This window comes from Desmodus rotundus, chromosome 9 (assembly GCF_022682495.2).
Source record: "Desmodus rotundus isolate HL8 chromosome 9, HLdesRot8A.1, whole genome shotgun sequence".
NCBI classification, from domain to species: domain Eukaryota; kingdom Metazoa; phylum Chordata; class Mammalia; order Chiroptera; family Phyllostomidae; genus Desmodus; species Desmodus rotundus.
Window position 1 is genome coordinate 33,199,874 of NC_071395.1, and position 287,014 is coordinate 33,486,887.

General features: G+C 46.7%; 7 protein-coding genes and 2 pseudogenes across 10 annotated transcripts; 3 read left to right on the plus strand and 6 right to left on the minus strand.

The window, feature by feature from the left end:
- The first annotated feature begins 7,587 nt into the window (after positions 1–7,587).
- LOC112312323 (beta-defensin 43-like) lies at positions 7,588–11,924 on the plus strand. Its single transcript, XM_024568724.1, has 2 exons — positions 7,588–7,645; positions 11,770–11,924. Exons 1-2 carry the CDS (start codon positions 7,588–7,590, stop codon positions 11,922–11,924), a joined length of 213 nt encoding a protein of 70 aa, XP_024424492.1.
- A 3,242-nt stretch (positions 11,925–15,166) lies between these two features.
- Positions 15,167–17,365, plus strand: DEFB134 (defensin beta 134). The gene is made up of 2 exons (XM_024568936.1): positions 15,167–15,221; positions 17,223–17,365. Exons 1-2 carry the CDS (start codon positions 15,167–15,169, stop codon positions 17,363–17,365), a joined length of 198 nt encoding a protein of 65 aa, XP_024424704.1.
- A 3,465-nt stretch (positions 17,366–20,830) lies between these two features.
- Positions 20,831–33,492, minus strand: DEFB135 (defensin beta 135). Its single transcript, XM_024568714.1, has 3 exons — positions 33,354–33,492; positions 22,647–22,730; positions 20,831–20,994 (listed from the first exon to the last, which is right to left on the minus strand). The coding sequence occupies exons 1-3, from the start codon at positions 33,490–33,492 to the stop codon at positions 20,831–20,833; spliced, it is 387 nt and encodes a 128-aa protein (XP_024424482.1).
- A 47,433-nt stretch (positions 33,493–80,925) lies between these two features.
- Positions 80,926–100,374, plus strand: CTSB (cathepsin B). The gene is made up of 10 exons (XM_053910337.1): positions 80,926–81,080; positions 91,902–92,052; positions 93,029–93,114; positions 94,358–94,472; positions 95,256–95,374; positions 96,166–96,251; positions 96,570–96,716; positions 97,224–97,340; positions 98,625–98,753; positions 99,219–100,374. The coding sequence occupies exons 2-10, from the start codon at positions 91,927–91,929 to the stop codon at positions 99,314–99,316; spliced, it is 1,023 nt and encodes a 340-aa protein (XP_053766312.1). The 5' UTR covers positions 80,926–81,080; positions 91,902–91,926; the 3' UTR covers positions 99,317–100,374.
- Positions 100,375–100,977: 603 nt separating this feature from the next.
- FDFT1 (farnesyl-diphosphate farnesyltransferase 1) lies at positions 100,978–128,568 on the minus strand. 2 transcript variants are annotated; one of them, XM_024568647.3, is made up of 8 exons: positions 128,373–128,568; positions 119,546–119,643; positions 118,574–118,757; positions 115,519–115,647; positions 112,628–112,819; positions 108,333–108,509; positions 107,213–107,365; positions 100,978–103,427 (listed from the first exon to the last, which is right to left on the minus strand). In XM_024568647.3, the coding sequence occupies exons 1-8, from the start codon at positions 128,469–128,471 to the stop codon at positions 103,206–103,208; spliced, it is 1,254 nt and encodes a 417-aa protein (XP_024424415.2). In that variant the 5' UTR covers positions 128,472–128,568; the 3' UTR covers positions 100,978–103,205. The 2 variants fall into 2 exon arrangements, with proteins under 2 accessions (XP_024424415.2, XP_024424417.2); XM_024568649.4 differs by lacking the exon at positions 128,373–128,568 and having other exon boundaries at positions 119,546–119,946.
- Positions 128,569–130,799: 2,231 nt separating this feature from the next.
- Positions 130,800–133,414, minus strand: LOC112312308 (eukaryotic translation initiation factor 4E pseudogene; annotated as a pseudogene).
- Positions 133,415–135,607: 2,193 nt separating this feature from the next.
- On the minus strand, positions 135,608–150,453 carry NEIL2 (nei like DNA glycosylase 2). The gene is made up of 5 exons (XM_024569120.3): positions 150,270–150,453; positions 148,447–148,586; positions 144,998–145,350; positions 137,998–138,194; positions 135,608–136,009 (listed from the first exon to the last, which is right to left on the minus strand). Exons 2-5 carry the CDS (start codon positions 148,582–148,584, stop codon positions 135,696–135,698), a joined length of 1,002 nt encoding a protein of 333 aa, XP_024424888.2. The 5' UTR covers positions 148,585–148,586; positions 150,270–150,453; the 3' UTR covers positions 135,608–135,695.
- LOC128779175 (citrate synthase, mitochondrial-like) lies at positions 140,568–141,940 on the minus strand (annotated as a pseudogene).
- A 6,745-nt stretch (positions 150,454–157,198) lies between the features above and the next one.
- GATA4 (GATA binding protein 4) lies at positions 157,199–235,075 on the minus strand. 3 transcript variants are annotated; one of them, XM_053911976.1, is made up of 7 exons: positions 234,951–235,075; positions 204,630–205,733; positions 168,316–168,485; positions 166,679–166,804; positions 161,646–161,733; positions 160,061–160,209; positions 157,199–159,022 (listed from the first exon to the last, which is right to left on the minus strand). In XM_053911976.1, the coding sequence occupies exons 2-7, from the start codon at positions 205,243–205,245 to the stop codon at positions 158,840–158,842; spliced, it is 1,332 nt and encodes a 443-aa protein (XP_053767951.1). In that variant the 5' UTR covers positions 205,246–205,733; positions 234,951–235,075; the 3' UTR covers positions 157,199–158,839. The 3 variants fall into 3 exon arrangements, with proteins under 3 accessions (XP_053767951.1, XP_045058733.2, XP_024424481.3); XM_045202798.2 differs by lacking the exon at positions 234,951–235,075 and adding an exon at positions 209,301–209,429 and having other exon boundaries at positions 168,316–168,482; XM_024568713.3 differs by lacking the exon at positions 234,951–235,075 and adding an exon at positions 209,301–209,429.
- Positions 235,076–287,014: the final 51,939 nt, after the last annotated feature.

Consider the following 287,014-nt stretch of genomic DNA (forward strand, 5'->3'; position numbering starts at 1 on the left):
ACAGATCAAAGATCCAGAAAAAAAATACAACTAAGCAACAAAGAGATAGCCAACCTATCAGATGCACAGTTTAAAACATTGGTAATCAGGATGCTCACAGAATTGGCTGAGTATGGACATAAAATACAGGAAAAAATGAAGGTCATAAAAAGTGAAATAAAGGAAAATGTACAGGGAACCAACAGTAACAGGAAGGAAACCAGGACTCAAATCAACAGTTTGGACCAGAAGGAAGAAATAAACAATCAACCAGAACAAAATGAAGAAACAAGAATTCAAAAAAATGAGGAGAGGCTGAGGAACCTCCAGGACATCTTTAAACACTCCAACATCTGGATTATAGGGATACCAGAAGGAGAAGAGGAAGAGCAAAAAACTGAAAACTTATTTGAACAAATAATGAAGGAGAACTTCCCCAATCTGGCAAAGGAAATAGACTTCCAGGAAGTTCAGGAAACTCAGAGAGTCCCAAAGAAGCTGGACCCAAGGAAGCACACACCAAGGCACATCATAATTACATTCCCCAAGATTAAAGATATGGACAGAATCTTAAAAGCAGCAAGAGAAAAGGAGACAGTTACCTACAAAGGAGTTCCCATAAGATTGTCAGCTGATATCCCAAAAGAAACTTTGCAAGCAAGAAGGGGCTGGCAAGAAGTATTCCAAGTCATGAAAGGCAAGGACCTGCATCCAAGATTACTCTATCCAGCAAAGCTATCATTGGGAATGGAAGAGCAGATAAAGTGCTTCCCAGATAAGGTCAAGTTAAAGGAGTTTATCACCACCAAGCCCTTATTATATGAAATGTTAAAGGGACTTCTCTAAGATAGAAAATCAAAAATATGAACAGTAAAATGACAACAAACTCACAATTATCAACAACCAAACCTAAAAAAAACAAAAACAAACTAAGCAAACAACTAGAACAGGAACAGAATCACAGAAATGGAGATCATGTGGAGGGTTATCAGCAGGAGATGGGGAGGGGGAGAAATGGGGAAAGGTACTGGGAATAAGAAGCATAAATGGTAGGTAGAAAATAGACAGGGGGAGGGTAAGGATAGTACAGGAAATGTAGAAGCCAAAGAACGCATATGTACAACCCATGGACATGAACTAAAGGGGGCAGGCAGAAGGGAGATGTAGGGCAGAGGGGAATGAAGAGAGGAAAATGACACAACTGTAATGGCCTAATCAATAAAATATATTTCAAAAAAATAAAAAGAAAACTATATGCCATGCTGGCTGGTATGGCTCAGTAGACTGAGTGCCTGCCTGCCAACCAAAAGGTTGTTGGTTCCATTCCCAGGCTAGAGCAGGTGCCAGGGTTGCAGGCTGGGTTCCCAGATGGGAGCATGTGGCAGGAAACCACACATCAATATTTCTCTCCCACTCCTTTTCCCTCACTTACTCTCTCTCTAAAAAATAAATACATACATGTTTTTTAATTTTAATAACTATATGCCAATTTTTTAAAAAACAACTGTGTTTCTACTACCATCCTTGAATACTATATTCTACAAATTTGTTATGTGCTATAAAGTACTACATGCTCAGATTTTTAAAGAGTGTGCCCTTGGCCCAGATTTTGCTTCAGTCGTGGCTTTCATAATTTTGCTATTCTGCTATATTCCTTCTTGACCTTGACCTTTTTGGAGAGAGTCCCCATCAATGGGATCTCTCTGTGACAGCCCCCTAAACAAACCCCAACTCAGTGGACAACATAATTACTCTTAACTGTTCTAATTTCATCATAAGTCCCTTGCATATCAATAGTTTAAATGAATGTTGTTCTTTCATTAACTAGACAGCAGTGTCATGGAAAGTGTTACCACTAGGACTAAGACCGCCTTTTCACTCAGCCACTTAACCCTTTGTGTCCCTTTCATCTATAAAACAGAAGTCCTTGACATCGTCCCTACTTAGACCATTTTAAGAAATAAAAAAAAAAAAATTTATAAAAACTGTTTTTAAAAGATTTTTTTCTTATCTTTTTTAAGTTTTTGATAGAGGGGAAGGGACACCCTCCACAGGGGACCTGGCCAGCAACCCAGGTATGAGCCCTGACTGGGAATTGAACCAGTGACACTTTGGCTCACAGACACACACTTAATCTATTGAGCTACAGCAGCCAGGGCTAAAAGATTGTTTTTAATGATGCTCTGTAAGTACAAATATTTAGCAAATGGTGGCCTTGAAGTTAACACATAATTTGTCCCCTACTAAACTGCTAAGCGATGCCTGTGGACATGTCCATGGAAAATGCACGGAAAAGTGGTTCAATTCCAGCCCCATTACTCATTAAGTGGCCAACTCACTTCATTTCAATTGCAGCTTCATTGGCAAAAGGAGGAATTACAATGCTCAGTACATAAAGGTAACAGTTTTGTGAGACTCTAAAGCTATTTTCAGAGATTGAAGTTATGACAAATTCAAAAATAGTAGATGAAATCAGGAAGGACCAGTGCTCCCTGCTGGTGAGGCTCAGTTCCTGGGGCTTGGTCCTGCAACCTGAAAGGTCGCCAGTTCAGCTCCTGCTCAGGACACATGCCCGGGATGTACATTCTGTCCCCAGTCAGGGCACACATAGAAGGCAGCCAACTGATGTTTCTCTCTCACATCAAAGTTTCTCTCCCTCTCTTCCCCATTCTCTCTACAACAATTTTTTTAATTCAAATTAAAAGAAGAATGATCAGTCGTCAGGAAGAATAAAATATCATATAAGGTCCTTAAAGATGAAGAAACTGTCCTGCCGGTGTCATAGCCGTGTTGTGGCACTGTCTTTAGAGATGTAATACATGTTTTACACCAATGGGCAGTTCATGATTCTGTATCCCCAATAGCTAGGATACAAGGCTCAGGAAAACACGGTATGGATATGGGATTACCCCTCTCCTAGGACCCACTTAGGGCACGTGTGCTTCCTATCCCCACATGTTTACATTCCACTACAGCAAAGTTTTAGGTTTTTCCTGTGGAGTTGCTTCTACCAGGGGACACAGGAAGGGTTCTGCCAAACTTAATACTGTGAGTGCCATCCAGTTGTTTAAACTCCTGATACCAGACACTGAGCAACAATGACAAAAAAATTACTGCATCGGTAGGGTTAATTGGTCCTAATTATCATGGGAAGGTAGAGTTGCTACTATATAAGGAGGGAAAATGAAACCTTAGGGATTTCAATGGAGTGCCTTCTTGTTACTTCATCACGCCCAGTGCTGACCACGAAATAACAGTCTCAGCAATCACAGTCTGACTAAGACACAGTACCCAGGGCCTCAGACATCAGAGGAACTGAGGTCTGGTTTACACCGCCGGGCAAGCACGGATCAATGGAAGTGCTGCCCTGGGGTCAGAGACATCCACAATAATGAAGAAGAAAAACGATGCATATCTGTCATGACCCCAAGATCAAAGGCGAGTAGCAAGGCCTGTAAAAACTCCTAACCTTAGTGTCTTAACTATTTTTTGAATCATAACTAGCCACAATCTTACACTATCAGGGACAAGATGACCTAAGTTGAACGTGGGCCACGAGAGAACCTGCCTAGTGCAAAGGATGGTCGTTGCACACACGCTGCTGCCCAGCTCTTCTCTCTGGGCTCTTCCCCAGGTGAAGAGGGATGCTTCACCCGAAGACCTGGGGCCCTTCCTCGGGGCTTTGGGGGACTACAGCATGCCGGGCCTAGTGCAGTCAGTGCCTCTGGAAGCAGCACTCAAGTGGTGACGTATAAGGAGTTCTGTGGATAAACATTCCAGCCTCCTCACCCTTCAACAGGCACCACTCACAGGGGTCTTCTACACTCCATCTTAGAGTCCCCACCCTTCTGGAGTCCATTAGGGTCACCTCCCTAAAAACCAACTGCCGCAAAAACCCTCATCAAAGATATGTTGCATCAAAGGTAAAACTAAGACAATGCCAGCAACCACTTTTTCATCCCTAATTTGTGAAAACGACCCTATTTTACTGCTATCGCACAGGTATCCTTTCCAAAATTATTGGGACATATTCCCCATCATTACAATATGTAATCCACAGAGACAGGAATTTTGTTCGCTACTGTATTTTCTGCACTTACATCAGTACCAAGCACATTAAGCACTCAAGAGAATGAAAGGTATGACATAGTGCATGATATGATGGCCCAACTTTTCATTCCCAGATGAAGAAAGACTGTTTGCTCACTGTGTACTCATCTTTTACCTTCAAATTACATTCAGTTTGATAATAGTCTAGGTAGCACGCACATCTGCATTCATGAGTTAGATGGGCTCTTTTCATTTTGTCTGTCTGTGGTAAGCAGCTTCTAAGGTAATCCTCAATTATCCCTGCCCCTAGGTTCACATTTAGGTGCCAATCTGTCCCCCTGAGTTGGGCTGGACTTACTGACTGAGATACAGTGAACCAATAGTGTATCCTGTGGGAGAAGAAGCCAGGTTACAAAATCAGATTATAAAAAGGCAATGGCTTTTGTTTGGGGTGCGTTCCCTCATTCTCTCTCAGATCACTTGCTCTTGGGCAAGCCAACAGCCATGTGGTCATGTAGTTCCAGAGACAGGCCCACGTGGCAAGGGACTGAAGCCTGCCGACAAGCCTGTGAATGAGTTTGGCAGACCTGCCCGAGCTGAGAGCTTTGTCTGCAATCTCATGGGCTACCTGCAGCCAAAGTACCCCGTTAAGCCACACTCAGATTCCTCAGCCACAAGAACTGTGAGTTAATAAGTGTTTGTTGGGTTAAGCCACTACATTCTGGGGGGTTGTTACACTATAATATGCAGCTGATCTATTGCCCTTCTGACATTTCTATATTGTACTTATTCGATTTCATAAAATGTGTTGAGTAGCGATCCAGTTTATTCCATCCACTGAATTATCCTCATACAATAGAAATTATTTCTTGAAGCTTGTGCCTAAAATCCAGCTCACTCTAGCACCTTTCAAATGTGAAAGGACAGAACTCTGACTACTTAAATATGTGTTATATTGGCCAACTTTACTGACTTGTGTTTCCCTAAAAGTGACCGTTTTATTCAAATATTCAGCCTTAGGAAGTTTAAAATAAATTTTTAACTCTCCTCTGGTTGTTATTTCAATGGGAAAGAAATAAACCCAAATAGTAATAATCTTTTAGGTAACAGAATAATGCATCACATTTACTATTATATTAATTTTATGAGTTTTCCCATTTGAAAATAAAAATATATTATTTAGGAATAGGAATAAAAGAAAATATACAGATAGAGGATGAGAATCTATGTGCATACATGTGTATATACATATATATATATATATGTATATATATATATATTTGTTTGTTTTTACACAGAAAAAGAGTTACCAGTGAGTTAGCAAAAGTATATTCAGTAGAAAGATGAGGGAAGATGTCAGAAACCTGTGAGGTAAGAAGTAAATGAAAAGACCTAGAAACAGAATATATACTGTTATATTTCTGAGAAGAAAGGGAAAGGGAAAAGGGAAGCCTATGTAAAATAAACTCAGGACAAGCAGTTAATTTTATGTTTTCTTGTTCAAGTGCAGGAACTGGCAGATGTTTACATACTACAGGTAAAGAAACCATACATTTGGAAAGACTAAAGCAATAAAAAGGGAAAATAATAATAACTGAAGCTGCAAGGACACCAACGCTGTCAGCACCGCTCATCACAGGGGAGGAAAGTAGGTAATGGCACTTGATGATCAATTAGTTTCTGAGTGTCTAGCCCCTTTTTGGAGAGCTGCGTTCAATAAAACCCAATAATTTCTAGGTCGAATTTACTAGCTCACTGTGAATGAATGCCTGTTTGCATTTTGATAACTTGTTAACTATCTGATTTCTTCTCTGTGTTCTTTTTAAGAAAAGGCATGTTTCAAAGTGCCGTATCTTTCTTACCTGAGGCCCTAAGTTCTCTGGAGAGGAGCTACCTTTCAAGACACACCTGGTGCCCACCAACCCATGCCCAGGATGCACTGAACCTTCTGCTGACCCTTCCCTTCATGTCCCGGATGGCTGGCCCATGGGTTACACCATGTTCTCAGGCTTTGCTGGCAAGCTTCTGAGCTCCCCTCCTGGCTCCAGATAATGTCTGCATGGAAAACAAATGTTCATAGAAAATGTCAAAGCATCACTAAACATCTGCCCTTAGGGTCCCCTAAGGGGTTTGTGATCATAAATTTGATTGCTTTGCAATGTCAACTGTACTTCCAAAGCTGTTCCTCATGATCAAGAAGGTAAGAACTCCAAGACACATGAGAAAAGCCAGTGAATTTTGGATTCATCATCAGAGATGCTAAAGATTCCAAACGAGCCACGTTTAAGTAAATGGAGTAGTCATCAACAACCAGCTCACGCCCCAGTGACCCTGTGATTCCCCCGTGAGTTTTTATGGTTCTGGGAGAGTCTTGTTCCCAGGTACTACTTGTCCCACCAACTTCAGAGGAGCAAAAGCCTGAACACAGGCTTAAGGAAAGTCGTCCTCTCAGCTCTCAGGCCCCTCACCGGCCCTCCCTAGGGCCAATGTGAGGTTTGGGAGGTTTGCCCCTTCCAGGACTTCTGATAATGATACTGAGCCTCCACCACTCCCCCATCCCTGATTCCGCTCAAGGTATTCTTTTCAAAGACTCCGCCAGGGAAGAGCTGCATGTTCCACTCCCTCCAATGCTGAGGTAGAAAAACCACCTCTCAGAGGAAGCCATGGCAGAAGGAAGCCTCCTTCATGATACTGAGACAGTCACTTAGCCTGGAATGAGACCATTGAAGAGGGTATGAAAATCAAGACCATGAATGGCAATGCACTTGGCAGCTTCAAAAATTGGTATTCTTACTCCTTTCTTCTTTAGGCATTCCCTAGGCTACATGTTCTCTCATGCTCCTTTCCTCAGTGTCTATGAGCTAACTCATTGCCTTGTGTCTTCCATATTATTTGGTTTCTGAAATTCATCTAAAGCCTATGCTTCCCTTTCCCCCTTTTGTCGTCCTGCCGTTACATGTAGCTGTGATGTGTAAGCAATTCATGTCACCCAAACTTTAGATATAAAAATTAATTGATTTTGTTCAGTTGGCTGTACAGAGGGAGAATCAAAGAAAAGCTTTTCTATGTCTCCGTAACCTGTGTGTGATTCTCAATAAAATTTCATTGCTCAAGTCTGCTAATGTACATTCCCCGAAATACTAATATATTCAAGATGCTCATATCCAGTGCTTGTCTTCCTATTATTGGGGAAATAAAGTGAATTCTTTTACTCTATAAATGTCACATTGCCCTTTGCAGGTCCTCCAAAGACCACAAAACAGTGACTTTTCACCAAAATACCCCTTCTGCCTTCACCATGGCCACCCCTTCTCTGTAAGTGCCGTGCACCCCACCGTCATTGCTCACACCTTGTCAATATTTAACGAATGTGCTCACTTTGAATACCTGGTAGTCATGTTCGTTGCATGGTGTCTCCTGATACGAAGGCTCCCTGGAACAGAGATGTTCTTGCTACTGAAAGGTTCAATAATCAGACAGCAACTTATCTCCTGAGCACCAAATATATGAAGAAGTTCTCTTCATCCCAGCTACTGATTCTAAGTCACTTATTCAACCATGAGGGTCTTGCTTTGCATCCTTGGAGTCCTTGCCTTGTTTTCCACAGTTCCTCCAGGTAAGACGGAACCCTTTCTTGCCAGAGTTATGAAAATATAATGAAAGAGAATGCAAGGTCTTCCAAGTGCTCGATAATAAATTAGGCGAGAGAAGATGGTGTCCTACAAGGACAAGTGTGAGGGGAGGGCATTGCTGCTCACAGGAAGGGGAAGCTGATGCTGCCACATCTGTGAGGTGGGGCCCGTCAGTGATTTAGCCTATTGTGAAATCTAACTTGAGATGGTGCTTGCTGCAAAGGTGGTGGAATATTGTTCACAGAACATACACACACCAAAAGAGCAGAGCAATCGAAAACATGGAAAGAGAGTGGTGATGACAACAAGGGCCAGGAGTAAAGAGGAGGTCACTCCAGCATAATCTGTGGCTCACAGAACACTCAGATCCCTTCTCTAGGTAAGTGGTAAAGACCTAAATGGAAATGACTTTGTGCTTGGGGGGAGCCAAGATTCCACCTGCACACTTACCCAAATAACCAAGTGCGCAGGCATAGTTATTGAATAATCAATCCAACTTTCTCAGATTAGTTTTAAAATCCACCAATACTGTAAAATAAACACATACTATTCTTTGGACTTACAACAGGGATTTACGTTATTGTCTATTGACTTATTTATCTTTTCTGATGCACATACCACATTAGAGCACATTTTAATACCTGGAAATGCACAATGTTCTTCATTATTCCTGGTTTCTTAATATTTTTATTGAGATAAAATGCACCATAAAATTCACTCCTCTAAAGGGTACCATTTCAGTGGCTTTCTGTATGTTCATAAAGTTGTGCAACCGTCACCACTATCGAGTTCCAGAATACTTCATTACTCCAGACAGAAACTCCGTGTTCATTAGCAGTCATTCCCCAGCCTGCCCTCCCCTCCCCTCACACCCTGGCCACCACTGATCTGCTGCTTTCCGTCTCTATCAATGTGTCTTTTCTGCAAATTTAATATAATCATAAAATAGGTGACTCCTTATGTCTGTTTTCTTTCACTTAGCATGTTTTTCAAAGTACACCCATGTTGTTGCAATGGATGAACAACATTCAGTAAACAAATACATGACCTTTTATTTATCCATTGATCATTGATGGACATTTGGACTGTCTCTACTCTGGGACTATTATGAACGATGCTGTGTGAACATTTATGTCCAAGTTTTGGTGTGGACCTATTTCCGGTCCTCTTGGGAATACACCTGGCCACAGAACTGCTGTGTTACCCAGGTCACCCTATGGTGGCCTTCTGAGGCATTGCCAAGGACGCTCCCCAGCTGCACGCTTCCTTTTACAGCCCCACGGGCAGTGCGTGGGGTCCCAATTTCTCCATACTCACCAACACCTGCAATTATCTGTCTGCTGTATTATAAGTCACCCCAGTTGGTGGAAAGAAATACCTCACATGGTTTTAATTTGCATTTTACTTTGCCGTTAATTTACAACATTCATGATGCTGTTGAGCACCTTTTCACGTGTTTATTGGCATTTTTATACCTTCTTTGTAGAAATATCTATTCATTTTTAATTAGGTTGTCTTTTATTATTGAGTTGTCAGGTTTTTACATATTCTGGACACTAAAGCTTCATCAATTACAAGTTTGCAAAGAATCTCTCCCATTCTGTGGGTTGTTTCTTTTTTAAAAAAATAATAATAACATTTTACTGGACGTGCTTGCTGTAGCAATGAGTATGATTTCAGTTTCCAGTTACAAACAACTCAGACTCAACTGACTTAAAAAATAAGGAAAATACATTATTCCACATACAAGAAGCCCAAAGGTTAAACAATTCTGAAATCGGTTAATGTATCACATCGTCCATCCCATCAGTGTCAGAAAAGTGCCAGACTTGTCCTTAACCAGCTCCTCTCAGGGTCTGAAGAAGCTGCCATTGCTCTAGACATCATATCCAGACTCCCCGGGTTAAACCAGAGTAAAAGGAGGGCATTTCTTCTTGTTTCAGCAAGGAGTACTTTCCCAGAAGTTCCCCCCAAATGGGTTACAGATGCATCCCAAAGTAATCACTGGAAAAGAAATGGAGAACAATGCTAATGGCTTTGACTAATACAGATTTTTTATGCCTAGGATATCTAGAAGAGTGGTAGACAACCAAACAGCCTTAAGACTCTGGCACTTAAACACATGGTGTATCTATACGCTACTGTTAGTTTTGTCACATTGCTTTAAAGTTTATGCAAGTGAAACTATGTAGTAATACTTTTGTGTCTAGCTTACTTCACTCCGTGTTATTATAATTATGAAATTAAACTATGTTGCTATGTGCAACTATAGTTCTTAGTTTTTATTTCTATATAATATTCCATCAGAGAAATGTGCCAGAAATAGGAATGTATTTATTCATTTTACCATTGATGAGCCTTTAGGCTCTTTCCAGGTTTGGGCTGCTATGAAGACTGTTACTGCTAAAAATTTCATTAAATGATTCTTGTTGCATATGTGAATACATCCTTGTTGTGTCTATATTGGAATGAAAGTGTTTGTCATAGGGCATGTGAAATAATGCCAGTTTCCCAAATAATTGAGCAAATTTACACTCTCTTCAACAGTATAGAACTACTCTCAGAGGTCCACATCCCTACCAACAGTTTATATGACCAGGCTGTTAAATTATAGCCATTCAAACATTTGTATGGTAGTAATTGCATGTACTTTACATTTAAATGTATAGATTGCTGACAAGATTGAGGATATTTGCATTTGTTACATGACCATTTTAATATCAATCTACAAGAACCTTTCAAGGATTGTGCCCATTATCTCATTGGTATTTTGTTATTTTCTTAGTGATCAGTCGGGTTTCATTACAAATTCTGGATGCAAGTGTTTTATTGTGTCACAAATATTTTCTGTTTATGGTTTGCCTTCTTAACCTCTTTACCATGACATTTTATAAACACACACTTGATTATAAATTATTTTCTGAGTACCACTCCCTTTCTGAATAGCTATATTCAATATTCCCAATAATTTCTAGGTCCAGTTTACTATTTCATTTTTCATTAATGCCTTGCTCCTTCTGCTGTGACAATTTGTACTTCAATAGCTCGATAAACATCTGATTTTTCTCACTGTGTTCTTTTAAGGAAAGGCATTTGTCAAAGTGCCATATCTGAGCTTAGGTCCTCACTGAGGCCCTAAGCTCTCTGGAGATAAGCTTACTTCAACATTTACCTGGAGCCCACCAACCCCTGCCCAGAGGGCAATGAACCTTCTTCTGACCCTTCCTCTGATGAGAGACAAAGACACCTCTGGGAACCAAAGTCAGAAGTTATGGCTTATGAGACCTCATGCAGATCTGAGAAACATCCTCAGTGAAGGACACAGGAAAATTGAAACCAAGGCTGAGCTCCCTCTGTCCCCTTCTCCTTCTCAATTGGTGATTTTGCTTAATAAACCAAGAAAGTAAAGGGAAGAAGAGATAATTTTCCTATGTTTCCAATGACTGTAAAGCTTCTGCTTTCAGCTTGCTCTGCCTCCTCTTAATTCTCTGCTTTAAGGTAACCCTTTTTCTTATACACTGAATATTATCCCCACTCACTTTTTAAGAACTTCACTCTTGGCCCCAGCTGGTATGGCTCCGTGGATTCATTGCCGGCCTGCGAACCAATGGGTCTCCAGTTTAATTCCCAATCAGGGCACATGCCAGGATTGCAAGCCAGGTCCAAACAGGAGGGTGCGTGAGAGGCAACCACACATTGATGTTTCTCTCCCTGTCTTCCTCCCTCCCTTCTCCTCTCTAAAAATAAATAAATAAAATATTTTTTAAAAAACTTCCTTTAAAAAAAAACTTCACTCTTGAAATTAAACATTCTTTCTCGTATCATGAATGCTCGCCCCTAAATGGACATTCCATTTGAGACAGAGATGTGCTGCAATCGTTCTCGTCAACCCTTCCCCTCTTCAACTCCTGCCTCATCGATCTACTCTCTTACGGAAGGAATAGTCGTTTATCTTTATTCAACATCTCCACTTTGCTCTACTACGGTGCTCTTTGTTATTTTTATTGAGCAAGTCCTTTATCGTGGCTGTTTTCATTTATTATGAAACCCTTGCAGCATTAAAATATGCACGTAAGTAACAATACAATACAACGTTTTCTTTTCAAAGCCAGAAGCACGTTTTTTGAGGACCGATGTGCTTCAGTACACCACAGCTGCAGAATGAGGTGCAACCCCGAGGAATACGCAGTTAGGTACTGCGCTGACTGGAGCATCTGCTGCAGGCAAAAGCAAGTTGAGGTTAAGAAAAGGAGGAAGTGGTGAAAAACCAACTCCATCTTCTTCAGACTCCAAGAAAAGCAACTACAAATGAATGAGATCGCCTTGTCTAATAAAAATAATGTCTGTGATGGGTAATGGAAATTTATGATAATTATGTGGAGATGGTCAGGTTAAAGTAAATATAAATTTTATGAAAGCTTAGTCTCTATTTTCATCTGTGCACTGGTTCACTAATTTCCTCCGTCGACACCCACAACTGCATTATTGTTCCATCAATAGTACTATCTACATCCCAGCCCCACCACTTACTAACTTTATAACCCTGGGCAAATTCTTCAGTCTTTCTCTACCTCAGTTTCCTTATTCATGAAGTGGGATAATATCATGGTGTTATTAGAATTGTATGCATTGATATATATAAATTCTTTTTTAAAGATTTTGTGTATTTACTTTTAGAGAGAGGGCAAGGGAGAAGGAAAGAGAGAGAGAGAGAAATGTCAATATGAGAGAGAAACATCAATCAGTTGCTTCCCATACACCCCCAATGGAGGACCTGCCCACAGTCCCCCAGCAGGGGACTGGCCACAACTGAGACATGTGCCCTGACCGGGAATAGAACTGGTGACCTTTTGGTGTGTGGGACAATGCCTAACCCGCTGAGCCACACTAATCAGGGCTATACATAAATTTCTGATCAGTACTTGACCCCAATATAAGCTCTATATATGTTAGTCATAATTTCATGGACCAGAGAATGTGATCTGTCTTACAGCATTTTGGAATTTATTAAATCATTCTTTGTGATCTAAGATAAAATTGTTATTTGTTCAAATTTCCTGTGATTTTGAAAATAAGGTATATTTTCTGTTTCTGAGATAATGTAATCTTATATAAACACAACATATTTATGCAACATTACCATATTTTGGTAATCTAGGACTGGAGCCCTGGTAGCAAGGAGTAAGAGGAAAGAATAGAGTCAGATGGATTCCGACGGAGAACTGACAGAATTTAATGGCCACATAATATAATGAGAGAAGGTATAAAAGGCAATCCTGAGATTTCAAAGCTGGCAAAGAGATGGTTAACAGTGTAACTCACTAAACTGGAGTCCAGAGAGAAAGTAGGTTGGAAGTGTAGGGAAAGTCAATAATGAGGTATTTGGGCATAAAGGGATATGAATATCAAGCCAGTAGGAACATTTGCAAAAAGTATAACTTTATTTCTTTAATAAGTGAACTTCCTGTTCACTTAATTCCTGTTCACATAAATTCCTGTTATGACCCTCCTTCTGCCCGGTCACAGAAACTGAAACATTTTGTCACCCAGTCAAGTTACAACTGCAGAGTTGCCTCTTATTCTTAATAAAAATTCTTTAAACTGTTCGGGTGAGGCTCATTCCTTCATGCATAAGATAATTCTGCTACTCAAGCATCATTCCAGAAGTTCAGATGAGACTATGACTTTCCCACGTCCATGTTGATCTCAGTCACTCAGGGATTATACTACTGCTCGCTTCTCATGGGGGAGCCTTGTGAGGGGCAGGGAGCCAACGCTGTGAGGCTGCTGGAGGGAACCATGCAATCGGTGCTAAGCTATGCTCTTGCCACCTCGCCCAGCTGCACTTACATAAGGAAACACTAGCGCGTCGTGCCCCCAGACTTGACCTGGTGTTTCTGTCCTCCATTACCCCATTTCCCTCCTCTCCCGTTGTATAAATCCCAGCACTAGAGATAGAAACAGTAACCCATCACAACTTAAGCTGTTCTTCTTTTTTCACTCCTATACTCTCCTGCCTCTGCCTTATTCAAGACTTGGTTTAGGAAAGAAACCATGCCCTTCATTCATCTCCATTCTCCAAAATCTATCATAAAATCTGAATCCAAGAGTTCCTGCCAGTGCCTAAGAGAACATAGTCTTGAGATGCAGAAGCCTGCTCTTGGTTTCCCTTTTTTTGAGGAGAAAGGTACACCACAAACCACCAGAAGCTGGAAGGAAAGCATGGAATAGACCATTCTTCACAACTTTCAGAAGGAAGCACTGCTGGCAGACCGTGGTCTCAGACTTCCAGCCTTCAGAACTCTGCAACAATACATTTTTTTTGTTTAAGCCACCCGGTTTGTGGTAATTTATTATGGCAGCTCCAGGAAATTAATACACCATACTTCTTTTTTATCTTCTTTACTTTTATTTAGCTTTTAATTAAATGTATTGGGGTAGCATTGGTAAGTAAGATTATATAGGTTTCAAGTATACAGTTCTATCATACATGATCTGTGTATTGCATTGTCAGCTAATTGACGCCTCAAATATTATTATTTGACTCTGGGTGTGTGTACCACCCAGAGTCAAATAATAATATTTGAGGTGGCACTTAGCTTGGTTGTGATAATCATTTCCCAATGCATACGGACTTGAGATCATCACATTTTATTCCTTACACACATACAGTTTTTATTTTTTAGTTACACCTGAGTAAAGCTGGGGAGGAGAAAGTCAGGAAGAATGTTTGGGGGGGTGATACACTATTTTCATTATCTTGAATGTGACGATGGTTTCAAAAAAGCGGGTATGTGTCAAAACTTACCAACTTGTACACTTTGATATATGCAGTGGATGTGTCATTTATATCTAGTAAAGATGGTTTTAAGCAGTGACAGTTATAAAACAAAATGTCCTTGAGAGAATATCATGCAGCTTTAAAAACCACTACTTACAGAGTTCATAATGACACAGAAAATGTTTGGCATATAGCATTTTACGAAAGTAGGGTACCTAATTACAAGTATATTAAGTGGTTATAACTATGCAAAAAATTACTAAACAATAAGTGAGGCATAATCAAACTTTCTTAAGAAACACACATGTTGTCTCTGGGAGGTAGGGCTCAAGTGTAACTTTTCTTCCCCCGTTATTTCTAAGATTGTCTAAATTATCTAAAATTAGCATTTAATTTTTGTTCTAACATAAAAAACTAGCAAACAAATTTCATTTATTAAAAAAAATAAAATGTCTACAGTTTTCAGGCCTCTGTTGGTGCTTTCGGAAAACCCACAGGTTGGGGACCGGTGCCCTTGTCCGAAGGAAAAGCTGTCAAACAAGAATGGCTGTCAGTTTTCCCTTCTGCAAGCATTGCCAGCTCAGCTGCCTCAGATCAGTGTAGCATATCTACCTGGAGCAGGACACACCCCACACCTGAGCACTTTGTATGGGAGGGTGTGTCCCACCTTTCCACTGGCAGCCAAGATCAGAACCTGCCACCAGCCTCAACAGAAGATTTAGCCATGAAGCCTCTCATCGTATTTGTCTTTCTCATCTCTTGGAACCCAGTGCTGGCAGGTAAGATGCAAATCTTCCTGGGGTGGGGGGGGTGGGGGAGGGTCCTTTGTCTAGAAGAGCAATTCCCCTAAGCAAACCTGTGAATGTCCTCCCACCATGGACCCTTTAATTTTCAAAGTGGGAAAAGCATCAGGCTGCTTTGATGTCCGCAAGGTCGGAGCCTGAGCCTTGGCTCTCCAACTGCTGAGCTGTACTGCTGTAGGCAGAAGTCTGAGCTGCTCTGAATCTTAGTCTCTGCACTTACAGAAATAATACTGCTGACCTCCGAGTCTTGCAAGAATTAAATGGGATAATGTATAGACTATGTCTCTACATAATATCTACAGCACCTGACTTATGAGAAGCATCATTATATTTTTCATCAGCAATACCCCGTTCTGTTTTGCCACTGTCTTGTGTCTAATTCAGAAACATATCTAGTCATAATAGCCAAAATGTGCAAACAGTGTTATTATTTGTAGATTCCTTAGGTACATGGTGGAACAGATTTGGAACTGCCTGTGTTAAGAGGGTGAATGAGTTCCATGTGGCACAAGAAATGTCTGATCAGATGAGGTAACTGCTAGAGAGACAGGAGGGAGAACACGGACTGACCTCCTGTTCTGACTTTGCAGTCTCATCTTGAATACTCTTTTCACTCAGTGTTATTGAATCAATTCAAATCCATACGCTATAGGGTCCCATTTAATTTCTCTCCCTCCCTGAAATATTCTCTAGGCAAATGAACCACATTTTCAGATCATGTGACTCAACAGGCTAGATTTAAGAATCCATAGGATCCAGGCCTCCGAAAGGTGTTGAGACCAATTCCACTGTGGTTGATGGCAATGGATTATGTCTCTAAACAGTCTGCAATTGCATACAGTCTACAATATTCTGTTTAGGGTCTTACACATCCCCATAGTTAGTCTTGTCTCACATGTAGACCATTACACTTCCTCTTCTTGGGCTTCACATCTTGCCAGCTAAGTGACCCTGATCCCTTCTTTTTTCCTGTAGGACAATTATCCTCCAGGGCATGATGACTTAGATAGGGTATGTGTTGGCTCAAAATATCTACAGATGGCCAACATTGCACTCTGGCCCTTTTAACACCCTCTTACCTATGAACGTAAAGAAACAGTCCTACCTTGATGATTCTGTGGAGTAGCATGTCTACAAGACTGTAAGCTCAGCTCAAATGCCTTGGGCTCTAGTAAGAAACCCCAAATCTTCAAACCTGATTTCTTCCATCTCTGAACTCACAACACTATTCCACGTTGCAAATGTTTCACTGGACTTGACATGTTTTCTCCTCTCGCACAGGTATTTTGTGTTTCTTCTCTTTTTGCCTAGACTAAAAATTCTTTGAGACTGAGCTCCATATCACACCCAAATCTGCAGCCCAACAGTACCTGGATTTATAAAAACTTAATTTTGTTGAGTATATTAACTGACTAATTTGGGCAAGCTTCCAAGTCACCAGTTGTGTTAGTCAGCTCAGACTGCCCTAACAAAATACCACACGTCGCATGGCTTAAATAACGTTTCTTTTCTCATAGTTCTAGAGGCCAGGAAGTCCAGGATCAAATGCAGGTTGATTCAGCTTCTGATGAGAGTGTTATCTCTGGCTTACAGACAGTCATCTTCTTTCTGTGTCTTCCACCAATAAGCCCACCAATCCTAATGCCTTAGGGCCTCACTCTTATGACCCCATTTAACTTTAAGTATCTCCTAAAGTCCCTATCCCCAAATATAGTCACACTAAAGATCAAGGTTTCACATATGAATTGGCAGAGTCGGAGGGGAGGCCGGGGGCGGGGGGGGGGGGGGGGGGGGCGGGTGCTGCAATGCAATCCATAGCACAAGTTAATTTTTTTTCAATCAGAATCAATTAGAAGCAATCATTTTTACCTAGTCTCCTTGGAATCCAGTGTGATATTTTAAAAAATGGAAGGATTCATCATTTTATAGTCCAAAAACGCCCATGTTGAATTATCTTTCCATTCATTTTCTTTCCAGGCTTGAATCCATTATCATCAGAAATGTACAAGAAATGCTATGGAAATGGCACCTGCAGACTTGAGTGCTATGGAAGTGAAATGTTAGTTGCCTACTGTATGTTTCAGCTGGAGTGCTGTGTCAAAGGAAACCCTGAGCCCTGACATGAGAAGCCAGGGAATGCCAGTGAACTTGGAAGTCCTTGACCAGCCCCCATCATCTTTCACACAGCCAAGGAATTTAGATTAAACTCTGACACTATGATGTACCTACAACTGCTGGGGTTTAGCATTTTTATAAGCCTTCAGAGTCTTCTGATTTTGGATTTTAAAGTCTGGGCTGCAGCTTTCTTAAAAACAGCTAAGCTGCTTCTCCTGAAAACAACTTAGAATACATTTTCTCACTTCAAAGTGATATCTGTGCTCTCCTCCGTGCTTATTTACCTCTTTACTCATAGAAAAGATGTCTATAATTATTCACAGAGGCTTCAAATTATAAAGCCATTTTTTATACCTAGGCTTTACCATCCCTTCAGCGTCCCACCTTTCCTTTGATCCTCCCATATGCAGAGGAACAGATCTGCCCTGGCCCTCTGATGACCTGGTGTATCTCTCACATTAATACAAAGGCAAGGCTTAATGGCAGGCTGGCTTGAGTCTTTTTTTAATATTTTATTTCTTTTATTTTTAGAGAGAGGGGAAGGGAGGGGAGAGCAACATCGATGTGAGAGAGAAACATTAATTGATTGCCTCTCGTACATACCCCCTACCAGGGACAGAACCCACAATGCAGGCGTGTGCCCTGACCAGGAAGTGAACCAGTGACCTTCCACTCTGTGGGACGATGCTCCAACTAACAGAGCCACACTGGTCAGGGCCAGGCTGGAGTCTTGACTGAGTCCAACCCTGCCATTCTCGTTGAGATGGGCTGCCATGAGGCAGGTGCTCATTCACCTCCCATGACTACTTTCCTCCTTTTCACTTCCCTCTTTGTCTATCCCTTACCTGTACACCATTATAGGGGACCATTCTGCATGGCATGGCAAATGTAGCCCAGCTCCCACTTGGAAAGGGCAGTAGGGAGCGAGATACGGCACACAGGACCCACGCCCACAGATAGGTTCTCCCGTGGGGAATCAGGCCTGCATTGTACCTAGGCTGCTTTGAGGCTTGCTTTTGCTAAAACCCCCTCACCCTGAACTGAGTCAGCAAATGTTTACTGCATATCTTTAAAGTAACTTCCTGAAATCTGTGCTAAACCTCCCAAGTATGGAGTGTAGCCAGTTCAACAACTTTTCCCCTTGATCTGTAACATCCTTCTCTTTGAAGTAATTAGCAACATTCTTTCCTTTGTTTTCTGTAAAAGGTGACCACCTAAAGCGAACCTGTGCATAGTAAATGAAGACCATCCTCGATGTAATGTACCCAGAAAAACAACAAAAGCCTGTCCAGGCAGGGGTCAGGGCCCTCTCTCACTCAGAGAGTGGCCATGCCATCCCTTTTCTCCACAGGACTTCTGTAGTCCATGTGAATTTATTCATTGCAGCCACAACACACGGACCCCGCAGGCCAGGGTCCGCATCACACCATTGTATTTTGGAAGCAGATAACTTGTTATCTAGCTTCAGTTTCACAGCTGGAGAAAAATTTTGCCTCAGGAGAAACCATACTGCAAGTCTCACCTATCCTCCCTGCAGGTGGTATTTAGATGAGATTTTGGACTTAAAAGTTAATGCTGAAATGAATAATGGCTTTGGGTTATATTGGGAGGAGATGAATATACTTTACATGTGAGAACAATTGAATTTTGGAGGACTATACGGCAGACTGTTGTGGACTGATCTGTGTGTTCCCACAAAACATATGTCGACGTTTTAACCCCAGTTTCTCAGAATGCGAGCTTACTTAAAAATAGGGTTGTTGCAGATGTTAAGATGAGGTCATTAAGATGGTCGGTCCCTAATCCAATATGACTGATGTTCTTATACAAAGGGAAAATCTGGACACAGACACATGCAAACTAGGAGAACACCTTGTGAAAGTAATGATCGAGATTGGGGTGTTGTTCCCATAAGCTGAGGAAGGCCAGAAAACCACCAGAAGCTGGGTGAGATGCATGAAACACATTCTCCCTCACAGCCTTCAGAAAGAGCCAACTCTGCTGACATCTTGCTCTTGCACTTTATAGCCCTCAGAACAACAGTACAATAGATTCCATTGTCTAAGCCCCCTGGTGTGTGCTACTATGTTATGGCAGCCCTAGCACAGTCATACAGGGAGTAACTGCGAGGGTTTCTTTGGGGAGTGATAAAAAAATATTCTAAAGTCGATTGTAGTAATATTTGCACAATTCTGTGAATCTACTAAAAACCACTGAATTAGACACTTTAAAGGGATGGACTTTATGGCATTATAGAATGTGAATTATAGGTCAGTAAAGTTGTTTAAAAAGAAGACTAACATACAACCAACCTATGTCTGAGAAATTCCACTCATAGGTATTGACCCAAGAGAAATAAAAGCTTATTTTCACAAAATCATTTATATAAGAATGTTCACTGCAGCTTTATTGCAATAGCCAAAAGTGTGGAAACATCTCATATGTGCCTGAAGGGGAGAATAACAAACTGCAGTAAAATCATGGAATAAAAGGGGATGGACTCGAGGTATAAGCAACATCATGGAAAACATTAAAATATTATCCAAGTGAAGGTAAAATCCTTACACAAGAGAGTATGCACCTTAGTGACATCATACACATAAAGTTCTAGAATAGGCAAACTTAACCATGGTTCATATAAAACATAACAGCAGTTGCTGCTCAGAAAATACAAAGTTGGTGGTAGGTATGAAGTAGGAAGGGGAATTACAGAACTTTCGGGAGTGATATAAACGTTTGAAATCTTGGTAAGATTTAAACTGCATAGGTGTACGCATTTGCCAAAGCTCTTAGAATAGGCCACCCAAGATCTTTGCATTTCATTGTATGTAAATGTTATTTCAAAAGAATTATTAAAAGAAACTGTTAAACCCCAAGTAACATCAATAATATCATTTTGAAGTTTTTAGGAACAAGTATATTGATGTTTGTATCTCACTTTGAAATGCATCCAAACAGGCAGATGGAGTGTGGCGTACATATTTTTTACATCCACAGAACTGAGTTCTTTGTGTGGAGTTGCAGATCTGATATCGGTCTTCATCTATTGGCATAAGTTCAACTGTATGTGGAGAAGGGGATGGACTTAAGGAGGACAATTTTTGCAAAAATTCCTGGAAGGAGAGAAGAATATGGAATCCACCAAATGGTATCTCTTCTCCTTCAGACCATGGAAGCATCTGCCTGGGTTCTGTGCATACAAAGGTGGCAGGAGGTAGCAGTAAATGCTGCTCTTACGACAGACTCCGTGAGATGTGAGACCATGTGCAGCATTGACTGCATGCCTACATGATGAAAAAAAAATACAACAGACAGGGACTTTAACTAAGAGATCATTTGCATCAGAGACACAATGGATGCCCTTAAAGAGAAACGCAGCAGACGCAGAAACAGAGAAGCTAAAGCCGCTGTTTTAATGGGATGGTGCCTCTGAGAAGGATCTGGTCCCCAGAGGGAATCCTCAGATACGACTATTGCATTTCAGGTAAATACTTCTTCTTTACGCAGCATAGATTTACATTGTCACACAAAATATAAAATACTTCTTTTTTTAAACAAGATCTCCTGCAAACACCTTTCATTCGCCAGCATGTAGAAAAGAATCCCCTTACGAAGGCATTCGGTCCACTTCTAACTGCCAACAGAAAGAAACGTAAATGCACAGTGTCCTCTAGGGTCACGGTATCATGGGGAAATTAGATTGTAAAATAAAAGTTACCCTTTAGAACTTTTTAATGGTAAATTGCACAGGATTAAATCATCCCAGTGATGTTATGGCTGGATTCTGTTCTTTCAATTACTTCTAAGTTATTTTCCAGAGACCCTATTATAAATCTTTTGTTCTCATGACCTTCACCTACATGTGCAGCTCACAGCACCCAGCAGATTCAGCTTGTGACAGTTTTCAGTGGAAAGATCATTTAGACCTGAGAGTTCGCCCAGGAGTCTTCAGAGGCCCCAGTCCAGGAGACATGCAGGGCCTGGGACAGTCCAGGCCGTATGAGATGGTCACAGTGTTTGCTTGAAGAAGGCACGATCACTGACCCAGGGTTACAAGTCGGTGGTTCTGGCCCTGCATTCCCAATAACACTCTTTGTGACTTTTTGCCAAGTGCCTTACTACCTGCCCCGGCTTAATCACGGGGTACCAGTGAACATGTCCCCAGGGATCGTGAATGTGAAGTGGTTTGAATAGCTAAAGCACGGATCTAAATCTATTGCTGGTATTTTTCCTAACCTTCAGACGTGGGTGCCTCTGGAAGCTGAGGGGTAGGGAAGGAAGGCGAGGAAGATCGTTTAAGAAGGTCCGGAGGGCTCCGAGTCATCCTACTGAATTTTCCATTCTGTGTGCTAAGGCTTATCAGTCTCTCCACCCAGCTAGTCCAGGGGACCATCTGTTGGGTGTGAGGATAATCAGTGTGGTATGACCAAAAGCTATGTCAAGTAAATTTGCCACAAGCCTTAGGACACCACTCTGGGGACAAAGGAGACCAGTGGAGGCACAACGCAAAGTGTCCAGAGGTCCTGCCATGCAGGACAGCAACCGCAATCTCAATGCCATCCTCATCTGTGCCTGTCTTTGGAATACATCACACTTGGCCCTTAAGTGTCACCTTTTGACTATAGAGGTTAAGGACCGAGGGTAAAAGCTTTCTGCAGACCCCTGCAAACCAGAAGCAAAGCAGCTTTGAGGCCTTCCACTTCAGTGACTTAAGTAGATTATCAAGTCACTGGTTTCCTGTGCAGACAATGAAAATTCTGAGCCCTCAAACTGATGTTCCATAGGATACCAGGATACTGTGAGTGAGTGTGTTTGAACAACCAGCTCTGCATGCTGCTTCTGCTCGGCATATTTGTCTTCTTTCTAAATCTGTGAGAAATCATACAGGTAACTCATATGGGAGCGCAAGCTCTGCGAGTCCTAAAGGAACAGCTTCCTTCCCCCTGCCCCAGTCAATCCTACCTGTGCTCTAAAGGTCTCATGCTTTTGCTCTGCTCCACTTCTGCCAAGACCATCAGTCCAACTTCCCCCTCAAACTTTACAAAGTCCTCAGACCAAATCCAGAATCCAGAGGTGTTTCTCCTCTGAAGAGAACCACCTCCTAGTATGTGTCCTTATCACCTTCTCTTCCTTCCTCAGAACAGCCTAGAGCGTCCATCTCTGCGCACATCTCTCACTGTTCCTGCTTTTCTCATCCAAGTCCTGCTTTCTTCTCATTCTTCTAGAACCTCACATCCTCTTTCCCTTCACTCTTTAGAATCCCGCAGGGAGGGGATTGCATTTTACCTGGTGGAACATAGGAGAGCAAGACAAGGACCGCAAGGACCAAGAATAAGCTCCTCATGGTTAAGCCAATCATCAAAGAGACAGCTGAAAGACAAGGAAGTGTCACCCTATATGTAGCTCCAAGAGATGGCGGTTGGGTGGGGGACCTGCCTGGTTAGTGAACCCTTCAAGAACAAGAACATCTGCTTGCTCCACTGAGCAGTTCAATAAAGTAAAGGTCCGACTTTGAACATGACATCTTTCCACTAAAACACACTTCCTGAGTGCCACTTATATGCTGGCAACTGAAATCCCACTGTGTCAACAGCCCTATTCTAAGCCCTAATAGGATACTGTCTTTGGTGTAGCTGTCTTTGTATCTTCATTGTACATCCATTTAACAAATGCATATAGTGTGCAAGGAACCGTAAGGCTACCTTATAGAGTTGACAAAGTGTTTTCAATAGTTGTTTTCAATCTCACGCAGAAATGCTTTCTTAAAAAGCGTGGGCAGATATTATTCTCCCATTTGAAGAGCAAAGAACATGAAGCGCAGGTGAAAGAAATGACTTTCCCAAGTTGCCATGAATTGTAAATGGCAGCAGCATGCTTTACACACACGTTTGCCGAACTCCTGAATACAGAGGTCAAGGGCAGCCCAGCTCCGTTCCAGTGTAGCTACAATCTGTCCAGGGAAATAAGAGCTTCCCAAGGAGTATGGGATAAACCCTGTAACACCACCGACATAAGCCTGGTACAGGTCCCCATGGAACACATGCTGCTTGCTAGGTAATGTGGGAGGTACCAGGAATTGATGGCAGACCTCTTGCTTTGAGGAACCATAGATCAACAGTTGGACACTTTACAAACTGTTTTAAGCTTTACAAAAGCTCTGTCTGATATCATATGAAGAATATATCAGCAGAACCCAGAATCAGACAATCTGACTTCTGATCGGGGCTCAGCTTGATGGGCTTTCTGTGAAGCACTTAGTTCACTTCTCCAAATATCAGCTTTCTCTCCTGTAAAATTGGTTGTGTATCTTCAGTGCTACCTATAACCAAGGCTTGTTGTGAGGCCAAATAAAGCAATTCTTGCAGCCAGTCCTTTAAAAAAGTACAGTTAAGCAGCCATCAGACCCATAGAACAGATGGCATTTAAAACTAGAGATGGCACAGACAGTGCTCCAGGTAGAGAGTGGAAGGGCTAGGACAGTAACCAACTCTTCCATCACTCTGTCCCGTGTGTTTTTCAGCACATTGACTACATAGATATTCATATATGTACTTAGATATAATTCAATCACCTTGGTGGAAACTCGTTTTCTAACTTCAGGAAATCTGTGATGTGATTGAGATTACAAATGTAGAAAGACTCATAAGAGAAGCTCAGAGAAAAAAAAAAAAAGTCCCTAAATAAAAAAAGAATGGAAGACAGGAGTTTGGAAGACCCAGAAGGGAAATGGTCAGGTGAGTACAAATGTACCAAGTGGCCCTGAGGGGACCCCTTTCTAAGCTGGAGCGTTAAGTACAGCCAGATCTGCATTCTCTCACCTGCTCTGGCTTGGGCTCCTCTTCTCCCACCAACCTCCTTGGCCTCCACATCTGCTCGTTCCACTGAGCCTTCAGAACCCCAATTCCTTGTACTTCATATCTTCCCCCAAACAAACTTTTCTACCTCCGTGTCCCAGTGAAATGCCGAGTTCTCCTCTGAGGACACTGCTTCCAAAAACCATGGGACAGGCAAGCAGCATTTCCCAGTCTCCATGCTGTTTCCAGAACACCAGACATGAGCCCGACACCTCCTTTCTCTCACCCCGCCCACACCGAATTGACCATTAAATCTTACCAGTTCTGCCTGCTACATACAGCTCATGCCCATCCATGTCTCTTCTCCACTGTCACCATGCAATGCAAGGCATCACCATCTGTCATTAATTAAATGACCTTCTAACTGGTCTCCCACAACATTTTTACATATTTACCATTCATCCTTCATGCAGTACATGCAATGACCTTTATAAAATAAACTGGGGCCCTGGCTGGTGTGGCTCAGTGGATTGAGTGCCGGCCTGTGAACTGAAAGGTCACTGGTTCGATTCCCAATCAGGGCACATGCCTGGATTGCAGGCCAGATCCCCAGTTGGGGGCATGCAAGAGGCAACGAATTGATGTATCTCTTGCACATCAATGTTTCTCTCCCTCTCTTTCCCCTCCCCTTCTCCTTTCTCTAAAAATAAATAAATAATAAAATATTTTAAAAATTATTTTATTGTTGTTCAATTACAGTTGTCTGCATTTTCTCCCCACCCCTCCCCTGCTAAATAAATAAAATCTTTAAAAATAAATCAGTAAACTTGGGTCATGCATTTGTCCTTCGTAAAACCTTTCACTGGACTAACATTAAGAACCGCTTATTTGGGTGACAAGGCCCAGCCTCATGAGGCACCTGGTTGCCTCTCCCAGCCCAACTCTTCTCATCTACCCACTCCCTCTCGGGGTTTCACCTGCTTGACTTGACTTCTTTCCTCAAACACGCCCACCCCAGAGCTTTTACACAGGGGATTCACACATCCTGAGAACCCGCATCACCCTCCACCCGCCTTCACTTAGCACTGACTCAGTCGAAGAGATGGTCTCCGCCTCTTCCACAGCATGAATTTTATTGAACACTTCCCACTTAAACTATATTCCCCCTTGTTAATTTCTCTTATAGCACCCTTTTTTCATTATTAGCATATATTAGAACTCTATGTTCCTGTGTTTGTTTTTCTTGATTTAATATTTGCTCCCTTCACTTGACTCATGTAAATTATGTATTAATCAAGTCAAATTTTTTTCTTGGACACTGTATTAGTTCCCTAAGGCTGCCATAATAAAATACTAAAAACTGGGCAGCTTAAAAAAAACAGAAATGTATTGTCTCACAGTTCTGGAGGCTAGGTATCTGAAAAGTTGGTTCTTTCTGAAGGCTGTGAGGGAAGGATTTGTTCTGTCTCCTGGCTTCTGGTGGCCTTGGGAACTCCGTGACTTGTCGATGCTGTTCTCCCTGCGTCTTCACCTCATCTTCCCTCTGTATGTATCTGGGTTTGTGGCTAAGTTTGCCCTTCTTATAAGGCACATTGCTTTGTCAGTAATCTCTTTAAAATATATATATGTATAAAGTTTGCCCTGTCTGGTGTGGCTCAGTGGATTGAGCACAGGCCTGTGAATCAAAAGGTTGCTGGTTCGATTCCCAGTCAGGGCAAATGCCTGGGTTGCGGACCAGGTTCCCAGTCAGGAGGCATGAGAGAAGCAAGTGATTGATGTGTCTCTCACGCATTAGTGTTTCTCTCCCTCTTTCGCCCTCCCTTCCCTCTCTCTAGAAATAACTCAATAAAATTAAAATATATATATATATGTATATATATAAAACTTTATGGTAAACTATATACCACAGAATAGTCACAGAGATGTAAACTGCAGCGTAGGGAATACGGTCAACAATATTGTAATAACTATGTATGGGGTCAGGTGGGTACTTAAGCCTGAGAGGGCCACTCTGTAAAGTACATGATTGTCTAACCACTAGGCTGTGCATCTGAAACTAATACAGAAAAATATTGAATGTAAACTATAATTAAAAATAGAAATAAATGAAAATGGGGACATTTGGAAAAATTCTGAAAGAACATTCAAAAATAAAATGACACTCTTTGAAACAAATAAGGTGTATGTGTGTGACCTTAAAAAATAAATAAAATAAAATATATAACACATATACAAAAAACCCACAGAACAAATGTGGAGTTGCACACATTACTATAAGGTTAACCCCACAGTAAATACCACCAAGGTCATGAAATCGAACTCTGCAGCCACCCTCCATGCACCTGCACCCCAGTCATTAGCCCTCCAAGTTACCCCCACCCTGACTTTTATTGTAATCATGTCCTTAAATCTCTCTACCCTTTTATCACCCATTCTGCATCCTCATAAACTGAAGTTTCATCCTGGCCATTTTTATTTGATATACCCTTTTGGTCTCTTTTTCTCTATCTGTTCTCCCTCGTGCTCTCTTACAATTTATCTGTTGAAGAACTGAAGACACTGTACCTGCAGAAGCACCCTCAACCCGGGGTTTCCTGATTGTGCACCCACTCATGGTGCACTTTGACCTGTAGCTCTCTCCTCATATTTTCTGAAAATTGGCAGCTGGATTCAGAGGCTTGATCGGACTCAGGTTCAACCCCTTTAGCAGGACCACAGGCTTTCCTGTGTCTTTTCATCAGGAGGCTCATACTAACCAGTTGTCTCTCTTTTTTGTGCTTTTGGTAACTGTTGATACTCAATGCCTAGATACATTAATTCATCAAGGGTTGCAAAAGGGTAATATTCTAATTGCCAATGGCAATTAAAAAAAAACAGAAAAAAACAATTTTAAAATTTGTATGGAACTACAAAAGACCCCGAACAACCAAAGTAATGCTGAGAAAGGAAAATGCTGGAGGCCTCGCACTTCCTGTCTTTAAACTATATTTCAAACTATAGTAATCAAAACAGTATGGTATTGGCATAAAAACAGGCACTGAAACCAATGGAACAGATCAAGAACCCAGAAATAAGTCCATGCATGTGCTGTCAACTAATATTTTACATGGAAAAAAGACAGTCTCTTCAATACGTGGTAAAAAAAAATTAAGCTACATCACTCAAAAAATTAACTTGAAATCAATGATTCAAATGTAAAACCTGAAACCACAGACTTCCTAGAAAAAAAATGTGGGGGAAAAGCATCTTCACATATGTCTTGGCAATGATTTCATGGAAAGACACCTAATACACAAGCAACAAAATAACAAATAAACAGGTGGGACTCCATCAAACTAAACAGCTTCTTCACAGCAAAGGTAATGACCAAAAAATTAAAGACAACCTACAGAATGGAAGAAAATAGTTTCAAATCACACCTCTGATAAGGGGTTAATATCCAAAATATATAAGGAACTCATACAGCTCAATAGCAAATATAAAAAAATCAAATAATCCAGTTAAAAGATGAGCAAAGTACATGAATCGACACTTTTCCAAAGCATGTGTCCGAATGGCCAACAGATACACAAAATGTGCTCAGCATCACCAACCGCTAGAGAAATGAACATCAAAACCATGATGAGGTGTCCCGTCACACCTGGGAGTATGACCCTCCGCTAAAAGACGAGACCTCACAGACGACGGTGAGGACGTGGAGAAAAGGGAGCCCTTGTGCACCACTGATACTGTAAATTGGTACAGCCCTGTGGAAAAGAGTATGGAGGCTCCTCAAAAAATTAAAAATAGAACTACCATATTATCCAGCAATTCCATCTCTGGATATTTACCCAAGGGAAATGAAATCTCTCTCCTGGAGAGAGAGATATCCACTCTCATGATCGTTGCAGCATTATGCAAGAGAACACAAACAGACACAAATTCTTAGATTCAAATCCTGAGAAAGAAAAATTTTTCAAAAATCTACATCTGGACACACGGATGTTCTCAAATTGAATTTTTTAACCTCGCAATAACCTATTTACAATACAGACACCAAAATCTAAAGACAAAGAAAGGTGGGGTTCAACAGTTGGAAAAACTGTGTCAGCTCTAGCAGAGACCGCTGACTGTGTACCCCGTTATAATTTCTCCTACGCTAGTAATCAGCCAGCCTTTAGGGCCACCCGGCACTTTCATTCCTTCGATGCAGCTCAGCAGTCTCTTCACTAATGAGTTTCATAACTTCATATCCCCTAACAGCTGTAAACACTGAAGCCCACAAACGAGATCGGCATTGCCGGGCGGAAACACCGAAGACCCTCCTGGCTTTCAGAGGAAGTGCTCTTGTGTGCTTGGCTGTGGCCTTTAGCTTTGTGTTTGGATACCATAAAAATGAGTACCTAGACTAAGTTTAGAATTGTTATATCTCCCTGTTTCTTGTCATTATGTAGCAAGCCTCTTTGCCTCTTTGACCACATGGTTATTTCTCTTGTCTCAAATGCTCCTTTTGCTAATGTTCGTGTAGCTTCACCAGCTATTGAATACAATTCGTGGTAATAATTAGGATGTGCTATGATATAAATAATGAGTAACCCCTACATAAGAGTGAATTAAGATAAAGTTTTATGTCTCTCTTGTAGAAAGGAGACCTAGAAGGAAGTTGAAATGGCTACCATACCGAGTGGCTGAAAAACACTAGGTAAACAAACCTTGTATCTGTGACACCATCAACATCATGCTTAGCTCAGCCTGGGAGGAGACCAGCCGCACCCACAGCACCTTACACTCCACGAGCTGTTGCGCACAGTGAGGAGCTATCGTGTCCTTAAGCAGGATAACATATCAGATACAGAAACGTCTTCCATCCACCGGATAAGTCTCAACATTAATATTATTTTAATTTGGGGGAAGCATGTATTAGGATACAAACCAAGGAAAATCGGGATTGTAAGATATGTGGACTTTGAACTCATGTCAATAAAGACCATTCTTCTCTGGGCAAACCCTCATCCAGGTAACGGCGAGCGTAAACTACTCCCTGTGTCTGTCCTCCAGCAAGGCATGAGGGCTCGGGCCAAGTGCCCTTCCTCTGACCCAGCCGACTTACAAGTATTCCAACCCCATGGTGACTGATCCACATCATAAGTTAATAAATTGTGATGATTGTTTTATGGATCAATCTTATGAGCCTGGTTCCGGTGACCCTGGGAGATGGATATGCTTTCAGGGAGTGGAAAACCAAGAAGTAAACCCTGGGTTATGGTAAATGCACAAATGCAGTGAGCACCCCGGAATAGAAGCATTCTCCTTCAGATATTGACATCACCTCTCCCCTCGACCTCTGCATAGACTTTGCTTGTGCAATATCACACTCTTATTAATATTGTTATAGTGGACACTGTCCATTGGAGCAATGACCCGTAATAAAGGGCAAGCTAGCAGAGGTGTTGCTTAAAGAGCCGACTGAACTGTTGAAAAGCCTCCTATCTTCCTGAACTCTAATCTTGACCCCTAAATCTATCCTGCACCGAACTGTTCAATGAATCTACCCGAAAGACAAACCAAACCTTATCTCTTCCTTGCACTCTAGTTGGCGGTTCAGTCTACATTTGTGAAACTTTCACTCCTGGCTTTTTGTGACTTGACCTTGCCTCCCTCTCCAGCCTCATCTGTAACCCCACATTCTAGTGATGCGTAAACATGTGTTCCTACCCCCACATACCATACTCTTCTGCTTTTCTGTGCCCAAATCCTGTGGATCTACTGAGTTTCCCTGAAGCCCTCTTTTCTGTTCTTCCTGGCTAACTCCTACTCACCTTAAGATTCCGCTCAAGACTCCTCTCCTCCAGGAACCCTTCCTTGCCTCCCCCAAAGCTCAGTTCGGTGCCCCAAGTTTCCATAATAGTACATACATAAAACTATGATGGCTCTTTCCTCATTGTATGAAAAGTATAACCATACGAAAGACATGACTGTGAGGGCAAGAATCTTCTCTATTGTCTGTCCCTGGAACCCAGCACTAAGCCCAGCATAGAGTGCCGCAAATGTTGGCCACAGTGAACTGAATTGAATCCCCCCCACGCTGGTTTCCCCTCCCCAGCCACAGTGATCCTGGCCCTTGCATGCGTTCCCACATTGGGTCTGTGCCTCACTTCTCACAGACCTGAGTCTGAGGAGGAGGGTGGGCTCGTGACCTGCCCACAGTTGTAAGTAAGGGTGAATGTTTTTCGCATGCCAAGCTCATGGCCAGTGTTGCAAGAACCTCCTTTCTCTACAGAAATTCGTGGAGACAATGACAGCTGAGTTCGCTACAATTGTGCTCAGAAATTCAAGGAGGGGAAAGAGACTTAAAAGCCCAAGGGAAAACATCGTGTTCTGTAGACAATCTGGCAGAAGCTAAGAAAGAACGTAAACTACACCTGGGGACTTCTGGGCAGTAGGCCCAATGGTATGAGGACCTCCGATCTTAAAAGCAAGCACTGAGGCCTTTCTTCCCGGTGGTTAGCCAGCGCCTAGCTCCGAGCCAGTATCTCCTCACAGAATGTCCTAAGGCCCCACACATAATCAACTCTTGCTCAGTGAAATAAATTGATTCACCTGATTACACAGTTCCTTCCAGGCAGATGTATCTATCTCTTGATCACTTGGCACAGCCAGACCTCACTGTCCTCTCTGAACTTCTTCAGGTACAGAGTGATTTATTATCCTCGTGTTGAAGTACGTGTTATGTATAGCCAGCCGGATTCTTCCTGCTAGGGTTTGGACTTGGGTTTGGGTCTGAAGTCATCTCACAAAGCTTGCAGGGTCTCAGAGAGACCGAAACTGTAACTTTACCATCATCACTCTAGGCCCTGCCCCGATATGCAGTTAGAGAAACCTGATGAAGGGGTGGAGGGTTCTGGACCATACCCCAGGAAAGCCAGGATTTAAATCAGCATTTGCCAGTAATCAGAGAAGTAGTCGTGCTCAGGCCCTTCATTCCTCTGGTGTGAAGTCCCCCAGTTGCTAAGGAGCAGGCAGCAATATACTCTCACCCTCTAACTTCCATGGGTTCTCCCATCGGCTCTACAGGGTAGACTGGGGCCGTACTGCAGCCCCACCACCCACCCCAGCTTGAAGAAGGGGTCTCCACATCTCCTATGGGAATCAAGGCTCTGGGATTCCTTCATCGAACAGGAGTGGCAATCTCATTGTATTGACTCTGAACTTCCTTTTGGCATGTGCACTTCCAGCTAAGGGGATGGAAATTCAGCTGAGCCCTGGGAGTGTGTTCCAGGACTTTCCCAGTTGACTTCTCCAAGGATTCTTTAGAAATGGGCTGGATATGAGGACAAAGATCCTACAGGAGGAGGCTGGTCTAGGCAAAGGCATGAGGCCTCTTTACACCGTGCAACTCTGCGCTCTGTTGCGAAACTCTGGGCTCTGGATCAGAGCCTCTGGACTCTCCACTCCCTGGGTCCCTAAGCTTCAGAGACTAACCAGAGAAGTGAAGGGGTGGGAGCCCTGTGTGCCTGCTGGTATCTTCTGGGATTAGTGAGATGGAGCACAGGCCCCAGGCTTTTTCACGGTACTCCAGGAAGCAGAATCTCTTCCAGGTTTATTTTGAATATAACATGAATAAGCTGAGCCTTTAGCTCAAAACAACCTGCCTGCTACAGAGGCACATCTTGGTGTGACTGGGTCTGAACCTCCACAGTTCACATGATGAAGGGCCAAGAATTCCAAGGAACAAAGATAAAGGAAGAAAGCACCAACAGAGAACCACTAAAGGGAAGAGGATGAAGCCATCTGTGCTTCTCTGGCAGTTTTGGCCAACAAGACCTCAGGCAAGAACACTCAGGGAACACTCAGCTCAACTGGAGAAGCTCCTGCCCAAAGGTTGAAATGGTGGTGGAATCGGGACGTGCATGGGTGGAAAGGGAAGGGTCCATCCTGAACACACACTGATCTCCAAATGCAATTTTGATTCTGCTTTTTGAATTATGTGCAGGAAGGGCTCAGAAGTATTTAGAAAATGTTGGGTTCATACCTCCCAGATTCCCTAATGCACGACTGAACAATTTAAAGCATATGGAGAAGAATAGAGTTCTGGACCAAGAACAAAAAGAACTGAATATTTGATAGGAACATAGTCCATTTTTTTTCTCTGTGCAGCCCATTCACCAGGCTTAGCCTTGTTTTCTCCATCTCTGAAAGAATGAGGTGGTACCACTGAGTCTGAGCTATGGCTATGGTAGCAAATGGTCAGGATATGGCCTGCGCTCTATAAGCTGGAATTGCATGCCCAGTGCAGGGTCTGCTGGAAGCCTTCCGTGGGGTCATGAAAGGAACCCTCAGCCCTGACCTAGCACTAACATGCCAACTTCTCTTCTCCTAGCCCACCATCTCTCCCCCACTCCCATTCCCACCCATAGCAGTGCTCTCAGCTGAATATGTATCGTTGCAACCAGAATAAAACTCTCCCAGTGATGTTCAACATGCCCTAAGAAGTCTCTTGGAGAAGTTCTGTACAAGAGAAAACAAAACAGCTGTGTAACAATAATAATGAGGGAGGAGGAGGGCTAATCTATGCCAGGATGAGTGCCATGCATTTTGTAAGCTTTATCTCATTTCATCCTCGAAAACCTCTTGCAGTGCACATTTTGAGAAGAGGAAGCCGAAAAAGCTCAGAGATGCTAAATAATTCATCCAAGGGCATGTGGCTGCAAAACAGAGCATAACTAATAAAACCATGCTCTGCTGCCGCTGTACAGACACGGAATGCTATGGCCATGAGCCAGCTGGGTACAAGCCTGCCTCCAGGCACAAGAACAAAACCAGTGTTAGTGTCCTCTCAACCCTCAGTCCCCCACCACCTCCACTTCAGCAGGGACAGACCTAATGACCCTTCCTAAGAGCTGCATCATCTGTAGAGCTCCAGGACAGCACTGTCTTGCCCCACTCCTGACACAGGGCATCTAACCTGGAACACGGCATTGAACTGGTTCATCCCATGAAGCAAAAGAGAATTCCAGTCGACTACAAAAAAAAAAGCAACTTTTCCCAGAACACGCAAAGTTTCCAGATGCTAGCCATCATTTCATACGAGCCGTTTGGAAAACCCAGCCCCTTGGTGAACTTTTCTGGGCAAAGAGTTGCTGCAGCACACGCCTCCAGCTAGGTGACTCACTCTGCCACCCAAAGACAAGGCTATTCTTCCTCGGCTTTGTCTGCGCACCTCCCTCACTCTTGGTCAGGCCAGCAGTTGACACCTGGAGCCCCTTTGTTTCTTGCAACACAGCAACTTCTCGCTCACAGCCTTTCTGGCCGTCCATGAAGCCCATGTTTTGCAACACCCCTCCTCTGGGCTCCCGCATTCTCGGTGGGACTCAGAAGGAAAAGAGAAGCAAAGGTGACGCTTTCCCTGCCGTTTTTCTATCAAGATGCATTGGAAGTTAGGGGGAAAGTGTTCGAGCCTGGACATGGACAGAACCAGGTCTCTGCTCCTGCTCTGTCTTGACCGAGTCCCTTGTCCACGATTTGGAGAAGAGAAAGTAGCATGGAATGGCCCAGGGACTCTTTCCTCTAACCCTGAGTGAGCCTCTCTCCCCTGGGCACCCTTGCAGGCAGAGTGAAGCCAGCTCCACCCAGGCTCGCCCAGCTCTATAAAGGAGCCTCCCCAGCAGCCGCCTTCAGGAAGTTCCAGCCCTGCCCTCCTGTGCCATGAGGCTCTGTCTGTCCGGGGTGCTCTTCCTCCTGCTGATCTCATTGCCTCCAGGTAAGATGGGAGGTACAGGTCTGATGATGGAAGTGGGGTTCTTCTGGGGACTATGATACTTAAAGTCCCTGTGGATATAAGCCCAGCAAGGGGACCCCAATATGAGATGGACTCTCAGGCTGGGAATGGAATTGGGTTAGTGGTCTTCAACCTCTGCCCTTTTCCTCTGTTGCTCCATCCTGAAGGTCTGCCAGAGCTTGAGAGGGGGAGCCGGTTCCACAGCAGGCAGGCTGCTGTTCAGCTACCCAAACTCCTCCGTCCCCCCACCCTCCTCTGCTGGGCCTCAGACTCGGCGGCCCTTTCTGGAGTGTAGTAGGACATGAGAGAACAGAGTCCAGAGAGTAAATCACAAAAATACTAAAACATCTGCCAGGGAGAGAAGGCAGGCCTAGGGTTTCTCCCAGCCTCTGGAAGACTGATTTTTCTTTTCTATGTTTTTCTTTTAAACCTTCAGGGAACAGTATGTTTGGAAATGATGGAGTGGACATTCCATTTTGCGCTGAGCTTGGTGGCAGATGTTTTCTTGGCTGTAGAGTTGGATGGAAGTGGGTTTCCTTCTGTTACAGCTTACTTTCTTGTTGCAGAGAATTGAGGAAAAACAAACCGCCCCAGGTCAAAGAGTACTGACTTTCACTTCCTGGGTCCAATTAAAAGATATGTGAATGGCTCAAATGACAAAATCTTCCATCTTTGTATAAGCATCATTAATGAACCATGGTGGCAAATGGGGGACAGACCCTGAGAGGTTTACTGGCAAAATGTCAGAAGTGTTTTGTAAAGGGGTAGTGCGGTGAAAGGTATCTTCTGTTTTGCTTTGTTTTTTTGCCTCCCCTCTCCATCACTAATTCCTATTTCAAGTTCAAATTCAATTGATTAATACATGACTACTGGTCCAAGGATATAATATTAGCTGAGCCTAATAGCAATGGCTTACCATGTGGCAGTCACAATTTTAAGTGGCTTAAATATATTAAATCACTTCATTTGCATGACAAAATCTATTATTTCTTCCATTCTGCAGTTAAAGAAACTTTCCACAGTCACACAAGTAGCAAGAGTTACTTAGCACTGGGTTTGAATCCAGATAGTTTTTTTTCTAATATTTTCTATTTATTTTTAGAGAGAGGGGAAGGGGGAGAGAAGAGAGGGAGAGAGACATCAATGTGTGGTTGCCTCTTGCACGCTGCCCACTGGGGACCTGGCCTGCAACCCAGGTATGTGCCCTGACTGGGAGTTGAACTGGTGACTTTTTGGTTAACAGGCCGGCACTCAGTCCACTGAGCCACACCAGCCAGGGCTGAACCCACACGGCCTTGATCCACTGTCTTCACTGTTGAGCGAGACCACCTCTCAGTTGCTAAGTACAGGAATCGAGCTGTAAGTATAGGTTGTGGTGTGTAGTGACTGTGGAGTGCTGTCCAATGAGGAGTCAGGAATCCAACAGATCCATGAAAAACCAAGCCCCTGGAAACTCTTCCTATGACTTACAGCTATAACGCTCCTGGTGGCTACTCAGGGGCTCTGATGACCCAAGCCCAGTGCTACCTGGAGAGTCCACACACCAAACAGCTCCTGTCACCACTGCAGAGTCACGCTGGACCACACGGACCCTCCCTCTTCCTGCAGCCAGCGGCACTGCTCCAACAGCACTTCTGCACCCCTGCCCCAGGGTCCCCGCCCAAGGCAGAGGTCGAGGGTCTTCATCGAGACCCCTGTCATCATCTTCTCAGAAACAAAAGACCAGCAGCTGAGTGGGGGGTGGCGGGTTCCCTTCTCCAAGGATGTGCCCGAAGGAAACCCGTCTGAAGGACAGGTGCTGGGACGCTAAGCGGGCTCTGTTCTCACAGAAGGCCTCCTGCTCAGGCCCCTCCATAGCTGTCGTCCTCCAGAAGAAATCCAGGAATGTTCACGAGGCCACAGGGCCAGCGTCCTAAGGCATCAATTTGGGATTATGTCGAGAAGTTCTGTGAGGTTAGGTACCTGTATCTGATCATTTAAATCGACCCCCTAACCTAAAGAAAAAGAGAAGGGATACAAAAGCTCACAAAAGTAATATCAATACAATGAAATTAAATAAAAACAGAAAATAAGCAGAGAAAACTAGGAGAAGGGAAAGCACAAATATTCTTTCACCAGACAGAGAGGAGGAAAGTGGGGACCACTCTCGAATGAAGCAGTGCCCCGTGTGTGTCCTCCTCAGCTCCAGTTCACGTTCTCTCTCTGGCCACCAGCCTGGGAGCGATAGTCTGGGGCCTGAGACGCGTGATCGGGTCACGGATGCAGAACTCTGCACAAGAGAACCAGGTCCTATCATCTCTCCTGCAGTGGTTATCATGTCACCATAGCAGGGACAGTGCCAGACCCTAAGAAAGAGCATTCTATTGACAAGACTAGCTACTCCCTCCTCGTGGGCGCTCAGGGTTCCAGCACAACAGAAGAGGCCGCTCACATCTCCCCAGGCCAGCCTTTGGCAGGGATCATGTGTCCCCACCCTCCATGACGAGGACCCATGGTGCTGGGCACATACCCAGACATCATGGCAGACAGGACTGAGCACTGTGTGGGTGGGGGACCCCAGGCAGACACCAGGGCTCAGGCCTGGCCTGTTGAAAGGCACAGTCCTCTGCAGCAATTCAGAGGCTGGGTGCCCTGCATTTTCCCCCTCCCAGGTGACTACAGAGAGGCAGCAAGGCCCACCCGTCAGACCCAGATTTGGTACGCTACCCACAACAGCCTCTGCCGCTCAGGTCTCCCCCAGAAGCCCAGCAGAGAGGGTCTAACTCCATAAGACATGAAAGACTTTTGAATCAACCTGTTGATTCACAGCGATGCCTTCTACATATGCTGGTGGTTTGATTTGGGGATATAGGCAGTTTTGTTTTCGTTTCTTTTTTTCTCAAATTACACACTATGTCAGCTCACCTTACAATCTTCTGAAGACAAGAGCAACCACACCATGATGGAACTGGTGGGAGTAGAAGTTCCTTGAGCTCCCCCTGAAAAAACACTCATATGCTACATATTTACAGCATATTTCAGCGGGGCCAGCCCTAGAGTGTGGGGCTGCAACAGGTAATGCCGATGGCCACACACCAAAGTACAATGACTTAACTATTTGAGACCTCAGGTTGCCTCTGGGTTGTGGCTTCTTAACTCAGTCTGGACTCAGTACCAATGGGAAACACAGGAAGGTGTGATCATGAGCTCTGGATACTCACCCAAGTCCCTCGCCCTGATTTCTAAGGTTGTAGGTGAAGAAGTCTTAGGGCTTTGTTCTCTAGAATTGGAGCAGATGACTCCACAAATAGCCAGTCCATCAAGTGAGCTGATGGGCTAAAATCTTTCACAGCCTGAAGTGCAGGTGGAGAGACCAACATGTAGAGCAAAGCTGGAGCTCCTCACGGATATCACCAGCCCCTGTCCGTGTCCTGAGCCAGGAAAGGAGGCCCCTGGGCCCTCTGAGAACTCTGCCAGCACCAAAAGGGAGCCCTAGTTCCCAGAGGTGGTTCGAAAAGGTTAGAACAGCATCAGAACTTCGGGAGAAACCACCCCCTTGAATAGGACCATAAGACAGGGATGCTTAGGTTCGTACACTGAAACTTTGAAAGGGCTTTATGATTTGAACCTTTTCTAAGAAATTCCTTTCCTCCCTGTTTTCTTCTGCCAGGGCTGCACAAAGTATCTCTTCCACAGTAACACTCTTTCCAGCCACCAGGTGGCAGACTCCATCCATTTTGCTCCGGCTCCAACGCTTATTACTACTGTGAGCACAGCTGTGAGCACCAGCTGAGGGCACGCCCCCAGTGTCTTCTCTAAAGTCCTGCTTGACAATCAGTTACTTCATTTCCTTTGAGGTCTCACGGCCAGCACCACACTGCACTCAGAGTCAGCATTCAATACAAAAAAAAAGTACATTGATAAAGGCAGGGCTCCCTGTGTGCTGTGATTTCTCCACAATAATGTCCACTCTCCAGAGTGCCCTGTAACCTTTGTCTCCAGGACAGGATGGTTCCAGAAATAAAGACACAGAGAGGTGAAAGCTGTGGTCCTAGCCACCCAGCAAGTGGGAGTCAGAGCCCACACAAAAATTCAAGCCAAGGATGAGAGCAACGAGTGTCCTAACCATGGATTGGCGGAGTGGTCACAGGCTGGGTGAGGGGGTACCAAGGGGGCAGACACTCCTGTGCTGCTGGGTCTGACCAAGTGAGGCACTGGCTCTTGCGGCAGCAGCCAGGAGGACGTGCAGCCCAAGGCAGCTCCCTCGTCCACACACACACACACACACACCAATGCCTGTATCCAGAAAGGTCCTTAGCAATCACCTCTACAGATTGGAAAATGGAGGCCAGGTGTGGGAGAGGGTGGAGGGGAGGGGATGGACTTGCCTAAGATCACCACACTAGTGAGGCCTGGAACTAGCAGAGACGCAGGGTCTTCTGAGAGGCAGCCTGGAGTTCCAGGCTCCACACCAGCCGTATGGAGGGAAGAGAGCCGGCCAAAATGATTGGCCACAATTAAAATTCTTTTCATCTTTTTACAACCTTGCCTACTTTGGAAAATGGATCCATGCCAACTGTGTAGGGCGAGAGAGAAATTGGACCAAAATTAAATGTAATCCGATGACGATACAAAAGGGACTTAAGTCATGGAAAAGTTTCTGAGCCTTTGGAAGCTCTTTGGTCTGGCGCTTTGAACCGGCCAGCAGCGAATAAAAAGGCCTGCAGGTGAGAATGACACGGCAGGAAGAAAGGCCATGTCTACCACTAGGGGGCGCGGTCTGCCTGTTTTTCCAGCTTGGGAAGGATGCGAAAATGGTCCACTATTCTCCCATTCCGTGGGTCCTTCCAGGGTCAAAAAGACCACTCACGCCACTTTCCCACTTATAGCAGGCGACTTTAACAACTTTTGAAAGAGTGGGACAGAAAACTGGAAAAGTGTGAACATGGATATGAACCTCACATCACACAGTAGGAACCGGAGATGAAACTACATTGTTGGTTGCGGGGTCAGGGGGAGGGCAGCACCGTGGAGGCGTTTGCAGGACGAGGAGAGCATATTTTATCCCAGTCTTGTAAAGGAAATCTGTTTCTGACTGTTTAAGATGTGGAAATCATTAGCAAAAATAAGTTGATGACATGTATCGATTGGAGGTGGGGGGGTTCCATAAAAATTTAGAAAACAAGGGACGGAAGAACAACCACAGGAGTCGGTAAAGAGATGAAGTTCTCAGGAATGGCACTAGTGCGCTTACAGAGTCGTGAGAGAGCTTGGTTACCCTCTCTGCTCTCTGCCTCGTGAAGACTCAAGGAGAAGACAGACATCTACAAACCAGGAAGTGGTCCTCACCGAACACCAGATCTGCCAGTACCTTGACCTTGGACTTTCCAGTCTCTGGAGCTGTGGGAAATAAATGTCTGCTGTTTAAGCCACCCAGTCTATGGTGTTTTGTTATAGCAGCCCAAACTAAGGCATCATTTTAAAAATAGTAAACGGACTACACAAACCAGTAATCTCTGCATGTAAAAGTCAAATATTCAATAATTAAGTATAAACATGGAACATAATTAGGAAACATAAAAACTATTAAATTTTTAGAAGCTGGGATAAAACTTGCAATTAAATCCTTTCAAAATTTTAATAAGAACCTTGAAATTATTTCTCTGAATAAATATTTTTCATATCTACTTTCATACTTGAACAGTTACAGACAATTCCCTACCAACTTTTAACGATGAGTTCCTCACATTTTTAACAGTCACCGTCTATGAGAAATCTTGTGCACACGGTAAGTGATAAAAATCAACTAAAACCATTTTTAGTCACTCAAAAATTTGCAACAATGAAAATTATGCATGAAAAATTAAACAGCTCTTCCTTTTCTTTCATTGACAAATATAATATTGAACTGGTTTATAACCTGACAATGGCTTTTGAATCCAGGTGAAATATACAAAAACAATGACGCTGACTTGTTGAAGATGTATTTGAAAATAATGATGAAGCTCCAATTTGAAAGTAGTCACTACCAGCTGGCTGGGCTGCCACTTAAAAACCGTCTCAGCTGCAACAGGACAAAAGCAGATAGAAAACATAAAGACAGCTCCAGAGACACCACCCTGCCAGCAGCCCTCACCTGAAGTCTTACCCTCCCACCCCTTACCAACTACACCAGGGCAGGGGACCTGGCACTTGGGCTCCAGGAGCACCATCTCCTCCAGAAGCCCCTGGTCTGTCATAGACAGGCCGGGCTCCGCAGTGGCCTCGGGTGAGTATCCAGAATGGAGCCCCTCTCTTGTTGCCAGCGTTGAATCTGGGACATCCACAGAGGGCACAGAATCTGTCCCTTGGGGCCCCACCCCATCCTTGTGCCCTAAGGAGGCTGCTAGCCCAGGCCCTGCCCAGGGCTGAGGGGACTAACATGTCTTAGCACCTCTGCTGGCAGATGTCTTGGTCCATTCAGGCCGTTCTGGCAAAATACCACAGACTGGATGGCTCAGAAACGGCAGAAGTGTATTCCTCCCAGTTCTGGAGGCTGGGGAGTCCAAGATCAAGGTGCTGACAGATTGGGTGTCTGTCACTGCGCCTTCACATGATGGAAAGGACAAGGGGGCTCTCTGGGGTTTCTTTATGAGGGCACTGATCCCATTCATGAGGCCCCCATCTTCCCGACTAAGCACCTTCCAAGGGTCCTGCCTTCTAACATCATCATCTTTGGGGGTTAGGATGTCAATGTGTGAATTTGGGGAGACACACAAACATTCACCATAGCAAAAGGGGCGAGGTTCTTGCCTTAGCTGCTCTGGGCTCTGGGCCTGGTTTTTTTGTGACTTTCAGCTTCTGTCTATTTCTGACTCCTTTGCTTTGTACATTCATATATCGTATCTCACTCCTAAGGAAGAAAAAGAGGTTTTTCTCTCTGGCCAAGGATCCCAAGGTGGGCGTTCAGTGCAGTCCAAGAGATTTAACCACTGCTGGACTCAGTTTCCCTCATGTTCCACTAATCACAGGCTCCAATTAATCAGTGATTCTTCCTCTGTTGCTCTTTACTCACACTTTCCAAGACTCTGCCCACTCTAATCCACCTCCCATCAAGAGCTTGTCTACAGTCCTGGCTGGTGTGGCTCAGTGGACTGAGTGCTGGCCTGTAAACTGAAGGGTCACCAGTTCAATTCCCAGTCAGGGCACATACCTGGGTGGTGGGCCAGGTCCCCAGTTGGGGGCGTGTGAGAGGCAACCGATTGATCTCTCAGACATCCAGGACTCTCTCCCTCTCTTTCTCCCTCTCTCTAAAATTAAATAAATAAAATCTTTAAAAAAAAAAAAAAAGACTTTGTCCCCAGCCTTTCTGTTCCCTAACAGACCCATCCTTAACCATGCAGCACAGCCAGGGCCCTGGGCTTCACCTCCCTGCTTCCTGATCAGTTTGGTTTTACGCCCATGGGTGCCGTTACTCTGAATGGGCTCATACTTCCACCACCCTTGGGTTTTAAAAAGTTAAAGACCTTAAAGAGAATGTGGACAGCAGTGAGAATCCACCCAGCTCCCGATGCCAGCTGCCAGCTCCACTAGCCTTCCAGGCGTAAACCCGCCCCATCACTTCAGGGAAGGGCTTCGCCATTTATGTCTAAGACCTCCCCTGTGTCTAACCTTGGGCACTGTTTTTTTACTCAAAGGCATTAAACTGCCTTTAAGTTAAAATGCAGACATATTTTAAGAATGCCTTTCCCCTACCTCCCCTCCAAAATTCCCTTTCTTTCTGCTTCTCCCCCATCCACCTGCTGGTGGATCTGAGCCGGATGAGTAAGACGCCTGCAATTCAGAGTCTATCTGTTCACCTCTTTAAGTAACTAAACTTCCAGGTGAAAAAAAAAACACACACCACTTTCACAACTATATCTATTATAATAAATGCTTTCGTAAAGTCTGATATCCAAGAAAAAATGAATCAATGCCTAGATTTAAAAAGTGACGCTGGGAAATGAGGTTAGGCAGCCAAGGCACACATGAAAAGATGCTCGGTTTCATCTGTTGTCAACATGAAAATACAAAATACAACTGCAGTGAGGTACCACTGCCACATCGCGAAGAAACTGGTGCCCACGTCCCCCAGAACGTGCCTGGGAATGCTCACAGCAGCTCCATGCATAAAGGCCAGGACCTGGGGGTGCCCGAAAGCAACTGAATAGATAAGTGACTGCGAAATACTGGAATGCTTTTACGACACTGGAAAGAATGGACTGGAGGCAGAACCAGAGGGTTTTCAGGGCAGTGAAAATACTTTGTATCAGCACCAGTACTGTGGTTACCAGAGGGAAGGGGGTGGGGGTGGTAAAGAATAAAGCAGGCCGAACACACGGTGACGAAAGATGATGTGACTTTGGGTGGTGGGCACACAGTGCAAAAGGCAGGTGAGGTATCATAGAAACGTACACTAGAAACCTGTATAATCTTATTAACCGATGTTGCCCCAACAAATCCAATAAAACATAAACACAGAAAAGAACATGCCCTGTATGCTACTATAATGATGGCTGCAGGTTATTACACATTCGTCTGAGTCAATCGACTGTTCACCCCGAGGGAGCCCTAACAGACACTGTGGGCTTTGGGTGATGCCCACATGTCAATGTGGGCTCACCCAGTGCACCAAATGCAGCGTTCTGGCGGGGGGTGTTGATAGGCGGGGGCAGGTGGTGACTCTGTGGGGGTGGGGTGCGTTTGGGAAATCTCTGTACCTTCTGCTCAACTTTGCTGTGAACCCAAAACTGCTCTGAAAAATAAAGTCTATTAAAAAAAGGAAACGAGAAAAAGAGTGGACTGCTGCTGCTCACGACAATGCAAGTGCAGGGTGAGGCTTTCAGACGTTACAACAGGAGGCGCCCCAGACGGGAGAGAGCAGGGCTGCGGGGTCCCACTTACACCGGTTTCGAGAACACACACAGCTGTGAGGGTAGTCGTCGTTGCAATCGGGTGGGCAGCAACCGGGAAGGAGCACAGAGAGACGCGTCTACGCGGCGTTTACACAGGCAGATCCACTTGTAAAAGTGCATCCATCTGCCCACATAACGCTTGTGTAACTTCTACACGAAGGGTTGAAGTTACACTGGGAAGCACACTCCCATCTCTCCTCATAAAGATGAACCTGACACCCAAGCTTTGCTGAGGTCCAGAGAGGAGACGTGTAAATTTCCTGGGGCTTCCTCGATGACAGTGACAAATGACAGAAGGCATGAAGAGCAAGGCAACGGGTTTACAGTTTGGAACGTGAGAAGAAGGGCAATGGTCCAGAGGAGCGCTCAGGTTGGATCACAGACTGAACCATTTGCGGGATCATCCAGACAGCACTGGCGAGAGACCTCCAACCCCCCCCACCCCTGATATTTCAACCCAACTCTCACTTTCCCTCCCCCATTTGCTGACAATGCAGACGCTCCTCTCCCGTCCCCTGCCCTCCTAGAGCCCCCAGCCCCGGCTCCCCGCAATGGGCACTCCCCAGATAAGACTCAGGCTTTCCAACCTGTGGCGCCAGCCTGGGAAAAGCAGACGGAGCACGGGACCCATGGCCACTCCGCCGGCTCCCCCCAGCCCTTCCCTTCCCTGGCACCAAAACAGATGACTTCATCTGTGGGACCCAGCTCCTATCAGCTGCCGGGCCTCCCTGGGACCGGAGTGGGGAAGGAGCCTGGAGGCAGAGGCTGGCCTGCGCTCTGGTTACTTTGGCACAGGCTGGGGCTCTGTGGAGTGTCAGCCGCAGCCTTCAAATCGCAGTAGGCTTGTTCTGAGGGTTCCTGCTGCCTACACATGGCCACCACCTCTCCCAACTTGGCCTCCATGCTCCTCTGAGTTGAACTTGGGTGCAAGGCAGCTGCAACTGGCAGCCACCACTTAGCCAGGTGCAGAAGGACAGAGGAGGCTCCCACTGTCCCTTGACATAAAAGCCCCATTCCTGGTCCCAAGTGCAACCCCACGATGGCAGACCTTTTACGTGTGCCCATGTCGATCGTCTCAGGCCCACCTGGTGCAGCATTACTCCAACTCAGGGACTGAAGTCTCCGTCACGCCCCACCTGCAGGGTCCGCTCTCCTGCCCCTCCACCTCCTCCTTTACAGTGTCTAGTGTGACTGCGGAGGGACATGCAGGGGGGCTGGGGAAGCCCTGCTCTTTCAGCAGAGGCCTGGGGCGGGGTCTGGGGGGTGGGGGCTGGGGGATGGGGGTGGGGGCAGATGGCTGTGTCAGCAGGTCGTGTCACTCACTGCTCTGGTGGCTTTGCTGCTGGTGCCACTTTCCAGTCTGGTCCAACCCTTCAGGGGTGCTGGTCCCTGCCCTGGCCAAGGCAAGGCTCAGGTTGTCGCCACAGAGGACGGGCTCTGGAGCTGGGCTACTGGCTCCCCCAGCCATGGGATCCTAAGCACAGTAAGTTACCTAACCTCTCTGGACTCCAACTGCCTCACTGTAAATCCGGGATATAATTGTTACTCTCTCAGACCACTGTTGTAGGGATCAAATAAATTGATAAGGTAATACTTCATTTGCAGCAGTAATAAACACTCAACACAGTTTTTGTTACCTGGGTCTGTCTGGTGTCAGGGGTCTCTCTAATACAGTGGTCCTGGTGAGGAGGTCAGCTGCCACCGGTCTCCCTCAGTCCACAGACCTTGGGTGTACAAATGGGGGCTCTATGCCCCACCCCAGGAACCCCTAGGCTTTCTCGTGTTGGGTCCCAGGACCCTTGGGTCCCCCTGGCCTCCATCCTCTCCTTCTGGGTCAGCTCACATGGCGATTCCTGAGTCCCAGACCCCTGAACTACCTCCTGACTCCAGAAATCACCACTCAGAGAAGCAGACTTTGTCAAGCGGACATTCAGCAAACATCAGGGGAGAACTGCGTTGTGCCTCTTCCCCACCACAGAGAGGGGGGTGCCAGTGGGTGGGGAAGGTGTCCGCTTAGCAGCTCCCCAAATCACTGCTCTCCCCAGGCCTTATCTCTCACTTTCTGCTCACTCCCTGTGCCTTTGTGGAAAGCACCAGGCCAGCTTACTCCCTCAAACATTTATGCAGACTCGGCCTGAAGTCATGTCCCAGGTAGACGCTGCACCTCCCACTTAGAGGTTGAATGTGAGACAGGTGGCCTGGGAGCAGGAGGGGCCTTGGACGGCATCGTCCCCTGTGCTCCTAGACTTCACGTGCTTACCCATCTCCCTCTAAACAGCTCTAAAAGCTCCCTGCATCTTTATGAGGCTTTATCCTCTCATCTCCTGACTTCAACATGCCTATCTCCCCGACAAGAGCTCCATATGTTGGAAGGGCACTGTTATGTCTCCATGAAAACTGAACAAGAAGAGAGCCAATGACTGGACCAAGGTCACACAGCTTGTTCAAGGCCAGGATCTGGACCTTCTGCTTCTGGTTCTGGAGAGCAGGCCCTGGGCATGTCCAGCTGCTGCTGCAGGGACAGCTGGGCAAGGGCATGCAAGCCTGGCCTCCAGATTATCGAGGCACAAGGCCTGACAGCCCGGCAGAGGGTCAGGCGATAACCCTGGAGAGCTCCCCGCTGATGCCTGTGGGGCAGGCCAGCAAAGCACTGGGCACAGGGCTGCTGGAATCGCCCAGGCTCTCATGTTCCCTTGAGGACCCTCAGGACCACAGTCTTCATCAGACACCATTATAATGCTTAATTATAACCACTAGTATCAGTGAGAGTGCTGGTCCACAGGAACTATCGCGCTTTTCCGAGAGTACTAGGAACTGAAGCCACCATCCCGGAGAGCAGCTGGACTCCATGGTTCAAAAGACTTTAAAACCATGACCTCAAAATATTCCAGCTCTTCATTCCAAACCTTTCATCTGGCTCCAACTTCTTCTTGACCCAACTTCCAATCCCCGGCTCTGCACTTGAGCTTTATACTCCTGCTTCGGGCCCCATTGCTTGCCTTTAACTTCCCCTACAGTTGATATTTAACCCTAAATTCCTGGAAAGTATTCTGCCCTGAACCCCCCCTCTGACTCGTCTCTATCAGGCTCTGGAAGGTCACCTCCCAGGCATGGCCCTCACGTCTGAGCACAGTGCTTCAGCCCTGTGGGTGCTGCCGTGGCTGAGATGCCCACCTTCAGTGAATAAGAAAGTGAAAAAGTCCGAGGGCTTGGGGTCTCCGTCTGCCTGAAGAGCAAAGGCTCAGGCCGTTTCTAAGGGAAAACTTCATCAGCGAGTGCTGGAAATCTTAGGCTGAGAGGTGTGAGGAAACGGGGAGACACTGGCGTGAGAGGGAGGCTGGTTATCAGGACCGCCCCACCCAGAGTGCCTTGGGAACGGCAGAAAGACAGGAAGGAGGTTTGCAAACTTGTGGCACCCCTGCCTCACGCTGAGCCACTTGGCCAACAGTGATCCCTTTCAGGCCACAGTGATAACTTGGGGCCCCTGTGGTGGCTCTATTGCTCTGATTGGCCTTCACCTACCCAGGCGACTCCCCAACAATGCCCCAGTCCTGGGTTTAGCCCTCCCCTGAGTCATCACGACTGTCTACCCCACACCCTGCCCAGGGCCCAATCCAGGCACAGCCACAACGGCCGAGAGGGCGGGCGGGCTGCGGCCGCAGAGAAGCTGTCGGGCTGTGGTGTTATTGTCCAGATGTGGGAGCCCCCTTATCTGGACGCCCACATGGGGAAATGAGATAGGGCGGCAGCACTTTTCCCACCAATACCTTTATCTCGACTGGAAAGAAGATGGTGTTTGTGTGTGAAGACGTGTGTGACCTTACACACTCCTCTGGGCGTCTACTCGAGTGTTTTCCACTCCATGGCTTCTGACCGGACGGACACTGCTTGTGTGATTTTATGACTCGACTGTGAGTCTATGGAGTGTGCTCGAACCGCACACATTGGAAGAAAAATAGATGGCGAAGAGGGAGCCGGGAGATGGGAGATACGAAAGGAGAAAAAGAGCATCGGGGAAACATTTTTAAAAAATTGAAAACAACCAGTTTTGGGGAAAGGATGAAGAAATGGATATTTTGATACATTGATTAGGAAAGTTTGTAATGTTGAAAAGCTAAAAGTATCTTCGCCAGTAAGTCTACTTTCCGTATCTACCCAAGAGATGACACACGCGTGACCAAAGAGATGTACAAAAATTCATTACGGAATTATTGCAGCAGCAAAAATGACAAATAACCTACGTGTCGATTGACAGGGGAGTGGTGAAATATATTATAGGATAGTATACTAAGTACCATCACAAAGAACAAAAAACATCTTTATATCAAATTGGAAAGAGTCCCCCAAATATGTAAGTTTAGAAAATACCATATCACAGAATTTGTATGGAGAATACTATATAAGGAACAAAAATGAAATACATTTCTATAGGGATATAGATACCTATATATATGTATATGTATATGTATATATACCTACCTGTACATATACCTACCTGTATATGTATATGTATATGTATATCTATAACTATATCTATATATCCATATCTATATCCATATCTATATCCATATCTATATCTATATCTATACCTATAACTATATATCTATACCTATACCTATAACAATATATCTACATCCATATCTATAACTATATCTATATCTATATCTTAAACTATATCTATAACTATTAACTATATCTATACCTATACCTATATCTATATCTATATATCCATATCCATATCTATATCTATAACTATATATCTATAACTATATATCTATACCTACAACTATATCTATATCTGTACCTATACTACAACTATATCTATATATCTATGTCTATATGGGGAGAGAGAGGGGGCCTAGTTGGCATGCGCACAAAAATCACAGCAGTGGTTGCCTCTTAAGGGGAGAGCTGGGATTAAAGGTGCATTTTCTAAACAGTCTTACCATAGATGTAAGTTTCTGTATGACTTGTTTAATTATAAACACTTCTCAACTTTGTAAAGAAATCAGAAACACTAGAATCCACTCGCCATAGACCCTGGGATCTAAACACAAAATTTGGAAAGAAAATCAATATCTCGTTTTCCGTGGCAAGCCTGAGACTCAGCCTGGTTCCCCAGGTGGAGAAGGGAGCAGGGGCAGGAGTGAGCTGGAAGAAAGGCACCTGGGTCTCCACCACACCCTGCCCTACCAAGTGCACCTGGGGGAGGAATAGGGTTATTTTCACCTGTGTTGTTCTGGAAAGTAGCTATAAATGCAGAGAACCCATGCAGGGTGGCTGAAAGTTTTTCCCATAGAATTAGATCCAGAAAAAGGTTCAATTTAGGCCAATTTTTTCCCTTATTTTACCAACTGGGGAACTGAGGCCACGAAGAACTAGAGCAGAGTAAAAATTAATTCTTGCAACTCTACAGTTAATTTTCCCCCTCTGTCTAGGTGGTGGGGGAGAGGAGAGAAATTCAATCATAAGCAGCAATGAAGATGTTCACTCCCCCACCCAGGAGAAATTCTGGCAAAGTCCTTAACCTGAGCAGGCCCATAGATACTGCCAGAATAATCCCAAATCTCACTACCTAGGGGATGGGAGCCAGGGATCCTAGGGTCAGAAGCTGAAGACTAAAGCTCTCAGGCTCTACAGACCTTTTCCCCAAATCTCTTTGCCCCAGATGGAACCTCTGCTCACAAGGCAGGTGTGAAGGCCAAGCAAAACTAGTAAAGAAGAAACCGTCTCCAAGCCCTCCACCCCGGTCCACAGCAGGTCTCTTGAACCATAGTTTAGCGGGGTATAAAATTCTAGGTTACCCGTCATTTTCCTTTAGTTTTCCTTCAGACCTTATTTCATTGCCTCCTGGCTGCTGTGGCTGTTGAAAAGTCTGTTCTCAGTCTACTTGCCATGCCGTGGTATACTAATGCATCTTTTCTCTCTGGTTGCTTTGGAAGTTTCTCTCCTTATCTTTGATGCTTTACAATGTGTCTGGGAATAGATTCTTTTTAATCCTGTTTAGGACTGTGTTTATTAAATCTAAGTATACCAGTCTTTCATTAATTCTGGAAAATTCTCAGATATTATTTCTTCAAATATTGCCTCTTAAAACAATGTGTTCTTTGTATTGCCTCATTCTAGCCTTAGTTTGAATTCCCTGAAAGCAGAGCCTGAAAGGAGGGTTTAAGTGCAACTTTATTTAGGAAATGATCCCAGTGGTCAGAAGTAGTGAGGAAGGGAGAGCGAAACAGAAATTTCCATAAAGTTTGCATTATTAAACTGGTTATCACTGTGGCTAACTGGGGTTCAGTCCAGCAGAGGACTCTTTGGAGAACTTTACGGCTGTGCCTTGGGTTGTTTCAATGAAGGACAATTGAACCGAGACATTTATTTACTCACTCCCATCCTCCAGCGGGTGAGGGCTGCTCATATAAGTGGAATCATACGGTACTTGTCTTTTTGTGACTGGTTTATTTTACTTAGCATAACCAAGGTTTGTTCATTTGTAGCAGGTGTCAGAATCTCATTCCTTGTGTACCTAAAACTCATGGAACCTTATGTGACAATTATATTTCAATTTTAAAAATAAATAAGTAGAATTGCATTCCTTTTTAAGGCTGAATAATATTCCACACACACACACACATTTTGTTTATCCACTCATCCATGGATGGAAAGTTGAGACTGATTTTTAAGTGAGCTTCTCAGCTGGAGTTTTGGGTTATTCTGAGAGACGTTTTACCCACCAGGAGTCACAGGCAAACAAAGTCTCCCTCACCAATGGGTAGGGGTTTTCTAGTTCCCCTTTCACTGAGCATCAGCTCTTTGAAGGCCCTGATTTGTGCAGGAGTCTCAGGCCCAACTTCCTTTTCTTACAGTCGTGGGGCCTCAACACCTGCCCCCGTGGGAAAGTTAAAAGCCGAGCCTCTAGCCAATGGGACCCATTTCCTGGTCAGATGCCGCCGCTCCCCAACTCCACTGCCCACGCCATCAGTTCTCACACTGACTGCTCTGGCTTTCAATTCCTTCTTCAACCTTAGAACCTTGGGATTTCCCCTTCCTGCTGTAAAGAAGTGGTTTTCAACCTTGGCTGATATCAGAGTCAACTGGGAACATTTTTAAAATCCCAGGACACAACCAGGACCGATCACATTTAAAACTCTGGTCATCAAAAGTGAGGTTATTTAAATAAAAGTGTATTCTGTAATAATCATTCAAGAGGTACTTGGGTGTGCAAAAAAATTACGAAGGTGGGCCCAAAGTGTCAAACCATAGGGAGCCCCGCCCTCACCCTGTGGCCTTTGTGAGGCCGTAGTCCCAAAGAGGGGGATGGTGCCCGTGATCACTTTGGGGCTGCAAACTTAATCTGAAAATAATACTGATTGTCAGCTGTAACTACCTCCTTCGGCCTCCTACATGAGATCGTCCTTGCAAAGCCCAGACTAGGTGCCATTAGCATTCTGGTGTCCTGCACAACATCTTCCTGTGGGGAATGAACCGATTCTCAGCAAGAGCAAAGCAGCAAGTCTGTCCAGGGCTAACCTAGCAAATGCATGTCTCATCTTCACCTTTTCCCTCTGTTGAACGAAGTGACCTCTTTGGCCCGTACATGAGTCTGTGGTTGCTGTTCGTACACTTGCGTCAATGCCAGCAAGCGTATTAATGATAATAATAATGGTAGCCAGCAAATATTACCAACTTTTGCTGTTTAAACTGCCCTATTGCTATCAGGTGCAAGAACCTGGGCCCCAAATTTTACATCTTACTTTCTACTGTTCTTACATAAATATAATTATATAATATAAAATGACATGTATATATTATACTATATAATAAATGTTATACCCTAGCTGGCGTGGCTCAGTGGATTGAGCGCCGGCCTGCAAAGCAAAGGGTCGCTGGTTCGATTCCCAGTCAGGGCACATGCCTAGGTTGCGGGGCCAGGTCCCCAGTAGGGGGTATGTGACAGGCAACCACACATTGATGTTTCTCTCCCTCTTTTTCTCCTTCCCTTCCCCTCTGTCTAAATATAAATAAATAAATAATATATATATATATTTAAAATAAATAATTGTTATAACTATATACTATACAGTAGATATAACAATTATAGCCATTATTATAAACACTTTAAACAAAGAGTTAAGTGCAGAAAAACAGACCCCAATATTACTACCTCCAAAATTTAATAGATATTGATACTTTGTCATATTGGCCTCAGATGCCTTTAAAGGAAAAAAAAATAGAGTGAAAACCCTTACCACGCTCTCCATCCCTACTCTGCTCAGAGGTAACTATCTTGAAGCTGTGTTTATCATTTGCAAGAATATTTTATACTTTTTCTACATATAGAATTGTATGCGTTTGAAATTTCGACCTAAATTGAATGACATTGGAGTGAAGGGAATGACTAATTACGCCACATATGTGCAGGACCTGAACAATCCAGTAGGTGTCACTAGCGTTCCAGTCTTGAAGGGATATAGTGGGTGTGTGTGTGTGTGTGTGTGTGTGTTGTGTGTGTGTTTCCTGTTCTCAGGGATAGGTTTGGTGTTTCCTTCTGTGAGTTTTAACTCATTTGCATTTTGAGACTGTCTACACACAGATATTGGAGCTTTATTTTTCAAAACTTAAAAGCAGTACTGTATGCAATGAAACCTAAGATTTTTTTAAAATTCTTCCCCTAGAGGGAAGCCCCATAAGAGGCAGAGAAAGACTCTGAGCAGAAAGGTGGGAGACCCCCTTAGGATGTTTGGCAGAATCTGCGTTCCAGTCCCTGTGCCTCAACTAACCAGCTTCATCAATTTCCGCAGGCAGGTTCCCTCCCTGGGCTTCAGTGCACCGCCCCACCCATCTCCCCACCACGGAGTAGGGAAGTTGGACACATTCAAAGTTGAGCATATCCTTGCATCTCCCACACGGACTCTGGCCCTTTAAGCGTGGCTCCCTGGGGGCTGCTCTGGGCAGAGAAAGGAAAGATTCAACAGAGGGCCATGGCAGCGAGCGAGCATGCCCGGTTTGGCTATCCCCGGAGAAGACTAGCTCTTGAATTCCCTTCCAAGTCTAAATCCAACCGCCCACCCACCATCTGTCAGTGTCCCTACCCCCACCCCCGCCCCCGACTGTGTAGCAGCCACCAGAGATTCCTAGGAAGGCTCAGTGAGATGGTCACTGCAGGGCCAGAGAGCACAGAAGTTGAGAATCCAGTGGGACTGTGATCAGGCCTTGGTCTTTCCTGAAACCACTGGGCAGATTAACCCTGCCCCAGTCCACCCCCACCTCCCCATCCGCAGCAGAACCCTGAATGCACACATCTCCTACATGCCTACTCACTAGAAGGTGTCAACAGAGACAGCACATCTGATTAAACAACAAAAAGTCCAAAGAAGGAAGTGCTGCCGGTTTGGTATTTTTCTAGGAGTTCATGATGGCAGGTGGCTTCCCATTGTCCTAAGAACTGTTTGGCTTAGAGGTGGGGGCACAGACCAGAGGTATGGGCGGGAGCCTCAGGAGATCTGGGTCCCCCTGGGGTATTTTCCAGAGGGTTTTGAGCAGGCTCCTGGGCCACACTCCTCCCCCTGGCCCCTCCCTGACCTGCCCTCCCTCTGGCCTCGGGGCCCTGGGGGAGGCCTGAAGAGGCCATGGGAGTTTGGCTACCATTATCCGGCCCTTATCTGAGCCCACTTAGTTCAATGACTAGGAGCCGACCTGAGGGTCACGCCTGTCTCCAGAGAGCCGGTGCTATCTCGGTGACCCGCAGAAACCTTGGCATGAGCTCATGTTTTCTGACGACAGAGAGGACCCCTGCCATATCGCTGCCCCGCACCCCCACCCCCGGCGTCTGGCAAGAGCTGGGTGAAGGCTCCACCATTACTCACTGAAATAGCAACACTGATAAGTGCAGCAGACAGAAATACATTGATGAATTTCCATTCAGAAAACCGCCTCCTCCCACCCTCCCCTCTGTCTTCATGGGTCCTGCTCCGATGGACACGCAGGCACACAGGCAGGGCCTTTCTCAGACACAGCCTGGAAACCATCACTACCAACTCCGGGGGTTCAGAACGAGCCACCCCAAGATGTGCCTCAGCAGCGGTATGCAGATTTTTTGAGCTAAAGGCAACTTTAGCTGCAGGCTCAAGAGAAAATTCCACCCCTCCCTTTAACTACCTATAAGAATTTGAATTAGAGGCCTTGCCCATAAGAGATTATCAGAGATAACTTCTTCTGACCTACCTATAGGGCAGGGCAAACTTCTATTTACTGTCCTTCTGCTCTTCTTATCACCCTGAGATTACCCTTTGAAGCCCCCAAGGCGCATTCCCTCACCCCTAGCTCAGGATGTCTTCTGTACCTCAATCCCCATGTCTGTTTCTCAACCTCTCAAGCAAGGGGGGCCTCTCTGGCTCTCTGTGTATGCAGGGTTTTCATTAAAGGTATGATTACATTTGGTTTTCTCTTGCTATCTGTCTCACGCCTATTTGATTCTCAAACCAGCCAGAAAACCCCAAGGGTAGAAGAGTATGTCCCTTCCTCACACACACCCCCACCACCACCACGAGGACATGATGCAGCCTTAAACCCCTGAAAAGTATAATATGAGAATTCATGCTGAAACCTACTTTCTCCTCATTTAGGAAAAAAACGTAAGGACAGACGCCCTGTTTTACTGATCTCTGTGTTCCAAAGCCTGACACCACCTGGCACCCAGCAAGCTTCTCAGTGCGAAAGGACTGGGTGGCACCGCCCTGGGTGGCACCGCCCTGGGTGGGACTGACAGACCACAGGACTAGGAAGCAGGCCCCTGGTTGCTGACCCTACCTTGACTTCCTGGGGGACCTTGGGCAGGTTAGTTCCTTCTCTCTGGTCCCCGGAGGTTACTTCACACACCTGTCAGGAGCATGCAGGGCATTTACATCTAATGTGATCACCGACGTGTTTGAGTTTAAATTCACCACATCTTGCACTACTTTCCATTTGTCCCGGCGGCTCTGTGCTTGCTTTTCCCCCTCTTCCTGCCATTCCTTGACTTGATCCTGAGTTGGTCAATTTCATCAATCAGCGTTTTCCCCCATTACCTTGGAAGTTAGAAGCCCTCTATTTATCATGATTAGCCTAGAAATTACAACTTGCAGAGCTAATTTCTTACCAAAGCCTAAAGTTGAACAATATGTTTAACCCACTCCAGACAATATAAGAAGAACCTTATAACACTCCAATTCCACTTACCCTCCAGCTTATATGCTATTGCCATATATTTCAATCTCCCAATTCTTTCCAATCTCTAAAGTCAATTCTATTACTGTTTTATGCAGTTTTTTCATTTAAATTTAGCCATACATTTGCCCACCCTTTTTTATCTCTGTTGATTCTTGCCTCTCAGTCTTTACATCTTGGTCTGTTTTGCTTTCTGCCTGAAATACAGCTCATAGAATTCCCTTACATGAGCTTAATATTAGAAAATTCCTTCTGGTTTTATTTATCTGAAAATGTGTTTATTTTGCTCTTATTCCTAAAAAAACTTTTACTGTATAGAATTATAAGTTTGACAGTTATTTTTCTGTTAGATATTTCTTTTAAATATTTCCAAAATATTTTATTACCTTCTAGATTTCATTGTTACTGATGTGGTAACCTATGCCCCTCACCCCCTATACCACTGGTTGGTTTTAAGATTTTTTTTTCTTTGTCTTTGGTATCTGAGGTGTTACAAAGATGTGGCTAATGTAGATGCATGTGTTATTTACTCACAGAGGGACTTTTATTCTATTAGATTTTAACCTTTAGATTGACAGCCTGGGTGACTTCTTTTGGCTAATTTCTTATTCACTAATTCTCTCCTTAGTTGTGTCTAATCTGTTATACTCCCCATTGAACTTTTACACTTTTGTTATTGTATGTGTCATTTGTTCAAGTTCTATTTTGTTCCTTTTAAGATCTGTTAATGGCACTTTGGAAAGTTTCCTGCAGCTATTTTCAAAGTTCTATTTCTTTTCACATACTAAGTATGTCTTTTCTGGAGTATACTTAGAATAATCAGGCAGAAAGGGGACCTCCGCATCATTATTCAGCAGGCACAGTGTGGTAGGTCTGTTTCCATTGCCCATTCTTCCCGCTGGGTCTTCTCATGGTACGTTGTTTGCTTTTGGTGCCAGATTATCTTTTGCTGTGAGATGCTCACAATACTTGAAACAAGTATTTATAGCAGTAATTTCAGATCCAGGATGAAACCACCTTTCTCCAAAAAGGCATTTGCCTACTTCTGTCAGGTTCCTAGGGGCTAGGCACCTCCGGAGCTACCCTCAACCAAGTTCAAAGCTAAAGTCCCTTGCCCACCCAAGCAATGAGGGCCCCAGCTGCTACCCCGACAAGGACTGCCATGCATCTCCTTCACAATCACCCTTTGTGATGCCAGCATACAGTGGGAATTTCCTATTCTATTCCCCAGCACACATGAGCTTGCACTTTTACTTCTGTCCCTCATCATCCAGTCCAAGAGGCTGTCAAAGGAAAGTCCAGATTTGTCAGGTGGATGTCCTCAAGGCAAAAGTGGTTTCCAGATTCTGCTTACATCTCTAAGTGCCTGTTTGAAGTTCAATTTTGACGTGATAATTTGGTGCTATTATGTTCATACTTAAATATGTTTAGAGTCCTTTTTTTTTTTAAATTCCAAAGTAAATTGTTTTCAGCACAGGGTAGTTTTTCCAGATAACCCAAACCGCCATGTGCTGTGGCCAGATTGCTTGAGCTCATTTAACACTTATTTACCTAAAGGTTTGGTAGCTTTTCCCAACCAAAGACCATGCTGTCTCAGAGGAAAACTTAAATACAGAAAATTGCAGTTTTGAAAGGACAGGTTTTGTAACTCCTACCAGGATGTTTAAAACTAAAAGGATTGTGTGGTAATCTTTAACTTATCTGGATAATATGATTCCCACAGTGTTTCATGTTATTTGAGGTACACCTGTATTTGCTACCTATTGCCACATCATAATTATCACAAAATTAGGGATTTACAATCAAACAACACATACCTATTATCTCACAGTTTTTCACGTTGGAATCCAGGAATGGCTTATCTGAGTCACCTGCTTTGGGTTCTCTCCAAAGGCTGAGGTTCTCTCAGTCAGGGCCTAAGGCTCAGGGGCGGATCTGCTTCCAAGCTCACTGGTGTGGTTACCGGCAGGATTCCGCTCCTTATGGGGTGATGGACTGAAAGCGCAGTTCCCAGCTGACAGCTGGCTAAAGGCTGCCTTCATTTCCTTGCCATGTGGGTCTCCCAAACTTGTTTCATCATGGCCAGCCAGGGAGAGGAGAGCCTACTAGCAAGACAGAAGTCCAAATCTTTAGCAGTCTAATCATGGAAGTGTCATCTCCCCATGTTGGGACATTCAGTTAGTGAAAGCAAGGTACTCAAAGGGAGAAGATTAGACAGGTGTGAGTACCAGGAGGCATGGGGACCATCTTAGAAGCTGCTCCTGCAACACCTTCTGGGCGGGCACAGCCCCAACAAGTGCTCAGTGGGACACCTCCTCCCATCGAGGGGGACACTTTGCTTCAAAGTCAGCCAGACAGGCAAGAGTTCTAGCTCTATCTCATAATAGTTGAGTGACCTTGAACAAATTACTGTACTAACTTCCCTGCACCTTAGTTTCCTAATCTGTACACTGGGATAATAAATATCCTCAAAGAACTTAAGCAATCTAATATTCAGCCAGCATGCCAATGAGCTCTTAAAATACTTGTTCCCCTGAGCCTCCCAGAGGTCCCTTGGCCACCAGAGTTTTCCTGATCCTTCCCGTGAGACCTTCTTGCATCCCACCCAAGCCAACAATTACAGGAGTAACATCTAGCACGACAGGGGGCCTCTAGGACCATGCTCCAGCGTCATGCAGGCCCTGTCCCATCCTGAATGTAAAATGTTTTTAATTCCACCCTTGGTTGGTGGTATTACCTAAATGGTGAGGTCTCCAAGAGCACACTCGATAAACAGAACCTCGCTTCCCTGCCTACATGCTGAAACGTTTTGTGAAGTAAAACAAACAAGTAAAGCCTGCTCCCAATCTACTCACCAAATGGGGCTGTTAGTGGAACCCCAAACAAGATGGCCTCGCCTGTCGGATCTCAGCAGTGGACCAGGGAAGGCCTAGGGGCCACTTAGGGACAGCCTCTCCTTGTGGAAATCAGGGGTGAAAAACAACATTCTCATTTCTCAAGACCATGTAGGTAAACTGCCCGACATGACTTATGGCATGATGTAGAAAAAAGCTTTCGCAGTTGCATTTGGAGAACAGGGTCTGCATCCCAGCTCTGGCTCTGCCAGTGGTGCTGGAGTCTGACTGCCCAGGTTCAAACCCTCACCCCACCAGTAACTAACCGTGTGGCTTGGGCAGGGTTTCTCAGTATGAGTTCCTGGGTCAGATTGCCTGGTTTAAATTCCAGATCTGCTCCTTCCCTGGTCTGGCCTCAGATAGTTTGTGAGCCCTCTCTCCGCCCTCATTTCTTCATCTGGGCTACTGAGTGGGGTTTGTGCACAGATCAAATGACTTTGTGTATATATAGAATTAGAACAGCACCTGCATATAGTTTAAGCATTCAATAAATGAAAGCCTCTACGATCGAATAAAGCATCCAAATAGAGTACTTGGCCCTTCATAAGCATCTGATTATAATTATTACTTGTGCCTCAGTTGACTCACCTACAAAGTGGAAATAACAATATTTACTTCCAAATGTATGAGAAAATGCTAAGGAAAATTCTACACGCAAGTTAGTCAATTTCATTCAAATTGCCTCATTTTACAAATATCTGTTATCCCTTTCCCAAGTGGGCTAGAATGATGAGGGTGGTTACAAAACCGGAGGACCTGCCAAGAATGGGGATGGGGGAGTAGCGGGGGAGGGGAGCCAACTCCACTTCCCGACACCTCCTCCTGGCAGCCCAGCCAGCTCTGTCACACTGGTTCTCTCAACAGAACCCTTTCAAGAGCAGATCTATAAAGAGTGCTTTTTAGTCCTGGTTGGGTAGCTCAGTTGGTTAGAGCATCGTCCCAATACACCAATGTTGTGGATTCAATCCCTGGTCAGGGCACATATAAGAATCAACCAATGAATGCAATCCATCAATAAGTGGAACAACAAATCGATCTCTCTCTCTCTCCTCCTATCTTTCTCTCTCTCAAATCAATAAATAAAAATTTGGAAAGACTATATCTTACAATTCCCCTGAAGAGACCAGAGCCTTTGACACAGAACTGCAAACGGCCATGGAGAGCGCCCGTTCCGCACCCAGTAGCCTGGTGCCCTTTGGAAGGGACCCGCTGACGCACATCCTGAGTGCTCCCTGAATCAGCTGTGCCAACATTCAGGACCCAGGAAGAAGCTGGGCAGACAGAGGGGCTGCAAGATGGCATGGACAGAGCCCCAGGAAATCCCAGGCAGGGCTCAGCCCTGGCCCTGCCTTTAGGTACATGGGCATCGTGAGGAAGTCGGGTCGCCCCTCTGAGCATCATCTTCTCTGTCTGCAATGGGCATGTCACTGCCTACCTCCCCAGTGGGCTGGACCTACTACTACATGGTAAATTTAAATGCTTGTGTCTGCAGCATTTTACAAACTTGGGTCCAGTGCTCTCCCAGCTCCAGCTCCCCAGATCCTCCCTGCCAACTCAGGCAGCAGGCGTGACCCACCCTGGCCTCCAGAGACTGCGCAGGAAATGCTGCCCAAACCCAAGTGCTGCCTCCATTTTCACCCCGATAAAGGTCTCCTTTCACTGTACCCCCTCCACCTCAGATGCCTCCTCAGATGCACTAAACTGTCCCAGGGTGTATTTCAGGGTCCACCTCTTACCCATTCATTCACTCAACTAACAGTCTGAACACCTACTGTGTGCATCCAACCCTATGCTGGCTCTGGGTACATAGAATAAAAATGGCCTCTGCCACCAAGGGAAGAAAATCAGCTCACCAGGAAGGAGTGATCAGGGCAACAAAACAAAGGGTAAGGTCGCTAAGAGCATGGGGAGGGTACACCGCCCTGCCTCCTAGGCCAGGACCGGCTGCCTGGAGGAGGAGCAGGTGCTGCCCAGCAGGGGAGGGTGAGAAGGGCGTGCCAAGAGGAGTAGCCTGTGCAAAGAGGCAGGAAAGGGGAGACCCAGGGGTGAGGCCCTCTCCATGTCTCTGAATGGGGGGCCTCCTCCTCCCCTTTTCAGGAGCACCTCCGTCTCAGGGACTGAGGACAGACGGTGCTCAGAGCAGGGACAGCCAAACTGAGAAGCCACCAGCTGAAAATCTGACACCCAGTCTCCAGGTCAGGTCAGAACCTCAAGGCCTGTTCCCAAAAATGAAGTTCTTTTTTTATTTGTTTCTTTTCCTCTTATTTTTGTAGATACTCTCATACGTCCCCCCTCTGCTGAGACCAGGGCAAGCCTCCGACCTCTGAGTCTTTCCTTCCTCAGGGCTCACCCTTGTCTCCTTGGTCAGGAATCCATGGCCATCCCCCACCCCCGACACACACACCAGCTGACCCCTCTCAGCTCTGTGTCTGCAACCACATCTGAGACACTGGGGACAGGCAGACGTGGGGAGATCAAGGGTGTCAGGCAGGAAAGAAAAACAGGAAGTAGAGGTGATAAGGAAAGTTTCGAGGAAGTTAGAATCAATTTTTAAAAACAGCAAGTGTGGGGAAATCCTGGCCTGAAGAGCAAGCAGCCCGTGGTCATCAGGACGCGCAGAGCTGGCCCAGAAATACCCTTTGGCACAGGGCAGAGAAAGAAGATGTGAGTGGGTGCTGCAGGGGGCGGGGGTGGGGGGCTCCTCCAGGAAGCTGGCCGCTTCATTCATTCAATACGACGTTGATGGAGCATCTTTTATGTTTTGCACAAGCTCAAATCTGGCAGGGCCCCACTGAGGTGCCTGGGGAGCCGCCAGGTACCTTCCTGCCTCAGGCCCTTTGCACTTGCTTTTTCTGCCGCCTGCAATGCTCTTCCACAGATATTCAAATCCCTTCTTTCCTCAACTTTGTTGGATCTTCAGTAAAATGTCACCTTCTCCATGATGCCTTCCCTGATTATCCTATACAAAATTGCAGTGACAGCTCCCCACACCCCGCAAAAGCCCCTATCCTTATCTTCCCAGGCCTGCCACTATATTTGTAGAGCTTGGAGCAAAAGTAAAAATGGTGGTTCCCAAAACAGTGCCCACCCCCTTTCTCCTCCCACCCCCATTTCCAACAGGCACCTTGTGAAGCTTCACACATACTTGTGAGCATCCCAGCTCTGTCCCTTGCAAACAAGCACCTTCTGGTTATACCTCAGGCTTAGGGGCACGTACCCCTGTGTTGCATTCCACTCTCTAAGGTCAGACCCAGGGGAAATCTCTGCAAGCCCTGATGTAGGCCCAGCCATTTGAAGTCCTGGGTAACCAAAGTGTGGTCTAGAAAGGGGGTTCAGGTGTCTAGGGGTACATCCCCTTGGCCCAGCAAAACCCTCGCTCTGCAGGAAGACGAGGGCGGGTCTCTGAAGTGTGGGGCTGAGCGCAGGGGTTCTTCCTGCCCAGGTCTAAGGAGGGGACTGTCCCTTTCTTACTTTATTTTTTTCCACCTGATGGACTATATATTTTACTAATTTATTTGGGTTTTTGCCTGATTCCCTCCAGTGAAGTGTAAGCCTCAAAGAAGGCAGGTAACTATTTTGCTCACTGTTACATTCTGTATACTTATAATAGTACCTGCCACATAATAGGTGCTCAATAAATATTTGTAAAATAAATGGACTTCAGGGGTTTGAGATGCCAAGATAGAAGTCAGGCCGGGGTTCCCTGGTCCTCATAATTCTTTGTTGTACAGAAGGCTTCTGGCTGCAAGGGTGAATGATACAGTGCCAAACTCCTTTTCAATTCTGCAAACCCTAGGAAGAAGTTTGAGTGTTGCTCTTTTAGAATATAGCTAAGAAGATCCAGTGATGTATGTTAATCAAGTGCATGATATTTATTTCAAGATACAGGGTGGGGCAAAAGTAGGTTTACAGTCTGAGTATGTGAAACACAGAGTTTATTCTTGTATTATTCTTTGTTAATTATTGTACTCTTTTCCATACGACCAGCTGTAAACCTACTTTTGCCCCACACTGTAAGTAGACTCAGTGAACGAGTATTGTGACAAAAACTCTCTCCTTGATTGAACTTTACTTTGACTCCTCTGAGCCCTGCTCTTGACTAGGCCTCACTGACCTTGACCTCATCCTGTCTTCAGGCTGCTCAACCCAGATTTTGGAACAATCTTGCTAAATCAGTTTATCGAGAATCCCTCTATTCTCGGTATTTGCTCACCTTGATAACGGATCACCCTGGGTATCTGACCAAGGTCCTCACCCTTCACCCTTGGTAACTGAGTCTTTGCTTGCCCTGCCGGTAGCAAGAACCCCGTTAGATCAGTTTAGCAAGAATACTCCCTCCCCTTAATGTCTTCTCTTAGTACTTTTCCATCCACTGCCCCCCACCCACCCTAGTCCTCAGCTGTGAATCCCCACTTGTCTTTGTTGTATTTGGAGTTGAGCCCCGTGTGTCTGCCCTACAGCAGTAGTCGTGACCCCATTGCAGCATCCTTGAATAAAGTCTCATTACCATTTGAACAAGTGTCAGGGTGATGTCTCCTTACCAGATGGGAATACAAACAAACCTACCAGACAGGGTCCCGGCCTCAAACAGTTTCCATCCAGTGGAGAAGTCAGATGCACAAACCAACAGCCACACGCCAGACAGTAAGTCCTGTTACAAAACTGTAGTCCAGGTGTCATCATCCCCCAGGTGAGAGCGGTTGTGACTGCCTGCGTGAAGCAGAGAGTCCTATAGGGCGGGGTAGCATGGGCTGGGCTTTGACGGTGGGTAGGAATTTCTGCTTCCTGGAAGCTCAATAACTAGCTGCAGAAACATAACTTTTGCACATTGAAGATGGTTAATATATATGATCTTATGTTTGTAAAATATGTGTATTTGCACAGAAAAAAAAAACTAGGTCTAGAGGAATATAGTTAACTACAATTAATTTTAAAATAGTAATAGATCAGAGAAGTAGGATAATGGCTGATTCTCTTTAAATTTAAAACAGCACATATATTGACCTTCTAGTTAGAAGATATTAAGATAATTAACAGAGCAAATCCACACATTCAATATGAGCTTTTGGTCCTTGAAGGCTTGGGAGGCAAGCAGATGTTAGGCCGAGTGAGCTGAGGGCGAGCGGGGAGGAGGCTTCCCAGGTCGAGAGAATGGCACCACCAGTGGTGTGGAGGTGGGAAATCATGGGCAGGTTGGGGGGGACAGTGAGCCCACCTGCCTGGGTAGAGAGCAGCTGGAGTTAAGAGCAGGAAGAGCAGACTGAGGCCGACCTGTGGGGTCTGGAACTGCAGGCGCTGGCTTTGGTCCACTAACCCACGGGCTCGGGGGCTCCGCGGCACGGCTTGGAGAGTGCAAGCCAGTCACGGAGGCTTCGTTTTCCTTCTCAGCCCCCGCTCACAGAAGATAATGAGATGCTCACACGCGCACAGCTGTGTCTGGATCCCAAGTCTCTGGGGTCATTCAGCAGCCAGACAAACACCTGGGTGTCCAGAAAACTGAGGAGTTAAATGAGGGGAGGGAGAGGGGAGGCCGGGAATCCCAGCGAAGCCTGGAGGGAAGAAGAGGTATCCCTTAGCCCAGGTCGGTGAATGCCCTGCAGGCACGGCTGGCCGGGAGGGTCCGGAAACTGACTTCAGGGCAGCCCTGTTCACGAATCCCACTCCCGGATCAATGGGAAAGGGAGAAAAGCTGAAGTCACAACGGCAGCAGCCACAAAAGTGGCTCCAATAGCCAAGCGCATCGCCCTCGTCCTCCGTGGTGAGAAGGTCCCGTCCTGCCCGAGACGGTTTCCACTCAATGGGATCGGATCTGGACTAAAGCGGGCCTCTGCCCACCGGCTCCGCCGCGCCTGGAACATCCCTCATTTACACTGATGGCTACTGTTCTCCAGGTTGGCCGCAGGGTGGCGCTGTCGGCATTAATAGAAGGTGACGCTGGGCACGGCAGTCTCTGAAAGGGTGGGCTAGGAAGTGAGGTGGGTCCTGGAGCTCCGCGGGGCTGGGTCGAGGAAAACGAAGGCTTGTGGTGATGGCCAGAGACCCACCTGCAGGTCGGGATTAGAACTCGGGGCACCAGTTCTTGGCTGGTTTCAGAGTGGTGTCAGAAGAATCTGCATAAGATGATAGGGTGGGAATGAGGGCTGCCCGTTTCGTAGTCCAGGAAATTGGTCCTTTGAAATTCTAGGAGTTACTCAGGTTTCTTTGGCTCCAAAGGCCAGTTCTCCTTTTGCTATTTATTGCACAAACATGCACTGGTCACAAAACAAAATAAAAATGGGACGGGCATATTAACAAGGCCCGAAGAGAAGATGGGCCTGAACCCTGGTGTCAGAGGCATGTGAGGGGTCAAACCCAGGGGACGCCCGAGCTTGCCCTGGAAACGACTCCACCCAGGTCCTTCTGGACTGGGGAAGGCGTGCTAGCTCTCTCCCTCCCGGCCTCTCAGAACCTCAGTTTGTTCCACTGTAAAGAGGGAGCACTGTCTGGTGCCCTGCCTATCTCAAAGGGAAGACGTATAATAAGGAAGGACATGCTTTTTGAATTGTTACATGCTCGGTAAGTGTAAAGAGTCACTAATATCCTCACCCTGATCATCGTTACTGCAAAGTCATTGCCCAGGGACCCACAGACCCTCTCTGCGGGCAAAGACCTGCCACCCCTGCTACTTCTTCACACAGACATCATTCTGGAGATGGGATTAAGCCATGCACACTTTGCAGTCAAATTTCCTGGTAATTTATATGTCTGTAGTTTGAGGGCATTTCAATCCACAGCCATATGAGTGCTGGGACCAAAAAGTAGACAGAGGTGGCCAGACTCAAGGACGTTCCCAGGCACCTGGGCCTTATTGCAGAGGTTGTGATGACCTAAGATGCCTAAGGAACAGCACACACTTGCACTGGCAGTGAATGGGTCAACAAACTGTGGTCCGTTCAATGAAATGCCATTCAGCAACAAAAAAGAGTGAAGTGTTGGTAATGCACCTGCGTCAGTGATTCTCCAGACCAAAACACAGACAAAAAAGAACACGTACTCTATGAGTCCACTTATATAAAATCCTAAAAGTGTAGTTGAATCTGCCGTGAGAGCAAGATCAGTGGTGGCTTGAGAACGGAGACTGAGAGAATAGTCAAAAGGAGGGATCCCCAAGGGGCACAAGAAAACTTTGGGGTGATGGATGTTTTCATTATCTTAGTGTGATGTTTTCATGGTGTACACTCATGGGTGGACACTTATCAACCTGCACACACTAAATGTACATGCAGTTAATTGTACATCAATTAAACCTCAATAAAGTTAACACTTTTTAATTTTTAAAACGGAACAAACTTTTGATACACGACATGAGTGATTGTCAAAATCATTATGTTTGGTGAAAGAAGGCAGGCATGAACTAGAATGCACTATATGTTTCCATTTATAGAAAAAATTTTGAAAATGAAAACTAATACTTAGCAACAGACAGCATATCAGTGGTTGCCTGGGAATGAGGGAAGAAGTGGGATGGATTTCAATAGGGGCATAAGGGGCCTTATGAGGGTGCTGGAAGTATTCCTTATCTTCAGTATGGTGATGGTTTCATTGATACAGGCTTATGTCGAATCTATCAAATTATGCTACACATATATGTGGCTTACCATAAGTCAATTATACTTCAAAGTAATTGTTTTAAAATGCATTAGAACATCACCCCGGCTGGTGTGGCTCAGTGGATTCAGTGCCAGCCTGTGAACTGAAGGGTTGCCAGTTCGATTCCCATCAGGGCACATTCCTGGGCTGCAGGCCAGGTCCCTGGTTGGGGGCGTGCGAGAGGCGACCAAGAGAACATCAAGAGAAGCTGATGTTTCTCTTGCACATTGATGTTTCTCTCCTTCTCTTTCTCCCTCCCTTCCCTTCTCTCTGGAAATAAATAAACAACATATTTTTTTAATTATAAAATGCAAGAGAATGTCAAAAATTATGAATATAGTTGCTAAAAAACAAAAATCAAGAAAAATCCATAAGTTCATAATAATGATCAAAGAAGAGAAATAAACCCAAGGCAATTAAAAAAAAAACCACATTCATTTGTTACCATTTGGGGTGACTATAAAACTAACCCCTTACACTGAAAATTAATCATTGAAAGGGAAGGAATTAACATTTACTCTACTTTTCCAGTAGGAGCTATATTGTAGTTGATGAAAAAAGCTCTACCTTTCAGAAGAATGCCAGCTGATTAATAAACAAATGGATCGATAGAATTGGAAAATCATTATTTTTCAATCTCAATAAGATTGCTGATCCCATCAAGGATTCTTAATGTTGAAACTATGAATTGAATGGTAAGGGGCAACCAAGCATTTGTAAAGTGCCAGAGGAGCACCCAAACATAACTTTGTAGCCCCAAGGGGGATAACAGACCCATCTAGTGGAGTGACCAGCATCAACCTCTAACCCAAGAGTTACTGTCAATGCTACAAGAGAACTGGCTCTCTGCTCTCAGCAGTTCTGGCAACAAATGTGGAGGAGTTTTTACTCATACCAGCCAACTAGTTATAAATCAGGGAATCCCACAACCCCCTCTTCAGTTTCAGTAATTTGCTAGAATGGTTCACAAGACTCGGGGAAAGATTTGGTTACATTTTCTGGTATAATAATGTAAGTTTCAATGTGTTGGGAAATGCTCTTTTGCAGAAAAACATATATGAATGTTTAAAATGTTTAATTCATCCAATATCTGCCCCCCATTACTATCCATGTTTATACTGATCCTTTCCAGTGTTCACATTATCAGTGAGCAAAAGCCCTTGAGTCCAATATTTATTATAAAACTGTGGACACCAAAAAAGTTCCTGCTATCAGAGTCTGGAGCCCACTTAACAGTATGAAAGTGCTGTCTCTGCTTTGGGTTTTTCAGCAACCAGCACCGATATTCCATACAGCTGGGTAACATGTAATATGGTACTCAGCCTCTGAGATGGCCCCCAATAATCCTTCCTCCCGGTATTCGCACTCTGTGTCATACCCTCCCACACTGCATAGGGCTGGCGTTTGCAACATATGGTGTGTCACCGAAATGACAAGATGGCTTCTGAGGCAAAGTCATAAAAGACATTGCGGCTCCTGTCCCAGGGAAGCCAGCCGCCATGCGGTGAGGACACTCAAGCAGCTGAGGCCTCCTGCTGACAGCCAGCACTCACCTGCCCGCATGCCAGCCAGCCACCTTAGAAACGACCCTCCAGCCCAGTCCAGTCCTCAGATGCCAGCAGCCCACAGCCAACACCTTGAGTGGGATGCCAGGAGAGACCCGGAGCCGGAACAGCCCAGCTCCCAAATGCCTAACCCACAGAGACAGTGAGATCATGAATGATGGCCCTTGCTTTAAACAATTTAGTTTCGGCGTAATCGGTCGCTCAGCAAAAGGTAACGAATATAAAACGGGTGGTGGGCACGAAACACGAGACAAAGAGCCGGGTTGCAGCTCCTGCCCTTCCATTCACTGCTGCGTCACTTTCCCGTCAAGCCTAGTTTTTGCCTCAGGCAGCTGGGGCTGCTTTCCCAGTAATACTACAAACTGGGCGGCTCGAGCAACACACATTTATTTTTCACAATCTGGACACTAGAAGCCTAAGACCAAGGTGCCAAGTACTGTGACCAGCAGGTAAGGGCCTGTCTCAGGAGATTGTGCACAGGGCAGCTTCCTCTATCAGAGAGTCCACCTGGGGTCACGGGGATCGTGTGAACGTGGATGGAAACCTGCAGAAACACTTTTCCCCACTGCTGACATCAAGTCTGTATACTCTGTCTATTGCCAAAGAGCTGGGGCTTGAGAAAACTCAAACCTCAAAGCACAGGAAGGCATGTGACTCCTGGGTCAAAAGACACTGAGGTCACTAAGTGGCCCAATATCCAGAGAGGAAGCAAAAGTGCCAAAAATAAAGATGATCTCAGAGGAGTTTCACTGTGCAGTGAAGCACGTGGCTTATACTGAGCAGACCAGTTCCCTTCCCCCCAGCCCCTCCCTGTAGTAGGAACCCACCTGGAGTTGCCTCGGGTAAGTCACACCCCAGCAGCACGTGAGGAAACAGGCAAACTGGGGGACAGAACGAGAAAATAACAGCCATGATTTGGTCAACAGATGCCTGCAAGACCCTATTTGCAAAAGTTTTGCTCTAAAAAGTTTGCCTCAAAATCTGGATTTGTTATCCCCCCATTTCCTTTATTACAAATTATCTAAATAAAGTCATGAATGAATACATTGTTTTAAAGATTTTATTTATTTGTTTTTAGAGAGAGGGAAAGGGAGGGAGAAAAACATCAGTGTGTGGTTGCCTCTCTTGTGTCCCCTACCGGGGACCTGGCCTGCAACCCAGGCATGTGCCCTGACGGGGAATTGAACCGGTTACCCTTTGGTTGACAGGCCAGTGCTTAATCCACTGAGCCACACCAGCCAGGGCAAAGTCAGGACATTTTAAAAGTGGGCTTTCTCCTCTCTTTGCCTGGCATATTTTCTGCGGAAGGTGAATATCAATCTTAGTGACAGGGTCTCAAGACCAGACAGCAGTCACAGCTTAGTTCTGTCTGCTCCCCAGAGAATAACGAATTTAGGGAACAGTGAGTGCTGCGGCCTCTCGGGCACCAAGAGGGATTGGGGAGGGGACTAATTTAGCAGGAGGTGCCTGGGAAGACAAAGGGAGGCAGGAGGCAGGACCAGCGCCCAGACCCCAAGTGCAGGGCCAGAAAGGTGGGAAGGAGATGAGCAGGGCATCGTCTCTCCCTTGCGGGTATCCCAGGGCACTGACTCAACCAGCCACAAGGAGACATGCTAAGTGACTAGAGAGAACCCCGCCCAGCAGCCTCTGGAGAGGGAGAGTGCGCTTCCCGCCACAGGATCGATAACCCCTTCAGGGAAGAAATGCATTTATTCTTAGCTTGGAACATTGAGCTGGAAATGGAGAGAGAAGAGCCTTTGAAGCCAAGGGCACGGCAAAAACAAATTTCAAGGGTGGCTCTGGAAGAGTACATGTGAAAATTCTTCAGAACAGAAGCCACCCTGAGTCTATCTTACCGTGTCCCTTCCCCCATGTAACTGTCCCCCCAGCCCGCCCTGTCCCACATGCTGGCCACATCTGGTCCTGTTCAGGGACATGCAATGCTGTGTCCTTCCCCAGAAAACTATGGTCATGCTGTTTCCTCACCTGAAAGGATCTTTGGCATTTGCCCCGTGGACCCTCCTCCTAATGAAAGTCTACTGTCCTTTGAAGTCCCAGGGTCTATTTTGTAAGGTCTGCCCTGGTTCTCCCAGTCAGAATTCCAATCACAGTCTCTCTCTCCCCCTCCTCTGCCTGACACTGTGTGGGCGTGTGTGGCGCTGAAGGGCAGTTCCTCTGGTTCCCCAGCTGGAGCACCGCCTCATGGGTTCTGGGGCCCTGGCCTGTGTTCGTCCCGCCACTTGGCTGGAAGACAGCCCTGGGTTGGTCTTCTCACTGCTGGGCTGATTGCTGAATCCCAGCCACCTGAGCTGAGTCCCTGTCCTGGCTTTACTGCTGACCAACTCTGGGTCCTTGGACCGAGTACCTCACACTCTGTGCCTCGGTTTCCCCATCTGTTAAAAGGTGTTACAGGGTTGATGTAAACACTGGATGACATTATGAACTGAAAATACATATTGATTATTATCATTTATGCATAAAATATTGGTTATGTATATATCACATATATTTTAAACTCCGTCTTTGAGAATTCCAAAGTCCTTTTCACCTTCAAGAATTTGTTTCAATGACAAACTAAGCAAAAAAGACTGACCTGTAGCCTTGGGCCCAGAGACCTGGGACAGTTCTGGAAAGACAAAGGGATGCCTGTCGTTCTCTTTGCAGGTCAAACCACGGGTCAAGCTTTTAGAAAGTCCTAAAATAGTTAGGGCAGGGCCTTGGCTACAACAGACTTTCCATAGCTGGTCGACATTTTTATAAATAAACAAATATTATTATTCATAATAATCAAAAGGATGAGAGCCATGTGACTTCATTATACCACCCTAATGTGGAGAAGAGAGAACTCCGGTGACAATGAAGAGACTGAACGTTCTATTTGAGAAAGAAAAAGGACTCCGGCCTTTAGAAAAATTACCCACACCCCTCTGCTTCTGGAGGAGGCGGCACTTGGGTCTCAGTGGGGAGTGCTGTCCCCCTCCCCACCTTGTGGGCTGCACATTCTGTAGGTCACACTTTCGGGAAGGTAGTGGCCAGTGGTGAGAAGCCCAACGAGGATGACGTCAGGTCTGGGAGCTGCGTCCCAAGAGCAGGAGCTGATGGAACTGGGGCCATTTGGCTCTCTGTCAGAAGATGCAGCAGTCTCGCTGGGCAGAAAGCAGTATTTGAGGCTGGGGGGGTGAGGGGCATGCAGATAGGACTGAAATCCAGCTTTGTCTCAGGAAACTCAGAAACCGGAGAGGCCTCATGAGGGAGCAAGCATCCCAGCCCCCTGATTTTTCACCCCAGTTTTTCAAGCACAGGGCCAGTGGCCACAAGCCAGGGTGCACGTTACACACAGAAAGTGTACTGCCTGTCACAGGGCTGTGAGGGAGCCTTCCTTCAGAGCGGCGGCCCCTCAGGGCCGCTCTGCCCGCCCAATGTTCGGCGCAGAATCTGCGCGCACGTCCCAGGCCCTGAATCATGCGCACGGTGCCTTTCAATTTTAAGGTTACTTAGACTCTTTCGAGGACTAGAACATAACTGGTAATGCTACCGAGAAAGACCTTCTCACCAAACAGACTCCACTTCTGTGGATATATCAATATCCACTGAACACCCTTTCTTCACACGTGTGGCAAACAGCTCATCTTTGCAAGTGGCCTAAGAGGCAGGTTGTAACCACAGCATGTTTTTGACCTGGTTGTAACATGTTTTCTGCCTAGTCCCCGAGCCAGCCAACAATCCCTCAGGTCCAGCAGCCCAAGAAAAGCACCTGAGGGTAGACCGTGCTTGTAGAGTGATGCTGAGCAGCCTTTTTAGGTTTCTCTCTTCCTGCCATTAACTGGATTTTACTCTTAGACTCTGTGAAAAGTATCAGTATCACCCTGTGGAATTACCAACTCTCAAACCACAGAAACATTCCAGAATTAGGAGCAGTGAGAAAGGCCGGGGGTAGAAATGGCAGGCTATCGAACTAATGAGCAGCTATGGGGGCCCTAACTGGCCTGAACTGGGCCCCCTCAGACTTCTGTGTTGAAGCCTAAATCCCTAGCACCTCTGAATGTGCCTGTGTTTGGAGGTAGGGCCTTTAAAGATGCGATGGCCTTAAAATGAGGCCCTGCCTTCAGGGTGGGCCTCAATCCAGTCTGACCGGTGTCCTTAGAGGGAATTTGCACAGTGAGAGATGCCAACGATGCTCAACATGGAGGACAGATCATGTGACGACAAGAGAGAGAAGGCGGCCAGCTGCAAACCACGGAGAGAGGCCTCCTCAAAACCCAAACGGCTGACCCCTTGATCTTGGACTTGCAGCCTCCAGGACTCTGAGAAGATAAGTTTCTGTGGTTTAAGGCCCCCGGTCTCTCGTACGTTGTTGTGGTCGCCCTAGCAAAGTCTTGTACCTGGGATATTCCATTCCGTCCTTATGAATGCTCTGATTGTTTTCCTTACTTTGCAGGAGAAACCAAGGCTCAGAGAAGTCAGCTAATCTGTCCCAGTTCTCACAGCAAGTGAGTGGTAGAGCCAAGAGGATCTGATATTCAGTTTGTGGTTTGCCAAACCCACATTCTTTCACTACATCAAGTTGCCTGGTACAGCTAATGGAGGGATTTCTTGCTAATACCATAGGGCGACTGGGCTTTACCCAGACTGATGTCCTGGACTTGCTTTACTACCACTCACAGCAACGTCGTCTGGGCAAGGAGCCCTGATGCCCACCTGAAAGTAGAAGCCCCGTGAAGTCCTCACATGGTATCAGAACTACATGGAGTCCCACAGGCTCTGACAGGAAGCAATTGGGGTGGGGGTAGGCGTTCTTTGCACTCTCTGATGGGGATACCCTTGTATAAGCCCTGACCTCAGCCCCTATCCTCATGGAGAGCAGAGAGTAGGGTCTCCTACTTCACAATTATGGCGGTGACGGTCACCTACAACTTTCACCTGCCACGCACTATGCTTAGGCACTTGACATACGTCATTTTTAATCTCAACATCTATTTTGTGAGGTAAGTACTGCCTCTGAGTCACAGATGACACAGAGGATGGAACTGAGGCTTAGAAAACCTGAGTGACTTGCTGAAGGACACACCGAGGGCACAGAGCCCGAATTCCTGCCACCAAAACCTGTCCTTTCTCTACATTGCCCTCCCTTACGCCAAGAGAATTCATAGGACACACCTGTGCAGCTCACTAGTGCTGCCCCTAAGACCCCTAAGAATAACCCCCCCAAGGGTTTCAGCAGGGGAACTACTACTAGAGGAGCCAGGAGACCTCCAGGGACGGCAACCTCATCCCCCATGTCATTAAAACAGGAACCCAGCCAGGGGTAGAGCGAAGATAGCTTACAGATGGCACCTTCATTCCTGCCCAGCCACCTCGCCGGCTCCCAGTGCCCTGTTTCTCTCAGCCCCATGCCCTTGGCCCACACTCCAGCAGGCAGCCAGGGAGTTAGGGAAGCAGCCAGCCTCGACGCTATGACCTTGGCTTTTGTTAACTCTGGCCCTGGTGACACCAGCTGGGCAATGGTCCCTATCAGGTGATCGCCTACGTTCTGTTTATGGACATCTGCACCAGGTGGCGAAGTCAGTCATCTGAGTGTGCCGCCAAGGACGGGCAGCATGGGCAGTGGATTCAGATGCACAGAGCCCAATCCAGGAGCTTGGGTCCTAGTTAGTTCTAGTTTGAATAAGTTGCATGAACGTATTCATTCTCTAGGCCTCAGCCTCCTCAACTCTCTACTAAGGGGTGAAGCTCAGTTGTCTCTCCGAAGATCATTAAAGCATCAGTGTTTTGCATTCCATCCCCGGATTTTACTTTAACCCAGAGTGGCTGTACCAAGTTTCTAACAACAGACAGTGTTCTCCGGAGAACTGGAACCAATAAGCTGCAGCTATCTCTCTCTCTCTCTAGAGATGAGGAACTTTACTGTAGGATTTGCCCACATAGTTATGGAAGCTAAGGAGTCCCATGATTTGCTGTCTGCAAGCTGGAGCCCAGGAAGGCTGGTGGTGTAATTCAGTATTCAAAGGCCTGAGAACCAGAGGGAGCTGACGGTGGAAGTCCCAATCTGAGGTCAAAGGCCCAAGGACCAGGAGGTCACCTGGTGTCAGTCCTAAAGTCCAAAGGCCTCAAAAACAGGTGCTCCAATGTCCGAGGCAGAGGAAGGTGGTCCCTAGTCAAGAAAAGAGAAAGTATCCATCCTCCCTTTGCCTTTTTGCTCCATTCGGGCCTCCAGTGGGTTGGTGATTTCCACCCACAGTGGCGTGGGTGGTCTTTACTCAGTCTATCGGATCAAATGGCAATTTCTTCCAGAAATGCCCTCAGAAATACATCCAGGACTAATGCTTACCAGCTACCTGGGCACCTCTTAGGAGAGTCAAGTTCACACATAAATTTAACCATCACTCTCCTAGATGAGAATCCAAGTGAAACTTTGTAATTCAGGCATTTACCACTTTCCTCAATCATTTGGAGTGCGTCTACTAAGTGTCTGCTGTGAGCCAAATGTTGGGACAGCTGTAGGACGTCTTAGAAAGAGTAAGATAGCTCCTAACACCCCTGTTTACCAGACCCGGAAGGAATTCGGATGCCACGGCCCTGGAGATTTTCATTGGTTGGGCTGGCTGCTTAACATCTGGCCGTCCACCTGGACTGTAAATTCCGTATCAGTCACGCTTGCCACTCGCCTCCCCAAGCTAAGTGCAGTGGCTGGCACACAGCACGCCAGGGGAAAGCACCAGCACCGCAGCCCCGAAGATGTGTTATTTTTATGTCAGCACAACCATGAATGGGTTATAAGTGAGAGTCGAACTGCACAGCCATTTCTAAGATGAAAACTTTGAGGCATGGGTGAGGGAAGGATGAATAATTAGAGCCCCGAGGATTTTTAGAGCAAGAAATCTACTCTGTATAATACTGAATATGGTGGATGCATGTCATTATACATTTGTCCAAACCCACAGAATGTACAAGAGCAAGAGGGAGCCCTAATGTGAACTATGGACTATGGGTGATATAATATTGTGTTAATGTAGGTTGTAAATCAATTGTAACAAGTGTACCACTCTAGGGGGGGATGTTGATAATGGGGGAGGTTGGAGGGGGCAAGGGGTATATGAGAAATTTCTGTATCTTCCTCTCAATTTTGCCATGAACCTAAAACTACTCTAAAAAATAAAATCTATTAAGAAAAACAAATAAAAAATTTCTGGGCAAGTTTTCTCTCCAAGTGTGTGTATGTGTCTAGAAGATGGTCCCTCTCCCAGGAGGGCTTCTGAAACACCAGGACGGCGATCGTGCCACCTGAGAAGGGGCTGCACCCCACACCCGGCACCCTAAACCCCAAGCTGCTGCTCGGTTCCCCTGCTGGCCGGCCCGTCTGCTCTCTACGGGCATACCCCAGGACGGGCTTGTGTCTCCAGGCGCACACAGCCCCACCAGCAGTCCTGCTCTGACCCCCTTAATTCAGCCGAGCAAGGTTGAAATCCCCAAAAGGAAGTTTCCTAGAGAAGTGAAATGTAAAAGAGAGCGCAGCTGGCCCCAGAACTCTAACTGGTGCAGGAACGACCTTGAGCCTGGAGAGGCCAGGTCGGGGTAAATGAACCCTTTGCGGGATGAATGTCAGCAAGAACTCCGACTTTAAAGAATGGGGAGACGGGAGGGCTGGACTGTTTTGCCACTGAAGGGTAAGGGGAGAGGTGTGAAATGGGGAGGGACCCGAAAGATGGAGAGGTCAGGACTAAATGAAGTCCAGGCCGGTGAGGTCACCAAAGAACATGTTCTGAAAGGAGATGCCTCATGCTCCGGATGCCTTTTTGCAGGATAAATTCCTCTTCCATCTCTTGGTCCCCTCCTGCCCATCCTCACTGCCTACGCCCAAACCCCCAGGAGGGTCTACTGCACTCATCGGGATTTGTGTGAGTTTCAGATGTGCCAGGAAATCAAGCGAGGAATGGAATTTTGTGCCTGCAGAATGCAAGCACTCCCCCCTTCCTCCACACTCCTTCGGCACCTGACAACTGGGAACACCCTGGGGACAGCTTTAAACATCTGAGAGCGTGAAAATAAAAGGTCTCCCCACATTTTACCTGGATCTCAAAGGAGGGGTGGCCCCAGTTGAAAACTTAAAGAAAATAGAACAGCACAGAAAGAACAAGGGAACAGAGCACAGGTATTTTTGCCTTAATTAATCCAGGTTGTCCTAGACACATACACACCCTTCCTGGTTCCCCTCTTGCCCCCTGGTCTTGAGCTCCTGTGCTGGTTCATCACCAAGCCTGGCTCCAGGCTTAAGTAAATACATAAACATTCCCCCCTTGGTTTTCTGACCTATGTCTGGCTCAGCGCTAGTAGCAAACTGATGACAAGCCTGGTCACGCTGGAACCCTGCCTCCCATATGTCATTTCCCTCTGTTGGCAGGAAGCTACATTCTTTTACAGGTTCATGAGCCCACAACCCCATGAAGCTCCCATTCCAAAACTGAAGGCCCCATTCTGGTTGAATGAAAGACAGTAAACTGGGCTGGGATTAAGGCCAGACCCTGCCCCCATGGAATGTTCAAGCCCTTCTCAGATCTTGTTGCAAAATTCATCAACTTCCCCCGCCTGCTCCCTGAGGACTGTCCCATGACTTCCCTTCACACAAATGAGATGATTAACAATCGAAAAATGCTTTATACATCCAGTCACAGACACGCAGAGCAATTAGAGGAGGACCTCTCAGCTACACAGAACCCTAGACAAACAAATTAGGACGGAAGCTCACACAGGTAAACGTCTGGAGGAAACCTAGGAGATCATGCCTCACTGTGGATTTCTGAAATCTGAGACATCCTCAAGCAAAAGCGTAATTCACAAAAGATAAAAACCCTTCTTTGAAGTTCAGTTGAGTTTTGAATCACTTATTGGCCATCTCTAATAAATGAGCCCATGTTTCTGAAATCGGTATTAGACCCTTCTCCATGGGTGACCCACTATCCAAAATGAGAGCAATGGTTACTCATTTAAATGGGAAGTTTACTCTTCCTCATTTCTTAGCAAAAAGAACCTCAGATGCAGAAGGTATTCCTGCTGGCCTACAGCATTTAAGTTTCTCCCATTTGGACGACGGGCTGGGCCAAGAATGATTGAGAAACCCTGAACTGGGGTACTTTCCTCTCGTTGCTCCTCCCGATAACTTTGCTGACAGGACGTTCAGTGTTCGCTGCTGATGGCGTGCGTGGTGCTGCTGTCTCCCAGAGAGCGAAGTCGGTAGGGCTGTCCGGGGGGGGGGGGTGGATATTTAGTGCCTGGGACACAAACCCTCTGAAACATTCCATGACACCCCAAAATATGGGACCTGGAATAGACTCCGTGATTCTCTGTAACTCAGACCCTTTTTGCAAGCTTGTCAGCAGCAAAAAATGAGGGAGTCCAGGGGGCCACACCGTGCTAAAGGCGATTACTGTGACCTCAGAAAAGAGGTGGGAAACACACTGGCCTGAGTCGGGAGGCTTAGCTGCTTAAGTGCACCTGCCTTTGGCGCACGGCCCAGACCCTTCTAAGTTTTCTCATCTGGAAAAAGCCTCCTTCACAGGTAAGTGAAGAGGTTCCAAGTGGAAGAGGTTGTGAGAGTGAGATTGTCTTTCTTGTAAGCTCTCAGGACTACATGAGTGCAGACACGCTCACGTGAATTGTCAGGACTCTGATTTTGAGCAGGTGGAATGATAGCTCGTATTTACTGAGCTTGCTTTGTGCTGGGCATTTGGTGCCTTACGTGTATTACCTCCCTGCCACGGGCTGAATTGTGTTCCCCCGCAATCTCATATGTTAAATCCCTAACTCTCAATGGATGATCTGCGGAGATTGGACCTTTGGGAAGAGATTAGATTTAGGTGAGGTGACAAAAGTGCCCCTATAAGAAAGAGACACCAAAGAGCATTCTTCCTCTGTCTTCCACCCCCACATGAAGGAAAGACCAGGTACAGGTACAGGCGCAGCCACAGCGGGAAGGAGGCCATTTGCAACCCAAAGGGAGTGTCTTCCTCAGACACCAAGCTAGCAGGCACCTTGAGTTTGAATTCCCAGCCCCCAGAACTGTGGGAAATACAGTCCTGTTGTTGATGGCACTCAGTCTTTAGTATTTTATTACTGTAATCTCAGCTGACTAAGACACTCCCCTGATCTCATAACATCCCTGTAATATCAACCCTGTTATTACTGCTGTTCTACAGATGAGAGAAGAGAAGCCCATAGAGTTTAATGAACTTGCCCAAGGCCAAGGTCACCAGCTGGGAAGTGGGGGAACCAGGATTATGAGATCGTGGCAGAGACCAGCCAGAGCTCACACAAACCATTTCTTATTCCTGGCCACAGAGCTAAACCACTTTTCCCAGCCCTGTTGCATCCACAGAGTTTTCTTCAGTGGAACGTATGTGAAAGCATTGCATGCTGCTCATAGGAGGGAGAGGGGAAGAGCACATGGAGAGTGTCCCCATTCCCCCCCTTCCCTTTGGCTGGTACATGTGTAGGAGGTGGCAGCACAAGAAGGGAGCAGCTTGGGTCCCTCAGTGACCTCATGAAGCAGGGCACCACCCCCAACCAAGCCTCACTGGTCTCCACCTTTAATAAGAAATACACTGTTGCCAAGATAGGTCTGCTGGGGGAACTGGAGTTGGAAAATTTTAGTTTTAGGTAATTGTTAATAAGCTTAGTAGTTCATGAACGTAAAAAGCTATTGTTTCAGAACTGAAAGTTTGGCCCACCCTGACTCCCGGAGACCACAGGCAAGTCAACCTTTGTGCTCCTAAGCAATGGAGGTGGTATCTGAGCCAACTTTGTGCTCCAGGGAGAGATTCCAGGACACAGATAAAGAAAACCACCCAGGACACAACACAAAAGACCCGGATTTAAAAAATCGTGGGTCAGCAAAGGAAAGGGCTTTAGGGAAATTGCCAGACTGAATCTTTTATCTGATTAACCTCTTCTTTCCTGAATTCCAAATCCCTTATCTACATTTTTCCCCCCTTGAATTCCAAAGCCCTTACCTACACTTTTTTCTCCTTATAAAAAAAGGCTGGCTTGAGAGGCAATTAAGACTGGTCTGTTAGGGTACATAACCCGCAGTCTTCTCCGACCACTGACCGTCTGAACAAAGCGCCCGTGAAGATTCAGTCCCTGTCTCTGCTCATTGGCTCTGGGGTGGCAGGCAGACGAGTGCCGACATTTCCAGTTTCAGGGCTGTTCGTTATAGCACTTTGTATCACTGTATTACTTGCCCTAATACCTCCCTGGATTCTTCCTTAATAGGGACCACTGAACCCTAGTGAATTTGCTTTGTTGCACATTAGGCATCGACTCGTCCCTCCCTTGCTTCCCCCGGCCCATCATCTTAATGCATTTAAAATTCCATTTAAAGTTGTAGATATCTGTAACTTCCTTTTCATCCTAACCAGACTCCGGTATGGTTGACCTCTGAACAGCACAGGGGTTGTTTGGCTTGTGTTGTTCTCCCCACCCCCACCCCTTGAATTAGAAAATTTGCCTATAACTCTTGACCCTTCTAACTTAACTACTAATAACCCACTGTTGACTGAAGCCTTACTGATAACATAAAAACTCGACTAACATATTTTGTCAACACATTTTTGGTATTATATACTCTCTTCTTACAATAAACTAGAAGAAAGAAAAGAAATGTTATTAAGAAAATCATAAGGAAGAGAAAACACATTTATAGCATGTATTGAGAAAGAATCCACGTGTAAGTGGACCTGAGCAGTCCAACCCAGGTTCAAGTGCCCACTGTATTTGCTTATAGTTCTTTTATGTAAAATGCTACCCACAATGATGAAATTCACAAATCTGAAGTGTGTGTTGGCAAAGTGTTGACAAGAACATTCACTTGTAACCCAAACCCTTATGGAGACACAGAACATAATCATCATTCCAGAGAATTCTCAAGTCTCTTGGTCAATTCCCACCATCACCAATCCTTAGAGGCAACTACAGGTATAATTTTTGTTCCACTGTAGATTAGTTTTGTTTGTTCTAGAACTTCATTTAAAAGGAATTATGTATAGTTTGTATTCTTTTATGTACGGTTTCTTTCACTCAGTGTGTTTCGAGACTGAACCGGTGGTTATGATAGGGGACTTAAGAGTTGGAAAATTTTATTTTAAGTAATAGCCAATAAGCTTCGTAATCAATGCATGTAAAAGCTTTGTTCCAGGAACCGAAGGTGTGACCCAGCCTGACTCCAGGAGACAGAAGCAGTTCCACCTTTGTGCCTCAGGAGGACCGAGAGCAATTCACGATGATACCTGAGCCCTTGTATCCAGGGTGAGATGACCACCACCCAGGACACAGCTAAAGACCACCGCCCGGGGCTAGAATGCTGGAGTTGTTTTTTTAATCCAATTAACTCCTCCCTGAATTTCAGAACTCCTCACCACACCTTGTTTATTCCCTGCTATAAAAACCTTGGCCTGGAAAGAAAAGACAAGATGGTCTGTTAGGGTATGAACCCGCCATCCTCTCACATCTCCGGCCATCTGAATAAAGACTCGATGCCTGTCTCTGCTTCGTGGGTTTGGTAGTGACAGACAGTCCAAACTCCGGTGTCTTTTCCGGTTTCAGTTAGGAGTAGCGATATCACCCCTCTTTCTGTTTGGGAAATACTGTTGAATTCACAGCTTGTCGATCCATCCTCCTACAGAGGAGCATCCAGTTTGTTCCCAGTTTTGGGCCAGTATGACTAAAGCCACTATGAGCATTATTGTACAAGTCTTTTGTGGCCATGTCTTTTCATTTCTGTTGGGTAAATACATAAAAATGAAATTTCTGGGTAATAGGGTAAGGGCATATTTAATTTTTTTAGTAAAGCAAAACTAAAATGTTTTGTTTTTGAACATTTTGTTTATTTATTTTTAGAGAGAAGTGAAGGGAAGGAGAAAGAGAGGGAGAGAAATATCAATGTTTGGTTGCCTCTCACATGCTCCCTACTGGGGACCTGGCCCACAACCCAGGCATGTGCCCTGACTGCGAATCCAACTGGTGACCCTTTGGCTCACAGCCTGCACTCAATCCACTGAGCTACACCGGCCAGGACTGTAGAGCATTTCTTAAAACAAAGTAACTGTTCCCTTTTACTCTCCCACCAACGATACACAAGAACCCCCATTGCTCCACATTCTTGCCAACACTGGGGTTGTTACTGTTTTTAGTAAGACCAGATCTTTCTATACCGTACCTGGCTCTGAGCGTTAGAAAACGGGAAGGGCTTTTTCATCACTAAGGATGTATGGAGCTGTGGTTGGTGCACACTAGACAGAAGCTAATGTAAATTTATTCCTTGAAACAACCTGCTCGGAGGCAGGGAGAGGTGAAGTAACTGGGGAACTAGGAATCCAGCCCAGGTTTTTCTGGCTCCATCTTCTTTTTCACCTTGGCCAGGACTAGTGAAACAAGGTGGTGTTGAGAAGGGAGATTCCTGGGCAAGGGAGTGTTCTCACCCTTTTCCCATTGGTCAGAGCCCCCCAGGAAGCTCAGAAGATTCTGGTTTATGGAAGAATCCAGGGTTTCTGTCCCTGTAGGTTTAGATGGCCTGGGGGCAGGGGATGGGGAAAAGGTGGGAGAGAAGAAATTCTTCGAACACTTCCTTCTACCTGCCAGAGGTCTCAGGAGATTAAGCTCTCAGGCTCATGAAAGGCCTGAAGGGAGAATGAGGGGCCCCAGGAGATCTTCGAAAGGTCTTATCTGCTGCCCTAAACCTTCCAGGGAAGGCACGTCTGGGGCTAAGGGGTGCTAACTGCCAGCTCAAATTCCAATTACAGTTCTGCTTGGCTTAAGGAATACCCCCCAAATGAGCGGTTGGACCGAAGGAGAGCTGACTCTGTCCCCGGAGACCCCCAGATTTAATTCAGGGACCGTCGGCGTTGGGGTTTGGGATACGGGTGGGGAAGGAACGGAAGGGAGCCCCATCTGCTTAGTCCTCACAATTGTATGAGGTAAACACCATCATCTTCATTAGCCAGAAGAGGAATTGAAGAAGACAGCGTTTAAGTCACTTATCCAAAGCCACACGGTTCCACGTGGCGCATTCCAAACCGTCCACCCGCCAGTGTGCAAGAGTGATGCAGGGGCTGCAGAGTAACAGGCTTGGGGCTGGTTGCTAAGAGATTCTGGTCTTAAGGTCCTTCTCTATATACATTCTGACTCAGCTCCTGCAATTAGCACGTTCTCAGGGGTATTAGCTATTGTTTTCATTATGATTTACAGAGCTGGCGCATCTTATTGGCACGGTCTCAGATATCAACGCTAAAGGATCCTTTCAAAGCTCTTTTTGTAATTTTGCTGTCTTGATACCCCCAACTCCGGCAGTGGTTTCCGAATGAATGAAATACGTAACAGTAACCCCCTCCCCGGAGCAGGGATCTGAGGGTTTTGAAGGCGCGGCGCGCTGGCTGCCGCGGGCCCTGGGTAATTTTTCCAGGCTGGGTGGAGGCCCTTAGGGACACCCTCAGTTCCCTTCTGCTCCCCACGTGCGCTAATCCACAGGGTTAGAGGCCGGCGGGGTCAGAGCCCCTCTTCCCCTGCCGGCGTGTCCACCCACAGCGGGATCTCCCGGAGGCGAGGCTGGCGCGGGTGGCGCAGGGGCGACCCGGCGGCCCGCAGAAGGGGGGGGTGGGGTGCGGGTGCCCCGCTCCAGGGGGAGCCGGGGTGGGGCTGGGGGGCAGCTGGCAGGAAAAGCAGGGGGTGGGTGGGGGTGCCAAGCTCACTAGCGAGCCGAGGGTGGGGTGGGGTGCAGCCAACAGGAAGAGTAGGGGGTGGGGGTGGGGGTGCCGGGCTGGTCCCGGCCGATCACGTGACGAGTCAGCCGGGCGCGGGGCGGGGCCGGCGCGGTAAATAGGAGCGGGGGCGGCCGGGGAACCTGGGCTGCTGCTTCGGCACCGGCGCTGACTCGGGGCGTCCTTCCCGGCTGCAGGCCCAGGCTCTAGGCGGCGGAGCTCGGTGAGTTCGGGTGGGCGGCGGGTCGGGGCGCGGGCGCAGCGCCACCCCGGCGGAAGTGACCTTGGCGGGGGTGGAGGAGACGAGCCGTGTGCGCCCCCGTCGGGCCCACTCGGCGCCTCCAGCGATCCGCGGGGTGGGGGAACCCCCAAGCTATCACGGCCGGGCCAGCAGGGGTGGCGGCCGCGCAGTCCTAAAAAGTCGCCCTGGTGAGAGTAGCAGAAAACCTCCCCCCGATCGCCGGCAGCCGCGGTCCCAGCCCCCATCCGGCCGGACAGCTCTCCCCCGCCGCCTCCTCTAGGGCTGTGTTCTGGTCTCCCGCCGGGTCATCCCGACCCTACGATCCTCTTGTCCCCAGGGCTGGCCCGGGAGGCAGCCCAGGCGGAGCCGGGCGGTTTGCAGGGGTGGACCGAGGGAGGAGACTGCGAGGAATGGCTTGGCTCGGATCCCGGTGACTTTCAGCTAGAATCTGGTTACCCGGCGCCCTGTGGGTTTCTGGGCCTCAGTTTCCCTAGCAAACTTCCGGAATAATAGTATCTGCCTGCATCTGTTTTAGGTGTTTTCTTATACCAGATGATTGCCTGGGTAACTTTCTGCACACAATCATAGACAGTGCAGGACCCCAGAAGACAGAGAGTGGAAAACAGGAATCTGAGACTGGGTGGATCGAGCTGGAAACCACATGATAAGTTAAATCCACGGAGGGGAAGAGAAACTAAACAGAGGAGGATAGAAGACTATAAAAGGTCCCAGCCCCCCTCACCCTGGGAGTGTGGGGGCAGGAGGAAGAGGCCACTCCTACCCCTTGTCTGGGCACCTCAGGCCCAGGGTGGTGTGGGCAAGGGAAATGCAGGCCCGAGGCCCTGGGGTCTCACCTCTTTCTTCAGTTAATGACCCCGCGGTGCTGGGAGAGGGAGCATTTAGGGAGCAGTGTGGGGTGACTGAGTTTGGGGTGCTCAACCAGCAGGCAATCCTGGGGGATATGACTTGGATTTGCCTTCTTAGTGGGCCTTGGTCAACCCCTTCCCCGGGCACTGAGGAGGCCAACAGGCACAAGAAGAAGGACAATAGCCCAGGCCCCACATACCTCTGCCCAACCACATAATAACCCCTGGGGGGGGCGGGTGGAGCGGGAGGAGCACCTTTTGTTACCTTGGGAAACCTGATCCCCACTGCCTTCACTCTGAGGTGAATGCATCTGAGATTCATTCATCTAGGTGAGACTCTCCGTGCAGCATGAGTGCAAAGAAGGTGAAAGGCTTAGAAGGGTGTCTGGCTTGGCCAAGGCCACTTTCCTTTTCTTCCTTAAAGTCCTTACAGTAATGGAGAATTGTTTCTTGTGGGCACTGGTGATGGTGAGCAAGGGCCCTTCAGCGTAGAGAAAGGGGCCGGGCGGTCCCCACCCCGTGGGGCTTTCCCAAACACAGAGTTGAAGGCACCCTGGAGAAAGGCTCCACTCAAACTTTTTCTGGGTGTTTGTCCCAGAGCTGGGGTAATGCCTGGTCGAAAGGTGCAGGTTCCTCATCTGGGGGCCTCGCAGGCCTGACCCAGCCCAGCTGCGGCAACTCCCTCCTGTGATACGATACGGGGTCTGGACAACCCTGTTTCCTACCTGGTCAGAGGGAGAGAGTGGAAGCTTTATGGCTCCAGGAAAAACCCACCCATGTACTGCTGATTCAGCGGCTTGCACTGAGGCCTGTGATTCTTTCCCAACTGCTGAGCTGGGGAAGTGGAGTAGGAAGTTGCCCACATTTTAGGGGTGACAGATACTTTGTGGGACTGCTGACAGCTGGATTGAGAAGTGAAGGGAGAGCATATGTCAAGCGAGCCATGATATGTCTGTTGGGTGAATTTTTTTTTAATAAGGAGTGAAATGATTGGGGGTGATGATTTAAAATGTCTGCCACCTATTTTTGAGAGTTTGGCATGCGGAAAGTATTAGAAATATGAGGTTGAACTGTATGAAGTGGGAAATGGTGAGCATCAAGAATGGAAATTGGGCATTTTCATGGGGTCCAACCTCACGTGTGGGGGGGGGGGTTGGCAGTGAGTTGATGAAGCTGAGGCACATACACATTTGGTTGTGCTCACTGGATATGGGGAGGCAGTGAGCAGTACCCATGTCGGCATCTCTGTACTCTCCATACACTCCAGGAGCTGCCCGAGAGAGGGAGATGAACCCTGAGTCCTTCCTTGGCTGGTAATGTTCATCTCCTGCCCTAGTTTGGATAGGGAGGGGGATCTAGTGATCAAAGGCCACTACTTCTCTAGACTTTAACCAGTCCTGTTTTTAACCTCAAGCCTCATCCTCACTCCCTTTCCACAGCACCGGGGACTCCAAGTCTCAGGCTTGTGTGTGAGCGGGTTCCCTCTCCGGCACAGCTTCCCTTTGTAGGGAGCAGGTTTCCATTTCTTTGATCCACATTCAGTACCACTTGGCTTCTGGTCTTCCTAAGGGACATTGTAGCTCCTTTCTGCTCTTCTCTATGTAGTTCTCTTACCCTTTTTTCTACTTTTTAATGCTTTGTATCAGTCCATGCACAATGTTATTAAATTTAGTGTAACTTTAATTATGCGGCATGTATCCTTTCCCACTGGTGTTTATGAGAGTTATTTATGTTGATAGACACAGTTCTAGTTCATTCATTTTCAATGCACAGTGTATTTGTCTACTGAGGGACACTTAGGTGGTTTTTGTTTTTTCACCGTTGCTCACAGCACTACATTAAATATCTTTGGAGCTCTCAGACACTTCGGAAGAGTTTCTCTGGGGCAAAAGCAGGAGAAGTTAAATAATTGCTGGGTCATGATGGGTGTGTATCTTCCATTTGGTGGATACTGACATAATGCTTGGAGGCAAAGTTTTACCAACCCGTATGCCCAGCAATGTTGAGAGTTTCCATTCCTCCTATTTCCCAACATTGGATACTATCAGACTTTGATTTTTCTCAAGCACTAGTTTCCCTTACCTGTAAAACAAAAGCCCATACAAGACTTTTCCAATGTTACTGTTTTGTGAACTCTGCGGGCCAGGAAGAAGGCATGCCTGCATTCTTGGCTGCGTTATCTGTCTCCCCCAGGCCAATAACTCATTTAGCCTGGTCATCAAGATAACCTAGCAAGATGGGGAGAGGCACTGGGACAGATACATCAAAATAGTAAACAGAATCAGCCTGGAGCACTCTGAAAACACCTGGGCATTCTGCTGAGCGACCCAGGGGAGGCTGGGCTTCTCTGTGACTCTCTGACCTGGACTTTGGCAGAATGTGCGCGCACACAAGTCATGTGGCTTCTAGGCTTGCCCAAGACCTGGTAGGTGGTGCCAGCCAACAGCTTTAGTCACTCCAGGGTTGAGGCATTGTCCAGCCTCAGCCGGAAGCCATCTGCCGTCCATTCTCGATCCACTGAACCCTGCAGGCGTTTGGGAGGTACTTGGTTCTGGTGGTCACGATAGCGCAGCTAACCATCATTGGAGTGCCTGTCACTGGAAGTTGGAGGATCCTAATTTTTCATCCATACGGGGATACTTTCGAGAATAAAAAGAATTACCCAGAGACAGCAACAGTTAACTGGCCTGTGGGTAGGGAGAGATGTATTCACCCCACTAGTGAGTGAGAGGCTGTTTCCTAGCGGCAGTTCATTTTAAGGGCTGCCTCGGAGGCAGGCAGCATGAAAAGCTGTTTGAAAAAGGGCATCGCCTTCTGTCTCCCAACAAACAGCCTTGTGAGGTGAGTTTCTTTCCCTGGGGCCCCAGGAGAGGAAACTGGGACTGAGCCGGAGAGATGAAGCCTTTCTGTTGCTCGCTGCTGTGGTTGGTTCCAACATCTCTCTCGGTTGCCCTGTACCCATCTGGCAGGGAGACGTAGTCTAGCCTGTGACTGAATTAGGGAGCTGCTGTGTTCCTGCGGGCTGCAGAAACGTGGGGCACTAATCTCATTTAAATGTCTAAGGATTTCTAAAAGCTTTGATGAAGTAGTTGCACAGGCCTTCAGAATCCAGGCAGTATGCCCACTTTATTTTATTCCATTTTTACTGATTGATTTTAGAGAGAGAGGGAAAGGGAGGGTGGGGGAGGAGGGAGAGAGACACCGCTGTGCTGTCCCACTCCCTGACGCATTCACTGGTCGATGCTCGTCCTGCCCTCTCCAGGCAGTGTGCCCATTTTAGAAACAGACAGGGGGACGCGGTGCCCCTTCAGCATTTCAGGAAGTTAGTTTCAGCTGGTGAGCAGAAGCTTCCAGAACTTTGTCCGAGCTGTGTCTTGTTTCTCAACAATACAACATTTTTGGACTGATCGGGGCCTTTCTGGGCTCCATTGTTTCAAGCCTAAGGTCGTAACTTTCTTCTGTTTGCAGGATGTGGGCTGTCATGGCCGATCTTGAGCAATGTTCCATTTGTGGGCGCTGCAGCTACATGGTTTCCAGGCACTGTGGGAGAGCAGCAGCCCTGCTGAACCTGGTGGGAATTAGTCACTTACTTTGGACAGGTGATGGGCAGGTGGGCAGCAGGGGAAGTACCTGTGAGTGGCTGAGGCAGTGGGGCCTTCGCAGTGCCTCTCCTGGTTCCCCTGGAGCCTGTGGGGCTGATGAGCAGCGTTGCCGGCTGCCAACTACAGTGGATGGCTTTTCTGGGTCACAGCAGTTGCTGGGGGCGGGGGGGGGGGGGCGGCGTGTTTCAGCTGCAGGAAGCCAGCCTCTAGGGGATGGATAGCCAACCTGGTACCTGTTCGTCCTCACAGCACTGAGACAGGTGACAGCTGGGAGCCCTTTCTGTTTGTCTTCTTTTTCTAGCTTAAAGATGATAAGCTAAGAAGCAGTTAACCACGTTTGCCTTATGAGCAAAGCCATAGAACAGAAAAGGCCAAATCCAAGGCTGTGATTCAGAGTCCAAAAGGAGAAGCCTTGGGTTTCCTTCAGGGCCGTTGGAGCGTCTGTGCAGCCGAGGCACTTGTGTGGGTTGCCACGTGCTGCCCCAACACTGGCGAGCAGCGGGGCGAACGGATCAAGGGGGAACGGAGGCCTGCCTCCTTCTGTTTTGTGTGTGTGCTGGCGTGCGCAGAAGTTCAAGAGTCACTGCCATTAACAACAGCAAGGGGCAAGACCAGTCTTTGTGGAAGAGAGAGACTTACAGAGTTCTCTAGCGAGGTTTCACTAAATCTTCACGCCCCTCCCACCTCTCCCCTCTCCCCCTAGTCAGTTATTTTTATTATATGTGTGTGTGTGTGTGTGTGTGTGTGTATGGAGAGAGAGAGGAGAAAGAGAGAGAGAGAGAGAGACCTAATTTGTGGCTATGGGCAGAATGCAGGCACTGGATATTTCGGTTCTTTACAACCAACAGTGAAAGGTCAGCAATGTATGAACAGCAGCAGTGGACAAGGAAGAGCAAAGTACTGGTTGTGAAAGACTTGCTGGGTATTCACTCATCTTTTTTCGTATTAGCCAGGACATTGCAGCTGGCTTATTTGGGAAGTTCAAGTAGAAATATCCTCTCTCATCAGATTCAATACAGATTGAGAATCCAGTCAACCAGCCCTGGCCAGTGTGGCTCACTTGTTTGGAATGGCATCCCATAAAGCGAAAGGTCTCAGGTTCAATTCCTGTCCGGGTCACGTGCCTGGGTCGCAGATTTGGTCCCTGGTTGGGGCATGTACTGGAGGCAACTGATGGATGTTTCTCTCTCACGTTGCTGTTTCTCTCCCTCCCTTCCCCTCTCTATAAAATCAATAAACATGACCTTGGGTGAGGATTAAAAAACAAAAAAAGAATCCAGTCAACCCGAGGGCTCTATACACACCCTTTAAAAAAATGAAATCAAGGCAGATGGCAGCCAAAACTGATTCTGTGTCCTTAGGGATATCAGGACTCAAGCCTCCTGTGGCATCAGGCGGGCCCCTCCTGTGTTCATTCTACCTCTTGCCAGAATCCCAAGGCCCACATTAGCCCCGAGAATGGCTTCAGGGCATTCCGGGGACCAGTTCTGCTGTGAGGGGAGATAGATAGGACCACCTGGCCGTCGGCCCTTTTGTTCACAGGATGTTCTACAGAACTTTTGTGGGACGTGCTTTCATGTAAACCCGTAAGTGCTACAGGGGTTTGGAGAGGAAAGAAATGAGAGAATCCCCCCGCCCCCCACTCCTTTTAGCTAGATAGTACCTTGGAAACAGGGAGGCAGGGTGTGGTGGAATCCCAGGACTACGCAGCAAGTCCAGCTGACCAAGGACCAGAAGTAAGGTCTGCCCGTGCACTTCCCTCCACCACCCACAGCCTGAAAGGCAGTGCAGTGACTTGCAGTGTTCTCGTCTTGTTTGGGCCCCTCTCCCTCATGAAGTGAGCACTTTCTGTTCATTGTCTCCTGCAATTAAGAGGGAAAAATGCACAGAATTGAGAAATAAAAGGGAAGTATGCACCAGAAGGAAGGGAAGCGAAAGCTCTTGTGCTTCGTGCCAAGGCCACGGGACCCGTGAACCATCTGTCAACGGCACAGCCTGTTGTCTCAGCCACCTGTGTGTAGTTTGGCCCGTGTCCGTGATGTGCGTGGATGTGGAGAGAAGGACAGCTGTCTGGTGCTCACGAAAGTGACATCCCCACGGCTCTCTTTGTCCCCTCTGGGAGGAGAAATTTGACAGTATTCTTTGGGCTCTCAACAGTCTGAGGACCCTCAGATTGGAAGCCCATTACAGGGTTAATTGAGGTTAAAAATCTCATTTTTAACTCAGATTCTTCCTTGTGATGTGGGGGTGTTTTGGACAGGTTTGGAGCGGACCGGAATTCTCTGGCATAGGCTAGAGGTGGAGGAAAGAAGGAAGAGGGAGGGAAGGCGGCAGGGGGGTGAGTTGGACCTGGAAGCTGAACGGGCCCCAGTGAGCAGCCCTGTGTGGCCTCCTTGCCGTGGAGCAGCCTGCGCCAGGGTCTGCCCACCCTCATTTCTCTCTGGACTTCCGCCCAGAGAAACTGTGGCTATGAGCTCCCTGCTACCGGTGGTGATACTGAGGTTCAGTGTGGGTTGGTGCCCAAGGCTGCAGTCAGTGAGTTGGAAGAGCCGAGATCTGAATCCAGGTCCCCTGACTCCGAGCCCCGTGCTCATCCTCCCTGCTGGCTATGGTGGCTGTTGGCCCCAACTTGAACCCCAGCTTAGACACTCTCCTATAATGCCGTGGCACTGTGCCTGGGGAGCTGGGGCTGAAGGAAGAGCTTCCCAGAGTGCTCAGTCCGGATGGCTGGGAGGGAGTTGGTAGGTCACACGTCTGTTGCTCACTGGAGGGGACCCCAGTTCTCCATAGGGAGGATAAAGTTGGCAGGAAATATGGAGGGGGGTCTGTGGAACCAAAAGAAAAGCAGGGTGAGTGTGTGAAAGGCACTCTGGTGCCGTCTCGCGTGGGGTCTGGCGGGACTCAGGGCTCAGGCTGGGGGGCGGCCACGGCAGTTGTCTGTGCAGAACCATCTGGGAGGTGGGAGGTGCCTGTGGTCCCTCCCACCACCGAACCACAGAAATCTCATTTTAAAATCCGAGTTGCCATGGAAGTGCCTTCATTCTCCACCTGCTTATGGTTTGACATCTCAGCAGATGGCGGGGCGCCCAGGGGGCACCCGGGGACACTCCTGTTGACGTTTTGGGAGCATTGCACTGGGCCTGCCCTCTGCACGAGGTTCTTCTATCTTGGAAAAATGTTAAGATGCCAAGTGTAAGTCAGAGGGTGCCCATAAAAAGAAAGGAACCTGACTGCTTTGCTCCCCAGCTGGCTCCTTACCCCTTTTGCCAAGTGAGGGCACAGCGAGACAGCACCTAACAGTTTGGAGGGTGCGTGGGTCCCTGACATGTGGTCATATGAATGGCAGCCTCCCCGTGAGTCACTGAAAAGGGGAAGGTTAAGTGTTTTGAGCGGAAAGTCGGTAGGAAGGAAGCCTCAGTGGCGGCCAGGGAGGCGACTATAAGTGCATTTGGGGGCTCGTTGAAACCAGGTGGGTGGCATGGGATCTTCAGTAGCCCTAACTGTCCTTAAAAACACAGCTTCAAATATAATATGCCCACTTTTTAAAATAAAGATATATAGTGAAAAGTAAGTTTCCCTGTTGCAGTTACTGCTTTTGAGTGTTTTTCGTGATGTTTTACACGTAGTGGCAGGAATATACTTGTACATTGCTCGTCGGGTTCACAAGCTTAGGATGACTCACCTGCGGCGCAGGTCTCTGGTGTTTTTACATTACAGGTCCGAACTGATTCATCTCAACCAGTTCGTCTCTGAAGGAGCTGCTTTGTATCCAACCACTTCACAATTGATTATAACTCAACAGTTACTTTGTTATCCAACACTGGCTGGATTTCTGGTCTTCTGCTAATTCAGAGAATGTCGAGGGAACATCTGTGACCCAGTATGTTTGCATTGTGAGGCCGGGAGGATAAATTTCGAAAGTCACATTGCTGAGTCAGGACACGCAGGCTAAAAAGTCGATAAGACCGTGGGGTAGGCCTCTGTGTGTTGGTCCCTACCAGGGGGCAGTGTGTCATGTCTGCTTCCCCACATCTCACCCCCACCCAGAACTATCAAGCTGTCTGGCCTTTGCCACTCTGGTGGAAGATAAATATCGCCTTAATTTTATCTGCGTCTGCCTGTGGTGGAGCATCTTTTAATATCTGTGTTGGCCATTTGTAGTTCTTCGGTGAATTCACCGTGCGTGTCCTTTGGTCATTTTTCTGTTCCACTGTCTCTATTCTGATTTTAAGAGCCTTTTGCATGCTAAGGAAACAACACCATAAGTATATGTAAGCCTTAAATATATACCACTTTTTGTTGTTCTAGAAGAGAGGCTTTATTTTTACGTAATCAGGCATTTTCCCTTGAAGGTTCTGTTTTATGCCAATCTTAGGCATTCCTCGCTGCGACATTACATTTTTTAAAGGGCATTTATTTTCTTCATACTACTTCAGTGTTTTTATTCAAGATATTTCTTCCTTTTTGTGTGTAAGGAATCAAGTGTAAATATTCAGCCCTTTTTTTTTTTTTTCAAAGTGTGTAGCCAGTTGTGCAAGCACCATCTACTGATACACACGCAGTTTGCTCACTCGCCTCTCCCACACACACTGGATTCCCACACAGGATATGCTTTTGAATGGTCTGGTGTTGGTTCTGTTGATGAGACTGGTCCTGGGCCAACCTCACTGGGGGATTGTAATGCACTTACTACCCCGAGGGCCAGGCCTCCTCCCTTGCTTTTTTCCACAACTGTCTTCCTCTCTCTTTTTTTTTTTTTTGCTTTCCTTATGCATTTATTCTTCCAGACGAATTGCTGCTTAAACAACAACTAGGTTTAAATAATTCCCTCAAATATAACGCACTGTGTGGGAGGCGGCGTGTTAAGGACTGTCACCTAAGTCATACCATCTTCATGTCACCTTCCCAGGAAGTCTCCCAACACACACACACACCCATAGGCCCCACTGCTTGGGCCCCTCATCAGGCCCAGCCGAGGTGTGGCACCGGGGTGCATTTCTTGTTTTCGTAGAGCTGCTGGCCTGAGAGCATGATTCGGGGGCTGAACTGGAGTCACTGACGTCCTGACTCACGAGCCAGTCCTGGATCAAAGGGCGGTGGTTATGAGGTGGTGGTTTCCCTTCCTGGAAGGGCCCATCTCTGGAACTGGAAGCAGAGCCCTTGGCCGACTGGAAAAACCAGAGAAAATCCCAGGAGGCTGGCACCACCAGCCAAACCAGCTCTGCTTCCCTGGCTCTCCTGAGACTGGCACATGCCAGCCTCCGCTTGGCTTGTGTTTCTTGTTTTGCATCCAAAATGTGGCTCATAAAATTTATTTTGTTTCGCATTGTTTTTTAATCCACCTGCGACATAATCTCAGGGACAGACTGTTTACTCTTTCAGAGCACTAACTCGGGAAGAGCCTCCACTTTGTCCACAGGTCCATGGAGAGGCAGATGGGCAATAGCAGAGAGGGCACTGTACTCAGTGTAGCCTGAAAATGCGGGTGCATTCGTTGGTGCAGGACAGACTCACTGATACTGCTTGTTGCCTGGGCCCCGGCGTTTTCATAGACAGCAGGCCAGCCCCGGACTGGTCCTCACAGCTCTCAAGATAGTGTGGGCCACAAACCATCCATCCAGTGAGCAGCACTCAGCTGCCCAGGGGCCCCCCTGCTCCCTAGCTTTCTCTGTCTTGGTTCTCTGGAGGAGAAGCACGTGTGGTCTGTCTGAGTCTATTCGTCTGCTCCAGCAGAATACCACAGACTGGGTGACTTCTAAACAGACGTTATTCCTCACAGTCTGGAGGCTGGAAGTCCACAGTCAGGGCACCAGCAAGGCTGTGAGGGCACATTTCCCGGACACAGACACCTCTCTGTGTCTTCACGTGGTGGAAGGCACGAGGGATCTCTCTGGGGTCTCTTGTGAGGGCATGAATCCCATTCCTGAGGGCTCCACCCTCAAGACCTCATCCACCTCCCCAGGGCCCCACCTCCTAATCCCACCGCCTTGGGGGATAGGATTCCAACGTGAATCTGGGGGACACAAGCATTCAGGCCACAGCATGGTCTCGTGTGCCACAGGCACGGGTTGGGACTGAGACCAGGCCGAGGAGTCTGCAGGCGCACCTAGGTCCTTGAGGTCCTCTGCTACCACACCCAGGCTTGACAAAAAAAAAAAAACTGGGGGACAGACAGGGACAAGTGGCAGCCAGGACAAAAACACGGGTCTTTTGCCCACTGGGTTGTTCCTGGCCCCAGGACCACGCTGCCTGCGGGGGCGCCCTTGTTGCATGCCGAGCCCTCAAATTGAGGGAAGGAGGAGCAGCCTCTGATGTCTTGTGTCGTGCCTTTCTAGGTGAATCTAGGATCCAGCTTCCAAAATGTGGCAGCTCTTAGCCACCCTCAGCTGCCTGGCGGTGCTGACCGCTGCGAGGAGCAGGCTCGAGTTCCAGCCCCTGTCAGATGAGCTGGTCAACTACGTGAATAAACAGAACACTACCTGGAAGGTGGGCTGCGGGGCCGCTTCCTGCGTGTTTCCCGTCCGAGGGCCGTCCGTCTGGGCACTCTGACTCCCAGCAGAGGGGGCAGCAGCTGTGGCCCACAGGGTGGTTGAAGCCTGACTCAGAGTCATGGCTGCTCAAGACCTTGCCCACCTCCTCCCTGCCCCTCCCATGCCTGGGTGTGTTGCCCGTGGGTGAGCATGGAGGGGCGTGGGAGTAAACAAGCTTTGGAAGTGTCCCTAACTGGGTAACCTGTGAGCTCCACCGGAGCAGGTGTTACCTACCGCTCATCAACACTAGCAGGTCCTTGATTCTCTTCTGCACAGCCCTAAGGCCTGGGACTTTGGCAGCCAAGAAATGAGGAATAGGACGTGCTCAGAGCTTGGGGTGTCTCTCTTGGCATCAGCAAAAAGAAGAGATGCCCACTGCACTGAGCATTGTACGCTACCCGCAAGGTCCCCTGGGCTGGCCCCGGCCTGCTTTGCTGGGTGCCCATCTTAGTCTGTTCGGGCCACTACCACACAGTACCATACACTGGGTAGCTTATAAACAGAACTTTCTTGGTGATAGTTCTGGAGGCTAGAAGTACAGGGTCAAGGTACCAGCATGGCCAGGTTCCAGTGGGGGCCCTCTTCCAGGCTGCAGATGGCTGGCTTCTCTCTGTGTCTTCACGTGGTGGGAGGGGCATCCCTGGGGTCTCCTTTAAAAGGGATGAACCCCCTTCCTAAGGATTCCAGCCTTATGACTTGAGCACCTTCCAGAGGCGCAGCTCCAGATACCATCCTATTGCAGGTTAGGCTTCACCATGAATTTGGGGAAACTTGGTCTGTAGCAGGAAATCAGCCCCCTCGCTCTGCTGAGTTGGAAGAGACCCCTGGCCTTGTCAGGGCTAGAAGGAGGGCAGCGTGCATACCCGCACAGACTGTGTCCCTGGACACACCCTCTGCTGGTGGGTGACTGTTGTAAACGGGCTGTCTTCCAGGCTGGGCACAACTTCTACAATGTGGACCTGAGCTACGTGAAGAAGCTGTGTGGCACCAAACTGGGCGGGCCCAAGCTGCCGCAGAGGTGAGTGCCCACCCCCTGGGGCATGAGTAGCTGTTGTGTGTTTGGGACAGTGGTAAGGAGGGAGGGGAGAAGGTGTCCCTGGCTTTCACCCTTCTCACTTCTCCCAGAGACCCTCCTCGATGGGCAGGGCTCAGTGCCACTTACACAGTTTCTTACTGTGCTTCCCCAGGCAGCTGGGGGCCCCAGGGCAAAATGTCCTGAGTCTAGGGCACCACAGTCTGAACGGGCCTGATCTTGAATAAGGAAAATCTAAGAAAAGCCATGTGACTGGCTGTTGAAATTTTATTTTTCTAGAAAGTTCTGGACATTTTCATGTAGACAGTATTATTCTCATAGGAAGCGTTAGAAGAACCTAACAGTGAGGATGGGCTGGTGAAGGTGCAGGACGTCACACGGTGGTGACAGTATTAAAATAGACGCGAGGAGCCTGGGCAGACGTTTGTGATGGGGCGTGGGCTGGGGGAAACACAGTTGTCTGGACCCTGTGTCTAAAACTCTTTTTTTTTTTTAAAGATTTTATTTATTTTTAGACAGAGGGGAAGGGAGAGAGAGAGGGAGAAACATCAATGTGTGATTGTTTCTTGCACACCCCCCATGGGGAGCCTGGTCCGCAACCCAGGCATGTGCCCTGACTGGGAATCAAACCAGCGACCCTTTGGTTCACAGGCCAGAGCTCAATCCACTGAGCTACATCAGCCAGGGCTAAAACTCTTGAAAAATATCCATAAAATTAGTCTAAAAAGAAGTCTATGGTATGATTAGTTGTGTTAAGCAGTAGAATCAAGTTTTGTTTTCTAAAATTCCAAGGGGATGCCCTGGCTGGGTGGCTTGGTTGGTTGCAGCACCGTCCTATACATCTTAATGTTGTGGATTCGATTCCCAGTCAGGGCACATACCTAGGTTGTGGGTTTGATCCCCACTGGGGGCACATACAGGAGGCAGTCGATAGGTGTTTCTCTTTCTGTCTACCCCCTTCTGCCTCCTCCCTCTCCCTCCCCCTTTCCTTCCTCCCCCTCCTTTCTTCCCTCCTTTCTTCTCTCTCTAAAATCGGTAAATATATATCCTTAGGGGAGGATTAAAAAAAAATTAAAATTCCAAGGGGACATCCCTCGTCTGTATGTCGTGGGCCTCGCTCCCTTTCTAGGTGACAGTCCACTGTCAGCTGGCCTTGGTAGGGACGGGATGGGGTGGGCAGCACAGATGGTAAGGTGTAAGCTTTTAATGGAGACCTTTCTTTATCCAGACTTTCGCTTGCTGGGGATATAGCTCTACCTGAAAGCTTCGATGCTCGAGAACAGTGGCCACAGTGCCCAACCATCAAGGAGATCAGAGACCAGGGTTCCTGTGGCTCCTGCTGGGTGAGGCCCTGCTGTCCAGGAGTAGCTGGAGCAAGGGATGGGGTGGTCTGGGAGTGGCCAGGAGAGTTGGGAGTGGGCCAGGTGTGACTCGGTGCGTTCGTAACCTTCCTGAGTCTCAGTCTTCACCAGTATGAGCATAATCAAGACCCCGCTGACCATGAGTTGTTGCACAGGCGGGTGGAAGGAAGAATGTGTGAGGTGCCCCGCTCAGGGCGCGGCCTGTGTGTGGGATGTGAAGGTTTTTATTTCTCTGGCTGACACGCTGTGCTGGTCTGTCAGCAAATAGCATTAGTTTTGACTTCTGCTCCGCGTCGTGGAGACTCAGCCATTCTGAATGAGCTGTCTTAATTTTGTTTGTTGTTTTAAATGTGGTAAAACAATATACACTGAACCGCCTTCATCATTCTCAGGTGGACGGTTCAGCAGCATTAAGAACATTCCCATTGTGTAGTCACCACCGCCATCCGGCCACCCCCAGAGCTTTTTTCAGCTGTAAAACCAAATCATTGTCCCCTTAAACTCTGTCCCCATCCGCCTGCCCCTCAGCCCCCAGCAGCTGCCCTTCTGCTGTCTGTCTCTGTGACTTAGATTAGTCTGGGTACCTCGTAGAAGTGAAACCACAGAATATTTGTCCTTTGCACACGCTGTGTTTTATGTTAAAAATCAAAACCGCATGTTTCAGAAAAGAACAGAGTGCTCAAGTGCCCACTGTGGTCCAAGGTAGTGGCTGGGGGGCTCCACAGTCCAGGAGTGGGCTCACCCGAGTGGGGCTTGTTTCTGCAGGCGTTTGGGGCTGTGGAAGCCATTTCTGACCGGATCTGCATCCGCAGCAATGGGCTTCAAAACGTGGAGGTGTCTGCCGAGGACCTGCTCACCTGCTGTGGCTTCCAGTGCGGGGAAGGGTGAGTCTGAGGGGGCCCAGGTGCCCTCTGGGAGTGGCACCAGGGAGACCTGGGCTGTGGCATGACTGAGGCCCCCTGGGGTGGGAGTGGCTCTCCTTGCTCCTTCAGGACGGATGGTGGCGGAGCATGGCTGCTGCTTTCTGGAAGGTTCCTGAAACCAGACTGGCCCTGCAGGGCTGGCTGTGGACAGTGGGTTCTGGGTGCAACAGATGGGCTCAGGATATGCAGTTAAAGTTCTGATCTCAGGATCTGGTTTTGTCACCCTTGTTCCCTTTTCCTGCTCAAGGAAGTGCCTCAGGCCTTTCTCCTTACCTGTAGTCAAGGGTAGTGGTTCCCCAGGTTGGTCAGAGTGCCTGGGTGCTGCCCTCTTAAAAACAACAACAACAACAGCCTCCCCCCCACCCCCCCACCTCCCTGTATGTCCAGGCCTTGCCCTGTGCCAATTAAGGTAGAATTTCTGGCACTGGTGTCTTTGTAAGGACCCCAGAGAATTCTCTGGGCTGCCTGAGTGACAGTCCCTGTCGTAGAAAGGGCACAACCTGGTTTGGCGGAGACATGAAAGTGAGCGTCCTCCTCTCTTCTTGAGGGTCTTGATGGGCGGGTGGGGTGGGGGGAACTTGGGCAATTCCCTGGAAGAAGGGACCATCCAGGAGGATGAATCCGGGGTCTCTCGGGATGTGGGAGAACTGTTGGGCCCGTTGCTGAAGGCAGTGGTGGGCCCACCAGGCAGTGGTCTGGGAGCAGCTAGCACCTCTGTCACGATGCCTTTTAATGAATGGCTCTTTCCTTAGCTGTAATGGGGGCTTTCCCTCTGGTGCTTGGAACTTCTGGAAGAAACAAGGCCTGGTCTCCGGTGGCCTCTATGACTCCCATGTAGGTGAGTGTCTGCCCTGAGTCCCTATCTGGCCAGATGGGTTTTATAAGCAATCAATAATAATGGTTTCATTTTTCACCATGAAGTGAAGGTTGAGGGTTAAGGACAAGAGTGTCGGGCCAAAATGGGGTAGAAAGACAAGCCCGTCTCCTCAACAGTAGAATTCGCAACAGGTGGGAGAACAGACCCAGGCTGCAGCTGGGGTGGGGGTTGCGGGTGTGGTAACTACTGTCCCTGCCAGTCATCACCCTGATCCTTTCTGGCATCGAGGGGCCTATGTAGGGGCTGCTGGCTGACACCCTCCTTTCTACCTGGTGACAGGTTGCAGACCCTACTCCATTCCTCCCTGTGAGCACCACGTGAATGGCTCCCGGCCCCCCTGCTCAGGCGAGGGGGGAGACACCCCCAAGTGCAGCAAGATCTGCGAGCCCGGCTACAGCCCGTCGTACAAAGAAGACAAACACTTCGGTAAGTGCGCTGGCCGGAGACCTGTTGACAGCCTTCCCCAGCCACAGGGGGGAAAGGCCAGGGCAGCTGAGTCTCAGAATCAGCAGCCTGGGCTGGAGAAAGGAAGGGCGTTGATGCCTCTCTTGCGTGCCTGCTGTGTGTTCTGTGTCCACCCTGAATTCCATCTCAGGAATGTTGCCTTCCAGTCAGACTCTGAGGACTTGGAGGGGTCCAAAGCTCTCTTTTTACAAGGGAGTGACCTGGCCTAGTCCTCTGGGTTCCCACTGTGCCCACCAAGGCCGTGGTCTCCCGCTTCTCAGCTTCCAGATCCAGCTCAATCCCTCCTCCCATGGGGGTCCCTAATCACCACCACTTCCCCCATCCTCCTCAACACCCCTCCAGGCCTGGCAAGTCCCCTAGATGCTCAGTCAGTCTTCACCTGGTGGCTCCCGATGAATCGGCGCATGATTGGCTGATTGGAGCTGTGGGAGGCACGCCTCACCCCACTTAAACTGGTTCATTTGCCAGGATGCGACACCTACAGTGTCCCCAGTGACGAGAAGGAGATCATGGTGGAGATCTACAAAAATGGCCCAGTGGAGGCAGCCTTCTCCGTGTATTCGGACTTCCTGCTGTACAAGTCTGGTGTGTACTGACCCCCGATGGCAACATGGGAGAGGGCATGGGAGGTCTGGGTTCAGGTAGGCCAACAGGGCTTGAGCAGAGGAGAAAGGCGGGGTGTACAGGAGAAGGGCCTCCCCTCACCCTGCTCTGCAGACCCCTCCACAGCTGGCCTGATGCTCGTAATCACTGCTCTCAAGCAGCTGTCCCTGCTCTGTTGTCTTGCACCTGTTCGCCTCATCTTCACATGCTATTCAGATCCCCTCTGCAAAGTGTTTCTATTAATACTTGGCCAATCCCTGCTCGTGGCACTCATCCCTTAACAGCCAATCAAGTATCTTCTCAGGGAAGCCTTTCCTCGCCTCCCTGCAGCCCCTGGCCCCCGCCTCCGTTCACATCCATTGCTTTATCAGCTCATTCATCACGGTGTAACTGTAGGTTTTGTGTGTCTGGACGGAGTGACTCTTTATTCATCTTTGTCTTGGCAAAGCCCTAGCATCATGCCGACCACCTAGTGGATGAGGAAGCAGGGAGCTCCTGCTGTGTGCCACGTGGTGGGGACCTTGGACTATCCTCGGCCCAAGAGCTGTCTTAGAAACCCCTGTTCCAGATGAGCAGTCTGGGCTGACCGAGTCAGTCTCGTGTACATTCTGCTAGGTTGAGAACTCCAAAGCTCTCAACTCTTATAGACAAGGATTAGACAAAGGAAGATAATTCTGGCAAGCAAAAAAATATGTTTTCACTTTTTTTTAGGTTTTTTTTTCCCCATTGCCTTGTAGTCCCCTGTTACTCCCCTCCCCCTAGAAAAAAAAATGTATTTATAAAGCTGGTAGTTCCTAACACAGTCCCTACCCATGTTATAAAAGGCTGTATTTCCAGCTTGACCAAGTGAATCATGAGGGGCTGGCCTGGTTGCTCCTGCATCACCTCTCCAGGGTGACCCCAGAGCAGCAATTTAACTCTTTCAGCCACAGAAGGCTTGTTACATGGAGTTCCAGTTATGTAAAACTGGTATTTTAACATTAAATTTCTTAAATTAGAATTTATAACTCTGGTTTTAAAGGCAACCAACAGGCATGTTTTATTAGCTCCATTTTAATATTTACAGAACATACCTGTGTGTGGTGGTCTTTCAAAAATATATTTAAATAACTTGCTGCCTATAGAACCCCATTTGAAGACAATGGCAGGCCTTTGGGGTCCCCTGGGCCCCGTCTGCCCTGACTGGAGGCACCAGCTGGGTTGGGGGGATACTGTGGGAGATGGGCAGTGGCTTGGTCTCAGCCTGAACGACTTTTCCTTTCTCAGGAGTGTACCAACATGTCACTGGAGAAATGGTGGGAGGCCACGCAGTGCGCATCCTGGGCTGGGGAGTGGAGAATGGCACCCCCTACTGGCTGGTTGGCAATTCCTGGAACACTGACTGGGGTGACAATGGTGAGTGGTTGCTCCCTTCCTGCTAAGCATAGGGTGTTAAGAGCCAGAACATAGTTGTCATCTTGTCTTCCTCTGCTCTGCCCACTGCAGAGCTCCAACCTTAGGGCTGGGGTTTCCGTCTGCCAGAAGGGCAGCCTCTGACCCTGGGAGGGTGGCAGGGAGCTGGGCCCAGTCTCAGATCGCTGGCTGGGTGCCTGCCTGTTCCCCTTGCACCAGCTGCAGTAACAGGGCACATGGGCCGAACGGGAGGAGCACCCAGGGGCCCCGTGATGTGGGTGGAGCTGGGCCCCTGGGCAAACAGTGGACGCTGCGAGAGCACCCTGCTGGTTTGGTGCTGGTTTGGGGTCTGTTCAGGGGCTAGCTTGGTGACTTCGGCTCCTGGGTCTTTCAGGGACGAGTCTGAACACGTTGGCAAAAGCCAGCACTCAAGGCCCACTTTAAAGGCACCTTCCTTTTGCTTTCTAGGCTTCTTTAAAATCCTGAGAGGCCGGGATCACTGTGGAATCGAATCGGAAATTGTGGCTGGGATCCCGTGCACGGGGCACTACTCGGAAAGGATCTAACCTGCTGTGAGCCCTTCCAGCCAGTCCTGGGCAGTTTTTCCCTAAATGCAGCCAGTGGGACTGGGGATGTGAAGAGGGATAGGAATGTCTTTTATTCTTTGAATTCAAGGAGGATACAAGAGATTTTAGACAGGGCCTGAAGGGCTGGATTGGGCCAAACCTCGTGTCCACCACGAGAGCTCTCTTCCAGGGAGACATACCCAAGGCCGGGCTACCTCCCAGCCGTTCAGTGGACTGTTGTCACAATGCACTTAGACCACGTAAGCCACTGCTGCAAGCAAAGCAGGTCCTTCCCCCGAGACCAGTGCTGCTCTGGCTGTCAGCTGCAACCACCGCCACACCCTCCCTCCTTCCCCATCTGTGCATCACCAGGGAGCACGACAGACGTAAAGGGTTCCCAGACCTTCCATAAGGACGAAAGGTTGATTTCTTAACAAGATAGCTTCCCCCCACCCCACCCCACCCCCATCGGCAGTGCCTCCAAGCACGTAGTTTTATAGATTCGGAAATAGGTCGAGAACAGACTTGGTGCGGCAGCCCTTTGAAAAGAACCTCTCCCCAGGTCATGTGTTGGGCTCCACAGTGTTGCTAACCTGCTCTGATCTTGTCCTTGGCATGATTCTTTTTAAACAGAAGTTTTATTTTTTGTGCGCCTCAGCTGATCATGAGAATGAGTCTTAACAGTTGGAAGAGCTGTGCTAGTTTTACAGACTGTCTCCCTAAAAGCAGTGGTCTTGATTTCACTGACCTACTGACCTCTGATACTACAGTGAAAATAGTTTGGGAGAAACCAGCCCTTGTTTAAAAACTGCTGCTTCCCCTATTAAATCACAAGGAAAAGAATGCGTGTGCCGATGAAAGGTTTCCTTCAATGTGAAGTGTGTGCAGGTGGGATCTCAGAGGTCATTTGCCTCCGTCTGCAGACTCGCAGCCGCCGCTGCCTGTCCTTGTCCCCCCGAAGACCCGTGTTCTCGTGGATCCGGATGCTCTTTAAACTCCAGTCAGGGCTGTCTTGCTTCGAAGGAGGGAATGAAATAAATACTAATTTTGGCTTCTCACTGCTCCAGCGTACTTTCCAGCCACTGCTCCTGTCTCTTTAGTTCTCTCTCTCTCTTCTCTGCACACGTGTCTCCACAGTGTGCCCCATGTGTGACGACCTCTGCCCCTGCTTAAAGTGCTAAGCACTTAGCTGTTCCATTTTTTAACCAACCACACCAGCAGACACCTAAGATTTTATATAGGTGTGGTGTATTGGTGATGTCATAACCCCGGAGTCCTGCTGGAGGACCAGCTTTCTCCCTGTCCCCTTCCCATGCTGGGATGGGGTGGAGGCAGAGCCTGTGTGCTGTGTTTGGAGTCCCCTCTGGCGCTTCAATTGACATTGCTGGTTAACTGTTCCTTTGGATTGGCCTTGTTTTATAAAGACCACAAGCAACAAGGTCCACCAGTTCTTAGGGAACAGAGGAAACGAGAACAGGAACCCATCTCCCTGGCCTGTTGACTCAAGTTCCTTCCCTTCCCCAAATGAGCTGGACTAGCTCTTCCCAAAATCATGCAGTTTGCCTTCTGCTGTGACTCAGAACACCCCGTGACCACTGTAGGGAAAATATGTGAAACTCACCAGGGTTTTATGAAATGGTTAGCAAGAATTACCAAAGCCACACATTGTAACCATTTTATTAACATTTCAATTGGGGTTATGAATATATTCTAAGTTCTACCTACTTCCAAACTGAGTAACAGTCCCACTTCCACGTACTTTCTCCTTCCTCTACTGTGTCCCCTGACTCCACCCACACCCCAGAAGCCAGCAGAGGTGATAAATGGTACAATACACATCCCGGGTCATCTTCACACTTGGCTTGAAGAGTCTTGTTAGAAAACAAAAAACCATAAAAAATAAATTCGTAACAGGGATCAATATCAGTATCAGTAAACCTCAAACTACTGCCATTGATCATTACCTCACCGATAACCTCAGCTATTACCTCCCTGAGGAAAACTTAAAACCTTCGACTGGGAGTAGGAATCAAGGAGGCTGTACACCAGGAACGCTGCATGTGATTACCTACCTTGAGGGTGAGGTCGCCAATAAAGGATGCCCAGGTTAATGATTTTTATATAAATACGTCCCGTGAAATATTTTAGATATTTATACTTAGGAAAAAAGTTTATCTGAAGTCCCAGTTTAACCTGCATTTTATCTGGCAGTTTCAGTAGAGAGACACTTGGAAGAGTCTGCCAGAGAACTCTGGAGAGGGAGTGAGGTCTGAGACCTTTGCACCAGTGGGTGACAGTCAGCTTTACAGCTGGGAGGGACCTAGGAGCTCACCTAAACCACACAGGAGCTCAGCGAGTCCCACAGGCCATGAGCCACGAGAAGATTCCAGTATGTCCACCTCAGATCGACTTGGCAGACTGCCACTGGGTCTGACGCATAGCTGTGTGGTAGGTACATGGCAAGTCACTTTAGTGTGTCAAGGGCTGAGCCTCAAAGGAACCAATTAACTGAAGCCTCTGTGGACCGAAAAACTAAGCAGACGTCGGGTGGTAGCACTGTCGGGGTGCGGATATGTGCATAACAATGCAATCCAATGTTACTGCTGGAAAATCCTCAAATTCAACAAGTCACTGGACGTAATTGCAGGAAGACTAGACTACATGCACGGAGCAATGATGGCCTCCAGACAGCAGTCGAGGGCCCTACCACCTTCAGCTCAGCCCGTGGTGGCCTCTTCAAACACCCCTAGTGAGGGGCCACGTCCTCCTGAGCCCAGGTGCAGATCTCAACGAGTCAGAGTACTAGGCCATCACCAACCTCGGCTGTGCCGGGCAAGGAGGAAGGTGAACCACAGTGCTAAGGAGAATCAGGCTGAGTACCACTCGGCTTTCAAGCCCTTGAACACAGCTTTTTCCTTTCTTGAGACTTCAGTGTCTAAACTGGTAATTAAAAACAAAAGCTGAACTTACAGCCCTGAATGCAGCTAAGAGAACTGGCCCCAAGTCAAGAAGGCTGGCACCTAGTGCAGGCTCCGGGCTGCAGCAGGAGGGGATGCCGCCACTCGCTCCTTTCCCAGCAGCTGTCATGCAGGGGCCTGGCAGCTGTGTCCCCTCAGCACTGCTCTGAGTGGCTTGGTGGTGGCAGCAGCTGGCTGTCTGCCCCTCAAGCACTAACCCCGTTCTTGAGTTCCTTATCTGCCATGCTCACCCAGGCTTTCAAGGGAGCTGCCCTTGACAAATGCAGAGTAATTCATTCGTTACCATAAAAATCTTCTCAAACACATCAGCCTGAAGGGGAGCCAGGTCTTCAACAATGGGGCCAAGATAGTCCTGCTGTTTCTTTCGGAGCGTTAAACTCTCTTTGAAGAAGAAAACACCACCAGAACACCCAGAAGTTAGTTCCTAGCCTTCTTGTGCAGAAGGCAGTCTGCTTTCTTAGGAGACAGAAAAATTACCTAGAGCTATAAACTACAGCTACTACACTCAAATCAACGGAAGAAAGCCAAACGATGAGAAAAACAGGAAACACACATAAAACTCATTTCACTTTGCTGCTAGGGTGGGTATTCAAAGGTTGCTTCCAATTAAAGGCATTCCATTATAATTCTAGCCAGGACCCACACTAAGATCTTTCAGCAGTCCCGTATGCAGTCACTTCCCTGGCGGGCAGCACTGAGGGCTTGGCCATCGGCCACCGTGCCCAGGCGAGCACAACCTACAAGGAGCAGGCGCTGAGGGTGACGTACCCTCTTTTATTCTTCTCAGCTGCTTGCCGCAGTTTCCTGAGACCCAGGCCCACAGAGTTCTTACAGGACTAAAGCAGGGGGGGAAGGGGGGGAAGCCAGTATCTGTTCTTGAAAAAAGGTCAACCCTTTTTGTGGGGAACAAATCAGTGTTCTCCGGTCTGGACATAGTCTTCTGTGACCTGGGACAGGGTGCTCACGTACTGCCAGCTCAGGGCAGCCAGAAGCATGACAAATGACAGGTAAATGGGGGAGTAGTGGCTCCGGGAGATGAGCTGACAGCTGGGAAGATTCTGTGTCCTGATCCTGGAGATGACCTGCCTGGTTTTATTAGAAGACGAGCCTGAGTCGGGGATTCTATGATAGATCTGTAAAAGAAAGGAAACACGGTAAGTGCTACTTACTGACTCCTAGGAACTTTATAAACATGTTCTGTGTTGACTGCTTACAACAACCCCAAACAGGGATTTTACATCCATTTTACCAATGAGGAAACAGAATATGAAAGTAACAACCCCGAGTCGCTCCACTAGTAAGGCCGGATGTCATCCCAGGCCTGTGGAACCCCAAAGCCTGCTGTGCTACCAGGGAGGCGTGAGCCCCACTGCACTGGGAGTTCCTACAGTCCTCACTGATTGCCTGTCCCTAACAGCAATCACAGGCTGGTGCACAGCAGGGGCTCAGTAATGTCAGCAAGCTTTCAGAATGAAGCAGAATACCACGAAGAAAGGGAAGTAACAGCAGGAAGGCTAGCAGAACGAAGGCTAGCTTAGGACAAGCAGACTGAACCTGTGGGACAGGCAGCAGGCTAGATGAAGAAAGGCCAGAGCAGGAACAGGGCACCTGGGAGGCATCCTAGAGTTCTCCCTGCACCTCCACACCTCCTACCCTCCTGCAGACCTCTGAAATCTCTCCTGAACCCAGTCTTCCTCCACACGCCGCCAGGTACCAACCCTGGCTCAGCCCCTGGTGACTCAATTCATTAAGCATTGAGCTCCTGCCTCTATGCTTAATTCCAAAAATCCACGTATCTGTTCTCCACACTGGCGAAAAGATCTAAAACCTCCGCCTGACAACCTCAGTGGCCCCCTCGCACCAGCTGAGCAAGGTCTGAGCTCCCAGCGTGGAACGCAAGGCCAGCATGACCTGGGCTCACAGTACCACTCCCCTCCTCACTCCAGGAGCAACTGCCTGTGTTGTGTTACACGTGTGCTGCCACCGCACGCTGTTCCTTTCTTTGCTCACCCCACTCCCCTCCGCTGGAATGCTGCTCCCACGTGCCTTCCCCTGGCTAACTCTTACCTGTTGCCTAAGTCTCAACTTTGGTATCATGTTTTCCAGAAAACTTGCCTTGAACCCCCAGGCTGGACCAAGTGCCACTCTCCGTACATACTCCTACCTTATCTCCTACATTTAAATTCTCTATTTGTATCTGTCTCCCTAACTAGACTGCAAGCTCAAAGGCACCTCGTCTCATTCATCTTCTTATCTCCAGCCTAGCACTGTGCCTGGCACACAGGAGGCCTTCCATAAATGTGTACTGACTCCGTGACAAACCAGTCAGGAAGCCATTAAGATGGGAAGTGATGACGACCTGAACCAAGATGTAGGCAAAGTGGATGAAGAGGACAGAGCAGGCATTTAAACAAGAACTGTTTCTCAAAACTGTCATTATATAATGCGTATTTTTCCCCACAAACATTTATTCTTGCCACCTTCCCTGCCCCCCCCCCAAAAAAGCACAGCTGCAACTTCATAAAACAAAGAAATAAAAGAATATGCCTATAGGAATACACTAGTTTTGTCTAGTGTCTATTAGGCTAGAAACGGCAACACTATAAAACAAATGAGGATGAAAGTACAATTTCTTTAATTTCTTTCAAAACATTTAGATGATGGAATTATACCTGTAAACACAAAGACTACAAAAATAAAAGTAAAACGTCAAAACTCCCTTACACTACTCCTCCTCAGTCACAGGCTGGTGTAGTTACTTTTACATCTACTCTCACTGGGCTCTCACAAGCCTGTACGTATATAAATGTGTAAGACGTCACGCACACCGCTCAGACAGACTACTCTAAACAAAGTGCCTGCTGCCGAAACCAGAGCCCCGCTTCGCGGGCTGCCCTCTGCTGCAGCTGCTCCATTTTGCACTGTGTTTTACCAGCAGCCAGTCCGCATGTAAAACGTTAGGTGTGGCCGTGTTCCAAGAAAAAGTTACTTGTGAAAACGGGGGGTCAGCCAGCTGTGGCTGGCCTACCCTTACCCTAAATCCCACTGTCAGTCACAACTAGGACTTAATTCCAAAGGTTAAGAAAAACACCAAATAAAATCCAAATTTTTAATACAGAATTACCTAGAGCATTTTTAAAAAATGACTTCCTAAAATTAGTGAAAAAATAAAATGGCAAAAGTAAAATATTCCCTGAACTACATACAGACTACGTGAAGTGTCTCTAATTCATAGGAAATGGAGAAGTAATGCCTCGAACGGCCTCACAGCCACCCCTTGGCGTATGCAGTATGCAGCGGACGCCCCCAAGGACACCCAAACTGGAGGATGCCCACACGCCTCACGTAAAAGGGCGCCACATTTGCATATAACCTACTCACATCCCCCTGGGGTACACTTTAAATAATCTCTGGATTACTTGTAAGTGATATCTAACATGTAAATGCTATGCAAATAGTTGCTATACTGCGTTATTTAGGGAATAACGGCAAGGGGGGAAAGTCTGTACGTATTCAGTAGAGATACATCCACTGCAGATTTAACTACACAGTACACGTCAGCAACAAGGTAACTTTTATTTCCAATTATTTTTGACCTGTCGTTGGCTAAATCCTACATGTGGAACCTGGGGGTATGGAGGGCCAACTGTTCAGTGTCAAAAGGTTAACTCAGCCCCTTAGAATCCTGAACAGCATAGGCTCTGAAGTCAGCAAGACCCGGGTCCAAATTATGGCTCCAGCAGGGTTAGTGCCTCAAGCTTCCTTGATCCTAACAGTACCAACCCATCCAGTTGCTGTGCCGGGCACCCAGTAAGCTGCAAATAAGTGCTGCCTACATGGTGAACGGGATGGTCTGAGTCTCATCGGCAGCAATTTTTTGGTTGATGGCTGAACACTTTCATCCAACCACTAAAAGAATTTTATATTATACCTTCTACAGGTGCTTCTGGTATAAAAGCTGAGGTTCAAAACTAGTCAGGAAGGAGGTACAAGGAGAACGTGCCATAAGCAATAGAAATCAGGGGTGAACCCGTTTTGCAGAATTCGGTTGGGATGAAACCGTCATCACAAACCACATTCCTGTTAGGGCACAGCCAGGGGACTGGAGGGGGCGGAAAACTACCCACAGTGGTGAGCTCTGGGACCGGAGGCGGGGGGCCGGGGGCCAGGGGAAGCAAAAAGGGTCATTTTATGGTTTCAAATACTTCTGTAGTATCTCAGTCCTCAAAAAGATCGTGAGGCCTCCACTCTCCAGGTGGCCAGGGGACATGTTGCCAAATGTCCCCTGCGGGAAGGGGGGAGCAGAACCACCTCTGTCTGAGGACCACCACTCTAGGGCTGCTGGTAAGCGTTAGAACTTTTAAAAAGAAGTTCTTTTGAACCTAGTCATATTTGACTTAAACCAGTATGTTTTATTTTATAGGATAGTTTTGGCATTTGAAATGGGATCTGCGTACGAAAATATAGAAATAATTGCAACTTGATGGTTTTCCTCTGCCAAAATTTCCTACTGTGGTTTCTCAGCTGAGGCCCATGCTGTAATGGGAACAACTGACTGGGGTCAGAAAGTGAGGACTGGGGTCCAAGAGCCACTCAGTCAGACAATGCATCAGCATTCACCAAGCCTCAGCCGCACACCCCTGGCCTGTAAACAAGCACCTATCATCTCCTAGTTCAGAAAACATGGTTCTACTTAGTAGTTCCAGGCTTGCTTCACTGAACTCTTGCCAGAGGTCTAGCTAGCTCCCTGTGTGCACACTGCTCTCCTCATAAAGACCACTATCTTATCTCTTTATGCCACAACACAGGGAGTTGCTAGGATCATCTAACATCCAAAGGTGAAATGTTTACATAAGCAAGCACTGTTTAAAATCATAAAAATAGTTACAAATTACCTACAAAGTTGAGTAAAACCCACCTCTTCCATATACTGGTATATTATAGCTTTGACAGCTGGCATGCTGGTGGCATCCATCATTAAGGTCACTGCTTGTCCTTTCCGAATCTTCACTACCCCTTTGAACACCTGCTGATTATTGTAACAGGCAGCCAAAGTAGCAATGGCCATTACCTAATAGGAAATAGGGAGAGAGGGGAAAAAAAAACACTAATTCATTTCATTTCATAAAACAAAAGACCTAAACAGCGCTGCTGGCAATCATCATCGTGAAAAGGTAGGAAAGCCTTCTGTAGAATGAGAAAGAGCTGCCAAAGAGCTAAGCTGTAACTAGCCAAGAAAAAACACCCATGAAGAAAGCATGTCAAGACTTTTACCTTTCCCACTCCTCCCTTTCTCAACAACAAACATTAATCAAACTGTAGTTTAGCCACCGAAGTTCTTTCGTATTTGGAAGAGACAAATGCGGGCCAATGAAACAGTTCCTACGCGAGGGCAATGGGTTATTAGGTCTGCAACTAATCTCAAAAAATGGCATGGGGGAGGTGGGTAGGAGACAAAAGAAAGAAAAGGGAAGGTCGTTTCCCATGCTCAAAGGTAAACTCTTTCTGGGATAATGAAAACCTAGGTCAGGCACACAGGTCTTAGTTCCAACCACCATTCAAGATTGCCTACTAGAACATGATCAAAACCAAGTTTGCAAATCAGTTAAATCCTATGCCTTTCTTCACTTAATTGAGTTAAAAATGGAACTGATAAAGGCATTTTAAAAGTGTAAGCTCCTAGGATATCAAGGAGCTAGGTTGATAGGATCAGGTTCTGTTAGCCTGAGTCTAAGAAAATAACAGCAAATTTTAGGCGTTTAGTTAAGACTATTTAATTATTACAGCTTCACCTACAAGGCTCTCCCCATAAACCTAGGACAGGAGCAGACCTCACATCAAGGCTGAGCAGAGTGTGACGGCTGAGGCAAAGGGGAGGTATTATGAAAGAGAAAAACTAGAGCCATCTTTTTAAAGAACCACGCTCCTGAATGCAGCAGACCAAAGCAGTAGCTGCCCTCTGCGCACCCCGTCACCCCCCCAAGCCCTGCCTTTGGCCTCCATCTCCCATATACAACGAGCACAGCCTTGTCCCCTACCTGGGGAATAGCACAGAAGTTAAACACACTTTGATTTCTAAGTCTGGAAAGGTAGGTGATGATATCTGGAATGTGGCCTAGTGCATTGGTTATCAGTTCATTCAGACACTGCACAGCCACGTCGATATTCTCTGGCTTAGCAAAATCACTCAACTTCTTGACATACTTGCTCCAAACCTAGACAGATAAAAAGATCAAAAAGCAAGTCAAGATGTGCACAAAGGAAAAATGTCCAAGCACTATGAAAAAATCTTTGTGAATAAGAGCTATGAGAGTTCTTTAGCTGCTGACTCATCTTTCACCAAGATCAAATCCTTTTTAAGCTATACTCAGTGGGTACTTAGGAATACAAGTCAAGATCTAATTGCAACCTAAGAGTACATGAAGTATTTGGGAAAGTGTCCCTTTAGGACAATTAGTGCTGCATGTATTAAGCAATACTTTGTAACCTCAGACTAAAGATGCCTCCTGTGTCCAGAAGGCATTAGTCAGTTGAAAAAAATAACCAGATATACACAAAATTGGCTACAACAGTTCAAGGTAAACATTCTCAAGGTTGCCAGGCCTCAAAATAATTAATGATTAATATCACATTCTCAATTCTGATAAGAATGCTACTGAACGAGCACACTGGGGAAAAAGAGCTAGATTTGTACCCTAAGAACACATGTTACCCCCTGGATCTTGGGAACCTGAAAGTGAAGTAACATCCTCAATTTGAGACTCACGGGTAGTTTTAATATTTAGAGGACTCTCTGAAGCTAGCAAATAACTTACTTTTATTCTTGGGTAATTCTTAAACTTCCTAAAGAATAACACTCCCCAAAATAAATGACTAGGCCTGAAAGGGCTAAGAAATGCTATGGGAAGTCCAATTTGTTATCCATTCTTAACTTGCACCTAAACCCAGAGACTGATCGTACTAGATTGTTCTGTAGAACCTGGAGAAAATAGGGTCTCTCTACCCATTTATCACCTGCAGCAGTTATTGACACCCGGCCAAATCCTGTTCCATCTCTATGTGCCCCCAGTCCAGCCAGTGTTATTTTAAATTAAAGCCCTGGTGTATCAGTTTATCCACAAATACTTCAGTATGGATTTCTAAAAGACTAGGAACCTTTCTTGTACACCTATCTTATCACATCTAAAAATTAACAATAAACATTGAATACAAAGTACAAACTATCTAGTTAGTGTTCAAATGACTCCACTGTCTACATTTTTCTGTCCACTTGGTTTGTTCAAATAAAGATCTAAACATTTGGTTGGTGCTCCTTAGGTCTATTCTGCTCAATTTTCATTTCACTCCACAAGGAGGGGCCCCATCCTGGAAGAGAATCCTGGCTGGGCACTGTCCAGTTCAAAGGGGCGAGCCTACTCCGGCGCCCCTAGGCTCTGGCAGCACACAGGTTTTGCCTGTGGTGGTGGTATTTTGTCTGCGCTCACTAGCGTTTTGGGGTTCCTGGGACAATGTGTTACTTAGTGATTTTGTCCATAAGCTTGATTCTGGGGGTTTTGTTTAGTTTTGTTTTCATTTTTGTTGAGTTGCTTTCATCTTTTTGGGGGAGAATTTGGGAAAACCCAAAAACTAAGCTGCTGCTGACACCTTTGCCATCTTTGCAAAACTTACAATTCTAGCTGGTAAGTGCAGAGAGGATGATAGAATTAAAATTGCACCATTTCGTATCTCCAATGAAAATGGATCTAGACAATGACCACCAAGGAAAAGAAAAATAACCCGTAACTTACAGGGAAAAGGAAGTCAAGTTACCATTAGATTTTTCACGAGCCAGTTGAAACATTTGCTTCTTCTTTAAAGCAGAAGAAAATGGTAGTAAAACATTTAGGATACCCAATCTTGAGAGCTAAGAACTTTATATTCAGAGAAACTGATCTTCAAATGCAAAGTTTATTATATATAGTTTAAATATACAAATATATTGATAAACTACTATCAGTGTATGTAAACATAGGGAATTATGTTCTGATGGATCTTTCCTGTCTGCCAGAGCACGAGCTTCAGGAAGCCAAAATGACTAGAAACACCAACATAAAAACGGGTGGTGAGCACAAAACCAAGACTGAATAAGTGGAGTGAAGGAAGTATTGTAACAGGTAATGACTATCTACTGTGACAATTTAGAGAGAAATACAACCATAAAAAATAGGGAGTTAGGCTAGCATATACAAAAAATATCTTTAGTTATTGTTAGTAATCATACTTGGCTGAAAATCCACATTACCTTTTGATTCCCCCCAAATTTAACTGCAGTCATCCCTTAGTATCTGCGGGACACTGGTTCCAGAATTCCCACAGATACCAAAAGATCCGAGGACGCTCAAGTTCCCTGTACGAAATGGTGCAGACGAATGCATGCAGTCGGCCTTCTGCATACATGGATTCCACACCACAACCAAAATACTGCTGGCTGGATTGTGGGATTCAAAACCCAAGGACACAGAGGACTGACCATACGTTTATTGAAAACACCCAGGGCATAACCAGACCTGTGCAGTTCAAACCTGTGCTGTTCAAGGGTCGACCGCAGTTCTGCCTGTGCTTCTATGTTACAGAAGTGGGGTGGGGGCGGGGGTGGTGGGGGGAGGTACACAGGATTGCAGAGCTGGTGCTTATTGCACAGGCACTGGGCTGACCCAGGAGACTGCGGCTTCCCTTCAGGGGCGACCACGGACTCACTGGCGGTTCTTAGAACCCTTGTCCCTTCTCTGAGCCACGGTGTCAAAGAAGGGTGGTCAAGAGCTGTTCTCAACCCTGGCTGCATAATAGAGACGCGTGGGAAGCTTGCCCACGCGTCTTTTGCCCAACATCACTCATCTGGGAAGTCAGAGGCTGTTGATTCAAAGCCAGGTACTTTGGCTTACGAGGTAGACTTTAACAACTTTGCTAAAACTGTCATTCTCTACAGAGTTCTTAATAAACTAATAATTGCCAAAGAATTTTTTTTCCATAAACGTGGTTTGTCACAACTATCTTCTTCTGAAAAGAGTACTCCAAAGCAACTTAATGCAATGCTTTTATAAAATAGAAAAACTGTGATGTCTCAGCTCAGGGTAGTTTTAATGTGGATTTTCCTCATTAAGAGTAAAACTGATGGTCTTTTCAGATGTTCAAGGATCATTTGCATCTTTCTTTCTGTGGGCTAACTGTTCTTATCTCTTCACCCATTTTTCTACAGGGCACTTGGTCTTCTACTTAACTTTTAGCAGCTTTTAAAATATATTGGGAATAATCACCCTTTATCCGCAGTGTAAGTTGCAAATATTTTCCCACTTTGCCACCTGCCTTTTTTCACTTTGAAAGCACTTGGTTTTACAGACTCACAGCAACAGAAATCAGACTGACGGCTGCCAGGAGGAAGAGGCGTTGGAGGGATCAAGCATTACACCTGCACTGGCAGTTACGACAGTCATGGGATGTGCAGTGCACCACAGGGAGCGGAGTCAGTAATACTGTAATAACTGTGCATGGTGCCTGGTGGGCACTGGAAGTAGCTGGGGGCCGCTCTGCAAAGCATATGATTGTGTAACCACTATACTGTACACCTGAAACTAATACAAAGTAATTCTGAATGTAAACTTTAAATAAATAAAATTTAAAAATAAAAACACTTGGTTTTAGGAAACCATTTTATGGAAAGTAAAAGGTAAATGCTGGAATAAAATCAGCAAATAGTCATAAGATTTTCTAGTTTTCCTTCTAAATAAAAATCAGTGTCAAAGCCTTGCCTTTCTCTAGTTTTTAACTGTCACAGGTCAGCTCGTCTGTTAAAGTGAACACCTGTATTTCTTGCCTATCTAGCATCCTTTCCCTGTTCTTGCCCTAGAATCTGTCTTGCTTTGGGGGGAATCCACTCTATGTGTGATGGGCAAATACGACACGGGTCTGGACATACCACTCAGCCCTGGGGTTTTGTAAATGACTAAGGGATACATAAATGATTCATAGGAACCAAGCCCTACGAATCAGGCCTTCCCAAGGACTTTTTGTTAAGCTAGTAGGTGGAGGGTCACGCACGGGTTACTGTACCCAACACTTGGCGAATGCCTGTGTGGAGAGAAAGAAAGGGTGCAGAGCCTGATGACGTGGTCTGAACTCCTGGATTCAGCCAGTCTACCTACATGAAACAAACCGAATCTTCACCTGCTTTATACATTCTTTTATGTTGCTTAAGGTAGTTTGATTTCCCTGTCACTTGCAACCAAAAGGGTTTAATGGGATTTGTTTTCATAAAGTGTTTAAAATTATCTTTCCCCAAGTCCCCTGGATTTGTTACCTCTTGAGGCCAAAACTCTCTTCCTTCTTGCTGATCTTCCAGATAATCACGAATGATGTTTGTTTTCTGCAGAAACAGGCCCATAGAGTTGGCAGACTCTGTGTCTTCACCGACTAAAGGGTCTTCTAACTCTGAGGCCGAGAACAGACGAGAAAGGCCAATTCCCACCAGCCCGGCAACATAGTGACAGTACTGTAAAAGATTATTTTTAAAGTGCTTGAATAAAAATTTTACTGAAATGAAAGTGCTAGAGATCATTAGCTACAGGAGAATAGGTTCCAAACAGAATGTACAAGATCTCATTTTGATTAAAAACACAAATATACATTACGGACATATAAGTAAAAACATTCAAGAAGGAGGTGCCCAAAAGATTTAATAAAAGTGATCTCGGGCTGGTGTGATTTTTTTTTTACTTGTATTTTCTGTATTTCTACTATGCACATGCACTGATTCTAGAATAAAAGTTATTTAAAAAGTAAACTAGTACAATAAACTTTCAGATATCCGAAAGTGGGAGTGAAGGCAATGCGGAAATAAAATATATTCTATAGACACTAGAACAGCGAGTTCAATCTTGAAGCTATCTGAAGATCCTGCAGTATCTCAAAGTCCTCACTGTACAGAAGAACAAAGAACTAGCAGGATGTTCCCGACACTGTTTTAAGCACTCTGTCCAGGTGTGGGCAAAAGCAGGGTTACACTTGGGAATATGTGAAACAGGGCTTATTATCATTTATGAATTGCTGTATTATTTTCCATACAAACAACCGTACACCTACTTTTGCCCCACCTTGCACAGCCAATCCACACTAACATCTTAGGCAGTACCTACTTACAGTATTACCATTTTACAGATGTGGAAACTGAAGCAGAGAAGTCAATTAACTTGCCCAACATCACTCATCTGGGAAGTCAGAGGCTGTTGATTCAAAGCCAGGTACTTTGGCTTACGAGGTAGACTTTAACAACTTTGCTAAAACTGTCATTCTCTACAGAGTTCTTAATAAACTAATAATTGCCAAAGAATTTTTTTTCCATAAACGTGGTTTGTCACAACTATCTTCTTCTGAAAAGAGTACTCCAAAGCAACTTAATGCAATGCTTTTATAAAATAGATGTGCATTAGACAAAGCCAAAGAGGAGTAGAATTGAGGGTGGGAGGGGCAGGGGGAAGTGGTGGGGGGGGGGAATGGAGACAACTGTATTTGAACAACAATAGAAAAATGATTAAAAAATAAAAAATAAAATAAAAGGAACGTCCGCTGGAGAATTTAAGAAGTGCAGCGCAGTTAAAGAAGGAACTCTCTGGAGAGGAGCTATGCAAAGACGAAAGAGTAGAGTGTCTCTGGCTGAAAGTAATGCAATGCCAGAGACTAGTCAGGGCGCAGTGGAACGGCAAAGAGAATATTCTAGGAGAGGAAGGTTCTGGAAAGAGTGAAGATACGCTGAAGTTAGAGAGCAAGAAATACGCTGTGGACAGCTACAAAAAAATTTAAAAGAACTACTAGAAATTAAAAAACATTAGTACATCCATAGTGCTGTCCAAGGAAAAGTGTATTTTATTTTAAGATAGTTCTTTGTTTAGAAATATTCCTGGAATATTCACCTTTCTCCAAAGTTGAAGGAACAATAAAGTCTTTCCAAGTAGTCAATTTTATCTGATCATAACTTTTACTCAGCTATCTATAATTACATTTCCTGATAAGGCTCCACAGCAGAAAAGGAAGTTACTGTGCAGAGAGCGAGTGCTGGTTCCTGGCCAGGAGTTTTAGCTTTAACTTTAAATTCATAAACTGATATTCCAGCAGCAATCACTCGCATCACATGCTAACTCCAGGAGCACCAACAGCAGTTCCAAAGATGCTGCCATCCAGTTTTGACTTGTGCTTACTCAATGAATATGTATCAATAGTAGTCTTTTGTGATCCTAACCTAAATACTATTAAAGATACCAAATATGTACACAGTTTAGATGTTTAAAATGTCAGTAGCTTCCACTGGGGTGAGGAATTAAGGTTCACAAACACCATTCCTATTAAAAGCTGCGAGCCCCCTCCTTCCCGCCTAGTATTTTGATGTTTCGTTTAATCCCCATTATCAATTAGGTCACTTTGTCTAGAGAAGCACTCTCCCAGCCCCGAACTCCTCCCGGGGTCAATATCCTTCATAGCTGCTGGTCAGGAATAAACTCTGGCCAAATAAAAGCCACTCCCACATAAATGTGTTTATAATCACAATACGAACTGGGGGATGGGGGCATGTCAAGAAACTTGGAATGTCTCATGTGGTCTTATTTCATAAGGAGATGATGGGAAAGAAAGAAGTATTAGAGAGGCGCTCACCCCTATAATATATAGGTGTATTATAGGTACAAATACACCTATAATCCAAAGTTAACACCTGGGGATTTTGTCAGGAAGCAGGCACATAATTTAACAGTTTAAAAGTAATCTTGTATTAAGATGGAACTGGAAATAACTCAGATACTAAGTTTTATACACACACACTTGGTGGTGAAAAAGAAGAAAACAACAAAAAAACGTATTTTTAATATTTGAAACTACTATCTCTATATCACATGAAGTAATTTAGACATTTACCTAAAATTTCACAGCAAGTCAGAGACACTTTTATAAGCTTAATGTCTGTACCTCCGGGATAAGTTATGTCTACTTTGGCCTAACCTAATAGTAAACTCTCTACAACATTGATTATTTCCAGTAGTAAACTCCTTTATTTAGTGTTTATGATGAGTCATTCAAGCTAAATAGACAGGTTATAAAGCCAGAAAACCTGGAACTGGTGGACAACTTTTTCCTCCTTAACTTCAGAGTGAAGACTGCCAGCTCTGTCTCATGCACCGCACACTGCTTTACAGGGACACTAACCTTGTCCCACTCCTGTTCCGATGTCACGTGCTTGTCCAAAAACTCTGCCATCCCAAATCCCATTTTCCGGCATATGTCAACAATCACTGTTTGATATTTCACAGCCAGATTTCGAAACTCAAGGGAGATCTGAAATAGAGATATAAAAACAGAACACACGAAATACGTATTTACCCTGGGAGCCAATGTGGTACCTGGATCAGAGAGCAAAGCAACAGCAGAACTTGCTAATGAAGACTCTGATGTGACTCATCTATCAGCCTAACATCTAGATTACTCTAGTTTTCTACATCCTGAATAATAAACCCAACAAATTTTATAAGTATTAAAATGGAAGGGTCTAAAAATGGTAGTTTCTAGACTCAAAAGAAGATCCCAAGTCTCACTACACACTCATTTTTCTAATAAATGAAATGCTTCAACATAAAACTGGGCATTCATGTAGGAATTATGGGAAGAGTGCCTCATTTCAGACAAAGCTCATAAGAGTGTTGATGTATCTGGTACGTCCTACACAACGAGCATTGTTTAGAGACTGGGGACAGACAGCCAGAAACTCATGTTCCCGCAGCGTTTACATTCCAGCAATCAGCAAACCATTCTCTATCATCAGTTTCCAAGTATATCAGTATATAAAGAAGCTCTAGTGTCTTCCCCACTAAAAGGCCACGCCTTAGAACTCAATTTAGTTCATTCTCAGGCATGCTACCCAACATTCTTTTTTTCCATAGCCCAAGCTCTAATATAGAAAAGTACTGCTGATGTTTTTAAAATTCATTGCCACTGCACAAATATCTTAAGTTCAAAGAAGTGTTTATAAGTTATCCAAATAACAATATAAAAACACCATGAAACTTCTTAAATAAAATGCTGTAAAATAGCATTAGACCCAACACACAATACTGAAAGCATTGGTCTGTGTTTACAGAAGAGTGAGGAAAACTTCCTCCAGAAACTCCTAAATTTCAGGACCGAAGGGAAAACCAGCTGGCTGCAGGGCACCAAAGGGATTCAGAAGCCTAAGCTACTTTAGAATTACTCTATGAACATTAACTGTTAACTACCCCCCCCCCCCCCAAATCCATAAAACCAACCCAATCCCGCCAGAACTCTGTTCTTTCCGGAACAGTTGTTCCAAGCAAAGCCAAGAGGTAATCCCTGTGGTGGACTGAAACAAAGGAGCAAGTCCACCACGGGTTCTTCGGACCCCCAAATCTCTCTAGGACCCGTTCTTTCCACAGATCTGTGGCCAGGTCAGTTCTATTTATAAGGGAGGAAAGGCCAGGGCAGTGGGGGAGGAGGAGCAGCTGAGACTCTTAAACACAAACACTCCAAAATAAACATTTCGCTGATGAATTTGAACCACCTCCTCCAACAGCTCGGTGGCACTTGTTACATAATTATATAAATTTAAAAAATGAGAACAAAAACATCTAGGAAAGAGTGCCAAGGAAGAGCTGTTTCCCCAGAAGCCTGAGGGAGGGAGGGGAGCACTGCTGGCTCACTCCAAACTCAGTGCCATTCACACGATCTCTAAGAGTAACAAGTTCTGCCAATGAAGCCCGCCAGGAGGACCTAGTTTTTACCCCTCCGAGTGATTCTGTTCCACACCTATCATAGATTTCCTGGGTGTTCCAACAGCGAACATTTCCTTTACTCGGGGTGCACGTTCTGCTCAAGCCACCACAAGCACAGAGAACGCAACGACTGAAGCATGTCGGAAAGTCGCTCGGAATGACTCAGAGCCCTCTGGAAAGCCTTGAGTGCACGGAGGAAGGGTACCAGGGTGAGCCTGCTAGTATAACGGAGAAAGGTGTGAGCTCTAATTCTTCACTTAATTATTTTCCATAGATTATTTTCCTTTCTTCTTCTTTTGTATTGTATTATACCGTAGCAACTCCACTGTACTATTCTTCACAGACTTTTTAGTTTGTGTTGTAATGTGCTTTTTGGCTTTGACACTGAAAATATATTCTCAATAATGTGAAACAGGCTTTGCTTCAAAGGAGTCTTTCTCAAACATTCTTCTGTAATGGGTGGATCCCTCCCTCTCCACTCAGGAATATAAATTTGTTTCAATAGCAAGAGCCTAAAAATTCTGGCAACTATGTACATACAGAAGGGCTCCTTTGGGCCATTAGGGACCATGAGACTTTGCTAAATCAAAATTTTATTTATAAGATATGAAAGAATCACTTATTTGTGTGATAAGATGTGCAAATTCCAGAAAAGCAGGACCCAGTCACATATATCACGAAAACTTGTGGGATTTTCTAAAGCTCAAGATTTTAATTATAATCCACTTTACTCCAACACAGTGGAGTAAACATCTAATATTTCCAGAATACTTAGCATGTACCAGGCATTATTCCAAGTACCTTACACATATGAACTTATTCAATCCTCACAGTTGTAACTTTATAGATGAGAAAACTGAGACACTAAGAAGTTAAGGAACTTGTCCAACACCACACAGCTATAAGCTACAGAGGATCATCCTGCTTCTGAGTCCTCACCCCAGCTGCTCCCCGCAGCACAGCTGCTCCCCGTCGTGAGCAGCCCATCCATGCTACCAGGCTGAGGACACCCAGGATGCCGGCAGTGCTGCATACCCAAGCTGTGTTACAGGCAACAGGTTCTGTGCGCTAGCCCGAGATTCCATCTCTACGACACTGGAACTTGAGTGCATCTTTCCATAGGGGTAAACATGGGACCAAACACTACACCAATAGTTACAGTAGCTAACAGCACTCTAAGAGCTTTATCTGCATTAACTCTTTTAATCTTCACAACAGTACTATGAGGTAGGTCCTATTATTACCTCTCTGTTATAGATGGAAAAGAAAAGGAGGCACCGGCAGGCTACGTAATTAAGCACCAGTAAATAAGTGGGAAAATTGGGATTCCAACCCAGGCAGTCTGGCTTACCAATCACATTACATTACGCTGCCTTCAGACTGCTTATTTAACGGTTCTCTATAGACGGGCGGGCTAGCGGACATTATCATTATAAACACTGTAAACTACATGCAGAAGAGATGTGTAACTCCACTACCGTTGGGAAGTCCTCTAGCACTTGCCGATCCTTCTCCTTGCTCTCCATGAACCGCCACTCGGGTTCATAAAGGTAAGAGTGGAAGTTGTGTAACAGTGGGATCTTTTTTTCTATACTGATGGTCATGTCATCTTCCAGAGTGTCCAGAGCTCGGAGAACCAGATAAAATATGCATACTGCATGGCTGTAAAACACAAAGAAGTATTAATATACTGGAACAAACTCTTAAAGATATTTATTTCAAAGTAATGTCTCATTTATGACAGGCCATTTTCTAAACCCTCCAACACCCTTAACTCTGCAGAACCATGGAAGATTATCCAAAGCCTTTCACACTTCAGATATCTTAGTTTTCCTTTCTTAGACAATAACAATGGACTGATACAGCTTATTTATAAAAATAAAAAACCTATCAGCTGGATGTCACTACTCCCAAAATGAATTACAATTAACTGATGTAGAACAACTGTACAAAGGTGAATAGACCAAATGTTTAGATGAAACCAGTATTTTGCAGATAAAAAGATAAAGTCAAGAGACATAACTTCATTAAGGCAACTGGTCTAAATTCACGTATGCATGTAATCTGCACAGAGGCAACTTGGGAAGAATTATCCCGGTGTACTACAAATAAAAAGCAGCGTAAGAAAAATGCATGACCTGCTCAGAGTCAGGTTCAGCTGCCAAGACTAAAAAAAGTTAATAAACAACCCCCCCTTCCTTGAAAGAGCTGGGCTCGCAGGGACATCATTAGATGGCAAGGTGCCTGGAAGGGCAGTCTGAAGTAAATACACGGGCGTTCCAACAGGGGACTTTTCCTTCACTCAAGTGGTGCACGAGTAAAGCACACTTTAACCACAAGCACACAGAATGCAATGATTGGGGCTATGTCAAAAAAAAGTTGCTCGGAATGAGGCAAAGCCCTCTGGAAAGCTCTCCTCCCCACGCCAGAGAACTGCCCCTGCCACTCACCGCATTTCTTCATCCAGTGCCTGGATAACAGCTGCGAAACTGCGACTAGTCTGATGCAGATACTTGTAGCAAGTTTTCAAGCTGCTGCTGAGCGAGTCCTGCGGGCAGAGGAGACACATGGAGGTGGCAGACGTAGAGGAGCAGGTGTGGGATTGGGGCAGGCGGCAGGCAGGCGTCGGGCTCAGCAGCCGAACACAGACGCCCTCTCCCCGTGGCCAGTCTTTGGAGGGCCAGCAGCGCGAGGTGCTGCCTGTGCCTCTGGGCGCCGCGGCGGGGCTCAGCACCAAGGTCCGCTTGAAGAGGGACATGGCCTTGGTGCCGCAGGCGGCTGCGGCCATGAGAAACGAGGCTCCAGCGCCAAGTTTTTCCTCCATAGACACAAGTGGAGCTGGAAGACGCCCACCGAGGGGGCGGGGCGAGCTCTCCTTCCACTCCAAACGACTCCTGACTGGCGGGCTGTGAGAGCGCGAGTGGAGTCCGCCCCCCCCCCCCCCCCCCCCCCCCGCCCACCAAGGGAGGTCCTGGGAGAGCTGAGAGATGGGCCCCGCCCCTCGGCCTCTGGCTTGCAATCCGTTCTCCCCAGGGCTAGCTAACCGTGCATGCTGCACTTGCAAGAAGCTTGCTTTTACCTCCTGTGACTGCATCTCTCCTTGATCAAACTTCAGTTAGGCTCTCTTGAATCCTCTACTTTCGCACCTGTGTGTCTGTCTCTGCATCACCCAATCTGAGCAAAAATCCTACTAAACTCGTTTGGCCAAACTCCCCAAACCTGGATACCTGATCAATCCCACTATATGACGGGACCCCTCCTCCGACATCCCATCGCCCTGGCCTGCCTCCAGCTCCCTTTAGGTCGTTGTGCCAGAAAGTCCTTGTCCCAGATGTTTCCTTAGAACTTTTCCCTCCACTCTGCCTGCTCCTTGACTATAAATCCCCACTTTTCCTGGTACTAGGAATTATAGAAGCCCAGTTCTATAACTGAGGTCTCTTTCTCCTATTGCAATAGCTTTTCTGAATAAAATCTGTTTTTACCGTTTTAACTACTGTTCAGCTGTGTTTTCTTTAACACCTGGTAAACCTCTACTAGTCTCTGGAAAACTACTTTTCCTTTTAAGATTTCGAATCGTCTTTTCCTTTGCAAATGTGAACTGTAACTAGCTGCTTCCTGAACTTTATTATTCTCTAAGGAAAACAAGAACTGTTTTTCCAGGAAAAAAAAACATATTCTGATATGCAAGCATATCAGAAAGAACTACTGTATGTTTTATAGAGACTTTATATTTTAGAGCAGTTTTATGTTTACAGGAAAATTGAATCAAAAGTACAGAGTTCCAAAAAAAAAAGAAGTTCCCATACACACTCCTACACGCCCCCAATCTTCCTCACTCTCTTTTAAAAAGAGAAATGGAAAATTGAATTACCTAACAGGAGAGTGATGAAAAAAATACAATATGGCATATCCACCAGAAATCCCATAGTCACATTGCAATGATAACCCTGGTGTGTGGGCGAGGGGTGGGGAGGGGTTGTCTAGGTAAACTATGTTCTTTTTATTTGTGTACATCTCCTAAATTTCCTACCATGGATGCATATTATTTTGTCAAGAGTGAGGCTTTTTTTTTTTTAAAAATCACACAATCAGGAGAATTTAATTTCATTGCCACGTTCAATAAAAATTATTAGTAAAAATATATACTAAGCATCTTATATTGGAATCAAATAGTCAGTAAAGGTCGGATTAATAAATAAATACATTCATAGAGTATTTAAAAATGATTCACAAACTCCTTCCCAGGACTTCACAGTAAAATAAAAGAAAGAGACGGAGAGCAGAGCTATTTACTAAGCTCCCTGCCAGCTCTTCACATAGGCTGCTGTTACCAGGCTGCAATGACTCCTTTCTGCGCTGCCACATGTTTACTCCTCGGCAAAATCTAGTGGTTTGGGGGCTGACGTCTACCCGCAAGTTTCACGGAATGCAACGGCGCAGTCACTGGTTCTGAAGAGCAACACTCTTAAAGAACACACCACCCCTCCTTCCCAGTGCACCTCCTGCACTCTCAAAAGGGGACGGAGGTCAATAAAACACACCCCTGTCTCCTTCCAGTACCTGTGTGTTTCAGTGTCTCACCCTGTAACAATAAATTTTCTCAGGCTACCAATGCACAGGAAGATAAAACTATTCAACACACTACGGAAAACACTACTCACTAAAAATTTCCACTGCTTGATTCCCAGTTGAGGAAAAGAAAAAAAGCTGAAGCTCCTGCTGCCTGTCCCTAGAGCCTCCTTGGTGTTTACCACTGCCGAAACTAAGTGCACCCCCAAGAACTCTCAAGTGAGAGCAGACGGGAACGAAGAGCATCTAGAAGAAGCATGTGGGGTGGCTAAAAGCGCAAGTGTGAACTCCCAGGACTGGGAGTCTCAAGCTGAAAGACAGTTCCACAAATGAAAAGCTACCCGCTCTCTCCAGTCTTCCATTAAGACTTTAGGTAACACAGGTTCCCTCAGAAGGGAGGGAAAAGACCCACAAACTTGAGAACTGAATTTATGTGACAAGATTAATAACTCCCATTTATTGGGCAGCTACACGCTGAGCACAATACAAACATTACTCTAAGTCCTTAACCTGCTGTACCTTTTTAATCCTGAAGAAAACCCTTTAAGGAAGGTGTTACAGACCTACAATCCACCTGAAATCATGGCCGGCATGCAGAATTCAGATGTTTTTGTGTTGTAGAAAACAGGCAGGAAAATGCATATACAGCTACAGTCTTTGTGGAGAAGCATCCCATAATTGATCTTAACATTTCTTCAGCAAAACATCTGAATATTTATACTAACTGGGGTCACTACAATTTAGAGGAGTTTTTTTTGCTACAAAGTAACCTTGAGCCAGACATATTACCAAACTCCTTGCTTTCAGACCATTTTGGAGCTCGGAAACGTGCTGCAGGGATTGCGATCTGGTGTCTGTTTCACAGGTGAACAAACTGTTGCTCGGAGGTTAAACGACCAAAACTGACTCAGATAACTGAGTCAGGATTTAGACTTAACAGACTTAGGATATTTGTCTAAACAGCAGGATTTCAGCATGACAGAAGCGGGAACTGCATGTTTACATACAAAACACCTGCTTTTTCCATTATGTACCCTCAAGAATGTCACAACTTGCAGGTGGCAGTATGCCCCTAGATTCACTGATATGCTCCTAAAATTTCAGTGTAATTCAAGTTTACTGAACTCTGTATTCCTTTAGCCAAATCCTTCTGATAGAAACAACCAGCCCTCAATATCTGCTAAGTGCAAATTCACCGCCCCCTGCCAGCTTCTTTGTTATTTAAGAGAGAAACTAAGATGATAAGTGAAGGAAAGTGGTTTTTGCTGTTTGCTCTAATATGAGGTACGCTCGACTATTTTAAATGGCTCACAGATATTAAAAAGGGCTCAGAAAAACTGCAACTAACAAAACCAATAACATCGTACAGTACTGTTCACCGTATGTCAGAGCTAGAAGAGAGTCTAGCCCCAGTGTCTTTTTAAAAGATTTCAAAAGATGGTAACTGTGAAAAGCTTTTCTCCTACCCCTTTACTATGGCCACCCATTTCTTTCTCTAGAGGTAACCAATGCCACCACTTTCCCCGACAGTCTTATTTTACAGTGAGAAAAATGAGACACAGAGCAAGTCCAGTCTCTGGACCCAAATCTCAACACTACAAATTGAGTCCCCTGACTTCAGACTCTCAGATCAAGGTCTTTACCTATCTGTCTTGTTCACTGCTGTTATGACCAGTTGTTGAAGGAAGAAAGGAGGAGGGAGGAAGGAAACTAATGCACAGCAGAAGCAGGAAGGGAAGAAAAGTGGTAGAATGCCAGCTATGAGCTGGGAGCACATGTGATCAGCTGCTGGGGAAAGCCAAGGCCTATGCTCTTTACCCCACCCAGGTGGCCCCCGAACTATAAAACACGGAGGCCTTCAGACAAGCCTAAGTTGGCACCCTGGCACCACCACAAAGGAGCTGGGTGACCTCACAAAAGTTACTGTATTACTTTATGCCACCATTGCCTAATCTGTAAAATGCACAAGAATAGGACTCTCTTCAGAGTTGTCGTCAAGATTGACTAGTGTGGTAAGTTATAAAATGGCTGCAAAATTGTGTGGCTCTTCGGATTAGGAGATGGGACCTTCCTCCACCTCCTCTGGGCTTTCCTTTTGACTTTTTCTGGCCAACAAGTAGCAAACATAACTTGAGCAGAGGCTTGAAAAGTGCATGCACACTGAGCTTTGTGCTCTTCCAGGCACCACGAGAAGCGTCTGGAGCTGGCCTGCTGTATGAGACACATATGGCCCAGTCTGCTAACCATCAGGTCGTCCGGCCACCAGCCGAATGGTTCGGCTGAGCAAACCCAGGAGAAATCAAGCAAACTGGCCCAGACAAGAACTCCCCTGTTCTAGAGATGCGTGAACTCAGTTGTCATTTTCAGTTTTAATTTAATTTAATTGTGGTCAGTATACGTAATACAAAATTAGCATCTTGAACATTTTTAAGTGTGCAGTTTCGTACTGTTAAGTACATTCGCGCTGCCTTGCAACCAGTCTTCGGAACTGAGCCGCCCAGTTTTGGGGCTTCTTACTCAATGACAGCTGCTCATACACTGAGGCAATAGACTTAAAAAGCTTAGCACAGTGCCTAGCAAACATAGGAACTCAATAAATGATGACTATTAGTAACATCATCATCAATTTGATTACTCTAACTCACAGTATAACCTCCTACTTCCACTCGCCTACCAGGGGCGTGGTTCGGAAACACTGCTTTCATCTCGGCAGAGGTCTGCTTTCAACCAGTACCCGTCTGACCGAGCACAGCTCGGCTTCTGCGTCCCCACCCACACGTGCCCAACTTCACACTTACAGCCCACAGCCTTCGGTGTCAGCCAGGGTGGGCTCCCTATCATTCCACAAGCTTCATGCTTGATCCTACCTACAGGGCTTGGCTCCTGCTGCCTTCTTCCGCTGAGGATCCTCCCTCCTAATCTGAAATCTAGTACCTCCTCAAGGCCCTAACCCTTACAAAGCGCCTGTTGTTTTCTGAAAACTTTTCACTGTAAAACACTTCCACTTCAGTAAACATTTCCACTTCAGTAAAAATTCAAAATGTCCTTAAGATTACTTGGCACTTCCTAGGTCACCTTACTTTTGTACACCTATTCCCCATTAGACTGTGTTTAGCGTAGGCATTTCCAACTTAGCGTCCATCACGCAAAAGTGTATTCACCTTCCAGCTGAGTCTGGACAACCTTCTGTGTATTGTGTCTCCGAGGCCCGTCACCTTAATGGTAAGCAGCATTGTGGGGGGGCGGGGGGGGGTGGTAAGAGAGTGAGCTCTAGGCCAGACTGCCAGGTCAGACTGCCAGGCTCAAAGGCAGGCTCCACCCCTAAGCAGCTGTTGGACCCCAGGCAATTAATTCACCCATCTGTGCCTGCTTCTCCATCTATAAAACAGGAAAAAGTTTATCGTTGCTTCCTCATAGTGTTACTGGGAAGGTTTAAACAATAGATGGAAGGGGTATTTAAAATAGTGCTTGCCACACAGCAATAACTCAATAAATATTAAGCATTATCACGACACCCTTTATCTAAAAGGTGAAGATCTAGGTTTAAAAAGTCTTTTGGCAGGCCTTCCATCTCTTGTTCAGGAGAACAGGTCCTGAACAAGTACATTTAGGCATCAGGACTGACCACAGTTTCAAGTCCACAGCACAATGAGCCTGCATAAAAAAGTCAATGAACACTGATGTGGGAGGGTGAGATGGGGAAAAGAACTTTAATTGTACCTGGACATTTTATTTCTTAACAAAAGCAACACAAAAGATGAAGCAAATACAGCAAAAACTTAATATGTAGTTAATCTTGGAGACAGACACAGAATGGTTTGTTACAATATTTTTAGTATTTTTCTATTTGTTGGAAATATTTTATAGCTAAAATACATTTTTAAAAGTTAAAGCAATCTCAACCTATGTTAATTAGAAATAACAGCATCCAAGGCAGACTATTTTTATGTGATGTATCCGCCAAGCACTTTGACACTCCTCACAGGTGGCAGTGAAGCTCTGCACAGGTATAACGAGAAAACCAAGACACCTAAGGCTGGGATGTGTAAGGAATGAGAGAGAAGCAGCAGACCTGCTTAGGATCCTTTTCTTCTTTCTGAGCATGGAAAACAAATCTTTTATGCTACTCTGGTCATAAATAAAATTTTAACGTCAAAAATATGTAACATCCATAAGAAAGGAATTTCAGGTCTGAAATAACCAGACCACACCCAAAGTACCATTCAGTTTTGAACAATAGACTTTAAAGACAGACCAGGTTGGTAAAGGACCTGGAAAGAGCAACAGATATCCAGTGAAGAACACAGAACATTTGGCTTGTGTTATCAGTACAGACAGAGGATATGAAGTTCTCTTAAAACACTGTAAGCACTGTATTAGGAAACAAGGATTAGGCTCTCCGGCTCCAGAGAGAGAACAGAGTGGAGGAAGTTCGGCTCACTTTAGATAACACTGCCTCAAAAACAGAACTATCTGGAGATGGAGGGGGCAGTCTCCAGAGATAGTGACTTACAAGTCACAGGAGGTGTTCAGGTGACTGTGTGACCCAGACCGTAAAGGAATGACTATTTGTTTTATGTCACAGATCCCTGGGAGAATGTGATAACAGTGGACACCATTCTCCTCCCCCCAAAACACACAAATTCACAACAAATATTTCCAAATAACTTCAGGAAAGCTCCGAGTAACAACTCTTAGTAAGCATCTCTAATTTAAAAAGTGTCTATTGAGCCCTGGCTGGTATGGCTCAGTGGATTGAGTGCCCGCCGGTGAGCCACAGAGGTCACTGGTTCAATTCCCAGTCGGGGCACATGCCTGGGTTGCAGTCCAGGTCCCCAGTAGGGGGGTGCATGAGAGGCAACCACACAGTGATGTGTCTCTCCCTCTCTTTCCCTCTCCATAAAAATAAAATAAAAAATAAAAATCTTTAAAAAAATATCTATTGAGCAAGGCACAAGAGAAACTTAAACCTGGTTTCTTTTAGGCATTCCTCAAGATTAAGCCGCTATTCCAGCCAAAAGTGATTTTTCACTTTTGTGAATTTCCTTATGGCATTTACTATGATCTGCCACATTTACTTACATTTATCTTGTTTAAAAAGCTAGATGTTTCTCAAGGGCAGTGCGCCTACTTTTTTGTTCATTAACTCACTAAGGATACATCAAACAAGATTCCTGTTTTCAAAATGCTTAAAATCCAGAATCTTAAATCTGAAAGGGATTTGGGGAACATAAAGCCAATACACCAATAACCACCATATACAAGGTTACGCTACTGATGTAAAGTAAAAATCAGTGCTAGAGAAAATGGTTTTCCATGTCACAGGTGACACGGAGAGGCATCTCATTTCTGAAGTTTTCTATGAACAATTAATTTCATAACGTCTTATTGACCTGACTAGACGATGAGCTCTTTGAGTGTTTTATCTGTCGTACATGCCGGCCTGCCATGCTGAACCCTCTACGATGCCTACACAGAACAGATGCTTAAAGAATGACTGCTGAATGATCAATAGGTGGCACTCACTGAAGCTAGACCTTGAAATATGAGGACTCTAAGTCATGAGACAAAGGGAAAAAAAGTTCTTTTCATGGTAATTAAAGTCTTTTAATGAAGGACACCAATTGAGGGTCCTTCAACTGAGGACATTTAAACAAAGAACAGTATTTCACTGAGATAGTTCCATTGGGGAAAAATAATTTAAAACTCTTGACATAACCCACCAATACAGCTGAAGGCATCTAGTCATTCAATAATCACTTTAGAATAATTTTTTTGTTGGAATAAATACCTTTGTAAGTGCTCACTTAACAAAGGGTACAAGAATGAGGCAGATGAAATATAAATTAAAAAACCAGGTCTGGCCTTCAAGAAGCCAACAATGTAGCTGATCACCAGACATACAGGTAACTAATAAGAACCTGGCAGAGTAAACAAGTGTCATAAAAAACCGAGAAAGCACTGAGGAAGAGATTGATCAGACTGTAGGAAAGCCAGGGAAGCTTCTGCAGGAAAGGTAAGTCCGGTTTCATTCTAGAAAAGGTATTCACACTATTTACATTGTTCATTTTGTTCACATATTCCTCTCCAAGCTCCTGTCCCACTCACACTACCCACACAGCCTATTTTGTAAACAAGGATTACAACACGATAATCATCAACGTGAAGAATGAAATGCGGCCCCGACAGGTGTGGCTCAGTGGACTGCAAATTGTCCTGCCAACCGAAAGGAGGCGGGTTCGATTCCAGCCGGGACACATGCCTGGGTTGCCGGCCAGGTCCCCGGGGGCGTGGGAGAGGCACCCACAGATGGATGTTTCTCTCCCTCCCTTTCCCCTCTCTAAAAATAAATAAATATTTTTTTAAAAAAGAAAAAAAATGAAATGTGAAGCAAAACTTAAAAACCTGAAAACCAATGTCTTGAACGACTAGAAACATTTTAAGCAGCAAGGCAACTGGAGGGAGGGTAGGGGCCAGAGAAGGTCTGCGTAGGAGACCAAGCCAGGCTGGGCGCCTCCTTGGGTTAAAGAGAGTGAATGAACCAGGCTGGCAAGTGTCTGCTCCCCGAGGAGAAGGGAGCCTGAGATGTTTGGCATCCACTCGCCGCGCCCCTCATCCCCGATTTTGGTCCCGCCGGGCCAGGTCGGAAAGACCAGCGTGGTGCGCAGCGTCTCCAACCCAGTAGGGACGCAGGGATGCTCAACCCACCTGGTCAGTCTTGCGTGTCACCTTAAAACGACCCCCGATCCGGAAGCGCAGCAGGTTGTAGAACTCCTCCGGGTGCCCCAAGCACTTCACGAACTCCATACTGAGAGCAGGATGCGAAGCCTCGGTGACTGCCTTGTTAACTCCTCCAGCTGGTAACCGCCCGTGGAGGCGATGTAGTGGACCAGGTGGGAACGGAGGCGGGGGCAGAGCGGCGATGCCACGCCCACTTCCCGCCCATCTTAACGAGTGCCGGGCTCTCGAGACACTTCCGGTGGGCTAGTAGGATGGACTGACATCCGCTGATTGGCCAGGGCTGTTCGCACCAGAGAGACGCCGGCCAATCGGAGGCAGGATAATCTGGTGTGATGACCACATCCTAGAAGCTAATTGAAGAGCGAAAAAGAGGCAGGCAAGCGGGATTGGTGCTCCCACTGGAGGCGGATCCATGTTTCCTCCCGTTGCCCTTCGCGGGGCTGGGGCCGCTGATTGGCCAGCGCTGTTCGCACGAGAGAGACGCTGGCCAACCGGTGGTAGGATGAGTATAACACGATAACTACGCCTAGAAGCCAACTGAAGGGTGGGAAAAGGGATGGCGAGCGGGATTGCTGGTCCAACTGAGTCTGGGCCTTTGTTTTCCTCCGGATGCCCTCGGAGTGTCGGGGGGCGCGCACCCAGCGCCAGCGTAGTGAAGTCCACCTCTGGCCTGGGTGTTGTGTGAGAGCCCAGAGGAGACCAGGAGAGCGGGCCAGAGTCCGCCACGATTTCGTCAACAAGCCCTCCACGTGTTTAGTTTTATCTTGCTGGCCTAATGAGCTCCTCCTAAGACGTGCTGCGGTCCCGGTCGCGGTGACGCTCGCGCCCACGCGCCGAATATTTAAAAGGCGTGTGGACCCCACCACTAAGTTGTTGGGCCCTTATTGGCAACAGCACACAATGCAAAAGCTTGGCCAACTCACATGGGACACACATGCCGCCCAATACCGTTCACCTGCCTCTTACGCCACATGCAGCCCCGTGGAATACCTGGTATCCAGCCCAGCAATAAACTCCCGTTTGTGGGGCTTCACTTCTCCCAGGGTGATACTCAATCGCTCTTCTGGAGTTTCAGCTACCTTCGAGGTGTTTGTTTTAGGCCCCCCGTAGTCCCAAAAAAGGATTTCAAGCATTCCCACAACATGCACAGGTGACTGGAAATTATATTTCCACCCTCACCTCTTACAAGCCCTAGAAACTACTTGCTGCCACAGCCCCCCACCCTCCAATTTTTTGAACGCAGCAACCAGGGTCCTTTTAAAACTTGCCAGATCAGATCACTGCCTAAAACCCTACAACTTCCCTCCATTTCACTCAGTAAAGCCAAGCCCCTGCAAGGATCTACAAAGCTGTGCATGATTAGCCCTGCATCCCCATTACCTCTCTCTCTTTTTTTAATGATGCTACTTATTCAATTTATTAAAAATTGTAATAAACATAATAAACTAGTGCTCCAAACTTATGCTGTTCACAGGGAAGACACTACAAGAGAAGACAATAGAGACTGGCTTGCAATAAAAAGTACAAATTTATTCTACAGAGATGGAGAAATAAAAGGACAAATCCAGTTGTCTGAAAGACAATTCACTGTACACATTTTATTTACAGTTTTGTACACTGTCTTAATGTGAATGGGATCGCTTTCCTATTTAAGCCATTTTTTAACCAAAGCAAAATAACTTAAGTAATACAAAGTGTTAAAATACAGCAAAGAGATACAAAAACAGATGTACTAATTCTAATTAGGAATGTCGATGTTACATTTTTATAATCCACCACTATGTTTAGGAAATCACACAAACACAGATCACTGATTTGAATGAAATGCATAAATTTGTAGCAGAGCTTTGTAGTTATAAAAAAACAAAAAATTACCAAACAATGCCCCAAATTAATGTTTATTCCACCTTTGTGTCATATTCCTGGATCCTTTACCAATGTTACATGAGGAAAAAAACAAAGCAAACAAAAGTGAAATCAGAATCACTAATGTTATCAAGTAGGGAACCAAATAAATTAAAATGTAGCAGCCATCAGCAAGAATACAGCAAAGACAGTGCTGTAAAAAAAGAAAAAAAAGAAAAAAGAAAGAAAATTGCTGGAAAACTGTATGCATCATACTCTTCAAACCAGCAAAATATGCTCCTGCATACAATGGAACATAAACAGAATGCTTTTCCTGTCAGGTATAGAAATGTTAAGTTCCGTTTCAACTTTGTGGATGGGTAAAATGTTTGTAATGATAATTTTCCTAAGCTATTACACAGTAGGCCAGAAACACATTTTTGGATTCTGGGGACGATGTGTACTGTTAATTCTTTGATTGGGTAAGTGAATACTCTAGCCAAAATTAAAAAAAAAAAAAAAAAAAAGAACACAGACGTACAAGACAAAGGCAAATGAGACTTCTCATATCTTTGCAATGTTCAGATGGAAATCAAATTTAAATGCAGTCCACTCTGCTCTTGAAGAGGGTTTGGTTCAACTCCCAAACCTCAAATGCTTGACACAGTTTCCCATGAGAATACTCAGGTGTCTTCTTAAACAACAAACCCATTTTTAGCGGTGGAGCCGCTCTAAGGAGCTGTGTCTGCATGGGACTGATAACCAATCGTCATCTTTGGAGGAAGTCCTAACCTTTCCTTGTATACCCTCCCTATATATGTAACAGCGTCTGTTTTCACATTCAGTAGTCCATATTGCTATCTCATCACCTTTAGCTCTAACATTAACATCAGCTCCACGTACATCACCACTGTAGTCATCAAAAGATTCTCCAATAAGGCCCAGCAGTGTCTCTAGCCAAAAGCGATCGAGGTCACTTCATCTCTGCTGTTTGCTTAAAGTAATTAGCCATCGTCCTCCTCGTTTGTTTTTCTCATCTTCCCACACAGGCTTAATACCATCCTTAAAAAGTGAGTAGTCACAGCCAGGCATTAAATTACTAGAAACTGGACATGGTTGTACAGAGCCCAACAGTCTTCAACAGCATCAAACTCAGAGATCAGCTGAAGGTTTGCTTGCCAAGTTTTGCTTTTATCATTTTTAAAAAACCAGAGTGCCCATCTGTTCTGTAGAGGATGTTTAATATAGTGATCTGGGTTAGCCACCTCCTGGTTAGATTCTGTTTTCTCTTCTTCTGTAGGCGGGGGGATTAGGAGTAGGGGTGGTTTCTGGTTCCACAGTCGCTGTCTTAGATGGACCCCCATTACCTCTCTTGACACCCAACTTTTACTTCTTTCTCTGGCCATAGGGCCTTTTTGTCTAGCTGTTCCCTCCACTCTCCCGGCGATAATTCGCTCCCAGATATGCAATTGGCCAACTCCTTCACTTCCTTCAGGTGTTTGCTGAAACCTCACCTTATGTAGCCTCACCTGCACCGTCCTATCACTAGCACTGCTGATCCTTCATCCTACTCTAATTTTTTCTCATAATATTTATCCCATTCTAGTACATAATTTACTTCTGATATCTATTGGCTGTTTCCCCTTGCTAGAATGTAAGCTCAATCACGACAGGTCTTTGTGTTCTTCATTAACTTGCCCCCAAGCATTTAGATTCATGCCTGGCACAAACTGGATGCCCAGTGCATACTTACTGAATTGAGCTGCATCTAGAACAACTCCTCTTTAATGACCCCCAAACTGAGCAAACTTGACATATGCATAACCGAAGTCTCTCTCCCACTGAATCTGCTTCTCCTGTGAATAGCGCTAACAGCCTCCCAGTTGCCAATTATAAAATCCGGACATTATCCCTAACTCCTCTCTCTCCCTACAACCCTCTGAAATCATTCATCAAATCCTGTGGAGTCCTAGAAACAAACACCTCTGTCTTAATCTCTCCTCTTTGCTCCATCGTGGTGTAAGCTCCATCTCCTCTCCCAAACTATTTTGGGGGCAACTTCCCATCTCCCTAAAACATATACTTGATTATGTTACTCTCTTGCTGACAACCCCTCAATTTTAAATTCCTCAAAGGAAATGCCTTCCGAGATAAAATCAAGAATTCTGGCATAGAATAAAAATTCCCTCGTCATTTGGCACATACATGCCCTTTTTTGAATTTTAGCCTCCTATTCAGTCACTTCATGTCCTTCCAACCCAGATCCAGTCCTGGCAGCACTTCCACCTCTTAAAGAGGCCACAGAATTTTACACCCCAGGTCTTGGCCTGAGAAATTCACCTGCCTGGATTGCCCTTCTTTGCTTGCTTCTCACCTAGTTTCTGCCATGCCTTCATTACAGCTCAGGTGGAATACCCTGCTTCAGGAATCCTCTTCTGAAGCTCACTGGCCTCTCTCTCCTTTATTTGCTCTTCAGATTGAACCAACACCCACTCAACACCAACAATGTGGCAAGCGCTGGAAATAAAGATGAGCACGTGATATTCTACCCCAGAGAACTTCCAGGCCAGAGGAAGACAATGACATGGTTGGAGCCTAACCCAGCTCACACAGTCTGACCTACTGTGTGTCCAGCTGAAGACTGTATGTACAAATGGACAAAGATCAGACCATTTACAGTGATAGCACACTAATCCACCACCTCTGCGGCAACCGGCCGGGAAGGGTCGGGACTTGATCAAGTACTTCTCTGTTTTTGCCCCCGCTTCCAACATAGGACTGGCCACAGAAAGCCAAATATGCTCCCCAAACCAATCACTCAAGACACCCCACTGCTAGTTAGCCTGCTTCCAGCTTCCCCATGCCAACCTCCTCCAACCCAAGCACACCTGACTTGCCTTTTTTTCTTCATTATAAAGCTTTCCCACTTCCCAGCCTGCTGCTGAGTCTCTGCCAAATGCTAGTAATGGTGGCTGATGCCCTTGCTATACAGGAGTGTCCGACTAAAGAGCATCATTTGTTTGTTCTTATCAAGTGGTCTTCATTTTCACAAACCTCAGTACTTCAATCCCGCCCAGTAGTGATTTTCACCCTCAACTTTCTGTATTCTAACTATGTCCTCTGACTCTTCACCTCACCACGAACCCCTCGAGGTCCGAGACCATGTCTACACATAACACCTTGCACAGTGCTTTGTGTTGCACAGCAATGCTTGGAACTGGGCCTGTGCTGATCTCTTGCATATCTTCCCCACCTTCACATAGCACTTCTTTCATAACCTACTGAAACACCTGTAACACTCTTTGTAACAAGCCGGCCTCCTATCAGTGTAGGGGTTTTCTTGTCTTCTTTATCCTGTATTCCCAAACCTAGCATTTGGGAGGCATTTAAGAAATATTTATTGAATAGCTAAGGCCACTGAAACCTAGCATTAAATTCCAAGTTTTTCACAATGTCAATAATCTGGAAAATCAAGCTCATGTTGTACTTAACATATCCCTTGGGATGTGTTGAGTACAAATACTGCCCCCCCTCACTCTGAAGGGAAACCTGACTCACCCACTCTACACCCCTCATCTACCATTCTGTCAAGCACAAGCCTCTCCTTATACCCCCCAGAGACATGGAAAAAAGTACTTCCCACTGTTCAGTTCCCCACTCCTGCTGTTTCTGTGCCACCGTTACCTCTTTTCTTCCCTCCCTTTCCTCCTTTCAGAACAAAATTAAAACTTCTGCTGAGAGCCTCCTGCCGTACTGAACTAATCTTAAGGAGAGGCGTTGTAGATGTGGTTTCTGCTAGCTGTCCACATTTCCGCTTCCCCATTTCTTTCACGTGGAACCCCGTCTGTGATGGTGCCGACAACAACCCCTACACCTCAACTGCTGGCTGCTTTGCGGGACGTACCCTTAATGACGTCAGCCAGGGCTTGACCAACACCCACAGTGCCGCTGTCCAAGCTGATAGAGAGGGGGCTGCAATGTGTGTTTAAGTTTGTGCCCCCAGCCCTTGTTAATTAACCGTGTGAACTCAAGCGAGTTCTTCAGCCTGTGTAGACTTGTTTCCTCATCTATAAAACAAAGATACTAAGAGTGACTACCTATCTTTGTGTGTGTGTGTGTGTGTGTGTGTTGTTGGTATTTTTGCAGATTACATGGCAAGAACTAGGCTACATGCTTTACAAGGTAAACAATCAGCGTATGCGATTATACAGGTTATAGGTCTGCCATAAAGTGGCTGAACCCACTGTTAACAACTCTCAATTCCTTAAGAAGGTGAGAGAAAAGGAAAGCCAGAAATATTAGCCCCTGTTTTTCATTTCACTTACACAAATCACTGGCGCCTACATGGCAGAGGCTAGGGCAACAGAAGTGAAATCCATCGCTGTTTCACCAGATCTGCTGCCAATGCAGTGCCCGGAGGGGCAGAAGAGGAGGTCAGCTGTGTGCTCATCGCTGCTCATTGTAAGTGGCTCCCACAGGCCACCTTCACAAAGAACTCGGTTATTGACACTGTAGGAACTGTTCCTGCCAAATAAAGACAACCAGAGAAAATAACGAAGAACTTTATTTTCATGTCCTGGTTTCCTCCAGCTCTTGCTAACAACTTTACACGGTGTCTCTACAACCCTTGATTCTGGCATTGTTCCACATAGCAATGGTCACAAATACATCTCCTTGAGGAGGAAATAAGTAGCTGTTTCTAAAGCACACTGCGCATACCAGAAAGGTGGCTGGTTTCCTGGTCCCCCTCGTCCCCTGTCCCCTTTTCCTGGTGTCTCCCTCTCACAGAAAAGGACCCAGTCCAGAGGCTGAATCTGAGCATGACCCTCATGCTCCTCCATCCTTGCCCCTGGGTCCCTCCAGGGGAATGAAAAGACAATTCCGTGTTCCCCTTTCTCAAATGGAGGGCCTTAAAGCCAACCAACCATTCAAAAACCAAACCAAACCAAACACAGCAATGTTGAGGCGCAGCAATTTTTCATAGACTTGTATTTTCACTACCCCATTGTCATTCTGGGAGGCCTTTCCCTTAACTGTCATCAAAACTTTTCTCACGTGTCACAGTGGCAGAATTAGACAGAATGAACCAACACTTGCCCTGGGGGGCGTGGCTCAGTTGGTTGGAACATCCCTTGCTGCTTCTATCTCCCTTCCTTTCTCGATAAAAGCAATGAAAAAATGTCCTTGGGTGAGGATTAAAAAAAAGTTTTAATTAAAAAAAGTTAAACACTTGAAAAAAAATCTAACCCTGTGAAAACTCTGCCTTGGACATAACTTCAGTGAGATGAGTATCAAGAGGACTGACATCCTCCTGACCACGCCCCCCCCCCCCCCCCCCCCCGCAATTCTGCCTCCATTCCCAACCACTGCCCGCACTCCCTTCTCGACACTCGAGCATCGTGCTCCCCAAAGGGCAGGGTCCAGTGAAGAAGAGGCCCCAGAGCCTTAGGAAAGCTGAACTTGCTCCAGCTCATCGGGAGACAGTCTGGGCTGGCACTGTGGGCACCACCAGGTAAGCCTCTGGAAGCCACCTGGAGGCCCAAAGGCCTCCTTCATGACCTGGTGCCCGGCAGGGCACTGATCTTTCTGGTAGATCTGCGTGTGCTGCTGTCTGCCCTGGAACTTGTCGTGAAGCCAGTCTGCACTGAACTCCACCACGTGATCCACGAGGATCTCAAGTTGCTGAGGACTGAGAAGTGAACCGAGAGAAAGGGGATGGATCCCAGCTCTGTACAAGGCTTCATTCTTAATGATGTTCCCTGAAAGAAAGCAGGGAGAGGACAAGGGTGGAAGAAGGAACATACCTACAACAAAACCAGTGCACACAGTTAATAAAGCAAACCGAAGCTTTTATGATGGCAGCAGGGGAGAGGGCCTCAGGAGAACCCAGAGCCAGCTCTGCCGTGTCTGGGGGGCTCTTGGGAAAGTCTCATGATCCCCGAGTCAATTTCCTTGTCTATAAAATGGGTTGGCAATACTTAGCTTTAAGGTTGCTGCGCAGATGGAAAGAGAAAAAACTCACGCATGGCCCAGGTAACAGCAAAGTGGTTACCAATACAGGCTCTGCAACCTGATTATCTGGATTTAAATCCCAGCTCATCCAGATCCTAGCTATCGGACCCTGGCAAGTTCCTCACCTTCTTTAGGCTTCAGTTTCCTTTGTAAAATGGGGGTGTTGCCTGGTTTTTGTGAACAGTGGGAATTCACACACAGGCACACACTGAGCACAGTGACTAGTACACAGAATACTCAGTAAGTCGCAGCTGTTACTATTGTTTAAAATGTCAAGCATAATGCCTAAAATACAAAAAGTGTTAGGAGGCATTATTTTATTATTTTTCTATTCTTGACTCATTCCCTGTGAAGCCAGCCTTGACCCCTTCCAGAATCAATAATTCTCTTCATAATGTTCCAACAATGCACTTTCCTTAATCTCTACTAGGCATTTATTTCAGTCTATCTCAAGTTATGGTGAACTGAGCCCAAGTTGCCGGGCTGTTAAACAATAAGCTACTCAGGCAGCAAACGCTGAGTTTGGCAGGAAGCAAGTGCTCAGCCGTGCGGAGTGAATGGATGAAAGCAGTGACTGCCCTTTCCAAGAGCTTCATAATCACACTGCTGGCTACACACAGAATGTCTCTCCAAAATTCACTGGCAGGCTACCTGGATTCCTATCTCAGCTGTACCACTTGCTAGTAATATGTCCTTTGCTTTAATTCCTTCATCTGAATGAAGAGAAAAGTAGTACATAACTATCCCACAGAATAGCAATAAGGATGAAACCACGCGCCTGGCACATTAGAGTCACTTGAAAACTACTGGCTGTTATTACTGTTGTGCATGATAATGATTTGTTAGCAGAGCATCAGCTCTTGCTGTATATACCCTAAAGGCCCTTTGCTCCTCAAGGTGCAGGGACCCCCATGGTCCTAACATAAGAATGCAAGGCCACTGTCCGGTGAGCCACCGGGCATGGTCGCCCCTCCTGAGGTGAGCTGTGCCTGCAGCAGACGAAAGAGTGCCTTGGCTATGGAGGGGACTCTGTCATCACCAGCTCACCCTACTGCCTCAGCAGCCAATCAGAGGTGCACGTGTTGTCTCACTGTGGGAAATAAGGGTGGTTATGTTCTTATAGTCCGGCTAATGAGCCACTCTAGTTTTCAAATTGCTCAACTCTTCTTTCCACCTCAAAACGCTCACAGTTTCGCTGCTCAGGAAACCTGAACACAGAGCACGAACCTGCTTCTTCACTCATGTCTCACAAGATCCTGATGCAGACCTGAGACAGCTCTGCTTTGCCTGGCGGGCAGCTCCATCTGCCCGGAGCAACCCCTAGCAAATGCACCGTTCTCTGTTAGCCAACTACATACATGCCTTTGGGCTCCTGACAGCCTCCGTTCAAGCACTTCCTGTGTCCCTGGCACAGTGCTAGCAGTGGAGGGTTCAGGGATAGACGAGACATGACCCCACCCTTTAGGAGGTCACACGCAAATGTGGCTGTCAAGCAGACTACAACTGATAACAACAGGATTAGGATATGAATTCTGAAGCCAGGAAAGAAGTTAGAAACTGTCTAATCTAAGGGCCTCAGTTTAAAAACGAGAGAAGTGAAGCCAAAGAGAGTAAGGGATCACCTCAACACCGGCGGTGCTCACACTCTGGGTGGATCTCAGTTTTGTGCTCCCCAGACGGGCGACTTTTCTATTAAATAACTCTGCGGGGCTCACCCCTTTCCCATCCGTCATACCTAAGCCTGAGAAGTGTCTCTGGTCCAACAGTGTGTAGCAGACGGGCTGCGCTTGGCCCAGAGCTTCCAAGGCTTGTCCTCGATGGAACTTTGCAGACAAGATGTCAGAGGTGGGCTTCATCACTGGGGAAGAGCTCCAAGACATCTGACAATTATAAAATGCCAGGAAGCCACCACCACCAAAGTGCAAGACCAACCTGAGAAGAAAGAAAAGCTCATAAGCACCTGGAGTGACCACAGTGTTGTCAGGTCACATGTTCACACAGCTCACACTCCCCTGCGGGATTAACTTGGGGGAGCTAAGGTCCCAGAAAAGGAAGGAATGACTCTTTCAGAATCATAAAAATGTCAGGGCTAAACAAAGTAATTAAAGGAAAACACACATAGCGCACTTCATTTTTCTGAGCATAATAATACATGTTCACTGCAGACAACTTGGGATGTACAGAGAGTCTAAAGTTCAGGAGCTGAAGCTACCTGCACAAAAGCAGGCTTATTAGAAAGGAGGACAGATAGGTGTTAAACAGGCACCACCCCCAGTTTCAGGCAAGATTTACCAAGAAAGACACACCTAAACATACTCCCATGTGCTTCTTGAACCCCAAGGACACAGGAAAAACCTTATGAACTTTGATAAAGAGATAATGGGGTCCTGACCAGCGTGGGTCAGTGGGTGAGCATCGTCCTGCAGAGCGAAAGGTCGTTGGTTTGCTTCCCAGTCAGGGCACATGCCTGGGTTGTGGGCCAGGTCCCCAGGTTGGGGGAGTATGACAGGCAGCCGATCAATGTTTCTCTCCCCCTCTTTCTCCTTCCTTCCCCCCTCTCTGAAAATAAATTAATAATAAAATCTTTATAAAGGCAGGGAGGCAGGCAGGGAGGAAGGAGGGGTGGGCCACTATGCAAGGAAAGATACTCAGGCTGGAACGGGACTCCACATCAGAAGAAGAGTGAGATTCAAGCATCTGACCTAGATGATATTCTTATGTGAAAGTAAAACGGTGGCTTTAAAAGAACAGGAACCTGAAGAACATCTATAAATGGCCTCTGATGTGATTAATTAAATCAGCAAAAATCTCAAGATGGGGGGAACTGGAAAAGACAGGACATAGTAAGCAGCATTAGATTTGAAATATTTATTGTGAAATCTAAAATGGATTATGATAGTGCAACTGAGAACTACAAGTGCTAGGAAAGAATTTCTGAAACCAAAGATATTTATTTTAGTATGTTTTTGATATTAATTAGTGGGGGGGGTCTTTTGTTAATGAAATCATTTACTTTGCGCTTCACACAGAACAACCTGAAGTCTCTGCATCACGACTTGACAAGTCGCCCAGGGGTCTACAGACAACATGTCCATCTCAGCAGCGTGGAACTGGGGACCAAGGGTTCACGCAAACAGGCGGGAGTTGTGCGGGAGGAAGCGGGCACAGCGGGAGTGTATTTCAATCCCTTCTTATAGAAAAGGCAGCAGGGCATTCTGAGTCACTGAAACCCATGCAGAGGGGGCTGTAAACAAGCCCTGGACTGGGAGCTCCAGGGATGGGGCAGGCAGGACAGGGACCTTGACACATAAAGGGATCTTTTCGTGGGGCAGCGATGAGGAGGGCAGCTTTCTATTTTTAATGCGCTCAGACCTAGCGCCTGGTATTCAGAGACTATGTCCAAACTAAAATCATTTCCCTGCACAGAAAAAGGTGCTAGTAGCCCTAGGACCAGACCATGAAGATACCGAGATGGTCATTCCCAAGTCCCTATTCTATGGGACAAAAGTCAGAGGGTAATGGCTAAAAATCTTAGTTCGTGTTGAGCTCTGATAAACCAAATGACTGGGACAGACCAGATATCAGACAGTGGTTTATACAACCTGCTGAAAGAGGTTTCTAGCAGGGACCAAGAGGGGACGGCCCAGAGCATCCTCAGCTTGAAGCTTAGTATGTATAGAAAATCTCTAAGGACTATTAAAGTAGTGGGGAATAGAACAGTCCCAGATCTTACTTTTTATGGGACAATTTGAAAGAGAGAAATAAAAACCAAACACTGGTACCAGTAACAACAAATGCCATGGCCTTTATGGTCACCTGGCAGCAGAAAAAAATTCCCAAAGCATGTCCAGCTGACCAGGGGGTCTTGCCAGGAAGTGTCTGTGCACCTGGGAGAGGGCAGGGGGGCTTGGTGCAACTGATGAGCCAGCGTGGTTACTATGGAAACAGAAGGGGCAGAGTCCTGGTTTGCTGGCCTAAGGAGGGCTGTGCAGAGTACAACCAAAAGCTCCCCAGCAACAGCAGATTCTCTGCAACCAGCGGTGACCCAGAGAAAGCGGAGCCAGATGCTCACCGCAGAGAGGGTGAGGACCCACATCCAACCCACACCACAGGCGTCAGTCCTGGTCGCCCTGCGGCTGACGGGCAACTCACACCGGGCAGAGGAAAGGAGCTGGCCAGGGAAAAAGGGTCACTCTTCATCTTTTAAAGTCTTAATTGATATTTTAACCTCAAACTTATTATAAAAGCCCCCTAAGAAATGAAACAAAAGTATACTTTTTTTTAAGCTCCTTCACTTCTGGTAGGTCATTTTCCCGGGTCTCCAGGTTCATCCTTAGAGTCCACAAACTTCATCTGACCACCCGTGCTCGCGGACTTGGGCCTCTCCAGGGGGAAGACGAGGGCTGCACCCCAGACGAGCCGTGCCAGTGCACCCAATGCTCGTGATGCCCCGACCAGGACTGTGCCGTAGTTCGTCTCCATCGTGCCACAGTGCCGGAGCAGCGCCCCACTGCGAGCATCTGCGCTGGGCCAAGGACTCTTGGCCTTGCTTTGCTCTGAGAGAACACTGGACACAACCCTGTACAGCTGAGCAACCAGCTTACACACGGCGTCATGAGGCAGGTGTTTCAGAACAAACTCTCCCTGCCACATGCATCGTGGATCGGTCTTCCTCAGCACCGCACGGGACACAGCCTGGGACGATCCATTCTGAGCTGAGTATTTCCAGATGTAGCCTCGTAACTTCTCATGTGACACAGCTTTGCCAACTTCCTCCTCTGGCTGCATCAGCCAAACAAGCACTTCCTGATCTGCAGGCCATGCAGGGGCTCTGCCAGACCGACCATGGCTGCTGCGAGGGACAGGTGGGATTCTGGAAAGGCACTGCCCACCGAGTGGCTGGTATAGGCACTTCATTGCCACCCTCGTGGTCACTGTGGAGGGGCACGAGCGCATGCGCTCAGTAGATTGAGCATCGAGATAGCCTAACCTGTTGGTGAAACTGTGGGGCAAGGTCAGCGCAGAGTCAGTGGCCCCGATACTGCTGCTCTCCCAGCACAGATTCCGGCAGATCTTCGCGGCAACGCAGGGCAGCTTTGCGATCAGATCCATAGAGTCTTCATAAATCAACTCCCAGTACTTGCTCTGCTGACAGGCTCTGCTCCGGCAAAGCTTCTTTCCCTGCTGAGAGCTGCAATGGCTGCACTGAGCTGAGACTTGGGTGCAGACTGGTGGCAAAGTTGTCCAGCATGGTAAGCACATGATAGGGAGGGCCGCCCTCTTTGCCCACTTTTTTGAGAGCCAAGATACCTGTTCCTCTGTTGAGATTTGCCCGTTACCTGCAGCCAAATAAGCCCTCCACTAGGGGTTCTATCCCTCCCTTTGCCCCAGGCAGCAGTTCCTGGCATTCAGGGATACTGTAGCCTTGGAAACGGATGCCCTCATCAGGATCAAGAACTGATGTTTCATATACCAATCCCTTCGTGCCTCTTGCGCCACCAGACGCCATGTCCACAGTGATTTAGCCCACCACTGTCTTGCCACATTGCTGCCTGACGGTCTTAACTCTGTCCTGCTCCTTAGGCATCAGGTCAGCCAATGTGTCTTTCAAATTCGTGGAGAAAGCACTAGCGTGCAAGAACAAGACAGGATGCATTCTTGGCTCCAAGGAAAGCCATGGCAGGAGAACTCAGGGATCTGGTAGGGAGCGAGCTGAGGGAGGGGAGAGAGCTGAAGCAGGAAGGGGAGCCGGCTGCTGCACCAGACACCCTGCCTACACCTATGGGTGCACCAGGTTCTTAAGCAGTTTAGTTACACATAATTAACTACGTAATATAGTTAGTTAGCAATCTGGAACTTAAATTCTAAACTATCTCAGCAAATGCAGGAGATGGCGTTGATGTAACAGAATAGCAGTGGTGAAGTAGAAATACTTCATCTCATCTCAGAGGGGTGAAGGAATGTGACCAAAAAACCAGTTTCAATAATAAGGGAGAAAAGTTATTAACGTTATTAAGAATTTGATTATTAATTGTCAAATGTAATTGAAAAATAATTTGTAAAAATTTGTATTTATTTATTTTTAGAGAGAGGGGAAGGGAGGGAGAAAGAGAGGGAAAGAAACATCTATGTGAGAGATACATCAATTGGTTGCCTCTCACACACCCCCAACTGGGGACCTGGCCCGCAACCCAGGCACATGCCCTGACTGGGAATCAAACTGGCGACCCATTGGTTTGCAGGCTGGTGCTCAATCCACTGAGGCAAACCAGCCAGGGCTGAAAAATAATTTTTAAAAAATTTTAAACTTGATGGTTATTAACTCAGAAAACAATAAGGATAATTTAAGATAAAATTATTATCAACGGAATGAAGATAAATAGTAATACTTCTAAATTAATGGGGTTTGGGGGGAAGCTGATGAGAAACAATAAATCCAAAAAAAGAAAAGAAAACAAAGTACAATAAAATGGCAAATGAAAGAAAATCCATGTACCTCAGTTACCCCCATTTCAGAATAAAGAGTTTCAGGTTGAATTTAAAGAGATACAAAAGTTTGGTTCACAGTTTATACGAAAGGTACCTAAAATAAGTGAAAAAAAACCATACCGACAACGAAGTGAGGAGAGAGCAAGGGGTGGGCCAACAGAACTGAGCGGCACTATCAGCATCAAGAAGAGCGTAATTTAGGACCAAGGGCAAAGAAAGAGTATGTTACTTAATAATGCATCTGTGAAGAACTTAGGAGAGTCAGGCACCCTGATGCCTGGGACCCCTGGGCTGAAAAACACATAAATAAAAATGCTCAAAAAGACAAGGAGAAACTTTATAAAACCACAACTACCCTGGGGGACTTTGGCATGCCTCTTCCTGAGTTTGACATATTAAATAGACAAAAAATAAACAAGGACAGAGAGTTTTGAGTTATCGACGTCATAACCTGTTCTTAACACTTAGAGAATGTTCTACTTGGAACAGACACACTATGCACTTATGTACACAAAGTATAAGCAGAGATCAGTTATGTGTTTGGCCGCAACTCTTAATACTGAAAGCAGAAAATGGGCAGGCTTTGATCATAACACCGATCACAGTCCGGCAAAAAGTCACAGCCCAACACAGCAATGACTCCAAATGCTCAACCCCTTGGACAAGCAGGAAATACTCTTACATGCAGACTATTTAAAACTAATGTTATTTATTTTAAAGGCCAACAGTGTAGATAAAAATCTGGCAAACATCATTAAGGAAAAAAGGGGTGGGGAGACAAAGTTGTATGTAACACATGAAAAAAGAGAAGGGACACATAAGTTGACAAGAGTTGAAAAGGAAGAGAGCGGTGACGTGTTAACTCATCTGAAAACCTCGGGGGAGCCCTGCCCGTGGAAGAACAGCAGACTCCCCTCGCTGGAGACCTGCAGGGATCCACCCAGGAGACGCCCCGGCAGTGACAGCTGGGCTGGGGCTTTCTGAGAAAGCTCTCCTTGCTCAACTGAAGATTTCAAAATGACCCTCTCTCTTCCTCTTTCCTCTTTCTTGGTGTGCACATAGGCCTGGAACTGCTGTTCTAAAGACAAAACCAACAGGTGGAAAAGTGCAAAGACAGGAGAATCCCAAGAACCTGAAGCCAAAAAACTGGGAAGTGAGTCAATGCCAAATCCCACCCTCCCTCTGAACTTCCAATTATGTGAACAACAAGAAAAATCTCCTAACTTAAAATCCCAACTTAAGCCAGCTTGAGTTGTTTTTACAGTCCAAAGCATCCCACTGGATCATAAATCACAGCATAAAGACTACAGATCTCAGCATAATAAAATATAACATGAGACTTGAGAAAATAGAAAAGCAATGTGACTTTTGGGTAGAACTATAAAGGGGTTAACTTAAGAGAGAGCAAGAAAAAGACTGACTCCATATGGTTCTGGACTATATAACTTTGTAAGTTGTATAAATGTCTAATCACTATGTCGTACACCAGAAACTAATATAATATTCTTTGTCAACTGTAATTGAAAAATAAGAATTATTAAAAAAAAAATACTGACCAGTGACTACATACAATTAAAAATTCTGAATGCCAAAGGGCACAAACACTCGCAAAGGACACAGAGAGGAAACGATACTGGTACCACGTATCACATCAGGTAACACACAGTATCGAAAAGCTCTTACAAAGTGATAAAAAAAAAAAATACACAGACAATCCAATGGCAGCGAGAACTCAGCCAAGTGAGCACTTCTGTAAGGCCGTAAGGATGCTCGGCCACAAGGATGCTCATCCTCTTTGACCAGCAGTGACCCCTCCGGGTATGTGCAGTAAGGAAATAACCCTGACATGGACAGAGTTTTATGCCCTGAGATAGTCTCACCATTAATGGATTAAAAACGGAGACAATTCTGTCCCCAAATTGAGAGTGCACTCACCAAGCCATCCAATGCTCTTCAGAGACCTCCACCCGCCAGGGCCATGTCTGTTGGGAAAGCTGTCCCCCTTCGCTAAGCCTACCCCGGATGTGCCCATTCCTCTCGGGGTGCAGACCTCAGTCTACTCTCTGTGACAGGCAGACAGAGAAGTGTCTTCTCTGTCCTAGGAAGCAGACTGCTGGAGAGCAGGTTGGGGAGCCACCTGAGTGTGCCCACAGAGCGAGGCATGCCGCGGGGGCCGTGGTGAACACTGCAGACCCCACAGAGAAGCAGAGAGACACCACCCCCGGCCCATCCCACCATGCCATTACCTTGGACTGGGGTCCCTCCAGTCACCCCTCTTGTTTGCTTTCTTTGCTCTGGAGAATTCGTTCACCCAAATGCTGCCAAACAAACCAAAGCTGATCTGCAGCCACCTCTCGGCACTCCCTGCAGGGCTGTCTCCCCCCAAATACTCCGAGCCATTGTCTCCACTGTGGACAAGCTCCAGGGACCGGGAGGACTGGTCTGAGATTTTCTGGCTGTCGGGAACCAAGGTCTGCTTGTGATCCCCATGCCCTTCCTTCCTCTCTCCTTTTTGTAGAGGTTCTGGCAGTGGGTTGTTGCCAGGAGACCTGGTTTCTTCATCTGGGTCAAATCTAAGGAATAATTTCTTTCCATGGACCTAGAAGAAAATGAACATAATCTAAGCCTTTGTTATAGATGTGTCTGTGTTCCCCCAAAATTCAGGTGTTGAAAACATGACCCGCCATGGGATGGTACGTGGAGGTGCTCCTCTGGACGGTGATGAGGTTATGACTCAGGTGGGGGCTTCATGAAGGGGATCCGTGCCCTCATAAAGAAGACCCCAGAGAGCTCCCTGGTCCCTCCCACCATGTGAAAACACAGGGAGAAGATGACTGCCCTTGAGCCAGGAAGGCGAATCTGCCAGCGCCTTGATTTTGAATTTCTAGCCTCCAGAACTGAGCAATAAGTTCCTGTATTTGTCAGCCACCCAGTCTGCGGTATTCCGTGATGGCAGCACAGGCAGACTACACAGACCCAGAAAGGGGACGACCAGGACAGGTGTATGGGACCTTTATCCCCGTGCCGATCTTTCCACTCTCGCCCCTTCCATGACGTTTTCACAAGCTGGGTATTGGGGACTTGATTTTTGCTCTCTGCCCCAGAGGTGTGGGCAGTTAGCACAGTTTCAAAGTGATTAGAATCAAGGGGAATTGGGTCAGCAGTGAAATAGACCCATTCCAGACAGCGAGGCCATCCTATAATACCTGAGGGGAAATCCTGCCGATTTTTTCATGGGTTAGCTAAGCAATGAATAGAAATTGTCGTCCCTGTATTCAAGGATTATTTTTTGTTTTTAAGAAACAGTCAGCACACACCTGCTCCACAAACAGACTGACAGCAGCTACAGACAGCTCGCTGTAAAACGAGGCGCCCCCAAAGGTCCGCACTAAAGATCACGGTTCTGACACGACCTCCAACTTCTCGGTGAGCGCAGAAATTCCAACTGTAGCAGTCTGCTGCACCCCCCCCCCCCAGAGGGCATTATCTGCAAATCTGCACATCTGAGCACAGCTATTTGCTGCCACGTAGGAGGAATGGTTTGACTGAGCTACATAAAAACAGAGCAAGGTGCCCTGCCCGGTGTGGCTCAGTGGGTTGGGCATCGTCCAGCAAAGTGAAACCTCTTTGGTTGGGACCCTGCAACCAATCGGTGTTGCTCTTGCACATCGATGTTTCTCTCCCTTTTTCTCCCTCCCTCCCCCTCTCTGAAAATAAATAAAATCTTAAAAAATAAAAAACGCAGAGCAAGGAATACGTGGGCGTAACAGAATTTGCTCCAGAAAATGCTTTCTCGAGACAGATTCACCAATGTTGGCATAATGCTGATGAACTATTTACCAGATGCCCCGTAGGGTTTAATCATTTACTGGGTGAAAAATGCTTCCGTCAGGATATTCTTGCGCCCCCTCCAACAATGGCAATTTCTACTGCCCCTCCTTTCCATTCCTGGGACACTACAGTACTGCAAACAACTGATCTTTCATTGAGTTTAAACAACGTGCCAGACAGTGGGCCAGGCTCTGAAGCGCACCCAGATGAGTAAATCTCTGCTCCTTCCCTCTAGGAATTCAGTATTTAAAAGTAAGAAAATTCTGACACGTGCGACAACAGGGATAAACGTTGAAAACATTACGCTCAGTGAAAGAAGCCAGTCACAGAAAAACACAGAGACCCTGTGCTTGATTCCACGTATGTAAAATGCCCAACAAAGGCGAATCTATGAAGACAGAAAGTAGATTAGTGGCTGCTCAGGGCTGGCAATGAAAGGTTGGGGTAAAATGCAGAGCGACCACAAATGGACACCGAATTTGTTTTGGGGGTAATGAAAATGTTCTAAAGTTGATCGTGGTGATGGCTGCACAAGTTTGAGGGAAGACACTAAAAGCCAATGAGTTACACACTTGAAGTGAGTGAATTGTATGCTATGTGAATTTTATCTCAATAAAGCAAACTAGGATTTACTGAGCACCTATTATGTACCAAGCATAAAGCCTGTTTTTTTTTTTTTTGTCTTTTAAATATTTTATTTATTTTTAGAGAAAGGGAGGAAGACAGGGAGAGAAACATCAATGTGTGGTTGCCTTTCACGCATCCCCTCCTGGAGACCTGACCCACAACCCAGGCATCTGCCCTGACTGGGAATTGAACCAGCGACCCTTTGCTTCACAGGCCAGTGCTCAATCCACTGTGCTACACTAGCTAGCTGAGGCTAAAACCTGTTTCATACAACCATTTTTACTGCTCAGTGATTTATCCCTATTCACAACTGCAGGAAGTAAAGCTAAGATTAAGTAACCTGCTTAGGAGCACACAGCTAAGAAGCAACAGAGCTCACTGATATTTTTCTACAGCCATTACTACATGCCTCCTAAGTGCCAGGCACTGAGCTAAGTGCCAGTGGTACAATATTGATGAGGACACACCCCCTGCCCTAGTTATCTGTCTCCTCCACGAAGCAGGCAGGAAAATTCAGCTATGAGGGTCCAGTGGGCGGAAGCAGAGGGTACCATGGACGCGCAGAGGAGAAGGCTCTCCCCAGCCCAGAGCGGACAAGGTGTGAGGGCAAGACTAAATCCAGACGACTAGAATTACCATGGTAACATGAGGACACAGGATGGGGGGCAGAGGTGGAAAATAAAGGAAGACTTGTTCAAACAGGCGAGCAGCAAGTCGAAGCCACGGGCAAGGACTTGTTAGAGGAGCTCCAGAACATTCAATACGATTGGGTAAGAGACTTGGGGCAGGATAAGTCCTGGGAGTGTCTTGAGGGAATTCTGATTTACGCTCAGGGCAAAGTGATCCAGGCTGAAAACTCTATCAGAAGGCTATGCTCTTTCCTTGTGTCCTTGCTGGCCTCATGGGATTAAACGTGGTACCCAACCAAAGGGGATGTCAAAGTCAGCTGGAGTGATCAGAACCACTCCAGGCTCCCTGAATCAGAATCTGCAGTGTTTGTACCTTTTTTTTTTTTTTTTATAGTCCCACAGGCCACTGTGATGCCCACTGATGGCTGGGAAATGTCAGACTGAAAGAGGTGGAGCTGCGTGGAGCCCTAGCATGGCTGTCTTGGGCTCAAGGAAGTGATGGTGTGGAAAGTGTTGAGATAAATTCTAGGGGAGGCACGGGATGTGCTGATGGAGCTGGCCCACCTGTGTGAGGTATGAACAAGGCCACTGGAAGAGGAAGAACTCACCTGGGCGTCCTGGAGCCACAGGGACTGGAAACTGGCTGGCGTCAGCTTCTTACTGCTGCCCCCGGTCTTGACCACCTGCTGCCCCACAAAGGGGCACACCAAATGGTGGAACTTCCTCACAGATGGCCCTTCTGGCATCCCTGCAGGCAGAAATGACGTAGCTGTTTCTCTTTAGCATCTCTGATGGGTGTCAAGCTCCAGGCTTTCAAGTAACCGTTTTTTGCTAACTTTAACAGTATACATGTTCAAAAAGGGAGCGTGGTTTGGGAGGAGTGTCCTAATGACGGACCAGCTGCGCCAGCTTCCCAGGCACGGGTTCTCTTTCCAGCTCCTCTCACGTTTCTGCACGTGGCAAACAATCCCGCACCTGCAGTGTGCTACACTTTATCTCAGGGACCCTCTACCTGGAGCCTGTGGCAGCTTTGAACAGGAGAGGATCCTTGTTACTTTTAGCCTGGACAGCGGCCCCTAACTCATCTCCACACTCTCTGTCCTCCCCTCAAAACCAATCCAACCCATATATCCACCCCCGCCCCCACTCCCACTTTTGAGGGAAGAGATGGTCTTGGTGGAAAAGGCTGAAAGGGACACAAACGCTTACATGGATCCAGCCCTCCCAGGATCACCTCACTAGTAAGGGTGTGTGTGACCACAGTGCAGAGCTCAGAATCAGGAGTGCAGACACAGGGACAAGTCCGTTCCGAGCAGGGAGCGGTCACATCCCGCTCCACTACAAATCTTTATCCCTGGTAACTGAGACACAGCTGGCGTTCCATTTTAACCCGGAGGTAGGGTTATCTCTACATCTCTCCCTTCTCCAAGTTCACGGAGAGTTTCTGAGGCACTCAGGTGTTTGTGTCTGGGTGGTCTGCACCCCGGCTTCTGGGACGCAGGAGTCCCCCCCTACCCTTACCCAAGGCACACTACTTAACTACCTGTTTCCTCACCTGCACCAGACGCTATACGTAATGACGAAAATCCAAAGAACTGAGTAGGTACCTGGCATGGTGTTAGCTATTCTATTTGAGCAATTCAAAAAAACATTTGAAAATCTCTGAAATGGGGATCTCTTACAATCCACGCCTTCTCATAGTAAGCAGCACACTCAATAACGTGTATTTTAAATTTGAGTGTTTCAGAGTCACTAAAATGTAGTGATACGCCCCCCTAATCAGACCTTCAAGACACTCAAGAGTCTACAGTGGTAAAACTGCTGGGCTGCAAGAAGACCCGCAGCGGACCTTAACCTCCAACAGCTCTGTGTGACCAGGTCATCGCCAAAGAGGAAGCTTCTGAAAAAGCCTCCCTCTGAAATGCACCTAATCCTTAAGGTAACTAGACACAGGGCATGCTTCTTCTAGGTATATTTATGGAGATGGAAGACCGAGCAGCAAATTGCCTCTACCATAGACTTGAAAGATTAGAGCCTGGGTGAAAGTGGGCGCGGGGTGGGGGTGGGGGGTGGCGCGGGATGAGAGGTGGACGCAGAGACAGGGCTGAAGGGCACACTGGTGCAGCCTCCCCGGAGAAAATGGAGGGAGACCCAGTGGCAAGCCTTCCCACCCCCCGGAAAAAAAAATCGGCCAGAGGTGCAGATTCCGTAGAGGACGCTTGTAAAATTTTACGTAATTGAGCTTTCCCGCCGGCAATAAGGTGAAACAACAAGCGCTGGCAGCGGTAAAGCTTGGGAAGCTCTGCGTTAAGATGGGTAGGGGGCGCTTCACACACCTCCGGGGAGGGAGGCCCACCACCCTCTCCCGGCCCGAGAGAACCTTGCGGAGGGGCGGGCGGCCGCGCTCACCGGCTCCGGCCGCAGCCCCTACCTAGGCTAGGCCCTCCCGCCGACTCCGGAGCAGGGAGAACTGGGTGCCTGGCGTCTGCGCGGGGATGTGCCTCCTGGCTGGGTGTTCAACGCTCTTCTCTGAAGGCCGGGTGCTGGACTCTGGCCCAAAGTAGGAAAGTGGGTGTACGGCGAGGATCCTCACTCCTCTGTGGGCACGTGGCTGTGTTTGCGGGAGGACGTAGAATGGAGTTCCGCCCCCGAATGTGCGCAGAAGGCGTGGCTCGCCCCCCTCGGTGGGGTGGGCGGTGCTTTGCCATCAGTGGGTGGGCGCAGGGCTCTACCCGGGCTGGGGGCGCGGGGCCGCGGCCGCGGGGCGGGGAGGGTGTGGATCTCATACCCCCCGGGTTCAGGTGTGCCACGCGGCGACCAAAGGTGGGGGTGAAGGGCGGCGTAGAAGAAAGGCAGAGACTGAGATTGAGTAACGGTGAAGAAGCGAACTGCCTTTGGAACGTGTATTGTCTAAGGAAGGCAGACGTTGACAGAGAAAAATTAAGTATCTGAACAGAACTTCGGCAAAGGCAAGCCTTTACGCTGATTTTGCCCAGCATCCAAACCTAGTGAGGTCATTGTGAAGAAAAAACAGGCTGTCAAGAAATTTTCATGAAATTCTCATGAAATTTGAAAGGGTGGGATCTTTCACTTTATATAACTTGAACATTATTATTTGAATTTTTACCATAAACAAATGTTGCCTTAAAGGTTATATTTGTATATTAAAGTTTTATTTCAAAGAATAAGAAGATCAAATGGCGGACTATTTAAAAATAAGTATGTTCCATTGTTGTTAACTCCAGGAGGATGGGGAACCTGCACAGGAAAGCGGGTGCCCTGGAGGGAGCCAAGAGGGCCCTGGGGAGGGCTTGGCCTGCACAGGAAGATAGGCCCAGTCCCTCCTCCCCTGGTGCCCTGCTGATTGAGAGGGAGCAGCAGTGCCAGAGGCTTGGACTGAAGGGGCTTGGGCAGGAAGTGAGGAGAGGAAGGCTGGGGAGGCTTGGGGTAGGGAGGGTCCTCAGCACAGAGGAGCCCTGGAGACAGACTGGATGAGGTTGGAGGGTATGGAGTTTCCAGGAGGGATCCCCTGATAGCCTCCTGGTCTCTCACTCTATGTGGCCTCTTCTGCAGACCAACAACCCCACCACAGGATGGCTCCGCTGTAGGATCAGGCACACCCCAACAGTAGCTTCTGGAGCCCCCAATTCCCCATTTTGCAGACTCTGGCTGAGCTGGGAAGGAAGCCAGAGCCACAAGCCTTGCCTCACCTCTCGGAATGGTGCCTAAGAGGCCTCTGCTGAGGCCAAAGTGCTATAGAGTTGAGAAAAGCAATGATTCACAGCTTCACTGTGTCGTTCATAGTAATAGATATTTGTTGAGCACCTATTATGTGCAAGACGCTCTTCCAAGCTCTTAACATAGATTGCCTCATTATTGGGGGAAGAAAAGCAAGTCACAATATCTCAATCTATCCATGTATTAAAGTGAGGTATATTTTCATGGTGTTTTTATGGAAATATTAGAAAGCAGGGTTTCTCAAACTTTGATGTGTATATGAGCTGGCTGGGAATCTTGCTCAAATGCAGATTCTGACTCAGGTGTGTAGCAAGGCCCAACATTTTACCTTTCCAACAAGCTGCCAGGTGCTGCTCCTGGCCCAGGGACCGCGCTTGGCGCAGAAGGACTTAGAGCACAGTACTTGGCAGTTGGTATGTCCTCAATAAATATTCTTCAAATGAATGATTAAATGAGATTATTAGATGTTGAACATTCATAAAGTGTAAAGTGCTGAGCAAATGTATGTTATCATTCTGGGTCAATGAGGCTGGGAAATCTGCCTGGAAAAGGGCAAACTCCTGGAAGAGTAATTGGAACAGCACTTTAGAACACTATTTCTGCATCAGACTACCTGGATCCAAATCCCGCCACTCAGTGGGCAGAATTTGGGCAAGTAATTTAACCTTTTTGTACCTCAGTTTCTTCCTCTTGTAACATGGAGTGAAAGGCCTCACTGAGCTACTGAGGGATTTATTGAGATGGTAAGTCAGTCTCTGAGCACCGGGCCTGGCAAAGAATAATAGCTCAATACGTTTTAGTTGTTATAATGATTATTTGCCTCCGAGATTTGGGGCAGTCTCAAAGCCCACAGGAGCCTGGGCCTTAGCACCATGGAGGTCAATGGCAGCTTTCTGAGGGCCATGGAGCCAATTCCTCTCTATTCTTTTATGCCCCTGATTTCTCCAACAGGGTTAAAGTTATAATGCACATGAAAACCAGTTAAAATACAGCCACCTCCAAGACAGGAAGAAAGAGGTCAAATCTGGTGAATCGAACTGCCAAGGAAAGAGTTCGGGGATTCCAAACCACATCCAGGAGGCCGCTGGGGTGGGGGGCACCGAGGGAGGGCAGAGAGTGAGGCCTATTCCAAGTGGCCCTCTTTTAGGCCTGTGACTGTGGACAGTAAGCCCCATTCCCCAGCAGTTCTAGGTCCTTCTATCATTGTGCCTAAATTGGGGGAATCGGAGAATTTGGAACCAAGGATCTTCTGAACTTCTAGAAAGATGTTGAAAGACTTCTTCTAGGGGTGGGACTTAGGCCTAGGCTGTTCGGGATTTCCAGCTTTGAGGCACCCACGCTTTAAGGGAGGTAGGAGTGGGGTGTAAAAGCTCCAGTTCTGGGATCAAATGGGCGTGGTTTGAATCCCGATTCTGCACAAATTAGTTTTGTGACCTTCAGTAGATGACTTAAAAGCTGTGGGCCAGTATCTTCTTCGTGTGCAAAACAGGATAGTAATGAAATATGTTTTATGTACTTATATAGAGCCACTAGCAATGTTGATGTGCAGTAGTGCTCAATAAGCAGTAGATACTTTTTTTTAGCAAAATTTCTAGGCTGATCTGAGCTTGAAAATGTGACTAATAGATTCTGAAGGACTCAAGAGAGAGTAGGCGGACGTGGGCGCCCCCACGTGGTGAGTGTAGTACCTTAATTCCAATCTCAGAGCCTCCCTAGTGAAGGTAGGTGCTCAGTAAGTGCAGCTCTTCCTCACGCCAGCTCTGTTGCCTTGGGCAAGTTCCCTCAATGACTAGATAATCTCTGGGACCCCTCATGATCTGTAAATGCATCAGGCACCCAATCCAGGCATCCTTTTTCCCAGCGAGTGCAGTCTAGTTTTCCTTCTGTTCCATTCGATGCTCCCAGGCCAGTTACTGGGAACTTTACTTGGCAAGACTAACTTCCCCAAATCCTCAGACTCCTGTAAAGAAGGGGCTACCAGGAATTCCTCAGCCCTGTCTCTGTATAAACAGCTAGATTTTAGTTTGCAGGACCTCCCAAGAGCCTAGAACAGCTCCAGGGGCCTTGACAGCGGCCCTGGGACCGTTCGATGGATTGACTTCACAGCTAAACGGGAAGATTCACTCTGCACCGAACTTTTCCCATTAAATGCCAGGACACCCTAGACAGAGCTGACCCCGTTACTCAGACCAACAAGCCTTGCAGCACTGGACTAACCAGGAGTTCTTAACCCCAGGCATATGAAGACCCTTCCAGAGTTCCAGTGGTGTGCAAAGTGTCAGGCTATGTGCACCTTTCTAGAAAAGTGGGCACAGCTTTTGTTACATTTTTAGAGAGGTCTGTGACCTTAAAAGCTAAAAAAAAAAACCCCACTCCCAGAATTACAGAAATGACCTGCTCTGAGCATTCTGTATGCAGCAGGAGCCTTGGAAGTGTGTGCCAGTCCCATAAGCTGCAGTCCCTCTCAAACCTCAACAAAGCTGGGTCGTGCGGGAAGATGCCAAGGTCGTTTGATGGATTTAAGAAAACACACGTGAACTAAAGCATAACAGGCCATCCCCTTCAGGGTGGGAGCCACAGAAGACCTAAAAATGTTTTCCCTCACTTCTGCTTCCTTCACTGGGATTAGCTTTCAGAGACAAGAGACTATTTATTCTTCAACAGCTCTTCACCGATGACACGTTTCTATACTTTGAAGGGGCATTTAGAATTAAGACTGGTGACAGAAATCGGGGGAGTGATGTAATTCTGTTTGGGGTCCCAAACTAAATGTGGCTAAGAAGCAACCAACCAACCTGGTTCTCTCGGGCTGATGTGAGCAGGTCCTGGAGAGTGTCCACAGGGAGGCCCCGCCTGTCTGTCTTGGCAATGGCTGCCATATGGGAACGGGTTGTTTCCCAGGTGGCTGCTTTGAGGCGCAGTGCTCATTTGGATGTATAGCTGCTGAAATATTTCTAAACCTCATTACTCGGGTCACGACAAAGGTGCTGTCTTCCACTGGAGAACATCAGTCTGGAGTCTCCAGGAGCAGCATTTTCAAATCTCGGGGCCCTAGGGTTTCTTTTTTGCCAACAAGCGTGTGTAAGACCAGTGAGACATGAGCCACTTTCTTCCAGCGGATGACTTCAGAGCTGCTGGTCCCAGGTTCAAGACGCTAGACCTAATTCAGTGTGACTCTAACAAGGGGGAATGATAAATCTAAATTTTTTGCATCTCTAATTGCAATTCATTTCTTAAGCAAATCCATTTTCAAGAAGAGGCAGCACAAGTGACAACGATCATTGCAAGAGTCTACTAGTATTGAGCTTCTGACAACTTCTCACAATAAGATATACTGATTAGGAATTTGTAACTGCCCAATGATTAGTCAAAAACCTCTTATAAACCCAGGTTAGGGGAGAGGGAAGGTCATAGCATATGTTTCATGCTTATTTCCCAGGCGAAGCAGGGCCACCACAGCCTGGGCCCAAGAGCACTTGCAGGCTTTTTCTGATTCGTCTGTTCTTGTTAACCCAGAGCACAGCTGTGTGGTCACCTCTATAGAACTAAACCCACAATCTCCCAGGCTTCAGCCAGGAGAGTGAGCTAGCAATGCACAAACCCAAAGGAAACTAGATTTTGCAAAAGTAGGCCTCCTTTAATGTCCTCTTCACTTGGATTACCTAGTTCTCCTTGTTACCAAATAGTCAGTCTCTTTGCAAATGCCACTGCCGCAGCTGCTGGAGGTGAGACCGAAGTCGCGCTAGGGCCAGAGTGGTATAGAACAGCAGCACTGTTCTCCCAGCAGGCTACGAGTCAGCAATCCCAGGAGGCTAAGGGTCAGAAACAGAAGCAAGTGTCCAGGGTCAGAGAGACCTGGAGGCTCTACTGCCCAGGCTAAACCTTGAAGCTCCAAGCCTGGTCCCTGGCCCTGGGATGACGGCATTTTTGTGTTCTAGCTTCAAGCAGGGCAAGGTTGCCAACTGAAGAGTAGAGCCCGGAGTCAGAAAATGATTAAACACCCCAAACCAACCTCCTCCACTTCCAAAGCAGCTTTCGAAATGGCTGTTTTTCATGCACTCAGTATCCTAGTCAGCATGTCAAGTCTGGAGACTCAGGGATGGGTGTTGGGCCATCCAAATAACCCCCACCCGCTCCATTTGGTGAATGTGCAGTCAACATAAACTTAATTTTCACTGTTGTCAATCCAAGCCAAACATAATCACAGCTAAATCCTCTACTACTCACCCCTATTGGCATTTAGAAACCAAATATTGAGAAGTAACGTTGTCTAACTGGTAAAATGATTTGGCCCGTGCTTCCAAAAGTTTTATCCCAGCAGGAGGAGAGACTGTAAGGGAAGGTGAGGAGTTTCTTAATCTGGACACATGTCACTGGCCGCTTCACTCACCACAGCAGGACAGTCATTTATTCTAATGATGCCAGGACTGCTAGCCCTCACCCCCACCCCCACCCCCTTCCCCCAGCCACTTCCCAACCGTCTGGGAACTGCATCCTTTAGAGTATCAAAATCGATCTCCTCTGAGGATACATTGGATCTGGGAAAGCAACCAAGTCTGGTGAACAAGGAGGCTGACACAGGCTGGCCTGTACATCTGGGGCGAAGCACAAGTTTTGACTATATAAGGTCTTCTGGTATTGTATATAATTTTGTTCTGGAAGCCATTCCTAAAGGGAAGTGGCCAAATGTTTTCCACAAGGACTTCAACATTAGAAAACATGTGCTTCCCACGGCCAACCTAAATCCTGGTAGGTTTTATTTCGGGTTTTGAAGCTCTGCGTTAGCTCTAGTGGCTAGTTATCCTCCTGAATGCTGGGTTTAATAGGGTTGGCTATTCTGTAGCAAATGTAAAAGGTTTCCTGACTTGACATAGAAGATTGGTTGTATTGTTTTGTTTGGGGGTTTTTTCTGAACTAAAAAATAAGACGGGTACTATGAAAAGTCAGTGGCACCAGTTGCCCACTGGGTTTGGCATAAACTGATTGAGAGTGGCGGGAAGCCACCAAAAACAGTTCTGAGAGGGGGCAGATTTCCTTGTCTGCATCCCTTTCCACAGGTTCCCAGCCAGAGGGTGGCCGTAGGGCCATTATCACCCCCAGTCCTCACCCCACTTTAAGACAAAGCAATTAAGCAATTCTGTAGCCTAAGAAGGTGAAGACAAATGGGTAGAGAAGTTCCTCTCCTCTCCTGTGACTTGCCCCTTGAGGGGCAGTTTGAATCAAACCATAAAGGAGAAGGGGAAGGTGGAAGAAGACTCCAGGGGGACCCTCCGGCACCATCTTAACTCAGGTGTGCTGGAGACATCACTGCCCCTAAGTTTTGCCTCGGGTCCCACCCTGCTGTCCCCAAGGGGGGTTCTAGAAATGGCCCCCAGGAACTTAAAGTTAACAGGTGATCCAAACTTCTCTGAGGAAACCAAAGCTTCAGTGGCAGGGCCAGGGTGAGTGTGGCTTTCACCAGTCACTATCACGTACAGAGGACGTTCTGGCCCACTGCCGACAATGAATGCAGAAAATGGTTTTCTGTGAGCAGACCCGCGAAGGGGCCTCCGTGGCTGCAGACAGCCTTGTGAAGGGCAGCAGAGGACCTCCCAGGAAAGACACTTGCGGGAGGAGAAGGGAGAGAGGAGTACAGATAAATTTATTAGTTAAATACTGATTGTACAGCCATTTCACCTTAAGACAATGTTAACAGGTTTGTGGGTTAGGGAAGGTACAGGAGGGCGGCCTTCATGAAGGAAAGCCACGTAAATGATCATTAAAACAGAATCTTGGTGTAGAGATATTCTCTGCTACAGCCTGTAGGACTTCTGGTCTGGAGCTGGGCATCTCGGGGCAGGACGTAGCGAGGACACAGTCCGCGGTGGCCCTGTTGAGGAGGACACAGGGGGAAGAGCCCACGAGCCCCAGTGTCCCAGCCACATGGAGACCAGAGAAAGGCCAATTCCAGTCCAGTGCCAGAGAGTCCTCAAGGCCCACTTCGGCGTCTTCTCTTCTTGCTCGCAACCTTTCTTGCCATGAGTTTTGTTGTGTAATCCCTAGCTTTCTACCTGCTGGACAAGAGACTTGTGCTGGAGAGAGGACGCAGGCACGGGCACTCTGCACCCCTTGCACGGACTCAGCCTGCTGCCTGGCCCAGAGGCACAGCTACACAGAACGCAAGTGGGGGTAAGCAAGATCCACGCGCAGGCAAGTCAGAATTCATGGGAAACCCTCCCCCCCATCCCCAGAGAGTGTCCACCAGGCAGCCTCTCCAGAAGGATCTCAAGTCTTAGATTCATGTTAGTCACACTTGCTTTAGCAGCAGAACCTTTTTTGTTCTCACTTAGAAGAACCCCCTGTGTGTGATGGGGTAGAGGAAGGATTTGGGGGGGGAGGCAGGCTAGGGAGGGGGACTGCTATTTGGCTAAACTGCCACACTCTTGTTTTGCTGAGGGAGAAACATGTTCAAGTTGAAGGCAAAGCTGAATCACTTGGAGCAGTGGAAGGGATTTTTGTTTTCAGGGGCCTTGGGGTGAAGAAAAGGAGGGGAGGAATGAGGCCGTGAGCCGGGAAAAGAAAGGTGGGGGAGGCCGAGCTGCCGAGCTGTGATGTTGCCGAAGCTGGACTGCATGGTGGATGAAGCAGCTTCTCTTCCATCTCCCCACGGAGCACCCGGTGACACGGGCCCTACCCCCCCGCCCTCCCCACCCGGTGTCTCTGGAGTCAAGATTCAGTACTGAGGAAGGCAGGGGTGTGCTGAGCCTGGCAGGGAGTGTTGGGCAAGGGCGACAGCTGCCCAGAGGGGCCTGTCCCCTACAGAGGCACATCAGATGCCCTGGCCCAGGCTGGAGCAGGGGTCCCAGCACCCTGCCCCTCTGCCCACCTTCAGATTCCTAGTGTGGGACACCATGGGACAACCACCATCACAGGTCAGTGAAGGAAGGGTAAGAAGGACATCTCATCTCTTGTCAGGGGTGGAGTGGGGCAGAGAATGAGGAGGAAGCCTCTAACTCCACGGAAGGGACTGAAGTGTGCTCCTAGTGAAGGGTGGATGTGTCCAGATCAGGGTCTGGGCCCTTCCCAGCCCCCCATCTGGAAAAGGCATCTGGTAAAAACCCAGCATCCACTCCCCCTAACCAAATCATCGACTTCAAGTGTCTTCCCAGTTGTTCTTCTGGAGTCATTCCCAGACAGAGCAGGCCGGCCGCTGGCAGCCCAGAGCCCCATCTCTGCCGTTCCAGTCCCACGTCTGCAGGAATCTGAGGAGGGAGGGAGGTGACATTATGCAGTGATTATGTCCCCGTGACTTTCAGCCAAGGCCAGGCTGTTCCAAGGGTCCTGCTTGGAGCTGGCCTGTGGTGACTGGCTGACAGAAGATGCGTAGCCTTGCGGGGAGAGCTTCAGGGCCGAGAGGACTGGGTGGATGGAGGGCCCGTGGCCGGACATCGCACTGACCGAGAACGTCTGCAAGGAAAAAAGTGCAAGATGAGGTCAATGGGATCACTTCCGGGGGCTCAGGAGAGGACGGCTGGAGTAGGGGGAGCCTCATCATGGAGATGCCCCCAGGAAGTCTCCCACCCCTAAGAGAGGGACGAGAGGAGCAGGCCAAAGGACAAGGGCAGGACAAGGGACCCAGCGGCACTTCTGTTTTCTCTACCCCTGTGCTATGGGAGGCAAAGGGCCTGCGTGAGTCATCAGCTGCTTCTGAGCAACAGGACCCTGTGGGTTGGTGACTGTTCGGGCTTCTCTGAAGGCTCTGATAGTTACATGAGACATTTGCTACAATCTCATCACCTCCAGATCTCCACTTTCAATCAGCAGCTGTCCTCTCCAGCCAGAGGCAACTCCAGCTCTTCTGGTTCTATAGACCCAGCTGCCCTTCACCCTGACAGTACAGAGCTGGTTAGGACACAGCCTCTCCCAAGGATGGGCGGGGAGGAGATAGGAGTTATGGGAGACTGTGACCAGGGACATCCGGTCTCCAATGAGGGGAGCCACAGAGGGAAGGGTGTGGAGGAATGGGGATGCCACTATATCCAAAAGAAGAGCCTGAGGGGACTGCTGGTCCATCTTCTGGGCACATGAGAAAGTTGGACCTGCACTGGCACTCACTGAAATGACACCCTGCCTGCAACCTCCTCACCAGCCCCAAGCCACCCACCTTGCCCTCTGCAGTTTCCTCACCTTTGCCCATGCTAGGAGGGCCCTCCTCCTCCCCTTCCTCCTATGAAAATCTACCCATCCTTCAAGGCCAGGGTCAAACCATCCCTCACTCAGGAGAGAGAGGAGCTGCCAAACATTTGTCTCATAGTTGTGTGTCCAAATCATTGTAGCTGGACAGGGTGTGCTGAAATAGATCCTCTGGCAGACAGCCCCTAGCCTTGGCGGGGCAGTGAGCAGCAACCTCAGCCATGCCCTCCGGGCAGCAGTGCTGGCCCGGCCACCTGGTACCCTGGAACCTATTTCCCCAGGGCAGGCCTGCTGCCCTGTGCAGGGGCGCACCTGGGACATGGAGCTGCTGTGGCCGTAGTGGGACACCAGCCCAGGCTCTGTCTTGATGGGGCGCATCTCCTCACTGCTGCTGGTGGTGGCGGTGCTGGAGTTGCTGGAAACGCTGCTGGTGGGAGGGAGGCTCTCGCTGCCCGAGGGACCTGGAACAAGGCAGAGTTAGGACATCCAGACCAGGGACAGGGACAAATGGATGGCTGGATGGCCGTCCTTTGAGGCAGCCAGGGCAGGTCTCTGCTAATGGCTTATTTACATTTGCTAGGGAAAGAAGCAGGGGTCCTTCATTGGAGGGCAATGGTTTCCAAAATGAGATTTTCAAGGGAACTTTTTTGAAATGACAGGGTCATCACCCCTTCTCTCAACCCTCTTGAGGCCACACGTGTTTCAGGATTCCAAACTTTTTACTTTAAAAAGGGCATATGTTGTACATTACAGAACACCTCCAGTGGGTCTGGGACAACACTGTATTTAAATACATCAATAATTCTACAGCAAAATGTGAATATTCATAGGTGGGGCCCACACAGACTACAAATAGCCATATCTGTTCAGGTTAGGTGTTGCTCCTGGATTTTGAATTTCAGATAGGGTTTCCACACCTGGGCCAACACCTGCTCTCCCTGTGACGGGGATGGGGTGAGGAGATGCAGTTATGGGGCGGGTGAACTGATGAACAGTGCGGGGACAGGAGAAAGGAAGAGGACCACTGGTGTGAGACACGGAAAGGTCCAGTAAGACACGACTGCCTGAGAGGTCAGCCCTTGCTGCGTCGGGAAGGACAACGTGGCCATGTTTTTGGCGGTAGAAAGGGACCATGTATCTGACTATTTATGCGCCAGATTAGATGGTAAATTTTCTTCTGTAACTATGGCATTTCACAGAGAAACCTTTACTTTGGTAGCAATACTGAGGAGGAAGTGCTCTTGAGAGAGAACACAAGCCAACCTCAGGCTTAGTCTAGAAACTGAGAAGGCAGGGTGGCATCTTCAGCAGCACATGGGCCCTGCAGGGTGAAAACGTGGGTTACCACTCTTGATCTGCCTACCCAGCCACAGCTATCTGACTCTGGGTGAGTCCCTGCGCTCTCTGAGCCTCAGTTTGCTCATCTGGAAAATGGGGATAATAAATGGGGTCTTATGGGGGTCTTTAAGGATCAAGGAGAGAATATTTGTGAAAAAACCTTCTAAAGCACAAAGAACTACATGATGTTAATCATACACTGGCTTACCAATCAGTCTGTTGTGAACAGGACTAAGGTGACCCTATCCTCCTAGATCCCAAAGATGGAGGGACTGGTAATGCTCCTTTTTCTTTCAGGCTCCACCAGTCCAGCTGGCCCACGGTAGCCTTTGCACCTGGCAGAGATCAGGCCACGACTTGACTTGAGCCTCCTTGAAAGGCTCCAGATATGTTCCACGGTGATGCTACTTTTATTCTGGGTTATTCATTTTGCCCTGAAAAGCTGTGATCGACGACGCTAACATCATTCCTTGGCAGCCGGCTCACCTAAGAACACATTCTCACACACTCTAAGAGCTATAGATGTATTTATACAACTACACACAGCTCTTTTCCTCACCTGCTGGTGTCTTAGATTTATTAAGGTTCTTGGGCTTCCGTTTTCTGGTCTGAATCCCCTCTTTCCGCATTGCAAGAGGCCTGGGAACCTAGGGGATTACAAGTCAACACCTCAAGGTTTTCCATTTGAACAAGATCAGCTACGGTATTTAAACACACACACACACAGTATGGGAAGGCAACATCTAAGCAATTCCCCTACAGTCCTTGGGGCTGAGACTCCATCAGCCCCTGGAACTCCTCCTGAGAAAGAAATCAATTCTATTTTTTACAATGTATTGAGCACCTTTATTATATGCTGGGTGTTATACTAGACCCTGAAGTAAGAGGCTGAAGGACACAGATCCCTCCCTCCAGAGACTGACATTTTAGTGGGAATGACAGGCAAATAGAAAATTGTTGGGAACCGCCCTGCCTGGTTTCAGAGACTGTAACCCCCCCATGGCTAAGGCTGAGTGAGAGACCCTGAAACCCTAAGCCACTAAGGAGACAAAGTTTATCTCCCTGGCAGGAGCACCACCTCTGCCCACTTTATTTCACCATGCCTGGCCCCCAGTGCATGACTGGTTAGCCAATGATGGGTAGGATTCCTCAAGGGAGGGATGACCTAAGACAGGCACGGTCACAAGGGGGCCCTCAGGAAAGGACTTGGGGGGCTATGGAGAAAGGGGGTGATGGACCCTCACCCCTCGGCTTTGACAGGGCCTGAGTCCTCATTGGGTCTGCAAGAAGTCTCCTAATCTCCTGGCTTCCTTACTTCCCCTGCTGGACTTAAGCCTGAAACAATGCTGGAGGTGGGTGCGGCCCTGTGCTGAAAAGGGCTGATTCCCCAGGGTGATCTGGCCTAAGAAAGAATGCATAAAACCCTGTGAAACCTGCTTTGCTAATACCCTCAATATAAATGATAAAGGTCCAAGCATGAAATGAGTTTGTTCCCCAAAGTTTTATGGTCCTTTAGCTATCTGAGCCTGACTCAAAATAAGCCCTCAGAGTTCTCTGAATGTTATCTATTTGATTATTACTGCCTGACAATGATTGATGAGCTTTCCATATACGCCCTGTATTCCTATGCAAATTAAGCCAATAAAAGTCTGTCAAGGCAAAGGTCAGGGTGCTCTCCGAGGCGCTCTCCCCTTGAGAGAGTGGCCACGCCATCCCTTTTCCTCCACAGGACTTGGTAGTCTGTGTGAATTTGTCTCATCTCAGCCACAATGCCACGGACACTGCTTGCCGGTGACCACATCAGAAAATAATAGACTCATAAGTGATGTGGGAGCACTATGTTCTGGGATGAGGAGGAGGGGAAGGAACACATGAGCACATTAAGGAAGGCTTCACTGAAGAGGCGGCGTCTGAGCTGTAGGAGGGTGTGGAGTAGACAGTGGCAGGGATTTCAGGCAGCAGGAACAGTGTGTGCCAAAACCTTTCATTTACCAGCCACGCCAGGACAGTGTGAGAGTGAAAGGGTGGCACATGTCTTAATAATTATGCCAAGAAAGTAGTCATACACAGGGACAGTCCCGGTGAGTCAGGATGTAAAGTCACTCTCCTTAGAGTAGCTCTTCACTGCCTTGAATCCGGGGAGCAAACAGTGGTGTTTCCATGGCAGCAGTGACAGCTTATGCTGCAGAGACCGACCTGTGGCCCTGTGCTGAGAGAAACTGTCCATGGACAACACTTTTATCCCATCTGACGTCTCATAAACAAGCAATGACTGCCAGTCGTCCTGCCCTGGAGCCATTCACAGAGGCCTAAACAAGCGTCTGGGAGCAAGCCTGCATCTTTCTAATACTACAAAATATTGTGCCCTCCCCACACCTGGTTTCCTTTAGGCCTGTCCAGCGACAGCAACATCTTTTAGCCCCTGGCCTGTGCTTGTCTCCCACATGGGACTAATAAATATTGGCAGAAAAGCAATCACCACTAAGGAGACGTCAACCCAGAATGGTTAAGAAGGAAGTGCACCAGTGTGCATGAACTAGAACTTGCTTTCTAGTCAACTGAGAGGCAGATGAGACAACACTCCCACCTTTGGGGAAAGTGTACTCAGGCCCTGTCAAAGCCCATTCCAACGGCAGAAGAATCTTGCCCTCTTCTTTGTCCCCACCCACCTGAGTACTTTTTTAAAAAGTTGTGGTAAAGTACATATATCATCAAATTTTCCGTCTTAACCATTTTTAAGTGTGCAGCTCAGTAGTGTTAGGTGCAGGCACGCTGCTGTGCAGCCACCCCCGCCATCCATCTCCAGAGCACTTCCCATCCTGCAAAACTGCAACTCTGCCTATTAAATACCTCCCCCTCCTCTTCCCCCGGGCCCCGGCAACTACCATTCCACTTTCCGTCTCTGGACCCGACCACTCTTGGTACCTCACATAAGTGGGATCATGCAGTGTTTGTCCTTCTGTGACTGGCTTCTTTCACTTGGCATGATGACTTCAAGGCTTGTCCATGCTGGAGCAGGTGTCAGAATTGCCTTCCTTTTAAAGGCTGAGTAACACTCCATTGTGTGAGCACACATTGTGTGTGTCCACCCACCATCAGTGGACAAACGGGGTGCCTCCATCTGTGGGCTACTGTGAATAATACCTGTTTGAGACCCTGCTTTCGGTTCTTTTTGGATATATACCCAGGAGTGGGATAGGTGGGTCAGATGGTAGTTCTACTTTTACTTTTTTGAGGACAGTCTTTTTAATACCTGCATAATATTCCTCCATCCGTTGTTTGTTTTTCTTTAACACTCCCCCAGTGAAGAACAATAGTTTCTTCAACCATTTTCCTCCTGGAGGTTTTTTCTCCACTTTCACTATTACGGTGATTTGACCAATGTGAACAAACAACTGTATTTTCTTATGAATGTTCTCAACTCTGCTTTAGCCATCTTTTCCTCATTGTAACGTGAAAGCATGCATGAGATGAGGTCGATGACAACCCCTCCCACCCCTCTACCACCAGTCCTGGCCGCATGAGGCAATCGGACTAATAGCCTATGATCCTTACATTTAAAAGATTCACAACCATGTGTGCATGTGTACATGTCTGTACATGTGTGTACTCATCCATCCGTCCATCCTTTCATCGGTATCTGTGCGTGTGTTTAATGTGCCCTCACCTCCACAGTACGCGGTCATACTACGTATGCATTTCTTTGCAGTGTGTTTTCTCATTAGTCCAGGTCAAGATACACGACCCAAACTTGTTCCTTTTTGATTTCTGTGCAACATTCTACATTATAAGATGTGCCATAAATTTATCAACCATTCCTTTAAAAGGCTTGAAGACTGTTTTTAGTTTTTGCCGGTACAAACACTGCAGCAATACATCATTATGTACTGATTCTTTTACTGTTTTTAGGCTAATTTCCCAAACGTAGAGCTGCTACATGAAAAGGTATGTGTGTTTTTGACCTTAGTAAGTACTGCTACTTCAGTAAGTATCCTGAAAGCATATTTACAGTCATTCATACAAGTCAACAATATACAGCATGAAAGCATCTGCTTTCCCAAACCCATACCACAGCTACATCTTATCACGCATTTTAATTTTTGCCAAACACACGGGCAACACAGGGAATCTCACAGTGGTTTTAATGTACATTTCCCCAATTTTTAGTGAGGCCCGGCCTCCCTACACAAGGTCAGTGGCTACCTGAGCTTCTTCTGGGAGTTGTCTCTTTGTATCTTTTGCCCATTTTGGGAAATGGAAGATTGATTGTCATTTTCTTATTATCCTGTGGGATCTCCTTTTTTTGTTTGGTTCGCTTGTGTTGTTTTAGTTTAAGTTATGCTTGAACAAGTAAGACACGCATATGCACCATCCAAAAGGAACCAAGGGGGTACCCAGCGAAAAAAGTGTCCCTCCAGCCCTCTCATTGCTTTTCCTAGAGGCTACGCATGCTACATGCCGCCAGTTTCTCACGTGTGCTTCCAAAGGGGTCCTATGTATATAAGCAACTATGTGTAAATTATGTTCTTCCTCTTTCTTCATAAAAAATGGTACTATATTGTGTAAAATATTCTACACTGACTTTTTTAGCACTGTAGAGTGGAGATTCTTGCAAATTAGAACAAAAAGAGCTTTGTGGAAGCTCCCGTGTTCTGGAAATATTAACCCTTTTTCTGATACGTGTATCGGTTCTCACTTTGCACACACTAATATGAAATGTGCTGCAATTGAATACACCTGACCTTTATCTTACAGCTTAAGAGTTTTGAAAACTTGCCTAATGAGTTCTCCTCTCACCCACAAGCTTACTTAAATATTATCCCCTCTATTTTTTCTGGTCTTTTTATTGTCTCTGTTTAAGATGTTTTACATTTTATAGCTATAATTCACCAAGTTTGTTTTTGGTTTTGGTAGCAGTTGGAGGTCAAGCTTGGCATTTGTTTTTGGATTTGGTCAATACAATGATGCTCCTTTCTCCATTGAACTGATTGATGCCTTTGCCCTATGTCTCACTACCATATAAGAGACTACTCCTGAGTCTCCGCGTTTGTAAAACGGGAATTAGACTTCTACAGTGTTAAAGACAAAGTGACCAGCAATGCCTCTGCTGTGGTATGAAAGTCTGTGCCCCACCCTGAAAATTCACATTAGAAACCTATCACCCAAGGCAATGGTATTAGGAGGTGGGGCATTGGGGAGGTGACAAGGTCATGAGGGTAGAGCCCTCAGGAATGGGATTTGTACCCACATAAAAGAGACTCCAGAGATTCCCCTCATCCCTGCACCATGTGAGCATACAAGGAAAGTCTTTGACCTGGAAGGGGTCCCTCATCCGACCTCCAACTTCCAGCCTCCAGACTGCGGGAAGTAATTTTCTCTTTAGAAGTCACCCAGTCTGTGGTATTCTGCTGAGCAGCCTGAATGGACTAATACAGTCTGTACGGTCCCGCTCACAGCTAAGCATCTTTAAGAAGGAAAAAACTAAGTTACAGTCTGAAGTGAGGGAGACAAGTGAGGACTGAGTGACGAGCTTTGAAAGACCGTGGAAGCTGGTCAAGGTGGCTGTCCCGCATCGGGGCAGGGACTACTTACGCCGTGAAGCTTCATGTACAAGCCGCAGGCGTTGCACACGGGCTCACCCTCTGCATTGCGGCGCCACAGTGTGGTGGTGGTGGTCTGGCAGTTGGCGCAGGACAGGCCCACCCGGCGGGAAGCGGACTGCAACACAGGAGACAGACCCTTCAAGTCCAAGGTAAAGGCAGGTGCTGCTACTCCTATCTCACGGGGAGTGCTGCGGGGCTGGGCCCTGCCTACATGGGTGGTGGGAGCAGGCCAGAAGAATCCTGTGGGAGCATCTCAGACCAGCGGTAGCTCCAGGGCCTCCCTTTACCTGACCCAGCCCTGGGGTGGGGTGGGGGCGGGGGAAACCTGCTGTGGGAGAAGAAGAGTGAACCCTAACTGTGGTTTTAATGGCGTTATTAGTCATTCAACGTCAGACGGAAACCCCAGTGGGCACTGGGCACTGTAGGCAAAAAAGCTTCTCCCAAAAGTAGAATTAATGTGGTTTCCAGGTGCCAGGCACAGGGGGTGGGCGAGGATTTGGTGCATCCCAGTGTCATCAGAGACTGGATGGGCCGTGGGACCTCAAGAAAGGAAAACATCAGCATTTATGGCCTCTGTTCTTCCCTCCCTAATACACACGAAAGCCAGTCATATGGGTAGTAAAAAAAATCAACTTGTAGTAAGAAAAGACCCCAGAACCAAGAACCAAAAAACTCAGTTCCAAATGCTTCCTCAGCCATGGGTCCCAATGCACCCTGTTTATCCTCCCTGGGTTTGGGGTTGGTCAACTGAAAACAGGGTAAGTAACAATACGTAAAGGAGAGTTGATGGGAACCCAGGGGCCATACAAGACAAAGCTGGACTGGAAACTAGGAAGCCTGGACTCACTCGCATGTGACTGCAGGCAAGGCCATTAGCTTTTCTGAACCTCACCTGTCACGTCTGCATAATTAAGGTATTGAATTAGATGTTCTTGTGAAGATTAATAAACAGAAACCTCATTTAAAATGAAGTTGGGAATGCCTGTAGGGGGAGCTCTCATGCAGTGCCGCTCATTATGACCGCACACAAGGAGAGACTCGTGTTCCATCTCCAACAGGAAGGTACGTTTCTATTCTGTGGCTCCAGCAGATGGAAGGAGGGTCTTCTCCCCCCCGCAGGACTGTGTCAGCTAAGTCCATGAAAAACCACGACACGCTGAACTCCCAATGGGCTCTCCGTTTACAACAGCCCCTCTGAACTCCCGCTTTCCTCTGTAAAAGAATGCTCCTCTCCTTCGGCATCTGGACTTGTCAGGGTTCACCGCTGACCACATGTGGTTTCACTTGTCATGAGACCACATGGTTCTGAGGCACAAATCTTTGTTTTTCCACAATACACCCATTTTGCTGGAGGAATATCTAGCTATTTGTTCAAGGTCAACAGTCTGGAACAAACCTGTAGTTCAAGCTAACTCTAAAGGTGTAAGATATTACTATGTAGCCTACACCCACCCACCCAACCTTAAACTACACCTTCTTTTAAAGACGACTTGAAATCCAAAATTCAAAACCCGGACATTTCCCACCAAGGTAGGAACGTTGAAGCCAAGTGCTGAGAGGAGAGAGATGCGGTCCCCACCCCCACCAAGGCTGACGCACTTCTGTGGTCTGGGCACTTGCGCTTACCAGTCGGCGCTGAGGCTTGATGAGGGGCCGGTTGATGCCGTTCATCTTGTGGTAAAGGCCACAGGCGTTGCATAGGTAGTGTCCTGTCCCGTCCCGCCTCCACAGCGGGGTAGACATGGCCCCACAGTTGACACACTCTCTGCCTTCCGAGAAGTCATCAAACATATCTACTGGGTGGGAAATGATACAGAGGATTAATTCTTCCTTTATTCCCATTAACCTTGCATCAGAAAAATCTAGAGACCAAAGAAGTAAGACCCTTTCCTTGCAAGGAGTGAAGGATGGATCACCCTGGGACCTCGCTGCCATGGGAAGTGGACATTTTACTTGGCTTGGACATCCCAGCCACCACAGGCAGGGCTCTCCCCAGTCAGGAGAGAGGAAGGGAGGCTGCAGCAACCGTCGCGGCCTGATTTTAGGCCTTTGTCTCTCCTTCGGGCCCTTTAATCCCGAGGTTCTCACCTAACACTGAGGTCCACTCTCATTTTTCCTTTCAAAATTAAGATTCCTTTCCCCTCTGAATAAAAATAATACGTATTTACTTCAGGAAAATTAGAAAACACTGGACTGTGTAAAAACTATAAGCCATTTGTAACCCTGTAACTTGAGGAACAGCAGTGACATTACCATTTTGTTCTGTTTCATCTTGGCAATACTCGATATATTTTGACATATATTTTTGACTGGTTGAGGTCAGGCTATAATTTTGAGCCTGTTTGTTCACTTAATACCAAACCTTTCCCCACACTAGAAATTCTTCATAAGCTCATTTTAAATGCAGTGTAATATCCCATCCCATAAATGTACCACCTTTATTGTCATTGACCTTTCATTTGTTACCCAGTTTCTGGTTTCCGCTTTGGAAACATCGCTCGTTTTGTACACAAATCTTAGCATCTCTGGTTATTTCTTAGGATACTCCCCTAGAATGTAGAGTTAATGAACCCAAAGGGACTACATATTTTTTAAAATTTTCAATTTTCCCTGCCAAAAAAGGCTGTCTTTCATTTTTCTCATTTCAGTATACCCATATGATATTCTGCGTGACAATTTGACATATGTCCTTGCTTACTGGTACATAAAATGAAGATACTATTACAGCAGTGGTGGCAGAGTTGATCACACTTCCACGGCAAGTCGCCATCATTTGTCAGTCACTGCCCTTCCCCCACCCACTACCTCTACCTTCCTCGTCTGTAGAATCTTACAGCTGATGAATTCCACTCCTGCCTGCCCATTTCAGTTCCCCCGGGTGAAATCAGCCGGGCCACTTCTGTTCTCCCCTACCCTCTGTATAAAGCCTGGTTCAGAACTTCCAGAAGTCTCTCTGACTCCATGTATACTGCTTCTTCTTTTGAAAAATGTCTGTATCTTTTCCAAATTTTCTGACCCTAAATATAACTACCCTGGTGTCCAGATTGTTCCTGCCCTACTACCAGAAGCAAGAGTGGGCTCTTGTCTAGTAACGAGGGGAGATTCTTGGAGGGGAGGGTTTTCAAGAGCTCTCCCTCCACCAGGGCCCAGCCCTGGGGTTTAAGGTTGCACATGCTGCTATTTCCTTAGACCAGATACCTGCTCTAAGGAAACAGTGGGCTGAAGCAGAGGATGGTGGGGGGCCCTCCCCTCAACTCTGGGTACACAAACAGTCATTTGCACCTGCAAACAAGTAGCTGTGTGTCTACACCAAGTCAACAAAGTGCAGGTGTGAGGGGCTGTTTACTCAGGCCAGGGAGCTGAGCACACACTGGTCACAAGGAGGCTATTTTTGCACCTGGGTCACACTGAGAACCCTCCAGCAAGGTCACCTGCCCGCACAGTGGCCCGGGAAGAGGTGACTCCTGTGCACAGCTTTCTTCCCCAAGCCTGCGGGAGGTGTGGACTGAGCAACAACCTGCCACCATGCTCAACGCCAACATGGCCACCTCCACCTTTGCTTCCAGGACAGTGAGGACTGCCCTGCTGGGGCTGGAGACCTGCTCCCTCAGCCCAGGCCTTCCCTCAGGGAACTGAATGGGCCAGGAGAGTTCACAGAAGGACCTTAGCCCCAGGAGGGGCCCTTGCAAGCAAGGCCATTATTTTGTTGAGTGTTTGCAATAAACGCTAGATGGCACTACAGCCTCAACATTGAACCACGACACTGCCAGCTGGTGTAAAACCGGGGCTGGGAATGGAGAACTTTTTAGTCCCGACCTAGGGCAGCCCTCTTATTCTGGTTTTTTATTATGAAAAAATTTAAACATATTCAAAAGTGGCCAGAATATAAAAATAAACTCTTATTTAATCGTCATTCAGCTTTCCACCAATTTGTGCCCAATCTATACCTCCACCCACTCTTCTCTCCCCTCACATTCTACCATTTCATTCACGAATATTTCAGTGTGTAGTCCTCACAGGGGAAGATTATCTTCTCCTTTTAAAGATAAGCAATCTGGTGTCTTTCCTGCATTCCAGTTTACCTAAAGAAGGTTCCAGAGACAAAAATCTCATAATCCATTCCTCTTTTTTTCTCTTCACACTAATTGTTTCCTACGTGGGGACAGAATCCCACTGAAGAAGCCGCCCTGAGCCGCAGAGAGGCCTAGGATTGCCGGGGCGGCTAACCTCTCTGCCAATCCTCCCCCCTCTTGGGGAACCACCCACAGGCAGGGCTGGTTACTGGCCTTGTGCTGCTTTGAGAAGCCAACACAAAGGTTTGCCTTAGAAACTCCTTCATGCTGCCTCACAGGGTGGGCGACACAGTCAAGCAAGCTTTTTAGTGGCCAGGGAAACGCACTGGAGGTTGGCAAACCCGTATTTGTCATTGACAAACATTTACTGAGCATCTACTACTTAAGCACTCCGCCAGATGTCACAGGACTAGGAGGGGGTCTTAACGCTCAAAATGCTAATGACCTACTTGGGCAAATTGAGCTAGAATATCGATAATGAGTAACAGTGTCACTCATTCTTTTTCAGAACACACCTTAACCAAGTTGGGGATCTAAGTGGCAGAAACTTCTTGTCTAGGGTAGAAAGTGCAGAAGTCCCACCCAGATTGAAAGGTCAGGTGTTACACAGCAGCCGAAGAGAAGAAATGACCGGAGGGTCAAGGTCACGCTTCCTACAAGTGCCCCGTCAGATACGCCATGGCTTCCCCACAGCCCACTGCATCTTCAAATCGGCACAAGTTTCCATAGTTTCTACCAGCAACTTGCCCTCCTACCTACTCAATGAACTGTTACATAATTTTAAATGATTGTTATAAAGACCACAGAACAATAGAGGAAAATGCTTACCCAACATGTTAAATTAAAACTACAGCACACAAAACGTCACGTAAGGAGTTTTTGTTAGGCTAGGTTGATTGCATGGACTTTTCTTTGCAACCATAAAACCAAAAACAAAACACCATTCCGTAATGTCATCATGGACTATTTTAAAAACCCGATTAAAAAAATAAAAATGAAACGAATTTTTGGTCACTTCAAGAAACTCCTAGTCCGCTATGGAGGAAGGGATTCTTTTACTTTCTTACATTTGAAACATATTCACCCCCTACCCCCCACCCCCACCCCAGACTGAAGAAAGGGGAGAAAGAAATTCAAACCCTGCTGCTTAGCACTCACTCTGGGAAAAATGGGAGGTGACAGGCCATGAGTCCCAGGCCAGCACTAATATCTGGAGGTGTGCACCTTGGTAACAATTACCTCTTATTCCTTCATTAGAAGTGCACAGGGTGGAATTTCCTGAGGGCAGTGGGCAGCAGTCTGAAGCCAATTTCTAGCCCTGACTTCTAATGCAGAAGGGCACAGCTAAGGCCTGGACTTACGAAAGTCCCACCCACCCGGTGCTGGGCACCATGGGAATTGGCCCAACCACTTAAGTCAGTGGGAAGCCAGCTCTAGGAAGTAGGTCAGCATTACCCCACATCCAAAGGAAAGACTTGTAATAATAGTTGTGAAGTACTTGGCAAATAAGAGGAAAAACTCACAACAATGGCTGTAAAGTGCTTTGCAAACACCAAATGAGATAACAATGATGGATTATTGTTAGGGTTGGAGGGGTGGGGAGGGCGTGGGGAAACCAGACACAAACTTTGGTGTGCTGGTTATGGGGGGAGAGGGAGGATGGATGAAAGAGCTGGGAGATTTGGGGATCTGACCTTTTCTCACACCACTGGGGCCACGCTCGGAACTGTAAATACCTGTCACACTCAGACTTGGCCCAGCGCGTGACTGCAGGCGGGGGTGAACTGGCAGTAAGTTTGGCAGTACACACTCATGAGGTCTCAGAGCGGCTGCTCACGGGGAAATAGTAATTAATGATCATCTTAGCAGTCCAAAGCACAAGACGAATTGAGTCCTAACCCCAAGAATGGGAACCTAACTCCTCACTTCCATCCATGTCTCACTAAAAATAATTTTTATTTCAAAGAGGGAAACAAACTCAGCCTGATTTCTTAGGCATCCAAATTTAGAGTGGATCTTCCTAGGAACTAAGGCAGCCTACTCCCACCCAAGTGCCTGAAAGAAAAATGGGGGTCTGGAGGTGGAAGGATCCCACCCCTGACTTCCCCAGAGAACTGACGCAATCAAAGGCAAGGACTCCGACCTCTCCCCTGACCTGCTCCATCCATCTTGGGGAACCACCCACAGGCAGGGGTGAGCCAGTCAGGGCTGGGAGAAGGGCAAAGAGGAAGAGGGGGGAAGTAGGAGGAAGAAGGGAGAGAAATGAGAGGCCAGGGTCATGGTTGGCAACACCCGCTAGGCACTGCCCAGAGGCTGTGTTCATCTCCCGTCAGCCGGAGAGGAAGCTTAGGCTGAGGACGCCGGGTCAGTGCCACAGAGCCAGGGGTCTGCTCTGCGGCAGAGGCACCCTCAGGCCTTCCCTCTTTCGGGAGGCTTCTTGCTGGGACAAGCTGGGTCCTGAGCCAGAGCCCGCGGTGGAGCGACCCTCCTCTCCTTCACACTCAGATGCTGAGGGTGTCTGGTCGGTCCTTGGCCATCTACTGTTTAGGGCAGCGGGGACACTGAAGCCCAAACACTGGCTGTTCATCTGCTCTACTTGGCGCAGTAAAAGTGCTGGGCATGATGTATATTAGACAAAACTGGGGCAAAATCCCTGCCCAGAGTTGCTTTGGTCTAGCTGGGAACCCACAACTCAAAACACATAATTACATTCAGTGTGACACTCTGCAATGGGCCTGGGCTGGACCGCTGGCCCCCACCGCAGCAGCACCTCTTCAGCTGTCCCAGGTCACTGTGCAATCCGCCTGGGGAGGCCAGACACAAACACGATGGAAACTACCCATGCCTGGGGCCGCTATTCTGTGCTACGAAACAGACCACAGAGGATCCCAGGCCCGGGCAATGGGAGGGAGGGACCTGCCCAGAGACCTCCCCAGGAGCCAAAGGGGCTTCAGGAACAAAGTCTCTAGCCCCACCCGTATGTCCCTTGCTGAACTCCAGCCCCACGTCCCATCCAAAGTTCACCAGAGATTGTGCATGGATTTCCTGACAGGCCCAGATCCGTCCCCGGGGCTGGCGCCTGGGTCTGGGGCACGAGGAGCAAACAAATCCTGAGGTTTTTCTGGCAGCTCCCGAGACTTTGGTCTTCTGGGCTTTGTCAGGCTTGGCCTGTGACAGGAGGCTGCCAAGGGGAGGGCAGACACAGCTCAAGTGGCGTCCAGGCTGGTGGGGATTAGAGCGCCTATTTTGGAAGCTCCTGCAGCCGCTAAACACAAGTGGTTCTTGCCAGGCTGGGCCGGAGTTGTCCTGAGGAGTCTGGGGCCTCTGCTTCTAAGTGCTAAAGAGCAAAACGCTGGCAGTTTACATAAATTATCCAGTACAATTCTGACTGTGATTTCATGAGACACAGAGCATGCTAAGAATTTTACAAACAAGGACACTGAGAATAGCCTATATGAAATATTTAGCATACTATATTTCATAATGGCCACTGAATAATAGGACAGACCTCAAACTTTTCTCCAGGTGAATGCTGTAAGTGTGCTGGAAATAAATTTTCACCTCTCTCTCTCTAACTCTCTCTCACTCACTCACACACACACACACACAACACGGGTGTTGTCTAGGAGCCTGGTTTCAGGCTTGAGGTAAGAGTTAAAGAAAGCGACTCACGTTTAAAAACAAAAAATCACAAGAAGAGAGCACGTTCTGAACGAAAGAGAAAACACACACACAGAGAACCAGGAAGGGAGGAGAGAAGGGGGTGGTGGGGAGGGAGAGAGAGTGAGAGAGAAAAGAGGTTGCAGAGTGAGAGAGTGGAGGAAAATATTTAGAGCATGTAGCCAAGAGTTAAAAACTACTAATGCGCTAAGAGAAATCATGGAGACAAAGGTGGGACTGGAGACTCCACTGGGCCATGAGGGCCCTGTCGGTGAAAGAGCTGCCGAGAGTCAGGCGTCTATCTTCCTCTCCTGTGGACCAACCGCTCCTCCCTTAACGATCGCTCCCAAAGACAGCACCTACCTCCATTCCCACCTGGTTTGTGTTCTGAGCAGGGGTGGAGCAAGAGGTTAGCTCAGGAGGAGAGGCAACAGAGGAGCGTCGACATGGTTCAGAAAAGTTAGGTCTTGCTCAGTAAATAGCAGAGCTGGGATTTGAACCCAGACTGATCTGGACCCAGAGTCTCACCAGCTCCTGCCTGAAAATAGATGACTTGACCATTCCGTTGGGGACCCGATCCTTCCCCCGGCAGCAGACAGGGTCAATATGATCAGTTCCAAAATCAGTACATAGAAGATAGCACAGGGTCACGAAACGACACATGAGCAGCAAGGGCGGTGAGAAGTCCAGGACCTGGGATGCTTTTCCCCAGCTCATGTGACCACAGAAGGGTCTCGAGGCATGTCTGTCTCAGTACGCTTCCACACACCAGTTTAGGAAAGGCTTCCCAGCCTTCCTCTTTGGGTAGACTAGGTTTTGAGACCTTCAAAAATACCTACATGTGGGGATAAAATTACAGCATAAAGATTTCCCCGTGAAAATGGAGGGCCACTCACTAGCTCTGGGAGACATTTCTCAGTGCTTTACAATTCAAAGTTGATCCTCAGCGATGGTTATGTCTTGGGCCTTCTGGATTGTGCAAAACTAAGTCCATCAACAATACAGACCACTGCATTGCTACTGAACGTTCTCTGGTGTTAGGTACTGAGAACACAACTTAGTTTGCAAGATCTGGAAATTAAACACACACAGACTCCGGGAGAGGGTCACCACGACCCCTTCCTACCTGTGACCCACAGGCTGGGACACCATCTTTAAAGTAGGCAAATGAACAAGGGACTACTCAATGAGTAAAACTTTCCTTTACGTTGATATTTAGTCTTTCTCAGGGTTTGGACAAACACTGTTTTGCCCAGTTGTCTCCTTGTCCCTCTGGGCTTGTTCCCCCACCTCCCGCCCACCACCATTCAGTGAGTGGGGGTCTGGAGCCTTCCCTGAAGGCCTGGGGAAGAGGTCCACAGGCTGCCCGGTCCAGAAGACACTGTTCTGCAGCCCCCCTCCCAAACCTGGCCCCACCAGCTCTCCTCTGTTCTGCTGCCCCTTGATGATGAGTATGATGCCACATACCTCATCCTCCAGAATGAGACACTTCTGAGGAAAAGCGGTTTCTTACTCATTGTTCTGGGACAACATGCTTAAAATCAGGATGTGTGGCCACTCTCAGCAGACCTCCGGGTGTGAAGGCCTACATCCCGGGCCTGCTTATTCCCCCTGCATTTCCCTACGCACTGCTTTCTCCCCAGCGTTACCACCTGACTTAGAAATGGGCTGACTCACCACCTCCCAGTAAAGGTGCATGCAGAATGCAAGGAAAGAAGTGCAGAAAATGACTCGGAGTGCCAGTTCCTAGGTGGCCGTAGACGTCTCACAGCCCCCCTGGCTCAGGCTGGGGTCAGCCTGAGCCTCCGCTACAGCCAGGGGAGCCCTGGCTGGGCATCAGCAATTGAAAATGTTTGCCACTCTCCAGAGTCTGGGTACTGAGCCCAAACTGTGCCCTCCCTTCACTGGACCCTGCCTTGCTCAGGGACTGTGAGCTTCAGTTGTCCCCTGGTCACTGCTCCCTGTTCTGGTTTGTCTCAATGAAGGCTCTAAGGCTCCTGAAGGGCAGGAGGCACACAGTCTTAAAAACTGGAAGTGATGTTTGGGTGATCCCACGAACATTCAGTGGAAGACACCAAGGTCCAGAGAAGGTCAATGACTCATCTAAACTTCTAGAACAGCAATTTTCAACTTTTTCCATCTCATGGCACACAATAAACTGACTAATAAAATTCTGTGGCACACCAAAAATATATTTTTTGCCGATTTGACAAAACAAATAGGTATAATTTTGAGTCATTTACACCAACAGCTATTGTTGTGTTGTCATTTTTTAAAACTTGACAAATCTAAGGGAAAAGAGGTCAGTGGCACTGACTAAACAGCCAGGTATTACATGTTTTAAAAATTCTTGCAGCGCACCGGTTGAAAAATCACTGTTCTAGAACATTCCATAACCTGATCCTCATCTTCCCCAGCACCTAACTGCTCTCGGGATCACTCCACCTGCATCACTAGGCACACAAGAGAAACCCATGCCACCGCCAATCAGGTTTCAGCGCAACCCGGGCCCTGAAGTGTCCGGTAAGCATCAGTCGTGCCAACAGGGTGACGTAGTCTGAGGGCTCTGCTCCCCACCCACTCGACTGCCTGGCCACTGACGTGCTGTGTTCCTGGACACACCTAATACTTCTCCTGAGAGTTATCTGCGCAGGGCCGGCGGTGTTCGTATATACATAGTGTGTGTGTGTATATAATTATACGTAACAGATGGGTGGGTGGATGTCGAAAAGAACTCCATGGGGCACTAAAAACCAGCCCACTCTTGCTAGCGATAAAACTGCCCTAATTATTCATTGGAATACATCAAAAGGACGCCACCAAAAAGGAGAAAGATAGAAATGTTTATTTTTGAGATACTCATGGTAAAATACTGGAAACAACCCAACCATCCACTGATAGGGAATGAGTAAGAAAACTAAGTTGCAGTAAAAAAAATTTTAAATTAAAAAAATTTGAGTTGATTTTTTAAAAGACAACTACACGGATTATGGTAAGATTTTTCTCTTCCTATAATATGCCTTAAATTCATTAAATAAGCAGTTAATTAAACAAGCATTTCTACACCTAGGGAAGAGCACTGGAGGCACAGGGAACAGCATTGCAAAGGCCCTGAGCTTTGGAGAAAGGAACAGTTACAAATAACATCATACAACATGAAAGAAGCCAATCACAAAAGATCACTGGACGACGTGTCCAAAATGCACAAATCCACACAGACAGCAAGTCAATCTGTGGTTGCCAGGGGCTGGGGGAGAGGGAAATAGGAGTGATTGTACGTGGGTATGAGGTTCTTTTTGAAGCGGTACAAGTGTTCTAAAATTGTGAGTTGGATGCACAACTCTGAATATATTAAAATTCACTTATTGTACACTTTAAATGAGTGAACTTTATGGAATGTAAATTACCTATTCATGATGCTGTTTCAAAACAACTACCAACATATTAAATTTTTAAAAAGCATCTGTCTCTAGGAGTTGGAGGACTGGAGATGTCTACTTTATTTCTTCAACTTCCTGGAATCCTCATTCCAAAACAAAGAAAGTGCCCTTTCCAACTTGGGCCCCGGTACCCCCCATCCCACAAAGGTAAGCCCTCTCTGGGCTCAACTATCCTCCATGGCACTAACTATTCTTCCCATCCTGTGGAAAGAAAGGGGAAGGCCCTCTCCACAGGTGAGGACCAGCCAATTTGGATGTATATGATGAGCCAATCACAAGCTTCCTGTGAATCACAAAGTCCAGTGCTGGTCCTGGCTCCTCCAAATCACTGGGGTGAGTCAACATCCCTCTCCAGGCATCCTGCCAGCCTGCCTCAGTCATCTACAGGTGCCCCGGGAGGAGGGGATGTAGAGAAACAAGTGTTCTGGGCGTTAATGGAGAGTGTGGCATGGTACAGCTTGGAGGGCAATGTGGCAATATCTTAGCAAAAGTGTAAATGCACATGCCCTTTGATCTAGACATTCAAGTTCCACTTGCAGGAATTTATCTACAATGCACTGGCGCTTGTGTAAAATGACTGGTTCACATACAAGGAGATTCATTGTGGCTTCTTTTTTTTTTTGCAATAGCAGAGAACTGGAAAACAACTTACATGCTTATCAATATGGAACTGGCTAACTCAATTAGAGAACACTATATAGCCATAAAGAATGGAGATCTCCTCTATAGTGACATGAAATTCTTTCCAAAACATGCTGTGAAATAGTAAGAGCAAGGTACAGAACAGCATATCTGATACTCTCTGACAAAAAGAGGGGAGAAGAATCTATACACAGATTTGTTTATATATGCGATAAATATCTCTGGGAGGATAGACAAGAAACTGATAATATTGGTTGCTTCCAGGGAGACACCCTGGTAGCTCAGGGATGCTTTTCATTGTCAGGTCTTGTGAACCTTTTGAATACTCAACTATGTTCATCTATTGCCTGTTTTCTAGAAATAATCTTTTACAGGTTAAATAAAGGGAATAAATATGTACCAACTATCATCACCACTGTTTCACACAGCATTCTTTTTAATTTACAGCAGGCTCCATTTGGGGCAGGCTCTGTTTTCTGATTTCCCGCAACAGCATCTGATCACCCTACATTTTCTGAGCAGGTTCTCGATCTCAGCCACCCACGTCATCTCTCATAGCGCCCTAGTTCTTATCCTGTCCCCAGGGATCCCTAGCCCAGCCTCCGCATGCAGGCTCAGCCCCCAGTGGATCTGGCTTGGCTTCTAATGCTCTGTTATACACAGGCACACACTGCCTATTTAGACCTTGTTCCTCTTATTAATTAGGAAGACTGAGAGGGAGCTGTGGGGAGGCTATCAGCACCAGTCAAGGAGACAAACCAGGCCAGTCTGGGTCCCTTTGACTCTGCATCCCCACCCCCCCCTCCACCCCCCCCAGCTTGTTACAAGCTGGCAGGATGGAAAGGAAATAGTGAACAAATTGCCAGACCGGCTCCCTCAGGGACCAAGACAATGGGTCTGGAGGGAAAAGGCCTTTCCTTCCAGTCCAGCAGCCGTCAAGAGGAAACAACTTCCCTTTCACCTCCTGGAATGGCAGCAGCCAGCCAGCCAGCAGGGGAGATTTATGGAGATATAATGTGACCTCTTTATTGCCCTGAATGCTAAGGAGGCATTTCAGGGGAGATTTACGCCTTTTAGAAGGGGAGGGGAGCAGGGGTATAGAAACATATGCACTACGCAGGAGACTGTTTTCCCCTCTGGGGTTTCTTGGGGATTACTTAATCAAACCAAGGTTAAGCTCAATCGCCAGCACTTTACATCTTCTGCTGCTAATTCAGCTAGTTACACGGCAAGGCTTTTCCGTGAAATATGGAGTCTAAGGAGAGCTGGGAGGGCGCTGTTTAGCTCTGAGTTCAGTTAACACAAAACAAAACAAAAAATAAAGATGAAGATCACACACAGGAGGTCCAGGGGGCTGTGCCCGTCCTAGCAATGGCCCTGGGTAGAACACATTTTACCTGCCCATGCTTAGGATCTTCCTTGTAAAATAAAGGTGTTGGACCAGATAATCTAAGTCCTCCCTAGTTTGAAAATGATCCAGATTAATGTCAGATCAAACGTATAAATTACTCTGCACCAGTGGGTTTTCTGTTTTGTTTTGTTTTTTTAAGCTGCAGAACGCTTTCTGCAAAGAAAATCTTATTTGAGGAAGACCAACGTAAAAACAACAGAGAAGTGCCACTGATTGGGTGAAAGGATAACCCAGACAGACCTCCCCAAATCCCCTGGACATATGGACATCCACACCGGGTGGCCTTGAGGAAGGTCCTCCAACGGCTAGAGGGCGCAGGAGCACAGCTGCAGGAGTGTTAGTTACTTAGGACTCTACCAATGATGTGTGTGAATGGGGTCCATCCACTGCTTCAATATCACAAACTACATTGATCAGATTGAAGGCTGGGATTAATAAGAACTAATTCCAGAATCAATGAAGTGGAAATGTTCACCAACAGTACTTTTATCTCTCTTGCTCTGATCTCCATAAATCAAAAATGAAGTATTGGAAAAAAGATGATTTTAGAATTTTCCAACTTGGCACTATATTGTAACTCTTTTCATTTACATATTAAACTTTCCCCCTAATTTATGTTTAAATTGTGTAATTTACAATGCTATAAATATTCCAACAGTACAGGAGGATGTCAGATAAAAGATAAAAGTCTCCACCATTGCTACTTACTGTCCCACCCCCTTGAGGCAACAGCAACTAAAAATTTTTCTATTTTTCTAGAGATTTTCTACTTCATTAATTGTAATTTTTATTTTTAGAAATTTAGAAGTTGGAAAAAAGTACCAAGAGTTATATAACAATCTCTTTTATTCTGTCACCGTCTCTTATGCAACCACTATTCCTAATTTAGTGTAAGTCTTTCCAATTCATTTTTTTTTTGAGATTTTATTTATTTTTAAAGATGGGGAAGGGAGGGGAGAAAGAGGGGAAGTGAAACATCAATGTGTGGTTGCCTCTTGCGCACCCTCTACTGAGGACCTGGCCTGCAACCCAGGCATGTGCCCTGACTGGGAATCAAACCAGTGACACTTTGGTTCAAATGCCCGCACTCAAATCCACTGAGCTACACCAGCCAGGGCCCTCCAATTCATTTTTATACTTCTACTTGTACAGCTTTGAACATCGTGTAACTATGTGATTTTAAATTTTACTTGAATGTCCTCACATTGTACATCACATTTACAAATTTACTTCTAAAATATAAAATAGTTCGGTAACTGAGAAAAAAAGGAATATAAAAACACTCTTGCACCCTCCATCTAATTTTGTCGGATCTTAACATTTACCACATTTGCTTCACATATCTCTAAAGAAACGAAAACCTGCAGAAACAGGTGATTCCCTGTGTACCCTGCCACCCCACTCTCCTCCTTCCCTCAGGAGAAATAACCTCTATCCTGAATGTGTTGTTCAATTCATATAAATCTTTTTACCCTTACAATACATGTGTGTATTTTTCAAAAACAATACATACATTTCTGCAGGTTTTAAACTTCATAGAAATAATGTGATTTCTCTGAGTTCTATGTTTTGCCTATTATTATTTTTTTGTTTTAATTATGTTGATACACATGACACTACTTTGAATTACTTTATAGTTTTCTATTATATTGACATATTATCTAACTTGTTCATTTTCTGATTGCTGCATATTGAGGTGGCTTTTAATTTTTGCTGTAATAAGTGCTGCAACAGACATCCTTGCACATATCTGTTTTTACACCCGAGAAAGCTTCTCTAGTATATATTATACACATTAGAGACATGCTCAAAAATATATTCATAAAGCAAATACGTTTGGTTTCGGTGCTGTTTAGCAATGTACCCGTTTCTCACTAGATTATGCTGTAACAAACAATCCCCAAATCTCAGTGCCTTGCTATATTTATAGATTTATCTCCTATATCCTGCTCTTCAAGTTTCACAGCAGTTGCAAGTTGGTTGAAGTCCAGTTGTATGTGGGGGCTTCACTCTGGGACCCAGGCTGGAGGCGCAGCCTCTATCTATCTGGGTCATGCCAGCTCTGTGGCAAAGGGTGAAACGTGATGTCAGAACCGCATAATGGCTCTTAAAGCCCGTGCTTGGCAGTTGCACAAGTGACTTCTACTTGCATGTCATTGATCAAAGTAAATCTTACAGAAAAGCCTATGTTATCAGGTGGGGAATATGATCCTCCCCCAGGAAGCGGCAACTGGGAAGAACACTGCCCTCTGCCCTGAACACAAATGGCATCAGACCATACAAACTCTTCACAGCTTAGTTTCTCCATGGAAGCACACTTATTTGGACGTTTCCCAGTATCCGTACAGAGGTACCTAACTCTTTTAAGGAAATGTGTTAGTTCTACCCTGTAAAGGTATGTAACATTTCCATGCTACTCCATGATTCCTGCAGTTGTTTGGCAACACTTTGGTATTTCAAAGGATCCAGTGGTTAAGTCTTCTTTCTAAAAACTATCTTGGCTATTCTTGTACAGTAACTCTTCCATATCAATTTTACAATCAGCATGACAAGCTGTATTTAAGAATTTCTGTTGGGATGTGTGCTGGGACTGCACTAAATTTATAGATTCGTTTGGGGGCGTTTGAAAAAAAAAATGCCACTAAGTCTTCCATTCCAAGAACACAGTATCTTTCCCCATTTATTCATGTCTTCTTTTATGTTCTTCATTAAAGTTTTATAGCTTTCTCCATAGAGATCATACATATTTGTTTACCGAAGTTAACCATTCTTGCATCTGCAAATAATGAAATAGCAGTTGCTTCTTCCTTTTTTCTTTCCAATGTAATTTATTTTATTACTGGGGAAATTTACACCTGGCTGGAGATCTGACAGGTATATATCAGTTCTCAAAAATTTTCCCCTCAATGTGGCCTGCATCTGCATTACATTTAACAGTACTTCTGTAGTTGGGGGTCTGAGTTGAGGGTCCAGTCTCACTGGAGATGAAAATTTTACTTATTTGGGGGGTTCTTTGCATCTGATTTATTGATGTTTAGGGAGGAGGGGGAGAAAACACACTTCTGCTCTATTACCTTTCACAGAATGTCTCCACCCCTTCTTCACAACACGTACATCTTTCTCAAAACCCATCTCCTGTCCTTCCCCCTCCTATCACTAGCCTGGCCCGACTACCCCCAGGTTTCCATGGGTTCATTTGGCAATTAATCACATCAGTCTTGAATTACCTATTTTATCCTTGTCTTCAAGTTCATTTAGACCTTTGGGTGTTATTTCATCCTTTTCTTTCAAATTATATTTTGCTCCTAAGCCAAATTATAAGCACATATAAGATCAGGGTATATTTTATACCTTGTTTAACGGGTTAGTTTTATTTTCTTTCCCCTTTTTTCATTCTAGTCTCAGAACTCTGTAGCCAAGACATTTATGATTTATACAGGGTCTGGCAGAAGTAACGCCTGCTTGAGTATGGTTGGTAGGGTAATAATATGGGTATAATAATTTATAGTTTTAATTTAAATATTTCACCTAAAATGTCATATGGTGTGCTTGAGTGTGATATTGTTATGTTACAGAATTACATGCTTATGGTTTGGTAATAAAAGATCTGTAATAAAAAGGGGTGTTTTTTGTGCTGGACCCTGTATATAAAGAAATAGAGCTTCTATGCGCTGGGGCTGCACAGAGCCCAGCTCTCAGTCTCTCTTCCTGCCTCGCAAAGCACCACAGCCTAATCCTAGGGCCCCTGGAGCATATCTGGTGGCAAAAGTCTAACAGCTCAATCCATTCTTTTACATACAATACATTCTTTCAAGTCTTAGGACAAGTTTGAGGGCACCAGAGAAAAGCCATCTGATAGAACAAATGCAGGAAGGACAACACCGAACGCCGACACTAACAGGGCTCGCAGCTTCTGGGAGGAAGATGGAGTGAGGTGTCAAGATGGAGGATTTTTGCAGTTCACTCCCTCCTTCCTAAACATCAGCACTGTTTCTCTCTTTTTTTTTTTTTTTTTACTGTTAATTGTGGTAAAATACACATACCACGAAATTATCATTTAACCATTTTTAAGTGTGCAATTCAGTAGTGTTAATTATATTCATACTGTCGTGCAACCCATCCAGAGAATTCTTTTCATCCTGTTAAACTGAAACTCCGTACTCATTAAGCAAGTCCCTCTTCCCTGCAGCCCCCGGCAACCACTATCCTACTTCCTGTATCAGTGAATTTGACTATTCGAGGTACTTCATAGAAGCGGAATCATACAGATTTTGTCTTTTGGCGTCTGGCTTATTTCACTTAGCATGATGTCCTCAGGGTTCATCCATGTTGTACATGTGTCAGACCCTCCCTCCTTTTTAAGGCTGAATAAATAGCCCGTTGTATATATTAGACCACATTCTGTTTATCCATTCCTCTGTCTACGGACACTTGGTTGCTTATGTAAATGTACCCCCCATATAGAAGGAATTATAAACATTAAGGGTCTATGTCCCTAAATCTAAATCAGTACTTAGAAAGAAGGGAAATTCTAACACAAAAGCCTCTTGGCTATTGCAGTGCTCTCTGTTTAATCAATAATGTATTCATCTTTACAAAAAATAGAAAATCAGGAATAAATGTAGGGCTGTTCATTGAACAGAAAAAAAAAATCAATCAGACCTTGACCACTATGGCTCCCATTTGCTGATCCAGCTGGGGAGACTGCGTGTGGCAGGGTCTTCCTTAGACTTGGTCTTCCAGAAAGAAGCTCAGAGGTAGGAAAAAGCCAGGACAAAAGGGAAATCCTGCGGCAGCACGATTCCGAGGGAGGGAAGAAGCCCCAGCAGCCAGCCCCACTCTGACAGAGCTGTGTATGCGCATGTGTGGTGGCATAGTTCCCTGAAACGGAAGGGTGAGCACCATCAGTTCAGCTGACATTAGGGAAGGGGCAGGGCACCCACCCAGGAAGCTAAACTGACCTGAGCTCCACCAGCATCAGCCCCGGCCCCATGTGGCCTTGAGCACCCTGTAACCTCAGTTTCTTCGTCTTCCAATGGATATTACAACTCCTGGCCACAGGACAATTGTTGGGAATAAATAAACCAGGAATAAATAAAACATCTCAGAAAAGAGCAGAGGACACTGTAAGCTCTCAAGGTGTTTGCTGGGCCTCGGTGCCACCACCAAGTGTCACAACTTTCTTCCAAACTGATCATCAGCTGGGCAGGCTGGATGTGGCTGGGGATGGGGACCCAGGCTTCATCCTCTTTGCTGCCTGTACCTCTGCCCAGTGGCTGTCCTCAGAACCTAGTGGAAGGGCCCGACAAAGGCCCCTGCTCTTGATAGTACCTGCAAGAATACTCCTTCACTTGTTCCTATTTTTCAGGTGGTCAAAGCTGGAAGGGCCCCTAGATACTACAGGCATCTGGTACCAATTCACTCATTTTCACAAAGGAATCGGAAGATTGGGAAAGCCTATGTGGACCGTGCAGTTTCCATCAATACTCCTTCAAAGACAGCCCGATCACTTCCTCTCAGATGGACATCATCCCTGCAGCAGAGACAGAGGCACAAATAAACCTGGATCCTGATTATATCCCATAAAACCGGTCAGAGATAGGGATGCTGGGAAGGTGTGTATATTGGGTTTATGTTTTTAAAAAACTAACTAATAAACACCTCCTCCTTTTCTTCATAACCTTCCCCAGACACACTGAGAACCCAGCAGCTACCATGGGTTAGAGGCATCTCCTGGCAGAAGTCCATGAGGCAGCTGATTTGCTCCTTGCTTTCCAGCAAAGCCAGCTTAACACCATGATAATGCTAACCACGGTGATGTGTGGTTCAGACCCAGGAAAGTCTTGACTCTGCTGAAGCAATTCAAGGGGAAAGGAGGGGTGGTCTCACTTATTCTCAGTCCCAGAGACAGACCCTGCCAGGGCTTCCTCCACAACTGCCCAACACCATCCTTCCTTTCTGAATGTAACCCAAGTGGTGTCTTAATATTTTCCCCTTTTGTCCAGCTCTCACTGGAGGCAGACAACTGGTTCCAGCTCCCTTAGAAGGATTTTAAAATATTCTAAAGCTATAGCAAATGTCACTCTTCAGGTATGTACAATCCCAATAAGACTCTGCTTGTGTAGCTGTGCCTATGTGAAAGGATAAACATTTGGTTGGATATGAGGCCTGTTTCTAAATGTAAGTTAATACTGAGAAAGAAGGTGAATTCTAATACAAAACTCTCCTTTAACTCAACCTGGCAGCTCCTGTGCAACCTATCCCTTTACTAGTGGAACCAAAAAGATTCTATTTAAAATAATGTCTTCTTTAATGATAATAGTGAAGGCAAATATTTATTAGTGGGTATCTAATGGTTAGCATTTAAAGGTATTTACTGCATGTCAAGAACTACACTTTATGAAAATCATTTTCTATCACTCAGAATAACCTAGGAAATAGCTGCTATTTAATTTTATGAATGTGAAAACTGGGAAACATTGTAAGAGGGGGAGCTGGAATTTGAAATCAGGTGTCTGACTTCAGACCGCTCCCTTAATTACAAGGTTCTTCTGCTTTCTCTTTTATCAGCTGCTAAATAGTAAAAAGTTGGAGGTCCCAACAAGGAATATAAGCAAAAGTCCTGAAAAGGATGGAAAAAAGTCTGGCTAATGGGCTTTGCCTTCACCATGTCAACTGGTTAGATGGTCCATTTGGTCAGCTCTCCCCTCCCCAGCATCCGTCCTCTTCGTCCTTCTCCCCACCCCCTGCCTCCCGCCACTGCCCCTTCTGCTTTGTCCTGGGAAAAGGGTCCCCTTTATTAATGCCATTCCTGGAGATGTGTTTACACAGGGCAGGAAACTTAATATCAACATTCCCCGCAGGAGAGTGTCCTGTCACTTCTGTGAAGCACTTCAGGCCAGCAGACCAGCCTCCCGAATCAACAGGCACTTACGACCTTTAAACAGAGTCTGATGGGAGAGTTTGTTTCTACAGAGAATCTCTGAGGTCCTAAGCCCGTTTGTTATGATGAGTTGAGAGGCTGTTGTGCAGACCCAAAACTCCCTCGGGTGCCTCAAGAGGCTGTCTAAGAAGGGTCTCAGGGAATCCCATCAAAGTGGGGAGGAGGGAGACCAGTGGATTTAGGCACTCAACGGGTGGGAAAGGATAAACTGATGAGTGAAATCCTGTAAGTCTCTACAAACCGGCAGAGAAAGTTGGCAATGCATCTGGCTCCAGGTTCAGAATACTGATAGACTGTAAAGACCCTGAGGGGCCTTAGGAAGCCCATGCACCTTCAGGGCCCAGCAGAGCAGCACAGCATCCAGGAATAAGCTCAGGTGGCTGTTACAAGGTGAAACATGAAGACACCCAATGATTCATTTTCTCAGCTTCCTTGCTTGGCTCCTCCGGCCCAGCATCTCGGTTACCCTGTCCCTCTTTGCAGGGCTCCTCTGCCCAGTGTCAGTCTCTATCCTGGGGGCTCTCTTCAGTTTTCAAGTGATGGCTTCAAAAAGAGTAATGAATCTCCTGGACATCAGGCACCTGAATGTCCCTTCCCCATGCCTCAGACACACCATATCCAAAATGTTGGCCCCACCCCTGTGTGTCCTGTTTCCTTGTTGTTACCTTTGAGAATATGAGAAGGGACCCCCCCCAAAACCAGAATTATCTTCTGGAGGGCAAGTCCCTTGTAGTACAGGTTTCTTCCCACTAGGGGAGTGTTCTAGAAACCCATCTGTATCAGTGTACCAGCTGGCATTGTTCTGAGAGGCTGCGTTCGGCTTTGGTGAATTTTTTTGAAGACTCTTTCAATATGTTTACCCATTGCATGATGGGTGATTTATGAGTGTGCCTGTCCACATTGCACTGAGTGTTCAGCACTTTTTGGCCAAAAATGGCATGACCCCCGTGACCCACCCTCCCTATTCACCTGATCTCGCCCTCAGTGACTTTTTTTGTTTCTCCAGATGAAAAAAGTACTCAGAGGGAATGTTTTGCCGATGTGGAAGAGGTAAAACAAAAAAAGTCAGAAGCACTAAAAGGCATCAAAATCAACAAGTTCAAAAACTGTTTCGAGCTGTGGAAAAACAATCTCAATAGGTGTATTGCATCAAATGGAGAGTACTTTGCAGGGACTGAAGTTTAAACATGTAAGAATAAGTACACAATTTTTAATAAATTCCAGTTTTGGGGGGGTTCCCCCTCATACCATTAGGATTTTCTATGCTTTTCTCTGTCTTCCTGGCCTTCCATGTTTTGGCTGCCTTTGCACAATTCTACCCACCTCTGCAGCAGAGCCCTACAAGATCCCTCTCCCTGTAAAACTGACCGTGGATGGGGACATGCCCGTCCCCGGTCACTATCTCAGTAGGGCCAGAATGCAGTATGAATATGGAGCCACAGGGGTCGCATACTTAATGATGAATTCCAGACTTTACGTTTTCAGAAAAGAAACGTTTGTTGTGTATTTATTGTGAAATTGTGTCACAGACCCCAGATAAATGAGGTATCATTCTTGCCCTGGAAACGCCTCCAGTCCAGTGGAACTATAATGCAAACCAAGAGAGCAGCGTAAGGTACGATGAGAAGAACGGCCACGTGGAGTCTCAGGAATTCTGCCTGGAGCCTCATCAAAGGCACCCAGGTGTCCACAGGGAGATTTCCAGCCCAGCTTTCATGTAATTCATGACGAGACCCAACTCTGCTCCCTCTCTGCCACCAAGAGGCAGTGTGATCTACTTTCCTTGATTCTTCCTTGTTTGCGTCTAGTTCTTCCAAAGTCAGATGAGTGAGAACGAGAGGCAAAAGTTGTCTGTATGTAAAGCATTATGGAAGTGTCAGGGTAGAAAGGAAAAATGAGACCATCAGACAGCAGATGGACTGCTAAGGTTCTGAGTCGTGATGGTTAAGCTGCGCGGCACTTTCTGTGTGCCAGGGCTCCGGTGTCCATGCTGGCCAACACCACGACCACGGACAACAGCAAGTCTCCCTCTCTAGCCAACGACTAGACTCAGATGCTCTGGCTATCCTGGTCTTCCCATCGAAGACCATGACTCACCGAGCCTAAGTAGTAGAATGGAAGGGACTACCCCAAAATACAGTAGAATATGTTTTTCCCTCCATAGGAAAGAAGTCAAGTAAGAGCCTCCTAGTTCTTGTATGTCCCCTCCCCAGAAGTGCCACTAATTTCCCCGGCTGTCCCAGCAATCAGTGGCTGCCAGGCAGAAGGGGGAAGTGATTAATCAGACTCCCCAGCCCTCAGGCAAAGGAGGAGACTTAAAAGGAAATGTGGGGCGAGAAATTCTACTCAACAATCCACTCAACTTTCTATTCAAAAGTTCCTCCAGACTTTTTCAATCCAGCAAATTAAGGTATTGGGGGGAAAGGGGGATGAGTTCCTGATGGGGAAGTGGAATCCCACAGAAGTGAAGAAATGACATTGGCCTGACCCACCTGACTGGTAAGTGGTGTGAGGCCTCAAACCCAGGATTCCTGCCTTGACCCAGTGTCCCATTTGCTACCAAGTATCCCCTCTTCCTCACCCCCACCCCTGCAAGGAGACCACCAGCTAAGCAGGAAGGCCACATAGTCTAAGGATTCTCCATAACAACATAGAAGAAGAGCTTAGAATCCAAAAGACATGAAGCAAACTCGAATGCCATCTTTGGGTGGGCAACTTCAGGTTGACCCGCTCCCCAGGCCACCTAAACTGAGGGTAGATGGGGCTGGTAAGAGGTGCATGAAGTTGTCTTACGCACACAGCCCAGCGCTCTTTCTCCTCAAACTATGGCTAAGGGGCTCACGAGAAAGACAACGACCGCTGTCTTCACCCACGCTCTTCCTTAGCCATTTGGGCCTGGTGACTTCCTCTTCACTTTTCTTCCATATCCTCTGTCATTACTCACTCGTTATCTAGGCTAAAGAATGCTGCTGATAGCCTCTCCCTGAACCACCTGCCTTTTGTCCCCACCCCAGCCATACCTGCCCCCCACCCTGTGCTCACGTGCTCCCAACCTACCGATTCAATCACATTTGCCTTCTAGGCATAAGCCTCCAAACTCCTCTGCCTGATTTTCAGAGCCCTCCATATCTGGTCCCAACCGTGTCAACCTTGCCAGTCCGTGAAGAGAAGCCAAGCTGCTGGAGTGCTGGGAAAAGGTCCCCGACACAGTGGCCATTTGGGGTAGAGCACTGCATGGAGAGGTCAGAAGTAGAGGGGGTCCAATAATCGACTGCTGGTAAAAGTGTGGATACTGTTTTTATGAGACTCTCTGGCTGCTATGGCATAAAGAAAATGAGGAATGAGGTTGATACTGTTGAGAATGGGAGTCTTGGTGTGTATGACACCAAGATACTGTTGACTTGGTGTGGATGACAAGATTTATAGATGTTAAGTAGCATGAAAGATGTAAAATGGTGAAGCTGCCATGGAAAACAGTATGGTGGTTCCTCAAAACCGCACAGATTTACCAAACAATCCGGCAATTCCGCTTCTGGGTAAATACCCAAAAGAACTGAAAGCAATGGCCTGGGTGGGAAGCTCAGTTGGTTAGAGCATCATCCAATGTGCTGAGGTTGTGGGTTTGATCCCTGGTCAGGGCACATGCAAGAAATAAACCAATGAAGGTATAAATGGGTGGAACATTGATAATTTCTCTCTCTCTCTCTCTCTCTGTTTCTCTTTCTAAAAATCAATAAACGTGTGTGTGTGTTTGTGTGTGTGTGTATATATATATATATATATTTTTTTTTTTTTTAAGAACTGAAAGCAGACTCTCAAATGGATATTTGCACACCATGTCAAACAACAGCACGTGGATGGAAAAAGGGATCCTACAGAAAGTAACCTCACAGGGTGACCTGACCATAAATTCCTCACTGGGTAGGTCATGGCAGGTGGTCACGCTCCAGGCACATAACTTCCTTAGAAAAAGGTTCATCTTTGCCTGAAGCAAGCCCTGCCCATTCCCTCTGTGCACCTGGGTTAACACACTTTGGAAATGCCTCTTTTTGGACCCCTCAAAAGGGAAACCACCCTCAAGAACAAGCATGTATCTCATTAACTGCCCTGTAATTCCATCCTGGCCTAGCTGTCTCCCACCTTTGCATAATCTTCCTTCCATTCCTTCCCGAATTCCAAATGCATAAAGGAAGCTGCAAACTGTCATTTTTGGGAAGCATTTTTCTCAGATGGTCGAAATTTTACTTCCAAGCATAGTCTCGATTTGACTCAAATAAATTTTTATAAAGATTTTCTACAGGTCTGAATGTTCTTACTTCAAAAAGCATGATTCACAACATCTAGAAAGCAGAAGTAACCTAGATGAATGAACAAAATGTGGCAGATACATACAATGGAATGTTACTCAGCCTTTAAAAGGAAGACAATTCTGAAACCTGCTACAACATGGATAAAAATTGAAGGTGTTATGCCAGGTGAAATAATCCAGACACAAAAGGACAAATCCTGTGTAATTCCACTTACATGGAGAATTTAGAGTACTCAAATTCACAGAGGCAGAAAGGAGAATGGTGTTTTTCAGGGGCAAGGCCGAGGGGAGAGAGACAGAGTTTCACTTTGGGAAGGTGAAAAAGTTCCGGAGATGGGCGGGGGTGATGTCTACACAACGTGGATGTACTCACCATCACTGAAGTGTGCACTTAAAAATGGCTAAAATGGTCGATTTTATGTCGTGAATATCTTACCAGTTTTTTATAAAAGATGCATAGTGGTAAGTAAAAGACTTCTGAACCTAAATTTGAATTGAAAGTATTGGTATCAAACACATGATACATTTTATCTTATCTTTGGGTGGGGTGGGGAAAGTATTTCCTAAGTCCCTATACTGAATGACTAACCCAGTAACAAGAGTGGTGTCCCAATACGATTCCTCACTAAAAGGAGGTAGGGCTTGTTGAAGAAATGGCCAACTCCAGGTCTGGGAGGAGAAAATGCATAAGAAGAGCCTGGAACATTCCGTAGTATGGAAAGCAGGAAAAGACCAAACTAAGATTTTGTCAAAAAAAAAAAAAAATCCAGCCAATCTGAACAAGTTCCCGCTGTCAAAGGTGGAAGATCGGAGCATCCATCAGGACAACAACTACATGGATGGAAACACAGCATGTATGTTTCAACCCATGAAGTCCTAATGATACTAAAAAATCATTTCATTGGTAACTTCTGAAGGATGCTAAGGGAACTAATTCATTATTTTGAACACTGAAAAATAAAGCAAAATAAGCAAGCATTTTTCCTGTTTTCCATAAAGAAGTTGTGTCCCAGCATCACCAAATATTTGATAAACTAATTTTTTAATTGTTATAAATGTGTTCTAGCTAATAAATGAGGAAGGAATGAGAGCATTAGAGTGTCACCATGGGCAAGCACCAATGAAATGATGGATCTAGGCAGTGGCCATCCAGGACGGATGAATGTGAGCAAGCCTATTTTCTCAGTCACATGCTGACATGAAATCAGGGGACAGAGGAACCTGTTGAATGTCCTGAAGGGGACACAGTCAACAAAATCCAGGCTGTAGGGAACTCTACAGGAAAAACCTGCTATCTTCAGCAAACGTAGGGAAGAAGAAGAAGAAAGGGGGAAAGGGGAACCTATAGATTAAAAGAAACTTAGAAGGCAACATATGGACCTTATTTAGATTCTGATTTGAACAAACTGTTAAAGTTAGATAAACAGAAAATTTGAACACTGATTGTACATTTAATGATATTAAGGAGTGATTTGTAACAGAGTGATAGTTGTACTGGGGCTCTATTTCTAAAAAGTGCCCTTATATCTTTTAGAGATACTTACGTAAGTATTTATCGATAAAATGGTAAGTTGTCTGGAATGTCCCTCAAAATAACATAGCATGGGGGGAAGGGAGGATGCAGATGAAACACAGCTGGTAATGAGTTGATATTTGTCAAAGCTGGAGGATGAATAGTTACTTTCTACTTCTGCTTATGTTTGAAATTTAACATATTTAAAAAAATTTTTAAAGGCAAGAATTGAACTTAAAATCTTCATCTTCACTTCCAAACCTCCTGATGCTTTGGTCCATCCTCCGGAGTCCAGTGATGCTTACCTACATAAACAGCACCTGTCCCTGTAGTTATCTATGTTCCTGTTCAAGGTCACCCCCACCTCACTTTACGAACTGTGCAAAGAAGGTGGGATTACAAAGTGTGGGACCCCCTCTCTGAGATCAGATTAGCCGCACCCCTCTTCTTTCCCAGGGCAGGGAAGGTGGGATCTGGCTTGGGAACTAGAATAGGCCTAGATTTTTGTCCCTTCTTTCCATCTCAACGTGGACACAAACTACACCACCGCACTGTGTCCTACAGCTACAGCACATACGCATGAACTCCAAAACACCCGCGCAGCACGCCACTGTCTTTCCATCGGAGTTCTTTCCCCAATTGGCGATCGGTGCCGAAATGCAGAGGGAAGGCAGTCACCGCCTCGCAAGAGTGAGGCAGACAAACAGAATAAAACTGGGAGCCACTATTTGTAGCTCGTCTGCACTGTAATCAAAGTTACATCCCAAATGCTCCTCCAACCTGCCGCTCCACTGCTCCCCTTTCAAGTCTTCTCTCACGGAGGCCACGTCCAAAGTCTTCAGATGCCTCTGCTTGCTTTCCAGCCTGACGTCCTCTCAACCTACACTGTGGAGTAACTAGACTCAAGTGATATCCTCACCTTGGAATGTCCTTCCCTCCATGCAGCAAACTTCTAATCATCCCTTAGGACTCAACAAAGGAATCCCCTCGTGCAGGACTCCTGGTCTGAACTTCTGGTTACCAGACCAGTTTAAGAATCCCTGGGGCTCCAGAGGAGCCCAGATTGGGCCCACTATAGCTCTCTGTACACCGTCTGAACCTGCATGTTCACTTTTTATCTCCCCACCAGACTGCAAGCCGCCGGCACGCAGAGACCATCACGTTCATTTTTGATCTCCAGAGTCTAGTGCCCTGCTCCCGGGAAGAAGGCAGAACTATCTGTTGGCTGGTTGACTGATGAAGCCAATGTGTCTGAGACCTGCAGACACTGAGCGGGTTTAGTAATAATAGAAAAACAAAGGAACAATAAACTGAGACCTACTCTGAGGCCACTTAACCCATGGTTTCCCAAAGTTATTTTTACCTTTGGGTAGCCAAGCATTTTATTATGTGTAAGAAAAAATAAAACAGGGCCATCAAACCCAACATTTCACAGATAGTGTTGCTTAAAACGAGGCAGGTTGCCTTGGAAAACAACTTTACACAGAGTTTATGAATGTGAGTTTGATGCAAGCTCATGAAGGTTGTGTTACTATAGCAGCTTTGGTATGAGGAAGGACAGACAGCATCAACTATTATCATGGGGGATGCAATAAGACCCTGGACTTTTTGGCATTTCTGCTCCTGCTCCTGGCCGGATTTCTTAACCTCATAAATGCAGATACTCAAGCTATGAGAGACTTAGTAAGTAGTCCAACATCACCCAGCATGAAACATGAGAGCACAGGACATGGTTCCCGGGGTCCTTGGTGCCAGACTGATGTGGTTTCACCTCAGTTATCTCCCCTAAAACATGGGTTGGAAGATACTGCTCATACTTCCCAGCAAATCAGAGCTTCACAGATCAATACACCCTGCAACTGGTCACTCCGCTCACTTCAGAGGGCACCCATTGAGAGCTTATAAATAGGCTCAAGCTTTAAATTAGCTCTACATAAAATACTGTAAAATTGAAAAAACAACATTTTTACACAGGACCCTCCTGTTTAGATTGGCTACTTATTATTGGCAGTTCTTTCCATCAATTTTGCTCCATTTAAGGGACCATCTTCAGGACAGACTTAGTCCCTAATCTTATTAAAACTTTCTTCAATGATAAAATAACTAAACAGTAACTTTTATGGCTGCTTAAATATATAGATCCACACATGCCTGTATACGGATGGTACCTAAAAAGTCAAAGATTAATACCTAACAGTGGTTATCTTTGGATGGGAAGGTTACCAAATATTTGTGCGTTGGTTTATACGAGGTTTCCATTTTTCCATATGAAACACACATCGAGTTTAATAAAAGAAGAAGAATTCAGTTTTCCTGATACCACTGGGGGGAAAATGTTTTTCTAAAGCCATCTTTGACCGGGAAAATATTTTCTTTTTTCACATATGCGGGATTTTCCTATTAAGTGTGCGTTCCGTGAGAACCGCATTCTTTCTTTAGGGTCAAATTAAGTTCTCTCCATATGCTAGGGAAAGGTTTTATTTGTTGTTTGTTTTCCCCACCTACTCAATTTTGAGGGGTAACCTGTATTATTGCCTCTCTTTACATGGTTTGATTTATGGTCTTGGAAGTCAGGTCGTTCTTTGCTAGGTCGAAGAAAAAAAAGAAAAAAGAAAAAAAGAAAAGGTTTCCCCACCTAATACCTGATAAAATATCTGAAAAGGTCACTGCAGACCTTGACAGAAGCACATACAATTTCAACACGATCTGATAAAACAACCAGAAAACTTTTATCAGAAGAAAATGTAACTTGCCATTTCCCAGCTCGATTGACTGAACTTTTTTTTTATCTGAAATGACAGATATCCTAAGATGGGAAAAACAGCAGATAAGAAACCAAACTGCGTTGTCTGGAATCAGATCCGATTGTCTGCCCCTGCTTCAAACTCCCACACCTGCTCGAATGGGTCAATGAGAGTCTCTTGGCATGGTCGCCGAGGGGTTTGGAAACATCACAGAAGTGGTGAACTTTGAGACTTCAGCGTTTATTCTGCGATTATAATTAACCTGCTCACCAGCTGCTATCGATCAATTCTGAATTGAGGTGATAAAGTTTGACTGGATTGCTAGAAGTAAAAATGAAGATTTACACTGGGAAGAAAAAAAAGATTTTAAAACATCATTTAAGGACTGGATTCAATTTTAAAAAGCAAAGTTGGATGTGCGATTGGTTTGATAACCCTCAAAAACTTCCCACCGAATTCTGGTGGTGACTCCTTGATTTCTCGCCCTCCAAAATGAAGGGTACCTGTGATTCTTCCACACGGAGTGACAGACAGACTCACATTCCACGCTTGCAGAGGCTTCTCAATGACTTTAAATGCATGGAACGGCTCTTACCTGCCTGGATTATATTCTTCCTTTGGGGGAAAAAGAAGGTATTTAAAGACATGAAGTCAATTGGGGGGATTCTACAGAATGCTGAAGGCCAGAAAAACAAATTCCCTTCATTCAGATAAGAGGCTTGAATATCCTGGTTCAATTCTGATTACAGAGCAGTAATAGATAAAACCATAGGCCCCCTGCCAGAAACGAGGAAGTTTCCACTGATGGCTTCTCTGTTCAGCTCTGGCCAGTGCCATGGGGGGCTCTTCTGGCTTGGGGTTTTATTCAGTTTCTTGATCCATGCCCCTACTCTCATCTTCATTAAAAACATAATTACTGGGCCATGGCCAGGTAGCTCAGATGGTTAGAGGATCGTCCTGGTACTGTAAGGTTGTAGGTTTGATCCCCAGTCACGGCACATTCAAGAATCAACCAATGAATGCATAAATAAGTGGAACGACAAATCAGTGTTTCTCTGTCTCTCTCTCTCTCTCTCTCTCAATCTCCCCTTTCCTCTCTCTTTAAAAATCAATAATAAAAAATATTTTTTAAAAAACATAATTACTGTGCTTTTCTCCTCTCCTTTCTCTGCTGCTTCCACAAATACATTTGAATCTTCAGAGAAAGGAGAAGACAGAGATGATTTTCATTTTCTTTTAGGAAAGGGGTTTAAGAGAGAACCATATGGTATTGCTCTTTTTTTGTGGGGGGAACAGCCAAATGTTCCCCCTACACCCTTCCCCAGTGAGAATCCTCTAACATGGAGGGTCTGAATTCTGGGAAATCTCTCTCTTTCATTCTTTGCACACCAGAATCAGGACGCCGAAAAGGAAGCTTGTGCAAAACAGGGATTCTTGACACTGCAAATTCTGCAGTGTCGGAGTGAGATGGAAGACGCTGCACCTGCGGAGATGCTGGGGGGAAGGAAGGAAAACACAGAAGAGAAACTAGACTGGGGAGGGGAACAGGTGGCAAGCCAAGTAACAGAAAACCCCAAAGTTTAACTGAGTCCTTCCACCACTATGCACCTGCTCTGTCTGCAGGGATAAATGCAAATGGAAAGTGTGGTAAGTGGGGGAAACCATGGTCCTGGAAGTTGGACTTAACCTGGTTCTAAGCCAGAGCTGCCGTGTCCTACCTGTAAGAACTGGGGCAGATTACTTAATCAACTTTCCTTCTGTCTTTTCTTTCTTTCCTTCCTTCCTTTCTTGCTAGAGAGAAACTTCGATTTGTTGTTCCACTTATTTATACATTCATTGCTTGATTCTTGTATGTGTCCTTACCGGGGATGGGACCGCAACCTTGGCTTCTTGCAATGACACTCTAACCAACTGAGCTACCTGGCCAGAGCACTTAATCTGAGCATCGCTTTCCTCTCCTGCAAAATCAAGACAATATCTCCCTCTCAAGAAGGACTTAAAAGTCCCTGACAACTTCCTCTTTGATCCTTAATAAAGGATCAAACCTCCTATATATAAATTGCACATATATAATGCAAGATTCAAGCATATATGTAATGCAGGATATAGGCTGCTATCTCTAAAAAGCTGTTAGTTTCCAAACCTTAATGCACCCAAACTTGTACATTTATTTTGTATAACTTAAAACAGATCAGAGGTTATTCCTAATATAACCCCACTTATACTATCTTCCCTACCTTCTTCAGAAGGAGACAAAGAAGTAGTTCCATATAGCCAATAAAATATTTAAATAATTCTTCATGGACTGTGTAACATGAGACCAAGGTCAATATAACAGACACACAGGCCAACCATGAGAGGGAAAGCTTTATCCCCTGCACTTTATTCAAAATGAGCAGGCTAGGCACCAGCAGACAAATACTTTTAGATGTCAAAAAGGCCCCTTCAAGTTCTCACAGCAGCAGCAGCGGCAACAGTAGCAGCATCCCCAGGTCTGCAAGAATTGCCCTCTTCCAGAACAAGGCAAGGACAAAACCAGTGATCCTGCCTCTTTCCTCTGCAGACAGAAACAGCAACATTTGCAACTGGTTTCAGCTCTAAACTGCATACAACTCCATTTCTTAAAAGAACAGGCTGAAAAGAACTGGCTAATATACTTACCTTGCCCTGGAGAGAAGGTAATTTGTTTTCTAACACAGTCCCATCACTGCCCTAGGTGAGTGGTTTTCAGGACGTAGCTCCAATGGAACCCAGGAGAGAACTGCTCACACCTGGGAACATGCCCCTGCGGGAGCGACGTGGGTGTGGGGGTGATGTGACAACTGCTGACTGAGACCTGCTGCCCAAAGACATTATGGAGAGCAGGGCGAGGGTTTTTGTCTCCTCAGTAAAGCAACCTGCTGTATAAGCAAAAGTCAGAAGCCAAATTCAATAAACATTTGTTTTAAAGTACTTTGGCCATGCATCCATAAACTAAATATAGAACCCTGTCTACAAAAAAAGAGAGAGACTTTCAGGAAGTTAATTCATGAACACTGTATGTACCTTTAAAAACTTAATTGGTTTAATTTTTTAATTGGTAATATAGTCACATGGTTCAAAATTCAAAAGGTTGTTCCCAGCAGTATTCACAAGGGGGGAAACAACGCAAATGTCCAGGATAGATGAACGGATACACAAAATGCGATATGTACGTGCAATGAACTATTATTCAGCATTAAAAAGGAAGTTCTCACACATGCTACAACACAACTGAACCTGAGGATATTATGCTCAGTGAAATAAGCCAGTCACAAAAAGGCAAATACTGTATGATTTCAATTGTATGAAGTTCCTAGAATCGTCACGTTCATAGAGACAGAAAGTGGGATGTGGTCGCCAGGGCTCAGGGAGAGGGAGGAATGAGGAGATGTGTAATGGGCACAGGGGTTCAGTTTCGCAAGAGGAAAAACCTGAAAATCTATTTCAGATTCACAACAATGTGAATATACTTAACACTCCTGAACTATACATTTTAAAACGCTTATGGGGTTAAAAAAATAAAGCTTAACTTTAACCTCCCTGTATTTTGGATGTATTTTCTTGTTATTTAAGGAATTAATAAAGAAGCACCAAACTTAAAATGGTTAAGATGTTTGAAATTTTCAAAAGGCTCCAAGGCGTAGATGCTGAAAATCCACTTCCACCTTTACCCGTCACTGACCCTGTTTACACGTTACAAACTCCCTGTGAATGCTGTCTCCAGAGATGAAGTATTTTCAAAGGCGTGCAATCTTTTCTTCTTCTTTTATTTTTGACACAAATTCATGCCACATGTAATCCTGCACTTACAATGTCTCGAAGAGGAACCCAAACCGCTGCATAGTAAGCTTCTAATTTTTTATGCTTTCATGATATCCTATTGTTTGCATGCTCCACACGCATACAAACAGCTCCTCATATCGCACATTTAGGCTATTTCCAACTCTGGTCTTACCAAGAGTGCTGCCACTAACACGTGCTGGCTTATTTATAGAATAAACTCCCAGAAGCTGAATTTCTGGGTCAGCAGTATCTACTTTGTAACTGTCGATTTCACCATGGGCTCTCCATACAGGCTGTACCGATTACACCCCCCCCCCCACAGGTATGGAGTTCCTGTTTCCCCACACCTCAGAGTAGGTTTGTTTTCTTAGCTAATTTAAGTTTTAAAAAAATGGGGAGGAACTCAGAAGAAAGTGTTATCTAAAACTGTCTCCTGCTCATGCATCATTCCACCTGAGTGCTTAGAAAGTGACCAGCAAAGGTGGCCTGACCTTTTGATGGGACACAATTGGGCAGGTGACCAGTCTCACTAGAAGCAGTGACACACCCCTGGCCACCCCCACACGCCTTTTCCATGTAATTGGTTCTCAGCTGAGCACCACAGACCTGCCCAACTCTCTGGCTGACCTGCTCAGGGTGGCAACCGGAAAGTTAAACAACTTTGGTTTTCTCAAAGACTGACAAATCATTCTCTAGCCAAACACGCTACTTAAGACTTGATTTAAAAAAAAAAAAAGTAGACCTCACAAAGTTCCCTTTATAAATGAACCAGCTCTGAAGGCAGCTGGCCTCATTGATAAGTAGTCCCCAAAAGATCCAGAAAACACTTCAGAATTTTCCTCCAACCTACACCCTAAACAAACTTCGAATACTGTGAAAGAGGCAAAGCTTTTCCATCTGGGTAACACTGAGTGTACACAAGTATTTTAACCAATCCTTAAGATGATTCGAAAATTTTCAGATCCTTTGAAAATTATATAACTGCTTATTTCTCTATTACACAAAAGGACTGTTATTTTATAATAAAATATATTTTCATAGTTTTTCCAGTAACATCTACCACAATGCCATTTCCTTCAAGGAATATTTACAGATAATTTCTTTTTTATTTAACTTAATCTTTATTGTACTTTTTTTACATTACCTTTTAGTCTCCTTATACTCTCCTCTTCCCATACATATAGTTTCCATTGTCTCCTTTTCAGTCTTACATATTAACAGGCATTAATTGATACAAAAATCAACTTTATGGTGGTGTAAAGTACATGCAGTAAAACACTCCTGTTTTAACAGTACATTTCTATCAGTTTTGACAAATTGCTCTACCTGCATCACCCCTGGGACTGGATTCTTGAAAAAGCGACAGGTACATTATCCCACTGTATCTATTTCACATGAACACTAGCACAGACCTGAGCCCTTGAAACGTAAGAATTCTCTGCACAGCTCCACTGGCAGATGGCAACACAGTCTCTCCTCAAGCGCTTGCAGTGCTCGGGGTTTATTATTAAGACAAGCCATGTTCCATATTCCATTTCAACAACTACAATCAAGTGTGCGAAAGTGTTCTTCTCAAACCTAACACCTGGTCACCTGGAGCAACACGAAGTTAGAAGGCCACACAGACTTTTGCCTTCTAGATACCTGTACACAGTCACTCTTACCCTCTCTTATCCACCTCATGACTTCCCCAATCTAAACAGTTCCCGTGGTTCCCCCAAGTTTCCAGAGCCCTCTCCCACCCTGCCCTCTCCTCCCTGTGGCTCTCCAGTGGGCCCTCTAAGCAGCCATTGTGTGCGGCTTGACCTGGGCAGGGGACTGAGGCCACTGCCTCCTGGATCTCTACTCAAATATTTGCTAAGTGCCCAACCTGTGCCAGGCACGTAAATATGAGTAAGACTCTGTACCTGCCCTCAGTAAGGTCACATAATTCCATTAATGCAGCCTAATTAATGATTTCAACTGTTGTTTTAGGGTCAGGGTGCATGCTGAACTTGGAATGAATTAAAGTTCATATACACTGCAGCCAAGGTAGAATAATTCCTTCCAACCTCAGTGCAGGGCTTTACAGAGGTCCCTGTTAGCTTTTATTACTTTGATTTTTGCCTTATTCAAAAGAACCAACATAGCCCTGGCTGGCGTGGCCCAGTGGATTGAGCGCCACCCTGCACACCAAAGAGCTGCTGGTTTGATTCCCAGTCAGGGCACGTGTCTGGGCTGTGGGCCGGGTCCCCACTTGTGGGCACCTAAGAAGCAGCCACACAGTGATGTTCTTCTCCCTCTCTTTCTCCTTCCCTTCCCCTCTCTAAAAATAAATAAATAAAATTTTTTAAAAAACAACATAAGAACTCTGGCAAGATATTAACTATTGTTAATACTAAGGTGATTAATACTTCATAGAAAAATGGTGTTCTCCTATTTCTTCTCATTGAAATTCCAAACACTTTTTGAGTGAAGGGTAAGCTAGTCTGTGTGGTTTTACCTATGGTGATAAACATTTTACGCAAAAGTCAAGCTGTGTTGTATCATTTCATGGTACCACCCAGTGTGGCGGTAAACAAGAGAATAACTGATCTTTTTCTTTTTTCTTTTTAAATTGCAGGTGCTTTTCCTGGCAAACTGCTACTCATCCTTCAAGGCCAAATGCAGATGGCACCACTTAGGTGAAGACTTCGAGATTCCTAAACCAAGGGAAGAACAACCTGTCTTCTCCCCTTTGCTCTGAACTCATTACTGTAGCTCGCTGCTGGGTCACGTACCCATATTCATATCTGTGTAGGGTGACCAACCACCCCCTTTATTAGAGACTGTCCTAGGTTTAGCACTAAAATGCCCAAGTCCTGGAAAACCTCATCAGCCCTGAGCAAATCAGAAAAATTGGTCACTCCACATGATAGTATGTGACTGTTTAATAAAATAGCCATGATTTATGAGGAGGCAAAGCCCAAACACTTCATCACCTTATTTTCCTAAGTTAAGACAACACAAAAAGTAGTTACCATTATCCTTTTCTGAAGAAAAAGAGAAGAGACAGAGAGAGGTAAATAACTTGCCCAACCAAGACCACGGGGGCACTTACATTGAATCTAGCTTTGCCTGAGTATACCACTGCACTGAATTCCCATTTTAGGACCCGAGGGCAACTCTGCACAGCAAGCTCTCAATAATCATCATGGAATCAGTAATTCTTGGTCATCATCCTTCTATCGCAAACTGTCAACTAATATGCCAGGGTTACTCCTCGAGAAAGCTACCAGGCATTTTCAGGAGGGCCCATGTGATAGGACGAACATATAAAAGCCCATTTACCTGCACTGCTTCTAACTTAACTTGCTTTTATGTGCCACCTGAAGACATGAATGCCAACAAATTCAACCTCACAAAGATTACATGGAAACTTTCAAGACTGGCCCACTTAAAACATTTGGCTATGTGCAGAAGAGAGAAAATCCAGCTGTTAGGCGGAACCTAAGGGCTGTGTTCAGGTGGGACTTCCTGAGCTGGTGGGACACAGCGGAGTGCTAGGAGGGCAGGCCACAGTTCTTGGCTAGAAAGTTCTCCTTGGAGGTCTGCTTGCCATCTGTTGACCCTGGAATTTGGGAATATTATCTATTCAATGCCTCCTGCGTGGTATGTGCTGTATTTCAGAATCCAAATACTCACACATTTTTTTTTTTTTTTTAACATGGTTGTGGTTGTAAGCTCTGATGACCAGGAAGTATCCTCCATCTTTGGCTTTTGACCTTCCCTTTCTTTCCCTTAACCAAACACCAAATTCTCGCCCCAAGATTATAGGGGTTAGAAAGCAAACTTCCCACCCCCAGTTCCAACTTAAAAGAAGTGGGACTATGGGGACCGCTTTTAAAACAGAAGTTCTAGACAGAACGGGTGAGTTCTAAGAATGCAAGCCCAAAGCGCCCCACCCCACCCACACACAAACTCGGAGCTGCCATTGTATGGAAATGTCCAAAGGCTATCTCTCTCAGGTCCTCCCCAAAGGCTCCGGAGGTTCCCCTCCTCCCCTGGGGTGTGCCGTCTGGCTCCCCCGCGAGGGGAAGGGGGAAACTAGGAGCCACAGGCTCAGACCCGGCGCCACTTCCACGGTTAATCAGTTTACCTGGGATGTGTATTTGGCTGAACCCGCCTAGGGACCTTCCCTGGCCACCCAGGGTCAGAGAATAATCTAAAAGCTCTTCAAAGTCTGGACGGTCTCTGAGCCAGCCCAAGACTGCAAACCTGGGAGGGACAGGCTTTACCCTTCAAAGTGAGAACAAATGCAAAAGGATTTAGCACTTAGTAGGTAGTCAATAAATGTTAACTTTGTTTCTCCACTCTAGGCTTCTCCTCCCCTACAAAAGCCATCGCTGTCCACACCCGATCCCGTCCTTCCTGAAATTCCACCGGACCAGAGGTCGTTTGCATTTTTAACTGGAGGCCGTCAGTCTCCTTACCCTGCCCACCCAAAGCGCCCAGGCGCTCTTTCAGACATCATTTTGTTCATCTGTAAATCGGGGCAGGGGGCACACGCCTGGCATCTTTCCCAGGTGTGACATTCAAATGAAATATTAAATTGTGTCCATTATTATTTCTAACCTCAGTCCTTGGTACAAGAGGAGGCTCAACACTTGAATGAGGCGGCCAAGGCTCTGCTAAGTCGGGCATTGTAAAGAGAGCGTCATAAAGAAGCCCCTCCGAGCTTCCCGTGCTCCAGGACACTGACTCCGCCGGCGTTAAATGCACCCCTGGGCACATCTGCCCCGGCAGACCAGCACGACGCGACGGCGGGTTCTGGCCCCCAGTTCAAGCCCTCTTCACCGCCCGTCCCCCCTTTGTTCCCGGTGTGAAATCCCCGACAGGAAAATCATCTGCCACCCCGAAGGATCCTCCAACTGGGCTGCCAAATGGCCCAGAAGATCTTGGTTGCCAGGCCAACGTAATCAGTTCCCTGAGAAGGACTTGAGGGAGGGCCGAGAGGAAATGGGGGCAGAAACCCAGCGATCGCCAACGCGGGCACCGACGGCTCCCGTGCGGCTCCTCTCAGCGAGCCCGCCGGCCTCCCGCCCACCGCAGGGCCAGCAAGACCCGACGTCTGGGCTGCTGAGGACGCATTCAGACCTGCCACCTGCAGTCCTCTCGCTTTCAGAAAACAATTTAGACGGCAGGCCCGCCCTCACTTAACAGAATCTGGGCTCCTCGGGGCTGTGACCGTCACCGCCACCATCTCCCCACGCTTCCAGCTTCTACCTTCCAGTTTGCTTTCCTTGTAAACTCACCGTACGGACCCCCGCCCCTCCCACCCACCTCCCCACACCTTGTGAGAATTAAATGCCCCCCAGACAGAGCTCTGGACAGCCTCTGTTCAGGTCCTCATCTGGCCCCAGTACTCGCCCACAATACTCACCGAGATTGGGGTGTCGAGTGGCAGGGTTGGCGCGGCCAGGCAGGCTGTGCAGGACCGGACTGTCGAAGGGCCCGGCAGAGGCGGCGGCGGCCGCGGCCCAGGACGCACCCACGTCGGCCATGTAGGCCGGGTAGGGGCTGGAGTAGGAGCCCGCAAAGCCGGCACGCCCATACTGCTCACGGCCGGCCAGGCCCGCACCCGCCGCCCCGCTGCCACTGCCGTAGGCCGCGGCTTCCCGGGCCGCAGCGGCGGCGGCAGCAGCTGCCAGGGACCCGGTGGTGCCCGGGAAGGAGAAGCGTGGCGACACGGGCGGCGGGGTGTAGGCGGCTCCCTCGGCTCCCGCCTGGCTCCAGCCCGGGCTGCTCTGCTGGGTCCCGGGCCCGGCACCCGACGGCGCAGCACCCGAGCTGCCGCTCGAGGTGGCCGCAGACGCAGCGCCTCCGCCTCCGCCTTGGAGGTAGGACAGGCCCAGCACGGAGGAAGGCACCCGTGGCGTGGGCACGTAGACGGGCGAGGATGCAGCGCCCGCGCTGTGCATGAAGGCGCCCGGGCCGCCCGTCTCGTAGGTGCCCGGAGGGGGGCCGTGGTTGGCGGCCATGGCCAGGCTCTGGTACATCGCCGCTGCGAGCTCTCAGCCTCTGAGTCCTCTCTCTCGCCGGTCAAGGAGCAGTGCGCAGAGAGAAGAATAATCGCAAAAACAAATAATAACGTACAGGTGAGGGACTGTCACAAAAACGAAGATCAAAAATCAAAAAAATTGAAAAATTCTTCAAAGATATATACGTATCAAATCCACCATTGAGCAAAAGACTTTTGTGTTACTCGGGGAAATCCCAAATTAAATTGTTGGTTGTTCCTGGAGATGGTGGAAGAGGGGCGGATCCACTCCAAAGCCTGGAGTTCCGGAGCGCCTAGGGGTGACTGAAGATGCGGGGTAGGGCGTGGGCGCAGGTGTGGGAAACAGGCCTTCAGGTCACGCCCCGAGCCTTCGAGCCTTCACTGCTCAGTTTTCAGGGCCCGTGGCCTCAGGCGCAGGGCGCGGTGGGCTGGCTCCAAAGCCCGAGGGCCGGGCTGGCTCCTTTCCCCCTTGCTGCAGCTGCCGTCCTGAAGGAATGACAAAAGGGATATAAATTCTTCTGAGCTTTCAGAACCCACTTTCCCTACGCTTGGTTGCTTCTCCCGCACGACAAACGACAAACGCAATCTCAATGCTCGGGCCCAGCTAGGGAAGCCGAACCATTCGGAGCGCAGCTGCGGTCTTTTGTTTTTCCGGAGGCCACGGGGTATGGCTCACCCCTGGGGGCGCACTCCCTTGGATGTGCTGGGGCTTCTCGATTATTGGATATGGAATTACTGGTTGTGATCTAGGCCGACTTTTTTATGTTGCTCGCCAGGAAGGACTTTTATTGTATACTATTTTTTAAAAAACATATTATTGTCTCACTATTTCATATGTCCAAGGGTTTCGGTTTCCATGGAGTGCCCAGGACTCAAGAAATCTCTTACCTTCTCTGTTTCCCCACTCATTCCTAAGTATACCTGGCCATGACAGAACTTTACATTGCCCATGGAAGACAATTACAAACTTTATAAAAACTGGCAACCTAATAAATTTTTGTTTGCAATCCTTCCTTTTTAAACTAGAGGTAGAATCTAAATTCTACCAACATAAACAAGCCATGTCTGCTCCATCTCAGTGAAAAGGATTATGGAATACCTTATCCACACACGATAACACGTGGACATCATATCAAACAAGATACATGTTGCTTGCAAATAGTTGTTTTCAGAGATTTTAGAGATTGGATGTTAAGACCAGGAAAGTGAGAGGAATGTACAAGGCCACTTTACAGAACTACTCACGGGACCATTCCAATTCATTGAATAGGTTTTTCACATTGAATCATTGGTCCACCCAGGTCTGGAATCAGACCAATGAGACCAGCAAAGAACAGTTTGTAGGACTTGATTATATTTTTGTATGGTGTGTTTTGTTTTTACCAGCCACTTCTTTTCTGATAAAATAAGAGCTCTATATTCTGGGGTACCTGCTCTGTTCCAGGCCCTTTTCTCCACAACTCCGCTAAGTGAAAGTGTCTCTCCTCATTTTACAAAAGAGGGAACTGAAGCATTGGAAAGTTTTGAAACTTGTCGAAGATCAAAGTACAATTAAAGGGGCGGGGGAATGGAATCTGTAAGGCCTAAGGGGGTTGAGGCTGTCCACTACACTCCACTTTTCTCCTTAAGAAGAGGCAGCTACTTCTAACAGTGGTTTCTTTTTCATTGCAATAGTAGCCTTACAAAGACATCAGCTGAACTGTCTACTAAATCCAGGCTCTGCCATTTACTAAATGAATGACTAAACATGTTACTTAACCTCTATGTGCCTCAGTTTCTTCATTTGCAAAAGTGCAAATATTAAAGATATCTGTCTCATGGACTCATAGTTAGAATTATAAATCAATATATGTAAAGCCACTTATAACAAGGTTTGTGTAACACTGTTAGAACAGGCACAGGGAGTTCTATGTAATTGTTGGCTGGCATTTACAGATTTCAAATGTACCATAAGGAAGTGCCTCATCTGTAAGATGTACTATAATAAATGGTTATCTTTGTTATTGTCAAAAAATTCTGGAAATGGAATCTTTTAAATACTTTTAACCATTTTTGCAACATTGCTAATAATAATAATACTGAAAGAGCACTATGTTTTATAGTCACATTCTGACTCCTAAATGTTTATTGTTTGCTTTCGAAACTATACAATAAATTATTGGTTTGGGGGACATTTGCTTTCAGTAACAAGTTTGGTTAGAGGGTGGGTACAAAAACTATGACCTGAGATCATCAAGTTTCCTCTTTGAAGATGAAGGCAAAATACTAATACCTTATAGGAATTTCTCGGTTTCCGTAAGTAAATACATAGGTTCACCTTAGTGAAATAGTCACAATTTAATTTTAAAATCAAATACTTGACCTATTTAATTGTATTTTCTGTAATATTCAGCTTGTGGGGCTCTAAAACATAATGTGAGTTTTCCCTCACATACATTTAGGAAAGGAAGATTTATAATTTTGTAATCCAACTTCCAACATACATACAAATGCTAATTTACAAGCTTTAAAATGTAAGCGCTAAAAATGCCATAATCTAACATTTGCCTGACAGTCTCTGCCTTTTTAAGGACTGGTGCATTATCTCCGAGTTGGACTACTAGACAACAGGAGGTGGAGAAAATACCCTTCAATAGCTTTCCGGGAGAAAAAAAAAACAAAACAAGAAATTAACTACGTTCTTAAAACGACTCTTGTTTGTTCCTGTAATTGAGCCCGGGCTGGGCGTTCGGAGAGGGAATGCAGCAAGCTCCTGAGAGTGGCAGAGGTCTGCACTCCCCGTGGGGGCCCGGGCCTGCGCCCCAGTTTTCCCTCTATTCCTGGTCACTCATCCCAGTTCACCCCAAATCCACAGGTCAGGCAGGAAATGCTTTCTATCTGCGTGATTTAGCCCACAGCCTTTTTCCTATCTATTTCTGAGAGCTGGAGAATCCAGAACGCCAAAATGTTCGCGTCCATTTACAGGTCCTCCCTGCTGCCTCGGCTCAGGTCGCGCCTCCGCTCCGGGCCTGCTGCGCTGAAGACTGTCCCACATCAGCGCACTCAGAAGTGTGCGGAGCATTACTCCGCCACCCACATTAAAACCATTCTGTGTTTAACAGCCTGAAACCTGCTCCCGGCTGTCCATTCCGTTTCTGAGAAACACAGGAAAGACTTCCGCGATGCGCTTCCCCAACCTTCCCAGCCGCACGGGCCTTGCTGCCCTATTCTCCCCAGGCCTTGGGTCCCTCACGACCCTCTTCGCCCAACCCAAAGTCCCCTCATTCCATCAGGGTGCTGGCAGTTCATCCCTCGGGCATCCTCCTCTTCCCTGGGTGACCCCACCGCCACCACAGCCCAAAGCCAAACGACATAATATCGTGGATCCGGGCAGCAAACCGCGGCCAGCAAAGGGACGTCACGCTTTCTGCCCGGTTCCGGCCCTCAACTAGTGTCACCCAGAAGCGTTGTGGGTGGGTAGGGTTGCTTCGTGGGGGGCGTTTAGCTCGCTGCACCCCAGTTAGGAAGGCGAGGAGGCTGGTCAGAAAGGCATAGAAAGTCCAGGCGCTCGGCAGCTGTGTTCAACTTCAGAGCGCCTCCCCGGGGCCACCGTCTCCCACAGCCACTCTGCGTCCCCGGAGTCGCCAATGGGCGACACTCCTCCGTCTTTCCCCCTCCGTGTTCGAGCTGCCCTGTGGCCTGTCCCGGATCAGTTGGTCAGGGTGATTTCGCCTGGCCATCGTTACCTAGGCCCTGGCCTGCGAGGTGCAAACAAGGGCTGGAAAATCTGCACACAGGGGCGTGATTTTAAAAGTTCAAGTTCTCACCAAAAGAATCCAAAAGAAACTTCGAAGATCCTTCTCCGCTTCCTCTCTCTGCCCCAAATCTTACTGTGTTTTAAAGACGCTGCTAAGCCAGAGGCAGAGCAGGCTTTGGCTAATTTGGAGAAAGAGCAGTGACCAATGTCTCCTTCCACCTACTAGTTACCTCTCTATTCCCAGGCAAACCAGCGCGGACAAGCTCAGTGTAGCGGTTGGCGGGAATGGGCAAAGACAGGAAAGAAAAAAGCTTTACCTGCGGGGTCTGGATCTCCGGGGAGGGCCGGCTTGCGATCTCCTGGGCCCAGGAGTTTTGGCGGCGGCAGAGCCTCTCGCAGCCACTGTGCCAGCCGCCTCCAAGTCCCGGAGCTGGCCTCCCGGTCCCCTCGCCCCTGCGCTCCCGCTCGCCGCTGACTGGCCTATCAGAGTCACGTGCAAGGGCGGGGGGCGGGGGTGCGGCCAGGCTGCTGCAACTCCGCTGGGCGTCCTGCTGCAGAGCTGTTCAAAAAACTCCCTTAGCAGGCAAAGTCCAGGCGGAGAGATCTCGGAGGAAAACGCCAAATGCTGCCTCCAGGGCGCGGGGCTTCACCCACTGCCCTGCGGAGGTTGATTTGGTTTGCAATTTTGCCTAGGGTCAGTTTTATTAATGAACCCTCTCTCCAACCTCCTCCTCCTCCGCCTCTCGGCTGTCTGGAGCCTCCTGCGGCCCTGAAAGTGGTGGGCAAGGGGCGGGACTGATAGAGGGGAAGGTGACCTCAGATCAGATGTAGGGCACTGGGTCACCCGGAGTGCCTGGTCTGCCAAAGGTCTCCGGGAGGGTAGTGGGTAGTGGGGATCCTCCTGGCCCGGGGCTCCTAGTTATGTGCAAAAAACAGTAAACCCGGGACTGGCCCCTCAAAGCAGAGCTCGGAGACGTAAGCCCTCTTTTCGCTTTCCCAGAAGTTTCCCAGGTTGTCAGAGCTGGATCCAGCCCTCAATTTTTTGTATTTTTGCACAATTTGCATCCCCCGCCTGGTGACGCGTCCCACCCCTGCGGCCTGTCCTTTCAGATCTTTCTGTTTTCAGTGCAGCCTGCGGCGCCGCGGCACTAATCGCAGGGACGAGGCGGGGCCTTGGGGAGCTCCGCAATCCAGCGGGACTTCTCGGCAGGCAGAGAGGGCTCTGCCTGCAGCCTCGGCCTCCTCCCTCTAGCGGGGGCAGGGAAGGTGGCGGGCCGGGGTGTGGAGTCGGCGTCAGTGCCTAGCGGCCCCAGCGCAGCGGGGCTGTGAGCCGGAGAGTCCCTCAGACAGGTCTAAAGGTTAATAGGGCAATCACAGGGCCCTATTACCGCGTAAGAATAACCCATCGATTACCGCAGCCTTCAGCCCCAGATAACAGCCGGCCGGTGGCTCTCACGCTTTCTGTTAAACTTTCTCCCCCCGCCCCCTCCCGCCCCAAAGCCGCGCTTTTCTCCCTATCACAGTTTTCTCATACCAGATTAGAGGGGTCTGGAAGGGGGGCCGGGATCCCACCCTGCGTGAAACCTGTGTGTCTCCGAAGGAAAGGTAGCAGTGACACCCGATTCCGTAGTTGGTGATCGGTCGTGGATTCTCGGCCTGCGTGAGAGTAACCCGGGCGCAGAGGACGAAGCTAGGACACGAGGGCTGATTGAAAGGAAACCCCCAAAGGGATCGTAGCCAACTCGTGGGGATTCTTAAGAAAATCCCGGAGGAAAGACTGAGCGCGGCTGCGCAGGGACTTATCTTCCCTGAGCTAAAAGGTGCGCAGGTCTAGAGGCTCCCCACAGCAGGAGAGAAAACTGGGGCTCCCGACCAAGCTGCGGAAGATCTGCGCGCAGATGCACCGCAGGCCGCTGTCCGCCTGGGCACCTTCGCACCCCGGCAACTGAGTTTCCCTTTGCCAGCTCCCCCAACTCCTCGCCAGCGCCTCTGCAAAATTTGGCGCTGCAGATCCCAGGCCTGAGAATTTAGGAGGGAAGAGATCGTAGGGATCCCGGAGGCTGGATCTGGGGAAAGGCGGGTTCTGGAGGGCACTCCAACCTGCGCACTTTCAGACGCAGCGGAGCAGAAGGGTACGCACCCCCTGCGTTGTGTGAAAAGGGGCCTCATCCCCATCCGGTGAGCGAGAGCCGCTCGAAGTCAAAGGCCTGCTTTTGGCGCCTATGAGGGCTTTCTGGAGCTTTGGAAACCTGGGCTGGACGGGCGGGTAGCTGCCCCGGCCTCGCTCACTTCTCCGTGGAGATTTCTAGCTCCAGCGATGCCCAAGGTCTCAGAGCTGCCTCCTGCGTGCGACCCTCAGAGGGCGAAAGGGGCTGACACTAGGGATTAGGCAGTGATTTTTATTTATTTATTTATTTTAAGCAACAAGCCAGGTGCTTGGGGCTGAGCATCTGGAGGAACAGTCCTCTGAGCTTCCTCACCCAGGCCAAGGACAAAGGCCGCTCCCACGAGATCTACTTCCAGGAGTGAGGGTGCACCAAAGCGCAAGAGTGCGGGTGCTGAGATTCGCGTCAGTTGGACACCTGCGGCGAGCCTCCCCCAGCTCTTCTCCAGCCCCCCAGCCTCTCGGAATTTCAGTCTCCTCCTCTGTACAGTGATGGGACAATACCAGGCCCTTCTATTCGTGGCCTGGTTATGAGACCCCTGAGGAAAGAGCCTGCTTTTTCTAAACTATTGCTTGTGAGGAACTCCTGATTCAGAGGCCTCCCACCCCTGCAGTCCCGCTCCTGGCCAGGCCCTTGATAGAGCCTTATCCACACCTCCCCACTGGCGCTCTCCTCGTGGGCTGAAGCCTGGAAGCATTAAAAGATTCGTTGGTTGTAGGCAGGCGCCCTGGGACAGAGAAATTGTGTCTGTTTCCTGTAGAATTTTTCTCTGGTTCCACCACTCCGATTTTCTCCCCAAAGGGCTTAGCTCAAGGACATTCAAGAGGGTGTTTGGCGAGCAGCCTGCTCTTTTGGGGTGTTTCGTTTTCCCTCGCTCCCTCCCTCTTTTCTTCCTTGGCTTCCTCCCTCCCTCGGGGAGGCGGGAGCAGCCTCGCCGCTGGGCGTTGCCAGGAGCGAGGAGCATTTCAAGGACTCGCTGGCCCGCCGGCCTGGAGGAGGTTTATCGGCAGGTTCCCAGGCTTCTCCCTGTTGGGGAGGCAGTTGGAGGGGGAGGGGGTGCTCTAAGGCTTGAAATATTAAGAGGCTATTTTTAAAGGGATGTTCCTAGGCTTCTGGTCTGGGATGTGGCCCAACCCCACTCACGTTTGCTTTCTGCTTTTCTTTTCCATATTCCACAGGGAAATGTGAATACTGTGAAAGTCTTTGACCTCTTTCTACTAAGGGCCTGGGTCTAGCGAAGAGTCAAGTCGTGCGATTTTAACAAATAAGAATCACTTACATGTACTGTATGCTTAAAAGCATTCTCTCCAGGACACAAGAAAAGTTGCATTTCCTTACTCCGTTAAGGCCCCTGCGGCTGGAGTCGGTCCTACCCCAGCAGAGGGGCGGCTGTGGGCTGGCCATGTTGCGGGGAGGAATGTGAACTCTAGTTCCCTGGTAGGGGGAGGGGAGAGTTAATAAATAGCGGACGATGGAATTTACAGTGACACCAGCCAGGGTCTCCGGTGCCATGTTCCCCGGATTTCCTGGGCAGACCAGAGCAGCTTAAGTGCCACGTGGGGTGCCACAACCTCAATTCCGGCTGGTGAGGTCATTGGGCGCCCTGCAAAAAAACAGCCTCGGCTCCTACCCTACCCGATGACTAACGAAGCCTTAAAAACATGGGGCCCCAAAAGTCTTATCATCAGGAATGGTGAGCATCCTGAAAGCGAGCACCACAGAGGGGGTTACGGAAGTCAGCTCCAGTCCAGTGTAACGAATTTCTTTGGAGATGCAGATGCATCTCTGCAGACTTGTGAGCTAAGACTCAAGGACAGACAAGCGAAGTGACCCGTACTGAACGTATGCAGGCTCCTGGCCCGGTCCCCACGGACTTCAAATGCCCACACCTTGCACAGGAGCCACCGGCTGGAGTCCTCCTCCCTCTGCGACACTTGGTGCTCACTCGCTGGCCTGCCCTGCCCTCTGCTCGATTCCCAGCAGGGGCAGCCCCAAGAGCCAGAGTGCAGAGCGGGTGGATAGATGGAGAACGAATTAAGCTGCAAGGCTACATAGACCTTTCCCTCCCTGAGCTGCAAGCCTTGATCAACCGGAATTCTCTGTGGGGGGTGGGAGGGACAGAGAGACTCTTGATTCCTCACACCGGGAACCGAGCTCTGCATCCCAGGAATCGACCGTCAGCCCTCTGCCTGCAGTCTCAAAGAGAGAAGGCAGTGATGCTTTTATTTGTCTTGCTTTTAACAACACGAATCCGTGTCGCAAAGTGAAGCCATGCTCTTACTCACAGACCTCTGCGGACGCTTTCTGCTGCTTCCGGCCCTGAGGACTAGAGTTTGGGGCACACCCCCTCATACTTTATAGTCATTTTCAATTACAGAACATTCTTAGATTCCATTTTCTCACGGAAACAACATCCCCGCATGGAGGAAGGGAGAGGAGATGTTACCAACCTCATACACACGGCAACTCTGAGACCCAGAAAGGTTAAGACATTTGTCCCAGCTGGCAAAGCTGGCGAGCTCTACAACAGGTCAGACATAGGTTCTGAGTCTTCTCTTTTCCATTCTATCAAATATCGAGTTCCTATAATAAAACACTTTTTAACCCTCGTTTTGTCTTTCAAATTATTTCTAAATTTTCTTTATTGAGTACATCTGACATTGAAACATTAAAATCAACTTAAAATAAAACAATTCGTTTCTCATAATCTGTGAGCTTGTAGGAAGGGAAAGAAAATCGAAAGGGAGTCTCCACATTTTCATTAAGTTCAGGAAGGACGACAGAGGCTTTTAAATGGAAAGGGCGCACTCCTCAGGTTCCGGGGCCAGAACTGAGACTAAGTCTGGCATCGAATCGTGTGGGGACACTGTGGCCAGAGGGTGGGCGAGTTAAGAGCTTCTTGTGTCCTGCAGCAGGGGGCCCTCTAACTCCTCCCAGCCTGGCTCCCTCTCCCCCCTCATCCAAGGTCCTGGAACGAACTGTAGCAAGTGGGAGCTTCCAGCACCCACTACGTGATCGCTGGCCATCGGGGGCCTACACTTTGGGGACTGAAGCTGCCATCTCTGGGATTTCTCTTGGTGACGTTGGCCCCAGTTATTTCACATGTGGGTCCTCCTTCCTTCCTCCTCTGTAAGGGACTTCTGAAGTTGCAGTGCTAAAGGTGCCAATTCCAGAGAAACAACATTGATAATTGTTCTTGGAATGTATAAAATATTAATTTGCTTTATTCATAGGCCTTATGTTCCTAGTTGGTTATACATGTTTATCTGTGGTTGGTTATACACACTCTCTCCCCCTACACATCCCAGAGACCATGGTTGGCACATAGTAGATGCTCAATAAATGCAGGCTGAGCAATTAAAACTACAAAAGGTATTGCTAATAGCATCTCTAAGGGTTGGTGGAAGTTGGAGAATGGAACACTCCCCTCAAAAGGAAATGTGTCCCCTGGCACACAGTAGGTGCCCAGAGTGGCCACGATTTCTCACAGTAGGACACTGAGGTCCAGGTGCGACAAGGAGAAAGTGTCCTAGTCTGGGTCACTAGGGATCGTTTATCAGCTCAGCTCAGCCACCTGGTCAGCCTTCAAATCTCCCGCCTAAATTTGGGCTGCCCCTAAGGGAACCCCAGAGCCCTGGGCTTTGGGGTCAGCAGAAGAAGGGCTTTCCCAGTGCCCAGGATTCTGGAAGTCATGTTCAGCTAGGGAACCCGGTTTGGCACTCAGGCAGTAGCAATCCACGGAGACGCCAAGCTCCCCCCACAAAGATGGAGGAGGGTCACCAGGTGCATGGTCTCCTAGGACCCACAAAAAAAAAAACAAAACGAGGAAGGATGAAGATGGAGAGACACAGATAGAAGAGAAAGGAGAGAAAAGTGGGGACAGAGGAAGACAGGCAGAGAGGAGGGCAGAGGAAAGACCTGGGAACAACTGAGAGTGAGACAGGCCTGAGGAAACCAGGGAGGGACAGGACTCATTGATTTGTTTATTCAATCATTCTATATTTATTGAACACCTGCTCTGTGTCAGGAACTTTCAAGGCGCTGGGATTCAGCATGGAGGAAAATAGAGGGAAAAAATTCTTCCCTCATCTTCTATAAGAGGAAGATGAACAATAAATAACTTACATATATAGTGTTAAATGGTGGAGTGTTATGGTGTGGGGCAGATCAGGAATGGACAGGCAGAGAGAGCGGAGAGGGATAGAGACAGGGATCTCAGACCCAGAGAAAGAGAGATAGGATTCAAGAGACCTGGGGACAGAAACAGAGAATCTGGACCTCTAGAGAGAGGAGAAAGCAAGCAAGAGAAATGGGAAGTAAAAGACCAGGGCCAGATCGGAATAGAGGGCACCAGACAAGGACGAGGTCATTCCGGAGTGGAGGGCTCCCTCCCCAACCGCCCAGCTCCCGGGGAGGGCAGTGATGGCGATGGGGACACGAGGCTGGAGCGCTGCCAGTTGCCAGACCCGATGCGCGTCTGCGGAACTTGTGGGGCCACCCCAGACGTGGTGTTCCCAGCGCCGTTTCCGCACAAGCCGCAGCCTCCCCCCATCCGGGCACCCTTCCCGTGGCCACGGAGCCGAGGTGACCCGGAGTTGGAGAAGACGCCCAGGCAGGCGCCGAGGCTTGGCGCTGCCGAGAGAGAGAGACAGGAAAGTGTCAAGGAAGCTCGAAGCCCAAGTGCGAAAACAGTGTCTCTGGGGGACCTCTGAAAGACAGGGGCTAGAGGTGGGGAGGAGGAGGATGCTGCAGGCTGGAGGCACTGTGATCCTTCACGCTGGTGAGCACCCACTCTGGCCAGGCCTGGGCTTCCCTGCAATGGACAGTAGTGTGCCTCGCACGCCACCACCCCACAGTTGCAGCACAGTTGCACAGGTGCCCTAGAGAGTGGGTTGCTTTTTCCCTAACACCCATGGGTCCTGGAAGATATTTATTGATTGTTTGGAAATAGTTGGTTTCTTGCAACAGCAGAAGGAAGAGGTGAGAGACACTTCGCTTCTGATAACTACCTATTTCTGTCAAATGGGTATGTACTGTATTCAGACCCGAGTGCATAAAAAGACTGGCAGATCCCTGGCATTACATTTCTTTTGGGCTCTTTTCAACTTTTCGCCACATTCGCTGTTTGTGTTTGGTTGAGAGACAAGGATGCACTACCTTTACAGTTTGCTTTCATCCACAGCCCCAGCCCCTCTTCAGCGGAGGTGCTAATGAGAGCAAATTGTCCAAGGGCAAGGAACCACAGGGCGAATAACCAACAAGCAAAGGGTCCGAACGAGATGGAATAATCGGCATCTAGATAAAGGGGAACGGGCAGGCTTTCACTTATGCAGGTGCAGAGCTAACCCAAGGAGTCTAGCTTGCTAACCTTATCCTGTCCTCCCACCCCCACCTCATCCCACCTCATCACAGGGGAAGAATCTCCCCCCTCCCCATGAAGTCTCTGCAGATGCCCAGTTCCAGTAGTCCATGCTGGGCCTGAGGGTGGACTGGGGCTGAGGCGGAGAGCACAGAGCAGAGTGTATAAGACAAAGCCGTATCAGTGAAGAGTGATCACTTTTTCAGTCACTACGTGAGAAAGTTGTCTACTCCACTTCAAAAGCCCTGAATTCTCATTCTCTTTCCCTCTCTACCCCCCTGTCTAAACACACTCTGTTCTCCACATACCATTCTTGTCGATGACTGTGACATCTCACCCCAAACTCTCCGAACATAGCTGCTTAGCAGATTTATTTATGCTCAGCCTCCGGAGGGGGAAAGCTAAATGCAAGTTGTGCTTTAATCTATAAAGGAGGGCTGCTGGTGCCTTCGAATCCTGCAGTTTTCCTCATACTGGCCCCACACTGTGAACCACACCACTGATCCTCAGCTGGGGAATGGAAAAACAAACGAGGTACATCCAGACAGCAGAACACTACTCAGGAACAAAACAGAAAGAATGATATATAAACCCAACAACACGAATGAATCTCAAACGCACCAGGACTGCATGAAAGAGGCCAGGCTCCAAATTCTAAATGAACTCATGTATGTGATATTCTCACGGAGGGACAGAAAACAGATCAGAGGTTGCTGGTGCACGGGGCTGGGGAAGAGGCAACTGCAAAAGGGGAGCAGGAAATTTTGTAAAGTGTTGCAACTATTCTATGTCTTGACTGTGATGGTGGTTACACCATTTGTGTGCTTTTCAAAAACTCATAGAACTGTTCACTAAAAAGGATGAATTTACTGTGTGTAAATTTCACCTCAATAAATCAAACTTGTTAAAAACCAGGGGGAAAGAGTGTGGCTGGGGCAAGATAAGAGTCTTCAGCCCCTCTTCTCTCTCTCTACACGTGAACACACTTGACCATCCCCTGTCTTTAGGGAGACTCCACATCCCTGGTACGTGTGGGACTCCCACCTAAAATACTTTGGAAGAATGATCTATATACAAAAGAAATCCCTGCATCACTTTTTAAAGGATCCAGTTTCCACAGTTGGTCTTCTGCGTGGACTGCAGGAATGGCCACAGCAGACTACCCTGGGCGCAGCTCCAGTGGCTATTCACACACATTTGACACTTGTGCCCTCATATTTCACAGTGGGCTACAGGGACAGTGACATTCAGGGGAGGATTTTCCTGCTCCCTCCTCCTGGGAGTCCTGGAGCCAGGCAGCAGAATCTCAGGATTGCTAAATTACTTTCAACCACACTGCCACTCCCCAAGCAACCTGTTGGTGGAGGATGGGCAGCAGGAGACCCAGCTGGCCAGGACCCAGTCAGTCAGGGAAGATGGGTTTTCGCCAGCTGGTCCCATGAGGCAAGAGTAAGCCAAGGCCTGACCTTGAAAGAATGAGTTTGCCCCTGAGAGCAGGGCTGTGTTTCCAAATGGACTAAGGGAAGAGCATTTGGTGAAACATGGCCTCTCCTGCACACGATCTTATTACATCCTCACAACTTTTGCAGGAGAAGTTGTTTAACTGATTCTTTTCATTACACTCAGCTGCAGATTGTGATGTGCACATGGCGACCACGCAGGCACACGGTGAACGGAAGAAAGTGTGCCCTGTGCCAGATAAGCCACCACACTTTGCACCTGCATTTCCGGACGTCATGGCCCAGTGGACGTCACTTGGAGCTGAAAGCCACTGACCACTTGGGTTACAGGATGGCTTTGCTACTTTCCTTTTCTGCTCAATAAAAATGATGAATGCGCATGTGTGTGTGTGTGTGTGATCATTTCTACTCCTTCCCAGAGTTGTTGATAATATCATTGTTTCTAACTCCAGTCAAACCACTGTGGTAATAGAGGAAAAATAAATGGTAATAGAAACCCATCAGTCATTGGCTTCATCTCATCTTCTTGAATTAAAAAACCAACAATATCACCACTAATAAAATACCACCATCATCAGCAACAAAAAAGGGAGAAAATCCCACAAAATACTGTGTTTCCTGTGAGAAACACAGCAAACAGTTTGATTTTGTCAATTTCCCTATGACTCTCATCCCCATCCTTGGAGAGAGCTTGCTAATTAGGCAGTGGAAGAGCCAAAAGGTGGGAAGGGAAGAAGAGAAAAAGATGCAGAAATCCACACTGGGGAGAAAGTGGTGGCACAGAAACGCCGTGGGGGGGGTGGAGAATCCTGGGGGCCACTACAGATCTGACCTCACCCCCTGGGTGGCTTTGAGTAAATCAAAGGCGGCGCTGAGGGCCAGTCTCCCTCCCATGAAATGAAATCGGACACCGTGATCTGAGAGTTCTTTCAGCCTCAGTGTCCTCTGGATCCGAATTACTTAGAAGGGTTGCAGTTCATATAGCAAACACTTACTGAATGCCTACTACGTGCTAGGCTATGAAAACTTCGGAGATATAAGGGTGGACACAAGTTTCTACTATTAAACTGCTCAGACCAGTGAGGAAGTGTCCTGAAAACAAGCAACAGGAGAAAGTGCCGGAGCAGATTCAGCGCATCAAGAGAAACCATGTTAACTCCTTGGGGGAAAGAGATAGGTGGGAAGGGTAAGTAAATGAATCCCAGGAACCGTATTATTTCTATGTGTAGGTGTTCAACCTCCCACTCACTTTTGCCTCATTTACCATTCTTTTTTCAGACTTCAGTCCCTGTGCACACACACGGTGACCAGACCTGGGCCAGGAATTGTAGGGACCCTGCACGGTCCACGTACTGACAGGCACACGCGGAACCTGCAACGTGCATGGCTTGGCCCATTTCACACATTTGGTGCCAAACACGCTTGTCAGGCATGGGTCCCGCAGAGTGCCAGTGTGGCCGGCGCAGGGGCTGGGAGTCGGAGTTGGGCTCCAGCTTCCATCACCATAGGCCTGCTGGTGTGAACTCAGGCATGCCCGGCCTCTCGCTCTGCCTCAGTTTCCCCGTCTGCGAAACACTCGGGAGGTGCTAGATCAGTTCTAAGCTCCCTTACAGAGCTTTAAAAACAAATGAACTCGTCCTTAAAAGACTAGGGTTTAGAGGTGGAATAAAGTCAAATATTTGTTGATTGATGGAAAAATGCGGCTTCCGAGCCACACGGGTCTGCCTGGGGCTCTCCGAGGGTCGGCCCGGCTCCCCGGGGTACTCGGGCGTCTCCCCGCGCCCCGCACCCGCCCGCCCGCCACCCCAGCGCCGTGCCCAGCGCCGCCGCCCGCGCCCGCGCCCGCGGGTGTGATGGATGGCCGCGGGGCCGGCGGCCTGTCAGGCCTTATTGATGAGGTGCGCGCTGACGGCCGCCGCCTAGCCCGAGGCGGCAGGAGGCAGCCGCGGGGAGGCCGCCGGGCGCAGACTCAGCGGCGCTCGGGGTCAGCCCCCGGCTGGCCGCCCCCCCCCCCCCACCCCGGCGCGCCCGGCCCGGCTCCGCCAAGGGGCGCGGAAGCGCGTCCGGGCCTGGCGCCCGCGCGCGGGCCCCGCTTCCTCCCGCGGCCACCGCGCTTCCCGCCCCCGGCTCTCCCGTGCCCCGACCCCCGGCCGCAGCTGCAGCCTCGTCCCGGCGCCGGCGCCCGCCCTGCGGAGCCCCCGCGCCTCTTACCCCGCGGCCCAGGGCCGTGCAGGCGTCCGGGCGCGGGACCGCCCGTCCCGCGTCCCCCCACGGGAGGAGCGCCTTCCCGGGGCCCGTCCGCGCCCTCGAGGCGGGACGTGGCAGCCGCGGGACCGGCAGAGGCAGCACAGACGAGACGCAGGACCGTCCGTGGTGCAGGAGCCCCTCCCGCCCTCTAGGCGCGGGGGAATCGCGACGCCGTGAAGGCCCCACTCGGGCTCGGCGGCGTTCGTGGATGGCGGCCGATAAGCCAGGCAGCCAAATATAAGCAAATCCGCCCCCACGTCACGGCGGCCAGGCTCCAGGGTGGGCCCCTCCTCGGTCCGTGCACATCAGTTTTCTACGGGAGCAGGTACCCCCCTGGAGTAGCGGAGACGCTCGCTCCGCCCGAAAACACAGAACCGCGCGTGGTTCATCCTAACCTGTGCGCGGACTCCTCCAGGCCCGCCGTGCCCCATCTTGTTCCCGCCCCGCGTGTGCTCCCGTCGTCCTTGCAGAAGGAGGAGGAAGGCGGCCGCTAGGGTCTCAGGGCCTAGCAGCCTGCGGGACGAGGGCAGGTGGCCTTGGCGCCCTGGCCTTCCTAGTGAAAGCCACGGCCAGCTTCTCTGTTAGTGACACGGACGCCGCCATCCTGTCCCTGTTTCCCGCAAAGTGCTCTGGGTTCATGAGAATGAATGAGAACGACACTGGTGACAACTTAGTTCACTCCCTTAAGGGGCTGAGTTTTGTGTCCTCCCCCTCCACACTTTGAGTCGAGGGCTCTTCCTGCCAGGCCAAGGGCCCTAATTCTGCATTAGCTGTGACCCAGGAACCGACAAACAGGTCGTCCTTTCTCTGGGGCACAGCAGAGAGAGCGAAGGGAGGGATGGCAGGTTGGCGGGACTGAGACACTCACTGTACAGGAGAGTCAGGGTGTAGGCAACAGGTGAGGTTGATGGAAGCTTAGGAGGCTTGGGTTCTAATTCTGCCACTGCCATCACAGACAAGCCACTTAACTCCTTAAGCTTGAGTTCCTTCCTGTAAGGTAAAGACACTGGACCCCTTCCTACATCAACATTTTATGACTTTAAAGCTCCCCAAATGAATATAATGAAGTCGTTAGTCTATGTGTCAGACGGTTCTGTACCAAGGAGCTGGTTCCTGATCCCACACAGTGGAAGCTAAGGAACGCCCGGCCTCTAAATCTGAACCCAACCATAGCCTCAGTGAGAAACCCAAACGTCAAGACATGTCTACGTGTATATGATAAAAGCTTGGGCTGCAGATAAAAAATTTCAACCCATTTTCTAGGTAAACATTTATTATTAACAGCTAACCCTGGGCCCTTATGATTTGCCATGCATGTTGACACCTGTGTTGCATGGATGGATTATCTCATTTATCTACACAATTACTCCATTTCACAGATGGAAAATCTGAGGCACAAAGCTATTAAGTAACTTGCCCAGCTGAATAGGTGGCAGAGCCAAGATTTACAATTAGCTTGATTCCAGAATCCAAATGCTGCCACTATGGGCAAGGCATGGGCATTGTGAGGAATATACAGGGGAAAACTAAGGGCTTTCTTCTTACATATCTTCCTTTTTTAAAAAAAAATTCTTTTTATTTTTGAAACTTCCATTCCCAGGATCAATCCCTTGCACTACTCTGGTTCCACAGCCTTTAACATATTGTACTTCTGTGTGTTATCTACATGTCTCCCTGTCTACGTACCTCTCTCTCCCAAATTTCAATCCTCTTAAGGGAACAAATCCTATGTTTGATATCTTTGTATTTTCCATATTTTCTAACATGTCATAGATGTTTTTCAAAGTTTGTTGAATTCAGAAAATTGGAGTTTCCAACTTGTCCTTACAGGGTGTAAATCTGCCCGTTATGACTGTGGGTGTAGTATCAGGGATGTGGCCGAAACACATGGACCTGCGCTGTGTGCAAACGTGGGGAAGATGCCACGTGTCACCTCACCCGCACCTTAGCCTGTGTGCCCTTTTTGGTGGGGTGACTATGAGCCCAGGTACCTTTGGCCCTCTTACCAGACACAGGACAACCTCTCTCTGAAATGGACTCTGATGTGGAACTCTGGGGTCGTAGGGACTTCAGGGAGCCTGGTTCAATCCACTCATTTAAGAGATGAGGACCCAGAAAGGGCTACAGACTTATCCAGAGTCACGCAGCTGTTTAATGGCAGGGCTAGGAGTGGGTGCCCTGGGACCCTGCCGTACCCTGCTCTTCCATGTCAACATGCTGCTGTAGAAGCTGATATCTCCTGTCTATAAATCTGCATCCCAAGGCCAAGCTTCCCTCACCCCGATGCAATCACCAGGGGCAGAAGATTAGTGATAAGGCAGCACTAAGGTCTGGGGTAGTCTGGGAACCTGGTTACCACTGCCCCCTCCCCCCCGCCCCCACACACACACTCAGCAGGGCAGGAAGGTGGGAAGAGCGACCCTGGCTGGGCCTGGGATAGGGGTGGGTGGAGGTATGAGGATGCAGTGAAGGGGTTTCAAGGAGACACAGACATTCAAAACTAGTCACTCCACGCTCCCCTTAGACCATCCGAAAGGGGTACTCAGTACATATTACATTTCTAGACTATCTTCCTACTATTCTGTGGACTCATAAATATTTCAGCCTTCAAAATAAAGAAGATACAGCAGGAAAGCGGGGGGGGGGGCGTGCATAATGAGCAGGGTTCTGAACTTGGTCCTCGTTCTGACTCATTGTTTCACAGGGAGATCCTGTGTCTCACTGTATGCCTGCTGTCCTGTGTCCTATGTGACTATTAGCACACACCTTCAGTCATAGCTTCCCATAAATTAAACATCCACTTGTTGTCACTTGCACTCTCTGAGCCTTGGTTTCCTCATCTACAAAGTTAAGGGTTTTGAGTAAATGTCTTTCAAGTTGTCTTTCCACAGGAAATTGCTTCATTTTTATGAATGTGGGGCTCCAGGAGGAACTTCTTCTGTCTGGGCAGCCGAGAGCAAAGTCATTTATGGATTTGTTACTGTTCTGTTATTGACATTGAACTTTGGGCCTCAGGTTCACCTTTGGCAAACTGGGATTGATTAATAATAATAAAATAAGCCAGCTCTTCTGAATAACACGAAAGAATTCATTAGAGCTCACCTCCCAAACAAGCAAATCATCTATTAATTTTATTGATTTTTGGCACATGTACAAATATTACAACTGCTACTGCCACCCTAAAATCCCTGTTCCATCTCCCCACCAGTTCGTATTTAACGTTTAATGGAGGAAACAAGACTTTGGATTCAGTTCTTAACTGGGGCCATCGATTCACGGTCTAGTTTCTTGCTCCTGCCTGTGGCATTTCCCAGCCCCATTCTCAGGATGAAGAGACGTTGTTGGACGCGAGGCTGTGGCGAGGCCATCTCCTCCGGGTGCTCCTTGTTGTGGCCGCCGCAGCCGGCATCAGCCTCCCCTCCCCCTCCTCCCAAGCACGCCTCCCCCTTACCCCGCTGATTCTGCCGGGTTCCAGCATTTCGTTAAGCTTAAAAATTCCTGAATAGCTAGAATGGTATTTAACAATTCTCCATATTCCCCCGAGTACCTTGCACACAGTAGGTGCTCAATACATACTCAAAATAATGAATTAATGATTGAATAAATCCGGAGGCCAAATATGGAATTCTGTATAAGAAATGTGCCTGTTTATGAAATGCAAATAGTTTTCCTGAATTCCTTTCCTTTTTTTTTTTTTCGCATCTCAGACACAGCCACATTCTGAACGTATGACTTTGTAAAACACTTTATTTTCTAAAACACTTTATTTTCATTGTTTTGATCTCACATGTGTGGGGGCTCTTAGATTGCTATTTGCTTCACTTTATAACTTGCACCTTGGAGAGGCTGGATGATAAATGAGAGATGAATAATTCCTTATTGCTACTTATCTGCCGAATCTATAAACTAGTGTCAGCATTTACTCAGTTGGGTTTAAAGCTGTGCCTGGTATACTTATTAACCTGCTTAAAATAAGCCATAAAAATGGGCTTGGTAGGCAGTCGTTTTAACTAATTTTTAAAAATGACACTGGTCATTTCCCACTAACTCATGGAGTGACCTTTGGCAAATCACTTAACCTCCCTGAGTCTCACCTGCAAAGTGAAAGGGGGAGGAGCTAGATCAGCTTTAAGAGGTTGCAGCTCCGTCATCCCTTAATTAAATCAGGGATCCTGCCAGAGCCGGTTAAAGCAACAACAAGTCCGTGGTGTGGATGATCTCATGTGTCCCTGGGGGGTGGGGGCGGTGACACGTGGCAATCAGAGCAAAGCTCTGGATTTTCTTCTGTTACTAATGGAGTGAATTTTTGGCGATACATCTCTGCGTCTCAGTTTCCTCAACTATAAGATGGACACAATACTCTAATAGTACTCACACTGATTACCCTAGGGAGCGATCAGATGTGAAGATCAAAAGTGATAGATATGGGAAAACACTCTGAGAAATGCCATTCGTTTGCCCTGATCTGCAGATGAGGGCGTTGGGCGAGGTGGTCTTCGGTCAACCCCTTTGTGGCAGGGCCAGGGGTAGGCGTGTTTGACTTCTCTCGTCCTATGTTGATTACACTGGAAATCATTTAAAAACTATGGAAAGATCAAGCACTTAAGACGCTTTCTCTCAGGCCTATGGATGTTGAAGAAAAACCTGTGCCTGGTGAGACATTTCTGGCATACTAAATACAGCAGTGATAATAAAATTATTTGAAAAAGGACTCATGGACGTGGACAACAGTGTGGTGATCGCGGGTGGAGGAAGGGGGTATAAGGGGACTAAATGGTAATGGAAACAATACAATAAAAAATTTTAAAAAAAAAGAAAATTAGTCAATATCTTACTGGCCCACAAATTTAGGAGCTTCTAGCTGATAGAAAATAAAGCATTTTCAAAGACTTTGGAAATATGCCCTGTTCCCAGCTCCAATTCTCCTCACTTCTCATATTCCTTGCTTTGCGATGCATCTTGGCCATGTCAAGGGTACTTATGGTGTGTGCAAGGCTTTGGGTTTGACTTCCTTCAGGGACGTGTGCAGAGAAACAGTTGTAGCTGAGGACTTTTGTTGTAGAGAATTCAGTCAGCAAAAGTGTCTGGAATGTGCCCCTCCGAGAATCATTCTTCAGGACAGTCCTTACCCCCGTGCCTTACAGCGCAGGGGGCGGCAGTTGGGGCTTGAAGACCAATATGATGCCTGGCTGAACCCCGCTTGCAGAGATGAACTGACTCACTTCTACAGAGAACTAAAAATTTTCAGGTCTAAATCCTATTCATATTCCTCTACCACCACCCGACCAACCAAGCAACCAAACAAACAAAGGCTGACTTTGGCCTTAAAGTAGAGAGCTTAGAGGAAGAAGATGGGAGTAGTATTTTAAGTCCATATCCCTTGCTGTACTCAGACTATAAGTTTTTATTTGCTAAATGTTTATTTGTTAATTAACAACAGTGAAACTGACCTTGATTTTACTTTTATCTTCTGTTGGCCATTTTAATGGCAGACATTAAATTAAAAATCTTGCCCTGACCCGCATGGCTCAGTTGATTGGGTGTCATCTGGAAAAGCAAAAGGCTGCAGGTTGGATTCCTGGTCAGGGCACATGCCTGGGTTGTAGGTTTGGTCCCTGGTCAGGGCTCACAGGAGAGACAATCGATTGATGTTTCTTTGATGTTTCTCTCTCATGGATATTTCTCTTCTCCCTGTCTCTCTCCCTTCCTCTCTCTAAAAATAAATAAATAAAATCTTTAAAAAAAAACCCCTCAGTGAAAGATCTTTTGAAGTTGCCCTACGTTTGTGGTGGGATTTTATTTCCATTTCTTCTTGTTACCATTATCCCCGCCCCCCCCCCAACCTCATCCCACACTCTGCTTATAAAGTGGGAGGAAGGCACTCTTCATCTTTATAAACTGCTACTTATTTCTCAATAAATTAAAACTATGTCAGTTTCAAAAATGGCACCTGACATCCCTTAATACTTGTAATTCATCTGTCCTTCAGTTGAGTTTTTAGTAACTAACTTTCTTGCTTTTACAAAGGTCTTCCCTTCTGAACACCCTCTCCAACATTTTGGCCACCACTAAAGGTCTGTCTTCCCTCCCCTGCCCAAGTTCACTCCTCTTCCGGGGTCCCAATAATCAGCTTTTAGTTGCAGCTGGACCAGCACCTGGCCTTACATTCCACCACATCCTTCTGCCAGAGAAGGGAGTTTCGAGAAGAGGAAAAAGTTACAAGAACTTAGACAATTGTTTTCAATTTCAGAAACATTCAAGGTTGCAAGTGAAATTCTGAGACAGTCTGGATGGTTGTGAAAACATTTTCTGTAGGGGGAGGGAGAACCTCAGTAGAAAAATCACTCCCACCACTTACACATGTCTCTAGCTGAGAATCGACAGTCCAGAACTATTCTTGGAATTGGAGTCCATCGAGGTTTGAGAATTCTGAAGCTGCATCCTCTAAAATGGACGTGCTTGTCATAAGCACAACAGGCGCGAAATCTCAGAAAACTAGACGTCTTGAATCTAATCATTCCTCCTCAGCCCATCAAAATATTTTTTCTATTTCTAAACGAACAAGAACTCATTGTAGTTCGTTTGGACACAGGACAGTATAATAATAATAAAAAAAAATCCCCCCTTAAACATGGAGAACACTAATGTCCCCTGCCCCTCTCCCCCTCACAAGTGTCACTCTGTACAGAGTGTTTTGCAATCTACTTTTAGTTTTAAAAAATATTATCAGACATTTCTGTTTTATTACATATTTTAAGGAAACAGTTCGATGGCTACATTATGGATTTTGCATAGTTTATGTAAGCTCTTATTGTTCAGTGTATATGTAGTTTTCTATTTTCCCTACAATAAATAAATGTTTGATGTGTCCTTTGATGTGTGGTATGGACAAACTCACATAAACTTTGGTTACCATAGCATCTTGTAAACCTCTGATTATTTCCTTGGGATCAACTTCTATTACTGGAAAAAGAGGGTCAAAGAATATGAACACTTGTGGGGCTTGGGGTACATACGGCCAAACCACCTTCCAGAAAGGTTGCGTCCAAATTTTCCACTACTACAAACACTCAATTTTGGAAAAGACGATTAAAATATATTTATACATTTTTTCAGGTAGATTTCCATCTCTTATTAGACAAATCTAATTTCTAAAGCATTTTGAAGCCACAGGTTAAGAAACAATACAAACAAAGCCAGATAAAAAGAAGCACATCGATGCCTACCTGGAGGAATTACATGGTGAAGCTTATCGCAGAAGACTCTGTCCTCTAGGTTTGTGAGAATTTCCAAATATATGAAATGGAAGCATGGAAACGTTAAATAATTTGCCGGGGCCATAGGGGCCATAGACATTAAATAGTGGAGATGGGATTCAAATCGCATCATCGGAACACTAGAATCTAAGTCTTACTCCGACCCAGGGACAATATGCACTAAGTATCTCATCAATTCTGAAGCTTCCAGAATGTTCTTTGTGATGAGTTTATTGTCCAGAAGTGGGCTTTTTTTTTTTTTTTTTTTTTTTTTTAACTAGCAAATGAGAATGATCTCAGATTACTTTGGAGGGGAAATTTTATCTTTGAAAAGATGGCATCCTCAGCTATTGAGAAGCACATTCATACATTTCATATGTAGAACATGCCAGAAGTAGAAGTAAAATAACTTGCCAGAGGTCACCCAGCTTGTAGGTGGGAATAGAATCCAGGCTCAGGCAATTCTGGATTTTGGCCACTGCCTATAGTGTTGGCTCTGATCTGGCAGTGAATATCCCCTATGGGCAGGGGAGAAAGTTCAGCTTCACTAAGGCCTGTAGCACCTTAACATTTCATGGGCGTTAGTGTCCAGCACCTGGTGCTAGAGATCTGAATGAGAGACGGCCCAGCCAGGTTAGTGCAGCACCTGGGGGTGATTGCAAGCATGAGAAGCGTAGCATCCTAAGTTTAGGCATGGGCAGGGGGAATGAAAGTCCTTCCATTTAGCCAGCCATTTGCAGTTGGGAAGCCCATGGGCGAATAGAGAGGGTAGAAGCTTGGGCCTCTCATTGCTGGCCTTCTGGGAGGGGATTCCTGCATTGAATGGAAGACTGGACCAGATAACCTCTGGGGCCCTTGCAACTTCCAACGTCTCTGGTTTGTATGTCTTGGGAGAGAGAAGTGTGCAGTCACAGGACTGGAATAGTTGATTTAGGGTCCCGCCCCGGTCGCCAGCCTAGTCCTCATCTTGGGCAAATAATTTAACCTGTCAGTACAAGGCACAATGTCTGGTGCAGAGTAAAGCTTGGTAAATGTTTGCTGAATGAATGCATGAATGAATGGGTGGGTGGATGGATTTAGGACTGCCTTGTCCCCAGGAATACTGGCAAAAATTGGAATCTAACAAATCTTTTTGGTTAATGTGGAGTTTGAATGGGACAATATAAAGTATACTGAATGTAAAAGAGAATGTGATTTCCCCCAAACCCAAAGAGATTCTAATCACCCTTACACTGACAATGGGAAGAACTATAATTTACCAGCATCCGTAAGCACTGTACCTAGTAGTGAGTTTTGAGTCCACAAAACTGTTTCACTAATACCCGCGCCGGCAATGGGGCAGATGTACGCCACCCAGGGCCGGGTGGGGCACGCCAGCCCCCGTCCCTCCCTCCTCCCTCTCCCGGGATAAATACCGAGGTCTAATGGATTGTTCATGCTGCTGTCCAGATTAGATAGCGAGCCCCTCCGTTATCGCGGCTGGAGCAAACCCGAACGGCCACCACGCTGAGAGCTTTCTAAGGCTGTCCCGCGTGAAGCCTGGGAAGTTTGGAGGGCAAGAGAGAGCAGAGAGCTGCTGACGAATCCTGGGACCCCGATGCTGTTTCCGCCTAGCTGCGCTTCGCAGGACTTGCCCCTCACCCTAAATCCTTCCCCCACCCCCACAGCACTGAACCAAACAGCTATCAGAAGTGATCGGTAGCTATTATCTGCTGAATTCTAGGGAGTAGTTCTAAGACAGGAACTCGTTGATTCCGCTTGTCAACCTTCCAAAAGCTAGGAACAATTTGAGACCCCCCCCCCCCCCGCACTACTAGAGAGACGCTTTTGCACAAACAGGGACTACGACATCCGACCGGCCGGGTAGTACTTTCCTAATTTTTGTTGTTCTGCAGTCACGGCAGAGGAAGCAAAGCTGACTCCCTGACCTCCTTCTGGATTCCCCATGGTCAAGTTTTTGCCTGTTAATGATCGTGTTTCTCAAAGGAAAGTTTCTTCAAAGTTCCATTCACATTTTTTAAAGAAATAAAAACCGTAACAAGTTTTTTTCCCTTATGAGCTATTTCTTGTCTCCAGTCATTTTCTGAAAGCAAGAAGGATCTCCCATCTCTCAGCATATTACAGAAAATAAAACGTTCACATATGCGTCAACTCTAACAACAAATCCTATGTAAAATAAATAATAAATGCCCCAATCATTATTTATCTACAGGGAAAGACTAATCGTTCTATTATTATTATGAATGATGGAAGTACTGTGATAAGACAGAAAGCAAACAAAATCTCAGCTAGTGGACAAGAAAAAGGTATCTATTTATAACATAACAATTTCCTCTGGAGTTAGTGGGAAGCCATAACAAATGCTGCAGCTGGGCAGATCATCTGGCTCAGTATTAAATGTTTCCACAATATTAAAAACAACCTGCATCATGTTTTTGAGTGAATCACTCTTTTAAACATCCACCTAGCCCTTGGAGAATGATTTTTTTAGTGCACCATTGATTGAGAGGTGGAAATTTAAGAAATCCTTTAAATTCCAAACCAGCTACTGTGTAGTTTTACTATTCAGGAATTGAAATAACTTGTAAAAAGGAAGGCTTCTGGTTCATCCAACAAAATATCTTTATCGAGCAATTTCTGCGTGCAAGCAGTACGCCCGACTTAATACAAACGAATTCATTATATGGGGTAAAGGATTTGGGTTGGGATGAGAAAAATTGTAAAGTGAAGCGAGTTTCTGGGAGCTTCCTGCAGTCACTAAAAACAGCCGCGTTCGCAGCCGGCCGAGAATTGGGGCAAAATGGAAAGGCGCACAGGGAGAAAAGAAGAGCAAATGCTATAAAGAACAAATGAGGGGTTTTGATTAAGAAAGAAACGGAAACTCGGGAAATGAATCAGAAGACCGAGAAAGGGGGCGGGGAGAGAGAGAAAGGAAACGAGAAAACAAGAAAATTTAAGACAATACTAAAGGAATAAAGAAAACCCCTTAGAACGGCAGGTAGGGTGGATGAGGGAGAAACCACACGTCTCAGTATCTAAAGAAAGAGCAGCAGCCACGTAGCCCCGCCGAAAGCCGACCCCGCACGAACACCGCCCCAGGCGCCGGGACACCGGCCCCCTGGGGTGGCCGTCTGCGCGGGGATTGCAGCTACTGCTCCCGTCTTTAGCAGCGACTGGTACTGGAAGGTCTGCCGGGAGTTTTTCTAAAATCCGGAGGAGGCGTGCTGGGGAATCGTCGAGTTTGGGGCTCGGGCTGAGAGGTGGTTAAAGACAATGCCCTTCCACACAGCCCCAGCGTGCGCAGGCCTGGAGTCCGACTGCTCCTCCACAAGCCCCAAGCCCCGAAGCTGTGCGAAATCTGTAGCTCCAGACACCGCTCCAGCCGATGACAGTGCCTGAAGTATTAAGGCTCTTCAAACCCGACAGAGGGAGACTCCCTGAACCAGGTGTCTGTGGCCACCAAGCTGGCGAGCCCGGAGTTCCGGCCATCCATGCCCCTCAATAACCCTCCAACCCCGGCCCACGAAAGGACTGATCCAGGGCCCTTCTGGTTAGGGTCTGGAGTTCGCTGGGACGCTCGTCACTGGGTGGGTGGGTGAGGGGTGTCTCTCCACACGGGAATCCTGAGATGCAGAGCAGCTTAACTGCGTGCATGTGTGGTGTGTAAGAATAACTCTTTTGATGACAGCGGGCAAGGGCGAGCAGGTCCAGGGTCAGGCTAGCGCCCTGCACTTGGAAAGGGGCGCGCGAGCGGCGGGCAGACCTCTGCCCACCTTCTCCGAGTCCCCCACTCCCCCGCCTTGGTGCTCTCAGCCTCTCCCGGACTTTGAGTTCCCCAAATGCGTCTCCCTTGCAGAGCGTGCCCCGGGCCACGTTCTGAGCAGCGGCAGGCTCAGGTGCGTGGTCACACGACTGACCGCGGCCCGGACCCTACTGCCTGCGGCCTGGGCTTTCTTGCCCACCGGTCCTACGCCCGGGACGCTGGGTCTCGCGGGGTTCCAGAGGCCGGAGACGCGACGCTGGAGACGGCGGGAGCTACACCCGTTCGAGGTGACCTGGCCCACGTGGCTTCAAACGGTTGAAATACATTCAAACCAGTCCAGCCTCAGCCTCTCCAGAAATCGAAATGATGAGAGGGAGCCCCGCGAGTTCGTGGGCCGAGAGCGAAAAAGCGGCAAAGCTCGCAGGGTCCGGTGGTGTATTTGCTGAGATCCGGCGCGTGGTCGCGCGCGCTGGCGGGAATCCTACCAGGCCCCAGTGTGTTGACTGAGCCCTCGCCGCCACCACCACCTGGCCCTCCACGGGGCAGCGGGCTTTGCACTGAGGGCTCCGACGGAGCAACAGGAGATTCGGGGCGTCAAGCGGCCCAAAGCACGCTAGGGGAGAGCAGCGGGCGCTCAGGCTCCCATCGCCCTGTGCCGCGCGCGGGCTGCGTACTTTTCACTGGGGCTCGCTCTTGGGAGGATCCTCTCCGAGGACCTGCCGTTTGGCAGCGGGTTCGAGCCCCTTTGAGGGAGACCCCGGGGGAGAAACTGCGCGCAGTCCCCTCGCCCACCTTTCTTTCTCCCCGCCGTGCGAGCGAGCGAGCGAGCGCAACGACGCCTCTTGAGCAAATGAATTCGTAAACGCTTACACCCCATACAGGATTAAAATGGGTTATTAATGATTAAAAGTGTTGTCCCCGTCCTAATTGTTCATATTTGGGAACAATTTTCTGCCTTTTTAAGGTGTCCCTGAAGCTTTATTGAGTGTTCTTATTTGTTAGTCTCCATCCCCATCCCCTGTCTCTTAAGAAGAAAATGTGTTTTTCATTCTCTTCGCTAAACTTCCGCAGGGTTAGGACTGTTCGCCCGGGAAGCGGCCCACTGGGGCTTCCCGGGACACTGGTCAGGGCGCCGTTACCACCGCCTGGCCGCCCCGCGGGGAGCACACCGGCCGGCTGCCCGCCCGGCTCGGCGGCCCAGCGCGCAGCAGCCCACGACACTTTTCTTTTCGCCGGCAGCCTTCCGAGTGCTCCCTTCCCTACCCGCCCCTGTCCTTCCCGACCGTCGGCCCGAGCCAGACGCCGCCAGGTTTATTGACCTTAGACCGGCTTCGGGGCTTTATCGGACCCGGCGGGGGCGTCCCGTGGCGCTAGGCCCTCTCCCTCCTTTGGCGCGCGGCGGGAGACCCTTTTAAGCTTTTCTGGAAACCTCTCCTTGCTGCCGCATCCGCGACTCCTCCTAGAGAACCTTCAGAAAACTCTCCTGAATCGGTCTGATCGCGGCGTGAGCGAGGCGGAGGCTTCAGGGCCACGGGCTTTTTCCTGGGTCGCCCCTTTATCTAGATAATGCAGGTGAAAGTGCCTCCCTCCCCCCAATTATTCGGGTAATTGTCTTGAATCTCCACCTGGTGCTGTTTAGACACTTGGAGATTGATCGTTTGAATTTCTCTGGTCTCGGTGCTGCCCCGGCTCTAAACCCTCTCCTCTCTGCTGTCCCCAGCCCTCAACCACCCGCGGACCTACACACGCAAACTGTAATTTCCAGTCCTACAAATCACTCGGCAAATACAACAAAGCATTAGAAAGGCATTTGAAAAGGATGTTTTGTTGGGCTTGAGCCCTCGAATAGGGATAAAGAGCAACTTATTCACGTTTCTTCAATGCCAACCACACAAGCTGTGTGGTTTAAGATCGACCCCCCAATTCAATTCGAGAATAAAAATCACCGGTAGAGATACATTTTTTAGAAGAAAGAGGAAACATGGGGCTAAAAAGGAACTCTAATGAATTCTGTAAAAGTTCATAAAGCGAGCTTTTAAATACCCTTTTACTCAAGACCGACTTATCCAAATAAGACTAGCAGAAACAAAACACTACTTCTACTAATAAACTAAACCGATTTTGTGACGATAAATCATGGGCTTCTGGCACCCTTCCACGGAGAGGTTTCCCCGCAAGTCCGAGTGGCACTTCCCCGATTTTCCCAGTGAAAACCTTTCCATTTTCCTTACTTTTGGAGAACTTGCAGTGAAGTGAGAATATCAGCACTGCCTGGGGAGGGGGGGGGGGGGATGAGGAGGGGGAAGGAAACCAGAGTTGGGCAGGGGAAAGATAACTGGAGCAGATGAGTGCAAGTTTTGAGACAGCCTTTGAATTCACTGGCTGGAAGCTGGCAGAGCTTTGGGAGGGGGCAGGAGACCAGAGGGAAGACTTTCCCATTCCTTGCTTTGCATAGCGAGTGTCTGTAGTAAGCGCACAGACCCAGAGAGACTTTACATTAGATCCTCCACAATTCCGGAGGAGCACTCACTTAGTCCTCTTAAGACTACAGAGTTAAAAGACGCCATTGTCTGTTTTCAACCTTTGGGCCGGGGAGGAAGCTCAGACAACCCGATGGGTTTCAAACTCTCCCGGGGCCTTAGTTACGCGAGGTTTCGCTCTGAACTCAGGGTCTCCTCATTCTCTACCCCAAAGCTTCCCCTCTGTCTTCTCTTTTGTTTCTCCTTTTCCTTTGGAATCAACTCTTTCCTCAGCTACAAAATAAATAAATAAATAAATAATCACAACTCGTTTGCTCAAACTCTGGATTTATAGGCAGCAGTGGTATTTTTGATTTGTAAACAAAAGCAGATGCCGCCAAAGTCTCCAAAGCACCAGGCGGGCTGGGGAAGAAGACCACAGTTGCTGCTGCACACCTGCAGGACTCACGCCCGCCACTCCCTCCTGTCACATGTGTCACTGCAGAGTGAATGGAAAAATCAAGCCGCACACCAAGCCTGGCTGACCCTTGGCTTGGGAACAGGCAAAGAAAAGTATCAGATCCTGAAGGCCTGGAGGCCTACTCTCCGCCTCCCCACTGAAGCCAACAGGAAACGCCAGCGAGACATTCTGCCCCGAAAGCACACTAGGCAGGGCTGCCATGGGTCAGGGACGGTTTTCCTAAGCTTTCCAAGGGGTTCCCAAGACCGAGGGGCAGGAGCCTGGACCCTAGGGGAATCCATGCGATCTGGGTGTGTTGGTGGGAAAAAGGGAACAGGGTGTCGGACATCCGGTCAGATCCATTTGATTTTTTTGTATGGCGTATATTTATTATTTTTTTTCCTGAGACACTGACCCTCCCACTGATTTCTGACTGTTGGAGTAGGACGCTGAACTAGGAAACAGATACAAAAATGCCACCCCAATTGTAAGAAAAAGAAACAGAGAAAATGAACCGGCAGGAGACACTGGGAAAGGAAGCCTTGCCTCTGTGGCTTGGCCTGTAAAGAATCTCATCCTTTCCTCCCATCCCCAAGGGTCTCTTGCATGTCCCCAGTCAGGCACTGGCTGGTCCCTTCCCTCCCACCTTTCCCCACCTCCCTCTCCTTGCAGTCCGATATTCAGCACACTCCCGAACCTTCTATTTCTCCTGGCCCTCTGGCCTTTCTCCAGGCTCCCATGGTACATCTCCCCCTCAGCCGTTTGGAGGGGTCACCGGGGGGTCTGGAGGGGACTCACCTAAAGTGGGAGCATTGTCCCTGTGGCTTCTCTCAGCTTGGTGCAAGGCAGAATCTCAGGGACAGTCTAGGTCCCTTGGTCTGGTATTCCAGGCTGTTCTCAGCCGGCTGGGAGGGAGGCGGTGTGAGCTGAGTCTCGCAGCTCCCTCAGAGCTCCCAGCTTTCCCCTCAGAATTAGATAACAGGAAAAATAGATAAGAGAAGTGGTTCATTAATTCAGCAAGACTTTTTTTTTTTTTTTTTTTTTTTTTGTACATGTGTGTACTAGGGGAAGGAAACCCTGCTGGTGAATGAAGCCCTGCTTGGATATGTTTTTTTTTTAAGTCAATGTTCACAGAGTTCAGAGATGCTTCTGAGAGGTCACTCAGGCGGACCCAGGATTGACAGGAAACAAACCTAAGGAATCAGCATTCGTGGGGAGATCTGCTGACTTCACAGCTTGAGGCTTCTCCACCCCAAGCATTTCTCAGACACTGATCCTGCCTTTCTGGTGAGTGGGGAGGGCTGCTTGGTGGTATTTGCTTAGGTCAAGCAGTCATCCTCTGAAAGTAGAGATCATAATAACAGCAGTCCTACCCTTCCTGGTGTGGCAATAAAAAAAATAACAGACTTTCAAAGCACTAGTTCGTGGCATTTCCTGGGCTCCTCACAACAAGAACAAGTAGGCAGACTATGTAATAATAAGAGATAATTGAGGCTCTTGAGCTCAGAAAGGTTAGGAGGGGACAGCAAAAGAGAGCTCTCATATTGGATTCCAGATCAATTGATTCCTAATCTAGTAATAAAGGAACCAATGGGTTCTTGGAAATGGAAGAGACCTCAGAATTCCAATCTCCTGCCCAAAGCAGGAATCCCATGTGAAGTGATGATCTGTACTTTATTTGAATACTCCTGGTGATGGGGAGCTCATTGCTACACATTTCATGAATGTTCAACTCTACTGGTCACCACAGTTCCCTTCCCCCCAAAGAAGCTGGAATTTGGGGGCTGTGCCAGGTGCCCAGAAAGAAACAGAGTGGCAGCTGGGGTGTGATTTGAGGAAGCAGGGAAACCAGAATTCTTTTGGCAGGCCTGCTGCAGAGCTCTCCTCTCAGCCTGGCACTATTTAGGGTACATCTTGTCCATGGAGTCGGTATTTCCTAAAGGTGGTTCTTAATAATCAGAAGAATAAACACGGTGTCTGTATATTTTAACATATCTCCCACTTTCTAGTCTCCCAGAATCTTTACAACAATCTCTGCAAGGTAAGGAGAAAACGTGCAAGTTATTTCTACTTCCAAATGTAGGCCACAAACCTGAAACCGAAAAGGTAAGTGGATGGCCGGAAATCAAAGAAGAAATATATGGAAGGAACTAGAGAGATGAAGGCCTGGGAAAAAAGGAAAAACACAAGGGAAAAATGAGGTTTTTTTCCCTTCCAAGAATTTTTAGTTATGAATATTTTCACAAGTGATGAATAAGGTGTCTACTATTGTTATCTGGCTTTCCACTCTTTCCCTGCCAAAGACCTTGTAGAAAGTATGCCGCAGGAAGGTCTTCGTGTAGCACTCCCTGGAGTGTCAGATCATTAAAATTCCTCACGAGCGAGCTGAACTGTATAAGACACAAATGCAGAAGTATGGGCTACGCCTTCTTTCTTCAGGGGGGTCTGTTATTTTCACCAGAGGATAGCCTTAACCCCATGTCTTTTCCCATTATGGAGTTGTAAAAGTGTATGATGCTAAAATATATAGAACATAAAATTTACCATGTTAACCATTTTTTAAAAGGTTTTATTTATTTATATTTTAGAGAGTGGAAGGGAGGGAGAAAGAGAGGGAGAGAAACACATCAATGTGTAGTTGCTTCTCGTGCACCCCCCACTGGGGACCTGGCCTGCAACCCAGGCGTGTACCTTGACTGGGAATCGAACCAGAGACTCTTTGGGTCACAGCCTGTGATCAATCCACTGAGCTACACCAGCCAGGGTTCATTTTAACCATTTTTAAATGTACAGCTCAGTGGCACGAAGCACATTCACCTTGTTCTGCAACCATCACCATCATCCGTCCAGAACTTTCTTGTCTCCCTGAACTGAAACTCTATCTCTATCAAACACAAACTCCCCAATCCCTCCTCCCCTCAGTCCCTGGCAACCACCCTTCTACCCTCTGTCTCTATAAATTTGACCACTATAAGTAGAATTCCAAAGTATTTGTCCTTTTATGACTGGCTCATTTCACTTAGCATAATGTCTTCAGGGTTCATCCATGTTGTAGCAGGTGTCAGAATGTCCTTCCTCTTTCAGGCTGAGTAATATTTCATTGTACGGATGTACCGCTTTTGTCTACCCATTCATCCATGGGTGGCCACTTTGGCAATTGTGAGTAAAGCTGTTGTGAACATGGGTGTGCAAAGTTCTGTTCTATTTCCTGCTTTCAAATCTTCGGGGTATGTACCCCAAAGTAGAATTGCTGCATCATACGGATTGGTCTATTTTAATTTTCTGAAGAAGCACCCTTTTGGAGTTCTGATTTAAATTTTCAAGAGCAGGTATCTCTATGCTCCTGAATAACAAAAAACTGGGAGCAGCAATATCCACTGACCCCAGTTGGGGTTCTATCCGAGGGCAGATCGCGCTGCCCACCCAGAAGTTTTGTAAAAGAGAATGCTTTTGCAGCAGAGAAGAAGGCAGAACACGAGGTTCTCTTGGGAGTTACATTGGAGCAGAAAGAATACTCACTTCTTTACTAAAAGATTAAGGGGGGTCGCTTCTGCATCAAGATGCAGTAAAACAGAAGCACATGCACTGTGTTGGAATCTCAGCCCTGACAGCTTCCCACCTCAGCCTTCCCCATGTGACTGCAAGAATGGGGAGGGGAGCGGTGGGCCCCGCATCACTACCTGGGACAGCAATGTCAAGGAAAGAAACAAGTCCTTGATAGGACATCTTTGTGTTCTATATTAGAAAAGTAAAAATAATAATGGGAATGTTAATGAAACCTTGCATATTTCATTTCTCTCTACATTTCTGAGGTTTTTTTTGTGAGGTGGAGGGAAACTCATTTTTGCTCCTGTGGTTTCAAACTTTCCATAGGCTTTTTGTATTTTGGGGACCCTGAAACTTCAGTCCTGAGAGTCTAGCTTGAGGCTCTGTTAATGCAGCAAGGCCAGTGCAAGCCTTTCTTGGGAGGGATGGGAGCCCTTGTCCCTCACTGCCAGGTGGGGGAGGGTGGGGCAGTGAGATGTGCCAGGAGACCCAGGGCATTGTGGGTGCAGAGTTAGTGAAGCCGAGTCCCTCTACTCCTTAGTGTGCTTGTCCGGGCTGATTATCATACACGCTCCGGTGCTTGTCAGAGGGTAAACCCCAGAGGTGAGGGTGATGATGAAGATGATGCAACTAACTACTGATACAAGCAGCCAGAACTCGAAACATCAGTCAAAGCCCACACCAGGGCCAAAGAGAGACTTTCTGAGGAACACCTGTTTTCGGTCTGCTCATCCTATTCTTTAAAAACACTCACATGCACATGCCACACACAATTGTTAATAGTTTTTGTGATTTAAGTGTTACAAATTCACCGCTGAAATCAAAGGTAGTGGAGAAGGCAGAAAGCTAGAGTTTCCTGCCTCTCCTTCCCCTCCTCCCTCACTAGATAGCTCTTAAAAATTCTGACTTTTCTTCTGAAGACTGCTCTTTTTCTGGGCTGTATGACATTGAACATGTGGTTAAGAGACAGCCTCAAGAGCCCTGGCCAGTGTGGCTCAGCTGGTTGAGTGTCAGCCCGTAAACTAAAAGGTTGCAGGTTCAATTCCTGGAATGTGCAAGAGACAACAGGTTAATGTTTCTGTCCCTCTCTTTCCTTTCCTTCCCTTCCTTATTGTTTAAGACAATAAAGTTAAAAAAAAGAAAAACAATAACTTAAAAAAGAGACAGTTTCAAGAAATTACATTGCTTCCTCTTGTGTGAAAAAATTAACATCTTTAATCCTTAATTTTCAAATCTGTAAAATGGGCATAATAATGATAATTCTTACCTCACAGGGTTTCTGTGAAGATCAAATAAGGTGATGTTATGAGAGTGTTAGTCTGATACCTGGTTGTATATAATTGGCTGTGGGCATGAGAAGAGGCTTGCATCCAGCCCAGTGACCCTGACTCTGGTAAACTGAGTCTCTTTTCTTCTTAGAGTAGAAGGTACACTCATTGTTCTTATCCCTGGACCGTCATCTATGCTACATTAAAATGTGAGGAAAAGATTCTCGTGACAGCCCAAATGCTTTCTTTATAGGCTCTACTTGTAGAAAAGCCCCTTGGCTGCTAATTCATCACTGACGTATGCACAGGAAGATGCAGAGACAGTACAGAGATCATCCATGTAGTCTTTACCCAGTTTCCAGCAATGGTTACATCTTACATAATTACAGTATCGAAACCAGGAAGTTAACATGGTACAGTGTGTGTACCGTCCTATGTCATGTTATCACATGTCGACTCATGTAACCACCGCTGTGCTCAAGCCACAGAACTACTCGATCAGTGCAAAGACACCCTCGTGCTATTCCTTTATACTCACACCCCAACATCCCTCACCCCTGGCAACCACCAACTTTCTCCATGCCTGTGATTTAGTTATTTTGCAAACATCACATAAATGATATCATGCAGTGTGTGACCTTGTGAGAATGGATCTTTAAAATCAGCACAATGTCCTTGAGATCCATCCGAGTTGTTGGAATGTATCATTAGTTCATTCCTTTTCATTGTTGAGTAGAACCAGGGTACGAATGCACTATTTATTTAATCATTAACCTATGGAGGGACATTTTGGTTGATTCCAATTTTTGGCCATTGCAAATGAAGCTGCTTAAAGTAATCGTGCCAAGATTTTTGTATGCATATATAAGTTTCCACTTTCCTGGAACAAATGCCCAGGAGTGTGATTGCTGAGTCATATGGTAAGTGGTCGTTTAGCTGTGTAAGAAACCGCCAAACTATCTTCCGGAGTGGTGGCCCCATCTTACATTCCACCAGCAACGCATGAGAGATCCAGTTTTTCTACATCCTTGACAGCATTTGCTATTGTCACTATTTTTTATTTTAGATATTCTGATAGGTATGTAGTGATATCTATGGTGGTTTTAATTTTCACTTTCCTGATGGCTAATAATGTTGAAAATTTTTTTATATGCTTATTTTACCATTTGTATGTCCTCTTCAGTGAAATGTCCCTTCACAGCTTTTGCCCATTTTTAATTGGTGGTTTGTTTATTTCACTGTTGAACTTTGAGAGTTCTTTTTATATTCTAGGTATGAATGTTGTCAGATACGTGGTTTGCAAATATTTTCTTCCTGTCTCTAACTTTTCATTTGATCTTCTTAAGAGAGTCTTTTGCAGAGAAAATGTTTTGATATTTTATGAAGTCCAATTTACTGATTTTTCTTTTATGGATCATACTTTGGGGAAAGTTAAGAAACCTTCACTGAGCTCTACATTCTGAAGATTTTTTCTTATGTTTTCTTCTGGAAGTTTTATACCTGTACATTTTATGTTGAAATCTATTATCCATTTTTAAAAAGATTTATGTATTTCTAGAAAGAGGGGAAGGGAGGGAGAGGGAGAGGGAGATCAGTTGCCTCGCCTATTGCTGTGAATTGAACCGTCAACCTTTCACTTTGTGGGATGACACCCCACCAACGGAGCCACGCCAGTCGGCTATCACCCATTTTGAGTTAGCTTTGTATATGATGCGACTTTAGTTTAAGGCTGATTTGCTGCTTTTTCTATAGATATCCAGTTGCTCCAGCACCAGGGGTTGAAGTTTTTGTGCCTTTGTCAAAAGTCACCTGGCTGTGGGCCTATTTCTGGGTTGTCCGTTCGGTTCCATTGATCTTTATGTCTATTTGTCTATTTCATCTTTATGTCTATTTATGTCAATGCTATACAGTTTTGATTGCTATAGCTATGTAATAATTCTTGAAATCAGGTAGAATGATTTCTCCCACTTTATTCATAATTTTCTACATAAATTCTCAAATAATCTTGTCTGTAACTACAAAATCTCATACTGAGATTTCCACAGGAATTGTATTAAGTCTATATATAAATTTTGGGAGAGCTGACATCTTTGCTCTGTTGAGTCTTCCAAGCCATTAACAGACTGTCTCTTCATCTACTTAAATCTTTGACTTCTTTCACCGGTGTTTCGCAATTTTTAGTACACAGTCCTACGTATGTTTTGTTAGCCTTACCCTTAAATATTTAGTTTCCCGAGCAATTGTAAATAGTATTGCATATTTAATTTCAGTTTCCACATATCCGTAGCTGGTGTATAGAAATGTAATTGATTGCTGATCTTGTGTCCTGAAATGTTGCTGAACTCGTGTATTAGTTTTAGGGGTTTTTTTCCGGTAGATTCCCTAGGATTTTAAAAAATGGTTATATAAATGTTTTATTAATTTACAAAAAAAAATCTTAGACTGGAGTCATAAATAATAAACATATGTGTATTTTATGCAACTCAGTCCTCTCTAATGGCAAAGAAATTGGCAGCATATTTTCAGAATTCTAATTGCGTCATAGGTAGGTGAATCATAGCATTTTGGGTTTTTTCAACTGTGTGTTGGTTTTGGGTATTCAACTTAATGGTTAGACAATCATACATGTTTCATTTCACAGTGTTCCCCTTGCTACTTCCAGTACCCATCCGGCACCATACATACATAGTTATCACAGTATTATTGACTATATCTCTGATGCTTTACTTACTTCTCTGTGACTATTTTGTAACTGCCAGTTGGTGCGTCTTAGTCCCTTCACCTCTTTCACTTTGTGCCCCCAATGCCGTTCCTCTCTGGCAACCGCCAGATCTTTCTCTGTGTCTACGAGTCTGTTCCAATTTTGTTCGTTTGTTTATTTTGTTCTTTAGATTCCACATATAAGTGATATCTTATGGTATTTGTCTTTCTCTGGCTTACTTGTTTCACTGACCATAATACCCACTAGGCCCACCCATCCATGCTGTCACAGATGATAAGACCTCATCTCTTTTAAGGCTGAGTAACATCCCATGGTATATATGCACCACAGCTTTTCTATCTACTTGTCTATTGACGGGCCCTTTTGTTACTTCCATAGCTTAGCTATTGTAAATAATGCTGCAGTGAACATAGGGGTGCACGTATTTTTTTGAATTAGTATTTTGGGTTTCTTCAGATAAATCCCCAGAAGTAGAATCATTGGGTTATAAGGTAAGGACCTTTTTAATCTTGAGGAAACTTCATACTCTTTTCTACAGTGGCTGTACCAACCTGCCTTCCCACCAACGGTGCATGAGAGTTCCCTTTTCTTCACATCCTCATCAACACTTTTCATTTGCTGATTTATTGGTGATAGCCATTCTGACAGGTGTGAGGGTGACAGCTCATTGTTCTTTTAACTTGCTTTTTCTGACAATTAGTTATGTTGAGCATCCTTTCATATGTCTGTCAGCCATCTGTATGTCCTCTTTGGAGAACTGTCTATTCAGGTCCTCTGCCCATTTTTTAATTGGATTTTTTTTGGTGTTCATTAGTATGTGGATATTAACCCCTTATCATTGATAAATATGTTCTCTCTTTTAATAGATTGTCTCTTCGTTTTTTTGATGGTTTCCTTTCCTGTGCAAAAACTTTTTAGTTTGATGTTTTCCCATTTTTTAATTTTTTATTTTGTTTCTCTTGCCTGGAGAGATATATCAGACAAAACATTGCTATAAGAAATGTCTGAATCTAACTGCCTATGTTTTCTTCCAGGACTTTTTGTGGTTTTGACTCTTAAGTCTTTAATTCATTTTCAGCTTGTTCTTGTATAAGGTGTAAGGAGACTGTCTAGTTTCAATGTTTTGTATGTATCTGTCCCATTTTCCCAGCACCATTTATTGAAGAGACTGTCTTTACCCCACTGTATGTTCTTGCCTCCTGTGTCAAAAATTAATTGATAATATAGACATGGATTTATCTCTGGGCTTTTTATTCCGTTCCATTGATTTATAGGTCTATTTTTATGCCAGTACTAGGTTGCTTTGGTTACAATGGACTTGCAGTATAGTTGTATTGGGTAGCGCGATACCCTCATCTTTGTTCTTTCTCAGTATGGCTGGGGCTACCTGAGGCTTGTTGCGTCCCATATAAATTGTGGAGTATCTGTTCTAGCTTGTGAAGTATGCCATTGGTATTTTGACAGGGATTGTGTTGGATCTATAGATTGCTGTGGGTAGTATGAACATTTTAATGATGTTAATTCTTCCTATCCACAAATGCTAGATAAACTTCCATTTACTTGTATCTTCTTCGATTTCTTTCTTCAGTGCCTAATAGTTTTCTGAGTTACAGGTCTTTTACCTCTTGGCTGAACTTATTCCTAGACATTTTATTTTGTTTTGGTGCAGTTGTAAATGGGATTGTTTTCTTAGTTCCCCTTTCTGGTATTTTATTGTCGGTATATAAAACTTAAGCCAATTTCTAAATATTAATTTTGTATTTTGCCACTTTACTGAGTTCACTTTTCAGTTCTAGTAGTTTTGGGTGGAGTCCTTAGGGTTCTCTATATGCAAATAATGAGAGCTTCACTTCTTCCTTTCCAATTTGGACGCTTTGTACTTCTTCCTCATGTCTGATAACTGTGGCTAGGGTGTCCAGCGCTATTGGAATCAGAGTGGTGATAGAGGACATCCCTGTCTTGTTCCTGATCTTAAGGGAAACACTTTTTTTCCTTTTTAACAAAAAGATCATGTCATTTGCAAATAAGCCTACTTCTATTTCTTCCTTTGTGATACGTATTCCTTTTCTCTCCTTCACTTGCTTTAATGTTCCGATCAGAACTTCTAGTACTCTGTTGATCAGATGTGGTGAGAGTGGAAACCCTTGTCTTATTTTCAGTCCTAGGGAGAAAGTATTTAGTGTTTTATCACTAGGTGTAATGTTCTTTGTCAAAATTGAGAAAATTCTCCTCTATTTCTGGTGTTTAGATAGTTTCCGCCATGAATGAGTGTCAAGATTTGTCAAAAGCTTTTTCTGTACCGATTGATTTTATCATGTGATTTCTCTCCATTAGCCTGTTCATATGGTAGATTACACTGATTTTCAAATATTGCTGCAGCTTTGCATTCTGGGAGTCATTCTTACTAGTCATAGTGTGGAATTCTCTTTATATATTGCTGTGTTCTATTTGCTAATATTTTGCTAAGGATTTTTCATCTATATAAAGGAGTAATATTGTTTTGTAGGGTTCTTTCTGTATATTTCTTACTCTTGTTTTGGTATCAGGGTTATATTAGCCTCATAAAATGCATTGGGAAAGGGTGCCTTCATTTCTAGTTTCTGGAAAAGATTGTGTAGAACTGTGTTATTTTTCATATTCATAACATTTGGTAGAATTCTCCAATAAAATCATCTGGGCCTGGATATTCTTCTTTTGAGGAATTTAAATTACAAATTCCATTTTTAGAAGAGTTACAGGGCTATTAAAATGGTTTGTTTCATATTAAGGGAGTTGTGATAGTTTGTACTTTTTAAAGAATTGGCCCACTTCATCTACATTTCAAACTGATGTGTGTAGAATTCATTCGCTTATTACCCTTCGATGTCCTCAGGGTTTGAAATGATATCCCTTGTTTCATTCCTGATCTTCGTAGTTGGCATCATCTCTTTTGAAAAAACTTTTTTAAAAGTTTTGCTGAACAATTTACAATAGCCAAGTACTGGAAGCAACCTAAGTGCCCATCAGCAAACGAGTGGATCCAAAAACTATGGTATGTTTACACAATGGAATTCTACGCAGCAGAGAGAAAGAAGGAGCTTATACCCTTTGCAACAGCATGGATGGAACTGGAGAGCATTATACTAAGTGAAATAAGCCAGGTGGTGAGGGATAAATACCATATGATCTCACCTTTAACTGGAACATAAGCAATAGAAGAAAAAAGCAAACAAAATATAACCAGAGACATTGAAGTTAAGAACAATCTAACAATAGCCAGGGGGGAGTGGGGTGGGGACAGTGGGAAGAGGGGATTACAGGAACTACTATAAAGGACACATGGACAAAATCAAGGGGGAGGGTGGAGGTGGGGGAGGGAGGTGGGTTCAGCTGGGGTGGGGTGGAGGGTTGGGGAGAAAAGGCATACAACTGTAATTGAATAACAATAAAAAAAAAGTTTTGCTGAAGTTTTGTTAATTTTATTGATCTTTTAAAAGAACGGTTTTTTGTTTCATTGATTTTTCTCTATTATTTTTATGCTTTTAATTTCATTGATACTTACTCTTGTGTTTATTATTTTCTCTGCTTGCATTGGATTCATTTTATCCTTATTTTTCTAGCTTCTTGGGGTGGGAGCTTAGATTATTAATGTGAGCCTATTCCTATTTTCTAATATAAACATTTAATGTTATAAATTTTCTTCTCAGCACTGCTTTAGTTACGTCCCCAAACTTTCAATGTTGTATTTTCATTTTTATTCAGTTCAATGTATGTTGTGATTTTCCTTGAGACTTCCTCTTTGAACCATGGATTATTTGTTGTATATTGTTTAGTTTCCAAGTGTATAGACACTTTCCAGTTATTTCTCTGCAATTGATTTCCTGTTTGATATCACTGTGTCATTTTGGTTGATTGTGTTTTCTTATCAAGCTGAGTTTTTTCTGGTTCTTGGTATCATGAGTGATTTTCAGCTGGAACCACACTTGGCATATTGGAGTACAGCATTGGATTTTATTTCAGTCTTCTGTTATCGGTCTCTGATACTGGTGGGAGTTCAGCCTTCCCACTAAACCTCTACTGATGCCACCCTGTTGGGGATCATTGGATGTGTCTTGTTACTGCTCTCCATATGGCTTCCACTCGCACCCCAAGAGGAAGGGTGGCCCCGTTATCAATGGCGGTGAAACTCCTGACCCCGTTAGGCTCCCTGGGATGCCGCACCAGCAGAGTGTGGCTGCCTCATTACCACCGGCTGGGGTGGTGAATCTGAGCTTCCTGCATGGTCTTCATGGACAATGCAGAGTGTGGGCCTGTATAAAAAAAATAAGAATTTTAAACTCTATTAAGGGAGAAAAAAGAGGTGGAATACGTGGTGAAACATACTGTTCTTAAATTGGAAGACTCAGTATTGAAAGGTACATTGATATTTTTTAGAATTTCACAAATTTACCCTAAAATTTACTTAAAACAATAACTGATGAAAATGAAGAGTAATCATAGGGGACTTGACCACCAAATGTTAAAATGTATTACAAAACTGTAATCAAAGCCATGTGGCATTGACTTAATAATATATAGACAGATCAATGGAATGGTCATAGGTAGTCCAGAAATATATATATATAATAGTTTACACCATTATAAATGTGACATTTCAGAAAGAACAGGTTATTTAATAAATGGGGTTTGGACAATTGGTTACCTATTTGTAAACAAAGTGTAGTGACAGATGTTTTCTCATATTGTATACATGAAGAAATTTTAGTTGGATCAAATGTATAACCTAAAAAAATTAAGCATAAAAGTTGTACAAAAATATTGAACATTTACATAATTTTAGAGTGGGAAAGACCATTCTATATGTGACATCAAAGATAGAAATTATTTATAAATTTAACTAGATAAAAATTTTAAATTCTGTATGGCAAAAAGTTATTAGGAGACACTGGAAAAATTTATTTGCAATTTACATGTTGACAAGGGTCAACATTTATATGCATAAGCAGCTCATAAACAAATTAGAAAAAGGCTAGGCTCCAATGGAAGCATATGAATAGGCATTTTACAAAAAAAGGAATAAATTTGTCAATTAACATGTTGTAAAAGTTAAATTTCACTAATATTTTATATAAATGCAAATTAAAATATAAATGAGATACTATTTTTGTTGATTGAATTAGCAAGGGTGAAAGATCGTCAGTGCGGATGGAAAGCAGTGTGAGGTGGGAGGGGGCTGGGTGGATGAGCCTGGAGAGACGGTATTGGGCCAGCTCATGGGCGTGCGGGCTCTGGTAAGGGTTTTATCTCTAGAAAAACGGGAAGTCTCCGCAGAGTTTTAACTAAGAGAATTACATGATCAGATAGATATTTTGAAAAAGCTCATTTTAGCTAAGGCATGGTAAATATAGACTAAGCAGGAAAATCAATTTTATATATGTATATATATGTATACGGCCATGTTATCTATTCGTGTGGGAAAATATATGGAAGTTGGTATAGTTAATTCTAACATGTTAACAGCGGTCGTTTTAGGTGATGACACATCTGGTGCCTTACATAGTGCTCTTTTTCTTAATCCATCCTTTCCAATTTTCCTGCAAAGATTATGTATTACTAACTTACTTTTTATTTTTAAATCAAGGATGTGTGGAGATGAAAAGGCACAGAATTTAGAAAAAGAAGCCCCTGGTTAGACCTGGTTTTCTCACGCACTGTGCTGCTATTGAAAAAGATACCTCATTCCTCTGAACCCCTCTTGTCCCGCAAAGTGTCCCTGTGAATAAAAACAAAAACAAAATAATGAAGTTTTCTCACTTAAAAACGGTAATGATAATAAATGCTTACCTTATAAGGTTCTCACGAGGATTATATTCAATTGCACAACACAACTAGAAGGCTTTTTATAAACTACAGACTATATAAATGTTAGGTGGGATGATGATGCTTTGTATTACCCACACTGATACAGCACATGGTGGAGATACTGACACAGAGATACCTGTGAAGATATCTGTAATTTGTTGCGAGGACTAACTGAGGGACCACTGCACCTTTCTGACTAATGGTGCGAAGGAATTATTTTGAGCTCGGACACTTTGACAGGGATTCAATGCACGCTTTAGGGGAAGTTGGGTAGTGGCAACTTATGACAAATTTTGGAGGTTTCAAAAAAAGATTGTCATTTGTAGCAAGTATTCCTAAGGAAGCTTCCATTTCTGAGTTGGTGCCGCCCACTCTACAGACTATACTTTCTAAACAAATAAAGTTATCGGATAAGATGATCAGGTGTTGATAGATACAGCATTTGGATAGAGTTGCCACATAAAATTCAGGATCCCCAGTGAAATCTTAATTTCAGATAAATAACACATCATATTTTAGTCTAAGTATGTCCTAAATATTATATGGGACATACTTAGACTAAAATATGATGTGTTGTTTATCTGAAATTCAAATTTCACTGGGCCGTCTGTGGTTTTATTTGCCAAACCTGGCAACTCTAAATATGGAGAACTTGCTACAGGTGTGTTTTGAGGTAGATGGATGGGGGTGTGCGTTGATGGAAATGGTTTGTGAATAGGGGGTCCTTATAGGTGGGGTGGTGCATCGTATCATGGAAGTACTCTCTCCAAAGCGTGGATTAGTACACTATGAGAACCCAGGGAGGAAAATAAATGAATGTTTTATGAAGATGATATTTGAATTGAGTCATGAAGGATGGTGGGTTTCCCAGGAATATTGTTAAAAAATATAACATAATATGTTCAACATAATGCCTGCCTGCTCCGCCTCCCACCCCCATACTTCTAGTTTTATGGTTTGTGTTTCTCAAATCTCTCATTACACTGACTCACTGACGTCTCAGGGCCTCCCTCAGCAAAGCTGCCTCTGACTAAGCCAGCGGCAGCCGAGTCCGCAGGCCAAGAACACACGTGGCGCCTTAGGCCTGAAGGGGCAGGAGCTGAGCCGAGAGCAGCCAGGCTGAGTCAGTGTCTTCCTGGGAGTAAAGTCTCCCCTTAGGAGGGTGAGTGAACTCTGTTCTCACCTCCCTTCACAAGTCACGTTTTCCAGGGCTCTTGATGGAACATGCATCCATCTTCAAAGGCTTGTCACAGAGGTTTTGTTCCTGCTTGTTGAATAGTGACGCCTCAGAGTCACCGCCCCACCCCCTTTTCAAGTAAAATGAAAACCACATAGATACCATCATTTAGATTTAGGTTCGAGTCTCAGAAGGGTCTGGAAAGATGCTGCAAACTTAAAGTCAGTTATGCTGGGAGAATGGGATTAGGAGCTAGGGAGAGAGAGTGGGGGAGGCTCTTTTCACACTTCATGCATTTCTGAGTTGCTTATAGCTGGGGAACTTAGGCAAAGAGAATGTAATAATTCTTAAAAGGTTTTGTTTATTTTATTTTTAGAGAGAGGGGAAAGGAAGGAGAAAGAGAGGATGAGAAACATCAATGTGTGGTTGCCTCTTGCGCACCCCCTACTAGGGACCTGGTCTATAACCCAGGCACATGCCCTGACTGGGAATCGAACCTGCGGCCCTTGGCTACACGGGCCTGTGCTCAATCCACTGAACTATACCAGCCAGGTGAGAATGTAATAATTTTTTATTAGACCAGTAACAAGGCAATAAATTGAAGGCCAACTTTTAAACTAAAACCCACTCCCAAATGCAACTGTTTTCATTCAATTTGAAATACTGCTTTTTCCATGCACACAGTTGCAGTCATAGGATGTGTACTGCTTTGTATACTGCTAACAGGTTTTTTTTTGGTTTTTGAAGTTAAAAATTATTTATTGATTAAAAAACTTAATTAAATTTTTATTTTTAATTACAGTTTACTTTTAACATTATTTTGTGTTGGTTTCAAGTATGTAGCAGAATGATTAGACCATCATATACTTTATAAATTGTTTCCCCTTGATATTTCCAGTACTGCTATCTCCTTAACATTTTTTCACAGCTATTTCTCTGCGTTGCTCAAAATTCTAAGCATCACTTTTCAGGGCTAGAAGGATGGCCTGTGAGTCCTGGTGACTTGCAGCATGAACTTGCCTCCCTGGGTACTGAGCTGACAGTTGAGTTGGGGGTGGAGGTTTCTCATTTTTTAAAAACTCTGGAATACGAGGTGCTGGCAGTGCTTCTCTCTGGAGTCCCTTCCATGTGTCATCTATTAGCCTCATGAAGCACATCATAAATAACAATCATTTGGACATGATTTTTGGTAAATCTTTATTTAATCCACCAGCTTTCCTGTTTTAAGATTACTTGGTGTAATGCAGCCCATTTATCCTCACGATGGGTACATGGTGGTGGATGTCATTTTCCCTTTCACAGATGGAGAAACTGAGTCCAGAGGTGGGAGATGATTTATCGCAGCGTTGGCCTCTTATCAGGGCAGCTTGGGGTTTTGGCTGCCCTGTGTTCTGGCTGATGGAGAGCAGACCAGATCTCCCAAAAGCAGACAATAGCAGGCGGCTTTGGTATGATTATTAAATAGATCCATCATTTTCCTGCCACCTCCCTTTTTTACTCTTTGGATTGCAAGTCACTACTTCTCTGAGGCACTTGGGACATATTTATGAATGGATCCTTGAAACCAACCAACACACACATGCACACACACGACAATTTGGTCACACCTACAAGGCAGATAAACTGGAGAGAGCCTGCAAAAGGATCTGTAGATAAAAACTCCGGTATCTGGGCAGGTAACACCTAATTACAACAGAGCAGTGTTGACTTACACTTTTCCTTATCGGGGGATCAGGTATTCATGTAAATCAGAAAAGGGTTTGATGGATACTACTTCACTGGAGTTTCTAGACAAAGGACAAGTTTGGTTAAACACAATATATATTCTCCTTATCTACAGTGGCAACTATTATGCAACTCCCCGTCTTCCCTTCTACTCCCCAAGCCCTATGAAACCGAGGGCCTTATCTGGAGTTTGTAAGAGCCTAGTGTCTAGCAGGGTCTGCACTAAAATCACGCTGACAACGCCACAACTCAGGCCCAGCCCGAGCCATTTGGGCAGACAGACAATCTTTCCTTATCTCCAATTTTCTTGGCAATAAATGTCTCTTTCTTAAGATGCGTGTTTAGACTACCCAGGGGGAAAAGAACAGGTACCACCTCGCTTGATGGGAGAAATCTTTAGGATTCGGAGACTTAAAAACTGGTCCACTTGCTTTGTGGGTTTTGAGGACCGTGTGCAGAAGGAAAGAATGCAGACTCAAAGGAGGAGGCTGTTAGGTCATGTGGGTGGTGAACTTGTCCAGAAAAGAGAAAACCTGTAACAATTCAAAGACATGGGGAGCCTTGGGTGGAACGGGAAGTTTGAGTTTTGGAAAAAAAGAAATTAGGATGGGGACTAACACAGAGAGGTGAAGGGCGTCGAAGGAGGGAGATTGGCTTAGGTTAGACATGAGGAAGTTGCTGAGATGTTGGTGCCACTTCTTGAAAAAGATGGTAGCCTCTCAGGATTGTTGGTGGCAGGCAGAGGACAGCCGGGGATCGTGAGAGACTGCAGTGCGGTGGAGTTGGAGACCTGGACAAGGCTCTGCCTCTAACCTGCTGGGAGCCCTTGAACCAGCCCCTCTGTCTCGGGGCTGCAGAGCTGGTCTGCAGAGAGTGTGCTCCATGCTGTGTGGTACCCATGGCTGCAGGCTGTGCCCACCCTCTGTGGTACCCACGACCCTGGAACTCACATGGAGTGAGCAGGGGGCTGCGTGAACACCAATCTGCCTGAGCCTTTTTCACGCACCTAACACGAATTTTCCTTTCTTCTCACTCCTAGCACAAGTAACGAGCTGGCCAGAGGGGTCTCTAGGTCACCTACTTCAGCATCCTGCGAGCACTTGCATGGCACCCCCAAGTTCCCGCTGAAAGGAGTATCTAGTTTCAAACACCCCAGGGAGAAGCAGGAGCCTCCCTCTTCCTGGGTACCCTGCTTCAGAGTTGCCTTGTAGCCTAAATTTATTTCCATTCCTTAGCTTTTTAAAATTTATTTTTACTTAAGTATAGTCAGTATACAACCTTATATTGGTTATATTAATTCCCTTCCTTAGTTGTATTTAGCATTTTCCTAATGATTAGTGATGTCGAACATATTTTCATGAGCTTATTGGCCCTTTGTATATCTTCTCTGGAGAGACCTCTTTCAAGTCCTTTGCCTGCTTTTAATGGGGTTACTTGTTTGTTGGTGTTGTTGTTGTTGAATTGTAGGAATTCTCGATTTATTCTGGATATTAACCCCTTACCAGATACAGGATTTGTGAATATTTTAATATGCCTTTTCACTCAGCTGATTGTGTCTTCAGGTGTGCAGTTTTAAGTTTGATGTAATCCAATTTATATATATATAATAAATATATATAAGTATATAATATATAATATACTTATAAAATATATAATACATACATAATATTTATATATAATATATTTATAAAAATATAAAATATGAATATATATATTTCTTTTTGCCTGTGCTTTTCAAAGTGTCTTTCTTTCTTACTTTTAATCTATTCTTTTGGTCTGTAAGGCAACCAGGGCTCGGAACCTCAGCCCAGCTTGGAAAGAGAGGCCTTCTGCCATGTGGCTTTGTGACGTTTACTGCCCTGCAGTGTACACGGAGGGCACAGATGGCAGCAACCTTGACTGTTCTCTCTTGCAGCCATGGGCAAAATTTGAGATTCATTGTTTATTTCCTTTCTGCTCGGCCAGCCCAGGCTTACTTCAATGATATGCTGTCATCTTTCTTCCTAGGGCAACAGTTTCCTAGATTGTGTGGCCTCTTGCTTTCCTTAGAGACACACATGCAGACCACACCTGTGGACAGCTTCAGGGTCTTTACGGTGTCAGCTGGGCAGACTGTGAGACACGGCCTGGTCTTGGACAGGCAGGGACTTTGGGGAACATTGGACTTCCATGAACAAGGGACCTGGATGACGTGAAGAGCAGAGCATTACAGCCTTGTCCTCTCCCTGTTCCTATATCTCCTAGGGGTGTGTGTGTGTGCGCACGCGTGTGTATGTGCCTGTGTATATGCGCGTGTGTGTGTGTATGACAGAGAGAGACAGAGAGAAGTTGAACTACTTGGTCCCTTTCCCCATGGAGGAGGCAAACCTTTCTGTTCAAATTTAGGTCAGAATCTACTTTTTCCCCTTCAAGGTTGACCCTGGTTTGAGACTCTCCCAACCTCTTCTTTAAAGTCACCATCCTGTTCTGCTTCAAATACCAATCTATTAGTAATTTCATTTTTTATTATAAAAATTCTATTTTAGCTTTGAAATTAATTCACACTCATTAAACAACTTCTAGAAAATATAAACAAAATATAAAATATACAAATAAGAAAACAGGAGCCACCCATAACCTTTGTTCATACAGAGCCTCACATTCATTCTGATGTATTTCTCCCCAGGGAGAGGTGGGTTGGTACATAGACAGAGAGTTAGATATGCAAACAATGTAGATACACATTTTCATAGTTGACATCTTCCTATATTTCATTTTTTCATTCTCCCAAGGTCTCCAGCACCTTCCCCTCTCTCTCAGCTTCTTCTTGCACTGAGAACACAGAAGCTGTCCGTGAGCTCTCACCCCTGCACTTACCCACCTGTCTCTCTCTGGGCTTGTCTACCCCCATTCCCGTCATGCACAGCTGCACTGTCCTTGATCTTATATAAGTCCGCTCCTTCCTCTGCATGTAGATTGGACCCTATTCCTCCCCATGGCTCAGGATGGGCTCCAACAATCCTTCCCTCTCCTATGACTCATGCATCCATTCTCTCTTTTTGGATCATTGCTTCCACCATCAGATACAGCATCACAGCTTCGTTCTTTAAAAAGTAAATTCTCCTTTATTCAATCCCACATTCCCCTGAGAGAAGGAGAGGGACCATGCACATTCTACAAGATGGGCACACTGGGCTGTAATGTAAGGTACTTACACTGAGGTTGTAGAGGCGATTCTGGAAGGGGAGGCTGGGGTCAGAATGCTCAGGGCTTCAAGTGCTTGATTCTACAGAAGACATGGAATCATGCAGGGCTTTTGAGGAAGGAGGTTATGGAGGCTTCTAGTGCTGTCTCGCAGAGGTTTTTCTGGCAGCAGTGGGCAGGGGTGGGAAAAGACTTTGGGAGGGCAGTGTCTCAAGACGGGCAGGAGCGGACCATGTCCCCAGCGACGCAGGTAGGAGGGAGCCATGCAATGGAGAGGAAGTGCTGTGTAAGAAACCTGGTCTAGCACAAGTTTTTAAGTCGTTATGAAGGAAGGTGATGAAGGAGGGAGGAAAAAAAGATGCCTCCATCAGTGATACTGAACATCCGTGAAATGGGGTTCTCTCTTGCTTAGGAAACCCCCCCAAAAAACTGAACCTGAGAGGAAGATGAAAAGGCAGGTGGTTTCCAAAATGTGCAGGTGGGGAGCTCGTTCTGGAAGCGAGAGGTGATCAGGGCTTTGTTTCCTGGGTGTTTCCGAGAGTAGATGAGGATGTGTGACAGCTGGTGTGGAAGGTTGGGAAGGACCCCTGGGGCCCAAAGGGCAGGCTGGCTGGGGCTCTTCTGCAGCTGGTCCCTAGGGGCAGCAGGAGGGGCGGGTGGTCCTTGGGGCCATGTGGTCCTCGGGAGGAGGTAAGGAGGGAGCTTATGGGAAAGATGTTATTCTCCTTCACTTACAAATATGATGAGAGAGGCTCCATAGAGGAGATTTCTTGAGGAAGCAGGGAGAAGGTTCTGGTGAAGGGAAAAGGACTTCACCAGTCTGGGATTTTAGGAAGGAAACTGGGGGTGGTGGTGAAGGGTTATGGTGGGGACCAAGGCAGCCTGGAGTTCGAAGGTGGGAATGGGATGGCAGGTGGGATGAGGCGCAAGCTGTAGAGGAGTCTGGACGATGACCGCGCCGGGGGTGGGTGGCAGAGGAAGTCCTTCAGGAATCAGACAAGACAGGGCTCAGAGGGGGGCCTGTTGAGCTCAGCAAGGCTTCTTGGGTTCTTTTCCCTATTTAGGTGAAAGGTGACATTTTCACTTCTGAACTTGGAAAGTAGGACCCCTCCCAACCTCTCCCCTGGAAAGGGAGCACCAACGGCCAATTGCTTATTTCTTTCCAATCCTGTAGTTTTATGGGGCCGTAAATGAGGACAGAAGGGAATTAATGAAAAAGGTGTAGCCAAGACAAATAGCAGAGTCCTTGTCCATGTGGCACTTGCAGTCTAAAGGTGTGCATGATGCAATCCCTCGGCCTCATGTTCCCAGGAGGGCAGGGTGGAGCTGCCCTGGGCAGCCTAGGGCAGCCCAGGTGGTTGCGAGGGACAGGTGGCCTTGACCCCCAAGGAATGACCGATGGAGAACTTTTGCCACAGCACTGACTGGAGGGAACAAGTGGGCAGAAGACAGGATAAGGCCAGACCCAGCTGGTGCCCAGCCTGATGGCAGAAGATACCAAGAGCCCCCAGCCCCAGGGCAGCAGCTGCTGAATCTGAATGCTTTCCCTGAGGGAACTACACTGGGTGTGTTTGGGGATGTGTTTAATCCTGATAAGATCAAGGGGCCTGCAGCTCTCATCAGGCAACATCCTCCAAACTTGGGGACATTCGGGAAATTTAGCAAGGTCTGGAAATTTGTAGAAATGATGAAGAGGACTGTTCCCTCACCTGGCTCTATTGGAGGTGTGTTCCACGGGAACATAGGCCAGGGTGGGCTTATTGATAGGCATGTAACTCAGGGCAGTTGGCATCGGATCCATCACAGAGATGGCTGAGTCACCAGGACAGAGCACTTTGTGCAAGAGTCCTAAAATCCCTAAGTCCAACTTTGAAGACATGCTCAGTGGAAGAAGCCAGCCATATATGGACAACTACTGTGATCCCACTTACATGAGTACCTTCAGTAGTCAGACTCACAGAAGCAGAAGGTGGAAGGGCGATTGCTAGGGAATGAGGGGAAGGGGGAACAGGAGGTTAGTGTTTACTGGATGGAGAGTTTCAGGTTGGGAAGATGAAAAAGTTCTGGAGGCGGATGGTGGTGACGGTTGCACAAAAATGTGAAGGTAGTTAGTACCACTGAGCTATACACTTAAAGATAGGTAAGATGGTACATCATATGTTATGTGGACTTTACCACAATAAAAAACTGCCTTAAGCCCCGGCCGGGTGGCACAGTTGGCTGGAGCATCATCCCATGTGTCAAAAGGCTGCGGGTTCAAGCCCCAGTCGGGGCGCACTCGGGAGGCAACCAATTGGTGTGCCTCTCTCACAGTGAGGTTTCTCTCTCTCTCTCTCCCTCCCTCTCTCTCTAAAATCAGTAAACATATGCTCAGGTGAGGATTAAAAAATGCATTAAAATACTAAATTCACTTTGCGTGGACTTTTTTTCTATCAAGCTGGCTTTGACCTTGATTTGGCTTCTTAAGTGAGAAGATGATGGCTGACTGGGAGCCAGGCATCCTGTCACTATCTGGCCATAATAAATGAATAAACACTACCCTGTTTCCAAGTCAGTCTCCTATGAGTGCTGGTCAAATCTCCAGAGCATGCTCACCTGTTGGGGCAAGTCTAGACCTAAGCTTATGACTATCTCTGTGAAAACCCCACGTTCCACCAATGAGCAGAGCAGAGCAGAGTTCTTTTTGTTTTTGCTTCTTTTAAAGCAAATTAGCAGTACAGGGGAAGACCTTTCAATAACCCTCGTTCACAGTCTGTCTTTTGCAGAGGTGAGGCCCAGGGTCGGTGGGCATCCGGACAGGTGTCTGACCCACCCATACGCAGGCCAGAGCCAAACAAGATGAGGCAGGAGTATTAAGTCATCCGGATTTTATTCTATATGATGTAAAAATCTATAATGTATATGACGTATATGAGCACTAGGGACCGTACAGAAATGAGGAGTTCTGGAGGAAAAATACTTGGGAAGATAGAAGTTTTCTACTTTTCACTGGAGGGGGATGTAGAGAGAGATTAGGAGCCATAGTGAGGTAAAAACTTGTTAGGTAAACAGACAATAACACGTGTTGGTGAGGATGTGAAGAAATTTGAAACTTGTTTCCTGCTGGTGGGAACATAATTTAGGGTGACCACTGTGAAAAGCAGTGTGGTAGTTCCCCCCAAAATTAAATATAGAATTTCCGTGTGATCTAGCAAATCCGCTTTTGGGCACATACCCGGAAGGCTTGAAAGCAGGGTAACAAAAAATGTCTGTACACTCACGTTCATAGCAGCATTGTTCATAATAACCAAAGGTGTCCACCGACGGATGGATGGGAAGCCGAATGCGGCACATCCAGACAAGTGAGTATTATTCAGTCTAAGAAAGGAAGGAAATCAGAGCATGCTACAACGTGGATACACCCTGAAGACATCGTTCTATGTGAAATAAGCCAGACACAAAAAGGTCTATACTGTAGGATTCCACTTCTATGAGGTGCCGAGTAGTCAAACTTACAGAGACAGAAAGTAGAATGGTTGCCGGGGATGGGGAGGCTGAGACAAGGAAGCTGTGGTGTAATGGGTGGAGAGTTCCAGTTCAGGAAGATGAAAATGTTCCGTAGATGAATGGCAGTGAGGGCTGCCAGCAAGTGAACGCGCTTAATGCCACAATTAATTTAAAAAGGAGCTGAGGGCTTGCTTGTGGGCAGAATTTACTCAGGTGGTTGGAAGAGATGGGTGGCCTCTACTCTTAAGGAATGATGGACAGAGGGTCTTCTCCAGAACACTGAGGGGACAAGTAGCAGGTCATTGCAGGTGGGCACAGGCAGGGTGTTATAGACCAAGAGAGATTTCCCATAGGAGAAGTGGATTTTGAAGGATGAATAGGAGTTTGAAAATTGGACAATGGCAGGGAAGGGCATTCTGGGTACAGAGATTGGTGGCGTCCTTGGTGGTCCGTCCCATCTCTTCTGCTCCTTTTACCAACGTGCTCCCTGCTGCACCTGCGCTCCTCTATGCCCGCTCAGTTTATTCCTGGCTGCTGAGACCCTGTCGGTTGTTCCGGGCAGGCTCATCATGGGCGTTTTGAAGGCGGTGCTCACTAGGAAGGAGTGCACATTTTTCCCTCCTAGACCACCAGTTCCGATGCTGAAAATCTTGGGGAGGGGTGGAGAGTACAGGAGTGGAGGCAATGGTGAGGAAGCAAACAATATGAATACAGACACTTTGGCATAGGGACACAAGGAGACTTGGTGTGGTGATGAATATATTTGTTACTGTGACTGGTGATGGTTTCGTGGATATATGTATCAGCTCGTCAAACTGTACACTTAAACAAGTGCTGTTTATTGTACACGAGTTATATTTCCATACAGCTGTTAAAAAGAGTAAAGTTACCTCCAAATTTCTAGCCACTTTTAAAAATGTTTATTTTTCAGTATAAAATTAATACAGAGAAATTTAGAAATTTGTGAAAGCAGGAAAAAGAAAGTAAATCACACATTGGCTTTTCTTTGGCGGGGGAGGGGGATGCAGATCATTATTACCAAACCAAAAAGCTGTATTGAGTACCTGGGGCCCCCGTGGGCAGGGCTCCTCCCTGTACCAGCGGGCCAAGGAGCTTAGTCATGCTGCAGGGCCTGATGCTTGGGGGCTTGTGTCCTGCAAACATCTCACTTCCCACCAGCGCAAGATTGCGGTCCAGTAAGTCTAAGAGGGAGACCTGGAACCCGAATTTGAAACGAACTCCCCAGTGGTCCACAGTCCACTTTTTAAGAAATGTTAAAACACAGAATAAATCACAGAACTCTGGTGGTCTTAGATCTTTTCCCCTTTGGCCCGAAACACACTAGTAATAGCTCAGATACAGCGCTGGGGCCGCAGCTGTGTGGTGAGGCAGACCTGGCTGACTCCTGTCTGGGAAGCCTTGTAGCAACAGCAACAAGTAATATTAATGGTAGTAGCAGTGGTAGTAATAGTAGTGATACTCATAGCAATGGCAGTAATAATAGTAATAATACTAATGGCAACAATAGCAGTGGTAATATTAATGGCAGTAACAATAGTGATACTACTGGTAGTAATAGTAGCAATATTAATGGCGGTAATAGTAGTAGTAATATTAATGGTAGTAATAAATAACACCGAACACAGTCCATTTGAGGTACTATGTCAAGAGCTTTATATGTGTTAGTCAGTGTTAGTGGTTAAGTGCAAGTTCCTGAAGTTAGATGTTTGGGTGTGAACTTAACCTTGCTACCATCAGCTCCACAGCCTTGATCAAGTGACTTAAAAGTCCTGAGTTTCACATTTCTCCAAAGAAGACGTATAAATAGCCAACAGGCATGTGAAAAGATGCTCAACATCACTAATCATTAGGGAAGTGCAAATCCAAACCATAACGAGAGGCCCTCCCACACGCAGTAGGATGGCTACGATCAGAAAAACAGAAAATCACGACTCTACTCCAGGAAGACAAACAACCCAATTAAAAAATGGGCAAAGGACTTGAACAGACACTTCTCCAAGGAAGACATACAGAGGGCCCAGAGACATATGAAAAGATGCTCAGCATCACTAGTCATCAAAGAGATGCAAATTAAAACCACAATGAGGTACCATCTCACACTAGTCAGAGTGGCCAACATAAACAAATCAACAAACAAATGTTGGAGAGGATGCAGAGAAGAAGGAACCCTAGTGCACTGTTGGTGGGAATGCAGACTGGTGAGTGCACTGTGGAAAACAGTATGGAATTTCCTCACAAAACTAAAAATGGAACTGCCCTTTGACCCAGCAATTCCGCTGCTGGGATTATACCCTAAGAATCCTGAAACACCCATCCAAAAGAACCTATGCACCCCAATGTTCATAGCAGCACAATTTACAATAGCCAAGTACTGGAAACAACCTAAGTGCCCATCAGCAAATGAGTGGATCAAAAAACTATGGTACGTTTACACAATGGAATTCAACACAGCAGAGAGAAAGAAGGAGCTTATACCCTTTGTGACAGCATGGATGGAACTGGAGAGCATTATGCTCAGTGAAATAAGCCAAGCAGTGAGGGACAAATACCATATGATCTCACCTTTAACTGGAACATAATCAACAAAAGAAAAAAAGCAAACAAAATATAACCAGAGACATTGAAGTTAAGAACAATCTAACAATAGTTAGACAGGAGTGGGGAGGGGATAGTAGGGAGAGGGGTTTACAGGAACTACTATAAAGACACATGGACAAAATCAAGGGGGAGGGTAGAGGTGAGGGAGGGAGGTAGGACTGGCTGGGGTGGGGTGGAGGGGAGGGGAGAAAATGCAGACAATTGTAACTGAATAACAATAAATAAATTAAAAATAGAAAAAAAAAGAAAAACAGAAAATCAGTGTTGGTGTGGATGTGAGAAACTGGAACCCTTGGGCACCTGGTGGGAATGGTGCAGCCATTGCAGAAAACAGGATGAAGTTTCCTCCCAAATTAAACAGGAAATTACCATTTGATCCAGCGATTCCACTTCTAGGTATACACACAAAAGAACTGAAAACAGAACCTCAGACATTTGCACACCAGTGTTTACGGCAGCATTATTCACAATAGCTGAAAGGTGGAAACAACCTGAGTGTGCACCGGTGGATGAGTGGATAAACAAAACGTGGTATATATGTACCGTGGGGTGTCAATCATCCTTAGAAAAGAAGACTATTCTGGGGTGACATGAGTTAGACCAGGGTTTGTGACTCATGCCTCCCCACCTGGAGAAGCCTAAAGGTGGCATTTTATGGACCTTTCTCCTACGGACTTAGGACAAATGGTCCCAGTGTATGCATGGGTCTGCAGGTGTGTGCCTGACTATGTGCACACACTCATGTGTGAACATGTTCTGCCTGTTTGGGTCGTGGTGGAGGTGAGCATATGGAGGGGAGGGGGTGTTGTGCTGACTGTCACACTCCTCAGGGATGAGGGACAATACAGCCTTTACCACATTTGCAGATAGCAGTGTTTTCTCACTCTTGGCTACACACTGGGGAGCCTTATAAGATGCTGGTGCCTGAGTCCCAGAAGCTCTGATTACATTGGTCTGGGTGGCTCAGGTCCCAGAGTTTTTCAAAGATCCCTCGGGGAGCTTGCTGTGCAGCCAGGTTGGGAGCCGCTAATTCCTGGGGCAGAAGGAAGGCAGCCCCAGTCCAGACTTGCTGGAGCTGGGCCCTGTCCAAAGGCTGAGGAAGGCTGTGTGGTGTGTGTGAGATGCTACCTGTAAGCTGTTTATTGCCTGCTTGAATTACTGGGTAAATATTGACCGGAGGCTCTGGTGTCCCAGGAGCTACCTGTTGTTTCCACGGGCACTTCTCAGGCATGGTGGGGGCCCATTTCTGTGGTCTGGGCTCTGCCAGACAAGAGATGGACATCACAGAGGCAAGTGTCCCTTGAGGAACACTGTGCCATGTCCTTCAGTAGAGACTGGGCTTTGCAGGCATGCATGTCGGTGTGCAGGAGAAAGCTGGGCAGAGAGGTCAGGCTCATTTTTGCTCGTGTGAATTATGAGAACTTTGGCAAGTGTTTTAAGCTCTCTGAACCTCAGCCTCCTAGGATAACAGTAGCCACCTGCAGAGTTACTGTGAGGATGAAAGGCATACCTCAGGCAATGTACCCTTCCTGCCATCGAGTCTGTGTGTGCTAACCAGTGAGAATCTGATGGCTCCTGGGCGATGGTTGGAAGAGACAGAGCTCATTCTCTTCCTGTCATAGGATGATCTGTGGGCCCCCCTCCTCAAGTTCCTATGCTGAAGTCCTGCAATCCAGGACCTTAGAATCTGACTGTATCTAGAGACAGGGTCTTTGAAGAGGCAATTCAATTAAAATGAGGAAATTGGGGTGCATCCTAATCCAATATGACCAGTGTGTTTAAAAGAAGAGGAGAGTAGGACAGAGACAGGCACCGAGGGAAGGCCAGGTGAGGACACAGGGAGAAGATGGCCATCCACCAGCTGAGGAGAAAGGCCTCAGAGGAAACCGACCCTGCTGACACCTTGGTCTTGGACTTCCAGCCTCCAGAACTATGAGAAAACAAATTTCTGTTTTTAAGCCTCCCAAAATCCCTTTGGGCCCTGAAGCTGCCTAAACTCCCCCAGTGATACCAGGGAGTGCTCTCGGAGCACTTTGTGTAGACCTCACTTTATTGGGTCTGTGCACCGAGCACCTGGGCATCTCTCTGCATCCCTGAATCTATCTGTGTCTCTCCTGTACCCACATGGCGGCCTGAGGAAGAGCATGTCCCCTTGTCATTTGACCCCAACCTGGTCTGGTGGCCTCTTTCTTGGAGGTTAACTGGGGCACATTTTGTAATCTCTTTACACTCAGTTTCCTGTTTTGTAACAATGGGGTCATAATACATACCTCACTGTGAATGTAAAGTCGTCAGCACTCAATAATATCAGCTCTTCTCAGTCTTACTGGCCAAGGCACAGAGCTTTCTTATTTAGAACAAGATAAAGGATAGATGGATAAGGGGACCTTTCCTATATAAAGCAAGTTCTTGGAAAGGATGGCTTCTTACCTGGCTCGCTAGGACAGGCCCCCAGATGTCCCCTTCTAACCACATCACTGTCTATTCTTGTTCCTATTGGGTCTTACCAGTAGGGTGGCAATATAAAATACTGGATGCCCAATTGAATTTGAACATCAGATAAACAACAAATAACTTTCAGCATGAGTGAATATGTCTCAAATACTGCTTGGGAAATACTTAGGCTAGAAATTATTCATTGTTCATTTGAAATTCAATTTTAACTGGTCATTCTATATTTTTACACGCTAAATCTGACAACCCTACGTGCCAGCTGTTGACATCTCGGGTAAACACATTTGTTAGGTGCTTTTCAGAGAGATGGTTTGTGAATGTCATGGAATGACCCCTTGGTGGTAACCAGTGACACAAGGGACATGGCTTGGCCAACCTTTAATTTGGCTCATCTACTTTCTCCCAGGCCCATCTGTGTACTTCCTTGTAAAATCCACTTTTGGCAAAAATAAATAAATAAATAAATAAAAATTAAAAATCTGCTAAATCAGTTTAATTAGAACATTCCCTCTACCCCCATATCTGATCACCTTGCTATTCCATCAGGTTCATTACCCTCCACAATCCCGCAGGTGATATTTCATCACCCTGGCCTACCTTGAGCGAGAATCTTGTTAGGTCTGTTTAGCTCCAACCCCTCTCACCCATGATGGTCCTCTGAGTGATTTTCCATCCACTGACCAGCCCCCCCTCCCAACCAACCATCCCAGTCTCCTTGGCTATAAGCTCCCATTCTCCGCTGCTGTATTCAGAACTAAGCCCACTCTTTCTGTCCCACTGTAAGACCCTATTGTAGTGTCCTTGTACTCACCCTCATAGTCCTGAATGTGGTCTGCCTTACCATCTTAAATAAGTGTCATTGATTATTTTTCTTTAACCCCAATACAGTAGCCCTGCTGGGTCATGTTGTAGGGATTGGTTCACCAGCTGAGTTTTATCTGTCATGAAACAGCTTAAAAAATAATAAGGAAGTGTAGTTTCCACTCACCCTGTGGCTTTTACATGAAACATGCATGTAAGGCTTCTGTGCTGGCTGCCTTTCTAAAAAATTTTGGCAAAGATGACCAAAAAGTAGCTTCTGTGGAAATTATTTATTTAGTATTAATGGGGCATCGTTAGATCTTGGCCAGACATGTGGAGTAAACAGGATCACTCCACACAGAGCTGTTTGAAACCAGAGATTTCCTGTGACCCGCCCCCCTCCCTGAGTTTTAACAAGAGCCAGAGAAGTTATATTTATAGAAACCCTGTTAATTTTACCCCCACCCCGACATTTAATCCCAAATACAACAAATCCGGGAACGTCTTCAGACAGTAGCCTGTCTGATGGATGGGGCCGGAGGCGATCCCTTGATGCAGTTGTGCTGGTAAACGGAGGGCTGGGTTGCGGTTGCTGCAGTGGGGCTGGGGGCAGATGCCAATGGGTACACAGTATTTTTAGGAGGCTGCACACACAATCAATTAATAAAAACATTTACCCCCAGCACACAGGGTCTTTGGTCAAGTCTCTCGGAGGGCTCTGCGACTCGTTCCTGACCGCAGCGGTTTCAGAGTTCCCAGGCAGAGTTGGAAGCAGTGTGGGTTTTCATGTTTTTTCTTCAGCCATCCATCATCTCTGCGTAAGTCTTCAACATTTGCTCACGAACTTTGTGCAAGCTGCCTTGGGTGGAAGCACCTGTTGGGGGCGAGCTGTCAATTGGAGAGACCACTATATGATGAATAGAAATTTCTCCTACTCAAGGAGATTCCCAGTCCAGATAGAGCTTGAGAACTAGAAGAAATTTCCAAAGGTAGAGAGAGAAGGACTGAGAGTTTCCAAAATCAGAGGATTCCCCCAGTCCTAACAGAGGACCTTCACAATGCTTAGGTGGGGGTGGGGGAGGGCCGTAGCAGAAAGAGCTTCAGAAGACTCAGGTCTCAATCCTGACCATAGGTGACCTCGGGCAAGTCACTTAGATAGTCTGACCTTTACTTTTTGTCATCTGTTAAACAAGGGAGTAACTTTACCTATTCTGTTAGTTCTTTCTAATGAGACAATACATGTAAATCATTGTACATGTAATTGCATCAATACATGTAAATGCAGTATAAACCATTGTTACTGTAGTCAGAAGCTGCACAGGCATCTGAGTTGAGGCAAGTCCATTAGACCTAGGGCAATGGGATGACCCACAGAAGCTATGGGGACCTCTTCAGGTCATAATTCCAGTCTTTTCAGAACGGCTTCCTGATGATTTCCAGCCACACCTGGGAGTAGAGCCTCTCTAGTGACCTTCTATCTCTTCTGGGGTCCCTCTGGGTCCAGAAAGTACCCCCAGGTCACCATAGTCTTCCCTTGAACCAGTGTTTGTTCAATTGCAAGCAGAATTTCTTTTTAATGAGAGAGAAAAGCAGAGGCAGGAAGAGAGAATACTAGAATGCATTGCAAACAGTCAAGGTGGGTATCAGTTTGTGAAACTTTCATTTCAGATATACCATACACATGCATGTTGAACTGCAATTGAGAAGATAGTTCTACCTTGGCTGGTGTGGCTCAGTGGATTGAGCGACCGTCTGTGTACCAAAGGGTCGGTGGTTGAGTTTCCAGTCAGGACACATGCCTGGGTTGCAGGCCAGGTCCCCAGTAGGGGGTGCGTGAGAGGCAACCACCCACTGATGTTTCTCTCTCTCTCTTTCTCCCTCCCTCCCCCTCTCTCTAAAGATAAATAAATAAAATCTTTAAAAAAAAAGAAGATAGTTCTCATTGCAAATTGTGCTTTAAAAAATCAGAAGTCTTCTTTAAGCAAAGACAAATATGATTTCATCACTTTGGCATCTTTGAGTCCAAAATCCAGCCAATGAAGTGAGTGCTGATAGAGTCCTGGAGGCAAGGAACCCAGAAGTACCTTCTCGATTTGAGTCATGGGACTGGTACCATGACACCAACACTGTGCCATCAGACGGGTTCTAATCCCAGCTCTTCACTTAGTAGCTCTACGTCTCTCTCGGCCATTTCCTCACCTTCGACACAGCAGACTGGCTTCCAAGAGCTCCAAGGTCTTTCTAGAACTTATATTGCAGGGTTCATTACCTCTTTCTTCTTAGGCCATTTGTGCTTCCTCAGCGTGAGAGGAGGCTGAACCAAAGTCTTCTCACACTTCCGGGCCACTGCTCCGGGGACAGGGACGACCACCTCCCACATCACCACTGACCGCTCTCTCCTCTGGGTCTCCCAAATGGTGCCTCTGACATCCTCACAGCATGTGGAGCTAGAGTTTTCCAGATACTGCCCCCTGCTTCTCAGAGAAATAAGATTCTCCTTCTATGCTGACAGTTTTCACCCCTTCTTATAATGTGGGGGACATTTCGGACAGTTTTCTCTGGGGCTTTTGTCAGCAGCAGGATTGGCAAACCCAGACGTCTCCTGGCTTTGTCCTCCAAAGGGGCTCTCCAGCCACAATGTCAAGGGTCCTTCCATTGCCCAGATGCAAGAGGTGGGCAGAGGCCCAGCCCTCATTCTCTCCTGGAGTTCTGCTGCACTTGCCCATTGGTTGGGAGCAGCCCCCATAGGTCCCGGAGTGCAGCAGCTGGGGGCCCTGGTCAGCTAAGCCCTCTAAAGTCAAGGGCCTGCAAGGTGCATTCTCACGGCCACAGCTGCCTGATCCGGCCATCTTTGTACGTAGCTGATAAGAATCCTCTGCCATCAGCTCTCTTCTTTTTTTTTTGAAAGATTTAATTTATTTATTTTTAGAGAGGAAGTAGGGGGGAGAGAGAGAGAGAGAGAGAGAGAGAGAGAAACACGTGAGAGATATGTGTGAGAGATACATCCACTGGTTGCCTCTCGCACACCCCCAACTGGTGACCTGGCCCACAACCCAGGCATGTGCCCTGACCAGGAATTGAACAGGCGACCTTTTGGTTCACAGGCCAGCTTTCAGTCCACTGAGCCACACCAGCCAGGGCTCAGCCTCCCTTAAAGATACTTCTGCAGTGGGCAGAATCTTTCTGTTTTGTTACTGGTTACTAACTGTGGATCACCCATAGATCGATTGTGTTGCTTACCACACAGCAAACAGGCCTCCTCCAGAGTTTGGTTAGCAGGTTCTGATAGCTGGAGAAAGAAATAGCTCGGGGAGGGCTGTGTGTGACCAGGGCATTACTGAGTTTCAAGGGGGGTGATTTCCCTGGTGCCCCATTTATTGTCCTGATGTCAGTCTGGGCTGCATGTTCTCAAGGGAGCAGACGGGAGTCACCTCCCCTGCAGGGAAGTAAGGAACATTTTGTGTTCCATAGAGCCTCAGAAGGTGGCCTGGCACTTGGGACCTCTCTGACCCTTGGTGACTTAGGTGAAGTCGTCTCCGCTCATGTTCCCAGCCTGGGTAAGCCCCGTGGCCTCCTGAGATTCCTGTGACTGCTGGCCTCACGTCCTTGTGGCCATCTCAGCCCTTGTGTCCACATGTACCAGCTGCAGTCAGCCTCCCGCCAGCTGGCACTTCTTCACTTCTTAAACGAGAAATCTAATTATATTTCATAGGTTAATACATTTACTAAAACTTTAGGTCTAGTGGGGAGGGATCGCCATGTGGGGATCCTTCTACCAACTTGCTTTTTCCTTCCTCCTCACTCCACATTCTTCCCAAACACCATTGTCCTCCAGCTGGAGTGTCTGGGTCCCTCTGCTCACACTCAGGCCCTCTGGGGACTGTAACATCAGCTCTAAATGTCCCCCTGCTGACCCCTCTCTGCCTAGCACTGCCTTCCTCAGGCCCTGGAATTCTGGGAGGAAGACTCTCCATCTCCTTACGATCTTTTTTTGTTCTATTTTTCAAAGTAATCTCAAACTCATAAAAGAGGTATAAAAATGGCACCAAGAACTCCCACAGACCCAGATCCCCCAAATGCTGACACCTTACAGAACCGCAGTACAGTGATCAAAATGAAGAACCTCAATCCGCAAGTGTAATTCAAATTTTACCAATTGTTTCACTATCACCCTTTTTCTGGCCCAGGATCCAATTTAAGACAGGCTCATAGGTTGTATTTAGTGGCCACATTGCCTTAATCTCTTTTAATCCAGTTTCTAGGTTTGGTGTCATCAAACTTTTCCTATAAAGGACCAGAGAGTAAATAGTTCAGGCTTTGCAGGCTGTGCCTCCTCTCTTACAATTATTTTTATTTGTTCTAAGTGAATAGCTCCCAATCTAGGCCAATGGCTTCTGTAGATGAAATAAATGCCCCTCCAAAGTATTTCCCCACTCAAAGTGCCTGGGAACCACCTGTATTTTTTCACTTTATTTAAAGCAAACTTTTTTGGTGAATGACCAATTGAGACTTGTCCTGGGACGGTGGCTGAGTGCTCTCCATCCTTGTTCTGAGTCAGGGGGAGCAAGCGTTTCCTGAGACTCCCAGCCAGGGCAGTGGGGCAGAAGCTGCCTCTGGCTTGTCTGCTCCTGCCATCATTTAGATATGAGGCTGCTCAGGCTCTGTCCCCACCTGCCCAGCCTTCCCTCCCCCCACCCCTCCACCCCATATGCGTCAGAACGCCTGGGGAACTGGCTCTCTTTTAGATTTCCTCTTCCCCAAAGTGAGAGCCTTGGAATCCCAGACAGGCGGAGTCAGCTGAGGACGGTGGGAGAGACAGAGGGGAGGGAGAGGGGGAGGGGAGGGACGGAGGGGCAGCCCCAGTATTCAAACAATCAAAGCCAGTATTGTTCGCAAAGAGTTAACCTGCATACCAGGCTTGCAATTAGCAAGAAATAATGGGGTGTGATGGGTGTAGAACAACGGCTGGAACTGATTTTCAGCCTTACAGTGAGAAACTGCCCTGCTGATTCCCTTTCCTTATTTCCTGGTAACAGGCAGGCGGCAGGCGGCAGGCTCAGTAGAGCAGAAATCCTTGGGGGAGGGGGAAGGGAGGGCGGGGGAGCAATCTGTCTTTGAATAATTTAAACAATGCAGCACAGCCAAGCTAAATGGAGCTTATCAAATGTTACACCTCTTAAAGCTGCAATCAGAGGCGGCAGGATATTAACTGTAAAGCCCTCGTTCTGCTCAGAGGAAAGCCCAGGAACAGACCAGCTACTTACTGCAAAGAAAGGGGAGTTAGGGAAGTGGCAAGAGAGTGACCTGGCTCAATTTTGAAGGTCAGGTTAATAGCACCAAGGAAGAAACATGGGGACAGCACAGAGGAATAGCCTTTACTGAGCACCTACTGTATGCAGGGATGACAGGCCCTTTGATACCAGATATTTTCTTTAACCTTTGCCCGGGTTTAAAAGGCACATGCTATTATTCATATGTACTTTCAAACAGAGAAGAAAACTACCAAGACTTGTTCACTTCAAATGCTAGAATACGCTGACCCCAACCAGTCTGAGCAAAGGGATTTTTTTTCCCCTCATGTAACTAAAGTGTCTGATGGATCAGCCTGATTCAGGGCTCAGACAGCATCACCAGGATGCCCTTTCTGTCCATCTCTTGGCTCTGGGTTTCACTGTGCTGGCTTTAGGCTCCGGCCCCTGGGAGAGCTGCAATGACAGCAGCAGCAGCAGCAGCAGCAATCCCCGTGCCTCCAAAAGCTGAAGCGGGACTTCCATTTCTAGCCCACATGGAGCGACAGGGACTAAATTCAACTCCAACCCCAACAATTAAAAGACAGGACACAACATAGGAAGCAATGGTGTTCAGACAACGAATAACAGGCTTTGCCCAACTGTGATCCCTGAGACAGGGGAAACAGGGGAGAGTTTCTAGGTTGTAGCACTGGGAGGGGAGACTCAGGTGGAGCCTAACAGTCTCCATGGGGGGGGCCAAGGCAGCTAGAGTTCACAGGACAGAGTCGTGGAAAGGAGGAAGAGCCTCAGAGGAAGCCCCCTCAGAAGCTCCCTCGTCTGAGGGAGACCTGCAGAAGCTCTCCTCAAATACTCAGCAGAGCACTGATGGACTCATACATACTAGGAAACTTCTGGAGGCTGGGGAAAGAATTCTTTAAAGGAATAGGCACAACCATCCCCAGAGTTCATGCAGATGAGACATAATTTGTGTTCCCACCAGCCAGAGTGGAAAATCTACTAATATCTGGAGTATTGGGTAGAGCCCTCAGAAGGTTATGGCCTTTGTAGTTGCAATAAAGCTTGATTAGCCCTAGACTTAAAGCTAGTCTGGTCCTGACTTAAAAACCTTACACACATCCCTTGAAAGGAGTTATTCCCAAACAACTTAGCTGAATCCCAGAGCAAAACTCAAGAATATCGAAAGGAATACAAAAATATCCATCATCTGAGAAGGTAAAATTCACAATGTCTCTCAGCTAATTAAAAATTGCCAGGCGTGCAAAGAAGAAGGAAAATATGACCCATAATGAAGAGAACTATCAACCAATAGAAACAGACCCAGAGATGACACAGGTAAGAGAATTAGTAGACACGGACACTAAAATCAGAAGGATGGAGAAAAGCACAAGCACAGCATGGAAGATCTAACAAGAGATTCAAGTATATTTTATAGAGACGGAAAACAATGTTTGAGGAAAAAACTAGACTGGATGATTAAATTTGCAGAAGAAAATACTAGTGAACTTGAAGAACTATCTTTCAGAAACTATTCAATATGAAACACATAGAAAAAGACAAAAAACCCAGAACACCAGTGAGCCATGGGACACCTTCAAGAGGCCTCATCTATATACAGTTGCAGTTGCTGAGGGAGAGACAGTGACTTGTGCCTGGAAATGCTCAATGGTTGAACAGGTGGATGACCCTGTTGCTTTATGGCCTTGAATCTCTTCCGCTCTAGGAGGTTGGGTCTTATCAAACAGTAATAACAATGGTGATGATTCACTCATTTATCACGTACAGTGTGAGAATTTGGATAAGCTTTTATTTTTCACTTGCAACAGTCCTGTGAGACCGGTCAGGATCCTCACACTACAGGTGAGGAAATGGGCATGTGAAGGCACAAAGGTATATGTGAAACAAATATCTTGGGGGACCCAACTGGGCTGTACAAACTCAGACAGCTTCGTGAGAAGCCGAGACGCTGGGCTCTGGACATGATTTGAGCCAGAAGAGTGGGAATCAGGGGACATCCCTGGATTTACCTTGCAATTAACTTGCATACGTGACCGTCTTTTCCCATCTCTGGCCATCATGTTCCCATCTTATAATATGAGGATGTTGGAGCAAATTATTCTTCAAGGGCCCTTCAGTGTGAACATTTGAGCCATTTGTATTGGTTTCCATCACTTGTGTGTTCCTTTTCCTCCACAGCTCATAGTACTTGGGGGAGAGGCGTTCCTTGGGTGGTATGGAAATCCAGAGACCAGCTCACTTTCCCTAGCTAGGGTCACATGAGGATAGTCACCGAAAAATTTAATTTTGTCAAGTATCTACAAATACCTACATTGTCAATCATTGAGTCTGGGTGATAGCTCTGTTGGATAACTGTCAGGTTGGGGAGGGGACACAGCCAGGTCAAGCAACAAATGGCTGAAGAGTTTCTGGCAGAAGAGTCAAGGGACACGGGCCACTGGACATGGGGTAAGGGAAGTGCTGTTATAAAGAAGAAAGGTTAGACTATGTAGGGGACAGCTTTATGCTCTGCAAGACTGGGAGCCATTTTTCTGTATATCTGGAACTGTGACCTGGGGAACAATGGACAGCCACCTTTCCCACCCCATCCTTCTCTGGGACATTGTAACCCAGGAAAGTGCTTTGCTGAGAAGGAAGAGTGAATTGGACTCATCCAGAAAAACAGGGCCTGGAGAAGGAATGAGCCCCAGGGCCTTTATTACGTTTGGCTTTGTTTTTTCTGCCTGGAGGCCATGGGAGGGACTGCACCTTTATCGTAAATTCTCCCTATGGCTTAAGCTCAGCTGACTTCTCTAAGGAGCAGCCTAGAGCCCTTTCTTGTGATTCCCACTAGGATTACAGGGGGATGCTGGGGGAATGCACTGCACTATTATCTGGGGAGGAGTGTTGAGGCAGCTTCGCAAATCTGGGGAGGGCTGCTTTTGGTGGGGGTGTATCTCGCATGACAGGCTATATCATATCAGGGTTTTGGGGATGGCAGGATGGACACAAAAACTCATTTATAAAATGGCACAGGTGGCGTCTCACCTTCCCCCACTCCTTATATAACTCAGATAGTACACACATGTGTTCTTCGAAAGAAAAGGTACTTCAGTCCACACACACCAGTTAGTTTTCAAATGTGTCTTTTAGTGGGGACTTGGACACCAACTAAGTGCACCTCTAAGGAACTGAGTGGTCATTAATAATTTTTGATAGTGATAAAGAACATTTCTTCATGTTTTCCCTGGACCCAAGAATTGCTAAGTTATTGAAATGTAGAAACATAAAAAATATGTATTTTTCAAAAGCATTGACTTACCCTGGGAGTAAACTCATTCAGGATATTCTATTACAGTCACCTTCAGTGATGGGCAATTTGTTCATGAGATCTTGGTGGCACTAATATTCTGATAAATGACACTCTTTGAAAACATCATTTTAAAAAATGTTAATAATGTATGATGACCCTAGGACCGGTGCCTGGTTGCCTAAGTGAAGGATACTCTATAACTTTTTCTTGGTGGTAAAGAATCACCCTGATAAGCATCATTTCTTGTACTTTATAGTAACACAGTGATGTCCTCTAAGATCTTTGAGATGTATACAGCTATTTGCCCTTAAGCTAAATAGCCACATTGATCTGCTTTTCATGAGTTAAGATTTAGTAAACTCACTTTTAGGCTCTCAGCTCTCAGTTTTCACTAATAATATTATGCTCATCTCTCCAAGGACGCGCTGATATATGAACACACATGCACACACACAGGGCATATGTTAGACATTGATACACTGGCACAGACACACATGAACAAACACAGATGCACAGGCATTGACATGTATGTGTGCACATGTGCAGGTAACACCGACAGCCTGTGGCGGCAGGAGAGCTGCCAAGTGCTGCATGAGCCTTTCTTCCATGTCCTTGTCTGGAGTTTACAGCACTTGGAAAATGGCAGGCGTGGGAGGCCTTCTAGTCTTGGGTTAGGTTAAAACTCCCTGTACACGTTTGAAGGGCGTCCAGGCCCTGCGAGTGAGCTCGTTCAGGGAGCAGATAACAGTGACCTTGCTGGTGAGGGAGGACAGCCCAGCTGAGGCCAAGGAGCCGTGCTGGTGTAGCTGAGGTCACTTCTCCTCCCCCACTGCACCTGGGTCGGCTCTGATGTGAAAGAGCCCGTCCCAGCATTGGGCAGGAGACTGAGAGCAGAGTGCTGGCCCTGCAGGTCTGGGGTGGAGAAGCGGCCATCTCTCCATTGGGGGCTCTCAGGCTGATGGTCACACTTCAACCCAAAAGCACAAAGCATGCCTCATAAGAATGGTGACAGATTTTCCGTCCTAGCTGGGCCTGCATTCTGCTCCTCAGCCACACTGACGCCCAGTCTGGCCAGGCCCTGCCCGGGAAAGCTCAAGTCTGCACCATGACGAGCGTGTACGAGCGGAGGAGGCCCCGGAGTAGATCTAACTTGTAGAGTCCTGAGCTACAAGGCCTGGGAGGTTCTTTCATCCAAGCAGAATTCCTTCGATTGCCAACCCCTTCGAGGGGCCTTCCTGTCCCATTCAGTGATCATAGGTGGCAGGGAACTCAGTGGCTCCCAAAGCAGCCTATGTTATTGGTGAAGCCCGCCTGGTTCCTGCCTCCCTGTCGCTTCCATTCGTTGGTCCTCATTGTGCCTCTTGAACCACTTAGGTTAGAGGAAACTCTACTTTCATGTGACAACCTTTCAAATATTTGAAAACAGCTGGCATGCATACATTCAGCAAATACTGATAGGGTGCCTGCTAGGAGCCAGGCCCAGAGCTGGGAGCTGGGGGGTCCAGGGGAGGGGGCAGGCAGGAAAGGAGAGCAGGCCCCAGAGGGGAGCACGTGGGGGCTGCTCTGCCCAGAGAAGAAGACAGCAAGCCGAGAGCTGGAGGTCACGCAGGGGTCACTCAGACTGGGGTGTGGGGGCTGTACATGCTCCAGAGGAAGCAGGACATGCAAAGGCGGGGGCACAGCACGGCACCCCTGAACTGCAGGCCTTGTGGATGGTGTGGGCCACAGACAACTGCAGGACATGCAGGGTGTGGGTTGGACCTTATCCTGAGACCGTGGCGGGGGTAGGGGTGAGGGTGGGGAAGTGTACAGCAGAGTTTTAAGATGGGAAAGGCAGGACCAGGTGTGAATTTTAGGTATCTCACTCTGGCTGTGAGGTGAAGGCATTTCCAAGGCTGTTCTCTGGCTTGGGCAGAGTCCAGGAGGGGCTGCTGGAGGCATCTGGGCCAGTGGGGTTCTGGGTGCCTGAGCTCAGGGGCCAGGGTAGAGGGCAGTAGGCGCAGTTGTGGGTCCAAGGGGAGCCCTCTCCATTCATCTTCCTGGAAGTCCCGGCTGGGCTTGGGGCTGCCTCTGGTAGGCCCACAGTGAACTAGGGAAAGACACAGTGTCCAAGCCAGCCTGATCTCCTGCTGCCCCCTCAGTGGGGCCTGGCTTAACTGCCAGCTAGGTTTGGACCTCTGAAAGACCCTATAAAAGTGCAGTCAAGGTACGTGTGTGTGTGTGTATGTGTGTGTGTGTAGTGGGTGTCAGGTTATTAGGGGTGGAGGGAAGGGAACTGTTTGATTAATGGGTGTCCTGTGAACCTGCACATTTGCCCAAGGCTGCATTCCTGGGCTTTCAAACCTAGGGCAGTTTGATAAGCTGAGACCAAAGTCCTCTTGCCTCCCAGAAAGAAGAGCAAACAGGGCCACTCACTAATCCCAGCCCTGGCCTCTGGGGCCGTCTCTCGGCAACCAGCCCACCAAGTGGCCTTTCACAGGCCAATCAATGGGGCAGCCCCGGGGTCTGTGGGAGGCCTGACCGCCAGCTTGCCCGAGCAGGGTGGGAGAGAGGCCGCGGCTCACCTATGCAGCACACAGTCCGAAGGCCCGTGCACGGCCAGCGGAGGCCCTCTACTATTACAACACCTGCTGAGCTGGCCTCCTTTCCCTCTCCTTCCCACCACCCCCTTATCAGTAGGGCTTTTTCCATTCCTTCGGTACCTTCCCAACCCCCATAGCATTTAAGCTCCTGCCTTGGTACCTCCACCTCCAGGAAGCTTTCCCTGGTCACTCCAGCCTACATGAGACTCTTTCTTCTCTGTATTCCCAGTGCCTTCAGAGTCATGGCTCATGGCTTAGTACTGACACCTCTCTGATCGTTTTGTGTATGCTGGCTTCATATCATCAACTAGACTGGCAGCACTCTAAGGGTAGGGCTTACGTTTTGGGACACCTCCCCACCCCCAATGGAGGGAACATGGATAGCTTTGGGAGGATCACATGTGTCGGGAGGGTTTGAGGGAACAAGGGACGGGTCAGGGATGGAGGTGGATGGCTCTGATGCTGAAGCACTCCATCCTAGGAAGATGTGGAGGGCGGGCTATCGAGAGAAAGGCAGCTATGGGGTTAAGGATGGGGAGGGTGTGTATTTTGGAGTCACAGTAGATACACAGTGTATTTTGGAGGGTGTCTGCTCAGTCTGTTACCACCCTCCACCCTTCTCTCTGGGAACCGTTTCTTTCCTTGGGGAGTGGTTTGAGGTGATAGAGCTGCCTCGTGTTTGCATGACTGGACCCCTCATTTCTGACTGGGGAGGACTGGGGTAGTGATGGGTCTGGCAGGGCCCTGCAGATCCTCTTGTCTGGAGACGTGGGGTTAGGACTGACAGAGACAAGCTCTGGGCTGTTTGCCTCGGAGGTGATGTAAGGCAGCTATGAGCTGGCTCAACGAGGAAAGAAGCCCTGGAAGACGTGCTGAGGACAGAAGGAGGCAGCGGTGCAGAGAGGCTGGAAGTGGAGCACTCGGCCCACTTACCAGGCTGGGACTGGGCTCCTGGGAGCAGGGACTGCAATTGTCCTCTTTATTGATGGGAAAAGCAGTCTTTGAGAGATTCAGTAACTCCCCTACACACTCAGCCAGTAAGGGGTGGACTTGAACTTCATCTTGCTGGATTACCCAGTGTAAGAATAATCCATCTGCTGCTTTTGCTCTTGATGACTTTGTAGATTCAGGCCCTGTCTTTTGTGAGACTTTGCTCTGTAGACCCCCCACCTCAGTTCCACTAGATATCAGAAGAACTGAGACTAAACTGTATCAAGGCTTCTATCTATCTATCTATCTATCTATCTATCTATCTATCATCTATCTATCTATCTATCTATCTATCTATCATCTATCTATATATCTATCTATCATCTATCATCTATCTATCTATCATCTATCTGTCTATCATCTATCTATCATCATCTATCTATCATCTATCTATCATCTATCTATCTATCATCTATCATCTATCTATCTATCTATCTATCTATCTATCTATCTATCATCTATCATCTGTCTCTCTCCCTTTTACTGAGCCCTGAGAAGTACGAGGCACTGTGGAAGGCACTGTACTGTGTGTTAGTCCTGCCAATTTGGCACAGACAGTGAGGGACAGCAGATGATCAGGTGTCAACATGTGTGTGTCTCTTAAGATTTCCCTGTAGGGATCATTACAAATTGGGATTCCCTGGCTCCATTTTATCAATTCTAATTCAGAATGGGGGAGGGCTCAGTTTTCCCAAGTTCCCCAGGGGAGTTTGATGTAGATGACCTTCAGATTGCATCCTGAAAAACAGCTGTTTGGGGGTGTTGTTCAGAGGAGGAAAGGGTCAGTGAGGCTGAGATGGTCAGGAAGGCCACATAGGGCCAGGCTGCTGGGGAACCTGAGGAGATTGTGGAGTAGCAGACGGCCTAGCACCCAGCAAGGGTCCAGCACCTTTCGGAGGGGCAGAAGGCATTTTGTAGGAAGTGAGGTGGCTGGAAAAGGCCCTGGTTGGCTTTTACCCAATAATAATAGTGTCACCAATAGCAACAACAGAAAGTTCCTCCTACTCTGCTGCAGTGGAAGTGGGTAACCTTCTCCCTAAGGAGCCACATGGACTTTCCATGGGGAAGAGGGAGGAGGTGGTACCTAATACCTGATCTGGGACTAAAGAAACAAAGAAAACCAAGTACAATTAAGACTGGGGTGGAAACCAGAATGGAACCCTGGAGGTCTTGGGCTGAATGAAGACTAAGAGGTGATCACCATCATCATCGACATTATCTGTTGTTCACGTGCCATGTGCTTTCTGCACAACGTTTTATTTGATCCTCAAGTGAGCCCATGAGGTGGACGGGGAGCCGAAATAGCTAGCCACCAATAACCTGTTCAGACAGCGGGAAGCAGAGTGCAAGCATGCTCTTTGGCCATGTCTGGGCGTGGCTTCTCCCCACAGAAGGGACAGCCTCCAAACATACACCAGGGTCATAAACTTGCCTCCTTCCCAGCCTCTCAGGACACATTGCTGTGGTCACCTCACACCCAAGACCACCACGAGGGACCAGGCCCTGAATTTTCCTGAATAGGGCTTCGGTCCCTGTCACGCTTATTTCCAGCTTTCCTGCCAAGCAGCCTCCAACCAGACAATGCCTTTGTACCAACCCCCACCCCACCCCAACTGGTTTTCCAGATCTAGAGTCAGCGTTTCACTCCCATACGGCCCCTCCTCATCCCAAAGGCCCTGCCTCTGCCTCCCCAGCCTGCCCTTGGGGGGCCCACTTTCTCCCACTCCTTCCTTATTAGCGCGTGTGAAAAGAAAAGGAATTTCTTTTGCCATTTATCCTCAGAACAGCCTCCAAAAGGAGTTGAAGGACACGCTGCAAAGTGTGAGAAAAACAAGGCCTAAGCTTGCCAAGAGGGCCCAAGTGGTTATTTTAATCATGTGGAACAGCCCCCTTTTCATGGAAAATTTTCTACTCCAACACCTGTGGCCATTAAAGGAACCCTCACTCTTTTCTACCCCGGAGTCCCAGGGGTCACCCTCTAGCTGGGGCCTGCTGCCAGTTCAAGTAATTATTCCTGCTGCCCTTCCTCTCTGCCTTCCTCATCCTTTCCCAGCCCAGCCCTGCCTCCCTCAGACCAGCAGTGGATGCAAGGCAGCAGTTCTGCCTGGCCTCCCTCCTCCTTTGAATTCACCTGGCCCCCCCTTCCCCCAGCACTAATGGCCTCTTTCTTTGGATCAGGTCTATCTCAGTCCCTCTCTTGTCCCTTCATCCCTGTTTGTGACTCTTCCTTATGCAGACAGACTCCTCATTGACCCTTCTGTGCCTTCTATTCCCTAGAGTGTTCTGTGTCCCTCCCTCTTAGCTCAAAGGAAACGGGGGGATCCTAAACCCTCCTTTGATCCATTGCCTGGTAAGTGCCCAGTTTTCTGTTTCAGACTATGTATGCTGATTTGGGTTGGCAGCAGGTCACCCATGCAGTTGGAGACAAACTGTAGCCTCCCTCTACCCCTGCCCTGCCCCGGGTTGCTTTGAGGAGTAACAGATCCAGAGAGGTGAAGAGATTTGCCTAAAATTACACAGGGCTCAGGGAAGTTGGCAAAGGACTGGGAGGGAGTAGACTGTGTTTGGAAACAAAAGTTCTCAAAGGAATTGCCTCGACTTTCTCCCTTTCCTCACTTTCTCCATGGTTCACTTCAACTTTGCCTCTTCCTATTGCAGCCTGAAACAGCTCTTAAGGTCACCAGTGACTTCAATGTCACTGACTCTGGTGGGCATTTTCTCTCTTTGTCCTGAGCTCTTAGCAGCATTCAACATTGTTGACAATTCCCTCCTCAAAACTGAAGGACTCTCCTCTGTTGTCTCCGTGCTTCCACGTGTTCCTTGTTTTCCTCTGACTACTCTGGTCACTTCGTAGTCTCCATTGCAGGAAGTCTTCTCTCCAATGTTTATAAAGTTGGAGCTTCTCAAGGCTCAAGTCTAGGTTCTCTTCTCACTCTACATTCTCTCCTTTTGCAACCTTGTCCAGATCCACTGTTTGCGCTATTACCCATGCGCCTCCAGCTCTGACCTCTTGTTTGCATTCCAGCTGCCTTCTTACTGATGTCATCTGGATGCCTCAAAGACACCTCAAACTTAGCTTGTCTGAAACTGAGCCTGTGGTCCTCTCTAGGACTCCTGTGTTGTACAACTCTGCTGGGCACCCTGTTGAGCAAAGTGGCGCCCTGTTCTACTCCCCACATCTGGTCCTCTCTGTGCTCCTGAACTCAGTGAATAGGACCAACCAAACAACATTGCAGGCCCGAAATCTAGGAGTCATTCTTGATGCCTCTTTCTCCTTCTCCCTCACCATATGCAATCCATCACCTGGTTTACCGCCCTTGTGTGAGCCACTGTCACCGCTTCAATAGCTTCCTGATGATCTACCCACACTCTAAGATTAGAACACGAGCTACAGGGCAACTAACGTAGAAATAAGGACAAGGGACAGATGTAGGTTGACTATTAGGAGGATAGCGTTGTAGCACACATTCTAGAATTTGGTCTATATCCCTGCAGGAGAAGCTATAAAATTGCATCAGATTGAGAAAGCCAACATGCGGTAGCAAGTACACCCTGATTTTAGTCATGTAACACGGAAGGTGGCATCCAGGTGTGTAAGTAGATAACCTTTTATGCTCAGGGCTTTGATTTTCTATAAGGCCACATACATGTGCAGTAGCAATTTAAAAAGTTAAGAGCAATACCCAAATCTGTTTTAAAAGGTAGGCATTTTGAAAAGAATTAAAATTCCCCTTGATATTATTCAGATGTGAAACTGAGTACCGGAGGGTAGCACTGGAAGCCAACTTATCTTTGTATCACCATAGTACCCAGCGTAACGCCCAGCACATACTAGTTTCCTGTAAATGTTTTTGAAGTAAATGAATGTGTGTTGTGTATGAGATCTCACTCTCTATTCATTAGTCAAGTGTTAGAAAATATCAAGCATAATTCAGTGATAGAGGAAGAACTAGAGCTGACCCAATCTCTAACATCCTCCCTGGCCCAGACTTCTCTCCCCTCTGCCAATTTAGTGCTTGTTGGAACACCTTAACTGATGGCCCAGAAAGGAAGAGGCAAAACTTGGGTAGGTGTAGATGTGGGGTTTGTGGAAGGGGAGCTCTCTGAGAGTCATGTCTCTGGTTACCTGAGACCTCCATTTGAGAATTCCAAGCATTTTTTAGGGGAGCTCAGTAAAAAACTTCAGGACCCACTCCAAGCAGAAAAGGTAAAGTTGAGCCCCTTTGTCTCCATGTTGCAGAAGAGTAAAGCAAGACTTAAAGTGGGATCGCGGCTTGCAAAGGGCACCTACAGAGATAGTGGCAAAGCCAGAACTACAACCCAGGTCTCCAGATTCTCTCTCCAAGTTGCTTCCTGGGATGATTGGGTGAGTCTCACCAATCACAGGAGATTTCCTGTCTTTAAAGTGAGTTAACTCACCACAACAATGCTGAAACAAAAGAACAGAGTCAGAGGGCTCACAGTTCCCAATTTTAAAACGTATTCCAAGCCTCCAGTAATCGAAGCAGTGTGGTACTGGTACATGGATAAACATACATGCTGATGGAACAGAACTGAACTGAAATAAACTCTTACATTCACGGCTAATTTATTTTTAACAACGGTGCCAAGGCCATTCAGTGAGGGAAAGAAGAGTCTCTCGATAAATGGTGCTGGAACAACTGGACATCTACATGCCAGAGAATGAAGCTGGACCCTTTCCTCACTCAAAATGGATCAAAGCTTCATATACAGGGGGTTGGCAAAGTAGGTTTACAGTTGCGAGTATATGAAACAGTTTATTCTTGTATTATTACTTATTAATCATTGTATTATTTATTTGTACTATAACTGTAAACCTCCTTTTGCCAACCCATACTGAGAGCTGAAATTATAAAGGTCTTAGAAGGGAGGGATAAATCATCATGAACATGGATATGGCAATGTTTTCTTAGATATGACGCCGACAGCATGAACAATAGAAAAAAAACCCAAAGAAAAAAAGCCCATATTACTAACAAAAATAAGTTAGACTTATCAAAATTAAAAATTGTTATGCATTAAAGTGAGAATACAACTTATAGAATGGTAAAAAAAATCAAATCATATGTATGATAAATATCTAATATTCAGAATATATAAAGAATTCTTACTACCCAATAACAAAAAAAATGCAACTTAAAAATGGGCCAGAGACTTGAATAGACATTTTTTCCAAGAAGATATACAAAAGGCCAATAAGCACATGAAAAGATGCTTTATATCATTAATATTTAGACAATGCAAATCAAACCCACAATGAGATACCATTTCATACCTACTAGGATAGTTATTTTAAAAAACTCTGAAAAGAACAAGTACTGGAGAGAGTGTGGAAATGCAGTCATTGTACATTGCTGGTGGGAATGGAAAATGTTTCAGCTGCTTTGTAAGATGGTATGTTTGGGGTTTTTTTTCAAAAAAATTAAACAGAATTACCATATGATCCAAAAATTCTACTTCTAGATATACGTCCCAAACAATTTTTACAAAGGCATGCAACCAAATACACACAAATGTTCACAGCAGCACTATTTACAATAGCTGAAAGGCGGGGAACAACCTGAGAGTCCATCAATGGACAAGTGAGTAAACACTTGTTCCCTTGTGGAAATGTGGTTATATCCACAACTGAGTATTATTCGGTCATGAACAGGAATGAAATGCCGATCCATGCCACAGTGTGGATGAACCTTGCAAACGTCCTCCTTGGTAAAGCAAGCCAGACACAAAAGGTCGCATCTGACTCCATGTACACAAGAAATCCAGAGCAGCGACAGAAAGCTGCTTGGTGGTTGCCAGGTGCTTAGGCAGGGGGGACAGAGAGTGACTGCTTAATGTGTGTGTCTTCTTGTAAAATAGGGTGATTACATATCTTGAAATGATAGTGGTGTCGGTCTTTGCTTTATAACTTGTGAATGTACTAAATGTTACTGAGTAGTCACCCTAAAATGTTTAATTTTGTTAAGCAAATTTCACCTCAATTAAAAAAAAAAGAGTTAATTCACTTAGAGAGTCATTAAGAAAGGAAAATATTTAAGCCCACGGTGTGCTTCTTATGGAGCCAATAACAATCTGACTGACAACTGTTCCCATGCCAGCCAGCATGGGAAGAAAACCACATGCCGCTTCTGGGGCACCAGAGTTGTGAAACACACGTGCCGAATAAACTGAAATTATGAACTGATTGAACCCAAGAGGCCCATCTAGCGAGCTGCCTGAGGTCTCCCCCTAGAACCAGAGGTGTCCCTGCCTCTGGTCAGCATCGGTCCTGTCCACGTAGTGGCATCCACTTTCTCTCTTTTACAAAGAGTTCAACCTTCAGATGAGATCCTAGGCTGGGCAGCATGATGCAATGAAGAGGGAGGGCTATCCAGGAGACAGAGCTTCCACGGGCAGCAGGTTTCAGCTGACTGAGGACCAGTTAGGAGTCCAAGGGTGAGAGGCTAAAGAATTGGGTAGAAGAGGCCCTTAGAATAAAGCCACATCTAACCTAAAGATCATCACCACCCAGGTTCCCTAACAGAGCTCAGGAATCAGCAGCAGGAAGTATGTGGCCATTGGATGGACCAGCCTGGTAGATTATACCGGCGAAATCAGGGGCCACACGTGAGCTGAGTGATTCAGGACAGGAGGGTGAAGGGAAGAAGAATGGGAGAATGGACCTGAGAGAACACAGCACCATGGATGCCTGCAGGGAACTCAGAACGTCTTGCTCAGGCACCTGGCTGGCTCTGGGTAAGCACGGTTGATGCTCCCTGACCCTTAGCCACCATCCGATCATCGGATTATTCTTCTGCACTGGCTTCCACAGGGGACACCTCAGATATTTGCCTCCTATCTGTGAGCACTCTATCTGTGCCTTTAGGGCCATAAACTGCATTCTGCTATAGGTATTTATGTACACAACAAAATCTCTTATAGATTCTGAGACCTTTTTGTCCAAGAAGGGTCTGTCTAAACCTAATATAATACTTTATTCAAAGAGGGTGCTCCTGAGATGTCTACAGTGTGGACAGGACTACAGGGGTCAGGTTTGTCTGCCAGCAAGCTTTAATTGGAGGAAACACAGTATGGCCCCCATATGGGTCTGATGGGTAGTGAACACAGAGGCCTCAAGGATGGCATATGACCAAGGCTGGCCCAATGCTAATTCTTTTCCACCTCCCTCCCCATACTGAGTGGTTCAGATATGGGCATGTGACCTGAGCAGAACCAATCAGAATCATTCTATGAGATTTGACCCAGGGACTACAGAAAAGTCTTTAGCTCCTGAGCTATGAGGACATGGGCCCAGAGGGCATTTCCCATAGGCATATTTCCTAACACATTGCGAGTCTTTTGTGAGAATCAGGACAACTGTATGAGGCAAGCAAAGGCTGGTGAAAGAGAGAGACAAACAGAGCTTGGTAACGTTTGACATTTCAGCATTCCCTGAAGTCATTACAGCTCAGACTGCCCAATTATAGGGCTGATATTTTCCCTCTTCCCTCCCATTGGATTGAATTGGGTTTTTGTCCTTCGTACTCAACTCCTGACTAATATCGTGGCTAGACCGTTAATGCGACAGCACCTTTTCTGAACCCCACTTGACAGCAGAAGGAATCTCAGGTAGAATTTGAGGAGAACAGTAAGAATCTGGTATGACATAGTGCTGTGGTCTGCCATGAAGTGAACTCAAAGCTAGGACACTTGGGAAAAGCCGAGACATGCTTAGGAGCTTGGTGTGGTGGATAAGCAAAATACCTAAAGTAGCCTTGGCCATTGGCAGGGGGAGCCCAGGCAGAGACGGAGAGAATGAGAAGACTGAACAGGGAAGGAAGATAAAGTCTCAACATACATGGGAAGTCAGACTAGTGTGGACAGCTGAACCAAGTAAAGCATGGCCAAAAGGAGCAGAGATTGGCAATAAGTAGTGACTAGACCAGATGCCAGTGTCTCACTTGTCTCTCCCACCCTCCGTACATCCATTTTGTGTGCCAGATACTATGTCACCAGCTGAAATTTTAATAGTGAATATAATGACATTGCTCCAGACCTCATTGAGTTGCATGGCATGTAGTAGGTGCTAAATAAAGTGTTTTCTGATGGAGTCTGAACTGGAAAGCATCTAGCAGAGAAGACAAGTATTAGAGAAATACTTACAGCCCTGGCTGGTGTGGCTCAGTGGATTGAGCGCTGGCCTTCGAACCTAAGGGTTGAAGGTTGAATTCCCAGTCAGGGCACATGCCTGGGCTGCAGGCTGGGTCCCCAGTAGGGGGTGCACAAGAGGCAAACACACAGTGATATTTCTCTCTCTCTCTCTCTTTCTCCCTCCCTTCCCCTCTCTAAAATAAATAAATAAAATCTTTAAAAAAAAAAGAATTACAGAGGAGTCCATTGTATGGAGCAGAAAACAGGAGTACCAAATCTGTCAGGGGGGTTGAAGGAAGGCTTCATCGAAGAAGTCTATCTTCAATCTATTTAAATTCATTTACTTCAAAAACATTTACAGGAAACTAGTATGTGCTGGGCATTACGCTGGGTACTATGGTGATACAAAGATAAGTCAGCTTCCAGTGCTACCCTCCGGTAATCAGTTTCACATCTGAATGTAGATATGAAATGCTTGGATGTGGTACCCATAATTTAATCTATTTCTTGTTTTTTAAAAAAGGAGGCGGGGTGACCATAACCACAGTGTAGGGTCATCACTAGATACTGTCTGGGGTACAGAAGACACTGAGTAACTTGTAGCTATTGGCTACTACCCTTAATTTCTGGATTAAGCAGAAGAGGAATAGCAATTCTCATCCATTTACATGTCAATAATTTTGCCTCCTAAGGGACCAAGGATTGAAGTGTTGGCAATGCGATTAGCAGATGGTGGGAAAGAGGGTGTCCTCCATTTGACTGGGAGGGTCTCTTCAGTTCTATAGATGTGTCGTGATTGAGTGATCATCCACGCTTGCTGCAGATAAATTATTTTAAGAGCAACATCTTTGTTTTGGCACTTGGAAACACATTTTTGATTCTATGTAAACAGTTCTCTAACCACTATATTTTGATAGGAAACCATACCCGGTCAGGAGCTATATATCTTCAGTCTAATTAAACAAATTCGATAATCATTTATTAGGTGCCGACTGTGTGCCAAGGCTGGGGTAGGCACTAAAGACAGAAAGATGGAAGACACTGTGTTGCCTTGAGAAGACCATGGTGAAGGAGCGAGGTGCTGCAATCCTTACAATAAATACCGGTGGCTTAAAGGGAGAGTAGATACTTTTCAAGAGTTGTAGAAATAGAGAAAGGAATGATTAAGTCTTCCGGAGAAGAGATAAGGAATAGCAACAAGGGGGACATGGATTTAAGGGTGTGAACATCACCAAAGCGGGGAGGGCGGCTGCAGCCAGGGAGCACCGTGGGCAAAAGTCTGGAAACTCAAGTACTGTCCTGTGGCTTCCACTTGGGCTTTGTGGGGAGGCAGGTGGGGTGAAGGCTTTGCAAGGAGACTGGACTCTCACAGTAAAGAGCCCTTGAAAAGTTTTCATGAGGATCTGGGAAGAGTGCTCGAGCAACAGGGTGAGGGCAGGTTGGAAGTGAAGGCCAGCTGGGGTGACTGAAATAGCCCAGGTGAAACCCAGCAATGGCCTGTACCAGGGCAGTCGCTGTGGGGACCTCAAGGGAGGCTCTGGATGTAAAACTGACAGGATGTGGCAAAAGTTTGAATGTGAGGCTGGAGAGAATTGAGGGTGGATCACAGGCTTTTGGCTTAGTGACTTGAAGAACGTGGAGTGTGGGTGGTGCAGATGGGCAGTGGTCACAACAGAGAAGCCCCCGTCCTGAAACAGCACCAAGGACTGTACTCTGAGGGAAGCCACTGTCTAGGGACCAGAAGGAGTGGACAGACCCACTCACATATGTGTTGGGGGGAGCACCTGTGCTTTCCAGCCAGCCAGTGCTTTCCTCTGTGGCTTCCCGTGCGCCCAGCTGCTGACGCCAGGGGAGCGCAGGGGGGAGTGCTGATCCGGGGTGCACCTTCAGGGACTGAGACCAAAACAGCCCCATTGTTTGATCCACTTTCTCTCTCCAAATAAGTCAGGTAAAACAAACAACTCAAAATCAAACAAACCACAGTGTCAGATACGCAGAACGAAGCAACAGATTTATATCTTGTAAAGGAATTTTATTCCCTGAGATCTTTTTTAAAAAAAGATGATAAACTTTCCAATGACACCTTCTTCTCTAATTGTGACATTTTCCTTCAAGATAGACCACCACCAGCCAGGTTAATTCAACGCGCTTCAGCTCACTGTATGCTTGTCTAACCAGTAAATTGTACACCCGAAACCAATACAAAATAACATTGAAAGTAAACTTTCAATAGTAAATAATACTATTGAATAATAGTAAATAATATTGAAAAAAATACGCTTCAGCCCAAAGCCAAAGATTGGCCTAACTCTCTGGTTATTCTTCCTGCTTTGGGGTCTTGCCAAGGTCAGGCTCCTGCTGGGTGTTGCAGGCGCCTAGGAACTGCAGGCAGGGAGAGGAAAGAGACACCTTCCCCAAAGGACTTGGCAGGGGCAGGGGTGGTCTTACTCTACTAGCCACAGCCAGTGGCCATGGAGAGAGCCCAGAGCACCTTCTGCGTCCTCAAACCAGCGCCTGCACTATGAGCACTCTCCCCTCCCCCCTGCACCCTGCCCACCCTCCCTCCTGGGGGGACCTACCGCCCCACCCCTGCCCGGACTCGCCGGCTGCCCCTCCCCCGGCCGCTGCCTGTGGCCGCTGGAATCCCTGTCGCCCCGGGACTCAGCTGACAGCGGACAGACAATGGTATTTCCCATCAGCCTGGATATCAGGAGCCGGCCTTATCCAGCGGTGTTTTTCTATTAGTCTAACACCCCATTGTCCAGCCCTTATCACTGAAATGTTGATGTCATGCCTGGCTTGGAAGTGGTTTCTGCATCTCGGTGCTCGGACAGCTTCGCTTTAATTGGGGGAGGGGGAGGGGTGGAGGAGCCCCTTTATCAGAATTCTCATGAGAATTCACCCCTTGCCTCCTTCCAATGGGGCCAATGAGGGCGCCAGGGTGGGGTGGGTTCCCAGCCCCAATTCCTGGCGTTTCTCTCTGTCCCTGGGACTCCACCCCGCTGGCCTCCGTCTGAGCTGAAATGTTGAGGAGGGTGGTGAGGATGCCGTGGGCCACTTTGTCCCCCAGTACTTTGGGCTCTGGGCTTTGTGAGGGTCCCTCCCGGAGGGTCCCTCCCTTGAGCACTTTCTTTTCTGAATCTCCTGCATCCCCTAAAGCCCCCACCAGAGCCTGTTCTTAGTAGGAACTCGGTAAATAGATGCAGGGCTAAAGCAAAGGGTAGCCAGCTGGGAAGGGCCAGCCTGAGAGCAGATGGAAAACTGAACACCTGGCTTCATCTCTACAGCATCTCCCTCCCTCCCCACAACCACGACCGACCATCACCCTGAGCTATGCTAACTCCTAAGGAAAGTCTTCAAAATGTGGCCTGCGCTCTCCCCACTGTGCTGCTCAGCTCTTCTCTGACCCTGCTGGTCATAGTGGGAGTCTGAGTCCAGGAGACTCTGTGTGTGTCTGTGTTGTGCGCCTTGTTGTGTAGCCCCCAGAGAATCTCATTCAGAGAGAAAGCCGGTCCTCGCTGGGTGTGGTGCCTCTGCAGTTTGCCTGGGTGAGTTACTTCACCTTTCCTAAATGCATCCATTGAACAGGTGCAGTGAGGTAGCTTCCAAAGGATTGTCCTGAGGCCAGGATTGAAATATTTAAGATGCTTAGCTGGGTGCCTGACATAGTCTGCACTCAATAAACGGTGATAGCTGTTATTAGTAGAGCTATTTCTGGTTTGGGGACTGGGGAGCAGGACAGAGGAGAGGGGCTAGCG

What these genes read in the sequence shown, in the direction of transcription:
- LOC112312323 (XM_024568724.1), top strand. Translation starts at nt 7,588, where the DNA reads ATGAGGGTCTTGCTTTGCATCCTTGGAGTCCTTGCCTTGTTTTCCACA. An exon ending in GTTTTCCACAGTTCCTCCAG is followed by an intron (nt 7,646 to 11,769) that starts GTAAGACGGAAC and finishes TTCTTTTCAAAG; the next exon opens with CCAGAAGCACGTTTTTTGAG.
- DEFB134 (XM_024568936.1), top strand. Translation starts at nt 15,167, where the DNA reads ATGAAGCCTCTCATCGTATTTGTCTTTCTCATCTCTTGGAACCCAGTG. An exon ending in TTGGAACCCAGTGCTGGCAG is followed by an intron (nt 15,222 to 17,222) that starts GTAAGATGCAAA and finishes TTTTCTTTCCAG; the next exon opens with GCTTGAATCCATTATCATCA.
- DEFB135 (XM_024568714.1), bottom strand. Translation starts at nt 33,492, where the DNA reads ATGCGGGAGCCCAGAGGAGGGGTGTTGCAAAACATGGGCTTCATGGAC. An exon ending in CCTGACCAAGAGTGAGGGAG is followed by an intron (nt 22,731 to 33,353) that starts GTGCGCAGACAA and finishes CTTGTCTTTCAG; the next exon opens with CTGTCTCTTTGATGATTGGC. An exon ending in GCTCTCCTATGTTCCACCAG is followed by an intron (nt 20,995 to 22,646) that starts GTAAAATGCAAT and finishes TTCTGTTGGCAG; the next exon opens with TTAGAAGTGGACCGAATGCC.
- CTSB (XM_053910337.1), top strand. Translation starts at nt 91,927, where the DNA reads ATGTGGCAGCTCTTAGCCACCCTCAGCTGCCTGGCGGTGCTGACCGCT. An exon ending in AACAGAACACTACCTGGAAG is followed by an intron (nt 92,053 to 93,028) that starts GTGGGCTGCGGG and finishes GCTGTCTTCCAG; the next exon opens with GCTGGGCACAACTTCTACAA. An exon ending in CAAAGAAGACAAACACTTCG is followed by an intron (nt 96,717 to 97,223) that starts GTAAGTGCGCTG and finishes TTCATTTGCCAG; the next exon opens with GATGCGACACCTACAGTGTC.
- FDFT1 (XM_024568649.4), bottom strand. Translation starts at nt 119,919, where the DNA reads ATGGAGGAAAAACTTGGCGCTGGAGCCTCGTTTCTCATGGCCGCAGCC. An exon ending in ACTTCTGTGCTATTCCCCAG is followed by an intron (nt 107,366 to 108,332) that starts GTAGGGGACAAG and finishes ATTTCCTATTAG; the next exon opens with GTAATGGCCATTGCTACTTT. An exon ending in TATACCAGTATATGGAAGAG is followed by an intron (nt 103,428 to 107,212) that starts GTGGGTTTTACT and finishes TTTCTTTTACAG; the next exon opens with ATCTATCATAGAATCCCCGA.
- NEIL2 (XM_024569120.3), bottom strand. Translation starts at nt 148,584, where the DNA reads ATGCCAGAAGGGCCATCTGTGAGGAAGTTCCACCATTTGGTGTGCCCC. An exon ending in TGGAGGGACCCCAGTCCAAG is followed by an intron (nt 138,195 to 144,997) that starts GTAATGGCATGG and finishes CTTTCTTCTCAG; the next exon opens with GTTGGTCTTGCACTTTGGTG. An exon ending in GAGACACTTCTCAGGCTTAG is followed by an intron (nt 136,010 to 137,997) that starts GTATGACGGATG and finishes GCTTTCTTTCAG; the next exon opens with GGAACATCATTAAGAATGAA.
- GATA4 (XM_053911976.1), bottom strand. Translation starts at nt 205,245, where the DNA reads ATGTACCAGAGCCTGGCCATGGCCGCCAACCACGGCCCCCCTCCGGGC. An exon ending in TCAAGCCTCAGCGCCGACTG is followed by an intron (nt 166,805 to 168,315) that starts GTAAGCGCAAGT and finishes CCTGTGTTGCAG; the next exon opens with TCCGCTTCCCGCCGGGTGGG. An exon ending in TGTACATGAAGCTTCACGGC is followed by an intron (nt 161,734 to 166,678) that starts GTAAGTAGTCCC and finishes GTAATCCCCTAG; the next exon opens with GTTCCCAGGCCTCTTGCAAT.